Below are 263,983 nucleotides of genomic sequence, written 5' to 3' on the forward strand. Positions count from 1 at the left end.
TCCAAGACAGGCCTGAAAGGATGGCCAGGTACCAGAGACAGCCTAGGTGGCACGAGAAGCATGAATTCATGGGGAGCCAAATTCATCATCCTTTCACAGAATAAGAGCAATCATTCATCCTCATAAAGCCTCCATTCACAGTCTTTTAAAGGAACTTATCAGCTTCAGTGTAAACCCGTTAGTTAGCTTTGCATCTACTTTGATTCAATTTTTTTAAATGTTCCAGTCCTTAAATGGATCTTCTAACATTCTTAGTGCATTGCTTCATATCACTAAACAACAAAACACAAACAGTTTAGATTTTCTTATTGTTAACAGTACAATGGATCCTTCTTTCCTAATATACAGGTTCTCAAGCCAAATTATGGCTTGTTTGTTTTTTTCACTTTCAAAAACTGAATTCTGTCCGGAAGAGGGCAAGAGCACAATGTCTGGAAATAAAAGATAAAGAATAAAGTGCTGACATGGAAATAGAGTGGAAAGAAATCAGATGTTAGAGAAGAATGCTGAGTGCTCACAGCCTCACAGTTTGAGAAACAGTTGGCTAGATCTGAATGTCAAAGGAATGGAATTAAATTATTTGCAGGCTCAATGGCTCATCACTCAGTTGTAGCAAGAAATAAAATTGGTTGGGTATGAATCCTTCACAAAGTTATGCCAATTATTACAGAAGGACATGACCAGATGATCATTCCCTTTCCAGCAAATGGAATTGTGCCCAGCCAGTTTGGTCCACATGGAAATCAAGCCTTGTAATTTGATCTTATTATTTCAGTTAATCGATGACAAAATCTAGTGACTGCTATGTCACTAATGGGCTAATATTTATTAAAAACAAAATCAAATCAGACAGGAAAGTAGCTAACTCAGTCATGTTGAATGTTATATACATCCAACCTACATCTTAATTTCCTTGTCATTAAATAAGTGAAGTGACACTTTGTCAAAACACCAGTGAAGTCCTTTAAAATCTTTTTGTAAAAAGCCTGTGTAAAAGTACCAAAACTTTTTGTTAGGAGAAACTCACAATTTTGACTTTCTTTTAAAGTTCTCAATAACAACACTTTGTACTTAGGTCAAAGTTTTCTTCTAGGGAATTGAAGAACTAATGAATAACAATTTGCCTATTTGCAAAGAGGAATGTGCATTTGAAATTACTCCTAATTTCCTGTGTCAACCCAATTAACTAAATTTATTGTTTGAGAAATGACCCACGGGAATATTAAGAATAAAGATGAGTATTAAATTGAATGTAAGCTATCATTTTGTGGTAAATGTGAGGTATTCCCTTTTAAGGGATTTCAGCAGATAGATAATTGAAGCCAAAGTATGTCACCAGAGGCTTTTTTGTCCCACTCAATATGTGCTCTAAAAGTACATATTTCCCACATGACACGTTTTGGTGATTTATATGTTTATATTAAAAACAAGCTTTTTTAATTAAAAAAATGTTTTTTAATGTTTATGTTTGAGAGAGACAGAGTGCGAGCAGGAGAAAAGCAGAGAGAGAGAGGGAGATACAGAATCTGAAGCAGGCTCTAGGCTTTGAGCTGTCAGCACAGAGGCTTATGTGGAGCTCAAACTCGTTAACTGTGAGATCATGACCTGAGCTGAAGTTGGACGCTCAACTGACTGAGCCACCTAGGTGCCCCCAAAACAAGCCTGTTTTGATGTAGAAATGACACATACATCATAGAAAGCCTAAATATGTGAGTAGTAAACACTAACTGGAATGTAGTTCTCATAGTTTCAAATTGTTTTGGTATTGCTCTTATCTCTGGCTTCCCTGAAAGGTGGTTATATATTTTCACATGATGTGAAGATTCTGTTGTATTACTTAAACCCCTCCATGGTTTCCCCTTACATGTCAGACTAAGGCTAAAATATTTAAGTTCAGATTCTTCATGGTCTGTCCACAACCTACACATCTAACATGGACTCATGTTATTGCCCTCCACAGAGACTTAGTTGCTCCCAATAGCCATTCTCCCTCCTCCCTTAGTAATAGAACCTCGAGTTCTGGCTGGCACATGGTTCTAGCTGACATACCCAGCGGTCTTCCAATCATAGCACCTAACCTGTATTCTAACTAATACAGATGCTACATTTTTCAGACTGAGAAAAAAGTGAACTTAGAGCAAAAGTTGCTGGGCTTTTAACCCAAACTTACCTATAGCATCCTTACTATGTTATCCCGGGGTCAGATCATGGTTTTGTTTCTTTCATGTCAAAACTCATGAAGCCCTTAGATGTCTTCTCACTATAAAATACATGGAAAGTATTCAAATTAAGTGAACCATGGGTGCAAGGCAGCTGCAAATTAGTTCACTTCAAACACATGCACGATGTGTGAAGTAACACAAGGAACAGACTAGTTAGAGCTTTGGCCTCTAATCACTGGGGACTGAAATCAGACCCATTACAGACACAGAAAGACTGCAAGTCCTCAGAATAAGCTATCCACTAGTGTGGATCGGCATTATTAAAAAGGAGAATTAAGTAGGTGCTACAGCATCATCATGACAACGGCAGACTCTTCCAGCTTCTTGTGGGTAAGGATTAGCCACTACCACAGCACTGTGGGATTACTCTCTAGCTTTATCTGCACATTTTAAAAATTATTTGTACATATACCTATGTTTAAGCTAAACATTTAGAAAACTCTTTATAGTTCTTAATCAATCTTATATTTATCAAGTCCAGACTTGAAAGACCTCCTTTAGGTACCATTAAGGAAATGTACCTGAGCTTCTATTTTCAACATTAGGATGGACTAGAGGTCTTGAAAACCTGCCAAACACTAACATGCTGCATAAAATATTGTGTAAACATCCTTCACAAGTCTTAGATGAATTTGCAAGAAAGTAAGAACAATCCTCTGAGGCAGGAATGTGAAGAAAGACCGTAAGATGAGAGAGGTAATAAAACCTTGAGGCCATGCAGCCCCGAGGAGGAGCAGAGGACCGCTGGATCTTCAGATTAATGGTCACACAGGGAACCAGGGCAAGGCCTTATATGCATGCATGCTGGGGTCAAGTTGGAGGTCCACAGTACAGAGCAGAGACCCAGAAAGACTATGTCCTCCAGGAAAGAGTGAGGTAGGAAGGAAAAACCACAAATAAAACCCGCCCATAAGGACTTGTCAGTCTTGGCTCTGGAGAAAGGCACAACTATCTCCCCTGACAATCCATAGCCAAGGGCCAGCACTTGATGGAGATTGAGGCCTGATACCACACTTTTTGTCCTCTACAACCTGAATTTAATAATCATTACAAAGTGTACCAGTGTATGCAGTGTCTCTGTATGCCTAGTAGAAGCAGAAGTAAATCCTTTCTGGAAAAATGCCTCCTTGATCCAGACCTCAGAGTATTCCATATATAATATTCCAGTAACTATAACAATAGTGTAAAACAAAGTTCTAAAACATACCAGGTCGCAAAACAAGGGGCACCTGGGTGGCTCAGTCAGTTAAGCATCCGACTTCAGCTCAGGACATGATCTCACTCGAGCCCCGCATCGGGTTCTGTGCTGACAGCTCAGAGCCTGGAGTCTGCTTCAATTCTGTGTCTCGCTCCCTTTCTGCCCCTCCCCTACTGACTCTGTCTCTCAAAAATAAATGATAAACATTAAAAAATTAAAAAAAAAAAAAAGAATCACAAAACAAACAAAAGAACAACAAAACCCCATCAGTACTTGATATTTTTAAGGACTCCTGGATAAATTTCTGTTGTTAAAGCCACCCAGGGGGGTGCCTGGGTGGCTCAGTCAGTTATGTGCCTGACTTTGGCTCAGGTCATGATCTCACAGTTCAAGGGTTCAAGCACGGCGTGGGGCTCTGTGCTGACAGCCCAGACCCTGGAACCTGCTTTGGATTCTGTGTCTCCTTTCTCTCTGCCCCTCCCCCACTCACACTCTGTCTCTCTCTCTCTCAAAAATAAACATTAAAAAAATTAAAAAGAACTAGATATTCTTAGACTTCACATATTTAAATTATTGGGCAAAACACATAAAAGCAGCATATTTAATATGCGTAAGACATATACTAGAGAATTAAAACCATCAGGAGCAAGAGATTATTTTTAAAAATGTCATATTTAAGAAAATCAAATTAAACTTTTCAAGATGAAATATAAAATCATTGAAATTATAACACTTGATGGATGATTACAGTAAATCAGACTTAGCTGAAAAGAAAATCCACAGACTAGATGACAGAGCCTAAAAATATTCCCAAATACAGCACAGAGACAAAGAGAAAGTATGAAGAAATTGAAACATGGTGGATAAATGCCTAAAATATATCCTACTGGAACTCCAAAAGGAGAGAATAAAAAAGGAAGAAGAAGAGAAAGTATTTTAAAAGGTAAGTATTGGAGCATTTTCCAGAATTGAAAACACATCTATCTTCAGATTCAGCAAACCTAATGAATTCAAAATGGGACAAATAAAAAGAAATCCCATATCAAAACCTACCCAGGGAAATCCAAAGAGAAAATTAAAGATCGTAAAAGCAGCCAGCAAGAAAAGATAGGCTGGCTAAAAGGGAGAAATCATTAATCTAATGGCTTTTCTTCTCAAGAGCAAAAATGGAAGGTGGGAGACAGGGGAATTAGTAGCAAAACAAAACATTTAAAACAAACACTCAAAAAGGAGAGTGAAAGAAAGACATTTTTAGAAAAACAAAAACTGAGAGCTTACTACCAATAGATTCTCAGCCAAGAAAAATCTAAAGGATGGATTTTAAAAATCCAGTATTTCCCAGAAATAAGCTCAGATGCAAGGACTGGTGAATCAAGGAAATGCTAAAGATGAGAATATATCTAAGAAAACATTGAACAAAGCAAAAATAACTATGTTCAATTTGGAGAATAAAAATCATCGCAAGTGGCAAAGAACTATAAAGAACAAAATAGCATGAAACCTAAAAGGTAGTGTATGTGGTGGATGGAATTAAACATTTATGGGAGCTGGGGCTATTCAGGAGAAGAGTAAATATATGTTTAAGTTAAGTGTTGTTATGGAAGCATGGTAAAATTTCAAGGTTTTTATTAAGAATAAAAATAGAGTCAGGAACATCCAAACCAGTAGAGGGGAAAACACTCAAATGATAATAAAAGTCTTTTAACTTTAAAAGAAGACAAGAAAGGAGAAAAAGGAAAAAAGAAAAAGTAGGACAAAGAGAAAGCCCAAACTGTTGACAGAGATTAGCCAAGATATGTGTAAATAGACTGATTCCTCTCCTGTTAAAATACATACCTTTTCTAACTGGATTAAAAAAAAAAATCTAAGTAGATGCTGTGTATAAGAACCATACCTAAAAGTCACATAAAGGCACAGAAAAGTTGGAAAGGATAGAAAAAGATGTACCTTAAAAATGCTAATTGAAAGAAAGCTGATAAAGCTAATTTATAATACATAAATGTAACTTAAGACAAAAGGCATTAGTAGAAATAAAGAAGTTCACTACCTAATGATCAAACTTTCAGTTCACCAGAAAGATGTAAGAGTGCCCAGCTTATAGGCACTAATAATAACCGGAATTATAGTATGTGGTTAATAAAATAATTACATTATACCACTAAGAAAATAAAATGATAAAAAATAACTTGTTACTTGAAAAAAAATCAGTGGATCCATCTTCATAAGTAAGACTGGCATGTAAATGTCTTTTCTCAGATTATCCTTATCTTCTTTGGTCATCAATGTTAGTTAGCCTCATAAGATGAATTGTGGAATGTTCTCTCTGTTTCTGTGCCACAGTTGGAGTTATCTCCCTTGAATATTTGATAAAATTTGTCTCTAAAACCATCTTTTCCTGGCATCTTCCTTCTGGGAATTAAAAAATATATGTATTTGTTTCATGACTAATAGTTACAAAGCTACTCACATTTTCTATTTTGTCTTGGGTCAATTTTGATGAACTGTATTATTCTAGGAAAATTTCTGTTTCTTCAAAGTTTCCAACCTTTTGGCATCAGAGCCCCATTTTTTTAAATCTCTCTAGTATCTGTAATTTTTCATTTTGAAGTGTTTCTTTGAAACCCATGTCTTATTTTCTTGATGAAACTTTCAGAGAGTCGTCAATTTTTGGGTCTCTTCAAAACCAATTTTTAGCTCTGATGATCCTCTCATTTTTCTTTTCTAGTTCACTCTGCCTTTATTTCTTTCTTCTTTGACTCTCTTTGAGTTTATTCTACTGTTCTTTACCAGATTTTTAAGATTGATGCTTAGCTCATTAATTTTTAGATTCTCTTTTTCTTTTCTAAGACAGCCTTTCAACCTAAAAATTCCCCACTACATACCACTCACCAACATTTCCAAAATCTTGAGTTAGTGTTTTCTTTATTGTGCAGTTCTGAGTATTTTTGAATTTCCAATTTTTTCTTTTCTTTAAGCCATGAGTTATTAAAAACATATTTTTAAATTCAAAAATTACTTTTGTTTTGTTCCTCATGTGTATGCATAAATGTAACATTTAATTTTTATTTTTTATTTCATTTTTGTTTAATTGTGGTCAGAGATGGAATTCCATGTGAAATCCATTCTCTGGAATTTACTCTAACTTGCTATATGGCCAAAGCATTGTCATGGCAAATGTTTCATACTTTGATAAATATTCCTTGTAACTTGAAAATAACTGGGTTCGGGAGTTTCTATGTATTCATTAGATCAGTATTTATCAAACTTCCTGTAAGATAAGAACCATCTAAGGCAAGTTTTTTTTTTCATTTTATTTTTTTAGGTTTTAGAGAAAGCAGGGGAGAGAGGCAGAGGATGAGAGAGAGACAGAGAGAGAGAGAGAGAGAGAGAGAGAGAGAGAATCCTAGGCAGGCTCCATGTTCAGCTCAGAGCCTGATGTGGGGCTAAATCTCACAACCCTGGGATCAAGACCTAAGCCAAAAATCAAGACTCAGATGCTCAACGGACTGAGCCACCCAGGTGCCCCTGAGGCAATTTTTTAAAATACAGCTTTCTTAGTCTCTCTTCTGGAGATTTTCATTCACTAGGTCTGGTACTAAGCTATCAGGGAAATTTGAGAAATCCTGTGGCAAAACAAAACAGTGCTGTTGTTCCCTTCAAATCTTCCTTATTTGTACTGATTTATCTCCATTTGATCTATCACTTATTGAGAGAGTTGTGTTCAAATATTCCACTATACTGGTGGATTTTTATTTTTTCTTTTAATTTTGTCAATTTTAAATATATATGTTAGACACACATACACACACACACACACACACACACACACACACGTAGACACACACACATGCTCCTTTGGTAGGTATATTAAACTCTCTCCAGCTTCCATGTCTTCATTTTATAAAATACAGAAGTGGAAATGATAATTATTGTAAAGAATCTTAGGACAAATAAGTGAAAAATGCACATAAACAAAGCACCTGGTTTATAGTAACTGCTCAATAGGTCATAACTATTAGTTTCTATAGGGTCACTTTCAACACTAGAATTACCTACAGGTATGTTCATGTAGTCCATCTATTTAACTAGAGGCACAGTATGTTTTATCCTTGGACCAAACCACCTATTAAAACTCTGTGTATCGACTATATTACCTCCATATATAGTCCCTCCCCATGAACCTTCCCTCCCCATGAACATGTCAGGGAGAACTGTTTTCCCTAAATTGAAATGAGACATTATGCTGTTGTCTTTTCTCAGGACACACTACCATGCATGACTTTTCTGTTTGTTCTTGAGGGTATTGTTTATGACTTCCACAAGTGTACCCAAAGCAAAGACTCATGACAGAATGCCTTAGGAGTTAACTGTTAAGCAGAAGCTGTGATCCTCCTGAAAACCTTCTGTGCCTTGTTTTTGATCTTTATATATAATGAAAACAATTTAATTGTCTCTGTTTACATTATTATATTGTCATTCCTAAAGCTCAGAACTAAGGTCATAGCTCTGCTGTAGCAACTAAATAGAAATTTGTAGCATGTTTAAGCATAAAAGTTCTCCCTAACACTTTCCTCTAGCCAATTTACATCTCTTATGCTAATTTAGATTTTCCCTGTCTTATAGTCTTAATTTTTTATCTTGCAAACTTGTTGCATGTATTTACTGTTAGCACCTAAAGTTTTCATGGGATAAGCTGGGATATAAACACATATATAGATACATAAGTAATAAACATATACCGCATATAGATAGATGCATAACCATGAATATATGTGTGAATTTAATTTATAGACCAAATGGAGAAAATGGCTGAATCTGAGACCTTCATGCCAGTATCAAACTCTCTACTGGAAAAGACTAACCAAAGAGCTATTACATAAAACAATTGTATTATTCAAGGAAATAGTAAAAAAGTACTTTTCTTAATTCAGTGATATACTGACATAGTTTTTAGAGCAAGGTTAAAAATTTGCAGGATTTATGGATTTTCTGCCTCTACAGATATTGCATCCAGAGTCATAGAAGATTATGTCACCCTTTGTATTGAAGACTTACTTAGGGCTCTGTGTTTAGTTAAAAGGTCATTTTAAAAAGAAATGGCTTATTTTGAGAATGGTATCTTGTTTGCGTAAATTGACCTGCTGGGTAAAGAAAGGAAAGCTTGTGTGCTTTGCTAGAATCTGCATTATTCTGGTAACTTCTCTACATGCATTCTTGGAGGACCATGCAGCCTGCTGGCTTCTCTTAATCCAAGTCTCAGATACTCTTCTCTGAAACATCGTGGTGTGATTTTTGTAGGCCCAGCTGTTTAGAATGGTTTACTGGAAATGTTTGTAAAACAATTAAAAGTTTCTCCATGTCTCCTAACTTCCTATCTTCTTAACATTAAGCCACCCTTTGTAATTTCCTTGTTTTTCTCACATTGACTGGATCTGAAGGGAACATTTATTTATGCCATAGCAAACACAGCTTAACTGGTATTTTGGCTGACAGAACAGCTTTGTTTCTGTGCTTGTATAACCTCCTCTTCTGACAGCAGAACTTGGGGAGTTAGCCTCCTTAGCAAACTGCCTATGCAGTGCCAGTGGAAGACACAGAGATCCTGTTATTACAAGAACACAGAATTGGCTGAGGGTTACTTCATTTTTCATTTATTGACTTAAGGAAAAATAACCCAATGTTAAAACCCAAATATTACTTCAGAGATCAATAGAGATCATTCTGTAGTCAGCTTTCAAAATAAAGGGCAATTCTTTTATCTGGTGGTGGTAGCTGTAGGGCACTATAAATTTTCTTGCAGGATCTTCACTGGGTCCACAAAGACTAAGAAGGGTAATGATGCATTTCAGTCTTGAGGGAGGCTAGATAAACATGGCTTAAGATTAAATTGTTTCCTAGAAAAACAGGAATTATTAGATCACTGCTTCAACCATTTTTACAAATACATGTATGCAATAAATGAAAGCATCAGGCATTAGGCATTCTTCTCCAATTGGAAACAGTGTGGTTTCCAATTTCTGTTGAAAAGCATCTTGATTTTAAAACAAACAAAAAATGAGAACCATAACAACCAAATGAAAACTGTGAAGGCTCCTCTCCAATAACATAATGCTGTTTCAGATACGTTTGAAATTTTGTTTGTTTGTTTGTTTGTTTATTTATTTATTTATTTATTTTTACTTTGGGGATATTTATGGGAAACAGTATTCTGTTTTGAAAGTCCATTGTTCAGTTACTATTCATCTTGTGTATAACTCCCCTGTGGCACTGCTCAAACTCCTGTCCCAAGAACAAAAGAAAAGATACAATGTCCTTTTAAAAATGACAGTCTCCCTAATTGCCTATTATGCCCTTAACAAGACACATCATTCTGTCTATATTTTGAGCAGAAGGTTATTGAAACAGTCAGTGGTCTTTGTAGCTCCCAATGAGTTCCAGTCTTCCGTGGCATTTGAAGCCACTTAGAACAACTTGGTAACAGTCCCCTTTGTAAGTAGTACGTCCTGCTGAAATGTAAGGGAAAGAAGGAGAGGTAGCCTCTGGGTCCTTCTAGAGGGTGGAGGAGTCCACCTTACAGCCAGAGAGCAGAGCTGTGTGTTCATTTAGTCCCTCTGTTTTCCCATAACCTCACTGCAAGCTTGTTATCACATTTGTCATGTGATTGATGAGTGCCTGTCTTTATACCAGAGGCACTTAATAGGTTTCTATAGGAAGACAAATGGTCTGGGAGATGGATTATATTAATTTAGGAGTCTGAAATGGGCCTTGTCCAGACTATCCCTGTGCAGTCTTGAGCCTCACATTTTCCAAAGACAGGGAAACTAATCCTTACCAGATGCTTACAAGGAAGGGAATGTCAAATTTATAAAGTAATGTGAACTTCTCATTAATAAAAATCATCTATCAATGTATATTACTCATTATAAAAAGAATTACCCTGTCCACAATTTGCTTTCATTTTGCTTTTGATTAATTGTATTATGTATTGTCAACCAGGACTCCACAGGAAATACAATTAGCATTATCAATGTTAATGATGACTGAGCATTGACAGGAAGCCAAACATCTATGCAGAATTCAGGGGAAAAAAAAAAAAAACACCTCATCAACTCTAATAGTCTTGTGATTTAATTTAAAGAAAGTAACAATTGCTCGATTTCACTGAAATTTTTAACTTCATAGAGATAATTTATAAAGAAACAAAAATGAGAAGTAAATAATAGAGGAGTAAAAATTTTCTCATGTATACATGAGGAAAAGTCAAAGAAATAAAATTTTTGGCAGGTAAAGTGGAGAATTGAGACCGATCTGGTAACAATGTTTGCAGGCTTATAATGATTCCATGCTTGATGTAAAGTTAAATTCTAAGCTAGTTTTCTCTTGGTTACTCTCATTTCATGATTACTCCTTTGAATGGGCCCAAAGCACTCCTTCTACTTATCCATTTACATGCTCATTTCATATGTTTTTATTATCTTCTGTACATAAAGAACTCTGCTCAGTGTGTGGGTGATAGAAAAATACGTATGACATAGTTACCTGTTCTCAACGAATATATGTCTCAGTAGGAAAGATAAGACACAGACATAAATCACTTCTATTTGAGGAAGTATGATAAAAACTAATACAAGAGAGCAGGGAAAACAGAAAGATCCATTTCCAGCTAGTGTGATTAGGAAAGCCTTTTGAAGAGGGTTGTTTTCATTCATCTCATGCTATTTCCTATCGGTATGTAAAAACTCATTACTTCTTATACGGATAAATTGAGTAATGCCGAAATTAAGATAAATAGGTATAACAACACCAACTCTCAGATTATCTCTACTTTTTCCAAACAGCAAAAGCATTCTGTCCTCTTGGCTGGTCTCTATTTTGTGAAGTTACCCTTCAGATCCCCTAGATATAGCCTCGTAAACAAGTGTCACTTCTGGCACACTGGATTAAGTTTGCTAGCCATTGAGACCTGGTTGTTTTCATGACTTCTTGCTTCCTGCTGAATCTTGTTTGGGAATTAGTATAAAAGGTTAATGTTACTTAACATCTGCATTTATTAGTATTCAGAGTTGTGTTGCTAAATACCAAGTCAGATTTTGCCCTGAGACGGTGTGAGAGGCAAAGGAGATTATTTAGCCACTAAGCACCTGGGTGAGGGTAGGACTTGATAAAACCAAGACTCCCAAAGGATGGTGGCTCAGGTTACATAACATGTATCTAGTGATTATAATTTTTTTCTCTTAAAAAAAGTCTTTCTTACTCCTTTTTACAGGAAGAAATGGCAAGATAAATAATCCAGTACAGTAATCTTTCCAGAATAAGAATAACATGTTTTCTTTGGACCTTGTTCATGTCCTCACTGAACACTCATGCCAATAAACTGAGAAACAAAGACTCTTCTAATGTATATATACACATGCACACACACACACAATGTGCCCAGAAATAAGCCCACACATATATAGTCAAACCACACATATACTCATCTTTGACAAGGGTGCCAACAGGGAATGGAGAAAGGATAGTTTCTTCAATAAATGGTGCTGGAAAAACTGGGTATCCACATCCAAAAGAATGAAATTGAACCCTTATTTTGCACCATTCACAAAAGTTAGCTCAAAATGGATTAAACCTCATGTGTAAGATGTGAAACAATAAAACCCTTGTAAGAAACCATAAGGAAAAAGCTTCTTGACATTGGTCTTGGCAATGATATTTTGGATATAACACCAAAAGCACAGGCAGCAAAAGCAAAAAGTAAACAAGTAGGGCTACATCAAATGAAAAGGCATCTGTATAGCAACGGAAACAACCAACTAAATGAAAAGGCAACCTGTGGAATGGGAGAAAATATTTGCAAATTTGCATGTATCTGATAAGAGGCTAACATCTAAAACATATAAGGAGCTCAAACAGCTCAACAGCAAAAAAACAAAAACACAAAGAAAAAATGGGCTAAGTCCTGAAGAGATATTTTTCCAAAGAAGATAAACAAATGGCCAATAGATATACAAAAAGATACTCAACATCACTAGTCATCAAGGAAATGTAAATCTAAATCACAATGAGATATCACCTGAAATCTGTTAAGATGGCTATTAATAGAGGTAACAAATGTTGATGAGGATGTGGAGAAAATGGACACATTACATTCTGTTGGCAGGAATGTAAATTGGTGTAGCCACTGTGGAAAACAGTATGGAAATGCCTCAAAAAATTAAAAGTAGGGCTACCATATTATCCAGAAATCCCACTTCTGGTTGTATATCGGGAAGAAATGAAATCACTATCTTGTGGGGATATTTATGCTTCCATGTTCATTGTAGGGTTATTTACAATAGCCAAGACATGGATGTCTATCGGATGAATGGATAGAGAAAATGTAGTATGTGTATACAATGGAATATAATCCAGCCATAAGAAAGAAGGAAATCCTGCCGTTTGTGACAACATGGATGAATCTGGAGGGCATTATAATATGTGAAATAAGCCAGACAGAAAAAGATGATACTGCTTGATCTCACTTATATGTAGAATCTAAAAAAGTCGAAATCATAGAACCAGGATTAGGGGTCATAGAATTGGGGAGAAATGAGTCAAAGAGTTCAAACTTATAAACTTAGTTACAAGATAAATAATGAATGCTCTAATGTGCAACCTGATAACTGTAGTTAATAATACTATATTGTTAACTTGAAATTTGTTGAGAGTAGCTCTTAGGTGTTCCCCACCCCCCAACCACACACACACAGGGTAACCATGTGAGGTGATGAATATGTTAATTAACTTTATTGCGGTAATCGCTTCACAATGTATATGCCCATTAAGTCATCATATGGTACACTTTTTTAAAAAGCATTGTATAATGTAATACATACAATTCTTATTTTCCAATCATACCTCAATAATGCTGAAAAAAATGTTTACTATATGATCTGAAAAATGCTGTAAAAATGCCAGAAAGAGAAAATCATGAAACAAGACCAATTACTGTAACTATTCAAGCAAGATATTTTTCCCATGAAAGAGTTATTACTCTTCTTTCTAAAGTTGCTCTTCCTTCTCTTTGAAGAAAATGAGAAACTTCTGATATCTTGGAGATAAAGAGCCACTATGTATTGTGTGCCTACTTTAAACTAAACATTTTATATATTTCACTTGATCTTTACATCTACTATGCAATATTATCCTTGTTTTACTGGGAGGAAATAGAGGCTCAGGGAACGAGTTTCTTGATCCAGGGTATCTGACTAGTAAGTGCTAGAGTCAGGATTCACACCCAGGATGGTCTCATGTAACGTTTGTACATGTTCCTGTAGGCCATGTGCCACAGAAACCCTTCAGGGTAATGCCTGCCTGTAAATACTTGGGAGTAAGATGTGATCATAGAAGAGCACAAATTAAAGAATCAAAAAAAAAATCATCCAGTCTACAAAAAGTGGAAATAAAACCATGAGAATTGCTTGCTAGCATACAATTATATTTTGATGCTTATTAATATGTCATACAGCATTTTTCTAAATGCTGTTGGAAATGTTGAAGTTCAGCATTTAGGGTTATGCATGTATTCTGTGGCCTGATGCATGTATTCTGGAGCCCTTCCAGGACCAGCCAAAAAGCTCAGATGTTTATGAAGGCTCTGAGGAGTCTTGGGAAGCTAGAATTCATGATAAGTCTGCTTCAGCTGTCCTTGCCACGCTGACCTGTTCTCACTGGCTTTCCACTTTCCTTCCTGCTGTTCCATTTTCTCTGTGATACATGCTTGACTTTCAACAAATAACTTAACCTTTTCCATTTGTTTTTAAATTGTAAAAGAGAGTGAAACTCATTTTTAAAATTTCTGTTGACTCCAACATTGGGTAAACTATAACTTAAAGTCCTTTTTTATTTTTTGTGAGACAGACATGTATGTATTAATTTTGGTTGAATAACCAGTTACTTTGAAAATTATTAGTGAAGTTCCAGAGATCACAGAACAAATATGAGGATTCTCAAATTGGTTATTCATCTAATATAAAAAGGTGGTTATTCAAGAATTTAAACTGTTTAGGGGTGCCTGGGTGGCTCAGTCAGTTAAGCATCCAACTTCAGCTCAGATCATGATCTCAGGGCTCAATGGGTTGAAGCCCCATTTCCGGCTCTGTGCTGCCAGCTTAGAGCCTGGAGTCTGCTTCAGATTCTGGGTCTCCTCTCTCTGCACCCCACCCCCCCACCCGACACTCTGTCTTTCTCAAAAATAAACAAAAAAATAAAAATATAAATAAAAAAAGAATTTAAACTGTTTAAAAGCTAACTTGCAATAACTATTAAATATTGTGTTAAATTTAACTCACTTTTGGCAGCTCTTTATGCCCATGAGTCCTGTCCCCATTCTTTAATAAAATCACTATTTTGCACTAAAGACTTGTCAAGAATTTGTTCTTGGCCAGCTCCAGACCCCCACCACTCCAAAACCACATCATGGAGAGAGGGAGAGACAGTGTGAGCAGGCAAGAGGGACAGAGAGAGAGAATCCCAAGTAAGTTCCATACTCAGCGCAGAGCCTGACAAGGGCCTCTATCTCACAACCTTGGGATCATGACCAGAGCCAAAATCAAGAGTGAGATGTTCAACTGACTGAGCCACCCAGGTGCCCCAAGTGAGGACAAGTTTTTTGACCAGTCGGATCAAAGTTTGGAAACAGGAGTTTCAAACTCCCATATACCTTTTTATGATACAATTTTTGTTTGACACTGCAAAGCTATGCTGAATTAGTCTCTCTGTCCTCTGTTTGGGATTCTTTGTAATTATTTTTCTCATCTGTGAAAGCTGTAATGTTTTTATCTGCAATAAATTTATATTAAGATTAGTTGATGGATATAAAATTTTAAAAAATTTTAACTCAGTTTTGTTAAGTCCATAGATATTTAACTGAATACAAGTATACTTTTTCAGGATTAAAGACAGCATGTTCTAAATTGCAATATTATTTCATCTAGATATAAAACTGGGGCAGTTAAGAAAAATCCTATGAGAAAACTTTCATGTAAGGTGTGTGTTTTTCTTTTCTTTCTTTCTTTCTTTCTTTCTTTCTTTCTTTCTTTCTTTCTTTCTTTCATTGTTGCTGTTGTTGTTGTTGTTGTTGTGTTTGTGTTGTCCCCCTCGGTGGAAACAAAACATTAATAACATCTTATACCTGCATGGTCTTTATGGATTGCAAAACATTTCCATATGCAGTGGAATTACATCTTATGTGGGGGTTGTGTTCTGAAGTCATTTTTATGAGGTGAAAATCACATATGGATAAAATTACCCATGAGAGTCTCTCAGCCCATAAAGAATGGTATGCTTGGTTTTATATATTTAAAATATACATATGTAGGTAATTTTTAGTATAAAATATACAATACACAATAGTATACAAAATTCATTTCTCAAAGTATTCATTACATAAAAGAGGGCACATAGTAATATATTTTAATTTTGTGGGAGAATGCACATTATTTGCATAACAAACACAACCATGGTGCTGCTCTACTGTATGGATTTCACAACATCCTTTGTGAGCTACAGATTATTGTATCCCTTTAGAGAGGAAAGTGAGACTTGGACTAATTTTAAAACTTGTCTAGAGGTGCCTGGGTGGCTCATTCAGTTGAGCATCTGACTCTTGACTTAGGCCCTGGTTTGTGGGATCGAGCCCTGCATAAGGCTCGGCACTGACAGCAGAGAGCCTACTTGGGATTCTCTCTCTCCCTCTCTCTGTCTCTCTGTTTCTCCCCACTCACGTGCTCTCTCTCTCTCTCTCTCTCAAAATAAATGACTAAAAAATATATTTAAAAAAAAACTTGTCTAAAGCCTCAAAGCTAGTAAGTGACATAGCTACAATTGAAATCTTTAAAACTCAGAGTCCGGTTGTCTTTCTATTGCCTAATTGGCTCTGTGCTTATTTTACTTTCCTGTTGAAGTATATAAACTTTTTTCAACTTCACAGAATTTTGCAATTTTTTTTCACTACGTTTAATTTTCCCAGACAAAATTCTCTTCTTAAAATCAGCCATTTTGCTGATAATTCCAAATTACAAAAGGTCAGGGGTTGGGAGCAAAATGGTATTATGTTTGATATGAAAAATCAGTTCATTAGATTTAGTCGGACTCACTCACACATTAGTATTCCAAATTTGCTATTAGTCTACCTTAAATATGTTAGACTTTGTTATGAAGAAGTTTTATTAGTTCTGTCTCCACTTCTGAAGAGAGAGAAGGTAAATTAGATATTTACCTGCAAATAAGGAGGTCATTATTTCCCCTCATTGGCTCTGGCCCAAAATGAATTTTAAAATTTCCAAGAGAATCTGGATCAGTTTAATATTAGTAATAGTGATTAACATGTTTGCTTTTTTTTTTTTAATTTTTGAAAGAAAGAGAGAGCGAGTCAAAGTGGGGGAGGGAAGGGAGCAGAGAGAGAGAAAGAAAAAGAATCCTAAGCAGGCTCTACCCTCAGCATGGAGCCAATCCCATGACTCTGGGATCATGACCTGAGCTGAAATCAAGAACTGGACGCTCAACCAAGCCACTCAGGCACCCCAACATCTTGATTCCTGTCTGTTGATACATGAAGGCTCATTTCAAGGGAAATTTTGTGTTTAAGCTTTATACTGGATCTTATACAATGCTGTTTGTTTTTCTGGTCATTTGCTTGCTTCTATGGCTATTTCTTTTGGAAATAACAGCTGTTTGTATGCTTTGGGAATACACATTGTACTTAAAGAAGTGGTTCATGAGGACAACCAATTTTAGTCTGCCCAAAGACCAAGACACAGGGTTACAAACCTTGACTTTAATTCTTATCCAATTAATAGTCTGGATAAACAACTAGATATGGTTATTACACCCTAACCTCCTGAGCTATATCTTCTATGTAGGAAATAACATAATAGCAGATTTGAACATGTAGAATAAATAACTGATGCAGCTGTGAATGTATTAATGTGGAAATTATAAGTATATAAGTATATCCATTAATTAACTATATGTTGGAAATAGAGAAATTGTGTTTATGATTTTTCCTGTTCTAAAAGCTTGCATATTTTCCAAAGCAGATAGAACACCTGCTAGAAGTAAGCCTTACCATCCTCTCAGTTTCTCTTTTTAAATGTTCTATTTCTACACACTCAACCACCTATACAGTGTTAGACTTTATATTTGTCTCAAACTCATTATTTTTTAGAAGAGAAGCTGAGGCCTCTCAGTGGCTTCCTCGGTAACACTCAAAACTGGAACTAGAATGAAATATTTATGAATTCACTGATTCCTGAAGTGGTATTAACAACCTACTGCATGCAGGAATTTGTGCTCTTTACACCACACTCTTCCTACAACAATCAGGTAGGAAGATAGTTTTACTGAAGATATGAAATAATAAGAAAATGGCCTAATTGAGGGTAGCGTATGAGAGACTTCAGGTCTTGGTCAATGTGAGTGATTTGGGTGATTCCCAGGAAGAGAATTTACAGGACCTTCCAAGCTGCCACACTGAAATGAAGCAAAGATAGATGGCAAGCAAGGACATCTGGGCCTAGTAAACCTTTATTTTCTCACCATGTATTTTCTTTGGAAGGAAAGATACATTTTTCCTAAAAAGTGTGCAATTAAGGAAAAGAGAGAAAAGTATGCAATGAGGCACAACAATTATGGATTGTGTCCTCTTAGGGCTGGCGTCATAGACATGTGGCCTGTGCAGTTGCAGAGGACCAGCATATGGTGGGGTCCCTGCATGCAGTTTAATAGCTCTTCAGACACCATCTTGGAAATCTTCAAAATTTCTCATCAGGAGATCCCAGATTTTCACTTTTCACTGGGCCAGGTAAATGATGCAGTCTTCTGTGGTCCCACTTTCCTTTGCAGGGTCTGTTTTGCCTCCATCCTTTACAACTTTGGTTCTTCACCCTCTCCCCATCTCTTTCCACATAGACTCCACCTGTTAAGGATGCATCCTTAGGGGTGCCTGGGTGGCTCAGTTGGTTAAGCGTCTGGCTTTGGCTCAGGTCATGATTTTGCAGTTTGTGAGTTTGAGCCCCGTGTAGGGCTCTGTGCTGACAGCTCAGAGCCTGGAGCCTGCTTCGGATTCTGTGTCTCCCTCCCTCTCTGCCCCTCCCCTGCTCATGCTCTGTCTCTCTCTGTCTCAAAATAAATAAAACATTTAAAAATATTTTTTTAAAATGCATCCTTAATGTAGATCTGGTTTGCATAACAAATTTTCCCTCTGAAAATCATCTTCTGGTTGAATTTGGAGCAACAGAGCACAACTTGCTTTTATATAATTTGCTTTTTCTGTTTAATAATATTTTGAGGACCTTTTTTTTTTTAACATTTACTCATTTTTGAGAGACAGAGACACAGTGTGAGTGGGGGAGGGGCAGAGAGACAGAGAGAGACACATACAGAATCTGAAGCAGGCTCCAGGCTCTGAGCTGTCAGCACAGACCCCGATGCGGGGCTCAACCCCACGAACCATGAGACCATGAGCTGAGTCGAAGTCGGATGCTCAACCGACTGAGCCACCCAGGCTCCCTGAGGACATTTTTATATCGGTAAGTATGCATGCCCTGTTCTTTTTTATACCAGTAAAATCTGTATGTAGCCCAGATGATAGCCCCCTCATTGGGAGTTCCCTGACAACTAGAGATATGGTTCAACGTGGTCCAAATACCAATTCCACAGTCCTGTCAGAGAAATCCCATGTTTTTTGCTAGTTCCTGCACTTAACTCTTTAGGATTCTCATCTGCATATTATATCTTTGTGCTGTATTAGTCCAGGATGGAGGGGCTGGCTTCTTCATCAGTTCCACAAGATGACCAGCAATGTACATTTTATGATTTGTGTGTGCATTTTACTGAAGATTTGAGGAGACTGGGATTGAGGGCAGAAGTTCATGACAGGGTATGGCAGTTGTCTGCAACCCAGCTGATGCTGTTCTCTCTCTCATCTCTCTTTCTCCAAAGTAACAAGCAAAACTTTACTATTGTTTTACATAAAACTTTCATCAGTATCAAGACCCTGTTAAGGTCTTACATTTTACCTGAAGCACTTTCTCAGTTAAACATAGTTCCCATCCTGAGTGTTATGCTAAGTGAAATAAGCCATACAGAGAAAGACAGATACCATATGTGTTCACTCTTATGTGGATCCTGAGAAACTTAACAGAAGACCATGGGGGAGGGGAAGGAGGAAAAAAAAAGGTTAGAGAGGGAGGGAGCCAAAACATAAGAGACTCTTAAATACTGAGAACAAACTGAGGGTTGATGGGGGGGGTAGGAGGGGAGGGTGGGTGATGGGTATTGAGGAGGGCACCTTTTGGGATGAGCACTGGGTGTTGTATAGAAACCAATTTGACAATAAACTTCATATATTGAAAAATAAATAAATAAAATAAATAAATAAATAAAAATAAACATAGTTCCCATCCTAAAACAAACACTGGTTAAAAACTTCTTACAGTCGTTTAGCAGTGTTTTTCCCAGAAAGGTACAATTGCAGAGACTTTTTCCTGATGATTTACATTGTATGGTTTTTGGAATTTTTATACAAAAGATAAAGTGGCATCACAATGACCTATATTTTTCAAACTGGTCATGAATATGTATCCCAGATATTACTATCTTATTCTGAGGTCCTTTGCTTTCTTTTGATTTTTTTCTCTTCTAAAAATATTTGTTTATTATTGAAGAATCTCTTTTTTTTTTCTGGGTCACAGAGAAACATTAATATTTTTTAAATTTATTTTTGTTTTTATTGTTGAAGTGTAGTTGGCATACAATGTTATATTAATTTTAGGTATAAAACGTGATTTGACAATTTTATACATTATTTAATGCTCACCACAATAAGTATAGTTACCATCTGTTATCATACAACATTATTACAATATTATTGGCTATATTCCTTATGCTGTACTTTTCCTCTCTGTGACTTTTTTATTTTATAAACTTATTTATTTTCTCAAGAAAAGTGTGAATGAATTTCTGCATTTTTCCATATTAGAAACTTGGTGAGAAAATATATTAAAGTTCAAAACAATATTAGAAAAACCCTTAGCCCATCAGTTCCCATCATAACATGTATATTCATTAAATATATTTCATAAATACTATATTTTGAAGAGATGCTTTCATGAACTGACACTGTATTTTCTATTTACTAATCACCTTTGTGCTGATTTATTTACACCCCCTTGATATATACTACCTAATTAAAAATATGCATTTGATAATGTATGGGTTTGATCCCATTATGCAAATAACTTCCCTAGTGTAGTTGTTTAGGAAGTCTGACCGGCTGATGAGAGTCAGGAAAAATGATTTACATACTGTTCTACATTACCCAGTACTTCATGCATGGCCAGTCATTTCCTTATCTTAATTGGAAACTAGCCAATTAGCCTATGTATAATTAGTTTGCATATCAAGCAGATGAACTATTGAATGAAAAGAGTATATAATGTAGAACTAATTAAAGGTCAATCTGCTGGAGTAAACAAGTTCATAACCAGCCCCCCACAACTCCAAATTAAAAAGGAGAAATAAGGTATTTTTTTTAAATATAGTTTTAAAATGCAGTAACCTTATATCATATCTAAAAATTAAAATAGATCATTGGCCTAAAATTACAAAACTTAAAAAGAGAGAAAGAGAGAAAATCAAAGATTTCATAGATACAACACCAAAAGCACAATTCACAAAAGAAAAAGTTGAAAAATTGGACTTGGTCAAAATTTCAAATTCCAGTCTTTAAAAGACATTAAAGAGAATTAAAAGATAAGCCATCGAGTGGGAGAAAATATTTGCAAATTATGTAGTTGATAATGGACTATCATCTAGAATATATAAAGAACTCTAAAATCCCAAAATTAAGAAAACAACCTAATTTTTTTTTATTAAAAAAAATTTTTTTTTAACATTTATTTATTTTTGAGACAGAGAGAGACAGAGCATGAATGGGGGAGGGGCAGAGAGAGAGGGAGACACAGAACCGGAAGCAGGCTCCAGGCTCTGAGCCATCAGCCCAGAGCCTGAGGCAGGGCTCGAACTCACGGACCGGACCGCGAGATGGTGACCTGAGCGAATGAAGTCTGACGCTTAACCGACTGAGCCACCCAGGCGCCCCAAAGCAACCTAATTTTTAAATAATGGGCAAAAGATTCAAACCCTTTACCAAAACCCAAAAAGTATATAGAATGCAAGCAAGCATATGAAAAAATGCTCAATATCACTAGTAACAACAAATTACCTCTACACACCTATAATGATGCCTAAAATTAAAATGCATCACACATCTGTGGCCCAAGCAAACCCCTTCAAGATTATTATAAATAGTGTACTACAAGAAAGCTAAACATCTAGAATTTTTCTATTCATAGGAGACAAAAGAAAAATCTTGAACCCAGAGTCCTTCACCTGAGATCTAAATCCTCCTACAGGATAATTGACTGGTTTTTGAGGGACCTATAAACTTCTTAAAGTCATCAATAAAATGGTTACGTGAGTATCTGTATAAATATTTCTTGGGGAAAGGAAACAAGGATGTTGTTAAGTTTTCAATGAAGTCATTTAACAAAAACAGCACTAAGGACAAAAAAGATTAAGAACCTATCCTAACCAATAGCCTAATTAAGCCAACTATGAAACAAGTAGATCAGGAGAGATGTCAATAAAAATAAGGTCCTTTGCAATTGAGAAACTTTTGATAATTGAATTGATACGTGAACATTATAAACCACACAAGGAAATCTCTTCCATGTGAGATAATCAAAACATTCATACATAAGAAGAATTCACAAATCATAAAATAGAAATAAGACAGCATTCTGCATTTAAAATAAGTATGTTCATTGGGGTGCTGGGGTGGCTTAGTCAGTTAAGCATCCAACTTCAGCTCAGGTCATGATCTCACAGCTCATGAGTTTGAACCCTGCATTGGGTCTGTGCTGACAGCTCAGAGACTGGAGCCTGCTTTGGATTCTGTGTCTCCTTCTCTCTCTGCCTCTCCCCTGCTTGTGCTCTGTCTCTCTCACTCTCTCTCTCTCTCAAAAATAAATAAAACATTTTTAAAAAATTAAAATAAGTATTTTCAAATTTCTCAAAAATATAGAAGTGAAGAGCATCCTCAAAACAAGAACATAAAGTTATCAAACAAGAGTAGGAATATATGAAAACAGACCAACAGTAAATAATAGAAATGAAAACATGGTTACTGGAAGTAAAAAGGATCTTAATACATGAAACAAAGAGTAAACTAGATGTAGAAAAATAAAAGTGGTCAGTAAAAAGAGAACAGAAGGAAACACCTGGAATAGGAGGGGAAGGAGATGAAAAATGTGAAAAAGACGCCCCTACCCCCACATAAAGCAGTTTAACCACTTTGTAATTTATTACTGAAATTCCAAAGCTTACCTGCTATGTGTAGAGCATTGGACTAAATAATTGAGTAGGAGGAAGAAAGGAAAATAATAAAAAGAAATACAACTGTGGCCCTCTGCAGCATGACTTGATTATCACTAACTTTTAAGAAGGAGCAATCATTCTTTGTCTTGGATTTATTACCCATAAAAGAGAGCTATGACTGACAAGAGTCTAGAACTGTCTATCTTTGAGACCCTCCTAACTTTGATATTACATGCTCTATCCCTAGAATTGGTTGGTTGGAGTGAAAAATGCAAAATAAATACTTCATTGAATAGAAGGGGCACCATTCCAGGTATGAAAGAATATAATTTTTTTTTATAAACCCAGGGTGATTTTAGCAGTTAAAAAATGAAAACAAAAAACATTATGATAACTTCCTCTGGTTTATTTTGAAATCCACCAAGAAATTGAACATTTCTTCATGTGCAGGCAATAGGAGATAAAGCATTAAGCTGATTGTTGGTTGCCATTCAAAATGCATTTTAGACTCTGTGGGATGACAAAGGAGACTGGTATCCAGGAAGGATTGTTATGTATTTACAAGTACATGGTCAAATACCTGAAGCCTTTGAAACTAGAAGTGTTTTAGAATGCAGAGTTTGTCATTATTAAGAAGGTAAAATGGGCATATAGCAGACACCTTCTTCCAGACCTGGTGTAGCACCCTCAGATTAAACACATTCATTTTTCTGCTAAGAAATGTGTAAGTAATTCACACTGAGTGGGATAAATAAAGACTCTAAACAGCTTTGTGTCTATTCAGATCTGATTTTGCTGCCAAGAGTGCTCAGATTGGATACTGCCACCAAACGAGTTCAAAAAACTTTTGGTTTTCAAAATTGTTGATAAAGAATTGTGAACCTATATTACCTTTAGAGAACTGGAGTTGGGGGTGAAGAGAGTTCACACATTTTTCAGTTTGAGCAAAATTAGTCACTGACCTTCCTGACATAGAATATCAATTCCCTTCTTATCCTAAAATAGTCCCTCAGTGTATTCTAGGTAGGCTTTAGTGAAAGAAAGTCAACCAATAGTTTAATGATGCTATTTTTTGTCTACTTTATTATTATTATTATTGTTATTGTCTAGCCATGAATCATATTAGTTCTCTTCTTACTGTTTTCTAATGAATAAAATAAAACAAAATGTGTGCTGTTTTGTTTGTTTGTTCATGGCTCTTAGTTTGTAATGTAGTGCGAGTACCCCAGCCAGACTATCCCCAACCCAGTCCTACCTGCAGTGGGAGGATCTCCCATAGCCCAAGCTTTTCTCTCCAAGAAGAGCATAAAGTCAAGTGAGTCCTTCTCACTGGGTAAGTTTTGAGTAATCTTTGTGGCACTCTCTTAAGACCTAAATAAACTTTAACTACCTTGCATTGTGCAATCCTTAAATTCTAAAACCCTTGTAGCAGAGAATGTGCATCTCTTCCAGCCAGGCAGTGTGCTAAAAGGGAAAGACCACTAGGTACTTGACAGTTTGTGACAAATCACACTGAGTTACACATGATAACACAAGCTTATTTTTATTGTGAACTTTTTTCATTGTATTATCTTTATATATACTTTTGCCTTGCTGGTTGAAGGTCTTAGAGTAAGAGGATTATGAACTCAGCTTGGAACGACTCTTCCCTAAAATGAATTGTTAATGTTTTAAATACTAGATACATTTAAAAGGGTTTTCCTCACATTTAAATTTTTCTTGAGAAAACATGTATAAGTTTACTTAGTGTCTTTTTAGTATTAACTCTTATAGGAAATGACACATAGAAGAACAAAACATTGTTATGTCCCTCAGGGGAAGTTCAATCTAGAGGGCAAAGGACACATAATAATACATTATAATATTTCTACTTACAGGCTAGAATGGTATGCTAGGAGGATGGAATTTGTCCCTAAAGTATAGAAAGGAAGGAAGGGCATTATGGGAAGTAGGAAGAGCATAGGCAAAACACAGAGGCATGACAGTACAGTAGGACATCAGGTGTGGCTGCAACATGGAGGCTGGAAGTCTGCAGATAACACTTGAAGCTGAAGATGAAGAATAAATGAATCAACTAAACAGGTACACCGTGTAGCCCTAAGCAGTCCAGAGCAGTGCTGTTAGAAACTAGCAATTTCACTGTGTCTGCCTTTCATATTTGTAAATGAGCTAAAAACTGACTAAGATGCTTTGGATTGAGGGGTGCCTGGGTGGTTCAATCAGTTAAGCTTCTGACTCTTGATTTCAGCTCAGGTCATGATCTCACTGTTTGTGGGAGTTTGAGAGCCCCACATTGGGCTCTGTGTTGACAGCATGGAGCCTGCTTAGGATTCTCCTTCTCCCTCTCTCTCTCTGCCCCTCCCCTGCTAGTTCTCTCTCTCTCTCTCTCTCTCTCTCTCTCTCTGTCCTTCTCTCTCGCCAAATAAATAAATAAACATTAAAAAAATAAAAAGATGCTTTGGGTGGAGCCAAGCATCTCTAGTGATCTTCATAAACAAAGAAGCACATGGTTAATCACGTCTGGGAAGTAAGAAGCATGTGCAGCCTATGACTTCACTGATAACTGAATAGTACTGTGATTATGGGTTATAAACTCCTGAGCCAAGCTGCTTGGGTTCAAGCTCTGGCCCCCTACTGTGGGACCAAAGTTGTTTTCTTAACATTTTGTATATCAGTGGGTTCATCTGTAAAATGAGAATAGCAAACTTACCCTCCTCAGGGTTAAAACATGTACTGAGAACTGTGCCTGGTACATAGTAAGCATGAGAGAAGGAGAAAAGTGGGAGGAGGGAAAGGGGAAGGGGAAAAGGCAATGACTTAAGAAAAAAATTGGGGTGTGGGGGGCGCCTGGGTGGCTCAGTTGGTTAAGCTTCTGACTCTTGATCTCAGCTCAGGTCTTGATCTCAGGGTCGTGAGTTCAAGTGCTTGATTGCGCTTCACACTGGATATAAAGCCTACTTTAAAAATAAATAAAATTTTAAAATTTAAAAAGAAAAAAATTAATATTTCTGTGAGTGATCAGATAGATGGGTCTAAAGGGATCACTTATTCTTTTCCCAAGTAAAACCTAAGATATGACCATGCTATAGCAATAGCACCCAGGCTCCATGAACTGTGCAAGCAGCCAGCATAAGCCAGCTAATCTGAACCACCACAGGAAAAGCTCAGAGTGCTCAGGGTAACCCGCTCCAGTCTCCTGATGCACTGCACTTCCTGTGTTGGCACTGGGTCGGCATTTCAGTGAGTCTGCCCCTTCCCCATTGGTGTTCCTATTCTTGGAAGTTTTAAAGGTTTGCCTGAAAAAAATTAAAGAAAAAGAAAGAAAAGAACTATGCAGGTATTGGTTGTGCTTTGTTTTGTTCTGTTCTGTTCTGTTTTGTTTTAGAGCTAGAAAGCCCAGGAGTAGATTGCCCTCATTTTACACAGGGAGATACAGGGGTGGAAAGACTTTGGTGCTTCTGCCCCAGGTGGTGGTGTAGAGCTTTGGAAATGTGTCTTTCCTGAATGTTTTTGCTCATATTTATGTCAGTGTTTTATTGAGTCAAACGGAAAGTTAAGCTCTTATTAACTTGGGACAAGCCATTGTTCTATCATCTTTGATGTTTTTAGCTCCCATGGTGAAAAGGAAGTGGAAACAGCATATTAAAATGAAAATATGATTTCATTGTTTTTGGCTTCAATGATCTTTAACTGCTTCACTTCTGGAGTCACTACAGTGCTATTGTATGGATATAATATTCAGGGTCAGAAATCAGGGTTTGATTCCAGGAGCTACTAATTAATTATTAATCTGGCCTTGTACAGGCTACTAAACTTCTTAATTAATAGGTGTAATGATGTCTACCTCTTAGGATTTTGTGAAGATTAATCAGTTAATTAGAGGAAATAATGAATATGAAATCCATAGAACATAACAGAAATTCAGTAAATGCAAGTCTCCACCCATGCCTGTTCTTTCCTTAGACTGGAAGTTTTAATGAGGACACCATTTAATTTTAACAGGAATACAATCACTTCTTTCTTAATCATTTCCTCCTAAATCAAAAGCTGACATAGAGCTTATTTTTCCTCTCTAGATCTGTTTGCTAATTTGTATAGTGAGGTGGTTGGATTATATTTCACCTCCAGTGTCCTTCAATATCTGGGCTTCTATGGCTTCTTCCTCGCTTTCCTTTGCAGGGGAAAATCCGATTTAGCCCAGCCATCAAATTCTCTCCTTTGCTGAAAGAGAGAGGAAGTTGGAATGTTGTGGGAGAGTAGAGGAAAAATGTCTCACAATTTCTCCTCTACAAAAGCATATTTTTCCATTTTTGTTAGCTGTGAAGAACTATACAATCATAATTCTTCTTCTTTTTCTTCTTTTTCTTCTTCTTCTTCTTCTTCTTCTTCTTCTTCTTCTTCTTCTTCTTGCTATAGTTTTGCCACCCTTACTATTCTGCTTCCTCCCTTTCCCACAATCATATGAGAGAGTAGATACTTCATAGTAGGATAAACATATAGCTAGGTCCTTCAAAAATTAGACATCTGTATATACATCCCTACTAATTATACTGATCATAGTTTATTTTCCATCACACCTCTTCTCAGCCCTGTATCCTCAGTCACTTTCTCTCAATTCTGACCAGAGTGGCACTATTGATGGCTCATGCCAAGCCTGTGGGCAGAAATTCTGGCTGCTGTTGCTACCACCATCGTAGGTTCAGGAGCTCCTTGTGAACTTCTGACTGAGAAGGAGAACTTGTACTGAGACACTGGATGGATTGCACAAGAGAAGAATCTGGCTTCCCCAATGGTCACTCAGAGTGGCAGAAGGACCCAACATAGAAGTATGGAGGTATTGTCACTCAGTGGAGCAGACTTTGACCCATGGGAGAAAGGGAGGAGCCAGGAGATAAAGTGCTCTGTCGTCTTCCCCTCTCTCCATCCCCACAGTTCTGAGATGCAGTTCCTTCATACAGTCTCTCTATATGCCCTATAAAAATTGAGAAACCAGGGGAGCCTAGGTGGCCCAATTGGTAAAGCATCCAACTCTTGATTTTGGCTCAGGTCATGATCTTGCGGTTCATGTGTTTGAGCCCTGCGTTGGGCTTTGCACTGACAATGGTTGAGTTGTTTTGTCTACATGATTGTTTAGTGCTTCTTCTGTGATAGATGTGCTCTAGTGGATGTTGCATATATGTAATATGAAAATCTTCATATGTTGTGCCCACTCCTACGTGTTCATTCTTACAATCTTTCTCCTTCAGGACTCTTTATCAGCTGACCAAGATGTTTTCCATTGTGCATGTATTTGGATATATTATAGCCTTAGGCAGGTTCCCTTTGCTCATAAATTCAGTTAACCAGGTGCACCAAGCAAAGTGCTGCACACTGAATACACTCAAGTTAGGCTGTAAAACAGTCACCATTCACTTTTGAGTTATACCTACATACCAAGCTAAACCATCTATGAACCACACCTGAGGATTTTCCTCTATCAGCTGGACATGAGATTTCCCTCTGCAGTTATAAGAGTGAAATCAATGAGAGGCCCTGGAACAACAGTGACAGATGACACAAGGGATCTGGGCCACCTGTTATGCAGCTTACTTGTAGACTCTGGTCTTGCTTGGGCTCAGTTTGGGGAATACCTTTTCCATCTTGAGATGGACTACTGCTGGACCCTCCTGAACCTATGGCTTAGTATGTTTGACAAAGCCCCACTCATGATGGCAGTTCTGGCCACAAGGTCATTTAATGTCCCATTAATCAGGTATTCCATCCCTACCTAGTAGTATAATAGAAACTGCATGGCATTTTCTCTGCATGTGGCATGACCTTAGCCATCTGTATTATCATTCCCACTGGGGCTTACCATAAACTCCATATGGTGACTTTCCCACCATTGATGCTTTTAACATTATAGGGTCAGCTAATTTGGGTGGCCCAAATAGCAGGCCTGTTACCTGTACTAGCTGAAGAGCTCTTTCCTACTCTAGGCCCCACTTAGAGCTGGGAGCCTCTCATGTCACCTGGTATTCAGGTCAGAGAAGAATTCCCAACTATGGAATATGCTACCTCAGAATCTCAGAATCTGTCTATTAGCCATAATGATTCTTTTTTTGTAGTGGGAGGTAAAAGGTACAATAATTTCGTTTTTATTTGGAGATGTCTTAGATCACTGGACACCCAAAATGGCACTGATGTGATAGGCCCTTGAGTCTTTGTAAGGGTTATCTCCCACCTGCTAGGGCACTTGTGTCTTACCAAAGCCTCCAAAATATTTGCCACTTCTCACTCTTATGGTCCAATTGTCATGATGTCCTAATTATAATGAACAGTATAATATTCTTTAGGATGTTCAGATGATCCAGATCTCTTTGGACAGTCTTACGACAGAGGGCAAGAGAATTAACGTTGGCCTACTGCAAAATGTTAATGTGTAATTTTACAAGTTGGGCTCCTGAGGAAGCAGACTAAGGGATTAACATGCAAGAAGTTTACTAGAGAATGATCTTGGGAAGGGATGGAAACAGAAGGGAAAAGCTGGGCTGTGATGAGTCCCAACAAAGGCGTCATCTGATTCCATGGGAGAACTCTGGAACTGAGATGAGCCTTCAAAGTTGTCTCAGATTGAGACAAGAGGGCCAGACCTTTATGCTGCTGCATTGACCAGTCATTGGGAAGAGGGTGTTGCTAGGAAGAGACATCTCTCTTCAACTGAGGCAATTCCTGAAGAGGGCTGACAACTAAGGATTGTCCCCTAGCAGCAGTTCCAGCAGCCAGGGGAATAATCCTATCATGCCTGAAGTGAGATCTGGGTGCTGTATCCCAGCATCCACTGAACTTTTCTTCCTTCCCTCCCTCATTTCCTTCTTTCTGTTACTCTTAATTTCCTGGGATACACCCCTAATAAAGTATTAGCATGCAAGCCTTTGCCTCAGGCTCCGTTTAGAAAACAGAACTTGGACTAAAAGACCAAAAAGCTATATATATTTGTTTTGGCTTCTATTTCATAGCCCTACATGGACCTGCTCCAAAATGGAACTCTCTACTGTAAAAGGAGTGTGTAGAATTAATACCACACACACACACACACACACACACACACACACACGTGCGCACACACACACACACACACTTAGAATAAGATGGATTAAGAGGCAGGCCACTTGGGGCACCTGGGTGGCTCAGTTGGTTAAGCGTCCGACTTCAGCTCAGGTCATGATCTCACAATCCATGAGTTCGAGCCCCATGTCAGTCTCTGTGCTGACAGCTCAGAGCCTGGAGCCTGCTTCAGATTCTGTGTCTCCCTCTCTCTCTGCCCCTCCCCTGCTCATGCTCTGTCTCTCTCTGTCTCAAAAATAAATAAAAACATTAAAATTTTTTTCTTTAAAAAAAAAGAGGCAAGCCACTTGACTTCTAATGGAGCTCAACTGTTTACTTGTGAATATTAGGAATGTAGTTTGGTCTCTCAGATTTAGTTTCTAATTTTATATAGTGAACATAATAATGTCTGATATTCCTGGCCCCATAATGATGTCAAAAGTCTGAAAGAATATAATGTATGTTGGAGCACTGCAGATATCACAAGATCTCTAGTAACAAATTCTTATCCTTCTCTATCATATTCCCTAGAAAATGTACTGAACAATGCAACAGTGATGCTATCCTTCAAGAATCATTGCTAGAGCCATATGATGCACAGTTCCTTACAAATGTAGTGATACTAGAACACTAGGAAGCTATCAGTCCAACCGTCTCTCTTGTCCCTGCCAAATTTCCTGATGCTCCACTACTAGAGAGTGAGGTTCTTCTGCCTCAAAGACTTTTTAATCTTTCAGTGAAAGCAAAAGAGTCATAGTATTACCCAACACCAGGCACCATCTCTAAATGGTGCCTCCTGGGGTTAAGCTGTGTCATGGCCTTGTTGATAAGTACCTGAGGGCAAGAGAGGCACCTTCTCTGTGGGAAAAAGAGAAGAACGGAAGGGGAGACATTGAGAGTTAGGCTAATGAAAAGGGGAACTGAAATGTGAAGTGAGGGGGAAAAGACTTCTCATATTTCTTGATTCCAATAAGGGCTAGCCCTTGTTAAATCTATAGTTTACATCTCAAACAAGGATCACAAGAATAATACTACATATCATAGGATAGCTAATACCAGAGTTGTATCACTCTTGCCTCTGATCCCTTGCTATTCTACTTTGCCTCCCATCTCCTTCCCTCTGAAATCATCAATGGCTTTCCCAGTGGGATTTGTGCAAGTTTCTCTTTTGACCAGTGTATGAGAGTGTGATGTTCACAATTATTAAAATAAAATTTTTAGTCCCTTAACTTAAGCCTTACAATTAAAAAGGCTTTCATTCTGACTAAAAATGGGAAATTAGAACATGACCCACTCTTACTTAATTAGCCCCCTCTTTTTTTTGGCCAAGATTTAATTCTGCAAGTCTTTTGAAATGCAACATGTTAGAAATGAAATAACACAGAATTTTCAAGCACTCTCAGGGGAGGGATGGGTAAAAGTCTTTTCTAAAAAGCAGAAAAGAATGAGAAAATAATTAAAGGAAACATCTCTGACATACTAAAACTAAAACAAACCATATGCTGTAGCAGAATATTATTTCCTGTAGCCCTAGATGAAGACTGAGTGGGGAGGTTCGTTCTCCTCTCTCTTTTTGAAGACAATGCTTTGACTAGCCCTCTTGGAATCATGGGACCTTATTCCCTCTACCCCCAGGGCTTTGGGTGACTGTCCTGTCCCTCAATATCTGCCACTGAGCCTGCCCCAGAACTAGCAGCAATTACTGGAATCTTGGGCAATGACCTACTTTCCAGTTTTGTGAACCAGTAAAACTAATTTAGTGCTCTCTTTTCCAAAGCACAGACTTCATTGATTTTTCAACAGATCAATGCCAGCCACCCTAGACCAAGACAGCACTAAACATCCCTAAGCAATTCTGCTGTGGTGAACTGAATTGCATAGACAACTAAATATGTGCATCTACAGTGTATTCTTTATTGGATATATGCATTCACTCTGAAATAAAATATTTTAGGTAAATCAAAAAAAGTTACAATGGGCCATTTCTAATACATCAACTGAAAGGAAATGGCAAGACATCAAGAAGCCATACTGGGTCTTGTCAGTGCTAGCCTAAAGTTGTCTGCATATTTGAGGTACTTTGAAGAACACCCAAATATTAATTCTCTGAAAAATAGAGAATCATAAAGTGTCATAGATGGAAGCGTCCATAGAAATGATCTACTTTGGTGATCTTCAACTGGTGGGTAGGCTGCAGGGCTGCGGGTGGACAGAATTACAGGGGAGATTTTTCAAAATATGTACACAGATTGTATAGAACATCATGACTCAAGCTGGGAGTATATTAAAGACTGGGAGGATTGTGAGGTGTTTTCACATATATTTTAAAATTCTGATAAATGACTCCCCACTTCCATAGAGAACCCACTGTTTTCCAGAAAAAGAAATTGAGTCTTAGATAGGTATGCTTTAGCAAAAACCACATAGCTAATAAAATGTACATCTGGGACTACCTACCCAGATATTCTGATCCAAAGTCATAACACTATAAATTTACTTCATTCTTGTTAGAATATGATCAATCTGTTGTTAAATTTAGAAATGGCATGCTATAATCTTTTGTAATCTCTCCCCTCAGGGCCTAGCTGAACACCTTACACGTGGTATGTCTATTAATTTGAAAGCATAGATTATAAAGGTTCTTCATTTCTTAAGATTTTATATTATGCATAAATCACCAATGGCTTCCCTTAGTGAGATTGATACAACTATCTCTTTTGACCTGTTGTGAGAGGGTTATGTATGTGTGAGCGGGTTTCTTAAAAAGAACATACAGTTTGGCTTCTGTTTAGTGCAATCTGATAGTCTTGACCTTGTAATTGGAGTGGTTAGACTATTTAAATTACATGTAATAATCAGTATGGTTGGGCTTAGGCATTCTATTCGAACTATTTCTTTTTTTTTTTATCTCTTTTTGCCTTTTTTTGGTGGGAGGACAAGGAGATTAATGAAATAATTTATGTATAATTTTATTTTTCTCCATTGTTTCATTACTTGTGTCTCTTTGCTGTTGTTGTCATTGCTTTTTAGTAATTACACTAGGGTTTATTTTTACTTTAGGCAGTCAGTTATCTTTTAAAGCAAAACATTTAGAAAAAAGTATTTTATATTTAACCATATATTTTTAATTTCTAGTGTTTTTCATTTCCTTATGTAGAAACAAATTTCCATCTGGCATCATTTTCCTTCTACCTGAAGGACTTCCTTTAATATTTCTATAGTGCAGCCCGTGGTGTGCTGGAGCCAACTCACATAACACTTGCAAGAACAAATTATGTGTATCTCTTCCCTACTCTGTATTCAGAGATGACTGGTTGATAGCTTAAAATCGGCCATTATAGGATTATTTACAACATGGAAATCAGAATATGCAACAAACATAGGCTTGTTTTACTGGAAAGCTGTTTGTTAAACATATGCCATCACACAACTTAGAGCAGACCTGGTTGGCAGTAAACTCTGTTAGCTCTAATATTCCTGAAAATGTCTTTATTTCATCTTAATTGTCCAAAACTCATGAGCACCAAAAGGAAATAACATCACTCTGCATCATATTCAGGTTACTGAAAACTAATGATAAAAGAAAATCTTAAGAGTTCCCAAAGGGAAAAAAAGACTTCATGTAAAGAGGAGCAAATATGAGAACGACAGCAGACTTCTCATCAGAAGCATTGCAACTCAGAAGAAAATGAAGTGACATCTTTAAATTATTGAGAAAAGTACATTATCAATCCAGAATTCTATACTTAGCAAAAATTTCTTTCAAAAAGTGAAATAAAGACTTTTCAGATATATAAGAGCTGAGAAAGCATTCCTAGTGTCTAAGGAGAATTCATAAATATTCTGGTGAGTTTGGAAATTTTAGGGGCAAGTCATCCAGAAGTCTATTTGCATGAGGGACTGAGACATCTTTTGGTAGAAGAGGCATCTTAAGAAAAACAGGAAGCAGATTGACCCAGAAATAAGGTTCAGTGATAAGGGTGCAGGAACAGTACTATTGTACGTGCAGTGTACTGTCACAGATTTTGCACAGGGCCAAGTGCCCATGGAATTCATAATGAAGCTGGTGATGAAAACGCAACCCTGGCTGTAATTAAAAACTGAAAGATATGTTTTCTTCAAAGTTCTATGAGACTTTGAGGAGTAATCAAGACCATGTTGACACTCTAGTAGACTATAGCATCACAAATGTTGAGAGACATTATGTCCAGATTTACCTCCATGTGATAATGATCTAGATTTGTTTATGAGCATGGATGAGATTTATCTGGAAGTCCTACCATAATTTAAAGGCATCTCTGCTAGTGGCTGAAATCCCACATTAGCTAAAGGGGAAAGACAAGTGAAAACAATTGTTTAAATAAATGTTTATTCATTTTTGAGAAAGAGAGCATGAGCAGGGAAGGGGCAGAGAGAGAAGAGGACGGAAGATCTGAAGCGGGCTCTGCTCTGACAGCAGCAAGTCTGAGGCGGGGCTCAAACTCATAAACCGTGAGATCATGACTTGAGCTAAAGTCAGATGCTCAACCAACTGAGCCACCCAGGTGCCCGGCAAGTAAAACATTTTATTTGTTATGAACCTTTGTCGTGAATGTGACCAGTATCTTTTTAATTCTCTTTCTATTATTTGAAGTATTTCCCATATTGTGTCCCATATCCCTAGGATAGAGAACTCTTTCCCAGCCTTTGTTGAAGCTAGGGTAAAAATAGTCAGATGTATTACCTGAGATTTCTATATAGAAAGAAATCAACACGAGGAAGAAAATGCCAAAGGGACTCCAATAGAAAGGATAACTGACTTGCAGAGAAGCAGTGACAGAAGTCCTAGAATCAAGTACCAAGCAGCAGTGCGGCAAGTTGTGTGTCTGCACTAAGTAGCAATAGGATAGGGTCTCTGCTGGATTAACCTCAGTGTATGGTTCGGGCATTGTTCTTGGTTCCATTCTGGCCCATTCTCTGACCTCCCAGAGAGTTTAGGAGCTGCCTAATATCCCTGAATACATTCTTTTTCTGTGTAAACTAACATGATAGGGTTCTGTTGTTTTCACCTAAGAACTCCAGCTTATATGTTCTCTATTGTATCCTGATTTCATAGTCATAATCCCAAATGTACCTCCCCAAACACTCCAGTACTCTCTCATTCCTCTAAGTGCTGAATTTTCAGAATTCTGACTCTCCAGACTTACATATAGTCAAATGGTGGATAAAATGCTTTTTCCTAGTGTATTTCTGACAAAGCTTTAAAGAGCCTTGTAAATCCCACAAGACCTTATTTTAGCAAAGATTGAATATTTTTCAAGGAGCACCAGAGGAGTGTTGAGTAAAAGGCACAGTCTTAAAAATTAGATAGTACTGTTTCCTCTCCTTAACAGAAAGAACTCTGGTAGTAATTACATCATTCTGTGTACACTCAGGATGCATGGTCAAAACCACCATGCTCCGACATGAAGACTGCCAAAATCACCTGGAAGAACATTGAATGTTTTGGTCATCTCAACAGCCACTGTCACTTCTATAATGTACACAGAAAGAAGAGAATAATTTGTAAATAAATAAATTATTAATATAAATAATTTATAAATAAATAAAAACTTGGAGTTCTCACTGCCTGAAAAAGAAGTGTCTGATACCACTTAAATAACTCTTCTATTTTTAAAAATAAACAAAATGTCTTAAATGTACAGGTTTTCCCCAGAATGTTTAAACTAAGTTTGTAATTGATTATGAAATTAACATAATTTCAGCCTTTAACAGACTTTATCTCCTAGTGCCCCCATGATGGTCTTTCTGTATTCCTTCTCCTCTTCAGGGGCTCCCTTGCTCCACACACACCCCCTCCCTTTCTGACACTCTGTGCACTGTCTGTCCATTACTACCTTAGTCCCACATTAGGAGAGGAGCAAGTGTGATTGATAATGCCTAACAACTAACCACTCTGATGGGTGTTTGCATTTCAACTTTAGGCCTAAGAATGGATTGATAGGAGAGTCTGCTTCTGGCTTTGTTGTCACATCTAGATTTATATCCCTTGTGAAGCTGCCAACACCATTCATAGCCAGTATCTAAGGCAGTAATATAGATTGGCCCTGCCTGAATTTACCTCAGGGCTACATGTACATTTGGAGATATTCCTCAGTAGAGAAAGGCTGATAGCCAATCTCTGAGAACTTCTTGTTAAGCAATATATTCAAGAAGTAGCAAAGACTTAAAAAATAAAAATATAAAAGCAAGTCTGAGAAGTCATTAGAATGCCTATGCATTTTATTCACCATTTGACTACATGTAAGTCTGGAGAGTCAGAATTCTGAAAATTCAGCACTTTGAGGAATGAGAAAGTGCTGGAATGTTTGGGGAGGTACATTTGGGATTATGACTATGCCATTCTTACCTACAGCAGGGATGTACCATCACTGTGATGCTATCTGCCTCCTGTGGGAACTGAACATACTGCAAAGAGCATTTGCCCCCATGAGTGGTCTGAGAGCTATCATTGATGAGGTCAGAGGAACACTTAGTGGTCAAGAAGGCTCACCAAACAGCTTCAGGAGCACAGCCATGTTACCCATCCTGACTGTAAATGGGTCTAACAGCTATTTATATTTGTTATATTTCCTGATAATTTACAAACACTTTTATATACAGCAGCTTTGGGAAGACAGCAGGAGAGGAACTATTCCTACTGGCATTTGGGTCTCAGAGTTAAGGGACTTACTCAGGTGATACATCTAGAAATGCTAGAAAAGGGATTCAAAATAAATAAATCTAGCGCTCTTTCTACCACATACCACTCCTCGTCATGCAACTTCCCCGGAGGACACATGTATGTGCTATAAGAGGTTGATAAACACTGAATTAGCCCTTGTACAAAGAATATGCTCATAAGAGCTACAGAAGCATCATAATGGGCTGGTAACACAATAAAACTCTTCTACTAGATAGGAAAGGATTCAACCTTTATCCCACAAATATGTATTGAACACCTGCTGTGCTAGCACTGGATTAGGGACGGGGATGCAACAATACATAGGTTGATAGGCTCTCGGCCTAGGAAAATGAGAACATTGATCATTTTAACAGCTAAGGTTTAGGCCCATGATTGTTTACAGTTGGAGCTAAATGTTCCACCCATTACATTCTGCCTTATGCTGTAATTTTCTTATTAAAAGTCTCTTCTCTAACTGGTTATAAATCCTACAGGGAAAAGAACACACATTTTTATAACCACCATGTCACAATCCAAGGGAGGATAAGGGAGGTCAATGTGTGAAAAATTCCAGGGATAGCTCTCTGTAAAGGGAGTTGATGGCCATTGGCTGTACTGTTAGTTTTGACCTCCCTAAATCACTCTGCCTGGCCTCACTAGAGTCCTATGTTTTATTTGTGTAAAAAGGTTTGCTCACAAAAATGTAGGGGGTGAATAGAACATTCCAAATGTGTTTGGGTCTATTAAAATTGCCTGAACAAAATATTTGAATTAGTCATCCTATGTAGGCAAAGATAGAGATATCTGACAACTACTACCTAAAGATAGCTGTGTGCTGCACTGAAACTGTACATGGTATAAAACACCTGCGTGTTCTGTGCAGCTTTTATTTCTCTGTAAGCAGGTGAGAGCAAACAGCCTCCAGATGCATAATTGCGAGGGAGGGCTAGCTCGCCTTCTGCAACTTTTTTTCTACTCTATTTCCAGAATCTACTATACCCATATCCTATAATGAAATAGGAAATAACCTGATAGAAGTATCTTACACTTGGTATTTAAATTCAGCAAACATTTATACATATTGACTATATGCAGCCACCATAATACTTATCATGTTTCACAGAGACATACGTAGAAAAGTATAGCTTCTAAGTTACTAACAAAGTGGCAAGAGGCACAGAGGAAGTGGCTAAAAAAGCTATTAGAGGCAAGTACTTTGTGCAATTAATAGATAAATGGTTAAGTTGTTTATTCAACCAATATATATTTATCCCATGTTTCGAACACTTTGTAGTTGCTGGAGATACAGAAAACAAAACAAGCTAAGTCCTTGCCTTGATGAAATTTAAATTTTAGTGGGAGAGAGAGACAATAAATGCACAAATAATGGAGTAATGTCATACTATATACCTCATTTCTCAACCAACCCTCATATGTTCTCCATGTTGTATCCCTCTTGAACTCCCAGCTATTCTATAGACGAGTCGTTTTCATTCATATCCTTATATGTTGTTTCCTTACTTACAAAAATTTCCTCCATTTCTGGTCTGATTTAGAAAGTGCCCTCCCATCTTTCAAGGCTCAGGTCAAAAGTCAGCTCTCCCTCTAAGCCTCTCCTGCTAATTCCAGGACATGTTAACATTCTCTTCTCTGATTTACCATAATGCTTTATACAGTGGGCCTCAATTTCTGCAGGTGTAACAATGAAGTACAATTAAATGTTTATATGCCTTTTCTCCCTATAGACAAGGAGTTTCTCAAAAGAAGGGACTGTGGCTGATTTATTCCTTTCATGCCATATGCCTAGGAGATCATCTGTGCATGGTACTGAACTATAAATAATATTATCAACCACAGTGATATGGGCACCTAGGTGGCTCAGTCAGTTGAGTGTCTGACTCTTGATTTCGGCTCAGGTCATGATCTCACAGTTCATGAGATCAAGCCCCTTGTTGGGGTGTGTGCTGACAGCACAGAGCCTGTTTGGGATTCTCTCTCTCCCCCTCTCTCTGCCCCTGCCCTGCTCGTGTTCTTTCTCTGTCTCAAAATAAATAAATAAATAAATAAATATTTAAAAACATTATCATCCACAATGATAAAAATGATATAATAACGTGCCAACAATGCGCCAGGCACTCTGCTAAGTGAGTTATTTCCAAACAGCCCTTTGAGTTATGTATTTTATTATTATCTCTATTTTAGAAATGAGAAAACTGAAACCTCCAGAGTTTACATGATTTATCCAAAGTCAGAAAGCTAGTAAAGGATAAATATCTGATGAATGAATAAATAAATTGCTTTTTATTTTATTATATCAAAAACTTTGTGATATGGACTCATCCTTAAAATTAGATATTCATAAGGCATAAGCATCTGTTCATAACTTTTTTAAAAAATTGAGAGATAGTGATCATTATCATCATAGCCGCCAAATCCAGTTACATATCAAGTTTCATGGACTTGAATGATGTATATGGTTTCAAAACTAAAGAATAAATGATCTACATGAAGGAAATTTGATACATACAATCCCCAGAGGAACATTTGAAAGCCTTGGCCTTTATTTAATCTTGGACACATATTTTCTCCAATTTCAAAGACAGCTGTTAGAAGGAAATGAGGCAAGGGATTTAGGGGCAGTCATGAGACTTAAAAATAGAAAATTGCATTTTTTTTTTTTCATCATGCAGTGTCTCCTTTCCTTCCATAGCACTTTATACCATGTCTGTGACCACATAACTGACACTCATCGGATCTTGGAAAATCATCATGGACACAGTAGCTCATTTTCGCAGTTAACACAGAAAAATTGGATCAAAAACATTCACATGTTGATAACAGATTCAATTGTCTGTATTATAAAATCTCAGGATTCACCAGCTTCTTGTGCATTCTTCTGCTTGTCGAGCTTGAATGAGGAAAGACAAAATGTGAACATGTCATTCCTATTGGTCTGAAGTGCTATGATACTAAATTTGTCTATAAGTGCTTTGAGTCTCATATAGTGAAGATAACATGAAAAGGTAGAACACTGACACATTTATGTTTAGCAAAGTTTTCCTGGTATTCATTTCTTTGCAGTAAAATTATCTTTCTTGATATAGAGATAGGAACTAAAGAAAATTTTGACCATTCTCTCTAGGGTCATTTTAATCAGTCTACTGCCTTAGCATTCACAATACCAACAGGATTCATTTTGAAAAGTTCCTTTCAGTCATCCTAAATAAATGAACCATTAGAAATACAATCAGTGATGATGAGCTGGGGTATTATAAACAGTTATGCTTTGAGTCTTGATATTTAAAAAAAAATCACATTAGCTAGAAAAAAGTGTTACTTAATGGCAGTATTAAACAAGTTAGAATGTAAAACCCATACAATTTTGCAGGTCGGCTAAAGAATGAGAGATAATAGTCAGGGCCTCTGCCATCTCTCAGCAAGGAAGAGGACTGGCTGCCCAAGACAAAGAGGCAGCCATCACTCTACTTCTGGTCACCTCGATTCATACATAAGGCCCTAGCGAAAGGAAAGATTAATAGAAGGGGTGTTTAGTGAGCCCCTCCCTCAAATAAATAAAAGCTCTGGAGAATCCTATTTTTTAACATGGTTGTTAACATTTTGCAGTCCAGTGGGAATATTTGTAAAATCTCTGTGTTCGTGGGGTGCCTGAGTGACTAAGTCAGTTGAGCATCTGACTCTTGATTTCAGCCCAGGTCATGATTTCATGGTTGGTGAGTTCGAGCCCCACATTGGGCTTTGCGCTGACAATGGGAAGCCTGGTTGGGGTTCTCTCTGTCTCTCTCTGCCCCTCCCCTGCTCCTGTGTGCGTCTCTCTCAAAATAAATAAGTAAATTTTAATAAACAAATCTCTGTGTTGGTTACATTTGTTATCCCCTGTTTGTTTATTCTGAAACTGTTAAAACTAGGGAAGAGGCATAAGAAAAGATGGAGGGCTTTAAGAGAGAGCAAGTGGTGGCAGCTATGAGAGAGGGGAAGCAGCAGCAGCTACTATGATGGCAGGGAAGGAACATAAGCCAGAGTCCAAAAGGCAGGCAGATTGGAAAGACTTGAGCAGGGACTGCCGTGCTTCTACAGGCAGGATTTCAGTTCTGCTCTTAAGGCAACGGATTGAGTCAGGTTCAGTGAGAATTATTGAGGACAATCTCCTTTATTTAAAGTCAACTGATTATATATGTTAATCACACTGACAAAAACCCACAAAGTTTTTGAAGCCATTGTGTAAGCAGGACCACTGCCAACATGCACCGAAGCAGACAGAGATACAACAGAGTGAAAGAAGGCAGTTGGACTTCCAAAGTTCTACTTAGGGAATGAGCTGACAGAGCTACTCAGCTGCAAACATGTGCTACCCTTCAGGAAAATGGAAAAAATGACTCTAAGGACAGTAAGTGCAAGGGCCTGAAGCAGGAGCTGCAGGCACACAGGCTAAAGAGCTGTGGTGGCCCCAGAGGGCAGAACCTTGAGCCTTAGAAACAAAAGGAATTAGTTCTGCCCATTTGGAAGTTGCTTTGGGCTGGTTGCTCCTTTATTCCTCCACTTTGCTCCCTTTTGGAATGAAAATGTCTGTTCTATGCTCCTCCCACCCTTGTATTTTGGAAGCAGATGCCTTCCGTTCTAGTTTCATGGATCTTATAAATGGAGAGGAATTTTGCCTCAGGATCAATAATACCAAGAATCTGCCTGATTTGGTTGATGTAGATGATGAGATTTGGAACTTTTTGACCTGGTGATGATTAGGTGAGGTTTTGAACTTAGACTTGATGCCATGATTCATTGAGACATTTGGCAGCATTGGGATGGGGTGAATATATTTTGCACATGGGACAGATGTGAATTTTGGAGGACCAGAGAGTAGATTATAGTGGGTTGAATGGTGACTCCCCCACCCCCAAGAGATATGCTTACATACCTGGAAACTGAGCATGACATTATTTGGAAAAAGGGTCTTTGCAGACATAACTGAGGATTCTGAGATGAGATCATTCTGGATTATCCATATGGGTCCTAAATTCATTGACAAGCATCCTTATGCTTGACACACATCCTTGTGTGTCTTTTAGACACACAAATGAGGGACACAGAAAAGAGGAAAAGGGCGTGTGAAGATGGGGACAGAGTTGAATGACACAGTCACAACCCCAGAAATGCCAGCAGCCACCAGTACCATGAAGAGGCAAAGAATGGAATCTTCCCTAAAGCCTCTGGAGGGATCACAGCCTTGCTAACACTTTGGTTTTAAAATTCTCACCTCTACAACTATGAGAGAAGACATTTTTGTTGTCTTAAGCCACCAAGTCTGTGGTAATTTGCTACAGCCAGCCTCAGGAAATTCATATAGTCACCAAGCTATAGAAAATGTGTATGGGGTTCCCTGATGCAATTTTTCAAGAATGTGCGAAAGTATGCACAAAAGAATGATGTCCTCTTTTTAAAAGTCACCTCAGGTCTCAAAAACATTATGCTGAATAAAAGAAGCCAGACTCATCCATGATATATTATATAATTTCACTCATATAACATGCATTTACCCTGGAGAAAGCTGGCTAACTGTAATGCCAGAAAACAGATCAGTAGTTGTCAGGGGCTTGGGAGAAGGGGGTTGGAGAGAGTATTCTCCAGTGGGGCACAAGGGAACTATTGAGGATATAGTCAATGGACATAAGCCATGTCTTGATTACCGTGATAATTACACGATTGTATAAGTTGGTGAAAACCTAAACTATACATACACCTAAAAAAGCTAGTACTGAATATAAATTATACCTCAATAACACTTCTTTAAAAAAGTTCTATAGGTTTATGCACCTCTTAGTTTAAAATGTGTGAAGCAACATATGTGGAATCGAAGAAGGAAAACAGATGAACATAGGGGAAGGGAAGGAAAAATAAGATAAAAACACAGAGGGAGGCAAACCATAAGAGACTCTTAAATGCAGAGAACAAATGGAGGGTTTCTGGAGGGGTGTTGGGTGGGGGGGATGGGCTAAATGGGGGATGGGCATTAAGGAGGACACCTGTTGGGATGAGCACTCGGTGTTATATGTGAATAATGGATCACTAAATTCTACTCCTGAAAGCATTATTATACTATATATTAACTAACTTGTATTTAAATGTCAAAAAATGTGTAGAACAAATATTTTGGAACCATGTGAATATCAGTTTCACAGTGATATTTAGTGACAGCTGCAGCTGACTTGGTTTTACATAATTTTTTATTGTTTTCTGATATATATTCATTCCCAAAGGATGATGATTTTCCCACCATTGAAGATACACAAAAACAAAGACACTACAAATTCTGCCCTTAGTTCCTAAAGAAGAGTTGAAAAAGTGTTTTGCTTATTGAAATAAGTGTATAACATCACAAAGTGACTGCTTTGTTTAGCTAACTTGACAATTTTTTTTTTTTTTTTTTTTTTTTTTTTTTTTTTTTTTATGTGGAGGACCCTATGCTAAGTGCAGGGCTGGAACTAGGAGTGGTTACAGAGATGACTGAGAAACAATTCTCCTGTAGTTAGAAAAAAGCATAAGATAAGAAGCAAGGAACTCTAATACAAAACTGATCCAAACCAAATGCTTTGGGGTCTTAGAAGAGGAAGCAGTCATACCCAAGTGGGAGGATCTCTTTCAGATAGATGAGATGTGATTGAAAACAGAAATGGATGATTGTGGATTTCAACAAAAAGGAAATCCCATGTGAAACTGCCCGGACAAAGGTGTACACTCTAGACTAAATGTCTGTGTGCCTCCCCCCTCCTGTCCCCCATTCATATGTTGAAGCCTACCCCTCTTTTATGATGGCATTTGGAGATGGGGCCTTTGGAAGATAATTAGGTCATAAGGGTAGAACCCTCATGAATAGAATTATTGCCCTTATAAAAAGAGGAGGAGGACTTCCCAGCTCCAGACTGTGAAAAATAAATGTTTATTGTTTAGGCCACCCAGTCGATGGTAATTTGCTATAGCAGCCTGGACTGAGTAAGTGCAGAAATAGAAATAAACTCAGGGAACAATCAATAGTCTCTGAGTAAAATTAGGGCACATGCAGAGGAGTAAGAGAAAAACTAGAAAGGGAATTTAGGATAGTTCTCTGCGTGCCTTAAATGCCAAGTTGAGGGATTTGTATTTAATTCAGTGGTCAGTGGGGAGCCGGCCATTAATGCAATGCTTGAGAATTTTGAGAATCTGGTAAAAGTTATGGATGCCTTTCCCCAGAAAAGTGCACATGTGTACAAAATGCCACATACCATCTCAGGAGTTTCACAGACATGTAGAGCTCCTCCAGGGCCTTCCTTTCCTGGGAATCCCTGGATTAAAGAAGGTTTGAGGAGGAGTCTTACACGAGGGGGGTTATTTCATTTTATTTTAGTTCATTCCTCCATACATGATAAGAATGGAGAATTAGATTAATACGACTTATGAACTAAAGTAGGTTTTTCTTAAAGTGTGATCTGTATTAGAATTACCTGCAGGGCCTATAAAACATCCTTATTCCTAAGTCCCACCCAGATATACTCAGAGTGTCGTGGGGCCATGAGACACAGTTTTAACCAGCACCTAGCTAATTGCGATGTCCACTTAGGGAACTGCTAATTCTGTGATGAAGAGGGTATAGTGGTGGACATTCTTTGCTTTTGACTTCCCAGCAAAGGATAGAAGAGATAAAAAGAACATAAGAAAAACATAAAAGATACTTTTCTCAACTCTGCCAATTCTCAAGACGTTCTCTGCAATCAGGACCAATTTAAACTAAGCATAGGAACATCTTCGGTTACAGTGTGTTAGACAGGATGGCATTTACCCTGGAGAAAGCTGGCTCCTTTACACTAGCCAGAACATTTAAGAGTAATATTAGCATCATACACTCATAGTGTTGAAAGCTACTGATGGGTCCCAATGGATTAAGATAAACAGTCATCCTTAACCTTAACCTTAAAATGATCACCCGCCTCAGTAGCCAGAGTAGTTTCTGTTCTATGTCTTGATCTGAAAACATCCAAGATTTCAGTTATATATTCTAAGAAGGATTTTGCAAAATGACAGTAATCGGTAAGGTTCTGGAATCAGTAGGGTCTGTTGCTTATCAGAGTTTTATGGGATTCTGCTTTTTTTTTTCCTTTTTGTAAAACAATCACCATGACTGTGTTCTCAAAAATGCTATTGCCGCCTGAAATTTTGTTTTTTGATTCAGACATTCCACACATTCATTCTTAGTTAGGAACACAACATTGTATGGTTTAATATTAAACTATCAAATCAATGTACTATGCTTCCTGATTATTTTTTAACAAAGGAACAAAAATAAGTGTAATAGGTTGATTGAGAAGTTAGTTGTTAAATGAAGCTATCGTTTTCATTTTTCTGACATTCCAAACCTGTTCATGGGATATTTACATAGTAAGCACATATGCTACTATCTATACTCAAGTGTTCATTTCATCCAAGAATAAAAACTCTTAGTACTGTCATTAAGAGCCATTTTTATTCTTTCATAGGTATGGTAGTATCTATTTATTGTTTTTGCTTCCTAACAGCAGCCACTCTCCTATCTAAGACCCCTCCCTTACCTACTCTAGTCATAAAGTTTTATTGGGAGCTGTCAATCACAGAACTCCATTCCTATCCCAAGCAGACCACTCACATTACCTCACCTCATCAAGGGGCTATCTGATAGGCCTAGAAATAGGTGCAGTCAGAGTTCTTCCCAAAGATTTCTGGAACTGGAGCTGGAGTAGTTAGGAAAATAGTGATAAGAAGATGAAAAAGAGTTCTCTCCTCTCTGATAATGAAGCTATGGGTGTGTGAGTCCAGAGAGACTGGTAGTCATGTGGCTAGCCATACTAAGAAAGCAAATCAAAAGCAAACAAAAATGAAGCCATCATACAAAAGCAGACGTGGTGGGGCACCTGGCTGGCTCAGTTGGAATAGCATGTGACTCTTGATATTGGGGTCATGAGCTCAAGCCCCCATATTGGGTGTAGAGATTACTTTTAAAAAAATCAAATAATCTCAAAGGTAAAGGTGGTTTTAAGTGACTCCTTGATTCTAAGAGCCACACTAATGTGCTTCAATGCTATGTTATCTAATATGGTAGCCAATGGCCACTTGTGGCTAGTGAGCACTTGAAATATGGCCAGTCCAAACTGAATTGTTCTATATGGTTTAAAATAACATTGGATTTCTAAGACTTGGTGTTAAAATAAAGAATACAAAATACATCATTAATAATTTCTTATAATGAATAATTTGAAATTATAATATGTTGGATGTATTAGTGTAAATAAACTAGATTTTAAGATTAATTTCACCTATTTTTTCAATGTTGCTTCTAGAAATGTTTATATTACATAATGGGTCTCAAATTATATTTCTCTTGAAATAGCACTGCTTACTAATGAGTCTATGTTTTTGGTTTGTTTCTTGTTTAGCTACTTTGGGTGGAGTTTGTGCCATTGGCAACCAAGAGAGCCCTAATTAATGCCAAATTTTGTAACTGGAACAGAGGCATTGAGAGGAACAGATCCAAAATGTGGAAGTGGCTATGTTTAAGTGCAGAGGGGGCAAGGAGATTTTCTTCATCATGAATTAGGAAACTCAAGAGCAAAGCAGTTAATCATTACAGGTTATTTGTTGTTATTAGATCATGTGTCTATCCTTACTGAGCTTAGGGCTTTGCTGAACTTGGTAGAAAACAAAATGGGATTTTGGAGGTGTTGGCTATTTCTTGCAACCTTTGATCAGGTGCTGCAAGAAAAAAAAAATGGTCTAAGCAGAGCCATCTGAAAGTGGAGCAGGAGTAGTGGCCTGGCACAGGTGTATAGAGATGCCGTTCTGCCACAGGGCATGCTCTGGATTTCAAAAGACATCCCACTTCACCAAAATTCAGCCAATGCACAGGCAGAATAAAGAAACCTGTTCCCCTAAATGGTCACAAAACTCTGCTACCTGGCAAAGGTCATTCTCCTTTCCCTAGATTACAAAAGATATTGAAAGCACCTGGTGCAGAGAGACATTTGGCCATGCCCCAACACAGCAGCCCATCATACAGACACAGAGAACAAAGTGAGTTGTGCTAAAATGTGATCTAGAAGGGTGGGTGGTGCCCCCTGAGAAGTTAACCAAGAGACTGACTGTGGAGGGGAAGGGGATCCAGATTCAGATGCCTTGACATGGCAAGATTACTGGCCTTAGTTACTAGCCAACTGGAGTTCCTAAATAGGCAACCTCCTAGGGTTTCAAGATGGTTCTTTTGTCACCAACTCCCCAAAACAAAAAAAGAAAACACAAAAACAAGCCTGGCTTAAAGGAATCCTGGACTACCCAACTGCCTAAGGCAATTCTTCCTGCTCTATATCACCAAAAGCAGGAAATGCACAGCTAAAGAAACCCCAGAACAAAGATAATCTCACTGTCCACCAAGAATTGTTTTCCCTTCTTCAAGCACACATCCAGACTCCCTTCCAGTGCATTGTAGTCCTTTGACTAAGTATTCTCAATGACACACGAGAGGGCATGATATCTTCCTTTCTAGTCTTGGCTTGTGAAAACCTACTACACATGCATCTGCATGTTCTTTCCCCTTCTAGCTGATAGAGGTGGAGAAGACCACCAGAACAACTTTGGAAACTGCATATCGAAGATGGCAAAACTGGAGCTTTCCTGGACTATTATATAAGCAAGATATAAACTTCTACCTTGTTGAGCCTTTCCATGTTTCGTTCTATTTGTTATCACAGGTTAATCTATCTCCCAACGGAAAATTCCTCCCAAATGTCCCTGATGATCAAAACCATATAAAACACCAAGTACATTAAATCGTTCTGGTAGATAACAGACCAGCCCAACTGACTAATCCGGTAGATCATCCAATGTTGTAAAGAAGAGTGCCCCAGCAGAATTAACCTGCTGCCTTACCCAACAAGGCAAGGATAGTGCCATTCTGTGCTACTTCCCTGCCTACTCCTCACCCTTATGCAATAATCTTTTTTAAGTGGAAGTTTTTTGGTTTTTGGTTTTTTTAATCAACATTTCTTCTACTTGTATATTGGATGTGTTTCTCATTTGGAACATAGTAGCAGGGATCACAAGGAGCCATATCCAGACTTGATTGAGAAGAATAGACTGACATTATACAGACATTAGACTCAGAGTTGGGTGCAATAACTGGAAGAAACGTGGGTTGTGTCCCACTGTGGAGAAGGTGAATATATGTGGAATTGTTGATGAAATCATTGCAGTAGGTTAGAAGAGAAAATTTAGAAAATTATTTTTAACTGTAGAAGAGTGTATTTCTATTTTAGACACTAAACTATACAGAGTCCAAATAGTAGAGTTTGGGTCAAGATCTACATGAAAATTTTTAAGCATCATCAAGAAACTAGGTTTAGGGAAACCATGAAAATGGTAATTGACATTGAAGATGAATATTTTAACTAAATGTCCTTTTTTAATGACTGGAGTACAACGTACCAATGGCATTCATCCAGCCTTACCCCAAATGTCATAGCATTTGATAACTTATACCAAATAAAACAAAAGGTGGATCTACACTGTTCCTCTCAAGATAGTTTCTTCAAGGTATTAAGACGTATTTGATACATATAATGAGGAAAATCACACTATCATTAAACTGCCAAGGGATCATAGGAGGCATCAACCTTTGTTTGTTCAATAACACTGCCTTGTGCCTGGATATTACATTGATCTTTTTAAAAAGGAGAGATGTATATTGTTTCAATTTTAAAAGTTTATTGTAGTAGAAATGTCATCAGAGATATTAAAAGAAAACATCCATACTATGAAAAATTATTTGACCAAAGACTTACACTTCATATTTTTAATTTGAGTTTCAACAAAAGCGAGACTTTCCTGTGCTTGAAGTCAAGTCAGCACCATTCCTTGATTGGTATTTCAGGATCAAAGGCAGTCTCTACATAACTCATTCTACTTTTCTAAGGTTTTTAAAGTCTTGAATATAATTATTAGGACTGCTGAACCAAGAAACTTCCGTTTTTAAGAGTAACTAAATGAAAAGGATAGTACTTTTGTGATCAAGCATTTCCAAGACCCCTTACTAAATTAACATTCAATTTACAGTAGAACAAGGAAGCCAGTGCAGAACTGTAAAGTCCATGTCAGTGCAGTGCCAATTGTTGCCCCATTTTCCAGCCCCCTCAATTTGACTTCCCCAGATTCTGCTACAGGGTGCAGTTTCTTTTTGACTATCCTTGATGCAACATGGTAGAGAAGAAAAAGGACTGAACAATCATCCCGATTCTACATTTCAATAAATTAAGTAAATCTTTGTGAGCTCATTTATTCCTCTCTAATACAGAGACAATCATTTTAACCTGTATTCCTCATAGAGTTAGTAGGATGAACATGAAGTTTACTTATATAAACTGCAGGCTGCTATACAAATATAAAATCTTTTTATTATATAAAGAAACTTCTAGAGATATTTTACTAGTAGAAACAATAAACAGAAGGCACATAAAAATAAGAAGCAGTATAACATGAAATAAAAAACATGAGCTCTGTTTATAGCAGTTTGATAGACTAGATACCCTGCACAGCCATCCCAGTTGGAATCATAAAATTCTGGATAAAGTATAAAAAAGAAACAACACAGGGGCACTTGCTGGCACAGACCATAGAGCGTATGACTCTCAATCTTAGGGTTGTGAGTTCAAGCCCTATATTGAGCACAGAGATAACTTTAAAAATTAAATTTAAAAAGGAGAATTTTTAAAAATCACAAAAAGATACCTGGAAAATCCTAAAATATTCAGAAACTAAACTGTATACTTCTAAATAAGCCATAGGTCAAAAAGGAAGCCTCAGGGCAAGTTAAAAAATATTTTGAACAGAATGAAAATAAAAATACAACACATCAAACTCTGTGGGCTACAGACACTTAAAGGAAATTTTGTGGCAAATCATACATTTAAAAAAAAGGAAAGGCTCAAATCAATAATCTAAGTTTTCATCTTAAGAAACTAGTAACAGAAGAGCCAACTAAACACAAAGTAAACAAAAGGAAGAAAATAATAAAGCTAAAAGCAGAAATCAATGAAATGTAAAAAGGAGAAACAATAAGTATCACTTAAACCAAAAGCTGCTTCTTTGATGAGATAAATTTGGTAACTTTCTAGCCAAACTGACCAAGAAAAAAGAGAAACAAATTATGAATAACAGGAATAAATGAAAAAATCTCACTATAAACCCTGAAGCCATTATGAAAAACTAATAATGGAATACAAGAATAATTCTGTGCCTATAATTTGATGACTTACATAAAACATCATTTCCTTGAAAGACATAAATTACCAAAGCTTATTTAAGAAATAGATAGCTCAAATAACCCTATGTATATTAAATAAATTTAATTCACAGCTAATAACCTTCCAAGAAGGAAAAATCCAGACACAGATTATTTTCCTTACGAATTCCACTAAATTTAAAGAAGAAAAATCACTAACTCCATGTAATCTCTTCCAGAAAACAGAAAAGGAAGAAATAATTCCCAATTCATTTCCTTGAGTTCACTACAACCCAGCAATCCCATTCCTGGATATTTCATTTCAAGTGAAATGAAAACCAAGGTTCATTTAAAAGAGTGTACACGAATGTTTACAAATGTTACTGCATTTGTAATAATCAGAAACTGGAGACAACACAAATCTACCTCAACTAGGGAATGGATAAACAAACTGTTATATTCACACAGTGGAATTCTATTCAGCAATAAGAAGAAAAGAAGTATAGATACATGTAAGAATGTGGAGGAATCTCAAATGCATTCTACAAAGCAAAAAAAACAGCAGACTCAATGACTAGATACTGTGTGATTTCATTTATATAATATTTTGGCAAAGGTAAAACTATAGGGACATAGTACAGTCAGTGGTTTCCAGTGGATAAGGGTGAGATTGGATATAACCATACAGGGTCATCACAAAAGAAATGGGGAATGAGGGTTGGGTGAGATATATAATTGTTCTGTGTCTTGATCATGATGATGGTTACACAATTCTATGCATTTGTCAAAACTCATACAACTCTATGCTGAAAAAAATATGAATCTTACTATATGTAAGCTGGATAATTCACACTAAAAAGTGTGAAGTTTACTATGGTAAATTTAAAGTGCATGTAGGGGCACCTGGGTGGCTTAGTTGGTTGAGCGTCTGACTCTTGATTTTGCTCAGATCATGACCCCAGAATTAGGGGATTGAGCCCACATCAGGCTCTGCACTGAGCATGGAGCCTGCTTTGGATTCTCTCTTGCTCTCTCTCTGCTCCTCTCCCCGACTTGTGCTGTCTCGTTAAAATAGAAAGAAAAGAAAGAAAGAAAGAAAGAAAGAAAGAAAGAAAGAAAGAAAGAAGAGAGAGAGAAAGAAAGAAAGGGAAAGAGAAAGAAAAGAAAGTACATGTAAATGAAAAATTTTAAAACATCACTCACTGTATTTCACCATGTTTATAGTTACAGAAGACAAACCATAGGGTCATCTAAATGGATGCAGAAAAAAATTATTAAAATGCTGGAAACTTTGATAATTTTTCTGTTTTTGCAACTGAAAATAAAATAGGATCTCATTAATCTAAGAAAGGACATCTGCAAAAGTGTATCACAAGAATTATACTTAGTGATGAAGTCAAAATAGTTCCTTTTAAGATCAAGAAAAATACGAAGATGCTCACTAGCAACTCACTTGTCAAAATTGTAGTTGAGGCCATGGCCAGAATAGGCAAAGTAAAAAATAATTAAAATGTATAAGAGGGGCACCTGGGTCGCTCAGTCGGTTGGGTGTCCAACTCTGTTTTGGCTCAGGTCATGATCTCACGTTTCATGAGTTCAAGCTCCATGTTGGGTTCTGTGTTGATGGTGTGGAGCCTGCTTAGGATTCTCTCTCCTTCTTTCTGCCCTGTACCTGCTTGTGCGCGCGCTCTCTCTCTCTCTCTCTCTCTCTCAAAATAAATAAATAAATAAATAAATAAACTTTTTTTAAAAGTTTAAAAAAATAAAAATAAATGTATAGGAAATGAAAGGTGACAATAAAGAAAATCCGAAGGGAACCGTAGCTCTAGTATTAAAATTAATAAAGTTAAACAAGATTTGCTACAGAAATAAAAATGAATTATAGGGGCGCCTGGGTGGCGCAGTCGGTTAAGCGTCCGACTTCAGCCAGGTCACGATCTCGCGGTCCGTGAGTTCGAGCCCCGCGTCAGGCTCTGGGCTGATGGCTCGGAGCCTGGAGCCTGTTTCCGATTCTGTGTCTCCCTCTCTCTCTGCCCCTCCCCCGTTCATGCTCTGTCTCTCTCTGTCCCAAAAAAAATAAATTAAAAACATTAAAAAAAAAAAAAAAAATGAATTATAAAATTCAAATGCATTTCTTATACATTAGCAGCAATCGGTAAGAAAGTGCAATTTAAAAATGACATCCTGGGGCACCTGGACGGTTCAGTCAGTTAAGTGTCTGACTCTTAGTTTCACTTCAGGTCACAATCTCAGGGTTCTTGAGATGGAGCCCCATATTGGGCTCTGTGCTGACAGCAGGGAGCCTTCTTGGGATTCTCTGTCTTTCCCTCTCTCTCTCTGCCCCTCCCCTGCTTGTGTACTCACTTAGGTCTCTCTCTTAAAATAAATAAATAAACTTAAAAAAATAAAAATAAAAACCACATCTTTTACAAAAGGAACAAAACGTGAAGTACCTAGGAGAAAAGATGTAATAAGAATTGTAAGAGAAGGAGAACACTTATTTTGGGAAAAATGAGTCAAACTTTATTGAAAAATATAAAATATCTAAATAGATGGAGAAATAGATACTATTCATTTTAAAAGGAAAACTCAACATAATAAAGATGTCAATTGTTTCCAAATTTAGATTCAGTGCAGTTCCAATCCAAATCTCAATAGGATCAAGCTTTTTATGGAAATTGATAAACTTATTTTAACATGGAGTTGAAAGGCCAAAGAATGAATAGCCAAATACTTCTAAAGAAGAAAATTGGAACAAGGTAGAAGATTTACTCTATAAGATACAAAGACTTGGCATAAAGCTCTAGTATTTCTTAATGTAACATTGCAACATGGTTTGCAAAGAGTAGAGAGGCCAGAATCAGACCAGAAATACATAAACCCTTGATTTGTGAGAGATCAGGCTTTGCATATTGGTAGGAAGAATTGATTGTTTAATATGATAGTGCTAGAATAAGAGATTATCCAAATGGAAAGAATGAAATTGGATCCATATCTCATGCTATACCCCCAAATTATTTCGGGGCATATTAAAAACTTAAATACAAATAAAAATGGTAAGACTTTTAGAAGACTATTAAAAAAAAAAATTATGACCTTAAGGTAGAGAAAGATTTCTTACATAAGACCAAAAAAAGTGCAAATCAACAGGAAAAGAGTGAGAAATTAGACTGCCTCAAAATTAAGAACCCATGTCACCAAAGAACAGAAAAAAGAATAAATAAATCACAAACTATAAAAGATATTTGCAATACCTATAATCTGAGGATTGTGTTCTAGAATATGTTTTTTTTAAATCTTACAGAATAATAAGTAAAAGACAAGCAATCAACTGGAAAAAATGAGCAAAAGACTTCATCATACCTCAACAGAAGGAATAGAAACAGCTTACAATATCTAGAATCTTTATATTATGTAATACCTAAGACATTTTATTATATTTGTATATAATACACAAGACATACATACTTTGTTAGGAAATTTGGAAAATGTAAATTAAAATTTTAATGAGAACCCATTTCAAACCTACTAGATTGAAAAAATTGTTTAAAGTTTAACAATCTCAAATGTCAGTAAGGTTGTAGAGCCAAGAATATTCTCACTAACTGCTAATAGTAAAATGGTACAACTCATTAGTAAATTTGTGTTCCAGTCCTATATACCACAATTCTACTTCCAAGTATCTTTACTGTTATAAATGTGTACTTGAAATACATAAATACAACATTGTTCATATTAAAAGAAACAACACAGAGGTTTATCAGAATTAGGAAGAATACATAATCTGTGGTATATTCACCATGAAAATATTATACAACAGTGAAAATGGAAACAACTGCATGCATCAATACAGATGAATCTCAGAAACATAATAGTGAGCAAAAGTAGCAATTCCCTAATGACTGATATCATTTATATAAAGTTCAAACACCAGGAGAACTAAATAATATGTTGTTCTGAGTTGTGCTGCAACATGCTAGTAATCCTATGTACCTACTGAGAACTTGAAGTCTGCCTGGTCCAAATTGAGAGGTACTCTAAGTGTAAAATACACACCAGATTTTGAGATTTTGAAGTACAAGAAAAGCAAATATTTTGATAATGTTTATGTTGATTATATGTTGAAATAATATTTTGGGTATATTGGGTTACCCAAATATCCCAATTATATCTCTTTCTTTTTTTAATTTTTAAAATGTAGCTATTAGAAATTTTAAAATTACATATGTGGCTCTCATTATATTTCTAGTGGACCATATGGGTTTTAGAGATATCCACATAGATTTTTAAATTAAAAGCAGAACAAGAGGAAAGATTAAAACAGATTTCAGAATAGTGGTTCAATCTGCAGGGAAGGAGGGGAATGTAATCAGATAGGGACACATGGGGGCTTCTAAGTTCTGGTCATCTAGTTTCTGTGCAGAGTGGCAGCACTTGTTAATTATTAGTCATTACATTTTTTAGAAAGAATACGCTTTTATGAAGAATGTATTTTATAGTAAAAATTCAAATAATCAAATTTGAAAATTAAATTAACATGAGCTTTGGGGCCAGATCCACATGGGTTTAAATTCTTTCCCTGCTCTAGCTGTTGTTTGATCATAGACAATAAATGAACCCTCTTAGCCTCACTTCCTTGTGGGGTTAATAATAAACTCCTTTACGTACGGACTCACACACATACACACATACTCACAAACACAAACAGGATTGTTGGAAGATTGGTGAGCTAATACAAAATGCCTGGCACATAATAGATGCTCAATAAATACTAACATTACTAAATAGTTAATTTGTACATAGTTACTAGTATATAATATATTGACAATAGTTAATAATTCATAGAGAATTAAAATACTGTGGTGACTATACATTTTCCAAAATGTTTCTGAAATACTAAGAAAACAAAGAAACTGAGTGGATGTGGATGACTTATTATTCAATGACTAAGATATAAAAAAGATGGTGTAATGCAGTTCTATGAAAGCCCCAAAGTTAATGAGGCTAGTAACCTAGCATGAGCTTGGAATATTGCATAAAGAAAAATTATGTCTAGGTAGACTGATAGATTAACATTAAATGGTATGGATCTTTGTTTTATTTCTGTATTTATTTTAATTTAAACTGTTTCAAAGACTGAACTCTCAAAAACTTTCTTCTCATTTCCAACTTTAATAAAACACACTCTGCCTCAAACTTGTACTCAATTGATCAAGTACCAGAAAATTTAGGCTCTCCTATGCTATGCCTAAAATGCACTTTGAATTTTTACCAGTTTCCTTAAAAATCACTGATAGAAAGTACATATAAAATAAAATACTTCCTATAACATTACCCTACTTTTCATTACCTGTAATTGCTCTTTTAATCTAGTTGTCTATTTAGGTATTATTTGTGTCTCCCTCAATCACATGGAATTTAGAGTTGGGATATAAGGGTCTAGAAACTTCTGCCCCCAGTTGTGGGGTGGAGATGAAGTGAATGATACGTGCACTGGTTTCTGCTGTACATGGATATTTCCCTTTCCTGAAATATCAGTAAAGTAGGCAAATAGAAGGAAATTCAGCTTCATTCTCCTCTGTGCATCTGCATTGTGTATGTTACCCAGAGGAAACACATTAGCCCTCTCCCTCTTCCTCTGTCTCTGTCTCTGCCTCTCTGTCTCTCTGTCTCTCTGTTTCTCTCTCTCTCTCTCTTTCACAGAAACACACACACACACACACACACACACACACACACAAATACACTAAAGGGCAAAGTGTTTCCTTTTAAACAAAGTAGCAAATGCATACGATGGGTTTACATACAAATTTATTACTATTATTATTAATTATTATTATTTTAGAGAAAGTGTTAGCGAGGGAGAGGGGCAGAAGGAGAGAGATAATCTTAAGCAGGCTCCATGCTCAGTGTGGATCCCAATGTGGGGCTCAATCCAGCGACCCTGGGATCATGACCTGAACTAAAATCAAAAGTCAGATGCTCAACCAACTAAGCCATCCAGGCACCCTTACAAATTATTTTTTATTGGTACCAAAAAGCCATAAGAAGAGAATTTCATTTTCTTTTCTATCACTGAAAGGCTGGGGAAATGATTAACTGGTAATAATTATCCTAGAGGTGAGGAAGCTATTTGGAGACTATGGGATCAAGTACTTGGAATAGCTATAAGCCTTTCACCTTAGTATTTGAGTTATTGTTAGAATCCAACATTCAGATTTAGTTTGCCTTTTCATTTCCACTAAAACAGACCCATACCTTGAGACTGAAGAAATCAAGAAGAGGCACATCATCATTTTTGTGAATACTTGTTGAGAAGTCAGTGTGTGCCAGGCCTATGCTGTGTACTTTGTGTGCAGGCTTGAGAGGCTTGGGAACTTGTGCACACAGCTAGGAAGGGCCAGAGTAGAGCTCCCAGCTTAAATACCCTGTCTCCATAGACTTCTCTACCATTCTACATCCATCTGAAAATAACAATAACAATGACCTTAAATGAGGCCTGCCATTTTTTAAATAAAGCAGAACTTTAAAGAGAGCCATGGAATTGAAATTTGTGTGTAAGGCTCTGGTTTTCCTTCTTTGTAATGTTTTTGGAGGAAAAAAAAATTGCCATTTATCACTTTGCACGATAAATCTGCTGTGCCCAGCTTCGCTTGTTGGTTTCACTGCAAAGATTTATAGCACCCTTGTTTGCATTATCTGTATTTGAGTCTGAATCTAAATCCTCCCAGCTAAGATTGCAATTCTAAATTGTATGAACACAGTTCCATCACTGTCAAAGCTTTTCTAAGCCCTCACAGTTTGATGCCACAAATTGCCAGACAGCCTGCTTCTAGAGTTTAAATAGATTGCCTCCCTTTGAATTCTTATAACATCCAGTTAAACAGTGTTGCAATAGCTATGGAGCACAAGAACGATCTTGATAGGACTAAAATACTACCAGTCTCCTATTAGTCACCTACATTCTACTGATCATCTAGGTATTTCCAAACATCTGGGTTGCTGACATAGTGTAAGGAATATACCTGGACACTTTAAAGCAAGGGTCCACAAACTATGGCCCATGGGCTAAATCTGGCCCACTGCCTGTTTTTGCAAATAAAGTTTTATTTGAACACAGCCACACACATTAATTTATGTGTTACCTACGGTTGCTTTCACATTACCACAGCAGAGCTGAATGGTTTGCAAAAGAAAGAGCAACATCCGAAATATTTACCATCTCTTCCTTTAAAAATGAGTTTGGCAGTGCTGATTAGTCTGTAATATATTTGGGGGGGGGGTTGTTTTATTTTGTTATTTCTCAATAACATGATTAGGAAGTAGGAAACTTTCCCTCCCTACTCCCTTCTCTTGTTTTTGGAGCGCTTAGCCCACCTGAACAAGCTATTATAGCTCACAAGCTAGAATCAGCACCTCTAGCTGTAAACCTGCCTACTTTATAAAGTACCATGTAAAGAGTAACGTAATAATAATGGGCTCTGTGCAATTCTTGCTAAGGAGAGCATAAGGGGGTTCAAACAGACTGGAATAATTTTTAATCTCACAAATTTTAACATGCTTTGGATGAGATGGGCCACAAAGGGTTACAAGCAAGGTTTTGGAGTCAGACCTGGGCTCAAGCTCTGGATTTACCAATTAAGAGCTGTATGACTTGTCCTCTGCCCACATGCAAGCTCCTCCTCTTACGTGGAGGTGATAACACTAGTATCCACTTCATGGGGTTGTTAAACGAGGATTACATTTCATTAAAATGATGGCTTAATCCAGTGTTGGCACATACTAAGTCATCACATCCTGCCATCAGCAACCTAAGGGAACAGAAGAGATTTAAGAAGGGAATGAACAAAGAAGGGCAGAAAGACTGAATTAAAACCACCAAAAGAATAGGGACACTTACCTGCTTTATCGCCTTGCACTTCAATTTCTAGAGTTAAGAAATATTTTCCTATTTAGAGACAAGAGCAAATGCTTCAAATATGAGGTGCCTTCGTAACTCAAATTATTGCAAAACTTAAGGGTTTGCTTGTTAATTTGTGCAAATGAAATTTGTGGAACCTACAGATGTCTTACACTCAGGGCTCATTTCAAACCTCACAGATCTGAATGAGATGCGAATTCATCCTCAGTGCATGTGTACACATAAGCAATAGCTGATTTCAGGAGCTCAGGACGCATATTTACTTTCAGCAAGAAATGAGCTCTTGCTTGGAAAATTGGCCTGAAAACCCATTACTGCAGTGGATTCATTTTCATTTATTTCCCAACAGGTAATAGAGTTTATTTGGAGTATTGAGAGATAGTGCTTCTCTGAGGCTGAGTATTGTCTCATTTACATGCAAATATTTTTATCTTCATTTTAGATAGAAATATAATCATGCTCCATAAGGCTTGCCATGCACCCAGAATTTAATTAATGATGTGTCTGCACAGAATCAAGATAAAAAGATGAAATGGAAAAAATTTGGCATCACATAGTTTCAAACCCTTGATTGTTTTAGTAATTTCATTCATGTATTCATTCACTTATTCATTGCTTTAATGAATATTTATTCGGTTCCTACTATGTGTTAGACACCTGTATGTGATACAGATACATAGATGGAAAAACAAAACATTGCCTCCAAGAAGGTTACAATCTAAAAGACAGAGGCAAAGAGAAAGGAGTCTTCCAGCAATGATGAAATAAGGCCTACATACATTGGAAGCATGTGATTCCAGGCAGAAAAATTTTCTTCACATGACGGTAGTACCTAACTGAGTCTTTAAAAATGGGCAGACAAATGTGGAGGGTAAGCCATGCAAGAAACAGTATGCAAGTCAAGCAGTGTGCAGACCATGAGTGTTTGAGGAAACTAAAAATGGCTTAACCTTCCCAGTATGTCAAGTGTTCAGTTGGGAGAGGGGATGAAGGTGTAAGACAGGTGAGAGTGGAGGTGCGACAGGGTCCTGATCATAGAGGACTTTGTCAACCAAAACACTCCCAGTTTTATCTGGAGGCAATCAAGCCACTGCAGAATTTTAAGCTGTGGAGTAAGGGATCAGATTTTCACACTAGAAATGTCATGTTAGCAGCTTTGTGAGGGATAGTGAGATAAGCCTAAAAGTGACACAATCAGAAAGTGGCCTCTTATGACAAATGAGCAAGTGATGCCAAAGTCATGAACTACAAAGATGACCATGGGGGCCTAAAATGAGAATGATTTAGGAGACAGGATCAATGGAATATAGAGATTGACAAAATGTGAGCTTTGAAGGAGAAACAGTAATCTGGGGTGATACCCTCATCTCTGACTTGGGCAGCTGAGTTAGGAAAGTATCATTTATAAGATAAGAAATTCAGAAAAGGTGCATGAAGGCAGAGTGTAGGATCACTGTAGGAGATGATGAATTCTGTCTGGGAGACCATCACTATGAAATATCTAAACAGAGGTGCCTGGTAGGCAAATAGAAATGAAAATATGGAGCTCAGGAAAGAGGTGTGAACCAGAACTATTCATCTGGGACTCAGGGACTTCTAAGTGATATTTGAAGTTGTGATAATTAATCTTGTGTCACCCTGACTAGGCTAAGGGACATCAAGTAGCTGGCTAAACATTACTTCTGGGTGTGTCTGCAAGGGTGTCCCTGTAAGAGATTAGCATTTGAATTGGTAGACTGCATGAAGAAGAACATCTTCACCAACGTGGGTGGGTATCATCCAACTGGTTCAGGGCCTATAGAGAAGAAAGATGCAGAAGAGGGGTGAATTCACTCTCTATTATGCTGACACATCCTTCTTTTTCTCCCTTTGGACATCAGGCACTCCTGGTTCAGGCTGGGACTTACGCCATTGGGTCCCCTGTTCTCAGGCCTTCAGACGCAGACTGAATGACACTGCTGTCGTTCCTGGTTCTCTACCTTATACTTGATGTTAAGTGATCATACTGAGTACATTCTCACTTTTAACTGGAAGTTTTGCCTCTTCTAAGTGCCCTTTAAAAGTAAATTTTGGTGTGATGAAAATGAGAGAGTTGATTTGCCAAACACAAGGAACATTTGAAGGTAGAGTCTGAGCTAAGAAGGAAGCAGATGTGTTCTTTCTGGATCTCATAAACACTTTTTATGTAACACAAGGTTCATCATAACCTTGTCAGTGTATGAAGAACTTGCTTTTGAGTAATGGGTTGCTCTTTAATGAAATGTGTTGCTCTCTGTATGTGGGGTTGCTCAGCTGACGCTGGAGGCGAGGTCTTCGATGAGCAGCTCTACAGGCCACAGTACTTCTACAAGAAAAGACTCTGGGGAACCTGGTTTCTCAGGTATGCTGCTGCTGCTGCTCCTCTCACCAGCTCATTGCTTGACCTCACTGCCGATGCAGAGGTGCTGATGACTCAGAGCCAGACAGAGGACCATGGCTAGGGCCTCCCCAGTTTCACGTTCTTGAGGGAAGTTTGAGCCAGCCCTGAAGGAGTTGTGGTAGGTGCTAGAAGACCAGGAGGACAATACAGAGGAGTGAGTGTATGATTTCTAGAGATGAGGAAGAGGACAGAGCTGTTGCAAAAGATAAGGGAGGGTGAAAGATCAAGCAGAGCCCGTTTCTCCATTCAGCACTTACCAGAAACCAATTAAGCTAGCTATTTTGCCTCCTACCAAACAAATACAAACACCCAAGACACAGGTCCTAGCCTAGAGGACATAAACAATTTACATTAGGAAAGTGTATTTAAAATGTTAAGTATCAGGGGCATCTGGGTGGCTCAGTCAGTTGAGCATCCGACTCCAGCTCAGGTCATGATCTCACAGTTCGTGAGTTCTAGCCCTGCATCAGGCTCTGTGCTGACAGCTCTGAGCCTGGAGCCTGCTTTGGAATCTGTGTCTCCCTCTCTCTCTGCCCCTGCCTTGCTCATGCTCGCACTCTCTCTCTGTCAAAAATAAATAAACTTAAAAAAAAAAGTTAAGTATCATTCCATTTATTTGCTCAGTATATGATAAAATTCTATGACCAAGCTAACAAAAACAGATTTTCATATTAAATAAAGGACTATACGTATTTTTAAATATTCTTTATGAACTTAATGTTTCTATTAATTCTTGTCTACAGTATCTGATGACTTTTATTAGTCATTTCAAAAATAATTCATCATAAGTAATGGAATCTGCTTTTATTTTATTTTATTTTATTTTTTTTTTTTTCAACGTTTTTTATTTATTTTTGGGACAGAGAGAGACAGAGCATGAACGGGGGAGGGGCAGAGAGAGAGGGAGACACAGAATTGGAAACAGGCTCCAGGCTCCGAGCCATCAGCCCAGAGCCTGACGCGGGGCTCGAACTCACGGACCGCGAGATCGTGACCTGGCTGAAGTCGGACGCTTAACCGACTGCGCCACCCAGGCGCCCCAAGAATCTGCTTTTATTTTAAATCAGGGTGAATAAATAAATATTTTCTAGTAAAACCCCTTTTATTTGTATGTTATTTATGGGAAATTCAGTTAAGATTAAAAGGAGTCCTCAAGTTGCAACCTATTTGATATTATAATTCATGGCATATATATATATATATATATATATATATATATATATATATATACTGTAGGAACGAAAAAGGAAAATATCAACCCAAGTGAAGTTCTACTTTGTTTCTTTTTAAGGGTGATTAAATTCAATTTTTTTTTAATTGAATTCAAGGATATGAGGAGAATATGAAAAATCTTTAGATTTAAGACTGGGTTCCAAGTAATACAACAATCAAATTTATACTTTATTTCTGTATTTATGGAGGGCAGATGGCATATATTATTTCAGGGCTAGAAATGCAGAAACAAGGGCCCCTGGGTGGCTCAGTCGGTTAAGCGTCGGACTTCAGCTTAGGTCATGATCTCATGGTCCATGAGTTCGAGCTCCACATCAGGCTCTGTGCTGACAGCTCAGAGCCTGGAGCCTGCTTCGGATTCTGTGTCTCCCTCTCTCTCTCTACCCCTCCTCCACTTATGCTCTGTCTCTGTCTCAAAAATAAATAAACATTAAAAAAAATTTTTTTTAATCTTTAATAAAAAAAATAAAAAAAGGAAATGCAGAAACAACTAAAATGGCAACTGAGGTTTCCTACTCCTAGGAAAAATAATTTGGATTGTTCACATCTATTTTTTTGAAGCCTAGCCATGAAAACAGAAAAAATAAAATAAAATAAAAGGTCTTTGCTCTCTACTTTCTGAACATTCTGTGCTGCTGCAATAAATCATATCACTAAGACATTTCCTTTATTCATATTCTGACAATTTAAGCATGTGGAGAAAATCACTCTAATTAATGGGACAACTCAGAAAATCACAATAATATTAAGGGTAAAGATGTAGGTTACATATGCCTCTGTGTTCTCGCAGATTTATCAGACTCAGAAGACAAAATGAAAAATATTCAATTAGAGATATGTGTGGCATTTTCATTCTCATCAAAGGTCACTCAAGCAATTTACAATGCCAGCACGTCTTGTTTGCTAGATTACCTGGGCATGTTTCTAGTGTGTCAAATGCCCTTCCTGTCCTTTCTTCTTCGACTCCAAGTGTGTTGAGTGGATAACCGCACTTGCCTCACGTTTTCCTAATGTAGATATTTGCTCTTCTCCCAAACATGCTGGTATGTGCCTCTCCCTCTACAGCATGTGGCTAAATAGTATATTGCAGGTTCCTTGTCGATGGTCCTTAGTGGAGATCAAAGGTTTTCAACAGCAAGGGGTTCAACTGAAGTGTATTAGTTTTATCTGATGCACCAACCAAGACAGTCTCTCTGACCGAGTGTGACCAATGGCAAGTTTTTCTTGGTCTTATAGAGGCAAAGAGCCAAATAAAAATAAAGGGGGGGGGGGGAGAGGGAAGAATAGCAATCAGAAGAAAGAAAATAAAAGAATGAGAGAAAAAATGAATCAAGACAGAGGAAGACCATTTTCACAGAGCAGCAGTCTAAAACTATTGCAATGGAATAGGTATCATTACGCGGCATAAAACATTTTGAGTTACCATTTTACTTATGCCATGTGCCATATTTTGTGCCACATTTAAATTGTCACTTGTGGAGAATTAGGCAGTTGACTTGGTCTCAGAGAATTTAGCTTCTACATAAAGAAATCAGCCCTTTTACAGACAAAACTGCCTAATGCTGATTGCGATTGGAGCACCCCATCTCAACGTCAGCCAACCCTCTCCTTGGTCAGCTGTCAAAAATAGCCATGTAGTTTTGAAATCCTGCAACTACTTCACAAATAGTTTTTTTTTTTCATTATAACTAATGCAATTCTGCAGTATTACACTATTACTGGCCAGCTGAAAACAATATTAAGAATGAGTTGGTTTCTGATGATACCAATTACTGACAAGATATCAAAACCTCCTTTGAAAAGAGGTTATCACATTTAAACAGAACAAAATAATCAGCCGAGTATAAGGCCAATGTATTAATTGCGGTTTCTGATTGATAAATAACGTTTATTTGGTTATTGATTTGATAACATTTTTGAAGCATTTTATAACTTATCAAGGAATTCCCCATCTATGATCTCATTTGCATCTCACAGCAGCCCAGTAAGAGAAACATTATTAAGCCCATTTTCCTCATGTGGACATTGAGGTTCAGTAGGATAGGCAAGACATCCAAAGTTCAGACCTATGGCTTTCCAATTTTATTCCCAGTCCCCCCTCCCTCCCAGCAGAGCTAGCTGCACCAAATGCTGAAGCCAGATAACTAGATGAGGCTTGGACATGGGTCACATGAGTCCTTGAAGTCACAGGAGCATGTTCTGTTCATGTCACTTCAGGACCCTTACAGTCTAAAAATTGAGACATTAGGGCACCTGGGTGACTCAGTCGGTTGAGCGTCTGACTTCAGCCCAGGTCATGATCTTGCGGTTCGTGAGTTGGAGCCCCGCGTCACACTCTGTGCTGACAGCTCAGAGCCTGGAGCCTGCTTCGGATTCTGTGTCTCCCCCTCTCTCTCTGCCCTTTCCCCACTCGTGCACTCACTTTCTCTCTCGCCCCCTCCCTCTCAAAAATAAATAAACATTAAAAAAAATAAAAATTAAAAAAAAATAAAAATTGAGACATTGTACTTAAAATAACTGCGTCATTGAACATCTTTAAACGTGGAAAGTCTACACCGGGATATCGTTCCACTGTCACAAAAGGCCATTTGCTTCTGGGTCTCTCACTGTGGTGTTTTCCTACTCCGTTGTGCAAGTTTACCACGGAGGCAGCAAGGCACAGCTTCCCCTAGGGGACGCTTCTCAGACCTCACCTGGATTTGTTCTGCTTGTTCACGTCTATTGGTCTTTATTGGCAGCTCTGTGGTTCAGAAAACATTCACCCGGGACAGTGTGGGGTCCGGTTAGAGAGACACGAGAGGTTGAACATCACGACGTGGTGATGTGGGCCTCCTTCTACAGAGAGCTACACCTGTGTAAAGGAATCCGGGGAGGCAGGGGTGGCAGGAGTGTGTGGGAAGTGCTGCACGGCCAGGCAGGCGGCTGTGGGATGGATAGAGCTACGGGGGATGCTTTATGATTTCTAACCCTGTGTACCATGTATTGTTTCTGCAAGCTCAGGGCTACAGGAACAATGCAGGTCCCCTAGGACTCCTGACTCTGACATGATGACAAAAGCACAAACAGCCATGGGGGGCTTTCTCTCCGAATACATATTATTTAACTTTTGTAGTTTGACTAGTGTAAGTAGATGCCATAAAGCAATTTTAAAAGACATGAGTGGGAGCTGTGAATACTGGAGACTACAGAATCAACTCACATGCTTAACAATTCTATTCTAAACAACCAAGAAGGTGTTTGGAAAGGGACGCACAGCTCTGCTTTTAAATTGCCCAATTTTCTATAAACATATAATTGTATTAATAGTCCACATGGCTGGACTGTTCTAGCAACAATGCCAACCGCACGGGGCCCGATGCTTCCCTCTAAATGCACTGTACTCGCTGAGCAGGCGACTTAGGGAAGAAGGGAAAAAGACTTCTCTGCGACTAAGAAATCTCCAGAAATCTTTAATCCTTTCCAGGAGCCCCCTGGGGACACAACCTGCAAAATCATTCCAAGACACCTATCTTTTGCCAGGAAGTACGACAAGATCTCTGAGCTAGAGGGAAGAAACTAATGTGTGCTACAGAAAATAAACGCATTTCTGGTAATCAGTGCTTTTCTGAAAAAAGTTGTCAATTAAATATCAGAAATTGTGTGTGTACCAGAAGACTTGCTTTATGGAGAAAGCTCTGGATGATCTTTTGTTAGTACAGAGGGTCTTTTATGGCACAAAGCCCCATTTTTTGGGTTTGTTTTGAAAATTCACATTAGTCTGAATTTCTCTTTTGGTTTTCAGCAGCAAGATACATTCACAACTCCATATCCCCACTTACAGATGGTAAAGCTGAGGGACAACGAAGTTAACTGGCTTTATTTTAGTTACATACTTGCTGCCACAGTCCCTAATTGTGTCCTCACTTGGGGAATTTGTAGGAGGGCAGCCATTTGGGCCTTGCCCCTCCACATGGCTTCTGAGTTGTAATTGAAACAGTAAAGCCAAGGACAAGGTATTTTCTCCACATTGGTGGATCTTCTCACTCCCCTAACCAGCTCCAGTTCAACGCTGGCTCTGCTCTTCAGAGTGCAGAACGTTGATAGGGCACTGCAGTGGAGGGGTCACACATGAGAGCTCTGGAATCGGGTGGTCCAGCATGAAACTGTAGAACCTCCAGCTGGTTGTACTTAACTTTTCTAAGCTTTGGTTTCTTAACCTTGAAAATGAGGCAGATTTATGTGACTGTTATGAGGATTGAATGAGGTTGTTCATGTGGTCTTGATGTGGTCCACTAGGCTCTATTCACCTGATCTGAACTGCTGCTACCCCTCTGATCTTTTCTCCTACCATACTTTCCCTCTGTCACTCTGCTCCAGGCACTAGTACTAGGCTCCTTCCCATTCCTTAGGTAAGCTAAGTCCACTCCCTTCTCAGGGCATATGCATTTGCTGTTCCCAGTGCCAAGAAGCCTCATCCCCGATACCTGCATGGTTCTCCTGAACCTCCTTTGGGGTCTGTTCCTCAAATGCCATCTTACCAGAGAATCCTACTATGGTAGGTAGAATAACGCCCCTCAAGATGATGATGTCCCAATCCTTGGAACCTGCAAATGTGTTACCTTATGTGGCAAAATAGACTTTGCAGCTGTGATTAAGTTAAGAATGTTGGGATATGGCGATTATCCTGGACTGTCTAAATGGGCCCACTGTAATCACAGGGCCCTTATAAGAAGGAGGAGTGAGAGGGAGAGGAGGGGGATTTGAAGATGCTGTGTTGCTGCCTTTGAAGATGGAGGAAGGGACTAAGGGCCAAGGAATCATATAGCCTCTAGAAGCTGAAAACAGCAAGGAACTAGATTCTCACCTAAAGCATCTAGAAGGAATGCAGCACTGCCAATCTATTTTTGACTCTGACCTCCAGAACTGTAAGATAATAAATGTGTGTGTTGTATGGAGCGACAGACCCTAAAGGACGTTCAGACCCTAAAGGAGAACCACACAGGTATCAGGGATGAGGGTTCTTGGCATTGGGAACATGAAGTTTGTGGTAACCTGCTACAGCAGCAGTAGGAAACAGACATTCTCTCACTCTCTGCATTAAATTGCTCATGGCTCTGCTCCCACTCCCGTCCCTTGTTCTGCTTACCCTGCTGGATTTATTTTCACAACCTGTGCACCACCTGATATAGGTTTAGTTGTCTTCTTTCTATCTCACCTTACTAGAGTGGGACCTTCTTGAGAGAGGGGTCTGTGTTTTATTCACTTTTTCTCCCTAGATTTGAAAAGTGCCTGGCACATAGTGGGTGCTCAATAAATAGTTCTTGGATGAAAAAAAAAAAAAAACTAGCATGAAATAACGCCTCCACAACTTTTGGAAATTGATAACATCTGCCAGTTCAGAACTTCTAAACAGTGAGTTGCAGCCTCATTGCTACCTCTCAAAACAGTTCCAGTGTGTCTGACATACTGCTTTCCTGGGCCCTTGAGCTGGCAGTTGGAGTAGCCATGCCTACTTATTCAAGTATGCCATGCAAATATTACCATGTTCTTTGTGTGGCATTATGGAAAGGGATGTGGTAGGGCATATTTGAGGGCACTGACAATGACTACCCTGCAAAATTCAGGGCTCTTTTTCTGAGAGCCAAGAATTCCAGAACACAGTTGTATACTGAGCATGAAGCAGGTTTTAAAGTCAATGTCAACAGATAGCCCTCTTTTAATGTGAAATCCATTTTTAGGTTGGGAGTGACTTCTTAGAGTGAATGCCTACTGCTAACAGTAAATATGAACTCAAGGGATAAAACTTCAACTATGGCTTCCACCGGGGTTTTTGGGAATGCTATACCTTTAGACTAGGCTCTCCTACCTCTGATATTTCCTCATTGGAGATGCCCATATTTCTTGGCTTGCAAGGCTCTCTGTTTCATGTATATTGACCAGCTCTTTCAAACAGATTCCCTGTCACCAATGTGTGGATTTTTCCTCTTTGACTTTTTTCTTATTACCTCAAGTGTTGCAGGATTATTGCTCACTAGCCATTTCATTTGTTCCAGTCTTGCTACTGTCACAGGAAGAGCTGACTGCTCTAATAATCAGAGCTCTTCATTCCTGGAATTTGCTGAGCCAAATGTCTATGCTGAGGGTGAGTGTGCTATTGGAGAAATGGGGCTCATGGGATGAAAGCCATTTGGTGCCATTTAGTGCCTTCTATTTTGATTTGCTTATTCATTCATTGATCCATTCAATCAATAGTTATTGAGAATCTCCTACATGTTGGACCAGGAGATAAATAGAAAACAGAATAGACACTATCCCTGCCATAATTAATGTAATAGCCCAGAGAAAGTGTTAGACATTGACAAGGAATGACACACACGTTACGTCTACATAGGAGAAAACCAAGATTCCAGATGAACTTAGAACCTACTCAGCATTCCACAGTTGTTTAATGAGTGGCTACTATGTATGAAGAACGTTTTTTAGGTACTGAGGATTCAACAGTGAATAAGATTACCAGAGTGCCTGATCTGGTGGGATGTACAATCTCAGAGAAGAAAGAGAAACAACAAATAAAAAAATAATATAATGTCAGTGAATGATAAATACTATGGAATGATAAATACTATGGATAAATACTACGATGAAGGAAATGGTGAGTGGGTAGTACTTGAAAGCCAGTCTGAGATTACATTGAAGTTTGCTTCCTACTTATGTGATGAGCTAACCTTATCAGCCTTCCTGGAAAGTAGCCTTTGGAGCAGGAGGGACATTAAGAGATGTCCCCAGATCTTCAGGTAGGCTTGCAATGCCGGTTCAGGATAGGTCTTCTGTGCAACCTGGAAAGACTATTGTTTCCCGTAATACTTTCTAGGAGCTTGTTGAGTCCTGTTCTGCCCACACAGTAATATATAATAAACAGTAATTCATCTTCTACAAAGAGCTATAGGAGAAATTTTCAAAAATCAACAGTTACCATATCGCTGACAGGAAAGCTAATTCTGAGGGTAAAAAGAATTAAATCTGTATATATCACGGGCTTAAATGAAATGCAAAGTGTTGATTTATTGACAATCTTCTAGCCTAGGCAAATTTTTCTCATGCCCATTTGAGGATAAGACTCAGTGTGTGGAGTCATTGGCAAGAGAGCACTATGATGAATGAGCAGTGGGTTTAAGGTTGGCCAAAGAATATATATTTAGTGAGCATCTACTATGTGAATGGCTGTAGGTTATAAAACTAGAAACTGGAGCCAGGAGGCCTTTGTTCTTATTGCTCTTCTCCACCTGGAACGTACTTTTATGCCTAGTTCTATTTATGCTTCAAAATCCAAGACAGATATCATCTTACATATGCCCTTGTCAGAGCAATGCCTCCCCCACCAAAATAAGATTCATTACTCCCCCCTTGTTCCATTCTAGGCTTCTAAATACTGTATTTTTGCTCTTGTGATCATAATTATTTGATTTATATCTCCTTGAGAGGAAGACTGTGTCTTCTCTGTATCTACCATGCCCTACCCAGTTTTTCCCAAAGTTCTCTAATGATAAGAGGCACTTGGTAAATTATCTGGATCATCTGGTCTCTCTCTGGAAATTCTGATCCAGTAATTCTGGGTTAGGGCCTAGGAATCTGTTGTTCTAGCAAGCATTCCAGGTGATTCTTATCATCAGGCAAGATTGAGAAATACTGGCCTAGCATGTAGTTAACACTAGGAAAATATAATTGAGTGAATTAAATAACTACCAATGAACAGAACTTTCTCTCTCCTTTAGATCAGATAATCATTACATAAGTACAGTATTCCAAAATGATTTGTCATTTGGTTCTAATTTTGATGAAATTGGGAAAGGCAAATACCATGGATCGTTCCGACTCCTTAGACATGAGTGTAGTAAATGATGAACAAATAAATTGAAAGTTGCTGCTGGTAAGGAAGCTATTGATCAGTCATTTATTCACAACTTCATAATTAAGCAGTGCTTCTCAAATGATCTTGCCCCCCTGGGAATATTTGCCCATGCCTGGAGGTATTTGCTTGCCACAGCTGGATTGTTACTTCTAGCATCTAGAGGAGAGGACAGGGATGCTGCTAACCATCCGACAAAGCATGGCAAAACCCTGCTCAACAAATAATGATCTGTTCTCAAATATCAATTGTGTTGAGGTTGAGGAACCCGGCATTAAACTCACTTAAAAGCTTTGGGGAAAAAAAAAAAAATCCTGTTGCCCAGGCCACTCCCCTAGACCAGTTACTGAATGTCTCAGGGTGGGAGCCAAGCATTAGCAGTTTTTCAGCTCTCCATATGCAACCAAGGCTGAGAACCATTGAGAGCTTATAGGATGCCAGAAAGAGGAGTGGACTCAAAAACCTGGTTTTAAGCCCAAAGTTTATCACCCATTAGCTGGGAAATTAGGCATGGCACCTCCCAGTTTCTGTTTCTTCATCTGTAAAATAAGAATAACACCTACATCAGAGGGTTATTATAGGGATTAAAGAGATAATGCATGCGACAGTGCCCTGTAACTAAATCTACAAAAGTAAGGTATCATTATTGTTCCCTGTTTGGGCATCAGTCCAAGTGGCAGAATTGGGTAATTACTTGCTTAATGCCACAAACATTCTTGCATGCAAATCCATGCTTGCCTTTTTGCCTAAAATGTTCTACATATGCAAAGAGTTGGAAAACTCATATGCTTAGATGAATTTTTTTAATATAATAAAGTCTCCTTTATTCTTTACTTGTCATATTTGATATGTTTGAATTCATATAAGGTGTTAATAAAGCAATTCCTATGATGTTTGAAAATAATACAGAGACCCCACATGTTTAAGGGGAGAAGCTTACATTGCTTTGAAGTGTGGTTTAAGACTGATGAGTTAAGGCTAATGAGTTAAGGCTCTCTCGTATCATGTTACTTCCAAGTGCAGTGCATAGACCAGCAGCAGCCACATCAACTGGGTGATGGTTAGACATGCAGAATCTCAGGACCCATCTAGATGTCTTATATCAACATCAATATTTTAATAGCTCCTGGGTGATTTGTAGGCACATTAAGATTACAAAAGCATTACTCTAGAAAATCCTACGTGGGAAATTAGACAACTCAGTTCTCCCAAACATCAGGCATACAATAGTCCTCTGTGAACCCATGTCTATCTGGGTTTCTTGCATCTCATATGGATTCAGACTGCTGCCAACTGCATGCATAGGGACACTCTCCATCTGTCACTTCTCTTTTCCTTGCCACCTCTGGGTTTTTGGCAGCCATTCTATGTTAGTAGGTAGTGATCTTAGAGTTTTCAGCGTAAGCGTAGGCAGAAGATAGTCAGTGTTTATTTCTGCCAACCAATCATTTGAAACATGTTATTTCTTTGTTTTCATTATCCTGAAAAATAATTTACCTGGCAATAGAAGGGTTAATTCATGAGCTGCAAAACTGGTTTCTTTTGTGCTGAGAAAGCTAGCTGGTTCATCCTTCTTGCTGAGAGAGGCAGTTAATCAGTATATAAAGACCTGTGATTGATGTGGCATAACTTCAAAAGGTACTTGGTTTACTTCTCCATGCAAAAGCCTACTCCCTAAGAAGCAGGCCAAAGCTTCTCCTGCTTTAGATTCTCAGTATCTTCTCAAGAACTTGTTCATGTTGGCGGGACAGCGTGTTCTCAGCTGACATCGGTACCCAACACTTAAGACTCACTTCAAATCATCTAGGAATTTCTTTCAGTAATTCCTATCTCACCTTTCTTTCAAAAGTGTCCCTACATTTGCGATGCCATGAGTTATTATAAATTATATGCATTCAAATCTCCACCTAGGACATTAAAACAATTTTCATGTTATTTGGTAGCCTGTGTGGAGAAGAATTTATTCTGATGTGAGAGAAAGGCCTGTATTTCACCTGAGAAAGCATATCTGAAAGTATTTAGTTCAGAAAGGAAAATACAAAGCCCTATAGGAGAGTGGGGAGAAAAATAAGATTTACTTTGTGAAGAATTAAGGGCTAAAAATGCAGACTAGAGCTTTTTAAAGGTCGGTTAGGGGGCCTGGAGAAGAGTTAAAAAAAAAAAGTTCCAACCTCATGAGTTACTTAAGAACCCAAACCCCTGCTTAAATTCTTGGCTAATGCACATTTGTAGAAACAATCATAAGGTGACTACCTGTGCAATATACATGAATTAGAGTTCTTACAGTCCAGTAAGCAAAGTAATCAACCTCGAAATAGTAAAAAAAAAAATAATTTTTATGTTGTAAAAACACATTGCATTTAAAAGTCACTCTCTTTCATTTTATTAATAATGTGAAATGTACCAATATGTATAAGATATAAGCTTAAAGTTATACTTGTGTTTGATTGAAGGGCCCAGCTGCATTATTGTAAAGTCACAACTCATGTAATAGTATTTAAAAATAAGTATTAATAAATCCTATTAGGTCCTTTGATACATAAGGAGTTAAATAGAAAGTGTTATCTTTTGAAGACACTTTTACCTAAAAGAGACTGTCTTTTGGAGAAGATAATGAAGAGAAGATCCTGCAGACAGGCTTGCCATCAAGAACTAAGTGTTCCTTCGGGAGGACAACAATGAATGCATTTGACCTAAGTAGAACATAATTTGGTCTTTGAAAAACTGAGAGATTTTTATATATTTATGTGTGCAAAAAAATGTTTTCAGAGAAAGGAGGGATCATGGTGGCTGGAAGCTACCGGGTATGCTTAGTGAAAGAGATGGAATATAATGTTGGGCACTGGAAAAATAAGAAGTAGGGTTTGGCATAAGCAGAGATGGCGGGAGCATTTTACACAGGGGAAGAACATGTGTGAGAACACAGAGACAGGCAGGAGCTTAATGTGTATATGGTAGACCCCAACATGCTTTTCTTGGCACTTTTTCCCTGTCTGCCTCTACTTAGGTTTCAAAAAAACAAAATACTAGCCTCTTTTGTGGCTAAGGGAAGTCATGTGGCCATGAGACAGTTCTGGATAGTAAGTCACATGAATAGAACTCTGCTTGGGGTTCCAGGCAAAGTTTTTGTTTTCTTGATAAAAGGGACAACTATGGTTTACACTAACCTCTCCCCTTTCTGTTTTCTTTCTGCCTTGAATATTAAATATGATGGCTGGTGCTGCAGTAGCATCTTGTGACTATGAGGGAAAAGTCTAGAGAGTTCAAGAAATATAAGCCCCAAATTGTTGGATTGCTAAGTCTACACCAGTAGCCAATTTCTTATTGCTTGGGAGGAGAAAATTAATCTTTATTTGCTTAAGCCATTGTGGTCAAGTTTTCGGTCACTTATAGACAAAAGCAATTCTCTCTGATACCATATATGATGAAAAAGTGAAAATTTTTATGTGATTGACACAAAGAATGTTATGGAATGATAGAAAATATTTTCTTGGAGGGTCTGGTTAGATTATGGAGAGCAGAGAGACTGTTTGATACTGTGGGCATTGAGAAGCTATTAAATATTATCAAGGCAGAGAAAATGTAGAAGAGCTACTAATTGGAGATTTCACAAATATTGAAAGATTATTCTGATAATAATGTGCAAGATAATTTAAAAAGAAGCATTAGAAGCAACAGAGCCATGTGTTGAAGATGAATCCCAGATATGGTGAAAATTTAAAGTACTTTTCACTCCTCTCATTCAGAATTTGGGATAATTAGACAAGGTGTTGTGATTTCATAGGCTATGCATGTGTGTTAGTTCAGGTGCAAAGTACCATAGACTGGGTGACTTAGCAATAACAGAAGTTTATTTCTCACAGGTCAAGAGCCTGGAAATCTGAGCTCAGGGAGCCAGCATGATCAGGTTCTTGGTGAGTGGCCTTTTCCTCATTTACAGATGGCTGTCTTTGCTCTGTGTCTTCATGGGACAGAAAGAGAGGAAAGTGAGTTAGCTAACTCTTTGGTCTTTTCTTTTAAGAGCACTAATACCATTCGTGAGGGCTCCACCCTCATGACCTAGTTACTTCCCCAAGGCCTCACCTCCTCATAGCTTCACAGTGGGATAAGGGTTTTAGCACATGGATGGGAGTGGGGAAGGGCGAAGCAGAATATTCAGTCCATCACAGCATGGTGTAGGTGAAGTCAGTGCACTAAGGTAAAAGTTGCATATAATTAAAAACACCATGGAGAAACCTAGGATTCAAAGGATAAAACTTTTTGTGTTTATTTTTACATTTTTACTGTGGTCTTCCATTCCTTAGTGTAGTGCTCAGAAATCTTTTCCTATGAAGGGCCAGAGAGCAAAGGTTTTAACCTTTACAGACTGTACTGTCTCCACTGCAGCTACTCAATTCAGCTGTTGAGAGCAAAAGCAGCTGTAGACAGTACACAAATTAGAGATCATGACTATCTATGCTTCAGGAAAAGTCTATTTACAAAAACAGGTAGTAGGTTGGATTTAGGCTGCAACCTGGAGAAGGGCCAGAATGTAAATTAAGGGTGGAGTCCATATAGTTTAATTTGTATAACATAGATATACATGAAAATAAACTGTACTGTTTATAATGTAAATAGTTTTACGGATTTGCTATAATGGTTAGGGTCTTACTGATGAATAAAATAGTTCTATCTAGGATAAGTAACAAAAGGTCTTTCTTTTTTTTTTTTTATTGAGAGAGAGAGAGATAGTGCAAGTGAGCGAGGGTGGAGAGAGAGGGAGAATCCCATGAGGGGCAGAGAGAGAGAGAGAGAGAGAGAAAGAGAGAGGAGGAGGGCTCACCTGAAGTGGGGCTTGTGCTCACCTGATGGAACTCAGGAACCATGAGATCATGATCTGCACTGAAGTCAGATGCAGGCACCCAGTACCAAAAGGTCTTAAATCTTAAAGAATCACTGAATTCACCTTTCACTTCTCAAAATCACTGTGTAATTTTTTTATGCAATCCAAGATTGTGATTTTCCTCATTAACATAGTTCCTTACCCCCAGGTAATGAATATTACACAACGTCACAAAACTGCATTCCTTTTAAAATATTTTCTAATTCTGGGTGCCTGGGTGGCTCAGTTGGCTAAGCGTCCAACTCTTGATCTCGGCTCAGGTCATGATGTCAGGGTTTATGAGATCAAGCCTGGGGCGAAGGGCTCTGCACTGACAATGGGGAGCCTGCTTGGGATTCTCCCCCCCCCCCCCAATAAATAAATAAACTTTTAAAAAATAGCAAAAGATTATTTTCTAATTCAAATTTTTAATTGCATTTTGTTTTTGTGATTTTCCCGGGTAATTTAAATATCAAATTTGTTCTTTCTCTTTCTTTTCTTTCCCTCTTCATTTTTTTTTTTTTTTTTTTTTTTTTTTTTTGTCAGCATAGGTTAAGGGATGCTGTGGTGATAAATTACTGGCCACATTTCACTGCTCCCAGCAGCTCTCTGAGGCACCTCACTTTTAGATGGAGACTCAAGGATATACCTTGTGGCTATGCCATGTGGAGTTGTTGACTTCTAGATCCTTGGACAAGGGAAAAGAGATCACAGCTGTTCTCTGTACTATGGCCTGGATGTTGTGTGTGTCAATTCTATTTATAGCCAAGTTATCAGAACTAGTAGTCACTTGACCCCAAACTACCTGGCAGGTTGAAAAATACCATCTTTCTGTATGATCAAATGGGACTTAGCACATAGCATTGCCTCTGACACACATTTATTCTGTTGTATAAAAGGTCATAACAGAACCAGTTTGTAGTAACTTGGCTGAGGTTTAAAATTTATCTAGGCTAGGGGTGCCTGGGTGGCTCAGTCGGTTAAGCAGCTGACTTCGGCTCAGGTCATGATCTCGAGGTCCGTGAGTTCGAGCCCCGTGTCGGGCTCTGTGCTGACAGCTCAGAGCCTGGAGCCTGTTTCGGATTCTGTGTCTCCCTCTCTCTGACCCTCCCCCGTTCATGCTTTGTCTCTCTCTGTCTCAAAAATAAATAAACGTTAAAAAAAATTTTTTTTTAAATAAAAAAAAATAAAATTTATCTAGGCTAAATATCCAACATAACATATAGTGACACATAGAGACATAATATAAGCCCTATGAAAGGTCAAGGTTATTGCCCAGTTTTGTTCCTCAGTTTAGGTAGCTACTGTACAATATCTTGAAGAATCACCAAAAGGGTTGGTTGAGAATTAGAGAACCTGCAGTGTAGAATGAGAATTCTATTCAGATGTTATGTCACTGGACCACCACAAAATGATATATATTCTAGTTCATTCCCTATAAGGATTTAAATATTATCCTTAGCCAGGCATAGTTAAGAGAATACCCTTTGTTCTGGGTCATCTTTTGTTTTATCCCTCAATTTCATTAATCTGGTCGAGAGTCTCCCACCATTACTACACAGTTAGCATTGTGGTGCTTTTTCTTTAAATGAGAGGCTTTATATTGCTATTTGCTATTTACATATGAACTGTGTAAAGTTGGCTGCCTGCTTTGTATATGACTCCAGAAGTAACAGAATGTTACCATCATCTGTCTGGTCTCTAAAATCTGAGCTTTGGCACTCTGTAAATTTACCCTGGGTTTGCTCCCAAGGTTGAAGGTATATTTCGTTCCTTTAGGCACATGATTCTCACCAGGGAAGCCTGGATTTCTGGGTTTGTAGGTGGGAATTAGAATCTCTGAAGATATGGGCAGTGTGTGCAGTAAGAAAAAACATATTTAGCATAACAATGCAATTTTACATGTTGAAAAATAACTGTTTTAATGATTGAAGCTCCTACAAGTAAAATTCAACCACCTTCTTGGCTGCTGGGAATATGCAGGATTGGGAGGATACATTTCTGAATCAGCAGGGAATTGGATTTTTACAATTGGATTTTTATTAAAAAGCACATTGGGTTTAAATGTGGAGAATTTTTTTATGATGGGAAAAGCTAAAAATAGATCCTCCACTGTGCAGAAAAAAGAAACCAACAGCATGATTAGGAGATCTGAGGGCAAGCAGGTCAAAAGGTAAGAACTCAGAGCAGTGGGTAAAGGAATGACATTAGGAGACTGAAAATATCTCTAGGAAATCCTTAGGAATATAAAAAAGGGTCCTGGATACACCTGGTAGTATGGGATGAGAGCTCGCATTATTTAATTTGGATATTAAAGGAAGATGGATAAAGTTGTGATCACTAGATTTGTTTGAAGCATAACATGTGACCTTTGCATGGCTAAAATCACAAGCCCATATGGACTTTGGTTTCTTCTCTTCAAAAATTCTGTCATTTTCTGAGATTTTCCCCTGCAAACACTCACGCATAAAATCAGACAATTAGCCAACAGTCAATGACCAAATATTTATCAATCCCATATAACGATCAAAACATTACAAGCCAAAGTCCTATAGGTGTTGCAAAACAGGATATAAGTTTTCCTGTCTGCAAGGAACTTACAGTCTATTTGGGAAAACAAGATATAATTGTAAATAATGCAAAAAGTACATAATTTTCTATTAGAACAAGGATAAGCAAAATATTGGCTTCTTGTGGGACAAATCTGGCCCAACATCTATAGCAATTCTCACACTGCATAGGACAGAGTTGAGTGATTGCTACAATGCATGCCCACAAACCTAAAATATTAGCCACCCTGCACTTTATAGAAAAAGTTTGCCAACACTTGTATTAGAATAATAAAAAATGTCACGTTGCAAAATGGGATAGATTCCAAGCAGATAACAGAGAGGACAGAGCTACTGGACTTAAGAAGCCCAGTCTGGGACTTCAAGGGGTCCCAGCAGCCCAATTTATTGTGACAAAGAGGAGGGCAAGGAAACTCCAGTTTCCACAGAAAAAAGGTGAAGAATGAAGGATTCTTATGATTAGTAAGAAAATGCTAAATGTAACTGCATACTGTTTTTATTATATTTTTTCTTAACATTTCTTCTATGCTGACTCTCAAAATAATTAATTTGGGGAAAATCGAATCCTTTTAAATGTTCTTCAGTGTTATTATAAAATCAACACTGATTAAAAATTCACTACCCTCTCTTGAGAAGCAGGAAATATTGCTGCATAGATACATTTATTTATTTATTCATTTACTTACTTATTTATTTATTTATTTATTTATTTATATACCTTATTTATTTATTTTTAGAGTGGGAGAGAGAGAGAGAGCAGGGGATTGGGCAGAGAGAGAGAATCCCAAGCAGACTCTGCACTGACACGGTGGAGCCCAACGTGGGGATTGAATTGACAAATTAGGAGACCATGACCAGAACAGAAATTGAGTCCCACACTGACCGACTGAACCACCCAGATGCCCCACTGCATAGATGCTTTTAATAAATGAAAATTTGTGATTCACTCTAAAGATAGAGGAGTACATAAATGAATTTCAAGGGAAATTTCCACAAGAAAATGTCGAAATAAAACATCAATATTTATTGTATTTTGATTGAGAGATTTCTATTACCACCTGTCCTTAATTCATAGATGTATTTTATTAACCACTGCCATTTTGACAAATGAAAATACCTGAAGATAAATGGTAATTGATACATACTCAGGACCTAATTATTTTCCATTGTGTTGAATTATTTTGACCCCTTCACACCTTTCTCAGTGCCTCTGAGTCCTTTGGATGCTGTGGGGTCATACTCTCACTCAGATCTGCTTTTCCCAGAAAATGCCTCATGTTCCACATTCTTCCTTGCTCTTATCTTCTCCCCCAACTTGAAATTATCTTCTTAGTATCTTGTATCTTGGGGGGTCTTACTAGCTACTTAAAGACAATTAGATGAAAATGAGTTAATACGGCTTTTAGTAAACATCTGCTGGTGTTATGATACAGCACTAGGATAATGAAGAATTCATTCACTCCTAAAACTTCCTTGGTAATGTGCTAGGCTCACAGGACACAAAGATGGATATTTGCTTTTGAGTAGTTTGCTGTCTTCAGCAATGTGTGCCAAAAGGTGGTCCCTGAGTGATCTCCAGATGAATCTCCTGGGCTGCTGATTAAAATATGCAGCTGTTTAGCCTCAAAAAGGGCTTATTCAGTAGAGACACCTGTGGAGGCCACTCAGCATGCATATTTTTAGCTTGCTTCCATTTTTCTGTACTTTAAGGCCAGAAGGAGATGATTCTTGGATTCAGGGCATCAATCAACCAGAACCCTGCAGCCATAGCCAGTTTTGCCTTGCAGATAGGTTTTTAAAATTGGAAAATTTCACATAAACATTTGGTTTTTCCATCTCCTGAAAAATGAGAAGCTCTGACATTGCTGGGTTTGTGTTTCTTGACTCAGTTCAAGGAGAAATTCCCCTTTAGTTGGACAGAGCCTGTGCCTTCCTGTTGGCTCAAGTCCCCATCATTCTCCATTGTCTGAAACCCCATGTCCACCCTTATTCAGATATCCTTCATACCTGGCTCTTTGTAATCATTTGATTTAATGGCCTGTGATCTGGATTCCAATGGATAATTACATACTCAAAAAAAGTGTTTTTTTTGTTAATGTTAGCCCAGTATATATGTGTTCCAGGTAATGTTAGGCTAGAGCTTAATTCTATGCATACCTTCTGAAAGGCCTTAGGAAGCAGGAGTTTTAGGTTCTAGAGCAAGAGAGTGGGCAAGATATTTGGGACAGGTGTCCCCTTTGTCATCTGGCCAGCACAGGTTTAGTTTAGGCTGTTGAACATAGGTAGCAGGAAATAGAATTAAAGTCACCTTGTTTCTTTCTAAATCTAGCATTTCTATAGCAATTGTCACCATGGTATCTTGATGTATTCTGACAGGGGAAATTTCACTTATTAAAAAATGTGGTAATAAGGGAAAGAGAAACTCCTTCCATGCTTTAGCCCCAGAGACACTTCCTTAAAGAAGAGCTCAGAAATATGTATATACAGGCCAGGAGTTCCACCATGGTCTGACCCAGCCAAGGGTAGGTGGAATTTCTTAATGATAATGCAGCAGATGTCCAGCTGAAAGAGTCTTGAACCTGAAGGCTGGAAGATACCTCTAAGTCATAACACTCCTGGTGTAGCTCTTTTCAGCATCCTGGTACTTGTGCATGTTAATCTCATTCAGTCCTCACAACAATCCTGTGAAGTAACTATTGAAATGCTCATTCCCAGTTTATAGTGATGAGAAACAGTCACTGAAGATCCGTCACTTGCTTCAGCTCTCACAAGTCTTCTAGTACCAATGTCCTTCATTTTAAATTACAACCAGTGTTTTAATTTAATTCAGTGTTTTAATTTAATTCAGCCTTCACAGCTTTTGCCATTTACCTAGACCACTGGAGAAGTGGAGCCCCCTGGAGTTTTGTGGTATGGGCAGTTCTGAGCTCTGGCACATTGACAGAAAAGGTTTGCATACGGGGTACACTGCAGGCATAAATAAGACAAGCTTTGTGCAATTCCTGGTGGGCTGGCTATAAATCCTCTTTTTGTCAAACTCATTAAAGCACATTCAGAATCAAGTGAATGAGATGATATAATGACCTTGAATCTGATCTCATTCTCAGTATCCTGCCCCTTCCTTAAAAAAAAAAAAAAGAAAGAAAAAGAAAAAACTTTTTTTTTTTTTTTTTTTTTTTATTGGAACATTTGCACTGAAAAGCACCAAGGCACACTGCACTGGTTCAAGTCTGTCCATGACTTCTTACACTAGAGATGTGAGCTAACTCCAGAGATGACCTGGCTGAAATAAAGTCACTTGTGGGAGAGCACGGGAAGAATGAGTTCATTCAGAATAGATGCTATATTAGTTTTCTAGGGCTACCAGAACAAAGTACCATAGACTGGGTGGCTTTATTTATTTATTTAAAAAAAAAAATTTTTTTTTTAATTTTTTTTTCAACGTTTTTTAATTTATTTTTGGGACAGAGAGAGACAGAGCATGAACGGGGGAGGGGCAGAGAGAGAGGGAGACACAGAATCGGAAACAGGCTCCAGGCTCCGAGCCATCAGCCCAGAGCCTGACGCGGGGCTCGAACTCACGGACCGTGACATCGTGACCTGGCTGAAGTCGGACGCTTAACCGACTGCGCCACCCAGGCGCCCCTAAAAAAATTTTTAATGTTTATTTATTTTTGAGAGACAGAGAGACAGAGCATGAGCAGGGGAGGGGCAGAGAGAAAGGGAAACACAGAATCTGAAGCAGGCTCCAAGGCTCTGAGCTGGCAGCATAGAGCCCAACGCAGGGATCGAACTCATGAGCTGTGAGATCGTGACTTGAGCTGAAGTCCAATGCTGGATGCTTAACCGATTGAGCCACCCAGGTGCCCATATCTTCTTACTGTTTTGGAGGCTGGAAGTTCAAGACCAAGTTGGCAGCAGTGCTGGTTTCTCCTGAGGCCTCTCTCCTTGGTTTGCAGATGTCCATCTTCTCTTACAGATGGTTTTCCCCGTGTGTGTCTGTGTCCTAATCTCTTTTATAAGGAAACCAGGCACATTGGATTAGACACCCCCCCTTCCGCCCCAATAACCTCATTTTACCTTAATTACTTCTGTAAAGATTCTATCTCCAAATACAGTCACATTCTGAGGTACTAGGGGTTAGGACTTCAACATGTGAATTTTGAGGGGGATATAATTTAGCTCATAACAGATGCTTATGTCAACCTTTTTCAAAGGATTTATGAATTGTTAGTATGCATGTTGATGGTGGATGGCAAGATACTTGCACCACTAGGTCTTAGACATATTTTTAAGTCTAAGTTTCCTCCACTGTTTTGATTAAAATAAATAAATACATAAAATCTTACTGGAATCACATAAACTACATTGTTTTGCCTTAGGGATCATGAAGTTAAAACTCTATGGAAAACAAGAAAGTAATGTAATTATGGGAAACAAGGAAGTAAAGTAAAATAAAACAGGGCAGTGGAGATTTTAGACAGCTGGAGAGCACAAGCCCTAGTCTCAAAGGGACTCAGTGTGAGCACAAGTGGTTTCAGATACTCTGAATTTTTGAGAAGTTGAAAGGCTGAATTTTTATATGAAATTCCTCAATTTTAAAATGTGGGCAATTATTCCCTTAAAAAAAATAACATTGTATGAGTCAAACAAAATGTGTCTGCTCATTGGAATTAGCCCATTGGCTTGGATTAGGCTGAATTTAGATCTAATGGCCTGGACAAGTTCTACCTAATCCCTAGTGATAGTTTTGGACCAACACTATGTAGTATTTAATTAAAACATGGCCTTATTGAGTAAAAAGAGGTATGCTTCAAATGTAGCAATAATCAATTTGGCCAGAACCGTCTTGTAGGATCCATCCCACATTTTTCTCTTATGACTTTTGCAAGCACTTATGGAGAGTTTTTACTATTTAATCTAAAATCTTGGAATGCTTGGTTTAAAATTTTCAACATTATACAAAATAGCCTGGTTAGGACTGTTGCATAGCTGTAGGATCATTTTTTAAATTCATAAAATATTTCTGCAATGTCATGTATATATGGGTGACTGTTTATTCTTTAATAAGTGTATGCGGAGCATGAAAATAGTAATGAGTCAAAATTTGCTAGGAGTTTAGTGGGGGCCACTGTTCCAAGTGCTTTAAATGAATCAATCAATTTCATACTCCCAACAACCCTGTAGAGGCAGGAGTCATTATGATGGCTCTTAACTGATGAAGTCACCGAGAACAGCACTTGCCCAAGGTCACACAGCTAGAAAGAGGCTCTTAATTATGGAACCCTGCACTTAACAACTGCACTACAGTATGTGTTCTGAGTTGTTTTATTTTATTTGGCAGACAGGAGGGAGTACCATTTGAGATCTTTAACCTCGGTCCTCAGCATACCCTACTTAGCCTAATACATCTATATTTCCATCCTTCTCCACCTCCTATATATATATATATATATATATATATATATATGCACATTTATATATTTATGCACATATATATAAATATGTATAATATATATAATATATAATAATATATATAATATATATGCACATATATATTTTATATGCACATAAATATATATTTTTTATATGCACATTTTATATAAATATATCTTATATATTTATATATATATTACTTACTAAATGTCTCAACTGGGCAGAAATTTTTATTTTAACAAGTATGAACTCTCCTTAAAATCTATAGAGTGAACTTCTTAAATGATGGGGTTCACGAGTAGAATTCCATGGGAAGTACATGAAAAATTTTTTAAAAATTACGGGGCGCCTGGGTGGCGCAGTCGGTTAAGCGTCCGACTTCAGCCAGGTCACGATCTCACGGTCCATGAGTTCGAGCCCCGCGTCAGGCTCTGGGCTGATGGCTCAGAGCCTGGAGCCTGTTTCCGATTCTGTGTCTCCCTCTCTCTCTGTCCCTCCCCTGTTCATGCTCTGTCTCTCTCTGTCCCAAAAAAAATAAATAAAAACGTGGAAAAAAAAAATAAAAAAAATAAAAATTATATTTTCATGTTTGTTCACTTCTCACTGATAGTTAACATTTACTTCAATTATGAATCTAGGCAACGGACCATAGTAGATCTGGCAGTACCTATGACTTTGTCACAGTAGCCATTACAGATATTTTTAAGTCTCAATACAATTGTTACCGAGATCTCAAAATATCATTTACATTCATGGAAACTTCAAAATTACCTTAATTATGGGCCCACTACTATATCATCTTATTTCCTTATGGAAGAGAGAAGCATGTCTATTCCTCCGTTATAAATTTTTCTTTTTTTATATGCAGAATTTTGATCACTGGGTTTGAATATAACTCATTTTCTTTATGATGCCATGTTTTGTTTTATGCATTTACATTTTTTTCTGAGAAGAAATCTGTAAGTTTCACCATAATGCCAAAGGGGCCAATGTAGCTAATCAGTAGTATTTACTCTATCTGTCTATTCACCTATCTACCCACTCATCAGTTACACGGAATTAATTTGACTAAATATTTATTGACTGCTTGTCATGTACTGGGTTCAGTGTTAACACTGCAGCCTTGGAGTTAATGTTCTTCTATGCCCACCAATCTTCATTTGACCTTGAAGTCCAGAAAATCTGCCAAAGTTTCCCAGAATGTACCAGAATCACATTTGAGATGTGTTTGTTCTTTGAAAGACATCCATTTAACCACCAGTCCCTTAACTAAGGAAAACCTAGGGCCATCCTCACTCTATTCTTCCTCTTTTCCTCTTTTCAATCTCTCATTTTTCTTTTATTTTCTGAAAGCCATCAGGCACACTACTCCCTAGAATAGAAGGCACATTGCTACATTTTTAAGACTGATAATAGAATTTATACATCATGGTATTATATTCTACTGCTGCAATGTCATCCTTTATTGCCAACATGGTTTTTCATGTCTGTTTCTGGATGACTTAGCAGATCGGTGCCTGGATTCTGTTTGTCAATGGCAACTGGAGAGTCTCAGCTGGGTTCCCCCCAACCCCAGGATAAGAAAATAAATAACACAGTCCTGGATACAATCCAATTAGGCAAGGGAACATTAGGAAGTTTTGTTAGTTATAAACACTCCTTCTAAAAGTAAGTACATGTGGTTTTCAGTTCCAGTCATGACAGAGTGCTTAGTATTAGGTCAACCCTCCTATTAAAAACAACAAAAAGAAGTGAAACACCATATATATGAAATGACTGGTAGAAGGTGTTGGCAGGTCACACATGCAGGCAGGACTTGAGGGGCTATGACTTTTGAGAGGAGGGCTGGGATGGGGGTAGGGGCCAGTTGGGGAAAAATGAGTTTTACTGGGCTAAGGAGACAAAGGTCAGTATTTGAAGGTTGCCAAAGTATGTGGGACTTGAAGGAAAAAGTCCCAGAGAGGAAGAAACTTAAGAGAAAGAGTCCAAAAACTCTGTACATGATTTCCTCTCAAATTTTAGGCTAAATTCTAAGCTGAGCATGTACAGGATGAGGTTCCAAGAGAGCCAACACAAAACAGCATGTGGGAGGCCAAGGAGCTGAGCAAAGATTTCATAAACAGGACACAAAACAGTAACCACACTAGAAAAAGATCGATCAATTGGATTAAATAAAAAAGTCAGAACTTATGTGCTGATATACAAGCTCATGAAAATACTCTCCTGTTAGAGGTTTTATTGCTTTTGCCTTTCACATTTGAATCTGTGACTCCATTTTTGTGTGTTTCTCTAGCTCTCAAAATGATTTTTTATAGGAAATAGAGCTATATAATGTGGTATTTGTAAGCAGGGTGCCTTTATCCACTACTCAAGCTCAGAGGGTCAGGAGAAGCTTCTAGTCAAATTCTCCCTTGCTCCTTCCTCAAATCTTAAATTCTGGGAATGGGAGTTCACCACCACCATTCCAGTTGGTATCTGTGGCCACATAGGGTGGGGTTGAGGGCTGATCCAAGCAGAGTATGTCAAGCAAAGTTGTCTCATGACCAAATGGCATCATCCCTTTTGGATGGTCAATAGTCAGGAGGTGGAGACTGAAACTGACAAAGTAAGGTCCTTAGCAGATCTGAAGGAAGCAAAAAGTAGCAGTAAGACATTTTCCAACTGAATTTATTCTTAACAAAGATGTTAATGCTGAAAGGGCTAAATCATGAACATTAAAAGATGGTGTAATGATAAAGGGATGTTGATTCTGAGTAATGGTCAGTATGTGGTTATTTCTGTTTCTCCATAAGGAAAGAATACTATATTGCTAGTATAAAAGTACTTCAGTGGTTGAATATTTCTTTTACTGCCAGAATAAAACATTCTAGACTACTTAAATGTTGATATGTCAGAAGTATTTTTCTTTATTCTGTAAGTGACTTCACCTTCCCTATGATGAAAATAGTAACACTAATGCTTTTTTTCTTTCAGTTCTTGAATCATATATATAATTAAGCCTCCAAGTCTAGCCATGACATTGTTCTATAAATATTATGAATTAAATTTTATTTTATATTCATTGGTTAGTTGAAGAACTTCTGGTATTTATATTTATGTTATTATTATTATTTCTTTTCAAACAATGGCATCACATTTTCAGGCAATTTTAAATGAGCTAAATTGATTTTAATCAAAAAAATGTCTTGGTGGACAAACAAACTGTTGTCATCAAGTGAGATTTTGGGCAATGTAAGATGGAATTTATGTCTCAAAAATTCCAAAGATATTTGAAACTCCATTAACTTAGTGTACAGCTAATTAATTATGATTTCCTGGAAAATGTTGATGTATTTTGGGCTATTTCACATTTTTACATGGGAGAACTATATAACATATTCATGGCTTTTCTATATTTTTTATCATAAGTAAATATCACTGAATCAATCATAAATATCATCTACATATTTATTAAAATTTAAGGGCATTAATCTTTAGTTCTTAGTAATTCTTCAAACACTGCATTTCCTTTTGAATTGAACAATATATACCCCATGAAAAGAAAATGTCTAGCTCTATACTCCTAATCAGATGAGAAAAGGGTCTGATCTCACAACTTATTTATATAGTTTTTAAACTTTCTAAGAAAAATAAAGCTTGTTATAATTGATGCCTAATGGTATAAACACCCCATGCGTTATGGTTGCCTAGTAACTACATACTGCAGGCTTGTGGGGTTGCTAATGAGGCTGAATAAACGGAAATATTCAGATCCATTTCCAATTCAGGTGGATGAGGGGCAGCAGTGGTCCAGATTTCTTTGTTAAAATTGTTTTTCCATAATGGTTTTGCACTAAAACACCTTTTGCCCTAGAACTTACTCTAGTTAATGACTTCTGCAGATAAGAGATCAAACCAACAAGTAATGACTTAAGATTTTAAAAACATTCAATGGAACTGAATCAACATTGATTCATTGTTCTCCGGGAGCCCCAGTTTCTGTTCTGAGTGACAGGACGGGGGAATAATGTTCTTACTTTACCTTTAACTCTTTAATAAAATCTTTTTGGACATCACTTTAGCGCTGAATGACCGAATGCAATTTCCAGCTAGAGGTGGTGTTAAAAGGGGCTGGAAATGATTATAATGATATATTTAGGTTGGCTTTGGCTTGTATCCTACCTAGCAGATTTAATTTCCTAATTACGTTTCGCTTTAGCTTAGGTAAAATTAGCTTGCATTCCCTTGGCACACACCAACTGCAGTTGGTGAAGGAGGCCTTCCAAAACCATAGGTTGTTGACAAGAGTGGCTAACTAGATTAGGATTAAATTTACTGAGTAAAATCCACAAAGAGCCTAAGCACATGTAGATAATGACAAGTTGACTATGAGGGAATGTAGTCAGGTCATGTGAAAATGCATTTCTGGCAATGCCTTAGTTTCAAAACCATGTGATAGATACAGGACACTCAAGCTCATCTTGCCCTCTTTTGTTAGAGTTCAGAGTGTCAAGGCCTGGGGCTTTGTAGGTGGGTCACCAAGGTGTAGACAGGGATAAACATAAACATGGTCTAGAATATTTAAATTGTATAACGATAGCCTTGCGGATACAGTCAGCAATGGTTTGCTACTCAGTAATTTTGTCATTTGGCAATACTAAGACATGATAACATATGGTTTGCTCTTTGGAGTTCACATAAATGTTGTCATTTAGCTGAAATAAAGAATTCTCTTGCTCTATCAAGGCAACTGTTTTAGGATATGTGTATGTTCCTTTATCTTTTCACATGGAAGGAAGAATCCCTTTGCATCATTATATATAACTCTCTGAGTTTTTGGTTTAGTGGGTTGGAGGATGTGGTTGGTGAGGCCAAGGCCATGGTTTAATCAGAACACCACTTGGCTCCCCCGGCACCCCCCCAGTCTGCACTCCTAGCTGGAGGACCCATTTCATTGGTCTTAAAACAGAATCTCGGAGTATGGCTCAGCACAAGCACCTCCGTTCCAGGGTTCAGAAAATAATTTGTTTTAATTTGACAATAAATTCATTTGTCAGTGGGTCAAATTTTAAGTTCATAAAATTTTAAGTTCAGGCACATCATTATGTTCAAAGGAGAAGACAATGAAACTAATAGTGTTCTGTTTGCAGTGTATTCAGTGTATCTCCTTCCGTTTTAATGCTGAAAGAAATTTACCAATTAAAAAATCATGATTTGTTTTTGTTTAGGGATGTCTTTTCTTCCTGCTTATACTTCTGTATCTTTTCCTTTCCCTTGCCTTTCAGAAATTTTCACTCTAGCCCCGGGATGTCTTTTTTTTTTTTTTAAGCTATTTAATGAAGCTTGAAAAGATTTAATTTCTGGAGCCATCAGGTCACTACTCTTTCAGATCTATTCGATCTGACTCTAGTAGAGCCTGTCTTTGTGCAAAGAAAGTTTTTCAGAAAGAGTTAATTTGCAGTCTCAATAGAGGTTAATTCTCAGGAGAGAATTTAAACCAGCAAGTGTCTTCCTGGTAGAGAAGCAGCCCTGGGCCAGGCCACTGGTGAGGGAATTAACTCCTAATGTGCTAGTTACCTCTGTGCAGTAGGGTGGGATATTCTGTCAATCCTTGGCAGTAGGCAGTGGCAGCTTTAAGGTAGGGACAAAACACTGTTTATTTTTCTTCCTAGGTCTTGGATTTTGGCCCTTAGAAAATGTGCTGTTGTGTGATTTTTCTTTTCAACTGTTTATTTCTTATTTTACAAAAAAAAAAAAAAAAAAAAAAAAAAAAAAGAGGGGGTAGGTGAGAGGGAAGAAATTAGGGTTTGAATCTTTTGTGATGATTCTGCTTCAGTTGTATTTGGACTCATAGAAGCTATTTCTTCCCAATAATGATTTTTTTTTTTAATTGAGCTGCATGTATAAAATAAATGAGAGTTGCTTCTGAGAGATACTGTCATGTCACATTCCTAGTTCTTAACACCTAAGTGAAGTTTATTATTTTATTTTTTTCCCCCTATAAGGGAGCCAGTTAATTTCTCTGGTAGTAATTGAACATCAGTACCAAGTGTCAGTGTCAAGAAGATTCATTGTCTTTTGATGTGTGAAAATGCATTTTGAAAAGAAGGAATGTTTTCGGTTCAAACTTCAAGTTTCAACTATCAGTTCAGCATTGAAGTTTTACTGTCAAATGCTTTCCTTTCATCGTATAGGGAGTCTATTTATTCTAATATTGAACAATTTCAGAGAGAATATTTGATAAAAGATAGTGGTATAACAAACAGGGATGGAAATCAGGGGACTCAGAGAGGGAGTAGCTATCAGAGTAAAGTCAAAGACAATAAATAAATGATCACCTCTGCTTACAGGATAACCTTGAGGTGATTTCTAAGACTGTGACCCTTAACCCCAGGGTTCCAGGTGAAAGTTCTTTCTTGATGTAGACCCCTTCTGGGATGGAACTTTTTTTTTAAATGTTTATTTCTTTTTCAGAGAGAGATAGAGCATGAGTGAGTGGAGGAGGGGCAGTGAGAGAAGAGGACAGAGGATCTGAAGAGGGCTCTGTGCTGCCAGCAGTGAGCCCGATGTGGGGCTTGAACTCACGAACCATGAGATCATGACCTGAGCTGAAGTCAGATGCTTAGCTGAGCCACCCAGGAGCCCCTGGAACTTTTAACAATTATATTGATCCATCCTTTTCAGGTCCTTTGCATATGATATTCTCTACCCTGGTTTGGATCATATTTAGATCTAATGTGGAAAGTGAAGCAATTAAAGTGCCAAAACCTTTCATTAGGAGTCAGCCATTTTAAAAAACGGGCTTTTTGATCTGTTAACCCTTGGACTGAACATTCCAGTCATTCATCTTCCAAAATTTTAAGTCCAGGATTTGGTTGTGGTTTGAATTTACTTTTTTTTCAGACACAGCTTGAATGCCTCCATTTGATTTTGTGCTTTCAACACATTTTTTTGAGATCTGGTGATTTGGGAAGGCCTGTACCATATGGTCTTGATAAGGTGATAGATTTTCACATCCTGGGGATTGGCAGGAAAGGGTAGGAACTGAATCAGATGTGGGAAGAGAAAATTAAGAGTTTGGGCCTAACTCATCTCATGATATATCTTCTGAGATGTATAATTCCCATAAAAATCAACTTTTAGGAAAAAGTCATGTGTTGTGTGTCTCTGTGTGTGTTGTCCTATCTCATGGGGGTCTCTTAAATTCTCTTAAAAGTAGAGAGCTTCCTTTTACAAGAATGGCACTTCACATTTCTTGATTAGTCTTTCAGAAATACCTCAGAGTTGGGGACAAAAACAACAAAAACAGGCCCTGCTACACCTTTCTTGAAAAAGAGATTGTATTAGAAAGGAATAGGCCAAGGGGCTGGATGCAACCGAATAAAAGGTGGCAGGACGCATTTTGATCTGGGAATTGAGGTTTTTGGAGAACGACGAAAGGCAGTGATAGAATAAAACAAAGCCAGATATGTACACCAGGAGGGTAAAAACGCCCTGATGGCAGTCTTGCAAAAAAACCAAAATCAAAACAACAACAACAACAACAACAACAACAATAACAACAAAAAACATATAAATCCAAGAAAGAAGAAAAGGGTGCCTTCTGTGATTCCTAGCGGTGGCATAGAGGGGGTTGAGATGAAGGCTTTTCTTGACCGTATAGAGAATTCAAAATCGAGAGGCCTGACATTTATCCGGTCTGTTCACCGCCGGCTCAGTGGGGACCGTGCCGGGAGAATCACCTACCGGGCTTTTGATTTCACCTCGTCGGGGGCTTTGGTTGCCCCTTCTGCGCCTTGGGTCCCCTTTCTGCGCCTCGGGTCCTACCCCGGGCTGGGCGCGCGTGCCCATTTTCCGTACCTCCACGAGCTGATTGTGGGCAGCCGGGCGCGGGGCCGCGGGGCGGGGACCAGGCGGCGGCGGGCGGCGCTCCGGCGCGCAGCGGGTTAAGGCGGCGGGGGCGGTGGCGAGGGGAGGAGGGAGCGCGCCGGCGGCGGCGGCCCGGCTGCGAGCGCCCGCGTCCCCGGACCGCAGCGGGTTAAGCGCCGCCCGCGCGGAGAGGGCTGAACCCGCAGCCACCGCTCCGAGCTCGCATTCGGATCCGCTAGAGCAGGAAGATGGCGACGGACGGCGCGAGCTGCGAGCCCGATTTTTCCCGCGCCCCGGAGGACGCGGCGGGGGCCACGGCGGAGGCGGCGGTAACCGAGGTCCCCGGGTGGGCGCGGGGAGGGTGTAGACGCGGGCCAGGGCTCCGGCTGCACCGGGCTTGCCCCCCTGGGGCGCTCCGCAAGCCCCGGCTCCCCGGGGTGCCCCCTCCCCACGGTGCTTCACGGCCGGAGCCCGGGTCGAGGCGGGTGAGGCGGCTGCCTGGGCTCAGGATCCCTTCTTGTCCTTTTCCTGCCCTGCGGGAAGCAGTCCCAGTCCGCTCGGTTCTCGGGGCTCCCTGCGTGCGTCCTGAGCGACCCCTACGCCCACTCCCTCGGCTGCGGCGGGGTTTGGCCAGGGGCGGGGGCTGGGGTGTGTTGTAAGCGAACTTGACCCCCATTGTTCGCCTCCCGCTGTGCGCGTGATTGAGGGCTCGTGTCTCGGGGCTGCCTGGCATCTCTCAGCGGACCCCGGAAGGCGGCTAGGGGGAGACGGGTCATCGCCAGGCAGGTGTGGGGATGCCCATTGTGTGTGTGTGTGTTCCTGTGCCTGAGGCCCCTTGAGAGAGGTTCGGTGCCCGGCTGTGGGCGCTGCTGCCCCCCGCTGCGCGTCGGAGCTTTGGGTTCTAGCTGCCTCCTGCCCCGCCACTTGGTGAGGGGTGGGAAGGTGTCCTCGTTCTTCCCAAGAAGATGTGCAAGGTGGCGGGCAAGGTGGAGATTTAGCACCTAAGTGGCAACACATTGTTCTTCGCTGGGCTCTGGAAGCCGAATGAGCTTCCATCCATCGCCGGCCCCACTTTCGGCCCCGGAATATCCTCGTGCACAGACTGAATGGTGGTTTCCAGCCAGTACCTTGGGGGAGGGCTGGACCCACGTTTCCTGGGTGGAAACGTTTTGGGCGTTGAGAAGCAGCTGCAGGAGCTGCAGGGAGCTGCAAAGAAAGGCAGCCCTTGGGAGCGCCTCCCACCCTTGGCGCGATCCCGCTGCCCTAGCCGGAGATTTCGGGTAGGATAGAGCGAGAGGAGAGCATGGAGGCCCCTCAGTTCTTTCCTAAGCAGAGTCGGTGCACGAGCAGCAGAGGGCAGGGCCAGGTGTGAAAAATCTGGGTTGCTTTAACTTCTTCCCTGTTTGGACGTGGGGTTTTCTGGAGGGAGAGAGAGGTGGAAGAAGCTACTTGAGCTGAGACTGGGGAGGAAAAGAGAAACAGGGAGAGGAGGAAAAACGGAGGAGGAGGAGGAGGGCTCCTGATTTCCACTTGTGAAACTTGCAAGTTTTAATTTGAAACTTTTAGGAAAATTGGTTTTTCATTATTTGCTTGGAAAACGTGAATTTAAGATTTCAAACGAAACCTGCTCTCTTGTGATGCAGTGTATCAGTTACCCTTTGTGAAATACAATAAGGAAGCCAGCTCTTAAGACAACACCCGCCTCTTTGGGAAGTTGAAATGATTGGGTACCTTCTACCCCAGGAGATGCTATGCGGAGAGGAGTAGGAGGGAAAAGAAAGAGGTAGGGGTGTGTGTGTTTGTTTCCCAGGAAGGTTGAATTTGTTTAATCGACTTAGAACAGGCTTCTTTCTGTTACCCTCAGTATTTATTCACCTGACGATTAAACCAAACACAAACATCTGATTTATGGTCTGTAGCTGTTCTGTAGTTTTATTGGGTTAGATTGCAAACAGAATCTTGGACACCAGACAGATTTTTGTGTTAAGGTCAGTGTTCCCTTTCTGCTGTTTAAAATTTTCAGGAGTCTGATTTTTCATTGTGGATAGGTGGGGATTTTATAATTTCACCATGTTTAATGGTAATAGCCATGAAAAATCTGTGAAAGTAAAACTTGTTATTTTTATAGAATCCTTTAGAAATGCAATAAGGATGCTTAATCTAATAGTGGTTTGTTTTTTTTTTAATAACTTAAGACTTAGTAGTAAAATTCTGATGATGGCTTATTGTAAACTGGGCATTTTACTTTTAATTTAATGAGGTGTGGTCCTCCCAAAGCAGCCACTTGACTTAGACTGATTTTTAAATTAAAGCTAGGTTGAGGAATGATAGTTGTCATTTTAACTGCTTCTTATCTAATGGTTAAAAATCAAAGGCATATTTATGCATTTAGGGTTCATGGCAACTGAGAACTTAAATTTTCTTTTTTTCATTTTGGGGAACTTTTTTTTTCATTTTAGAGATTTATTTCATTTCAAATTAGTTTACATATTATGCATTTTTATATGTACATTTGGCAGTCATGAGCCAATGGAGACTCCAAAGCAGTAGGCTATTTTTGAAAGTGAGTGTTTTCACTAAGTTTTGACTATTTAGATTGTTGCTTAGAGACAAGTTTAATTTATAGTTTTCAGCTTAATGTGATTTTCAGTGGAGTGTTTTAAATTTAGTTTGTGATCCTTGTTCTTAGCTGTTTAAATCCTGAAAGCATCCCAAGTGTAAAGCTGGGTAACAGCTACATTATTCAATAGGATCATATTAATAGTCTTTGCTGTGAACCATGCGAGAGACCTGGGTTATTTTCAGTGCTTTAGCCAAATGTGATGACTTTTATAGGCTATATTGCTATTTCTACTCTGAAAATAACTCCTAATGGATAAGGCAGTATGGAAAACAGAAATCTTCCTGCTTTTTTATTGTCATCAAAGAATTTAAGAGTGAAAGGAAAATGGAGGTCTTTTTAATGCTATGTTTGGAAAACTGACCAACATTCTTGTCATTCTGGACTTTTCTGGAGCAGCTAATATGCAAAAAGTAGATATAAATTTTTGTTGTCATGGTGGTAGTAACAAGAAAAAAACTTGGACAGTGGTTTTATTAAATGCAAAATAGTAATGTTAAACATATTAACAGCTGGTACCATGGAAATTTTTGTTTTCCAGGTGACAGTATTGAATGTAAACGCAAAGAAAGCACTTTCTTAGCCAATTTTGCTAACCTTTCTTTTGAAAAAATCTATAGTTATATGGCAGCTATAGAAATTGAAAGTTTCATAGCATAATTTTTAAGTAGGGAATAATTCAGATTTAACACATTACCGACCACTCACCAAGATGGTGGCATCATGAGTAACATCTTTGCTGCCTTGAAGTAACACATTCCCATGGTGGAAACTGATAAATACCAAGGAATCAAATCAGACATGATGGTGTCATGAAAGGCACGAATAATTTATATTAGGAGTCTGGGGAAGAAGAGTCATGGAGATGATCCCTAGTGGAAGGACCTGGAAACATTCCACAGAAGGATGGCATTTGAGCTGGGTCTTGAGATGGAAGGAGGACTTGGAAGTGGAGACTGCAGGAAGCTGTATGCCATGTGGCTGGTTCTTAGGATTCTTTGAAAGGTGGCTTGGGGCACATGTGAGGGGCTTTCCAACGCGAGCCTACAGGGCTCAACTTAAGTCTCAACAGTGTGCTTTAGAAAGATAGGTTAGAAGTTGAGGAAATAGATTAAAATATTCCCCCATGATTAGAATATAACTGATGCTTTCAACATGCTGCTTTTCACTTTTTCACTTTTTTTCTTTGTAAATGTGTATTTCTGTTTGTGCCTGTTTTTTGACTTTATCGTTGTTGGTATTGTTGTTACATTTCTCGCAGGAGCAGTTTTGTTTAGAGCGAAGCATTTGTCTTCTCTGTGATTGAATCCATGCCTCAGCCTGATTGCCAGTTGGTTCTATTCTCTTGTGTTTCATGTAACTTTATGAGGTGAGAAAATGTTTCACAGACTGAGTACTTACTCAGCCATTTACAAATATCTGCTGTTGATCTTATGGACAGCAAGGCTGTGGCTAGGACAAGCAGCCTCCTTCAAGAAAAGCTGTATGGATTTTGTTTCTAAAAGAAAGCAAAGGTTAAGCACTGTGCCGGGCACATACTTGGTAGGTGTTCACTAATCTTTACTGAAGAAAGAAAATGAACACTCAACAGGAAGCTGTGTTATAATACTTAATTTTGATTGGCTAATTAGGAAATTTACTTTGTGTGTTACTGGATGTCATGAAACTATTGGTCTGAGATTTGTAGTAATTAACATTATAGATGTTACAGAGCTTTTCTTGTTTCTGAAAGATGACCCTGATTCTCTGAGTTTTTTTTGTTGTTCTTTCTGATTTTTATTTGTATATTGTCTCTTTCCAAACTGCTTTTCTCAGTGACATTTCAGATATTTCACAGGTATATATTTTTTTTAATTTAATATCCAACACTGTTAGTTTTCCCTTTAGATTCTGTCTTCAGAATAATGGTTGAGATGGTAACTGCATCCCTCCCATCCTGAATTCTTTCTATAATAGAGTCAAGGTCAAATCACCCACTGGGGTTTTGGAGGGAACTGATGATTGAGGGAGGTCAAGGCAGAAATGGAAGGAAGTTTGGAAACAGGAAAAGGGGAATAAAGGGAAGATTGGGCAGGAAGACAGGCAAGGCTTTGGAATAGTCTGCAAATGCCCAGAAATCTTGGACTAGAATTCAACTGTAAATGTGCCTGGGAAAAATGGAATAGTTTCTCTTCTTTCTGCCCCCATATACTTTGCCACCTAAGCACATCTGCATGTTGCTTTAGAAAAGACTTTATTTATTTTTTTAATGTTTATTTTTGAGAGGGGGGGGAAGAGAGAGAAAGGGAGACACAGAATCTGAGCTGTCAACACAGAGCCCGATGTGGGTCTCGAACTCATGCAAGATCATGACGTGATACAAAATAGGATGCTTAACTGACAGAGCCACCCAAACACCCCTATTTGTTTATTAAAAAAAATAATAATTTTTTTAATGTTTGTTTATTTTTGAGAGAGAGAGTGCGTGCATACAAGTGGGGGAGGAGCAGAGAGAGAGGGAGACACAAAATGTGAAGCAGGCTCCAGGCTCTGAGCTGTCAGCACAGAGCTTGACGTGGGCTGGGACCCACAGACTTCGAGATCATGATCTGAGCCGAAGTTGGATGCTTAATGGACTGAGCCACCCAAGTGCCCCTATTTATTTTTTAAATTTATTTTGAGAGAGAGAGAATGAGAGCGAGAGCAGGGGAGAGGGAGAGAGAGGGGGAGTGAGAGAATCCCAAGCAGTCTCCACATTGTCAGCACAGAGCCCAAGGCGAGGTTCAGTCTCATGAACTGAACCCTGAGATCATGATCTGAGCTGCAATCAAGAGTGGGATGCTAATTGACTAATAAACCACCCAGGTTCCCCTAGATAGGACTTTATTTGAATGTATTCAATTGTATTGTTCTCTATTGGCACTCCTTTGCCAGATTTGTTATAACATGAAAAAGGAAGCTTGTCTTTTTTCTTAGATGTCAGGTAAAGAAAAAAAAAAATGGAGAACAAGTACAAGAAAGGTGATAATGACATTAAAGTCAAAGAATTTTTTAAAAAAATTGTTAATCTTTTTTAAGTAACTTGTACAAAAATAAATCATATTAATGCTGTGTACAATATGATGCAATATGCAATGTAGAATATACATGATTTGGTTTTGACATTTTTGTATTTCATTGAAGAGGCAAAAAGATGATTCCAAAGGCCTGTGTTCTTCCACAGAAGGGCTCTGTAACTGTAAGAATGTCATTTAGCAGTCTGTGTCTCAGCCTCTTCATTTGAAAATCAGCATGCTGCCATTTGCCACCTACAGATAATCAAGATGATATTCTTCAATGCATTATCAGCTTCTTAAGGGACAGTTATTGGATCTGGATGCTAGTTCGCATGTGGAGAAGTGCTATGTAGGGCTGATGGAATATTGAAAAGCTGAGTTAGAATGGAAATAGACACTTGTTTTATCTGAGATGTGGTTGGTTCCTTCCTTCCTTCCTTCCTTCCTTCCCCCCAAAGAGGAAATGGAGACTGAGAGATCTGAAAGGAGGGAAAGGGAGATGGCTATGCTTAATTATTAGAGGTTGTCACCCCTGACCGAGCCACTTTTCTGCTTTTCATTCCAGTTTTCTTCTACTTAAAATTGGTTATATCCATTGCCAGGTTTCCTTCCTGTCATTCTATTTACTTGTCAGTTTTACCTCCTTCCAGTATACTCAGATGTTTGTCTTGCAGGAAAGACCTCAGGCAGTGTGGTTGATTTGAGGTGCAAGGCCATGGAGAGCTGGCCCCAAGTTGCTTTAAAGCCACATAGCCAAGTTGCCCTAGTTTAGATTATTCTAATTGATTTTTGAAACAATGAATGAAAACGATTGACCAGTTACTTAGTTGGCCTTAGAGTAGGCCATAACATTGTATCTTATTATTTACACGTGATTTACCTGCTTTGTGTTTGTATACTGAGTGAAATAGGCATTTTCTACCAAAAGTGGGTGGGCATACACGTTAGGTAACGTCATGTGAGGATGCAATATATTCTTGCTGTTTTGACATTTCTTTTTTTTTTTCTTTTTATTTATTTATTTATTTTTTTAAATGACAGAGAGAAGAGTCTCTGCAATTTAAATTTTTTTTTTCAACGTTTTTTATTTATTTTTGGGACAGAGAGAGACAGAGCATGAACGGGGGAGGGGCAGAGAGAGAGGGAGACACAGAATCGGAAACAGGCTCCAGGCTCCGAGCCGTCAGCCCAGAGCCTGACGCGGGACTCGAACTCACGGACCGCGAGATCGTGACCTGGCTGAAGTCGGACGCTTAACCGACTGCGCCACCCAGGCGCCCCTGTTTTGACATTTCTAGTAGGGGTGAGAAAATAGAGCATCAAGATAGATGAGTAAGTTTAATATGAGGAAATGCATGAGGCAGGATGCGATTACTTGACTGGTGAAGTTATAGTGCAGACTGTAAGACTGTAGGGAAGGAGAGATTTCTGGAGTCTGTAGAGTCTGTAAAGACCTATGGAAGTGGGATTTGAGCTAGGTCCTCAAGAAAGATAGGATTCCGATGAATTAGAAGACAAAGGATTGGGAAAAACAAAATTAAAGGTATGCAAACTTTATTAGTAACATTCTTTCCTCCCTATAGAGGGAAACCAGGAGAAATAATCTCAAAGCAAGATGTAATGTCAGAGACTTGAAATAATTTTAGAGCAGGAAAATGTACTTCTCATCATGAAGATCTATATAATTAGCTGAATTCACATTTAATATTGTAAATGTTCTGTGTACCTGGAAAAAGTTGGATTTTTTTCATGTAACTGATCTAGTCTTCAGATTTTTATTTTCTCCTTGAAATTTCAATATGAATTTCATTGTTTTCCCCTTATTTATGCCTCTTATTCATCCCCAACCCATAAATCTTGCTTACATAAAAAGTTCTAAATGCACCTTATTAATTAATTAGCATTCTGTATTAGACTGGGAAGGAAATTACAATTACATTGTAACTTCAGAGCAAAGTGGAAAAATCAGTTGACCTCAAATTTTTCTCAAAGTCTTCGTGGAATGACCTAAAAATTTCCTCAGTGTAGTAATCCAGTTACCCTGATGGTCTGTCAAATCAGGACATTTGGAACCTGGGGGAGACTCTAGAGATCACTTAGTACAACATTCTTATTTTACCACTGAGAAAACAGATCCAAACAGATGAAATTAAGTCCTTCTAACCCATTGGCTTTCTGAGATATCTCACCTCCTTCCCATGTGGTAAATTCATTGATCCACATGTAGGGTAGGTGGCCCACTAGATTTGAAACTGGAGAAGATGCTCTTGATGTTTGTGGGAAGTACCAGAGAACATGGCTTGTTTTGTGTTTGGTCACTAGATATTCACCATAACTGGTAAGTTTGGGCAAAGATCTGAAGGGCACATTAAGCCACTGTTGCCTAAAGTCTCTTTTAAATGCTTTTTGGCAACCACCAAATGTTCTGACTCCATTAATTCTGAAAGGATATGGGTAAGGATCTCCTGGCCCTAATTGGCTGTGACTGTTGAAATTCCCTACATAAACCCCAGTATTTTAGAGGTGAGGGTGTGGAGTGGTACTGAGGGAAACTGCTATTGGCCTATGTTCAGTTCTGGCAATTGAAGAAGACTTTACTCAGCCAGGTTCTATTTTGTCTACTCCCTCCCACTCTCTCTCAGCCTGTATAAGAAAATCTGGAAGAATGCCCTCCCCACGCCCACCCCAGACCTTGTTGAATACTGCTGTGTTGAACAGTAAGAGTTTGGGGTTTTGTCTTCTCTTTCAGCTTATGTATTTATGTCCCAAAGAAGGCCCTCTCTTTGTTCGATGACCAGACTTTGGATTAGTTGAAGCTGCCTATGCCAGATTTTTAAAACTAGGTGTTAAGAAGCACTTTTCCTGGAGTCCTTTTCCTGGCAAACATCAAACATGACAGACAGGGGTGGCCTGTAGAATTGAAATCTAGCTGGTTTTTTTTTTTTTTTTTTCTCCTTTCTTTCTTTTGAATGCCTTGCTATCACTTAAAAATGAGATCTGGATTTTTCTTTAATTAGGAAAGCAAGTACAGTAATAAAAAAAGCTTAGTGTGTGAACATGTCTGCTGTGATTTTTTTTTTTTTTTTTTTTTTTTTTTTTTTTTTTGGTGGGAGAGTGGGGCTGTCATGTTTTCATGGATTCCCTGATAGAGATTCTAATTTTTTTATGTAAGTGGTGGCATTTGTGTCTACTCTGTCTTCTATCTTTTTTTGGAAAATTAGGTTATCAAGTTAGTTTGTCTTTTAAAATATAAAATCTATCAAAAAAATGGGAAGCTTGGAGGTGTTCCTGTATCTCCAAACTTATCCAGTTGTACCTATATATGTACAGCATTTTGTATGTCAATCATGGCTCAAAGTGGTTTAAGAAATAAAAGATTCAGAATAATTATTTTGTTCTTAAGCCAAAAAACATTAACAATTTTTCTATATCTAATTACTATGGTACCACGCGTGCATCAAGTCCGGTAGATGCTACTTCATGTGTAACTTAACAGACTTCTTTCTTAGGATTTTTGCTTTGGGGCTTCTTAAATTTCTAATAGTACTAAGGTGCTTTGAATTTATTTGTAAAATAAAGGACTTCTAATATGATTTCATATACTTTTTTTTTATTATGCTGTTATACCAGAATAGTGGATGAAAATGTTAAGCCCTGGAGAATGACGATTTGAAAATATTATTAGAATATTCTTGAAGGCCAGGAAGTAATAGCATCTTTAGTGAGGACCCAAGGGTGAGAGGTATGGGGAGAGAGTAGCAGGCAGGCAGACAAACTATGTATTTAAAATAGTGCATCATTTAATACATTGTGATGGGAAACAGATTTTTTTTTTTTTTAACATTCGGTGTAACCTAATCAATGGTTTAGCAAGAACCCTCATAGCAGTGATTTTTTACCTTAACAAATTTCCCTTTTAATTGATGGTGACATATTAAAAAAACAGAAGTGTTGGTTGCGGGTCACATGTAATGTTGATGATGATGGAACCAGAGCAAGCTCTCCTGACTCTAATATGAATCAGAATCTTGGCAATGTCTTTCATAATTTATTAGTATTTAAAGTGGAGTGCTTTGCTTGTGAAGCTTCGGGGAAACAAGGACAATAAAATATACAATTAATTAAAACCTTTAGAACAACCAGCAGAAGCATTAATAAAACATTACCCTCTAAAGCACATAAGAATTGCAGCTCACCCTTCCATCTCAGTGGGAAAAGAGTCTTTCATCATAGTCAATAAACTGAGTTTATCGGACTTAGGCTGGTTGATTTTCAAAGCAATGGGGTTGTTGCCAACAGCCTACTCCTCTCTACATAAAATATCTGGGTGCTCTCAGCCTGGATAGTAACAATTACCACTTTTATTTAGCACTTACTCTGTTTATGTGTTCTTGTTTCATGCTCACAAGAACGTCATAGGGTAGATGTTAGGATTTCTATTCCATAGATGAGAAAAGAGATCAGGTAAGATACAGAAATGCCTCACCAAGTGTGGTCCATGGACCAGCAGCAATGGGAACTTGTTACAAAGGCACATTCAAGGCCCTACTGCAGACCTGTATCAATCTGTTAACAAGGTCTCCAGGTGATTCTTAGGCACGCTTGCCTTTGAGAACAACTGTGTTTTAAGACCTATGTGACACCACATGTAGTGGGAGCAGAAATTGAACCCTAGTATATTAGATTTTACCGTTGACAGGGAATGTCTCTTAAGCTAACTTTCTAAGCAAGGGCATCCTAGAAATAACACATCCTTTAGGCTTACTGTAGTTTTCTTTTCTCTTCTTCCATCCTGAGCCCCTGCCTTTCCAAATAACTGCTCTAATATATGTGCAAAAAGAAACCATTTTAAGAGAAAGGCCCTTTTAAAATCTTTCTTTGGACAACCAGCTAGCTCTGGTCTCTTTAACCTTTATACTATTATTATCTTCTTCTAGAAGGTTTCTTTGAAACTGAGAAGTAGCCAGTTCTGGTTATGCCTGTTCGAAAGCCCGTGGAATCATTTATGGGCTTGCCATGTTTACTTCTGTGTCATCACAAGGATAATGAGCGTGTTAAACTGGTTCCTATTAGTTGGTTGATAGAATGGCACTATTTTTCATCTTTAGAGTGTTGTCACTGTGCTGGTAAAGTGTGCAGACGGGCACTTAGTTGTAGTTTTGTCATTTCCTGATTGAATGATCTAACTTCTCTGACTTGTGGTTTTCTTAACTGAAAAATAGAGATGCTATCTTACAGATTAGATTTGGTTTTTTGAGAATACTTTGGAAACCTTTGGGTTCTGTGCAAATGTGAAATAATGTTCTGGAATGTTCTGAAGAATGGCTTCTGAGGTTGGGTATTCTGAGGCATTTGGGGATGAACATATGTTCCCCTCCCTCTGATGGTGAGTGGGTTTATCAAATGAGTCCCTGCACAGAAGGGCGCAGTGGACTGTGTGTAGAGGAGCTCAGGCTGTGGATTTGCTCAGGCTGGGCTGTGAGCACGCTAGTTGATCCTAAGGCGGCTGCCCTAAGACCTGCCCATGAAACTTGTTGTGAGGAAAGGGGGCAGAGTTGGAGACAAAAGCATTGGGCATCTGTGGTATAGTAATGGGATTTTAAGAGGTGAGATTGGATGCAGTTACCAGGGAAGGAATGGAGAAGAGACTGTGGAGCTGAAAGGGTGATGGGTGAGGATGTGTCCCCTGGGCCGTGGTGCTGTTACCTTGTGGTGTAGCTGAATCTGTGGAAGGTTCACGTACTCCAGCCCCAGCCTGCCTTTGGAATGGCAAAAAGCTACAAGGTATTGCTTAACAAAGTGTTTGGTATTCATACAGCAGGTTCCAGACTCATCTGACCACAGACCCAGTTGACTAAATGTGGGTGGTAGACCAGGCCTCTTCAAAGTACATATGCCTGCCCTGTGTGTGTCTGTAGGTGTTTGGTGGGGAGAGTGGGGTAGCAAAGCCAAGAGCATATTCCTTCTAAAGGGGCTGCTGCAGATTATTGCTCTGTGGGAATGTGGGTCCAGGGTTAACTGATCATCTGAATTTTGAAGAGAAGCCAGAGATCTGGATTTTTTGGTGACATCCTCAGGTTTTTGTTTGTTTGTTTGTTTGTTTGCTTTTTTAGTGCTGGCTGAGTTAAAAACAAAACCCTTTGTGGCCCAAGTCATACACATCTGTAGGCCAGATTTGGCTGTAGGCTGCCAGCTGGTTACCTCTGCTGCGGAGTGTTCTATAAACATGACCTGTTATTATTGGATGTCCCGGAATTTATAATAACCTCCCAGGAGCCTTTACATTGGGGCCCTTCTAGGGATACATTCTCGTGCTTTCTTTGCTACCCCTGCAACTTCTCCTGGACATATACCAGGCCCGTTTTAATAGAAACTCCAGAGACTTTCAGTTGGTGTTACAATTTGAAGAGATTTTGAATCCAGGTGTGCAGGCAGGCTGGGAAAATAGATTTCCTTCATGAAGAGATTTGGGCCAGTGGCCTTACAGTTTTTACCTTTCCTCCTAAAAGGCCCGAGCATAGATGATCTGCTACTGAACAGGGCCCCTTGTGCTTCTGGGATTTGCTGAGCCTCTGCGATAAAAACAGTCCATTGCAAACCTTTAAGATGTGTGTATTGTCCTACTAATAGTTTTTTCATTGCTTTTTAAATATTTGTGTTACAGAAAAAAGAGTTTGATGTGGACACCCTCAGTAAATCAGAGCTTCGGATGCTTCTCAGCGTGATGGAGGGGGAGCTGGAGGCCAGAGACCTGGTCATCGAGGCCCTGCGGGTAAGAAGCTCCTAGGGCCAAGTCCCGTTGTTCTATCCTTTTCTTTTTTCAAAGGGCCAGTGGCAAAGCTGCTTCTTCCAGGTTTTGAATCCTGTAGACTTAAAATGTTTCATCTGGTTAAATATGCCCCTCAACCTAAATGCCAACCCCATAATCTTTATAAATCCAAACAATGAAGTCGGATAGTCATTCTAAGGGTGGGGACTGAAACTATACTGTTTAGTATGGGGAAGTTGAGACCTAAGCTGTATTGTTTCCTGTGGTTATTTGGTGGTAAGTTTTCAGAAAATTGGAAATTTTGATATCTTACGTGTATGTGAGGTGAGGAGGAAAAATTGTGAGAGTCATTCACAAAAGATACTGCTGTTAATTGAGATTTTCCTTTCTTTGTAAATTATAAGTGATTTATTTTCAGAAACTCATGAGTTAAAACTAATATATGTCCCTTAAAAACTACATATACCTTCAAATAGTTTTATTACTTGTTCATCTGATCTAGTAATTTTGAAATTTTCAAAACTCATGAAGAGTTATCTTCTGATATGTTACTTAAATACCTCAATAACATTTTGTTGCTTTATAAATAATGTTAAACTTTCTTGATGGACAATTTTATAATTGGTTGTTCTTTATCTTATACTTGTTTTGGTATGTTAGTCAAACCTAATTTTTATTCTTTTTTTCTTTCATATTGAATACTAAGTATGTAATCAGGTATTTCCTGGCTCTTGGTCATTTGGCCAGGATGGCTATATTTATTATACATGAAGTATGGGTTGGTTTTTTTTTTCACCAAGGAGTATGTCCTCCAGCTTTGTCTTAGGGGTTATTTTAACATATGTAAGTCTATGGAAAGTTGAATTGTTGCCCCCCTATGGGCATTAATATAGTGGGGTAAAGAAGTAATAATGGTGGATGGTCAGATATAGTGAAGGTGGGAGTGTTAAGGATCCAGTTGTGTGGGGAAGGGGTGACTACAGTTTATTTTCACAAACTGGAAACCAGTACAGTAAGGATCATCATTATCCCTCAGTCTGATGACAGAGAATGATTGCCCCCGAAAAAATGGGAGTATACTTATATCATCTGCAAGCCAGTAATGAGTTGAAGGTGTTGCTTTTTGAATGACAAGCTTTGCTAAGTAGACTTGTGTGCAGCTTGGCTGTGAGAGGTATTCATCCTGTTCCACGTTGGAAACATTTGCATTGCTTGCCAATGTATATTTTCTTTATAAATGAACTTCGTGGGAGAAATGCTAAGGCAGCACATCGCTAACATGTATTACATTCAGCCCAAGGAGAGAACAAAGGTTACCTGTGAGGCCACTAGTGTAGTCTTTTGGACCAAATACATAGGAAGGCTCCAGTTCTACCTTAGGTATTTTTCTGTCACTCTCTATTAACCTGTGAAAGACATCAGCTACCGTGGTATTTCTCACTGCTCGCACAAATGTTGAGAGTTTAGCAGAGTCTGTGTTTTTATGTATCACCTTAGCAACCATATTTATTTCTCTTTTTAACTTAATTGCAATACTTTTAAACATAAGAGTAGAAGTAAAGGCTTGCTAATGATCAGGGCTTGCCAAACAAAGTTTCTCATAGTATCAAGGAATGTTGGAGTTGCAAGGAGCCTTTTATTACATATTCTAGGTTAGTGGTTTGCATCCCTCCAAACCTAGAGACGTTTTTTTGTTTTGTTTCGTTTTAATTTTTTTAAATGTTTATTTATTTTTGAGAGACAGAGTGTGAGCAGGGGAGGAGCAGAGAGAGAGGGAGACACAGAATAGAAGGAGACTCCAGGCTCCCAACTGTCAGCCCAGAGCCCAACATGGGGCTCAAACTTAGTGACCGAGAGATCATGACTTTAGCCAAGGTTGGACGCTTAACTGACTAAACCATCCAGGCACCACCCCCCCTTTTTTAAATAAAATGTTTTGTATTACTCTTTCACTATCCTGCAATGAAATACATGGATAAATGCATATGTAAGTAGGTTATGTTAAAAATAGCCAATACACTCCTCTAATTGTGATATAAAGTAACAGGGACGTAATTTATAACAAATTACAAATTTCAGTCTATAAATACTGAGGCACATGAGTGGCAGGTTTGTACCTACTCACAGCATTGCAATCACTGCAAAAGAATCCTGGCCCAGGTACGCTGCATTGGGATTGGATACAGTGAGTGGATGTGCCATGCATGAGGCGATGTTTTTCTGAAATGGTGAATGACTTGGTAAAGTTCCAAACAAAAGTGCACATTTAAATGGGAGTTGAGTCCCTGGAAAATTCAGTGTTTGTTAAAATGAAATTAAAACAACTTGTTTATACGTAAAAAGGAGTTACTGTTTAGCTCAGGTCGTCCTACTGAACTGAAGGTTCTAATGAAAGGAATGGTTAGAGCGACATGTGAAAGTTCAAGGGGACCCTGGAGACAGTTGTGGGATGTGTGGCGGACCCCTAGCCCTGCCCCCTAAGTGCCTGTCCCTGTGAAAACAAAATGTTCTGCCTATTTCCAAATCATCTCCTAGGGTGCTGCCCCCGTGGAGAAGCCCTAACTGACACAGGTCTCCTTTGTTCATAGATCAAACAAAAAGGAAGCGCAGAGAGATTGCGATTTACCTCGGGTAGAAAAGGTGGCATCCGTGAACTTGGTGTGTTTGGAGATTCTGAAAGCTTTTTGTCATTTTTTTAAATTTAAGAATTGTGATTGATTTTAAATAATTATGTTTTTAAGAGTAGATGATCCCGGGACACCTGGGTGGCTCAGTCGGTTAAGCGGCCAACTTCGGCTCAGGTCATGATCTCACAGCCCGTGAGTTTGAGCCCCGCGTCGTCGGGCTCTGTGCTGACAGCTCAGAGCCTGGAGCCTGCTTCGGATTCTGTGTCTCCCTCTCTCTGACCCTCCCCCGTTCATGCTCTGTCTCTCTCTGTCTCAAAAACAAATAAATGTTAAAAAAAAAAAAAAATTTAAGAGTAGATGATCCCATTTTCATATAACTGTCATAGCTGTCATAGACTCACTGTGGTCATATACTGATTGTTCCCTTGGGCACATTCACGGGCACTAGTGAAACTGGGGAAATATTTACTTGGGTCCAGATGTGTCATTTAGTTGTCTTTTGCTTTTAGTAGATTATAAATTAGCAACTCACTGAGAAATTGGGAAGGAGAGAGATTGTGAAACTTTTAAATTTCGTATTATGAGGTAAACTTATTCCTGAATTAAAATTCAAAAATCTACTCTATCAGTAATCAGTATGTGCCTGTTCAATTGGGAGAGAAGTAAACCTTCTTTTAAAAAATGTCAAAAGTAATAGGGGCACCTGGGTGGCTCAGTCAGTTAAACATCCAACTTCAGCTCAGGTCATGATCTCGCAGTTCGTGAGTTCAAACCCCGCGTCAGGCTCTGTGCTTACAGCTCAGAGCCTGGAGCCTGCCTCAGATTCTGTGTCTCCCTCTCTCTTTGCCCTTCCCCCATTCACACTCTGTCTGTCTGTCTCTCTCTCAAAGATTAAAAAAAATTTTTTAAATGTCAAAAGTAATAATTCTCTGAAAGTAGGAAATATTTTTAACTTAATATGTAAATTGTGATTTTTTTCAGATATAAAGATTCATACCATGAAATTTGTACCATGAAAAAATTTAGAAATGATTCTGTTTTGAGGCATTCAAATTCTTTAGAATTTTAGAATCTTTCAAAAGATATTTCAGACCCAGCTTTTTTACTTTTTTAATCATGTTCTCCTCATGTTTTTGATTTTCAAGTTATCATAAAAAATTGCATAGGTCATCGGATTAATGGCCATAGACTTCTCAGAACGATGCACAAATATGATTTTGGGGAGAAGTTGTTAAAAAATTACAATATATATCTTGATATTTTTACTGATTTCCTCTTTAAGGTAAAAATATTTCCCAGTAAAAGTCCATGGCTTTATAGCAGATGTGATATTCAAGACATTAATTTTTATTATGGGGGTTATATTTTAAAAAGTGAAATATTGATGGAAAATATGAACTGCTTAACATATATATATGTTGCAGTTGCATAAGAAATATTTTATCAATGATTCCCCCTCATCCACACAAAGTAGGAATAAATCGTTGACTAAATACATATGCCAAATGAAGTCTAGAGGAAAATACCGTGAGGTTTGAGAATGTACTCAAGGAGAAGCAGGTACATATTTTCTGAAACCACGATAGATACAGAGGCTTTTGAATTAAATTTAATTGAATATTAACAATTTGAATATATAACCTATTAAGAAATCATCTATTTGATGCTAATTGTTTAGTTTGTGGAATCTTCTGGCCTTCACTTATTTTCCCTCTCACTACTAGAATTTTTATCGGTACCTTAATCAAAGGGGAACAAAGGTGAGAAGATGAAAATGCTATAATTTTAATGTTTTTGGAGTCAAAATTGTCTTTTAACCTACATTTTACAGAGTCTAGCTTGCTGCCATTAGCATGAGTTTACATGAACAGCACCTCACTGAAACAATGATTTCCCTGGGCAATCAGATCTAGGTTTCTTGTGTGTCTTCTTTTTCCTTTTAGATTGGATAAATGAGAATTAACAGTATTATAGACATGGCATTTCTTCCTGGTAAGCTATAATCACTATAAAGTGACTATATAATACAGATTTTTGAGTATTATTTGCACTGAAACTTTAAAAAATTACCATCTTAACATTTCTTCAGATAAAATGTATTTATAGTGGTTGTATCATAGGGGATATCAAATTGTAGAATTGCCATGTATCAGTGGCTGTAACAAAGTATGGTAGATTAAATACTGTTTAATGCCATTCTGGAGGTGAGTAATCTGTGCAGGAGAGGTAGTTCTAAGTCAAGTGATTATTCAACAGCCTGGATCATATCTATCCTACTGCTCCCGTTAGAGAATTAGCCTCATTGGCATGGTTGAAACTGTCAGTGCCATGTGCACATCCCAAAGGGGCAGGAGAGGAAATTAAGGAAAAACAGCATCATGTGCATTGGTGAGAACTTTTGTGGACACAGCTGGCAGAGTGGGAGACTAGGGAATGGCTCTGGCTGGCTGGCTCCCTTCTAGTAATATGGAGGAAGGGAGAACTTTGGAAGACATATTAATAACCTAATGTAGTCCATTGTCTTGGCTTAATGTTATAAAATACCCTGAAGTGTGGTGCAAGAAGATAGATCCTTCCCTTCCTCCTCACTTCAAATATTTGTTGACTACCTGCTGTGTACCAGACAGAAAAATGAAAGTTTGAAGTGAATATAAGTGGAGATCTATTATTATGCCAAAGCTGTGTCCATTTAGAAAATTGTATACACATTTATATACTTAACATTAATTGTTCTGAGTAGTGTCATTTGGGGCCATGTTTTAGTTTCTCCAGACTATGACTACACATGTTCAGATTTTGTCTAGAATGATCCTCCTTTTAAAAACCTGACCTGTTCAGTGCATTCAAAGCTCAATGAAAAAAAAAAAAAAAGAAAAGAAAAGAAAACGTTTTGAATGGTTTTGCTTTCAAGCAGTTTATCTCACCTGAGCACTAATGACATTTGGAACTGGGTGTTTGTTGTGGTTGTTATAGAGAGAGACTATCTTGTACATTGTAGTGTGCTTTGCTTGCAGCAGCTCTGGTGTGTCTACTCACTAGATGCCAGTAGCACCTCCACAGGGTGACAGCCAAAAAGGTCTTCCCCTTGGGATACACAACCCACCCCCATTTGGGAAACACTGCTGTAAAATAATACTGGTCAAGGAAATGCTATTCAAATACATTTCATTGTAAGTACAACATCCGTTCATGATAAAAACTCTCAACAAAGTAGGCTTAGAAGGAACATACCTCAAAATACCTTCTATGAAAAACCCACAGCTAAAATCTTATTCAATTATGAAAAAATTGAGAACTTTCCCCCTAAGATTTGCAATAAGATGAGGATGACCACTCCCACCACTTTCATTCAATATAGTACTAGAAGTCCTGGCCACAGTAATCAGATAAGAAAAAGAAAATGTATCCAAATTGGTAAGGAAGAAGTAAAACTTTCACTATTTGCAGATGACATGTTACTACATACAGAAAACCCTAAGATTCCACCAAAAAACTACTAGAACTGATCAATGAATTCAGTAAGGTCACAGGATATAAAATCAGTGTACAGAAATCTGTTGGATTTCTATTCACTAATAATGAAATGGCAGAAAGAGAAATTAAGAAAATAATCCCATTTATAATTGCACTAAAAATAATAAAATGCCCAGGAATACACTTAACTAAGGAGATGAAATACCTGTGCTCTGAAAACTATAAAACATTGATGAAAAAAAATTGAAGACAACACAAAGAAAGGGCAAGATGTTTCATGCTCATAGGATGGAAGAACAAATATTGTTAAAATGTTCATACTACCCAAGCGATCTACAGATTTAATGCAATACCTATCAAAATACCAACAGCAGTTTTCACAGAACTAGAAAAAATAATCCTAAAATTTTTGTGGAACCTCAAAAGATCCTGAATAGCCACAGCAATCTTGAAAGGGAAGAACAAAACTGATGGTATCACAATCCCATATTTCAAGATAGCACAAAGCTGTAGTAATCAAAACAGTATGGTACTGGGGCACCTGGCTGGCTCAGTCAGAAGAGCATGTGACTTTTGATCTCCAGGTTGTGAGTTTGAGCCCCATGTTGACTGTAGAGATTGTTTAAAAAAAAAAAAAAAAAAAAAAAGGTACTGGCATAAAAATAGAAACATAGATCAATGGAACAGAATAGAAAACCCAGAAATAAACACAATTATATGGTCAATTAATCTTCAACAAAAGAGGCAAGAATATACAATGGTAAAAAAGTCTCTTCAAGAAGAGGTATTGGGAAAACTGGACCACTTCCTCACACCATACATAAAAATAAACTCAAAATGGATTAAAGACATGTGAGCCCTGAAACCAAAAATAAAAAAAAAAAAAACTCCGAGAAGAGAGTATAGGCAGTAATTCCTCTGACATAGGCCATAGCAGCATTTTTCTCTATAGGTCTCCTGAGGCAAGGGAAATAAAAACAAAAATAAACTATTAGGACTACATCAAAATAAAAAACTTCTGCACAGCAAATGAAACCATCCACAAAACTGAAAGACAACTGGGATGCCTGGGTGGTTCTGTCGGTTAAGTGTCCGACTTTGGCTCAGGTCATGATCTCATGGTTTGTGAGTTCAAGCCCTGTGTCAGGCTCAGAGCCTGGAGCCTGCTTTGGATTCTGTGTCTCTGTCTCTCTGTTCCTCCCCCACTTGCTGTCTGTCTGTCTGTCTCTTTCTCCCAAAAATAAACATTAAAAAAATTTTAAAAACCCTGAAAGACAACCTGTGGAAGATATTTGCAAATAACATATCCAAAAAGAGTATCCAAAATATAGAAAGAACTTATACAACACAACACCAAAAAAAAAAAAAAAAAAAAAAACTAATGAAAAATGGATAGAAGATGTGAACAGACATTTCTCCAATGAAGACACACAGATGGCTAACAGACTCATGAAAAGATGTTCAACATCACTCATCAGGGAAATGCAAATCAAAACCACAGTGAGGTATCACCTAATACCTGTGAGAATGACTAAAATCAAAGACACAGGTTTGGTGAGGATATGGAAAAAAAAAGCCCTTGTTCACTGTTGAGGGAATGCAGACTAGTGCACCCACTATGGAAAACAGTATATAGGTTCCTCGAAAAGTACAGAATAGAACTATGTTATCCATTAATTCTACTGGGTATTTACCCAAAGAATACAAAAACATTTATTTGAAAATATATATACATATATGTTTATTGCAGTATAATTTACAATAGGCAAATTATAGAAGCAGCCTAAGTGTCTATTGGTAGATGAATGGTGTGTGTGTGTGTGTATACATATATGTATACAATGGAATATTAGTCATAAAAAATGAAATCTTGCCATTTGCAACAACATGAATGAATCTAGAGGGTATAATGCTAAGTGAAACCACATGATTTCACTCAGATGTGGAATTAAAAAAAAAAAAAGAGACAAAAAACAAACTTTTAACTATAGGGACCAAACTGACGGTTACCAGAGGAGAGGTGGGTGGGAGGGATGAGTGAAATAGGTTATGGGGATTAAGGAGTGCACGTGTCCTGATGAGGACTGGGCGATGTATGGAAGTATTGAATCACTATATTGTACATCTGCAACTAATGTAACACTATATGTTAGCTATACTGGAATTAAAAAAACATACAAATACATGTCATTATGATACAATGATTTTTCTCTGAACTATTCTTCAAAACTAAAAATTTGAAATGCCCATTTAAAAAATTTCATGAGTCTGAAAACACATCACATTTTATTTAAAATTCCATTATTAGTTTTATATGCAGAAATTAACTGCTTTACTTCTTAAACGAAAAAACCTAAGTAGTTGTATGGCTCAGTGATGGAATCTTCACATAGAACAAAGGCAATCGCTTTAAATAAAATAAAATCATTAGAATAATGCTACCTGTCTAGTTTTGAAAGCAGCTGCTGGTGTGCTACAGAGTACTGTGAGGCTTTTCCTCATATGACATGTCTGCTAAATTGTGATAAAAGAGTAACATTCTGGTTTCAGCTAAGTAAAACATGCGGCCTTTTGTATTTCAAAATTCTCCTATGATTGCAGGCAATTGATTGACCAAAACATACCCTTTTTGTGCTGTTCATTTTAATTAATGAATGAATTAATTTGCTGAGCAGAGCTGAATTCATGAAAAATAAATTGTTTCCCTTTCTGTCTGCTGAGATGAGGCCTTTGTTCCATATCTAGAGTAAAGGAAGAGGAGTTGACCAGATGTTGTGTTGTTTCTGCATGCAAATCGGTTTTTGTAAAATACAAATAGCTGATGATTGTTGAACAGCATTGTATTTTGTCCAGTAGGACAGACATAGGAGGCATCAATTTTGATTCTTTCAAGAAATGTTATTTTCCCTGATGAATTTACTATTAGTGAAGGAAAAAAAAAAGAATGCTAGGCAAAATAGTGCTTTTTTACATATTAAGAAATGAAGGTTGATGGTGCCATGAAAGCAAAGTGTTTATCACTGTCGTTTAATAAGTTACTGAAATCACTCAAGCAACATTTTCTTGCTGTTGCTATTAATAAATCATGAGGACATCTATGAGAACAAACTAAAGATAAAGCTTGTCCAGCTCAGCGATGTACCATTTGTTTTATGCTGGGTTTGGGATAGATTCAGAGTTATAAATGGGATGAAAACAGGAATATATATTTATACACTTCAAAGATCATAATTTGGGGGACTGTTCAATTAACAATTCCTCTTAAGAATTACTTCCTTGTTATCTGAGAATACAGGGTGTTCCTTTGAGGCATTCTGATAATATTTTAACCCCCTCCTCTTAATACTCAGTGGCGAAGGTACAGGTCATGTGTTCTTATAATTTCATTTGCTGTGTTTGATTAACTCCACGTCTTGATTAGAAGAGGGAGCAAGGATGTAAAGCAGGACTCAAAATTCTACCTTCTCTATGGTTGTGATTTTTTGGGGGAAGAAAGATAAGAAGTTTCAGCTTTCATCTTTCAGTTTTTGGAGTCAAAATGTAAATAGGTATTTAACAAATGGAATAAGAAAGGAAAATCTGTATTGTATAATTGAAATGATAATTTGAGCAGGGTGGGGATCTTTGAGAAGAAGGCAAAGGGGATCCCTGAATCCATTCATTCAAAAGATGTTTATGTCTTTAGACATGTCCTGGGTTTCAAGTGTGGTGAACAAGGGGCACGAATTCTTTCTCTTAGAGTCCAGTGGCAGAGAGTGACATTAAAACAATAAACCAAAACATCTAAGTACAAATTGTGATTACTGAAGAAAAGAATGCCATGAGAAGAGAGATTGCACTAGATTGAGTCAGGAAAGTTCTCTCTGAGGAAGTGACACCTCCCTGAGTCTTGGAGGGGTATTACAAATCTAGCTGGAAGAAGACTCTTCTTACAAAGGGAGCAGCACAAAGACCCCAAGAGAGGAAGGAGCTTGGCAATTCATAGGAGCTGCGAAGTCAGAGAGCAAGAGAGAGAATTGCACAAGATCAGATATAGAGCTAGGCTGGGGCCAGACCATGCTGAAGGGTGAAGGCCATGATAAGGCCATTGAATCTTAACATCAGGGTAGCCACTGAAATGTTTAAGCTTGAGAATGCCAGTGATTTGATAGGATTTTCTAAAAGATCATTCTAATAGCACAATTATATTGCATTTTATTTTTTGTATTAAAAATTTTAATTTATTAAATGTAAGTATTTACTGTAAGTATTTAAAATTTATCACCATTGTCAAGGGAAAGAATTTCAAAGGTCACCCGAGCTGCTAGGCAGGTGAATGTTTGCAGGAGAGCCAGAGTCAAGGCAGACTATCATAGTGGTTGTCTAAGAAATGTATTTCAGATGCTTATAATTATTGCCCTTTAAGAAGGCATGGAAAATGTGCTTGCTCATCACTTTTGTCACTTAGCAGTGAACAGTGTTTTTTTTTTTTTTTTTTCAAACTGTTAAGATAAGCTGATTATGGTTTTTAATTAAGGTGTTGGGCACCTCAATTGATAAGGTAAGTTTTGCATGTGAAACTTTTTGTTTTGTTTTTTTTTTTTTTAATTTACTTTTGGGACAGAGACAGACAGAGCATGAATGGGGGAAGGGCAGAGAGAGAGGGAGACACAGAATCGGAAACAGGCTCCAGGCTCCGAGCCATCAGCCCAGAGCCTGACGCGGGGCTCGAACTCAGGGACCGCGAGATCGTGACCTGGCTGAAGTCGGACGCTTAACCGACTGCGCCACCCAGGCGCCCCTGCATGTGAAACTTTTTGAAAGGCAAAGTTCTACCTTCAGTTTTACTTTTTCCAATCCAGTTCATCCAAGTTCAGTTTAGATTTGCACATAAAACGAATTTTATAGTTAAAAGCCCTCTTCTGGGAGACCTTAAGATTTCTATATATTTCTAAAAACATTCTGTTATAAAATCAAATTCCTTTTTAACTTTTTCAAATAGGATTGGGTGGAGAAGCAGAAGATTGCTTCACATAGTGCTAAAAGTGACCTAGCAACAATAGAAAATGTTTCAACAGTGTCTGAATTTGTTCTCGAATGCGTCCATTTTGACTTGTCTTTAATTTTTTTTTTTTTTAAACGTTTATTTTTGAGACAGAGACAGAGTGCAAGCTGGGGAGGGACAGAGAGAGAGAGAGACACTGAATCCAAAGCAGGCTTCAGGCTCTAAGCTGTCGGCACAGGGCTTGATGTGGAACTTGAACTCACTAACTGCGAGATCATGACCTGAGCAGAAGTTGGCCACTTAACCAACTGAGCCAGCCAAGTGCCCCCATTTTGGCCTGTCTTAAGTGGACCATTGCCGGGCCTATGTTCACATGATTGCCTCCTACAAAAATAAAATACTAGATATGACAAGCTCTTCAACAGCCCCTAATACTTCTCGTGAAACTCTTCTAAGGAAAGCAAACCATGGATCCAGTTCTCTCTTAGTATCAAACACTGTACTGTGCACCTCACTCTTAGCAAAGTGGAGTTGCAGCTCCTACGGTCATTTGGTTTTAACGGGTTAAAATATTGCAGAGAGTAAACCCTGGGGAAGCTCTGAACTTATTCATAAAGGTCACAAAACATGATTGTGTATATTGAAGCCTGAGCAGTAATTTTTATGTACAGTAGAGAAGTTCAGATTCCAGGAGTTAGGTGGAAAGGACCATGCATGTGCTGACGTCTGGGCATTACAGCCATTCTTCCTGTAAGTTGGTTTTTAAATTCCTAGGTAAATGGGTCTGGGTGGATGCTTTAATACCACATCTCTCTGGCCTCAATGCACAGTCATGGATTTGTTTAAATTGTAAGAATTAAATAAGATAGTAGGCTGCAGCACCTAGCCCAGGTCTGGCACAGAGAGTCTTGAAAAACTATTTCTAGTTGAATCTCCATCTTAGTGGAAAGACTTGTCCTTAAACTTTCTCCATCTCTTCACACTTTGAAAGTTATAGGACAGATCTTGGTCACCTGCTTTGTGTCTCATAAAATGGGCGGTGCCTCTTATTTCCCAGGATGGAGCTCTCCTCAAGCGGGAGGGTACCTGATGGAAACTAAGGCAGATCTCTCTGTTACTTTCTCTGGAGAGCAAGCCTAAAGCAGGTAAGAAAGTAAGTGGGTGCTGTGAGTCCTGAGTGCTTGTGAGAGCAACTTGGAGACAGAGAAGTGATTTGTCAGGTTTGGCAAGAGAATGTTTTCTAAAGCAGAACTACTCCCACCCCCCAGGAGGGCTTAGGAGTTTGGAAAGCTTCTAAAATGTATTGGGAATTGGATAATAAGTATTATTTTTTAAAGTGACTTTTTAAGTGTGTAGGAATGGCATGATAAACTTATTAGACCTATGAATTATAAATCCTTACTCTTTGGCTTGCTGGTCTATTCCCCCATCTTCTTATTTAGGCGTCATATTCTTGATTATGTTAAATCTTTGATTTTTAGTGGCGTTATTAATTTTGCAGGAATAATTCTGTTTGCAACCACCTCTGTTCACAGCCACATAAAAGTGAAAAGAGGGAGGTGGTTCCATCTTCATAAACTAAAACAGTTTCTTTTCTACGACCGTCTTCCTCCACCTGGTAGAGGGTTAGGCAGTAGACAAACTGAAATCACGAAAAGGGACAGTTTCATTGGGTGTATGTTGCTCAGGACTGGTGAGGTTTGCTGCTGTTTCCAGTAGGCTGAAGTTGGAGTGGGACACATGGAGATGAAATGAGGCGTAACATTGTGAGGTTTTTATTATGTGCCACTTCACATGTTCTGTCTCCTCTCATCTCCGTGAAATCCCGAGATCCGTGATGGTACCCCACTTTACGAATGGACAGACTCAGAATAAGCCATTTTCTGTCTGACTCCTAACCTTGACTCACCATTCCTCTGCTTCAAAGGCAACATTAATGTAACTAGAGCTGGTCGACATTCATGGATTCTTTACTTTAAATGCTGTGAATTCCCAGAACATTCCCCACACACCTGTAATCAATTGCAAATATTAAAAGCTGCACAGAAATTGAAGCTGCAGAGAAATTGTTAGACAGTCTTCAATGTTTAATCATTCATTTGCTGTTCCCTCCCTATTGACTGAAGGTAATTACAAACAGAAGGAAATCCTGCAAGACTTCTCAGATCATATTGAATGGCAATTACGATAATGCAGAAGAGCATCATTGATTTTTTAATGTTTTCCTCTTGCTAGTTGTCATACCAAGTACAGAAAAATTTGTACTTCTCTGTAATTAGGATATTCTTACCTTCTGGAAGAGGACACACTGGGACATTTGAATGCTGAATGCCCCAAATTTAAGGAAATGAAGATTTTGGGGTGTCTGGGTGGCTCAGTCTGTTGAGTGTCCAACTCTTGATTTCAGCTCAGGTCATCATCCCAGGGTTGTGGGATCGATCCCCATGTTGGGCTCCGTGCTGAGAGTGGAGCCTGCTTGGGATTCTCTCTCCCTCCCCCCCCCACTTGCTTTCTCTTTCTCTCTCTGTTCCTCTACCCCTCTCCCCTGCTTTCTCTCTCTCTCTCAAAAAAAAAAAAAGAAAAAAAAAAGGTGAAGATTTATACAATGGACAAAGATGCAATAGTCAAGGACCTGCACTTTCTGTCTTTATTTTCCCACATTTTATTCATTATTAAATCTGTCTCGTTAAATTTTTTTGACTTTTTTTGATATTTGATCTTTTTTTGTTTTGTTTTCATTTGCATCTGAATATGGCAAGTGGTAAAATGAGTCAGAGAAATTTAGTTTGGTTTTCATGAAAGACTGTTGTACTGATTTCCTTGAGTTATTTTATTTATTTTATTTTATTTTATTTTCAGCAAGAGTTGCATGCTCTACGCACTGAGCCAGCAAGGCACCCCTAAAAAGATTATTTTAAAAATTAAAAAAAAATTTTTTTAAGCGTTTATTTATTTTTGAGAGAGAGAGAGGGACAGGGTGTGAGTGGAGGAGGGGCAGAGAGAGATGGACACAGAATCTGAAGCAGGCTTCAAGCTCTGAGCTGTCAGCACAGAGCCCAACACAGGGCTCAAACTCACAGACTGTGAGACCATGACCTGAACTAAAGTCAGATGCTTAACCAACTGAGCCATTCACGCTGCCCTTTAAAAAGATTATTTTAAGTAGACCTCTAAATAATCCCTAAAAATTAATTTGGAGTTGACAATGATTTTCTATGGATGAGACTCTTTCCATGAGTGACTGGAGATAAATCTTTCAAAGACCCTCTGGAAGGTGCATTAGACTTCCTCCTGTAGTGTCTTGACAGAATAAGAAGACCACACTGGTGTATTCAGAAGAAACTTTCCATCATCTCTGATTGGCTGTATCAGAGGTTGCACGCATTTTTGTGCCTGTTTGGGGGATGGTAATAAGATGTGTTTGGTGTGGAGAGCTGATAGGTAGCACAGTTAACCAAAGAACTTTAGAAACCCTTAATGGGAATTGTTAATAGGTTAAATTCTTAATGAGTTTAAATTTCAAACAGTTGAGGATTGAAATTCACCGTAGGCTCTGAGGTAGGAAAGGATGTGACAAAAACAGTGTTTAAGGGAGATTATGTTAACCACTTTTGAAAGTAGATTGACAGGAAAAGGGAGAGAAGGGATCTGAGGAGGCAATTATAGATGACATTTATTAAAGTACAGGTTCTGTAAAAGTCTGAATTCTGGGTGATGGCTCTGAATGGAGGTGATCTGCTATTGGGGAGTATTATAAGGACTTGAATAGATGGAGAGGAGATTGTGAACAAAAATAACTCCTCCAGGGTAAGAGCACATTATTTTCTAACTCGTGACAGCAACCGGTAATTTCTAAAGCAATTTCAGTGTCAGCGTATAAACTCTTTTTATTTTGAAAGGATATTGTGTTTAGGTCCCATGTGAATTCATAGTTAAATAATTCAGCATCAGCTGCAGTTCTCCCAATAGCTTTTTAGTGCTAGTCCTTCAACATTCACCCAACAGATATTTATTGAGTACATTCTATCATGCCGGGTGCTGGTCACCGGGAAGAGACTGTAAGCTAGACAGTCCCTGCACTCATGGGACTTATTCTGTAGGAAAGGGGCTAGCCATGACTAGTAAGTCCCATTCGTGATAAGTGTAGCAAAGGACACTAAGAATATGTACCATAACCAATATTTTTCTAAGACCCACCAGGGAGGGCCATGTAAAAATAGGACCAAAGTAGGAATACTAATAAGTTAGCAAATATTAACATTTTTAATGTGTTTAATAAAAGGACAATAACTGTGTTTCTCTGGTTTACTCCTTACCTACGGTGTGTCCCTAGATTTTGTGCAGCTACCCCTCCAAAAGTTGTTTCTTTTTGTGTATCTGCTGCTATGCTTTGTCTCCTGCTCTTTCCTTCCATACAGAAGGTGGCCTCATGCATTTCTTGCTTTTCAGATTGTTAGTCTCCACTATTTACCATTATTGGTTTATTCAAGATTACAAAGCAGTGCTATGTGTACAACTGACTTTATAGAGTTTTTTAAAGCCCCGTTTATTACTTATATATATATTCTATTTATTAATTACCAACTCTGTAATGTTCTGCCACAACCTTGATGGGGGTTAGGCAAGTTGAAAACAAAGGTTGTGTTTTTCTTTAAAATGAATTCTTTCCCAGGGAGTTCTGTGTTTACTCACAAAAAGAGAGCCCCTGGGAGTATTTTCCCTCTAGGAATATTTGAGTCTTGTGATGAATACTCTAAGGTTCTAACCTGTGGTCCTCTCTTCTAGAGAGGAGAAAAAGGATGCAAAGGTAATGGCATGCTCCTGCTTTGTCATCTGTTGCTCTGCTACTAACCCAGTCCAAGGCTTAATGACTTTAAACAACATCATTCATTTATTTTGCTCACAGATCTGCGATTTAGGCTGGGCTTGGTGGGGATAGCTCACTGTGTGCACTTCATGTGGCAGTGGGGGTTCTACCTCCAAGATGGCTGTCTCATGCTGGCTGTCTGCAAGGAGGTCTGTGGGGACTGTGGCCTGGGGCCTTGAGTTCCTCTCCACTTCTTCCACTCGGGCTTCCTTGTCACAAAGTGGCTGGGATCCAGCAGTGAGCATCCTCAGAGACAGGAAATAGAATCTGCCCGTTCCTTAAATCTGGATCACAAAGTTACTTGGCATTGTATTCAATCCATCAAGCAGTCACAGGGCGAAGATTCAAGGGGAAGAGATAGAGACTTGACCACGTGGAAGGAGTGTCAGAGAATGTGGTGATAATGTTTTTACAACTCCAGAAAACTGCTACTTGTCATTTACGGAGGCTTATCTGCCAGGAGTGCTATTTAGCACTGGACATGATCTCATTTAATCCCCACCAGCCTCCCTTGAAGGAGATAGTATTGTTCTCTCACTTTCAGACTCATGGCTAAGTAACGTGTTCTGTGTCACCCAGCTGATAAGTGAGGAGCCAGAACTTGGACCCAGGCCTTGCTGACTCCAAATGCATCTTCTTAACTACTCTGCTATATAATCTCGTGGAAGAGAGCTATGTAATTGCTACCAAGTCTAATGCAAGACAGGTTTGTGTGTAAGGGTAAATCACAGATGAAAGGGTTGTAGTGAAGATGAATTATGGATGCCTTCTGGGAAGAGGTGGCATTCCAGGAGTCTTTTAAAGAATGAGTGCATTAATAACCAGACGGTGAGAAGTGGATATGTGTCCGAAGGGCAGCATGAGCACAGGATCCGTGTGTGCTCTGGGCACAGTGAGAAAGTAAGAGGGCCTGGAGCACAGGGTGATGGAGCAGGAGATAGGCCAGGCTTCGTCAGGGGGTTTTTGAACGCCAGGCTGAAACATCTGTGTACCTAGTATGATGGGGCAGAGTCCTTCAAGATTTTTAAACAGGAGAATGGACTAACCTGAGGCATTGGTTCTTAAAGTGTTTTCCAGACAAGGTGTATCAGCATCACCTAGGAACTTGCTAGAAATGTAAATTCTTAGGACCCCCCCCCCCCCCCCCCGGACAAACTGACTCAGAAACTCCGAGGGTAGGGCAGAGTAGTCTGTGGTTTCACACACCCTCCAGGTGATTCTGATACGTGCCTCAGTTTAAGAACCACTGATCTGAGGGATGGTCACTTGTAAAAAAGCAGGTGTGTTTATGTAACAGCATCAGGTTACCCTTAAAATCCCTATTGCTGATGAAAATCCCTGAAAGCTGGAAAGGCTTTCTGCTCAGTAAGCAGAATGGCCAGCAAATGGGTGGCTGATGGTGGTTCTAGTTGTAAAGAGATTTTGATGAGGAAAAGGCAGCCAATGGCTGATCTCAGAACAGCTTCTCCAGAAGCCATCATTAAGTGCCTCAAAGTGACTCAGTCCAGACATGCTTCCAAAAAGCCTATGGAAATAGTGCCATAAAGGAGCTTGCTTGAATTTTTGGATTAAAATAAAATGTCAATTATTAAGACATTTAAAACCGTGTGCAATATTCTGTTACAGTTGATGTAATTTTTATTTACTTCTTACACCCCTAATTGTTCCACAGAGGATTTGAGGTGGCTTACAAGGATAAAAACAGCAAAATGGAAAAATAGGAGTGTGTGAAAATCAAGATTTAGGAACGAGAACAGTGGTTTACAAACCTTGTAGTCATAAGATCCTTTCTTCTAATGAAATCTTGAGGCCCAGTACATAAAACTGAGACTGACCCACTGAGTTGAAGCAAAATTTGGGGCTGTAGGCTTCCTGATAGGGAAAATAAAACAAGACCAGATGCGAGATACCGGATTTGTGTTGTTAAGGGAAACAGCATGGCAGTTACTTCCTCAGGGAAGGCAAACTCCTGGTACCGAGGTCTAAAATTTTTGTTGTGCTCCTTCAAATTGGAGGTGTTGCAGAATGTGTTGGGTTTTTTTTTTTTTTTTTTAAACAATATCCACACACAGTGTGATAGCTGGGTGTGTATTATCCAAGGACATAAGTGGGAGGCAGAACAGAGTAGCTGGGGTGAAGGCGAAATGTGTAGGGTGGGCAGGACAGCGTGGTTTTAAATGCACAGCTTTCTGATGCTCTGCTGTGAACTAGGCAATCATCAGGTCCTCTAAATAAACAGATGGGCTGTGTGACCTTCAAACCATTTGCCAGTGTGATCTCCTATCATTTCCTGTGTTCCTTGTTTAATTAGTTTATGTGCTCGTTTTTTTAGACTGAACAAGTATATCACTTATATCCAGATATGGTTAGGCCAAGCAGTAGCTATAAAAACTTGAACATGGGACCAAAACACACTTGTGTACAAAATGAGAGTTGGCGTTAAATAATTTTGGCTTTTAACACTTTTTCTAAGAATGTACAATGGCTGCCTGTGACAAACATTTTTTATGAATTTGTGAATATACTCTGCAGTTTAAGTACTGTTAGTTGACATTAAACATTTTCCTATAGCCCTGTAATAGTTCTGCGAAACATCTTGTCCAATCAAGATGCTTCAGTTTGGAAGTTCATCAGTTTGAAAGCTTAACAGTTTTCCACATGCTTGACTTGGTACTTTCCAGCTCCTTTTATTGTCCTACTCCTCGTGCTTTGCAAACCAGTTTATGCCACATTTTTTCTGGTGCACCTCTAATGGTTTAAAATGTTACAAGCGTTTTGATAGCCCTGTAACACAAAATGTTGTTATTCGTTTGTTTCTTCCTGCCAGTGAATTGTATGTTGATTTTTTATATGGCCTTGTTGCTACTTTCTGTGGTGTCTCTAAGTGGATAGTGTGTTTTTAAAATGTATCTAACCAAGTATAACTTATGATAAACACTCACTGCCATTTTTACTTCATTGCAAGTTATGCTACCCTTTTACAATGAGAGTATTCTTAATCCTGAGACAATATTAAATTATATAGGTATCTGTTCAAGAAAAAAAATGTCACTCTACAAGAAGCTAGCTTTTATATCTTGATACATTTAACCAAGGAGTGAACATTATCAGATAGCAATAATAATGGAGAAGCTTTTTAAGTTTTATTAGTAAAAAAATTGTTTATGACAATTGAAAATTTAAACTTTGTAAAATGTAACTATTTTCCTCTATGGGCTATTCAAATGTCTCATTAGTCTTTGCCTTAACTTTGCAGATAGCATTGTGTGATGCTTTAAAGTCACAGCTTTTTAGAAATTTTTTACATGATTTATAAGACCCATGGGGATTACTATTTCTCTGTGGCTGTTTTCCTTACTAATAACTGAGTTCTAATCCTTCCTGTACCAGAAAATTATACTACTTTTTCCTAATGGATACATGTATTACTGTATTGTAAAATTTTGACTTAAAAGTTGACCCATAATATTACCACCATAACAGAGTTGTAACTAGGTTATTTCAATACCATTTTCTATTCTCCATTTTTTAATCAAGTATTTTAAGTATTTTTAGTGTTTTGAGTGTTCATAAATTGTAGCCTTGTTGACTGGCTGTATTTCATATGGTTGAAGAACTATAACCTAATTACTTTTCTATATTCTCTCATCTGCTGTTTTTCTGTTAGCTATGTAAAGGGACGGTTTTCAAAATACTTAACAGCAGAAATCACAGAGGTACCAGTGAATCAAAAAGGATGCCTAACCGGGATAGATGACATCCGTTACACCACCTTGATGCATACTGTCTGACCAAGAGTTTTTCCTGTGGGTATCTTTTAGAAATGTTTTAGCTTAGAAAGCCTTCTAAGGAGATGCACAGCACATTCAAATGCATTTGCTTGTAAAAATCTATGTCACGTTAATGCATATTGATAACACCTGCTAATGATTTTAGGCTGACCTATTCATATAGCATGAAACCTGTAATTTAAGTGGGAATGGTTTTAAACGACATAATTTACGAAGAATTTTAATAGTTATGTTATTTAACATGTATAATTTCCCCTAATTATTAAAGCAATAAATGTTCTTTGTAGAGTATCTTAAAAAGGCACAAAAAGATATTCCCATCATTCAGAAGTCACCCTTTTTCTCTGCATAAAAGGGAATCTCTCAAAAGAGGTTCATGCTCTACATAGTAATTTGGGCAACCTGTTTTCATAATACATTGTAAACATATTGCCAGATGCTCTTAAACATTGTGGTTTTTAATCACTGCACATTATGGATTTAACATGAAATGTCAATGGTTGGAAATGCCACCATCTTAGACCTCATGAGGTACTGTTGCAGTTCCTTCTTTGAAGATTCCCCCCCCCCCCCGCCCCCAATTCCCTGGGTCTCTCAGTTTGCCCAGTTCACTTGGCAAAAACCGGATACATGTTAAATTCAACTCTCTGCCTATTTCATGCCCACACAAGTAGGGCTCTACAGGCTGGAGAGGCTCAACCTGGCTGGCTGGGTCTCACTTTAAATTCACAGGTGTATCCTCTTATGGGCCCTTTGTGCTGGGTGGCAGTTATATCACATTTCTTAACACTTGACTCACCTGTTCCCCTAGATTGTTTCACATTTCTTCTGTTTTTTTTTTTTTAATTTTTTTTTTTTAACGTTTATGTATTTTTGAGACAGAGCATAAACGGGGGAGGGTCAGAGAGAGGGAGACACAGAATCTGAAACAGGCTCCAGGCTCTGAGCTGTCAGCACAGAGCCCGATGCAGGGCTCGAACTCACAGACCGCGAGATCATGACCTGAGCCGAAGTCGGCCACTTAACCGACTGAGCCACCCAGGCGCCCCACGTTTCTTCTGTTTTATGAGACCTTCCTTCACCTCCTCCCTTTGCTTCATTCTCAGCTGCTTTCAATTTCACTGAGAGCCAGAAGCAATCCAAACTTCCATGTTCTGTCACGGTCATCTCCGTTCACTGGTATCTGTACCACATACTCATATCTCCTCTCACTGAGGGCAGACTTCTGGGCTCAGGCTCCCCTGGCCACTGTACACCTGATTCTGTACCTTCTCGAATATTCAGGGACCTCTTCAGCAATTATCCCCCTTCTGTGTCACCTCCCTCCGCCCCCCCCCCCCCATTACAGCAAACCTCCTTGAAATAGTTGTCTACTAGCTGATGCCATCCCTTGTTCTTCCATTCTCCCTTGGTATTAATCTCATCAGCTTTTTTTCCTAACACTATCCCAACTAAAAGTCAATCCATTCTTGTAGTTGCCAGGAGAAGAAAACAAAACAACTTTGAGTAAGACTTAATTCCTCTTTTTTTCCTATACCTACATCCAACCTCTCTGCAAATCTGGTTGGCTCTGTAAGATGGAGTCTGACTGCTTCTGTCCATCTCCACTGACAGTACTCTGTTTTGGTTCCTGTTGTTTGTCTAGGTCCGTTTGGGCAGCTATCACAAAAATGCCATAGGTTGGGGGACTTGAACAACAAACATTTCTCACGTTTGTGAAGGCTGGGAAGTCGAAGATCAAGATGTTGGGTGAGAGCCCACTTCTTGGTTTATGACCCTACATGGTAGAAAGGGGCTAGGGAGCCCTCCCATTCATGACGATTCCACTGTCTTCACCCAGTCACCTCCCAAAGGCTCTGCCTCCAGATGTCATCACCTTGGGGATTAGGTTTCAACATATGAATTTTAGGGGGACACAGTTAATAGCACTACTCTAACAAAATTATCACAAACTTAGTGGCTTAAAAGCAACACAAATTTATTAGCTTACACTTCTGGAGGTCGGAGTGTTAAACGGGTCGTCAGGGCTCAGTTCCTTCTAGAGGGTTTGTTGGAGAGAATGTTCCTTGTCCTCTCTAGCTTCCAAAGGCTGCCTGTGTTCCTTGGCTTGTGGTCCCTTCCTCTGTCTTCAAAGCCAACTGCATAGTAAGTAGTTTCTCCTCCCTCCTCTCCTTCCTTAATCACATCTGCTTCTGACACTTGTGCTTCTCTCTTTCAAGGACCCACATGACTATATTCAGCTCACCCACATGATCTTGGATAAGCTTCCTATCTCAATATCCTTAACTTAACCCTATCTCCAAAGTCCCTTTTGCCAGGTAGGGTAATCACAGTTTCCAGAGATTAGGACCTCCTTGGGCATAATTCTATCGGCTGAAACCCTCTTGCCTGGGTTGTTTCAGCAGCTTCCTAACTGGTCCCTCACTTCTGCAGTGGCCACACCATAGTCTGTATTCTCCAGAGCAGAGAGTGCTCCTGTTACAACAGGGTATGTCATCTCTGAGGCAGTGGCCTTTCAGTGACCTGAGGGCTACATGGTACCCCTGACTCCTATCTCTACTGTTCTCTCCTAGTCCCCCTCTGCTTGTTACTCTGTAGCCCTGCTGGCCCCCTTGCCTGTTCCAGTTTTGGGGCTCTTGCATTTGTTTTCCCTGCCTGGAAAGCTCTTCTGAATGGACCTGTGGCTCTCTCCCTCCCCTTTGTAGGTCTTTGCTGCAATGCCATCCATCTTCATGAGGCTTTCCCTGACTGTCCTATTTTAAATTCTCACCACTGTCCATATCACATGCAGCCCTGTCCTCCTTTCTTGCTTTCTTTAGTTCCATTGCATTTATTACCATTTCATATGCTATGTATTTTTCTATGCTTAACATATTTTCATGTTTGTTTTTGTTTTCCCACGAGGATATAAACTCGGAGGGCAGGGATTTTGTTTTGTTCACTGTTATTGAATGAATGGATTTAGATTGACTCCAAATTGTCCCCTGTGAAATACAGATGCATTTTTTTAAGTGCTTAATTCTTTTTGAGAGAGAGAGTGAGAGAGACAGACAGAGGATCCGAAGTGGGCTCTGCGCTGATAGAGAGCCCATTGAGGGGTGAATCCATGAACCATGAGATGATGACCTGAGCCCAAGTCAGATGCATGTGATTTCTGGTGGGGAAGAAGTTCTACCAAAATGCCTTAGCTTTGTATTTGAGATTTACTTTATCCTTGGAGACATGTCGATCCTTTTAGGGTCCTGAGGCTACCACTACTGTGACATTTGATATTTGAGGGTTGCTATTCTCTCATTAACTTTCTGGCACAAGTGGGTGTAGAGGGCTCTTCATTCTCTGTAGCAAAACTGGTACAAGGCAGAAATGTTCCGGAAGACTTAAGGAAAGAGTGAAGGTGAAAGGAAACTGAAGACCTTCTAAGTCCAAGAGATCAAAACAATTTTTGTAATAATAGTAGACATTATTATCTTTTTCCACTCTCATCCTGTCCTGAGTATAGATGGGAGTATTCCAGAGCTGATGTGACATATGATATTGCAATAGATGAAATGAAGAAGCAGATAGGATAATCTGGCTATTTTCTATTAAGAAGGATATTAGAGCAATTTGCAGAAATATAAAATAATGCCATTTTCTCACTTTGGTTTGGAAACTGTAGTGATATTTTCCATAAGACATGTTTATGGTAACATGCAGTGGATTTACTGTTTTGAAATAAGTTAGTAGATTTAAATTTTCTCAGTTTTAATTTAAAAAAATTTTTTAGTCTTTATTTTTGAGAGAGAGAGAAAGAAAGACAGGAGAACAGAGAGAGAGAGAGAGAGAGAGAGAGAGAGAGACAATCCGAAGCAGGCTCCAAGCTCCACGCTGTCAGCATAGAACCTGATGCAAGGCTCAAACTCATGAACTGCAAGATCATGACCTGAGCCGAAGTCGGATGCTTAACTGACTGAGCCACCCAGGCACCCCTCTCGGTTTTAATTTCTAATAAGATAAATGGCAACAGCTATAATCCACATAAACAAGTTATTTGGCTCTTTAATAATTTTTAAGAGTAATCCTGAGACCAAAAAGTTGGAGAACTGCTGGTTAGATAATTGGCTTTTGAAAAATAGCTTGCTCATGTTCAGCTGTGTCCTGCCTACACCCATTGTTCCTCTGGACCCCACACTGAGCAGTCTCAATTACTTAGCATTCATCCTCATAATTCACATTTCCTGCTGGAAAACACAGCTTTCCCCAGTGGCAATGGAAATAATTGCCCACAGGAGAATTCCAGACTGCTTTCCAAAGAGCTAGAACCATACTCTGCCACTGAAGCAAGCGATAACCATGTAAGATGACCCTGCACCGTCCCAGGGATGTGCTTGTAGATTATGCACCTGTGTGATAATAGTTTACATGTGTGAGGAGGTCATTGTTGGGGGGGTGGAAAGGACTTATTTATTCATTTTTGATCTTGTGGTGTGCCTGACCCCACTGTGATGCTGGGGGATCCTGATGGGAATCAGGAATAGCCCTTCTCCCTTGATTCGTTGACACAGGAGTTGGTTGTGACCCAGGGTTCTACTCTTCACAAAAGATAGTTTTTTCCATCTAGGCTATTTCTGGAACTAGAAATGTTTCAAAAGCCTATGGGTTCAATAAACTTGTGTTGCTTAGTTATAGTATTGTGCTTTTCAGTCTTCAAAACCTTTAACATATGCCCTGTTTATGAAATGTATGAACAGGTGTTCCTGTATGTATGTGTATATATTTGTGTGTACATATATACACATACACATGTATAACGTGTGTGTTAATTTTTATACTCTACATAACTTAGAGTGAAACTTTCAGAATCAGAAGAATAGGTTGAGTTGTAACTTTAGAAGTTGAGATTAATTAGATTTGATGATTTGGTCAATGTAATTTGTTATTGGAGTTAATTATCATAAAAATATTTGATGGGTAAAGGCTGTTTTTAAAACCATCTTCGGGTGATTTCGTAGAAGTAAAGATGTGTTACTCGGTGGGACCTGAGGTATTGTGCTGTGGATGACCAACTGAGGTATGGTAGGGTGGGCTGTGTGGCTGGGGTCCAGTCACTAACAGGACTGGAGTGGAAGGTAGAACCAGGACCAGGCTCCGCTCTGCCATGTGACTCCTGAAGTCGGAGGTTTGACCTTATTTCTTCTCGAGATAGAAGTAGCATTTTTATTACACTAACTGTGTGGCTAGAATGCTCATAAGAGCACTTTAGTAAGAGTAAAGCAGGGGGACCTACGTAGCTCAGTTGGTTAAGCATCTTAGTTCAGCTCAGGTCATGATCTCGTGGTTTGTGGGTTCAAGCCCCACGTCAGTCTCAGAGCCTGGAGCCTACTTCAGATTCTGTGTCTCCCTCTCTCTGTCTGCTCCTCCCCTGCTTATGCTCTCTCTCTTTCCTCCTCCCTTCCTCTCCCTCCCCTTCTCTTTCTCTCCCTCCCTCTCCCTCCCTCTCCCTCCCTCTCCCTCCCTCTCCCTCTCCCTCTCTTTCCCTCTCTTTCTCACCCTCTCAAAAGTGAATAAACATTAAAAAAAATAAAAACAAGACTAAAGTGTTTGGATCCCCTTAAAACGAATAACCTACTAGCACATTAAACATAGTGATTTGTCACGTTATAAGTGTGTTGAAGTATTTCATTTATTGTGATCCCTTTAGCTGTTATTAGAGGATTTTACTAACCTACAAGATGCTCTATTAAGGCAGTTCTGTGATAGTAATACAGAGCTTTGGAACTAAGTCCAGACTTTGCCTTTATTAGCTGTGAGACTTTAGGAAATGTCTTCCTATTCCTTAAATCTCATTTACCACTTTGACAAATGGGGTATAAATAACCATCTAAATATGGTTGCCAGGATTTAATGAGGTTACATATGTAAATTCTAATAGTAATAGCTAATGGTTACCTGGCTCTCATGATGTAGACAGGGTGAGGGGTTGGGGGAACATATTGTGGGAAAAAATTACTAATCGTGATGAGATTTTGTACCAAGAGAATAATAGGTAGGTTCTTAGTTTAGGTAGGTGTTTAGAGAAGGCCTTAAAATGAATTTTAATGTTTCTCTGGGAAATGACCATGAACCTGTGGAAATTGCATTTTGGAGGATTTTTTTTAAAGCTCCCATTTGGAATGTTCACATACATTATTAAGCAAAAATGTAGAAAACTCTTTAAAGAAGTGAAGAAATTCTGAATAATAAAATGATACAGTGCTTCCCAGCTGCTACATAAATGCGTATTATTAAAAAGACTTGGGGCGCCTGGGTGGCGCAGTCGGTTAAGCGTCCGACTTCAGCCAGGTCACGATCTCGCGGTCCGTGAGTTCGAGCCCCGCGTCAGGCTCTGGGCTGATGGCTCAGAGCCTGGAGCCTGTTTCCGATTCTGTGTCTCCCTCTCTCTCTGCCCCTCCCCCGTTCATGCTCTGTCTCTCTCTGTCCCAAAAATAAATAAAAAAACATTAAAAAAAAAAAAAATTAAAAAAAAAAAAAAAAGACTTATAAGAACAAGTCTAGAGAAGTAAGTCCTGAAATCTTTATCCTAATTCAGGTTTCTCTCAGTATCTTATATGCCACTGTTTTCATTAATATTTTTGTAAGGGCAAAATCAAAGGCGATATATAATAGTTGAACCCCTGAAATGAATGAAATAGTACATTTTTCAAGCTAGATCACATGTTAAATAGCTGATCATTTTTTGAGGGGGAAAAAAAAAGATTGAATTCAGATCTATAAATCCTTTTAATAAGTAGGACAGTTTTCAAAGATTGGGCCTGTGATTAATGCAGAATTAACATATGTTAATGAATTTTTAAAATTCTTCCTGTTCCTTCGGTAATGATTGAATAGTGTATAAGGAAAAGGAGTGCCTGTGGTCCAAGGTATGCCCTCAAACAAGACATCAGATATCACATACAGCTATTTTAATAATAATGTTAACATTACACACCATACTCATGTTTTGTGCTATGTATTCTTCATAACATGCTCCGTTTTACTAAATGGGAAACTGGAGCCACTGTTAACTCTCCAGTTGTCTTAGTGGCTGAACTCTGGTCTTTAGGCTCAGAGTCTAGTCTTTTCCCATTTCACCATGATTGTTGCCAACACCAAGAATGGACTGTGATGCTTGGAGGATTTGTAGAAAGCATTACACTTTGCTACTGAGCAACTTGTTAATGTGGTACTTACCTCTAGGTTGAATCTGTGTATCTCCCCTCAGGAAATTGTATCTCTTAGGCCAATATTCCAGTTATCTATTGCCACATCACAAACTACACCCACATTTCCTGATTTTAAATAATGATTTGTTCCTGTCATCGTCTTCACAGGTTGGCTGGCCTCAACTAGGGTATAAAGTGGTAGGGTGGGGCTGAGAAGGCAAAGGTCAGATGAAAGGGGACCTTGTTGGCCACAGCCTTAGGTGGATGGCCACCTTTCTGGTGCCTCTAGACCATCCTTTGTATAGAGGTAGTTGGTAGAGAGATTGGTCAGGGAAAATGACAGGAAGACTATAAGAGCAAAGAAGGTAGCCAGGGTGTACCACGAGAGGAGAAGCAGAAATCAGAAAGAATCTGGAAAGATCTGTCAGTGAGGGTTAGTGGTTGTGACATTAAAGTTTATTAGGCTCACAGATGTTAAAAAGTGACCATTTTGTTGTAATTGGTGGTTTTGTCATTACAAAAGTGTGGAGTTTAGTGCTTTGTTACTGACTAATTTGGGGGTTGCAAGGAACAGAAACCAAATAGCTCCCAAGAATATATTGGCTCGTATAACTGAAAAGTTACAGGAGTAAGTCTAGCTTTTAGGAACGGCTAGCTAGACTCAAGGACTCAAATGATGTCAGTCAGCACTTAGTCTCACTCTCTCCATTTCTCAACTCTGATTTCTTCAGGTTAACTCTTCTCAGGCAAAAGACTGGCCCTGGTTTCTCTGAAAAGTACAGCGCTGGTAGAACTGGAGGATTAAGGTACCTTCTACAAGAATTACATCTATTAACCCTCTCAGTATTCTTAAAGATCACTCAGTTTTATAAAGAGAAATATGTGAAGGAAAAAAACCCCATGAAATGATAAAAATTTCAGCTCTACATAGCGGTCGGAATGACCAAAGTCCAAACAACGAGAACACTAAATGCTGGTGAAGATGTGAAGCAACAGCGGGAGCTGTCTTTCCCTGCTGGTGAGAATGCAAAATGGTGCAGCCAATTGGGAAGACAGTTTGGAGGTTTCTTATAAAACTAAACATACTCTTACCATACAATCCAGCAATCCATTTCTTGGTAGTTAGCCAAAAGGGTTGAAAACTTATGTCCACGCAAAAACATGCACAGGGATTTATAGGAGCTTTATTCATAACTGCCAAAACATGGACACAACCAAGACGTCCTTCAGTAGTGAATGGATAGGCTGTGGTGCATGCAGACAATGGCATATTATTTAGTGCTAAAAAGAAATCAGCTACCAAGCTATGAGAAGATGTGGAGAAACCTTAAATGCATCTTACTAAGTGAACAGAGCTAATGTGAAAAGGCTACATGCTGCACAATTCGAAGTATATGACGTTATGGAAAAGGCAACAGAGTCAAAAGACCAGTGATGTGGCAGGAGTGAGGAGGGGAAGAGGGATGATTAGGTGGAGCCCAGAGGACTTTTGGAGCAACAAAACTGCTCTGTATGACCCTATAATGATGGATGTATGTTATACAATTGTCCAAACCCATAGAATGTATAAGACCAAGAGAACTCTGAGGTAAACTATGGACTTTGGGTGATGATGTGTCGGTGTAGGTTCATCAGTTGTAACAGATGTACCACTCTGGTGGGGGGGAGGTGTTGGTAATGGGAGAGGCTATGCATGTGTAGGGGCAGAGGTGGGTGGGAAATCTCTGTACCATCCTCTCAGTTTTGCTGCGAATCTTTAAAGAGTGCTTTAAAAAATAGTCTTTAAAAAGTTTTTAGCAGTAGTTCTTAGCTTGCTAATTCAAGGATGTGACCTGAGCTTAAAACTTGAAGTAACAGGAAGAAGTAGGAACATCAGTCTTAGTAATGAAGCCTCCTTTAACCAATGCTGCAGCCTAGACTTAGCCTGGGTGATTTATAAGTGGTATATAATTTATCCTCTCTTACTGAGTGTGTAGGAACTGAACACTGGTCATTGTGTCAGTCAACATGCTATGCACTGTACATTAAGTATCTCCTTAAGCTTTTCAACAAGGCTATGACCTAGGTATTATCATCTCTGTTTTACACATGAGAGACTGAGGCTTAGGGTGTTTAGCAACTTTGCAGAGGCCATCGAGCTAGGAAATTCTACCACCAAAATTCAAATCCAGGCAGTTGGAAACCAGAGTGTCCATTCGGGACTGAATTAGGTGGCTTTGCATCTCTAGAATCTCCAATTTCTTTCCAGAAGCAAGACCAGACCCTTTAGCCTTAAGCAAGGTGAGCCTTGTGAGTTGGTGTACCTGTGTTTCATGTGGACAAGACACACTGATAACTTACTGTGCTGACCTTGGGGCTGAGAGGGAAGGTGGCTCTTGCAGCTACTTTTTGACGCCACTTTAGCTGCCCCTCTGTGGGGAGGCTTGTTGGTTAGAGCGTCCATCCACGCATGACAGCTGGCCTGCTTAGGTTCGCAGTTCCACCTAAAGAAGTAAGGACGGTAAGCCGTTTTTCCTTTTATTGATGGTGGCAATTATCTGAGGAGAGTAGGAAAATTGGAACGCTGTTACATAACTTGAGGCATTTCCAAGAGGCACCTCTAAATAAACAAAGCCTCAACCTTTTTTGCTTGTGTAGCTTTTGAAGGGCCAGAATTATTTTATTTTGAGGACATAAGTAAACCCAACCTAGCACCTTCCCTGTGGACCAAGGAATTCGTCTGTGTATTTGTGCTCAAAATAAAATAGAACAAGTTATGGCAACTCATCACTTGCTGAAAGCAGTAGAGTCGAACGGTCTGAGTGAGATTTCTCCAGATGTCAAGATATTTATGATCAACACCTGAAAAAGTAATGTTTGTTCATTTTTAAATGTTAATTTTACTATAGTTCTTTTATAAATTGACATAAATACTCTGCCTCAGACTAGGTACTTACCTTGAATTCTAAGCAACCAATTCAACCAATTTTAAATTGTCTTTCATAAGGAAGAGAAGAGAAATCAGTTTGTTTAGATCTGTGCTTTGTATCATTTCCTAACTGGAGTGAATTATAAAAGAATCTTAAGGAGGAAGATAAAAAGGAAATTAGCATAATTTCCTGGTTCAGAATCAGACTGTCTTCTCATTTTTTTTTTTTAAAGGTACCGTATTGTTTATTCTAAGCTTATATCACACACCCCTAGCCAAATATATTTAGGAAAATAAATTCCAAAGTCATTTCGTTTGGTTGGGCCATGATTAAGATGTTATTTGTATTTTTTTTTTTTTTTTTTGGACAGGGTACAGTTTAAATGAGAATAAATTGTGTCTAAAGATATTACTGATTAACTTTTTTCCTTCTAGCTGGAAATTCTTAATTGGAGTGCTCGATTTCAAAGCAGCAAAGCTGGTCTATTCAGTACTGACACTACTGATGTACATTTAAATTCATAAAGAATTGATTGTTTATTGTATGCAAGGTCAGTGCTCATGATAAGCATAAGTATGGCCCAGTCTCCGTGTAGTTGACTTCCTGGCTTTGGAGGGGAGAGGGAAGGAGGAGAGTTTGAAGCAAATAACTCAGTTGTGGTGATGCAGAAATGTTTGGGTAGGAGCCACACACATTGTACAGTGGGGGCACAAAGAGGGGGGTTCGGCACTGGGGGGCGGGGTCAGAAAAGGCTTCACGTAGAAAGACACACTAGAAACTGGCTCTCATAGGAAGAATACAACTTACCAGCTATATGCACAGAGACCTGCAACAGCACAGCGAAGTCAGGGCCTTGTAAATAGTTTTGTAGTTGAAACTTGTTTTAAAAATTAACTCAGGATTTGTTTTAATCGCATATGGTAAGACACAAACATGGAAATGACTGTCATAGGGGGAGAAATTTTTATACTCTGGTCCCTAGAAGTAGGCCCAGCATTGCCAGACAGGGCCACATGGGGAAGCACCGGGATCAGTCTGGAGGCAGAAGGAGTGAGGGAAAGCATGGACAAGAAGTCTTCATTGTGGTTTCCATGGGAAGGAATGGGTAAGGCAAGGTAAGCAGACTTATGAATACTTTCAGGAGGCTCCAGGGTGGAGAGACTGCCCCTCTTTGTTGAGTACCTGGCTGTACCTGGCCGGGGGGGTGATGGTTAGGGCAAGGGAGAGTGGCTGCATGTGTGAGAGTCTGCTAAAGGAGGCAGACAGAGGGGCCATGGGCCCTGCATTGGTTGGTTTGCATCTAGAGGTCACAGTCACAAGAGAGTCATGGGCTGTCTTTAACAACTGGCTAACTCTGGGAGGAATCTCTCTCCCTAGATGCCAGAATATGAAGAATACAGAAAATAAGAAAATGCAGTTATTAGAAATCTTAGGAGGTAAAGAGGAGGAGGGTGGGTGCTGGTATGTAAAAAAAGGAGAGTAGAGGGTTGCCTGGTTGGCTTAGTCAGTTAAGCATCTGACTCTTGGTTTTGGATCAGGTCCTGAACTCGCAATTCGTGGGACTGAGTCCTGCATTGGGCTCTGCACTGGTGGTGCGGAGCCTGTTTGGGAGTCTCTCCCTCTCTCTCTGTCCCTCCCCTGCTTGCTTTCTCTCTCTCTCTCTCTCTTTCCTTCTCAAAATAAATAAACATTGAAAAAATAAGAGTAGAGATAGAATAAGAGGTCAGATCATGGAGGACCTTCATGAAAGTTTGGGCCTTATTGTTAAGTAATAAGAACTCTGGACAGATTTTGATCAGTTCCTACACCTGCATTTTGGAGTAATCCTTCTTAGGAGCAAAGAGTAAGATTGATTGGAGAGACAGAGGTGTGGAGACCAAGCAGGAGATTGTTGCAAGTGTTAGTATGAAGGTGACAAGGGGCCAGAGGAAGGCAGTGATGGCTGGGATAGTTGGGAGGGGACACACATGAGGAATTCTTGCAAGGCAGCAATGATGAGCCTGGACTGATTGGCTGTGGGTACGAGAGGAGTGAAAGTGGTTTCTCTGTTGACACTCAGGTGAGTTTGTAGTGTGGTGGTACCACAGCCCAGACAGGGAATATGTAAGGTAAAGGTGTCCAGGGGAGAAGATGAAGAGTTCAGTTTGGTACTTGATGAATTTTCTGGCCTTACTGGAACACCCAGGGTAACCTATTTGGCAGGCAGTTGGATGTAAGGTTCTGGAAGAGGTAGTTTTGGTCAGGGAGGATCATTTGTAGTGCTTGGAGATAAAAGGAAGTAGTAAGGGAAGGTGAGGCATAGATGGAATTAACAACCTTAGAGGGGCAAAGAAACAGTTTCCTTTGAGAAAGGTAAAAATGGAGAACTTTGAGATTACTGGGAAGAGATCACAATACGAAGAGGAAAGCAAAGGTGAATGTCACAAGGCGGAGAACGGTGAGTTAGGATCCTAGAGAAGGTTTGGCATGTCCACCATGAAACCAGGGCCTCCTTCTTACCACTGTGATTCACTGAACCCATAGTGATCTTGGCTCCTTGGACCCAGGTGAGCTTGGAGGCTTGAAATGTGTACTGGCTTCAGAGTGAGCTATTAATGTGCTTTAGCATTGCTCAGCATTCCGAGAGAGCACAGATGGCAGATGCTGAATGGACCCAAGCTTACTGTGTAGAGAAGTAACTGAAGAAGCATCTGAAGAAACATGAGCTTTCCACTGGATTGAGAGAAACAGTGCTTGGGGAGTGGAAGATGAACTAGGGGAGAATGCGGTCTCTTTGGAGTCGTGATAAAGTCCGAGGACATGAGCATGTTGAGGGAGCGTTCTGGTAATGGCTGTTCGAGCCAAGGATATTAAGAAATTGTGAGCTCTTTTCTTTCTTTCTTTCTTGCTTTTTTTTTTTTTTTAAAGCTTATTTATTTTTGTAGAGAGAGAGACAGGGGGAGGGGCAGAGAGAGAGGGAAAGAGACAATCCCAAACAGGCTCCTTACTGTCAGTGGAGACCCTGATGTGGGGCTCAGACTCACGAACTGTGAGATCATGACCTGAGCTGAAGTTGGATGCTTAACTGACTGAGCCACCCAGAGCCCCAAGAAATGGTGAGTTCTGATCCCATTGCTTATCCACATGATTCAGGTGCTCTGGGATACTGGCAATGTTCTGATTGAATACAGGGGACTAAAGTCTTAAATAAGCCACTTTTATGTTTTCTCTTTTTCTAAGTGTTTGAATTAAAAGTGAAAGTGTAATAACCAATAAATATTTCATCCATGGCTAGAATTATATCTTACCAAAAAACCCAAAAAACTTACATGTGGAAACATCATTAGCCTTTTTCTAACCAGTAGGATTCTTTGACCATTTAGTAATCCAGACTCTTTATCCCCAAAGAGTAGTTCAAATGTAAGTTCTTATTACTACTTTGTGAAACAAAAACATTTTTCAATTAATTCAGACTGAGAAGTGTTTATTTCTTGTGAGGAACAGGCAGCCTTCTAGGCCATAAAGCCAAACAAGAGTGGTGTTTGTTCTATGACAAGCTTTTGTGATGAAGGAAGAACAGTCCAATGCTTTGCAAAACTCTTAGCTGTTTAGTGGCTCTAATGCCTTCCTGGGTCTCTTCTCCCTCCAAATAATGTATCAGCTCTGAGGACAGTATTTCTTCCAGTAGCTGTATGTTTGATTTCTAATTCTTTGCTCTTATTTCCAAATCTAGTTCTTGACAAAGAGAGGAAAGGAATAGGAATACTTTATGCATAGTGTGTTCCAGTATGTTTTGGGGCCTTCCACTCAGATAGGGGCTGATGGGCTTATGAATCCTAGGGTAGATTGTTAGTCTGTCATGGTGCTGATGAATTTCCTGACCTTAGAAGATACCCATGGAGCACTTGCTCTTGGCCTCCTAGCATGATTTTGTGACTCAACATAAGCATGGTTGCATGTTGTGTACATCATATGTGTTGTGTGTGAAATCTTTTAAAGTCATTTTAACATAGGGAAATAATAAAATTAGGACTGTTCATACTAAATCAGCTTCAAAAAGTATTATTTTGGAAATGGGCTATTAAGATTTTTTCTTACAAAGGTTGATTTTGCTTTTGTCATTTTGGTGGACTCTTTGTTGCTACTGTTATTTATATGTGATAGAGTAGAAATTGTTTCTGTGGATGACAGGCTTAATCTCAAGTACATGTTATCCTTTACTTTTCAAACACAGCTGCAAGTGCCTTGTACCAATATTTAAAAATAGACTTCGCAGGCAAAACAGTCTGTACATTCACAGGCAAGTACAATATGATTTTAGAGTGATCTGCTAAATGCATGGCTATACTAAATCCACTCAGACATTATCATGATGCCTCATATGTATCTGACAGCTTCTCTTTTATGAATATTGGTGTGTAGTAAGGTCACTTGGTTTGAGCATGAAGCTCTTGTAACCAGGTCTGTGGTTGTGATTCCTATTTGGAACATTTGTCGTAGCATAGAGGAAGTTAAATTATACCCGAGGCCTTTCCTTCTGGCCAGCCAGATGGGGGGAGACAGGCACTCCCAGGAATGGGTAAAAGAGTGTGTGTGGATGCCCCATTCCTAGTCCAGTTGCTTGTAGGGATGTATGTCTTCTGGGAAGTTTAATGGCATCGTCATCTTGTATATAAAGCACAGACATTCGGATGAAAGGTCATGATTGCCTTTAGTGTGAATGGTAATGTTGTCTACTCTGGCTGAGGGACTGTGACCACAGGCTTTAGTTCTGTCTGATCAACGTTTCTGTGTAACTGATCAGTGTTTTAAGAACTGACATGTTTTGGCAGAGAGTGATGACCTCAGTCCCATCCTAACTGTTATTTTTACTATCCTTGTGTTCTCCATGAATATTAATGGGAGACTGAAGATATTAAAGGACAGAAACAGATGCCTTCAGTAGCTGTTCCAGGATAGAGGGGGTGGGAATGGCAGGGTCCCAATCTCCTTCCTGCAGCAAGTTCCAGTGAGCCCTGTAATGTGCCACCTACACAGATGAGTGGTGTCATCTGCTCTGAGGCCACAGAGGCTTTCAGACTCATGCTCCACTTTCAGTGAGAAAGTGGGTGGCATAGCTTAGAGAAGAGAAAATGGATTCTTACAAGAATAGACTTTAAACATATAGTTCATATCTACTCTTTCCAGAAATTGATCATAGCCAGTCATAAATTGTGTTGGAGACTCAGGAAATGATTGCCATTCATCTTGGTCTAAACTCCTTTGGAAGAGATGCCACAGTTCACTGTTTCATAATGTGTCACATATATTTACACTATTCTATAATTTATTCTCTATTAGAGACTATTTAAGGTATACTACCCCTTCCCTTTCGGCTCACAAATGCCCTGTGGAATAGGACCAGGGAAGCTGGTTGCTGGAGAAAAATGGCTCTTGCATAGACATAACTTGAGCTCTCATTGAATAAATGGTGTAATGTAAACAGAAAAGGTCTAGCAGAAACGTAAATAGTTGAGCATTTTCACCAATGTGATTTGAGATGGTTAGGCCTGTGATGGATGATTGCATGTTAATACCAACCAACCTATGCATTACAGTTGATGGTTTATAAAGCATTTCACAGCCGTTTTTGTGTGCAATGAAGACAACGTTGCGTGATCTAAAATGGATTCTCACCCCATTCCTGCAAATGACACTTGTCCTGCTGAGATCTGTTCCTTGAACAAGATCATGTCTTCCCCTCACCTTTGCATAGGTCCCTGGTCCTCTGACTTAAGAGTAGCTAGAGGCGTCTGACCTACAGTTTGTACATCTGCCACCTGTCCGATGGGCTCACGTTTATTGCAGGCGTATGAGGAAGTCTGCCTCCTGGGACTCTGCTTCCTCCCAGGGCTGCCCCAAGATCTATGTGGTGGTCCTTTTCTGGCAACTGCAGTGGATTTCTGGTTTGCTGTGGGAAGTAGCAGTAGGTATACATTCTTGCAAGGACTGGGGAACGTTTAATGGTGGTAAAATTACTGGCAGGGTTTGAATAGACTGCTTTCAAACCCTTGACATTCCTTTTCCCGTGATTGTTGTTGATATGGAATGAGTCATCTTCAGCTGGTAGATGGTGAGAATATTAAGAGCTTTCTGTTTAAGTTTTCCAGATGCTTAGCAGTTCTTGCGTTTGGTGAGTTACTCCACGGTGACCAAGGCTGGTCCCGTTGGGAGTTGGGGAGGTGGCTCAGCACTAAGAGCTCTCTCTCCCATATTCTCTCCCTATGTCCTGGGGAATTGTATTTATAACCAAGCCAACTAATGTTTCTTAGGTTATGAAAAGGACTGTGCTTAAAATTTTTAATCACAACCTCTGCCACAGACATTATGTGTTATATTCTCCCCAGCAGATAAGACACTGCCTTTATTTCGTTGTTTTTCACTTTAAAAATTTTTGGATGGGGTTGGTTATGTTAACAGTGTTCCCACACCCACCCACTGCTGTTTCCACATTTCATTTCTCTAGGCACAAAAAAAATAGGCCTTTCCGGAATTATCATATTGGCAAACTACATTATTCCCGAAATAATTGAAACATTTCAAGGAAGTTACCTTGCATCCCCCTGAGGTTGGCTGGTTTGTTTGGATAATTCTTTATGGGTTCATTTTAGGCAAGATGTTTCATGCTGGTTTTTTTTTTTTTCCCCCTTGTTATGAATCAAAAGTCCTAGATGATTAAAGCCTAATAAGAAAATGCTTCTGTGCAGTCATGATGATGTGAATAATACAAACGTGGGGGGAATACCTGTTTGGGAATTCTCAGAAACAGGAATGTGATCCAGTATACATGAAGTTGGGGGGGGGGGGTGGCGGGTAACTGCAGAATTCCTGCTGGTGTCCTTGGTACAGCAATATTCAGTCCCCATGAGTGGTTAGTTGCTTCTCTTGACAATATCAGACTATAGAAGCCTTATTTTTTCAAACACTTATTTTCAATGGTCAAATAAAATTATACTCTTTTTAACCATTGGGAGCATATTTTCTTACGGGTGTTCTAAGTCATCTCTTTACCAGATGACTATTTTGCTAGTTCCCCAGAATATCACAAACTTTGATACGTTTTCTGGTGGGATTACTTACTTTGTTGGAAAATTTTGCCAATTTATTCATTATCTAGAAGCTTTAGAAAACGTAAAGAATATGAGTTGGAACTTCACCAAATGAATGGCTTGTGCAGATTTGTTTATTTTAAGGCTGCATGGTGATATCTAAATTTACCCCAAAAGTTGAAAAACACATCCATTAATAAGGGCAGAGCTTATAAAGTTAATGGCATAACAGTATCTCCATTCTCTAAATGTGGTGCTTCAGAACACATCATTTGACTTACATTAGAACTGATTTTTTTATGTTAAAGGGTGATGCTGAAATAGGATTCCATGTATTTTGTTCTGTCTTTGCTTTCTGCTCTGTAATCCTTTAAAACACATCTCTTAAAAGAATTCATTATTATTTTCTCTGCCAGCAGAGTGTTGTATTTATGTGTGTTTCTGTACATGTTGGATGATGATTTCATTTCCATCCATAGCATGTTGATTCTGTTTTACTTCATATACTGTATTTCATGAGTGCACCCTCAGTGCTTGACCTTCCACATCCACGAAGGGGGCTCTAGCATAATGCACAATTAGGGGCACAGGGCTTTTTCCTTAAGGGGTGTGATGCAGTAGAAGAGACAGAAGAGTTGTAAATGCGTGCCTGCATGCCTGAAGACAATCCCCCAGCTCTAAAATGGAAACTTCAGCACTTGACATCTGACTCACAACTTCCCATTTCTCCAGTGAGATAGCCTAAATGATGTAAAAACAGACAAAAACAAGAGAGAACTAGTGGTCATCATTAAAATGATAGCTATTAATTATTATATGTTTACTCTTGTTCGGGTACCCAGCTAAGTGCCTTACGTGCATTATTTCATTAATCCTTCAAAATAACAAAACCAGAACCCCGGATTGGGTCCTCTGTTATCCTCTCGTTACTGGTAAAGACCGAGGGGAGTAAAATAAACAGCCCAAGGTTACATAGAAGAAGCAAAGTCTATCAAACCCATTTTGTGTGATCTCTGAGCCCACTGTCTCCACTGCTGCACTACCCATGTCCTAAAGGAATACCTGCTATATGCAATGATCATATGACCAGACTGAGCCATAAATGAGCGTTGACTCACTACCTGGACCCTGTGATGCTCTTCGGGAGGCGGACCTGTAACTTGGTAAGAGCCGGCCAGCTGGTACCTACCTGGATCTGGAGAGGCGAGGGCAGACTATGCGATAGGTTAGGGAGTTGCCACCAGAAATCTCTTCCACAAGTGTGAAGGAGAAGCACTAGAAAGTGGCATTGCCAGGAAAGCTGTCTTGGACATCAGTGCCACCCCCCAATACTCTGCCAGCACAGACGTTGGCACAGACATGCTCTCGTCCCTCCTGGGCAGGTGCAGCCAGAGAGACTCCTTGTCCTTGACACACAAGGCCTCCGGGAGGAGCCCAACAGAGGAACCTGTTTCACGGGGCTGTGGCTCTGACTTCTCCTCTCCCCTCTGAGCTGAGAGGAGCACTACCATGTAAGTTAGCACTAGTCTGCCCACTGCCCTCTATTAGAGGAGCATTTTAATGGCAACCAGCTGGAGACTAAAGGTGCTCAGAGATTCTACCTGCCCTGCTTACAGAGAAACACCAGATCTGGGTTAACTCCTATTGGTCCAAAGATGGAGTAAAAAGAAAAAACCTAAGGCTTATGAAAGATTTTGTGGCAAAGAAGAGGGAAGATAACCTAACATTTAAAATGCAAAGAAACGACCTACATTTGACAAAATTATTATGAGAAGCAAGTAAATTTTAGAAAGTAATTTTTAGACACCATCTGCTTTGCGTCTTAAAACTCAAGGAAACATAGACTTTGGAGTGAGACTGAATGGTGGATGAGCCAGACTGTGATGGAGAGTGAACTGGCTGCAGAGTTGGGGAACAGAGAGCGTAGCCGTCGGAGGCAGATCGCTGGAGTGGGTACTGCCTCCACAGCTCCTGGCTCTACAACCTGTCTCAGGCCCTTTCAGGTTTCTCCTCTGTAAGGTGAGGATGACAGTACTGACAGTGGTTAGAATCTAAAATGCACTAGGAGAATTGAAGCGTGTTTTAGCACTAATAGTGAAAAATCAACATTATAAAAAATGAAATCCATAACAAATTTAAGAAGTTCTCCCAGAACCCAGAGGAAAGCATTAAAGTGATAAAGTAGAAACAAAGATACGTATGTTTAGAAGGTGGCGAATGGAGATCCACCAGGAGAAAAATGGATGTTCCTGAAAAACACCAGAACAAATCGATTGGTTGCTGCGAGTGAGATGTAGCAGAATCTTTATGTTAAAAAATCTGTAGGGCAGGAAAATACCAGCCAACACTGGGAATAATCTTAAATGTTACTTACTAATTTTAAAGTTTGAAAAGGAATTAATTGGGCAGAAAAGCGGAAGGTTTACCTAAAAAGGGAGAAAAATCTATCTGGCCTTGGACTTGCTCCTGTGCACTATTGAATGCAGGAGGCAAAGAAACAATATCTAGTGTTGAGAGTTATCACCTAAGAATGTTTTCACCCAGACCAGGTGGTGGTCACGGAAGAAGGAAATAGAAATCATACTCAGATTGACAGAGAAACAGAACATTCTCATCCAAAAGCTGCTTTGAAAAATAAATACCCTAAAGATTTACCTAGTTTGAAATAAGCATTAAGATATTAAGCATGGAAATAATGGCACAACAGTGTAAAGAGAAGCAAGAAGTTGGTTCTTCTTCTCCTTGGTGGGGGCATTGAAGTACTTAGGGGAATCTTCATAGAGTCTTCATTGAATGTTGGGCGAAAACTGCAGAGTTACTCGTGGTTCTGATGAGCAGCCTTGATTGAGAACTGCTTTAACGTTTTAATCAAGATAAAATATGTACAGAGCTAATTAGGAAAGTGGGGATATTGCCAAAATTTTCTTGTTCTCAGATTTATGCTAATTGATTTTAAAATAGAAAACTTTTGGAAGATACAACAGCAAGATTATTTTCCAGTGGTAAGTCTTAGTTTTATGAAAAAGGCCTCTTTCTTCAAATGTTTGTCTAATTTGTACATGATACCAATCAAAATTATAATTGCTTTTTTTGAGACTTATTTTATCAACTTCTAAATTTCATCTAGAAGAATAAGCTGGTAGTATAACAAAGGAATTTTTAGAAACTGATATTGTGAAAGAGGCTTGTCCTACTGGTTGGTAGGATTTAATAGTACAAATTAAACATTTATACTGGCAAATTCTGAATAGGAAGATAAAGGAAACAGTGGAAGGTTCAAAAACAGAGCCAGTATTGTAGAGATAATACAGTTCATAATGATAAAAGGGACAGTTTATCACAAAGACATAAATGTTTAGGTGACGAGTAATAGAGCCTCAAAATACATGAAGCAAAAATTGGTAAATTTAAAGGGAAAAATAGACAATTTCATAATTACAGATGATTTATAATTTATTACAGATAATTTATAATTAATTACAGATAATTTGTAATTTATAATTACAGATAATAGATAATTTCATAATTACAGATTTCAATACCTATTTTGGTAGTTGATAGAACAACAAGTAGTTATTAGGGGAAAAACAGTAAAAACATAGAAAATATGAATAACACACTCTATCAACCATCTTGATTGACATTTGTAGAATGTATTCAGTAACCTCAACAGAGTTAAATGAGAAACCAGTAAGGATAAGGCATTAAAAAAAGACATCCAAATATCTGGAAACTTCTGAGAAAAACATCTCTATAATTCATGTGTCAAAGACAAAATCACAGTAAAATTAGAAAATAATTTGAACGGAATGACAGCAAAAATGCATCAAAATATTTGAGATACATCTCAAACAGTACTTTGGGAAAAACTTATTGCTTTAAATGCTTACATTTATTTTTATTATTTTTTTTGAAAGTTCATTTATTTATTTCAAGAGAGATTGCAAGCAGGGGTGGGGCAGAGAGAGAGGGAGAGAGAATCCTAAGCAGACTCCGCGCTGTCAGCATGGAGCCAGATGTGGGGTTTGAACTCACGAACCAAGGTCATTACCTGAGCCGAAACCAAGAGTCAATGCTTAACTGACTGAGCCACCCCGGTGCCCCTAAATGCTTGCATTTAAAAGGAGAAAGATCTGGGGCGCCTGGGTGGCTCAGTTGGTTGAGTGTCCGACTTCAGCTCAGGTCATGATCACACTGCTCATGGGTTCGAGCCCCACATTGGCCTCTATGCTGACAGCTTGGAGTCTGGAGCCTGCTTCGGTTTCTGTCTCCCTGTCTTTCTGCCCCTCGCCCACTCATGCTCTGTCTGTCTGTCTCTCTCTCAAAAATAAATAAACATTAAAAAATTAAAATAAAAATAAAAGGAGGAAGATCTAAAAATGACCTAAGGTTCTGTTTTAAGAAACTATAAAGAGGGGGGAATAAAGTAAACCCAAAGTAAGTAGAAGGAAAAAAAATTGTTAAAGAGCAGCAATCAGTGAAATACAAAATAGATAGTAGAGAATATTAATGAAGCCCAAATCTGGATAATTAAATAAATCATCAAAATTGACATATTCCTGGGGCGCCTGGCTGGCTCAGTTGGTAGAGCATGGTCTTGATCTCAAGATTGTCAGTACAGGACCCACACTGGGCATAGAACTTACTTAAAAGGAAGGAAGGAAGGAAGGAAGGAAAGAAGGAAGGAAAAGAGAGAGAGAAAGAAAGAAAGAAAAGAAAAAAAGAAAGAAAGAAAAAGAAAATTGAGATTTTCCTAACATGAGCAAGAACACAAAAGAACCCAAATCACCGATACTGGGCATGAAAACAAGGGATTATCACTACAGAGCCTATAGATTTCACAGAGATAATAAGTGAATACTATAAACAACTTGAACATCCTAGATGAAATGGGCAAATATCTTGAAAACTATGACTTACAAAATTGCTAAAAGAAATAAAAAAATCTAAATAGTATCATATCTATTTTAAAAATTCATTAGGAAAAACCTTTTTCAAAGGAAGACTCCAGGCCTGGATGACTTCACTGGTAAAAGCTATCAAACGTTCAAAAAATAAATATTGTTAATATGCACAAACCTTTTCAGAAAATACAAGCAGGGCCATCATGGCCCATTTCATTTTATGGGGTTAGCAGTCCTCTACTCCCCAAACTGGCAAAGATAGATAAAAAATAAAGAAGAAAATATAGACCATTATCTCTCATAACTACAGATGCAAAAAAAAAAAAAAAAACACTGCTGGTGGTGAGAATATAAATTGGCAAACTCTCTGAAGAGGAATTTGGTAATTTCAGAAATCATCAAAATATTTTTATTCTTTAATTCAGTAAAGAATAATGGATATAATACCACAATGGATTTCTCTAATAAGTGTTACCAGGGGGTTACCTCCACATATGTTAGAACAATCAAAAACTAAGTGATAAACAGTGAGATTTTCTTAAATATGTTAGATTTATGCAATACTATTAAAAATATTGATATAAATTATTGAAATGGGAAATAGCAAATTAAATGGGAAAGGCTACTTAAACATATTTGCTTAGGTCCTTGATAACTATTTTTAATACATGCTTAAAATAATTTGTAGAATGTAAGGCAAACTTAATAGTGGCTGTCTTCTGACAATTGAATTATGGGTGGTAGTTTCCCCCCCTTAATAGTATTTTCCCACATTGCATAGTGAACATGTATTATTTTATATAAAAATATAAAATAGTTCAAATATTAATAAATTTTTGGATAGTTTTTATTGTTGAATAATGCGTCTTTCATGAAATTTAATAGTGCCTCTTTCATGAAGGCTTTAAAATTATTTTGTTTTGCGGTGCTGGGGTGGCTTAGTTGATTAAGCATCCAGCTTCAGCTCAGCTCATGATCTCACAGTCCGTGAGTTTGAGCACCACATCAGATTCTGGAGCCTGCTTCGGATTCTGTGTCTACCTCTGTGTCTCTGCTCTGCCCCCACTCACATTCTCTCTCTCTCTCTCTCTCTCTCTCTCTCTCTCTCTCTCTCTCTCTCTCTCAAAAATAAACAAACATTAAAAAAATTTTAAATTAAAACATAAAATGATTCTGGTTTCTTATATGAAAAACTCATTTATAATTAACAGTCCCCAGTTACAGAAATGATTACTTCTTTTAACCTTAAGTAACTAACTGGTATGTGTGGAGTATTCTACTCGTGGTTAAGTTACAGAGGCATAAAAGGCGTGGTTTTAACTGTCTAGTATAGTTAAAGATACAGCTAACTGTAGCAATTAAATGCCTATGGCAGGGGCGCCTGGGTGGCGCAGTCGGTTAAGCGTCCGACTTCAGCCAGGTCACGATCTCGCGGTCCGTGAGTTCGAGCCCCGCGTCAGGCTCTGGGCTGATGGCTCGGAGCCTGGAGCCTGTTTCCGATTCTGTGTCTCCCTCTCTCTCTGACCCTCCCCCGTTCATGCTCTGTCTCTCTCTGTCCCAAAAATAAAAATAAAAAACGTTGAAAAAAAAAATTAAAAAAAAAAAAAAAAAAGAATAAATGCCTATGGCAGAGTTGGCAGGTAGGTTCATCTGTGTCCCACTTCTGATTGATGGGTGGTGGCTGCCTGGAGGTATGAATTAGGACAAATTGTGAGTCTTTCCCTGGATTCAGCTTCCAGTGTATTGGTAACTTAATAATGTCTACTCTGAGCAGGAGAACAGGACAGTGTGGCACTGTGTGCCTTTCTTGAGCCAGTTAGGGAATAAAGGTAATCTTATTTTTACGGGTGTGCATGGGTCACGTTATCTGGCCGAGATGAGCACTGATGGATGTGTGCTAGATGGAAAGTGACATATGTGGTCAAAGTAAAGAGTTGGAAGGTTACTTCTGAGAGATTTGTGTGAAACCAAGCCATTTCATGGATTCTGTTAGACTGGTCTACGTTTCTGAGAGAAAACTGGTGGTTTATTGAAGTATCACTTGTAAATTTTAGCCTTAGGAATCAAATCTAAGTCTGTCTTGATATATGATTCATAATACACATTATGTATATTCCGGGCATGACAGTTTCCACACATTCAGGTTATTATGTTTATGAGCAGGTACAACACTAGTTGGCAGAAAGGTTGAGGAAAGAGGGCCGGAAGAGAAAGAGCAGGAAAAAAATAGGCCTCTTTGACTTGCTACTCCGGTGTGGTGTGGCAGATCATGTGACACCCTGGCACGCCTTCATTTCTGTGCGCTGTGTGTGTCTTGCCACATATAGTGAAATGAACTTTTCAGACTTTTTGGCATTTAATAAATAATCCATGGGGTTATATTTTGTTCCTGGCTGGTGAATTTCTAAGACTTTGCAATCAGTGAAGGGCAGTGACTGGGTTGCAAAACATTGCTGGTTTACCCTCTGCCATCCATCTACCTGCTCTGTGTGTGTGCGTGTGCATTGTATATGAAGGCATAAACAAACTCCTACATTTTCTGCCCCTCTTAGAGTGAGAGTGAGCTCTGAGGACATGGCTTATCTCTGGCTTCCCATTCCCTTTTAGTTACAAGTGGGATTTTTTTTTTTTTCCCCTTTCTTAGAAGAGTGCTTCATTTTTTTTTTTTTTTTTTTTTTTTTTGGTCTAGGTGTACTTGAAATCTTTTCCAATAAGATAAATTTAGCGTAAGATAGGTAAATTTTTATGTTGGCTGTTTGGAAGAATCTCAATGTATTTTCCATCCCTCTTGAATTGGAATAATAGTATTTCGGGGTTTGAGAGGAGTGTGACAGTGTGGAAGTCAGTGATCTTCCTGATCTTTGAGACCCCTGGACCCCATTTCTACCACATGTTTTTTCAGCCTACATTTGAAACACAGCCAGAGACACAGATTTCACTCCAGTCCAATGCAGCTTATTGTATCTCTAGAACAGCTTTGGCCCTTGAAAATTTTTTTTATTATCGTGGCTATCATTGTATTGTTTGGGAATAAATACCTCTTTAAACCGAGATGCCTTCAGATACTGAAAGAATGCAGTCATGCCTCTGTAAATCCTTTTAAGCATTCCTGTTTTCCTTCTACTCTTACAATTCAGTTCTGTTCTCAGGTCCTTTTTGTATTGATCATTATTTAAATATTTCACCCAGAAGTGAGCCCAGTAGTCCAGGGCTAGTCAGTCTAGTTCTGATCTCTTTTTTCTATTAATTAACGAAGCTTGGAAATGAGTTGCTGGCTTGACATGTGGGGGAGGAACAGTTTCCATTTTATTGTTCACTCCTTGAGATAGTGTTGGTCGCAACCCCTGAGGTTTTCATACTTCTGTGTTTGACCTCAAGAACTGACTCCTATTTATTCCTGAGAAAATCCATCTTGTCAGATTGGGCTCATCATTTCAACCATCCTTTGTGGTTTTATGCGATTGGCACCCAAGATAGTGGCAGCTGTGTTGAGTAGGCTCAAGCTGAGGACAGAATTTCTTAGTCTTACAGTTAGATCTGTATTAATGCTTTAAAACATTTTTAAAAATGTGAATTAAAATAGTGGCTGTCTGTTGGACTTAATTTTAAGAGAAAATGAATATAAAACACATAGCAATAAATAATGTCTCAATAAAAGTTATCTTTTATTAGTATTTTTTAAATGTTACAGAATCATTTTGACTTTTCATAAGATAAAATAATTTTAGCTATATATTTTTTTAGTGTTTATTTATTTTGAGAGAGGGTGGCAGAGTGCAAGCAGGGGAGGGGCAGAGAGAACAGGAGACACAGAATCTGCAGCAGGCTCCAGGCCCTGAGCTATCAGCACAGAGCCTGCCTGATGTGGGGCTCAAACTCACGGACCATGAGATCATGACCTGAGCTGAAGTTGGACACTCAGCCAACTAAGCCACCCAGGTGCCTCCCCAGCCATATGTTTTTAAATGTTTTTTTAAATTAATTGGTGGTATGTTTTAATTGTGCCCCACAATGCATGTTTTAGATTTTTTTCCTAAGGAAGTTACATGCTCTGGGATAAGTTGAATATTTAAGTTTTTTTCCTTGTATTATTACTAATCAGGTGTAATTTAGTTCATTTGGTCTCGTCGAACAATGAAAGCCAAAAGTAAGAACACTTTGTCAAATCTTCTTCTAATAATGGCCATGTTTTTCTTTATTTCTTGACAAGATCTTATAAAACCTCAGATTATGATTGAAATTATATTTTTATCAAGGTAGCTAGGTTTAAGGGTTCCTTTAAAAACCTGTTTTCATAATTATAGTCTGTGTCTTTATAATGACTCATTTTCCTGAAATGCATTTCATTCTCAAGTAATTCTGATGCATAAACCAAGAAGTTATCTGCACATTCAGCTTTTCCTTTTTTTAGGGAAAGGCCTCTTCATACCCAGTATTAGAAACATCAAGCCATTTTTTGTTACATGATCTCCTTAAATATTAAAACTTGTATGTATTGTTGACCTGCCCTTACCAAAAGTAACTTAGTACATTAAGAATTAAATAGTGTGTTATAAACTAACATGTCCTGAAAAAGGTAAGCATTTTTTCAAGAATGTTAAAGGAATAAGCATTTAATAGTTGAAAAAATGGGTAAAATTAGGCAATTTCAATTGGCTTGGGCATGTGTTCAGTTATAGATGCCTGCCTAAATCCAAATTAAGCTAAACTCTAAAACTTGAGATGGGCAAAAGAGGAGGAGGTAGCAGGGAGGGTTAGTGGTTAGTGGGAAGTTGCCTGGGCTAAGGAGGGGAAGGTGTCCCAACCTGCCAGCATCACATGGACAAAGGCATAGGTGTGTGTGTGTGTGTGTGTGTGTGTGTGTGTGTGTGTGTGTGTGTGGCGGGGGGGGGGGATGTTGCTTAACAGTGGATATGGAAGCACTGAGGGCTATAAGCAGAAAAGTGACTGAGGTTTCCTTAGAAAGGTATTCTGACAGTTCTGTGGTAAGCAGAATGCCTCTATTAGATACAATCCAGATTTGGGGTGTAGTTAGTACAAAGAATCATGAACCATAGAAAACCAGCTGCTACCCGCTGTGGTTTTCCTGAAACTGCTCTTGCCTTGTTTTAGATTAGAGAGTTAATTGAGTCCTTCCTGGGATCCCCTAATTCTGCCTGAGGCATTAGGTAAACTACTACTTGGTCATCATTTTCTTAGGAATTAGTTCTGCATAGAGGAGTCTGACATTGGCCTGACTTACTCCCCAGGTTCCTGATAAGATTATCCCTTTGGGAAGAAACTTGACTCCCTCGAACAGGGAAAATGGCATGAGCTCTTTCCTTAGAGGGCTCTGGGTTGCAAATTATATTTTCCTAAGTCTGTTGGATGCTACATTTATCTGCGCAGCAAGAATACATTACATACCCACTGTCTGTTCTATGGTGGGTTGAAAGCATGTCAGCTGAATAAAAATGCCCCTACTTGAAAGGAGCTCAAAGCAAGAGGTTTAAGAGAAGACAGCCCTACTAGGCTCAGAGTGACTAGACTCTTCCCATAACAGAGATTACCAACTGGGTGTCCTGTCATCTTGTACTCCCACATTTTGTTTAGATGAAAATGTATGAGTGTTTCCTATAGACTGGGTTGGGCCATGAGCACCAAAGAGTGGGAATGAGATTGATTCAGGTCCTGTTCAGTAGACAAGTCTGGAGAACATGGCACCTCAGTTGGCAAAAACTAGATTCTAGATGCTACATACGGAGTGTATGCAAGGCTGGCTTCCTCAGTGTACGACTCGTGCAGTTGCAGAGGGCCATGCACTTAGGAAGGCCTCCTGCTTGCTTAAATGGTATGCTGTTACCATCTTGAAATTTGTAATTTTTGAACAAAGAGCTCTATGTTTCATTGTATAGTGGGCCTTGCAGATTATGTAGTCAGTCCTAAATTTATGACCTGCATTGAGGGAAACTATGACTGAAGAGACCCAGCAGTGGGAGAGGAGACGGTGGCCTCTAAAGTCACCGAGTATTTGATAGGGAAAAGCAGGCTTTAACTATTCACCATACTCGGTAAGGCTAGTCTTCCAACTGAACCAATCACATAGAATGTTCCTGCTCCCTTCACCTCCATCTTTATCATCTACCTCCTGTCCCTTCCAACACAGAGAGAACTACTTATTGGAGAACCACTTATTAGAAAGAGGGGGAGCAGATGTGTGTAAAGGGAGAGAGGTTTTCATAAGCCCTCCTTTCCCACGTGGTACATGTTAACTTGTAGCAGATCCTAGCTGGGGAAGGGAAGAGGTCATACCACTCAGGTTGGATATTCTAATCAAATTGAGACTGGTTTATGTCTTAAAATGACAATAGGACTTGTATTAGAGAAAAGTAAAAGGAAAAAAAAGTAAGAGAAAAACCATAGGGGCATCTCAAGTTTTCATCCAGGGGTGGGGGTGAATTACTATGTTGAATGAAAATTAAGAGAAAAGTGAAGGCAGAATGAAATCGCTTTGGAAATTACATCTTGGAAGTGATACTCAGTGTATTGATCACATAATTGAATTTGAAGAATCTAGAAATATCAAATGCTTTTGGACTCCTAAATCGTGTTGACTTTTAAGTTTAAAATGATCCTCTGAAGGTAGCTTAATTTTAACCATGAAATTGGGCTTTTTGTAAACTGTATTTCTTAATCTAATTTGGTAATAGGGAAAGAAACGTTAGATTTTCCCATTTGTCATTTGCACTGGTGTTTATCTAGTTGTTGGCTTGCTGACAGTGGTCTAAAAATGGAAAAGTCTAGTTGTTGAATGCAGCTACTTTTAAAGTGAGGAAATTTATGTAATATTTCTTTAGAAAACACATTTAACATTTTGGATAATTAGCTTGATTTATTGGAAAGTAATTTAGTTTTCTCACTGACCGTGACATAGAATAATTGTTTTCTAGTGGCTATTCCCCATGACCCGAGTTAGGAAAATGTTGCTAGTTTTAATATATTTCCGCTGCTATTTTCCATTTTATGCAAAGACTGTTGTAGGCTAATTATAGAAAATTGCATTTAGTGCCATGTGGATGCGAAATTAACTTTGACACTGATGGACTAACATTGAGAGTAAAATGAGGTTGTGTTCTTTTCTGGGACTCTGTGAACTATATTTTAATGCCTTTCAACAATGAGAGATATTTGCATTTTCTTGAATCTTCTGGAGGTTTGTGGTAATTTAGTCAAACTTCACGAAATATGAATGTTGTGACTTTTTGACATAAAGATTTCATGAAGTATTTTCTTCTCTAGCAAATATCCTTATAAATTCTTTCTGGCTATACAAAACTTGGAGGAGATTTATATTTTGTGAGTTAACTTGATGAGTATCATGTGAAACAAGTTCTATCAGGATAGAGATGATTTTATTTTTGAACTTCTGCTAAAAGTTATTTTAATTGTTGGTATTTCTCATTTTACTTTAAATTAGGAAAGACTGCACCTAAAATACAGATCCCTGAAGGAGTGAGCATCATGGGAAAAAGCTGTATTTGCATCATTTGTAATTTAAAAGACATTCTTAAAGGAAGAAAGCTTGAAAGTAGGCTGAATGGCATGCCAAGCTAGTCAGGGATTGGGGTCACATTCTCCTCACTTGTCTCTCACTGCCTGACATCTTACATAAGCTATTACTCAAAAACAGCTCTATTGAATACCATTTGGAAAAGTAATCACAAAACCTTCTTATAAATATCTTTCTGTATATTTTTATTTCTTTCTTCAATATGTCCCTCTGATTTTGTTCTAGGCTCGCAGGAAAGAAGTATTTATCCAGGAACGGTATGGGAGATTTAATTTAAATGACCCATTCTTGGCACTACAGAGAGACTATGAAGCAGGTGCTGGCGATAAAGAGAAGAAGCCAGTTTGCACCAACCCCCTCTCCATCCTTGAAGCAGTCATGGCCCACTGCAGAAAGATGCAAGAAAGGATGTCCACACAGCTGGCTGCTGCTGAGAGCAGACAAAAGAAGGTATTGAGACTTTCAAACAGTCATGTTTCTTACAATACAGTGCAGAATAAAGAAACCATCTCCAAAGTTGTTGTTTGCTCTTAAATGTTATTTTCAAGAAGGGTTGGGATAAATGCTTAGAAATACAAAATGCCGACAGATTCTGGTGGCCCTTTTCAAATATAACTCAAAAATAACACTAAGCTATAAAATAAGTATAACAAAGAACGTATGTTTCCCATAATGGTTACTTTGATCCTTTCTTTAAAATATGCTTTTTTTTTTTTCCTGGACTTTTCTAGTGCCATTAGATACGTTTAACTGCTAGGTGGGATATCCAGGATTGCAACCAGAACTCTGATCAAATGGCAGTGTCCCCAACTTATTCATCCAGCTTCTGTCTCAAATATTCTTTGCAACTAGAAATTACTTTTTTAAATGATGATTTTGGAAAATGAAATTAGCATGAGGAGAATAGAATGAAATTTGTGTGGTGTATGCAATCTCACAACATACCATCTTGAAGTCCTGGTTAGTCTCAAACTTGCCCCTGGGGTCTGATGGCTGTGTCCGCTGCAGACCTCCAGGCTCCTGCTCACATGTGTTTCATTTAAACCAACCTCCTCCTCCCTTCTCACCTCCCCCACCAACATACACATGTATTTATTGTACTTGAGTGCATGCTTCAAAGAGTTCTAAGTGATAAAAACTTACTGCAATCAGCCATAAGGAAATAGAGGTTGAAATTTTGCCCTTCTAATAGGCTGCCAAGACTACTGATACCATTTATTAGGAGAGAGTAAGGAAGTCAGAGAAGCTAACGAAGTCTAGTATGATTAGAATTTAAAGTAATCTGTTCTTCCAGCCATTATTAAAGCATGCATTTAAGTGTTTCTTCTATTTGTCCTTTTCGGAGAACCTGGTGTAGTTCACATGTAACACCTGGTTGGTGATTAAACTGAATGTGGCATACTGTAAATATTTATGATATACTGTAATTTAATGTGTGTGGTTTTTTCCAGGTAATTATATATTTGCATTGACATATGTGTGCTAATGTTCACACATTAGAACAGAAGTGTTGAATGAAAGCAAACCTCTTCCTCAGGATGTCACATAGTAGAAAACTAAAGTACTGAGTAAAATAGTATGGAAGAATAAGAAGGCTTTCCATGGATGTGAGGCAAAATCAGTTTTACTCTGGACTTTGCAAACCCTCTACAAAGCCCTGCAGACAACCACTGAGGTCTCTGGAGATTTTCAGAAATCCCTAGGAACCGCATAAGCAGGAGCCAGTATATTTCAGCTGACGTCACTGAAGCTCATTTGTATTTCTTGGATGAGACACATTTCAATTATGTTCTTAACGTGTCAAATGAACTATTTCATAATAAAGTATTTCTGCTGGGTTTTATGCTGCGTTATCAAAAATCAAGAAAATATTTTGTTTTGCCTATAATTTGCATTTAATGTATAAAAATGGGTGCTCTCCTAAATTTTACTTCAGTTTTGCATTTTATCTATCATTTCTCTTATAAGAGAAAAAGGAAGAAACTCATTTTGAGTTGAATCAAAGATTTTATTATCTAGCTGATTTTTTTTTTTTTAATCAACTTACATCCTGTTTGTTTCTGAATGACTGGGTCATTTCCAACCTGGCTGGGAGTGAAAGGAAATTGTTTCTGTCCTATGGGTCCTACGAGGCTAATACGAAATGAGCCAGTGATCTGTCTCCCACGTATAACGGGGATACAGGCGTCCTTTATGGCCGAATTCATTGGCCTGTGTAGGCTCAGTGAAGGGTTGCTCTGATAGGCAGTGCTACTCTTTATCCATAAAGGATATTCTATTCTGGTAGACTGTAGCATGTGAGAAGAGTTATATTTTGTACTCTTATCCTGAATCTTTACTTAGAAAGAAAATACCACATGAACTGATAAGAGCAGAAACACCAAAGTCATCTTTTTAACAACAAAATTACCTGTCACCTTTACCCCTGGAAGTAAATATTTTAACAAAACATCTTCACTGCTCTTGCAGATAGAATAAATTGCAGCTTTAGAAATCTAAAAGCAGTAAGACAAAAAATCCATTATTTTAAATGAAGCCAGTTCTTTAAACTACTGCCAGAGCAGAGGTTGGGGAAAGCAAAGGTCCCATTATCTACAATTCAAGTATTTATTATCGGACACTGGACATAGCTCTTTGGTAATTCGAAGACATTTGGCCTGAACACTGCTCTGGTTGGCCTTTCGAGGCGGGAGAAGAGGCTCCGTGCTCATTCATGCATTGATTCCTGCTGAGACTACTAATAGGAGGGTTAACTGTTTGGCAATTTGTGTGCCAGGAAAATTTGGGCAAGAGTCAATTTGGCAAATGGACTGAGCCCGTAAAGCCACTTTGAATAAGCTAATGAGTGATCATCGTGGGGAACTTTGCCTCCAGTAATCTACTTTCTGTTTAGAGCCAGTAACCTAGGGTGCAATGATATTTTGGTTTTTATTACTTATCATGTGCATCACCTGTTAATGGAATTTCTATCCTAATTTATTTTCAGTCATTTGTTCATACTTAAATATTTCTAGGCCTGAAATAGGAAAGACTTTTTAATTTGAGCAGAGCCTTTAAAAGTCAGAAGCCTGGGAATATTCAGAAGGGAGTAATTTTTGTTTTTAATGAGTGCAAAAACTAATAGTAGCTCTGTGTATCAGCTATAGATTGTTTTGGTCGCAGCTCAGTATGATGAGGTAGGTTGCAAGGCACTAAGTGTTCCAGGCAGGATTCTTAGTTGTGAGCAAGTGAAGCCAGCATTCACAGAGTTAAGCACGTGTTTAGGTTGGCTTAAGCATGGTAGAGTGCAGCTGGGAAAGCTAGGGGACCAGGTCTTAATCACCTAGCATCACTGACAACTGCTCACTGTCAGTCACGTCCGCAGTGGGTGAGGCTTCTGCTGGTGAGAGGTGAATACTGTAGCCTGCTGATGCCAGCATGACTGCCATCATGCTCTAGGTCTTGAGTGTTGCCTCCCCTGGCCCTGCTTCTTCACATCACTCACCTCCAAGTTAGAGCCTAAGAGCAGATGCATCTGATTGGCCAAGCTTAGGCCCCACGCCCTCTCCCTGGTGATGAGGAAGACTGGGAAGGCAGCTATGGGGCATATTTAGCTTCTACAGAGAACCATAAGGTGGAGAATTCTCCTGACATACGAAGGAGTTGCAGGTGCTAGACGACCAAGGAAATGACAAACGAGCCAGAAAAGAACAATCAATTTATTTGTTTTAATTTATTTCATATGCCTTTTTCTTCCTCTGAATGATAATTGTACTTGGTTCTATCACTTGTATTCAGTACTCTCTACTTCATTATAAAATGGTCACTTTTTTTTTCAATATATGAAATTTATTGTCAAATTGGTTTCCATACAACACGCAGTGCTCATCCCAAAAGGTGCCCTCCTCGATACCCATCACCCATCCTCCCCTCCCTCCCACCCCCCATCAACCCTCAGTTCTCAGTTTTTAAGAGTCTCTTATGCCTTGGCTCTCTCCCACTCTAACCTCTTTTTTTTTTCCTTCCCCCCCCCCCCCCCCCATGGGTTTCTGTTAAGTTTCTCAGGATCCACATAAGAGTGAAAACATATGGTATCTGTCTTTCTCTGTATGGCTTATTTCACTTAGCATCACACTCTCCAGTTCCATCCACGTTGCTACAAAGGGCCATATTTCGTTCTTTCTCATTGCCCTGTAGTACTCCATTGTGTATATAAACCACAATTTCTTTATCCATTCATCAGTTGATGGACATTTAGGCTCTTTCCATAATTTGGCTATTGTTGAGAGTGCTGCTATAAACATTGGGGTACAAGTGCCCCTATGCCTCAGCACTCCTGTATCCCTTGGGTAAATTCCTAGCAGTGCTATTGCTGGGTCATAGGGTAGATCTATTTTTAATTTTTTGAGGAACCTTCACACTGTTTTCCAGAGCGGCTGCACCAGTTTGCATTCCCACCAACAGTGCAAGAGGGTTCCCGTTTCTCCACATCCTCACCAGCATCTATAGTCTCCTGATTTGTTCATTTTGGCCACTCTGACTGGCGTGAGGTGATATCTGAGTGTGGTTTTGATTTGTATTTCCCTGATGAGGAGCGACGTTGAACATCTTTTCATGTGCCTGTTGGCCATCGGGATGTCTTCTTTAGAGAAGTGTCTATTCATGTCTTCTGCCCATTTCTTCACTGGGTTATTTGTTTTTCGGGTGTGGAGTTTGGTGAGCTCTTTATAGATTTTGGATACTAGCCCTTTGTCTGATATGTCATTTGCAAATATCTTTTCCCTAAAATCGTCACTTTTTACAATGGAAATACAATTTAATTTCAAGGTGCTTTCTAGACTTTCAAGAATAACATAATCATCTAAATAATATTTTTTAGGAAGAATATTTAGCATGTTTTGTACATGAATTTTTAGTTCATTCATGAGTTTTTTTTATTTTAAAGAAAAATTTTTTTTAATATTTATTTATTTTTGAGAGTGAGAGACAGAGTTCGAGCATGGGAGGGGCCGAAAGAGGGAGACACAGAATCTGAAGCAGGCTCCTGGTTCTGTGCTGTCAGCACAGAGCCTGACATGGAGCTTGAACTCGTGAACCATGAGGTCATGACTTGAGCCAAAGTTGGACACTTAATCAATTGAGTCACCCAGGCGCCTCATGAATCTTTTTCTGTATAATTGATTTTGACTCCCCAGGAGCATTGCAGAGTGAGTATTAAGCAGGGGTGGGGGCAGTGGGGGAAACTGGAGACTGAGGCCTGTGGTTCTGAGCAGAGATTTAGAAGAGAAGGTAATTAACTTGATCCATGTCTTACCCTCCCTCTCTTGAGACTCTAGATCAAAAGGAATGGGCAGATGAGAACTGCAGAGCCCAAACTGCTGACTGGTAACTACAGCTCCTATGAAGAAAAACAATCTTGTAATGTATCTTATTGTTACGTATTTGTTGACCAGGATTGGGCAGATGGGTGGAGGTGACCAGGTGGAGAAGGGGACAAGGATGCAGTGAACATTGAATGATTTGGGGGCCCAATGAGGAATATAGTTAAATGTCATAAGAGTATTTTGTGGTTGTAACAAACATGCACTCTACTTTCTTATTTTACAAATGACCATAATTGCTTTCCTCTCTGTTTTCTACTTGGAATTAGAACAAATTGACTTTACATTACTGCTCTGCTCCCACCTACATAGTTTTCCCTTTCATTCTGTAAAAACAGTTGTTTGGTCCTTCTTCATTCATGGCTTCCAGTCTGGGTGCTATTCCTGGAGCAACCACCCACTTCCTCACTACCAGTGAAGCTGTCTTAGCTCTTCTAAGCTCTTCCACACAATCCAGTGCGTTTTGCAAAAGGGGTTGGTGTGCTCATGCAGAAGTTGGCCACTACTTGAAAGTGGTTGTGAGTAGATTCAACTCAGACAATAATATGACAAAATCAGCTAGAACTCTATAACATGTGTATATAGGAGGCTCTGGTTCCTTTACAATTATAGTAGTATATGGTTGAGTTGGGTAGAGACCGCTACCCAACTCATTAAGTCCACAGCCCCTCAATCACTGCTCAGAACTGTCCCAGATTGAGCCAGTGAGAGCCCTTTTAAGCTGGCTTCTTTTGATATGTTTCCCTCATTCTTTGAGTACTTCCTTACTTTCTTGCAGCAAGATATTCCAGGCTCATATTTTTCCTCTCCCAACCCCTGGAATCAGCTCTTAGCCCCAGGAGCGCTAGTTTCCTTGGTGTTTACAAAACAAATCTAGAGCTAGGAAATTATATATATTTATCATAATCATATATGTTTTTATAAACATATTTATATTTTATTTATATGTCTATTATTATCAAACCATGAATTCACAATGATATTGACACCTCTGGTTCTAATCCAAAACCATAAAGATGTTCTTTTCCTTTCTCTATTTAAAATTAACTCTCTTGGGATGCCTAGGGGGCTCAGTCGATTGAGCATCAGACTCTTGATTTCAGCTCAGGTCATGATCCTCAGGGTCATGGGATCAAGCCCCGTGTCAGGCTCCATGCTGAGTGTGGAGTCTTCTTGGGATTCTCTCTCTCTCCCTCTGCGCCTCTCCCCTGCTCACATGCCCTCTCTTTCTCTCTCTTAAAAGAACTAAAACTAACTTCTCTTCAGTGGGAAACCTGGCTCCCATTATGCTTCAATTTATTTACTTGTTTACTTGAACCTAGAACACACAGAGTAGTATCAGAATTGCTAAACCATAATACAATAAAAAGCAAACATACAAACCTGGAATTCACTATTGTTTACAGTTCTTTAAGGAAACATTTACATGAAGTAAAACACTTACATGAACATCGTAAGTGTACAAATTAATGAGTTTTAAAAATGCATACACTTGTGGAATCTGACCCCTTATAGGATAGAAAATATTTCCATCACCAGAGAAAGTTTCCTGGAGTACCTTCCCCTAAGTTCCTTCCCCAATTCAAGCATCCACTGAATATTCTTCTGATCTTTTTCATCATCAACTTATCTGTTTACTAGACCTTCAGGTAAATGATGACTGTAGTTAAATATTAAGCCTTAAATGCAAGAACTCAAAGCATCTCAATTTTTTTTTTTTAATTTTTAAAAAAATGTTTTATTTTTGAGAGTGAGTACACAAGTGTGGGAGGGACAGAGAGGGTGGGACAGAGGATCCAAAGCGTGCTCCACGCTGACAGCAGTGAGCCCAACGTGGGGCTTGAACTCACAAACCATGAGATCATGACTTGAGCTGAAGTTGGACACTCAACCAAATGAGCCACCCAGGTGCTTCTTTAATTTTTAATATTAAAGTATAGTTGACGTACAATGTCATATTAATTTCAGGCATACAACATAGTGATTGGGCAATTCTATACACCATGCAGTGCTTACCATGAGAAATGTAGCTACCATCTGTCACCATACAATATTATTACAGTCTTATTGACTGTGTTCCCTGTGCTGTACTTTCATTCCTGTGACTTATTTAACTGGAAGTTTGTACTTCTTAATCCTCTTCACCTCATCCCTTTACCACCCTTCTCTTCCCCTCCCAGGCGATCATAGTTTGTTCTTTGTATTTATGTATTTGTTTCTGTTTTTTGTTTGTTCACTTGTTTTTTTTAGATGCTACATGTAAGCGAAACCATATGGCATACATGGAAGGATCTAGAAGGTATTCTGCTAAGTGAAATAAGTCAGGCAAAGAAATATCAACTTTGTTTTTCTTTATCAAAATTGTTTTGGTTATTTTCATAAAAACTTAAAATCAGTTTGTTGGTTTTTCCAAAAGTTTGCAGGAATTGAATTTTTTTTTAATTTTTTAAATTTATATTTATTTTTTGAGAGAGAGAGAGAGAGCACGCAAGCAAGGGAGGGAGAGAATCTTAAGCAGGCTCCACGCACAGTGCAGAGCCCGACATGGGGCTTGATCTCATAACCGTGATACCATGACCTGAACTGAAATCAAGAATTGGATGCTTAACTGACTGAACCCCCCAGGCACCCCATAATTTTATTGAATCCGCAGACTAATTTATTGAGAGTGGACATGAAGAAGATTGAGTGTTCCAACCCATTATCATAGCATATTTCTCCATTTTTAAAGTTTTTTTATAATTTCTTTAAGCAACGTTTAGCTTTCAGTGTAGTGGTCTTAAATGTCTTTTGCTGAGATTATTCCTAAGTATTTTATGTTTTTGATGCCATTGTAAATCACCCTTTTTAAAACATTTTTTTTCCAAATATTTATCACTAGGATACAGGTATTGACTGATTTTTGTATGTTGACAGTATATCCTGTCATCTTATTAAACTTGCTTATTAGTTTTCACAGTTGCTATGTATATTGTATCTGATTTTATAGGTAAACAACCGCATCATCTGTGAATAGAGCCCATTTTACTACTTCCTTTCTAAGTTGCCTATCTTCCGGCCTGCCTTCCTTGTTCTTCCCGCACCCCCATCACTGCACTGACTAGAACCCCCCATGGTACAGTGTTGAATAGAAGTAGTGAGAAGAGACTTCAGTGCTTTCTCTGTTTCTCAGGGAGGATACAGTCTGTGTTTCACCATTAAGTATGATGTTAGATGTGCTTCTTTACAGATGCCCTTTATGTCATTGAGGTTTTATTCTATGTAGAGAGGTTTTTATCATGAATAGGTTTTGCATTTTGTAGAATGGTTTATCTGCACCTGTTGGTGTGGTCATGGTTTTTCTCTTTATCTTTTTAAGGTGATGAATTACACTAATTTTCAAATACTGGAACAACTTGCATTCCTGAGGTAAACTTCAGAGAGTCACCTCTTACTAATCTTATTTATATATTGCTAGATTCAATTTGCCTGTATTTTGCTAGGGAGTTTTGCATCTGTATTCATGAATGATCATTTTTCTATAAATTGGGAAAAAAAATGCTTGACTGGTTTTGATTTTAAGGTAATTCTGGAATCAATATGAATTAGAATATTTTCCTTTCTCTAAAGGATATGTATAAGTTTGACACTATTTCTGTCTTTAATATTTAGTAGACATCACTAGTAAAGCCGTATGAGCTAGGACTTTTCTTTAGGGGAAACTTTTATTTGTGGATTAATTTTCTTTTCTTCATTTTTTAATTTTATTATTGTTTTTATTTTTTTGAGTGTGAATACATATATATGTGCATGCCAGTGGAGGAGGGGCAAAGGGAGAGGGGGGAAGCCAATCTTAAGCAGGCTCCATGCTCAGTGCTGAGCCTGACTTGGGGCTCGATCTCACCACCGTGAGATCATGACCTGAACTGAAATCTAGAATCAGACATTTAACTGACAGAGCACCCAGGCACCCCAATTTGTGGATTCAATTTCTTTAAAAGATAAAAAGCCATTACAATTTTCTATGCCATTTTATGTCCTGAAAGTTGTGTGTTTCAGAGGAATTTGATTTGTTGAATTTATTGACACATAGTTATTCATTATTTTTAATATTCTTTCTGTAGTGATATTTCTTCTTTTATTCCTGTTGTTTATAATTTGTGTTTTCTGTGTAGCCCAATCTGTTTTTTTTGTTTCACAATATTATTGATCTTTTAGATAAAAAATGTTTGGCTTTGTTAATTTCTCCATCATTTGTGTCCTGTTTAATTGATTTATTACCTTAGTCATTCCTTTCCTTTTACTTTATATTGGCTTAGCTTCTTTGAGTTTCTTAAGGTGAAACGTAGGTGAATTATTTGAGATGACCCTTCTAATATGTGCAGTTAAAGATAAAATTTCGATATCCTCTGCTTTAAATGTTTTAAATTCTCTCCTTTCACTGCATTCCATAGATTTTGATATGTTGTGTTTTTATTTTCATTCAGCCCAAAGTCTGATCTGACTTCCTTTGTGTTTTCTTCTTAAAGCTTTATACTGCTTAGAAGTATGTTTTGTTTTTGAGTTTTGGGGTGTTCTTAATCTTATTGTGATTTATATACAGTTCTGTTGTCAGAGGACATATTCTATAAGATTTTAGCCTTTTGTAAATTGTTGGTGGTTTTTAATAGCTCAGCAAGTGAATCTGAAAAGACTGTATCTTCTATAGTATTGGGGTATTGTGTTCCAAATGCAAGTCAGCGAAGGGTGTGTTTGTGGTGTTACTCAGATCTGTAGTGTTGCAGATTTTTCTTAATCTAGATTTTTTTTATGAGAGAAGATTGTCATTATTATAGATTTATCTATTTTTCCTTTTATTTCTGTCAGGTTTTGCCTCATATATTTTAGAGATAATTTAGCCATCATTTGTATTATAGTTTCTGTGTTTGTAATGTGTCTTTTTTTTCTTTGGCTGCTTTCAAGATTATTTCTTATCCTTGTTTTCAGCAATTTTACTATGATGTGCCTAGGTATGATTGCTGAGCTTCCTAGATACTTGCCCTCCACCCGAAACTTGTGAATTTTTTTGTCCATTATTTCTTTTACTATAGTTTTCCTCATTCTCTCTCTCCATTTTCGATTCCAGTTATGTAGAATTTAGACCACATTATATTGTCCTACAGGTCCCTGAGGTGCTGTTCATTTAACGAATTTTTTTCTGTATTTCTTAAATTGGATACTTCCTTTTGTTCTGTTTTCAAATTCACTGTCCTTTTTATTCTACTCAAGTCTGCTATTAAGCCTATTCAGTGAACATTTTTCATTTTCGATTAATACCTTTTCTAGGGTTTCCATTTGGTTCTTTCTTTTCTTTTCTTTTCTTTTCTTTTTTTTTTTTTCCCCTAGTTTCCATTTCTATGCCAGGATCCTCCTTTGTTCAATCATTGTGATGATATTTTCTTTGAAAATGGCTCCTTTAAGTTCCCAGTCTGCTAATTCCAATATGGATCATCTTTGGCCCAGTTTTTCGAATATGTTTCTCTTGACAGTGGATCACTTAAAAAAAATTACTTTGCATGTCTAGTAATTTTTTTATATATTAGACATCCTGATTAACATGATGCAGACGTTCAGGATTCTGTTATCTTCTGAAGAGTGTATTTTGTTCTAGTAAGCACTTAACCTGGTTATATTCAGACTCCAAACTGTTCCCTTACAGCTGGCAATAGCTGAAATATTTGTTCAGTTCTCTCAGCCATTAAGCAGCCACCTCTGTCGTTCAGTGTGGAGTCTCCCCCATGAATGTATAAATCAAGAGTCAACCTAGGATTCGGCTGGGGCTAATTGTGGCAGCCCTAGTTCCAATTTTGACTCCTTGAGCCACTATAGGGAGTACTTGTGCTTGAGCTCCTGCTGCCAGTGCTGTCAGGACAGGGAACTGCCCTCACTTGCAAAGCTATGCAAGGGCAAACCTCATCCAGTTCTGTTGGCTCCTTTCAAATGGGAGAATGTACTCCTCTTCTGTTTTTACCACTTACTACGCTCCAAAGCTTTCAAATAGTTACTTTTTTAAAATATTTTTTCCAAATATTTTAATTGTTATCTGCCAAAGAGATAGTCTAATAAAAGCTATTTCACCATTATTGGTAGTGAAACTTTCTCTGATGTACTTTGTAATTGTTGAATTGTAACTGCTATCTAACTTACTAAAAAATCCATCCATATGCTGAATATGGTCTATTCTCTAGATCATTGTTTGCCTGGAAATGTGTTTTCAGAGGAAAACACTGCAAAAATGGCATACTTTTAAATAGCTCAAATAATTATTATATTATTAATTGAAAACATAACATTTTTTAATGCCAGGCACAATGGCATATGCTTTATATGCATTGCCTCATTTAATCCAATAAAAAGTAACTCGTATTATTGCTCTGTTGTGCAGATAAAGGAACCAAATAGAAATGATCTGGTGAGAGAATTTACCAAAGTGACACAGCTAAGGTGTTTGGGATCAGACCTTAGTACATCATCACTTACTCTTGCAAGCACAAAGACTTTGTCTCTGGGCCAAAATGACCAAGGAACTTTTTTTGTAATATAAAAAATTTTTTTTTATATATGGAATATACATACATTTTATGTATGGTTTATAAACCAATTGGAGCCAGTAGAGAGGAAGATGTTTAATATTTATAGAGTGTGATAACTGATAGAGCAAGGCTCAGATGACAGGAGAGAATGAAGTTAATTGTTGAAGAAAGTCTGTCCTTGAACAGATGGAAATCATCCCTTAGAGTGAAGGGAAGGAAATATATTGGTGTGGTTTTAAAAAACAAACAAAAACATGCTTAAGAGAGGAGACAGAATGTAAAGTGAGTGATTTTTTTTGATAAGAGAGTCTGTTAGGGTAGACTGAGAGTTTGTTGAGTGGCTGTTGGGTGAAGTTTTAGGGAGAGTGGCACAAGTTTAAATAATTCCCTGAAGTAAATGGTAGAGGAGGCTAAACAGTTAGGAAGAGTGATTGACTGGAGCTCAGAACTCGTCTGGAGCCCTATGTTTGCAGGTGCATTGATTATGTGGCTTCCTCTGCTGTCTATGGTGACATTAAAAAAGACTTGTGTTCATCTGAGGTAGGATTTACAAGGTCTGAGTGGTGGAAGGACAAAGATACAAAAAATTATGGGTGCTTTTTTTTTTTAAGATTTTATTTTTAAGTAATCTCTACACCCAATGTGGGGATTGAGCTCATGACCCCAAGATCAAGAGTTGCACACTCCACTGACTAAGCCAGCCAAGCACCCCATGGGCGCTTTTGTAGTAGTATAGTTTTCTGTATAAATATGTGAGATTTGCTGAGTTGATCTGTTAGAAGTCTTCCTTGAATTTGATTCCCAAGTGTGAGATGTAAGTTATTTCAAAAATAAAATGTGATGATCCCTAGTGAAGAAATGGTGTGGGCAAGATGTATGATGTGGTGAGAAAAGCTTGGAACAGTGGCTCTGAGTGCCATGATCCTGACACTGATTGATTAGATGACATCAGAGAAATCACTAACTTAGCCTCCACTTAGTTGTTGTGCAAAATGAAGGTACCTCTTAAAGTTCTACATCTTTTTTTTTTCCAGCTTCCAAGATAAATGATGGAACTTATTTTTAAAATAAGCTGAAAATTGACCGCTAGGTTTTGCTTTTTCAACATTGCCATAAGAATTTAGGGCAGTGGTTAATATAAAATTTAAAACCTTCTTAATAGTTCTAACTTTGTGTATGCCTTCCACAGAAACTTACTATTTGATGTATTCAGAAGGATTAAATATGCTTTGACTATAAGTCACATTTTCTGTGAGGCACCTAGATGAATAAAACTATGTATATAAATATGGTAAATGACAGCATTATTTTCCCCACGTCTTACCTATTTAGGAAATCACCCCTTAAATTTCATGTAGTAGAATAGAGTGTATGCATGTAAACAATTGTCATTTATTATTCTGGGGGAATTATCTGTATTCCTGATCACCTACTTATAGGACCCATGCAATGCTATTCAATTTCTTCAAGGCAGGAATCATCCTAAAGTAAATGAATAATCTTTGACTCTAATGAGCCATTCTGTCCTTTTGGTTCCCTGACTGACTGTGAAAGTAATGGATTTATTTTCTCAGCAGGGTGAGAAACAGGAGCACATTCTCACAACTGCTGGATCATGTGAGCATCTCCTTCTGTTACTGATGACTAAAAACTGACTTAAACAATTACTGGATCTCATGAAAGTATATTTATATTTAACATCTGGGGTTGGTAGTCAGTGGGGGGAGTCCTTTCTGTGTCTTTATCAGTTAGATCTGTAACTTTTATGAATCTGAGGGCCCTTTAATGGACTACCAATGGAATGCTTCTCTAGCTGGGAAGGTGAGGCATGTGGACCTGCCTGACTGCTGCAATCCAGCTTGGGGATTTGTCCTTCATGAGCACCTCATGGCAGATGCTATTCTGGAAAGAAGTGAGAAACCTGTGCAGACATGTTACAGTAGTGCTTCTCTGAGGTTGTAAGGCCTGTGTACCCAGAAAGGCCATCAGGGTGCAGAACTTTTCTTGTTTCTGTGAACTACGTTAATTTCATGCATCCAATCAACAATTTATTAAGCACCACTGTGTGCCAGGTCTTGGGAACACAGCAGCAAAGAAGACATAGTCCCGCCCTCATGGATTCACATTCTAGTGGGGGCAGGTAGGTGCTAAACAAAGAATGATGAGCACAAGGGTGGAAGAGACCATTGTTTTCTGTGGGGCATTGAGAAGGAGGCCTCACTGTAAAGGTGATAGTTGAGCAGAGGCCTGGAGGAAATAAAGAAGTCAGACTTCTGTGCTCTTGCATGCTTTTGTGCATATTAAAAAAACCACACCTGGAGATACAAAAGTATTTTAAAAGCTCCTTCTCTACATTGAAACTAGAAGAATGTTTTTTTGGGGGGGAAAGCATGAATCCTAGGGGCCTGTGGCTTGGTGGGCAGACAGGGTCTTTTTGTGAAGGAAAAGATGCCCCTTCTTTCCAGGCAGATGCCTGGGCAGATATTGGGTGAGTAGACAGGGGCTGGTTTTTGGCTCTGGCTCACCTCTCCAGCTGGTCATCGTGTGGTGCACAAACTCCTTAGCCCAGGAGCCCTGCATGAAGGTGTGTGGTGGCATTCTGGGTAGGAGAACCACAAGGTCAAAGATCCTGAGGCAGGATGGTGTTTAAGAACCAGGGAGGCCAATGTAGTGGAAGCTAAGGGAGCAAGAGGGATTGGAGGAGACCCAGACTTTGGGTTTGTTGATAGTGATTATAATTTTAGTAAGATATTTCTTTAGTTCTTGCAGGTTTTCAAAGAACTTTCATATATGGTTTTGTATGATTTCTAGAGCAGCCCATCATAAGCTTGCAGTTAAAAAAAGTAATACACTTAGCAAATACAGAAGCATAGAATTTAACTACAGTTCTGTTTTCAGCACTTTTCTTTATACTGCACCTTAAAGGTTCATTAGTAATCTTAAGGCATTTAAACTTTAAAAAAAAAAGCAACACCAGTTTCCTTACAGAGTTCTATTTTTACAAAAACAACTTTCTGAGCTCTGTTGTGATTTGCAGTATCAGATTACTGTTCTTTTTCTGTAGTTCAATAGATTTTTAAAACTTCTCTATTGCTGTGACTTAGATGTATTCATTAAGTCATTTGCATCTATTTTCTCATTTAATGAGTATCTAAAATATTATCTTTCATATCACAACACATCTTAGAACTGTGGCATTTTAGCTAACCCAAACCACACGGTTGTTACACAATTAATAAAACTCTCACACGAAGCACTTCTTTGGCTGAAAGAATTCTCTGCATATTAATCAGGCCTGTCCTATGAATGTCTTTCAGCTGGAGATGGAAAAGCTTCAGCTACAAGCCGTTGAGCAAGAGCACCAGAAGCTGGCGGCCCGCCTGGAGGAGGAACGGGGCAAGAACAAGCACGTGGTCCTGATGCTGGTCAAGGAGTGCAAACAGCTCTCAGGCAAAGTAATAGAGGAGGCCCAGAAGTTAGAAGAGGTGATGGTCAAACTGGAAGAGGAAAAGACAAAGACAAGTGCTTTAGAAGAGGAACTGTCTGCTGAGAAACGAAGAAGCACAGAGATGGAAGCTCAGATGGAAAAACAGCTCTCCGAGTTTGACACGGAACGGGAACAGCTTCGTGCTAAGCTGCACCGAGAAGAAGCACACACCACTGACCTCAAAGAGGAGATAGACAAGATGAAAAAAATGATTGAGCAACTGAAAAGGGGAAATGACAGCAAGCCAAGCCTCTCTCTGCCCCGTAAGACAAAAGATAGGCGCATGGTCTCCATATCTGTGGGAACAGAAGGACCTGTGACAAGGTCTGTTGCTTGCCAGACAGACCTGGTGATAGAAAGCACTGACCATGTGAAGAAGTTGCCTTTGACTGTGCCCGTAAAGCCTTCTGCAGGTAGCCCCCTAGTTCCTGCCAACACGAAAGGAAATGTGTGCACCGGTGCCGCTCTGGGCAGACCAGGTATTGACAGGCAGGCTTCCCATGGTGACTTGATTGGCTCCTCTCCGCCTACTGTCCCACCTCCAAGTGCAAACAGAATTGAGGAAAACGGACCCAGCGCTGGCTCAGCCAGTAGCACACCCCCACTTCCCAATAGCACTGCCCCTCCCACCGTGCAAACGCCAGGCATAGCTCCCCAGAGCTACTCACAAGCACCGCCTGTGCACAGTTTACATTCACCGTGTGCCAATGCGTCTTTGCATCCAGGTCTCAATCCACGAATCCAAGCAGCTAGATTTCGATTTCAGGGCAATGCTAATGACCCAGACCAAAATGGAAACACTACCCAAAGTCCTCCATCAAGAGATGTCTCTCCTACAAGTCGTGACAACCTAGTGGCCAAACAGCTAGCTCGGAATACTGTGACCCAAGCACTGTCGAGATTTACAAGCCCTCAAGCAGGAGCACCCCCAAGGCCTGGAGCAGCCCCCACAGGGGACGGTGGCACCTGTCCTCCGGTCGGTCGGACCAGTTTAAAGACTCCTGGTGTAGCACGAGTTGACAGAGGAAACCCTCCTCCTATCCCTCCAAAAAAGCCAGGGCTCTCCCAAACTCCTTCTCCACCACACCCCCAACTCAAGGTTATTATGGATAGCAGCAGGGCCTCCAATGCAGGGGCCAAAGTTGATAACAAAACTATGGCTTCGCCTCCTTCCAGTTTGCCACAAGGGAACAGGGTAATAAATGAGGAGAATCTCCCTAAATCATCTTCCCCTCAGCTGCCACCAAAACCATCCATAGATTTAACTGTGGCACCGGCAGGCTGTGCCGTTTCAGCCCTGGCCACGTCTCAGGTGGGTGCCTGGCCTGCTGAAACCCCTGGACTGAACCAACCTGCATGTTCAGAAAGTTCCCTTGTCATTCCCACCACCATTGCCTTTTGCTCTTCCATAAACACTGTTAGTGCCTCATCCTGTAGAACAGGTGCCTCAGACAGCCTCCTGGTAACAGCATCAGGTAAAGGGATTGCAATATTATACCCTTTTTTAAGAATGTGGCCTGTCTTCTCACTTGCTTTAATTTCTTTCACATTGCCTTGAAACTTTTTTTTTTTGATAGTTTTTTCTATTGCTTTCTATTCTCTTTTCTTTTCTTTTCTTTTTCTTTTTTCTTTTTTGTTGTTGTTGTTGTTGTTGTATTTTTCTTTAAAGGCTCCAGGGTATGGTGATTCATCTTGCTATATGAATTACAGTTCCTTTATGCTAAGTGCTTTCTTTTTTTAAAATAATCTGAAAGTAAGGGTTTGGAGCACATGGAGACCATTAATTTAGAGATACTAAAGCATTTTCCATGGGAAGAAAGACACGCTGTTGCTTCTTTTCAAATATTTATCTCACAAGACTTTAATATTAGAGGGTCATCACTAGACAATCTGTGTTCCATTCTATCCCTTGTGAGATAACGTTAAAAATCCTTTCAAGTGGTTATTAACACTACAGTCTATCTTGGGGATTATCCAATTGATTAGATTCACTCTGTAACTGGTGTGTTCTAAGTTTTAATATCGGTTTGATACTCTTTTTAACATCAAAAATAGAATATATATGTTTTAAGTCTCTGTTCTAAGTTTAGTTTATTTCAAAGCTGTTTACTCTGTTCCAAGCTGTTGTCTTCCAATCCTTGAACACAGATGGATAACTTAGCATGTGGGCTATATTAGAAAAGGTTTTCATTTCATTGCAGATGTGGTTTATGAAGTCACTAAATCAGGGACTCCTACACAAAGAAGCTGATAAAAAACTGGATTTTCCCCTTTTGTTATATGGTGCTAGAGGAAGCATTGCTTTTTATTGACGTGACTGGATTAGTTCTTCACTGAGTAAATTCGGCTCTAAAATAACGTTGTAGTGTCAAAGTTCTGTTGAAACTTGAGAGAAGTCTCTCAAGTGGGATCTTAGTGGCTACCAGAGACCACTGGTTCTAATGAGTGGGAACTTTAAGCATTGAAGGAAGGTTTGGGTAGTGTTGCATTTAAAACTCAGGGTAGGAGGAGTGGGAATGAGAAAAATAGGTACCACTGTTCTTGCTAATTGTTAGGTAATGAGAGCAATATACCAGGACTCACTTATCCAATTATAAGCTGTCTCCTTGAAAGTATGCTGCTTGAGAGGCTGTTTGTATTTTGGTACATAATTGGGAATTGGAAACAGCATGGCCTTTGATGTCAGTCAGATCTGCATTAGAATCTAGACTCTGCAATTTATGGCTGTGTGTTTAGGTGATTTTCTTGGACTGAGCAAGTTTTCTCATTCTTAATATGGAGCTTATGCTACTCATATGGGGTAGGGTGGCTATTAGGATTAACTATCATAACGTGCAAAGAGCTTGGTATTTTAGCAGCATGAGTCATGAATAAATAGAAGTGATATTGCTTCATTGATACTGTTGCTTAAAATATTTTTGAAAATTTGCTTTAGAATTGATGTCACTATTATTGCTTTGTGATATCTTTATAGATGTTCAACATTCCATACTTTTTATTCAAAATGGTATACCCGAGCTGGACAGCCCTTCTCATGGCCTAAAATGATGTTAGCTTCTTCCATAGCTAAATCCATGCTCAAAGGAAGAATTTTTGCTACCATTCAGGAGAATCAGGTCTTAAGGTTCTTAAGGTCTGTAAGGTCTTAAGGCAGTGACAAAGCACAGGTTCCAAAAATGTTTGCAGCAGTGGTGGTGCTGTTGACATAAACTCACAAACTGTAAAACAGAAAATACTTCCTGGGATACAGATAAATTTTGTCAGTTTTTAAGAACTACAAACCCATCTTCGCTTTGTACCTTGATGCTTTGCCATTTATTGCCTCAGTGGTTACTGTGTTCCAAGGTTCAGCTTCAGTGTCTTTTGGTTTCAGTAGAAAAGCTTTAAAATCGGGATCCATAACCAAGGAACATTTTGTCAGCAGGATCTTAAGTTAAACTTTAAAGACCCAAGAATTCCAAGTTTATTATACATTGGCCAGAATGACCTAACTAGGACAGAGTGGAATTGTGGATAAAAGAGCTATAATCCCTCTGAAGAATGCCCTTTGCTTATATCTAGAGAGCAAAAGAGAAGAAACAGTGGCAGCAAAAGAAGTAGCTGCCACTGAAGATACGTGAAACCGATTCCTCATTTTCTATTCCCTGATTTTGCAATTTGGCCAAAATCTCAGAATTTCAGGATTATGCTTGGTGGGATAAGTTTCTGTGTTATTTGATTATAAGGAGTTTTGTAGTCATTCGGCAAGCTTTTGGGAGCATGTAGTCTGGGGAATAGAAAAGTTATTACAGTTACATAAGAAGGGTGATTAAATCAGCCATGGGTGTAGGTCAGCCTAAATTTTCCAAATGAGATCTAGGATTTCAGCTGCTTTCCCTTTGGATTGCCCCTATTTTTGCTGCCATGCCATTGCAACTAGGAAGCACCAGAGCTCCCTCCATCCTGCTTCTTAACCTATCTGTGCCTGGGTGAGCTTGTGCCTCTCCAGATCATAAGCTCATTGAAGGTGATTAATCTTCTTAACAGCCACTAATGCCATTGTGGTTGGTAAGAGAAGGGCATGAGGACAGAGCTCCTCTGCCAAATCCTTGGGAGATAGATCTCTGTTCCAAATTCAGTGAGAAAAAGGGCTCTGGGCTGAGTCTAAGAAGGAGGATTAGTCCATTTTTGCCTCTCTCTAGTATCACCCTAAGAGCACATTCGCTCTGAGTCATTAGCTTTCTCCTTTAAAAATGAAAACATTGACCCAAAAGAAGAATAATAGTTCTAGACCAGAAAGACTTACTAAACTTGCCTGTTGAATTTTTCAAACAGCAGTACACTATCTCTCCTTTCTTGGAGAACTACTAGATCCCACAATCTTTAAAACTGTAAAGTTCTGAGTTTCTGTATCAGCTTACATCTGTGACAGACAAACAGTTAGGATTAAGCTAAAGTACTGGGGAGAATTGCAATGACAGAAAGATACCATTTTAATTACTCTGTTAGCAATTTTTATGGCCAAATGTTAAACTTTTAAATGGCATTTTGAATTCTGTAAGTGAATTAAAATGTCTTGTTTCTCCTGAACTTGTCCAATGAACATGTTTTAACTGTTAGATGAGCAGAGGCCTAAAACCAGAAATCATCCCAGGCAACTGAGTTTTCATACCCTTGGAAATTTGTTTTTGTTTTTGTTTGGTACATTTTGTTTAATTTGGTTCAGACAGTTTTTCTTAGTTAAACATACACTTAAAAAATTATCACCCATGTATGATTGGCTTAAAGTCTAAATCCAAAAATGAGATTGATCTGAGCCATGACATTAACCTTCTCTACACTCTGAAGCTGATGCCAGAAGCTGTTCTCAATTCCTCTTCCCTCTTGCATTGCATGGTCTCTGTTCCCTTCGTCCACCGCATGTTACTAATGTTTGCAGACTGCAAAGCTGAATGACCTTTTTCTAACATCATTAAAGTAGCCGTATGACGCAGGTCTGTTCTCCCATTACTTAACCAGTTAATGAATATTACCGTTTCTTATCTTTGTTGGGAGTTTCAAATGAACAATAAAGTCTCATGGTGAAGGTTTTTTTTTCCAGTATATATAGCAGGATTCATTAAAACAAGCAATTGGAAATGACAGTGGGGATAAAAAAAAATTATTTAAACTTTAAGAATACTTGGTATTTATAGAGCATTTTTATTTTGTAGAATATTTTTAAAATATATTGCACACCTCTAAGCTAAGGAAATAAAAATTCATATATATTCCTCTGTTGCTTTGTCTGACAGAAAACTATGATTCTTGGGTGGTCTAAAGATTGAGAAAATTTTTAAATAAGATATTTTCTCTTTCAGATAGCCTGGCATTAAAAATAGGGCTTTCCAGGGTACTGTATCCCAAGTTTCCACATAAGGCAGTTAAAAATATATCTATATTTAAATTATTCCTCTAGAGCATAGAATTGCATTGGAAAGAAAGAAAGAAAGAAAAAGAAAGAAAGAAAGAAAGAAAGAAAGAAAGAAAGAAAGAAAGAAAGAAAGAAAGAAAGAGAAAGAAAGAAAGAAAGAAAGAAAGAAAGAAAGAAAGAAAGAAAGAAAGAAAGAAAGAACCCAAAAGAATAACAAACCACTAGATATATACCTGTTGATATTCTTTACAGGGTATCAATAACCCAGACGGTTTGAATGAGATAGAGGAGGTGGGGGTAGAGGGACTCAGAGGGAGAGAGGGAAGGAGAGGGGTGGGGAGAGAGGGCCACACAAGCTCCAGGAAACTCACTGTGTGTGAGCCACATTCCCTCCTGTTCCACCGAGGACCTCCGTGCAATGCCTTCATGTTACCTTTGTGTTTGCTATGCAGTCAAGGCATCATACCTTGGTGTTTATAATTTCTCTGTTTATCATCCATTTCTAATAAGTACTGATTTAATTTTTGTGGGCTTGTTTTTTTGTTTGTTTTTAAGAAAATACAAAAGGTAAAATGTACCAGAGAGGAGCCTTCTTGTAAGTATGAAGTAAAAATACTACTTTTGTAAGAAGAGCTAATGAATATCAATGGGAAAATATCATAAAGTTTAGATAAATATTTAATTTTATGAGCATTTGAATTTTGTATGTCATTGCAGCCTAATAGGGTAAAACAATAAATTATTCATGGACCCAAAGAATTAATTATGAAGATGTAATATCCAGCTTTTAATAAGCTGTCTAGTTTTATTTTTATAACTTGCTTTTTTCACAAAGAATTTTTAAAATACTAAGGAATCCTTTGATTTTAATATTTATTACTTTAATGTTAATTAAGTCTCAATTATCTGAGCCTATTGCTTACTAATGTAACACCCATATACTTAGAATATTATCCTGATAACCAAGGTGGACGGGACATAAAACATCCATCTATTGTGTCCTAATACAGAGAATGTTACTGGATTTATGTAGAAAATGTACCCTGAGGAGTGAATATGTGCCCATAGGCCCCTGCATCTACACTGACGTTACTCTGAGGTATTTGGGGCTTCATAAGGAAGAAAGTAAATAACTTATTTTGAAAGTTAATTGTATCTAAAACACACAAAATACCTATATATCACATTGAATAAACATTTTTACTTTACTGTTTTTACAGCCTTTTGACCAAGGAAGAATTCAGAAAATTTTCCATGCTATATGCAGCCGACTTCACACACTTAACAGATTCTCTTCTAAAGCTGCTAAATACTGATGAGAAATATCTAACTATGATAACTCTTATGATTCTTGTTAAAACTATATGGTAGACTGTCCTGTTTTGTTGGCTGGCTAAAAGTTTCTGGTACACAATTTGTAAAGATGGCCACAATTTGTAAAGATAAAGTCTTCAGAATTGTGTATTGAATATTTGTGCCTGGATACAGTATTCTAGATATAATTATATGTGTTGTGCTTCTATAGCTCTGGATACTAAATAGCACTTGGCCCCCTCCATTATTTTTATTCCCAAATAAGGGAATTCAAGGAACATAGATTTCCTGGCAGTATTTGGTCCATCTTAATGGTCTGTATATGATTTTTAGTTACGTACCTTGCAAACATTGCAAAAGGAAAATCTGTATTTCTTACAGTTATTTCTATCCTATACCTAAAGATATCCATTCAGTTTTTCAGACTGATATTGAAATTGAGGAAATCCATACATGATTTCAAAATTCAAATCGTTTTGAAACCCTGAAGAGGAATTTGAACTTTCAAATGAGACAGCCATCTAAGTTTCCTAAAACCAATCACCACTTTAACATTTATCTGTGTAAGACTGACAACTAAAAGTAATTTGTCACCATGGATGTTAATTTAATTAGCAGATGCAAGATTGAAATAACAGTACAGATTTGTGCTAAGTAAATATTAACAGATTGATAATGTTAGAAACCACATAATCCTCTAAGGGTACGTGTTCGTGTCTCTGTGTGTGTGTGTGTGTGTGTGTGTGTGTGTGTGTGTGTGTAATTCAGAAACAAGTGGGTAATACCTGTCTCTTGTCCTTGCTCCTACTCTCTAACTAGGGTCACTTTAACCCACAGGCTGGTCACCCTCCCTAACCCCTTTGCTAATGAGTGGTGGTCCTGCCCCCCTGGCTGGCAGGCCCACCCTTCTTCAGCAAGCTGCTACCCAGGGAAATGTCACTTTATTATCAATGCTGCTTAATGAAGAAGGACTGGACATTAATTACTCCTGTGAAGATGGCCATTCTGCCTTGTATTCTGCTGCTAAGAATGGACATACAGGTAAAGATGGAGAGACCTTACTTCATTGTACCACCCTCTTGCAAAAGGATGGAGAGCCAGAAGCACTGGTAACCATTGTTAGGAGCAAAATGTTCTTTTGGTTTTGATTTTTTTCTTACAGGTAGTAGTGGGTAATTTTTTTTTTTTAACATGATTCAAAGACGTTGTAAATATTGAAAAAAAAAATCCCAATTGTAGTTCTGTAAAAACGTAAGATTTTATTGCAGCTAGCAAAAAGTAATCTTTGATATTATGCACAATGAAATGTATTGTGTATGTGGAAATTTTGGGTCTACTATGATAAAGCACATTTTAGAATAAAGCCTTCCATCTGTGATCACTTTAGTCAGCACAAAATAGCTCCAATTTGTCTGTTAGAAATACTTGTGTGTGAACGTCAAAGTGACAGGGCTTTCGCACATACTATAGTGAGGGCAAATTTTAGTAGTTAGGGAAGGTCATGGGTCTGAAACTGTTCTGTAGTGGGAACAATTTATAGTTATTTGGATTTTTTAAGAGAACTGAGAAGTTCCACAGCTACAAATGACATATTGACGAAGTCTGGGAATTATTCTTGTTTCTTGTGGTCTAATTTACTAAAACATATGGTAGTGCAGAAAAAGATGATTTGACTGCAAATCCAAAATCAAATAAGCTGCATGATTGTCGAGTAATTCATAGAAGTTTTCAGAGCTTCGCTGTGTTCAAGTGCACTAAATGGAAGAATCTAAAAGTTTTAGAAGTACTTTGAAGTTCTTCTTTACTTCAGAAGCATTGTGGGAATTTTCCTTAATGTAGAGAAATGAAGTCTAGTAAATGCCATGAGGAAAATGAGGCCTAGATGATATTATGCCAGAGTCAGGTAACTTTGTGTGGGATCTCCTCACCCATGAAATTAAGTGTAGGATGACCACCACACAGAAGCGTTTTAAAGGTTAAATATCACAAAGTGAGAATTTAACTATTTAAATACAAAGAATGGTATTAGTTTGGTAAGTAGATTTAATTCTATCCAATAACATTCTTTCCTGGGATAGGCTGGTAGAAAAACATGGTAAAACATTTTCTGACACATAACAGTCCTTTAACTCATCAGCAACTCCTCCCAAAGCAACACACATACACACACGAATATCATGTCTTAGTTGGTGAGTCTGGGCATTAAAATCCTCAGGAAAAGAGTCTACTTTCTCTGTAAAATAGTCTGTGGAGTCTCATACCCACCACGATGGAGCTGTCAGATGGACTGTGCATGGGAGAGGTCCTTTGAGTTTAGCATCTATATAGAGCTCGTTTAGAATTTGGCTCACCATAACTCTAAATGGGGAATGTAAATGGCTTTCTATTAAAATCCATAGACTGTGTGAGATTGCTGCTGAATGCAGGAGCCCAAGTCAATGCTGCTGATACAAATGGCTTCACACCCTTGTGTGCCGCAGCTGCTCAGGGACATTTCAAGTAAGTGATGCTCTTAATTCTTCCCCCCCCCCCCCCCCATGAAAAGAGTCTTTTTATAGTTTGCACACATATTTTATTTCTGGCTGCATGTGTAAACTAGTGCTTCAAATCCATTGGCAAATAAATTCACTAAGTATATTTGAGGATTTAAATGCAATGTAGGATCCTAAATTTGCTCTTTTTCTTAAAAGGTAAATAGCTGTATATGAGGGCAGTAAAGAAGAGAAGTAAGTTACGTTTCAACCTCACATGAATGAACTTGCTTCTAAAGAAGATAATCTATAGTCTATCAACATATATGTGGTGATAAAATACACTGTTTTAAAGACTGTTATTCACTGTTTTCCATTACCCCAACATAAAAAAAAACTTTTTTTTTTTTTTTTTTTTTTTTTTTTTTTTTTTTTTTTTTTTTACTTATGATGGCATTAAAAACAAATCCTAGGGGCGCCTGAGTGGCTCAGTTGGTGAAGCAACCGACTTTGGCTCAGGTCATGATCTCAAGGTTCCTGGGTTCAAGCCCTGCTTTGGGCTCTGTGCTGACAGCTCAGAGCCTGGAGCCTGCCTTGGATCCTGTGTCTCCCTCTCTCTGCTCCTCCCCCACTCATGCTCTGTCTCTCTGTCTCTGAAAAGTAAATGAACATTTAAAAAAAATCCTAGAATTATATTAATTAAAATAACCTTAACTTCCTATTGGCAGTTGATTCAGTGTTAAATCTCAATATATTCACCTTGTCTAATCGTTTAAAAAAAATTGAAGCAGTAACTTTTCATACTAAAAGTAATTAGAGCAGAAGCCTAAAAGAACCTATCACTGGAAATACATTTAAGTTTAGCAGGTTTCTTCAGTAGCTTACCAAGTCAGTTGAATATAGACATGCCTTTTTAAAATTAAGAGTCATAGTTTAATCAAATAGAATGTCACTAAGTTGCTTTCTCTTCCTGTGCTGAACTGTTGTGTAGGGAATGTAAAGCTGTTTTCAACTTTTTATCTAACCATCCTGATAGAAATGTTCTTTAACCTATTTCTTGATTCCTATAATGTGGGTTGTAAGGTTCACACTGTTATTATAAATGTAATTCTTAAATATTCAAAATGCATCCTTAAATTATAACATTTTTTCTGTATATCTAATGCATACCTCATGAGTTTATTGTTGAGGACCATAGATACCGGTTTTGCCATTACATTTTGCATGTATCCTGAGTCCTCCGGAAGGGATTTTTTCTTCAGGGCTACGCTTTTACGTTTACTGTCACTGGGCAATATGTAGTGCAGCTTACTTGGAAATTATAGAGTCATGGGAAGGCAGGCATGGTTGGCTTTGCAAAAAGGAAGACCCCTAGGGGTTGATTAGTTTAAATGTGTATGAGATACAAACAAACGTCAATATGTAACTTAAGTTTTAAATATATATGAATAAACCAAATATTTTCAAGAAAAGCCCAGGGAGAAAAGCATGTATCTGAAGTAAATAAATGAATATGGTGTAAATTGCCTTTTTTTTTTTTTTTTGTAAATTACTTCTTAATTTGATTATGATTTAGCCCTCTTTACTCCGTTTATTCTCATCTGATTTTACAAACACAAGCTCTGGGTGTTTAGCCAGTTACTAAGTGCTACGAAGTCTTGAATTTACCTCATTTCATTCCTCCTTGATTCTCAAGAGCAGTGAGTTTCTGCTTAGATGTCTTTTTCCTTGTAAACTAGTCCCCTTTCAGGAGACAGGATAGCCTCTGCTGTCTCTTCTCCCCAAGGCAGCCCTTTTCTCTGCCTCCCTGCTGCCTTTTATAGTGGAGGCACATGGTGCCCTGCTGTCTGAGCTATTTATAATTATTTTCTCAAGTGAAAATCTCAGAATGACTCAGCAGTCTTTTTTCAAGGTTTAAGTGATTTTGAACCACAAATAATATATATGTCAACCACAGTTCCACCATTCATCCAAATTAGTTAAACATACTGCAAGCACTTTTTTTTTTTTTTACAAGTTGTTTACAGAGAAGTGTCAAAACCAAGTTTTAGCACTTGACCAATGCTGCTATTTAAAATTTTCATGGGGGTAAATTTGTGGCTAAAATATAGCTTCTAGCCTTGCTATAAAACAGTATCCATCAAATAAGACCCACAGTAATTGATACACATCTATCTATCTATAATATATTATATATATATATATACCAGTTTTAGTGTAATTAATCATGATCTTGTGTTTAGGTGTGTAGAATTATTAATTTCATATGATGCTAACATTAATCATGCTGCTGATGAAGGACAGACACCTCTATATTTGGCCTGTAAAAATGGAAATAAGGAGTGTATTCAACTCTTATTGGAAGCTGGAACTGATCGGAGTGTAAAAACCAGAGTGAGTACCAGTTCTTTGGGATTTGTACTATAATTTACCCTGTCGGCCAACTCTATAGCTAGAAAAACAAAATACAACAAAACCTTGGATTGCGAGTAACTTGTTCTGTAAGTGTTCTGCAAGATGAGCAAACATTTCTGATAAATTTTAACTTGACAAACGAGCGGTGTCTTGCAATAAGAGTACTACACGATACCAAACATCACATGATCACAACTGAGCCAATGGTTCTTGAAATTTGCTTTGATATAAGAGTGCTTTGGATAACAAGCATGTTTCCGGAATGAATTATGCTCGCAAACCAAAGTTTTACTAAAATAGAGGCTGCTTGGTGTTGCTTTTAGGATATCAGATATGGACAGTGTCTGACCTCTGACTTCTGTTTGAGCATCTGCTAATGAAAAGCCTTGTCTGTTAGCTTAACTGGTCCTTTATCCTCTGAACCTCAGATTATTCACTGTAAAATAGGAAACTGAATACCTGCATCCTGGCTGTTTTCAGAATCAGGGGATATAATGGAGGTGTACTTTTTGCTCACTCAACAAATACTTCCTGAGCACTAGCTATGCTAGGGACAGAAGAGACAGCAGGAAGTGAAACAGTCCTGCCCTCATGGATCTTATATCCTCATGGGGCAGGAGGGGTGACAGTAAACAAGTAAGTAAATAGTTAGTAGCTGGATGTTTAGAAGATGGAAATGCCTGGGGTCGGGACTACTTCAGAGGAGTTGGTGGGAAAAGTCTTTGTTGAATATGTGACAGTTGAGCCAAGACCTGAAGGAAGCAAGGGTGTGCACCATGAAGAGATGGGAGCAGGGTACCAGGACTGAGGCAGGAGAGCAGTGCAGGCAGATCTTTGTGGCCAGAGGCCCACCACAAAGGGCCTTGTGGGCCATTGGCAAGGACTTGGAATAAGGGCGTCGGATGGATGGTTTTGAAGAGAGCAAGGACGTGAACTGACTCATTTTTATGAGTCACTCTGGCTGCAGGTTTGAGAATAAACTGTAGGAGTGGCAGAGCAGCTGCCAAGAGAGAGCCGTAGGAATCTTGTTTTACTCCAGAGAAAAAGTAATGGTGGTTTGGGTCAAGGTTGAGGGGTAGAAACAGTGGGGATTGGTCCAATTCTGGATATATTTTCAGGATGCATCGTATAAAGAGCCACAGAAGTATCAACTGTTGCATTAGTGACAATGGTGGTGATATAAAACTACTGCCTATTGCCTGAGAGATCAGGCTGTGAAATCAAACCTTTTTGGGCTTGGACCATGCCTACACACAGCTGTGTGAGCTTAGGCAAGGTATGTTACTTCTCTGTGCCTTGGGTGACCCCTCTACAAAATGAGTCTAAGCGTATTAAAGTGAAATTAGCTTATCTACATAAGGTAGTTGGTATAAGTGCCCTGGGAATTGTGAGCAGTAAACAAATGTCAGCTGTCCCCATGGTCACCACCACCATCAATTACAATGTAGGAGTCAGTTGTAACATGTATAAACAAAAGGGAGTTTTGTCACAAGACAGTGCCCATTGTCAGTACTTAGAGGAGGGTTATTTGTGCTCACTGTTCTTCCTCTGACTGTTTATTATTGCTAAGATCATGCAGCACCTCACAGAGTTCAGGGTCATTGTCTAATTTGCCTCAGAACTAGAAGCACTGTGTGTAGAAATCCACTAGACCCCAGTCGCTCTTGACTCCATCCCACACAGTTCTGTTATCTCCTATACAAGGTGCACAGATAAAGTCCAAGAGATTTAGAAACTGCAGACTTTTGGAGTCTGATGCATGGAAGAGTCCTTGGATGATACTTTTGGCTCAGCCACATAGAAATGCATTTGAAACAAACTTTTCAGTCAGCCCTCCCAAATTTGTCTTCATCAACTCATTGTGAACCACTTGAAGACCAAGGAATCTGCCCTGTGCACACTGACATCCATTTCTCTGATGGGACCCTCTGTGAGCTTTAGGAGTTATGGAACTTCCATCATGATCCATTCTTCATTGGGCTCAGGAATTACTTTAGTTTTGTTTTTGCAGCTTCCTAGAATATTTAAGGTATAATAATCACCATCCTACCATATGTTCCTAATGAAAGACAAGTGTAGACATTCAATTTCCAAAGGTTATCTGAACCTTGGATTTCTTCTGTTAATAGAGAATTGGTTGTGTTGTGTATTCCTCTCATAGGAAACATCCTTAAGATTTCCTAGAATAAAAAGCTGCATTATCTAATTTATAGATCACCCTTAAATCCTGTGGGTTTTGTTTGTTTTTGTTTTAATGGCAAGTGCACTCCTTACTTAGTCTCCATCATCTATTTAACCCACCCCCCACCCACCTCCCTCTGGTTTGCTCTCTGTAGTTAAGACTGTTTCTTGATTTGTCTCTGTCTTCTATTTTTCCCTTTGCTTATTTGTTTTGTTTCTTAAATTCCACATTTGAGTGAAATCATATGATATTTGTCTTTCTCTGACTTACTTGACTTAGCATTATACTCAAGCTCCATCCATGTCATTGCAAATGGCAATATTTCGTTTTTTTATGGCTAACTAATATTCCATATATATATCTCACTTCTTTATCCATTCATCAGTCAATGGACACTTGGGCTGCTTCCATATCTTGGCTATTGTAAATAATGCTGCTATAAACATAGAGGTGCATGTATCCCTTTGAATTAACGATTATTAGAAGTATAGAGGCTCCAAAATACAGAGATAAACAGTAATGATAGAGGATCTTAAGGGAATAATTATTTCTTATGACTTTTAATAAGAAGTCAAAGGAGAGAATGGTAAATTGAAAGTTTTTCAGAAATGATTACATAGCCTTTGTAATGTAAAAATTAGGAAAAAGTCAAGAGATTTGACTAGGGAAGGTCAAGAGCGCTTACACTCTGGTGCCTAATTAAGGCTGAAAACCAAATAAAGGTGTCTGTAGCCCAACAAAGAACAAGCCATGAAATGCTTTACCTAGCTCTGGTGTATGCTTAAGGACTATAAGGTGTTCCATTTACTGCACAGCCGTGATCTTGTCTTAGCCAAGTCAACTTCATGGGTATGAAGTACAGAACCAGAGGAAAATCTATTTTATCAAGGGAAGCTTTAGCAAATGATCAGATGACTCACTATAAACATACCTTGTTACTGCTTACTGTTTTTCTCCTGCCTTCTACCCCATTATTTTAAAAAAGTGTGCTTTAGCTCACTGAAAGATTTTTAACATAGCAATATGAAATACCACATGAAAAAAAATAAAAAAGGCCAAAAGGAAAATAAAGCCCAAACAACAAATCACCAAAATAATTATCTTCTTTTATGAAAGTCTTAAAAATGTAATGAAGACAGGTACTTGAGTGAAAGGAAGACCCTATATAAAAATGAGAGACTGAAAGAGGACCAAGATTTTCACTTGAAAAGTGCTTGTCAAGCTTCAGGGAGTCTGAATCACCCAGGGGGCTGGTTAAAGCACAAATTGCTGGGCCTTACCTCCAGAGTTTCTCATTCATTAGGTCTGGGTTGAGGCTTAACAACTTTCATTTCCAACAAATTCCCAGATGATGCTGATGCTGGCTGGCCTGGTGACTACACTTGAGAACCACTGCCTTAGGAAAGAGCTCTGAGTTAACAACTCTAGCAACCTGCTAAGTCAATGCTAAAGGCTTCACAGTAATGTATTCTAGACAATGGGCCTAATAATTTTACTTGGAACATTTCCTAAGCTTGCATTTATCAGTTTCTAGCTGCAATCCCAGAGCTCTCATTAGGGGCACATAGACACCTCATGAAGTTATTTGCCTTTGTTTTTCCTATATGTCTACCTTTTCCTTATTATCTAGAATTTTTCCTTCAGGAATCATTGACATAAAACTTTAAGATCACCAGTTAGGACTCTGCCCTATAAGTAAAACTGGATTATGGCAGCATTCATTTAGTACATTACTAATAATACCCTACTTGGATATAAATGTTTAAAAATTTTTATGCTAAAGTTCATTCTCTTTTGTATTCTATGTAGAGATTTTGTTTTGCCATATGTAGTCCATAGTTACCAGCCTGGACAGTACCTGTTCACTCCAAATAGTTAACTGCTAAGTGGAAAGTCTTACAAAACAGCAAACATGAGTCATAGCATTGAGAAATATGGTAATTGACAGAGGTCAGTGAACTTGACTCAGCTCATCAATGATACTCAGGATTGGAATGCCTGCTTTTCCCAGCTCAGTGGTTCATGCCCAAGAACATTTAGAGGTGAACTTTAAATAACACTGTTCTCAACATTAACGTTGTAATCAATCCTTTCCTCCTGGTCATTTTATCTTCAGGATGGCTGGACACCAGTTCACGCAGCTGTAGACACTGGTAATGTGGACAGCCTCAAGCTTCTTATGTACCATAGAGCACCAGCTTGCAGAAACTCTTTGCATGAGGAAGAGTCTGAGTCAGTTGTCTTTGACTTGGATCAAGGAGAAGAGAGTCCTGAAGGCACATCCAAGCCTGTTGTTCCTGCAGAACTTATTAACCACGCTGACAGAGAAGGCTGGACCGCTGCCCATATTGCTGCTTCAAAAGGTTTTAAGGTGTGTCTCATGGCTGCTGGCCTCATTGCATAGTTGTAACTTGATAAGTGACAACATTGTCTGCTATCGACTGAATGCATTTCAATGGAATGATTGGAAATTGAGTGAAAACCATTGCAAGAGATGATCAGCTACCAATATGAACTGAATTTTTTTCTGTCCAGTAGTATTTACAGTCAACCATATATGAGACTTTTTCTAAAAATCGTACTTGGAGTTTTTTAACAAATGTGGGAGTAATTTCAGACATTTATTTAATTTTTTTTTATGTCTTGTAAAATTAGGAGAAAGAATTTGGTGTTGATTTAGTGTACTGGATTGTTTGATTCAAAGGCCAAGGCCTTGGTACTAGTTAGAGTGAGGGCCAAGATTGAAATGCATGCCCTTGACTCTGAACGGCCTCATTTACATCCTTCCAGTGCTGTTTTACTGGTAGGTAAGAGGGAGCTCGAGATTTCACTCATCAGAGTAGAAAGTGATACTGATCATTAAGAAAACAATATAGTATGCCATTCACTCATGTTTCTTTTTTTTCAGTTTTGATCAGTTTAGCGATAATATAGTTTAGCAATAGAAAGCTATTAGGAAACTCCTGAGTGCAAGGCACTGTGTAAGCTAATATTTGCAGGGATATTTATACCATTAGCTAACTGCTAGTTCAGTGGCAAGAGTATAGGATACAAGACAAGTGTAGGATAAGAGAACACAAAAAATTAAAACAAGGGTAATGGACATGTGGTTGGAACACTATAAAAATGCAAATTTTATTTTATTTTTTGAAAAAAGACAATGCACGTATTTCAAGAAGCAGAGTTTCAGGGATGTTAGGCTCAGAAATGGCTGTTTCTGGAGGCAATGGAAGTGATTTGGGCCTTGCAAGGGGGGGTTAACTTTGCCACTCATCACTGAGATTGGAGAGTAGTTGAGATCAGGGAGCAGCGGGAACAGAGACAGGGAGCAGGGAAGTGGGCTGAACACTGGCTGAGCTGATGAGGGGTAGTGAGAAGTAAGATGGGACTGGGAGCTTCCTGGGATGGCATGGGCTTCAGTGACATTTTAAGGAGTTGGGGCTTTATCGAAAGGTCTTGTACGAAGGAGGAAAACAATCAGCTCTATAGTTTGAATGATTACTTTAGCAACAACTTAAAGAAGATTATGTTATGAAACAATTGGTGGCAGGGAGAGAGACTAGGTGAAAGATGAAGAGAGTGGTAGAAATAATGAAACACATTACAGACCAGAAATGTCCATGGATTGAAGACAGATGAGATGCAGGAAAAGAGGGAGCTGACACAAAGGGGAACAATGACATTCCTGGAAAGAGAAGAGGCGTCATTATGATTAACAAGATAGAACGTGGGTTTAGACATGCTGGATTTAAGTGCTGTGAGAGGTTCATCCAGATGGAGATCTCTGGGAATAGCTAGAAATTGCATTTGGAGCTCCTGGTTGGGCAACTTCCTGTTATTAAGATCTAGAACAGAAGCTGTTCACTTTGGGCCTCTTTTTTTTTTTTTTTTTTTTTTTTAAGTGAGAAAAAGGCATGATTTAGTTCATTGTGGAGGTATTGCCTGTTAGTAGTTTTGTTCCATTTTACACTTTAACAAAAAGTACAAAAATTTTGCGAACTTGATAGACGTGTCTTGATTTGAATGGGATGCAGTACATATGACATCAAAGTTTTTAAGAGACAAAGATGTGAAATGTGAAAAGTTTACATTTGAAAATGCACCGTTAATTTAAGACCGTGAATCTCATTTGATGGTGGAAGGGTGCATTGAAGGAGTTGTTTTCAACCTCTTTCCACCCCCTCAAGGAAATCTGAAGATAATGCAAGGTGCTACTGATAGTGGGGTTGTGCACACACACAACCTGGAGGCAAAAAAAAAAACAAAGCCAACAAAAGAAAACCTGAACATCACTGATCCAGAATGTTCAGCTGCTGAACCTCTCAAGCTAGGCAGAGAGAGAAAAACCACTCCCTAGGGTGAGTTACCCTGCAGGGTAGGGCACTTGTGTTGCTGCTCAACTCCTTTATTATGAACTCCTTATTAGTCCTGCTGCTTTTTGTGATCCAGGATGGTATCTTCATGGATCCCCAGGCCCCTGGTGCATGTAGATACTTGGTCATTGTTGAGCAAAGGGGAAGAGGACACTTTCTCTCATAGACTCCTCCTGTATTCTCTTTAAGAGGCATAAGATAAATTTTTAAAGAGAGGTTTTTAAAAGTGATCATGACTGACAACATTCACACACTGCTGAGTAAAATCATAGATTAAAATGATTTTTTTTTTTTTTTTAGCCCTGGAATGGATATTTCATCTTCCAGTCTAGCCTCTTCATTTTATGATTAGGACATTTAAACCCTGGAGGGAGTAGTAGAGAGAAGTTGGGAATGAAGCCCAGATTGCCTGATTTCATTATCTTCACACTGTACCATGCTGCCTTCCTTCCTAGTCAAAGGTATTAGAAAGTACTTTTGCATCGTTGGCCTGATACAGTGTTCATATCCTGACTGAGATAGTTCACCAGAGAGGTAATTCATTTACAACTAGTTGCTAAAACTAAATTTCTGAAAAAATTAATTACAATTCTGAGTTAATCATCATGTAGGTGAAAGATTCTATCATGACCACAGTAGATTAAAAAACGAATATTTTTCCTCTGTAGAGCAGCATATATGGGTCCGAGCTATGTAAGGTAATAGTATGTCATTACCCAAGAAGATGACTTCAGTTTTCTTGTGCCATTCAGTAAAGAACTGTGGGATTTCACAGCTCCAAGGGACATACCTCACCCAGGCCAACCCCTTCATTTTGCAGATGAAAAAATCAAGTCTCGAGGAAGATAGTATACCTAATTTCCTAAGATCAGTTCACGGAAGATCAGATTCCCGAATCAGTGCTTCTCCCACTTTAGTCCTTGGTCTTTCTCCCAGTGGTTAAGCAATTTACGCAAATCACTATCTAGTGTTTGGTAATAGGTGTACCTCTCTCTAAAGCTGGCCTGTGACTAATCACTGAGCACAAACCTTTGTTTTCATCTCAGGGCAAATAGAAAGAAGAGTTCTTAGTGAAACTGTCTGGTGTCATGAGCCCTTTACATGTCAAGTAAAATCTATTAGGAACATTTTATGAATTTGGTATCTCTGTTGTTGAGGTTCCCATACAATGAGATTATTTGGGAGGACTGTATGTGTCCTCCCAATTATAATTCTAGTTTATGTGTATTACCAAAGCTGGTGGCTTCCTGTCACTCAGGCTCTTAGTCTCTCTGGGTTAACACGTTTACTATTAATGCAGACTCGTTCCTCTGCTTCCAGAACACTGCCCCTTCCTCACTTCCCCTCCAACTTGATGACCAGGTTTTCTCTTTTGTTTAACCATAAGCAATTCCCACACTCCATTTACAATTGGCTGGTCCTATATATTTTTTTTAATTTTTTAAATAATTATTTTTGAGAGAGAGAGAGACAGAGACAGAGCCTGAGTGGGGGAGGGGCAGAGAGAGAGGGAGACACAGAATCTGAAACAGGCTCCAGGCTCCGAGCTGTCAGCAAAGAGCCCATTGCACGGCTTGAACTCATGAATCTCCACACCTGTTTTTTTTTTTTTGCCTGTCTTCCAGACATTTATTTCCGGCATCTTGTAGGATGAACAAGCCTGCTGTCCTCTGGTCAGGCAGTGGACCTTGTGTTACCATCTTTAGGCAATTCTTATATTGTATTAGGATTCTGTTGTGCCTGATACATTTAGCCAGAGAGCATCAGGCATTTCCTCTCACACAGTAATATCCATCCCATCTGGGTGGTCTGGATGAGGTGTGTGTCTCAAGTATAGAGGCCCACATGGGGCCCCAAGATTTAGATTCCCTCTCCTTGGGTCATGGCTGCAGAGAAAAAGATGATAGGAGTCACTAATTTCTTCTTTGTCACATGTGGTTGAGTAGCTGGCTAGGAAAGGAGAAAGATAAGATATCTATGAAGTTGAACCAACTCTTTGGAACTAGATGTTGTTCATGATAAGTAGAAATCTGTTCTTTGGAATCTGTTTTTGTGTTTTTAATTCTCCATGATTATTTCCTCTTTTCCCCTTAACTTTTATAAAAACATTTTTGGAAAAGCCAGACTGACTCAGCTGTTGGTAAACAAAGGGAACGCTGTTATTTTTTGACATTTATTCCAGAATGTTCAGTGCAGAGTATTGCGTCCTTGCTTAATTTGAGCAGGACGGATTAACTGATAGGATCCTAAAGAATTATTTTATTTTTATTTTTTTAAGTTTGTTTATTTTTAGAGAGAGATAGGGGGAGCACGAGTGAAGGAGGAGCAGAGAGAGAATCCTAAGCAGGCTCTGCCCTATCAGCACAGAGCCTAATGTGGAGCTGGATCTGATGAACCGAGAGATCGTTACCTGAGCCGAGATCAAGAGTTGGACCTTAACCGACTGAGCCACCCAGGCGCCCCGAAAGGATTCTAATCTAAATTAGCCAGCCAGAGTCCTGCTCCACCCCTCACCTGAGACATGGACTCTTCTGTGTTTTCCACTAACATCTTTCATGGATCTGGGTTTTGACCCTTTTGTTCCTCGCACTTTGTACCTTTTTCCTTGAATGATCCCAGTTATAATCTATAGAGATTCCAAAATGTTATCTTTAGCCCTGCCTACTCATTTTCTGATTTTATCCAATAAGGTCTTATTCAGGAGGGACACAGTTTACAGGGCTGATAAGTAGAGCAGCAAAGTTCCTTTGCCCAGTACAGTCTCCATTTATGCCTGTCGTCCTAGTGTAATTATTAACAGTGCCCCCTTTTTACTCTTGCAGGTGCACCAGTTTGGGCAGTTGTATGGTAACCCTGCTGACCATCATATTCATGTTTGCTTCCATCACACAGCTCCACGTGGCTGCGTCACTGGGTTCCCATGTTTGTCCTCCTCCAGTCTGCTACATCCCTTCTTTCTTAATGCAGCACCATCACCTGGCATTTGTGTTTACCTGCTCCGTCTTACTAACTTAATGAACTGAGATGATTGGTACAACTCCAGATTTTTTTCCTTCACAAGTGAATTTTGAATATGTCGCCTCCTCCATATCTTGTGGGCACTACCCTGGGGGAGCCCTCCTCGTCCACTGTCCGAGGTTTCAGACTCCGCCAGTCTCCTCATCTGCCGCCTCTCTACTCCGTCAGCCTGCCATGAGAGGGGCCTTTCAGACAGGGGAACTTGCTCATGTAATTTCCCTGCTCAGCATCTTTCCAAGGCTCTGTCACTTCCAGGATAAGTGCTAGGTTTTTATGATGACAGACAAGTCCCTTCCTGATCTGGACTCCGTTCACTCCACAGGGACACTTCCTGTCTCCTCCTCCCCTAATGTGTTCTGTGCTCTAAGCAGGCACTGCTGGGCTGCTGTGCAAACATCGTGTGCTCTTTCTTCTCTCCCTGTCTTTGTGTCTGCTGTTCCCTTTACCTCAAATGGCCTCTTCTCCTGTCCTGACCCTTCCCTGCCTGGAAAACCTCTCAGCTTAAATCCAGGCTTCCAGAAGCTAGGTGTTCCCAGGGCACCTTTCCACACTTCACTTAGAGTGCTTGTACTTTAATTATTTGCATGCCTGTCTCTCTTTCCACCTCCTCCCAAAAAAATCACTTTTCCATCTTTGTATGCACTGTGTCCAGCAGAGTCTCTGGCCTGCAAGTACTGAGTATTTGCTGAATTGATGAGTGAATGGACTGTTATTACAGTTCTTTCTTACCGATCTTGCTATCACCCTCCTTTCCAGTATATCTTCCAAATGCACCAATTGCTTTTCAGAATCAAGCTTGTCATGGCACTTTGCTACCTGAGCATATCCTTATGCCTACAGAAAACATATCTTCATGCCAACTCAGCCCTTCACAGCTAACTCTGATTGTCTTCATCTTTGGGCACTCTCCCCTAAATTTACCTTCTTGCTTATTTCCCATTTTAACAGCCTCCCACTCCCCTGCCTGGTAAGGCAGTGGGCACACCCACAGCCCAAGGGTGTTCCCAGCACCCACACTGGCCCACCTGGGCATTTGCAGATTGCTTGTGCTCTCCCTCCCTCTGCCCAATGTCAGATTCCCAGCTGCCTTCCTTGACTTTGGTAGTATATCAAGCTCTTTGGACTTGGGGTTTCTACTTAGTCTCCCTGGCACTTCTACCTCGCTTCTCCACTCTCCTTCAAGGATCATGACAGAGATGGGTCATTGACCCTCAACATCACCTTTCCCCTTCCCCTATGATGATCCTGCAGAGTTCTGGACCCATGACCACCCAAAATAAAGACCACATTCTCCAGCCTCCATTGCAGGTAATGAGTCCACCTACCTATGTTCTGGCAAGTGGGATGTGAGTGGAAAGATTAAGCTTAAACCACTGCTTTTTAAAGTCTCTTTTGTAACAGATGTATCTCTATCATAATGAGTAGAACTTTAGCTTAAATCCATTCATCCAGATCTCTTGCTCAGCATCATTTGGGTAGAACCTCTTGCCTGGTTTAGGCCCCTGGGACTCCCTCTGCTACTTTCCAGTAGCAGTGACTGGCATCATAGCATTTATCCTCTTCACAAATGGTGTCCATCACGGAGAGAGCTTAGATTCCTTTCTCCACTTTTCCCTCCTTTTCCACATAGTACAACTTGGGACATCACTTCAGTGCCATTCTCCCCATGACTGTATTACACTCTGTGGTCCTCCATGAGAAGCAGAACTGTTACCTTACTCATAGTTCCCACCCTCAATTCTAACAGAGCACCTGGTAGAGTGCTTAGTTCCTCTTCCTTAAAGTTGTGGGGATTAGTGAGCACTAGATACTTGCAAAGTGTTGGAACTGTGCCTGGAACTTAATATGCACTCAAGTAATTGCTGTGGTGGTGCTTGTAAAGTGTCATTTGGGTGGAGGCTTTCAACCTCTTCGTGTTCCCCATGGAGCCAGCATGGCATAGGATTCACACTTGTAATGGGTTTGGATATGCATCTCCTGCTATCCTCATGGGGACCGACATCTTCCTCATAGGGAAAGTCACTGCTTATATTCTTGCCCACCGACCTACCTGAGTAGAATAAAAACTATATACAACCCACTTTGAAGGTCTGAGGTAAAAGAATCTTCAAGAGTTTGGTTGAGGAGAGCCTGGGTGGCTCAGCTGGTTAACATCTGACTCTTGATTTAGGCTCAGGTCATGATCTCATAGTTCGTGAGTTTGAGCCCCACATCAGGTTCTGTGCTGACAGTGTGGAGCCTGATTGAGATTCTCTCTCCCTCTCTCTCTGCCCCTCCCCTGCTCCCTCTCTCTCTCAAAAAATAAATTAACTAACAAAAAAAGGAATTTTGGTTGAATCCTTTATTATTTCCCTTTATAATTTGAAGTAGCATCACCTAGAATTATATTGATATCAGTGACATTTGTTGATGTGCTGTAATTCCTCACATTTAATTGAATATTTCTAACTGGTGATTATTACATTGATTATAATAATAACAGCAGCTAATAAATATTGAGAGCTTAGTGCATGCCAAGAATGTGAGCTTTTTATGCATCTTTTCCATTAAGTCACATAACAGCTATATGAAATCTAGACATTTAAATAAAGATAAGGAAACTGAAACAGAAAAATGTTAAATGATTTAGCAAAAGCATAGATAAAATCATTTATATTGGCAGAATTAGGATCCAGGTCTGTTTTGACTCTTACCTGCTTTTGTTGCAAGTACTAACTTGCATAATAAATGTATCATTTTTATCTCTTATCTGGGAATTCACAAAGATTAGTGCTCAGATTGCATCCTACTTAATTTCTCATTAAAATTAATTTCTAAATCAACATTTCTGAATTTCTCATTTACTATCAGATGCATTGCTGGTATTATACAAATTAGTCATAACAGTTTGATAAGAACTGTTGTTTATATATTTGACTTTGTTTTGAGCTCATTTCTTGTCTTAGGGAGTTTTTGAACTTGAACCCCACACCCACCTATGAAAAACAGACTTCAATTACAATTTTTAGACAAGATCCCTCCAACCTAAGCAGGGGCAATGAGAAACCAATGTTCTTGTCCGCTCCCTTTGCAGGCATACCTCTGATTCAACTCCTCCATTTTAGAGGTCCAAAGACCTACTCTCCCATCTCCCCAGCATCTGAAAAGATTGCCCACATTAGCTTTGCCCTCAGACCAGCACTGGCTTCCTATTCAAATTTCACTTAATTTGTGGTTTAGTTTTCTCTCTCTCTCTCTCTCTCTCTCTCTCTCTCTCTCTCTCTGTCTCTCTCTCTGTCTCTCTCTCTTTTTGACCTTTAGGGGATTTTCTGTACTTCTTTATGAATTCATATATAAAGTGTGTTTGGGGGGCAATATGAAGCACCGGGAACTCACACATACACACACATTGGTGGGAGTGGAGTTTAGTATAGCCACTTATTAAAAGCTCTTTGCAGTATATACTGACCTAGAGCAACATATGCATATCCTGTGCCCCAACAGTCTGACTATGTACATAGATCCAACAGAAATGTGTACATATGTCTATCAAAGGATGTGTACTAGAATGTCCATAGTGGAGCCCAGATGTCCATTAACAAGTAAATTGTGGTACGTTCATATATCCCACAGTAATTTTTTAAAAGAAGGATAAACTATGGTTAGTCCCAACATATGGATGAATTTTATAGACATTATGTTGAATGAAAAGCCAAATATAAAAGTGAAACTGCAGTATGATTCCAATTATATTAAGTTTATAAACTGGATAAACCAGTCTCTGATATTAGAAATCATCCTAGGACTTACCGGAGGGGGAGAAGGGTGGGGCTAATGATTTAGATGAAACATACAGAAGGCTTCCAGAGTGCTCCTTACATAGTTATGTTCATTTTGTGATACTTCTTCAAGCTTGTGTACTTTTCTATGAGGATAGTGTATGCCAATAAAAATATTTACATAAAGGAAGGGAAAAGTGTGTTTTGTGTTTTATAAAATAGAAAAGTGATGTTTTACAGCAAAATCAGTAGACTTTCAGACTACCTGGTTTACTGTTGTCAGAAGTGAAATCAGCCCAAAGCGTGTGTGTGTGTGTGTGTGTGTGTGTGTGTGCGCGCGCGCGTGCGCGCGAACGCGTGTTTGCAGGGGAGAGATGAGAAGGATATTGCTTATTTGGTTGTTTGTTTCCTTTTATGGTTTCTGTTCTATTCAGTTCTGTGCTTATTCTGGTGGGAAATAAGTAAACAAATCATCAAGTAGTAAAAGTTGATATAGCAGAGGTCCTTAATAAATATCCTGATGTTATTTCTTGCCGTGCAGTTACTTACTTGAAAATGTTTGTACATATATTGTCTTTACTTTGTTTTGAAAAATTCTGGAGAACTAAGAGTTTTCAGTTCATAGGTTACTGATACTTTTTGATGGGGATTTCCTGAAGCAACATAGAAGAAAGAGCTGAAAAAGAGAGCACATAACTTCAATATATTGGGAATGTTTTTCTAAAAACTCAATCAACATGGTGTTCATATTTTTCATATAAAAAAAATAAGAGCGTAAGATCTCAGTTATAAATGTGCTTGTGAGGACCGTGAGACAAGAGTTGTTACAATGGGAACCCTGCACTTACATAACTAGGGAAACAGTTCATTGTCTAGAATACAGCATGGAGCACCCACCTATAGCAAAGTCTTGGCTTTATATTGCCAAATTACCATAAAAGGATACTGTCTGCTGAAGCCAATTTCTTTCTTAATTTCATTCTGCAGCATGAATGATTAGTAATCTGTTCTTTTTCTCTTGAAACCTAAGAGGCTGTTCTGTGGAGCAGTGTTTTGGTCCTGTGATTCACATTTGAATGAAGCACACTCTTTGCTTTCCATTTTGAGCCAGTGTGTAGATTAATGTGTGTATTTGGATTGCTGGAATTGAAATACGATGTCTGGCAGAGAATTTCTGATTTGCTCGTTACAGGCAAATGACTTTTCCCTTGGATTTTTCGTTTGAGTTTATTCATTTGGACATGATGTAATAGAGCTCTTGCCTTTCTAGAACTGCCTGGAAATCTTGTGTATGCATGGAGGGCTTGAGCCAGAAAGAAAAGATAAGTGCCATCGGACCGCGCACGATGTCGCCACTGATGACTGCAAGCATCTGCTGGAGAATCTGAGTGAGTGCCATTTGCAGCTTGGTGCCTTCTTCACCCACACTGCTGGCACCTCTGGCATGATGGGAAAAGATTAATCCAGCTACAGTTTTCTTACTCTCTGCTCAGCCTTCTTTGAACCCTAGTAACTACAAAAACGTTTTATTGGTTATAAATGTGGTAATTATTTTTTTCCATGTAGAATGGCTTTTTACAGAATTAGTTGCTATTAAAATAATGCTAGATCTTTGGGGCACCTGTGTGGTTCAGTCAGTTAAGCCTCCAGCTCTTGGTTTCAGCTCAGGTCATGATCTCATGGTTTGTGAGTTTGAGCCCCACATTGGGCTCTGCTCTAACAGTGTGAACCTGCTTGGAATTCATTCTCTCTCTCTCCCTCCCACCCTCCCTCTCTCCCCCTCTCTCTCCCTCCCTCTCTTTCTCCCCCTCTCTCCCTTCCCCACTCTCTCCACCCTCCCGTCCCTCCCCTGCTCCTGCTCGCTCACTCTCTCTGTCTCTCAAAGTAAATAAAAAACATTTTAAAAAATCTTAAATTGAATAATGCTAGATCCTCATTGTATTTTAATGACCTTGGACAGTATTTAAATAATTATTGCTCTTCTGACTTAGATTGTGTCTCTGAGACATGAGACTAATAGGGTATGAAGAGTCATGGCTGGGTACTTTGCAATCAGCTGATCAGATGAATGTAGGCAAGTTGGTTATCTCTCAACCCCTGGTTGCCTACCTGTCTGTGAAGGTAATGGATGATCTTTTGGGTCTCTTCCAGCTCTAAGAATGTATACTCCTCAGGACATGTTCTGAAAGGTTCACATGTGGGTTTATGGAATATGGAGTTTCAGACTGTACAAAATATTATGACTTCTTATATCGAGATTATCACTCAATCCATCCAATCAGCTAACTGTATCAATAATTTGTTTTTACCTTACATTCTGACATTGAGACAGAAAATGAACAATAAACATAAGTAGTAATTCATCGTATGGTATGTGAGACAGGGATATGTGCTACGGAAAAGACTAAGGGAGGATTGGGCATATGAGGATAGGTTTCAGCTTGGGTTTTGTGTGTGTGTGTTTTTTTTTTAAGTTTATTTATTTATTTTGAGAGAGTGTGTGAGTTGGGGAGGGGCAGGGAGAGAGAAAATCCGAAGCAGGCTCCACACTACCAGCACAGAGCCTGATGTGGGGCTTGAACCCATGAAACCATGAGATTATGACCTGAGCTGAAACTAAGTGTCAGCCACTCAGGAGCCCCTGGGTTTCAGTTTTTAAAATAATGGTCAGAAGAGCCCCCTTGAGAGACATTGAAGCAAACACCTGAAGGGGGTGAGCAGAGCAACGATGTCGATACCTCAGGTAAGAGATTTCCAGGGAGAACATCATCACGTGGACAGAGGTCCTCAAGCAGGAGCATACCTGCTATGTCTGAGGAACTGTGAGGAGGGCAGAGTGCTGGTTTTGAATGAGCGAGGAGAGAGAAGTTACAAGAAGGGATGGGGGTGGAGGTCTGATCTGGCTGAAATCTGTAGGTCATTGTAAGGTAACCATCTCAGTGCTCGAGCTTCGGAGTGATGGGATCTGATGTACATTTCCATAGTATCTGTGGCTGCTTTGTTGAGAGTAGACGTAGGAAGTCACAGGCGGAAGCAGGGAGACGTGGTAGGCCCTTGGCGTCGTCTTCCAGTGAGAGAGGACAGTGACGGCTCAATCCAGGATTGTTGCAGATGAGGTGGTGGAAAGTGGTTGGGTTCTGGATACAGCTGAAGGCGGAGCCAGTGGAACTTGCTGATGGATTGAGCATGCAGTATGAGAGAGAGAGAAGGGATTTGTGGATAACCCCAAGGTATGCAGCCTGAATAGTTGGCAGGATGGAGTGGCCATCACCTGTCAAAGTTGGGGGGGGGGGCGGTGGGAAAGCTGTGGGTGAAGCAGATTTTGCTACTGAAGATCAGGAGTTCCGTTTTGGAATTATGAATTGGAGATGTCTGTTAGGATATCTGTGTCGAGATGCCAAGTCAGCAGGAATTCCAGAGATGAGTATGAGCTGGATACATAAATCTGAGAGTCAGCAGTTCATAGATGATATTTAAAGTCATGGGACTGGATGAGATCACTAAGGAAGTGAACACAGAAAAAGTAAGAGAAAGGAGCCTTGCAACACTCTATCATTAAGAAAATGGAAAATGTGAAGGGACCAGCAAAGGAACAACAAAAAAGAGTGACCAGGGAGGCATGAGGGAATCTTGCAGGAGCATATCAGAGAACAGGGAGAGATCAGTTGTGTCATATGCTATTGATGAGAACTGATAATTAAATTTTTTAACATTTATTTTAACGTATTAAATTTATTAACATTATTTTGGGAGAGAGGTAGAGAGCAAATGGAGGAGGGGCAGAGAGAGGGAGACAGAATCCCAAGCAGGCTCCATACATACAGTCAGCACAGAACCCAGTGCAGGGCTCAAACTCTCAAACTGTGACCTGAGCCGAAACCAAGAACTGGACGCTCAATCAACTGATAGGTGCCCCGAGAATTATTGATAATTGGAAAATAAACTAATCTAGTAGTTGGTTAATAGAAAAAGCCAGTTGAAGAAGGGAATCCTAAAAATATACATTTTAAACATTTTGTGTTAACATACAGGGATTTCTTCCATCAATTTTTAGGTAAAGGTTTTTACTTTACTATGGTTTTGCTAATAGAAATTGCACATATTCTTATTTGAACAAACCACCATTTATGCTTCATCTGTGATTTCTAGTGTTTGAGGACTTAAGATCTTTTTTTTCAGGGCATCTGGGTGGTCAGTTGGTTAAGTGTCCAACTCTTCCTTCCTGCTCAGGTTATGATCTTGCGTGCGATTCATGAGTTTGAGCCCTTCATGGGACTCTGCACTGACAGTGCAGAGCCTGCTTGGGATTCTCTCTCTCTTCCTCTCTCTTTCTGCTCCTCCCCTGCTCATTCTCTACCCAAAATAAATAAACTTTTAAAAAAAATTAAGTAAGATAATTTTTTTCTTTCTTTTTTTTTTAGTTTATTTATTTAGTTTGAGAGAGCAAAAGTGAGTAAGAGGGGCAGAGAGCGAGGGAGAGAGAGAGAATCCCAGGCAGGCTCTGCACTGTTCAGAGCCCGATGGGGGCTCAAACTCATGAACTGTGAGATCATGACCTGACGTGAAACCAAGAGCCACCCAGGCACCCCAAAGATAATCTTTTCTAGCTTTATGTAGTTGTCTAATCCATACCTCCTTAGGTGACTTTTTTTTTTTTTTTTTAAATGTTTGCTTATTTTTGAGACAGAGGGAGACAGAGCAGGAATGGGGGAGGAGCAGAGAGAGAGGGAGACACAGAATCTGAAACAGGCTCCAGGCTCTGAGCTGTCAGCACAGAGCCCGATGCAGGGCTCGAACCCACAAACCTTGAGATCATGACCTGAGCCGAAGTCAGACACTTAACCGACTGAGCCACCCAGGTGCCCCAACTTTTTTTTAGCACCTCGTTTGTTCAGTGTCTCTAAAGTGTTCAACTTCAATTTTATAGGAAGAGTAAGTCATTTCATCAGTTTATGGAATATTTAATTTAGTAATTACAGTAATGAGTTCGACACTTTATAAAAGACTAGGGAATAAACACAAGTGACTCTTGGTGAGCGCGTAATTCAGTTCGTGAGAACTGGAGTGCATGGGGTGCTGCATAGCTCGGTGGGGCCTCAGTCAGTTGGTGTCACAGAGATTGGAAAGATCACTTAAAAAGCTTCGACTGCACTGTTTACTATTTACTAAATACTCACCAGTATTTACCACATAACCGTTAGTGTGTTAAATTCATTTCAAACATGTGTTCACTGAGTCTTCATAATAATTTAATAGCACATTCCTAACATTTTGTAGAAGGAATTGGGGTATAGAGAGATCAGTTTACCAAGTACACAGGGCTAGTAGGAGGCTGACCCTGAGGCTTAGACCAAGGTCTGTAGGAGTCCAAAGCCACTATCCTAAGCACAGTGACTTCTACAACTGGAACCTGCCTTATTTATGATGTTATCAATGTAGGTGAGGAGAAAGGGCAATATAGAGAATTTAGGGTCAAGAGAGGGCTCTCATTTTCTCAGATTTTTTTTTAAGAACTTGAGAGTCTTGCTGAAGGGAAGAGTCAATGAAGTACAAAAGGCCAAAGATACAAGGAAAGACAAATATTTCAAGCAACATGGTTCCAAAGAAGCTGTGAAGAGTTTGGGAGACCAGTTTACTCCAGTAGGAGAACATTCGGTTGATAGTATCTAAAGAAACATGAGAGCTGCCCTTTGCTTTGTTTTTAAAATGTTCATACCTGCTTGTTTTATATACGTTTTGCTGCTTTTTCCTATCAAGATTTTTCCCCTTAATTCTTTTATTCTTCCAACAGATGCTCTTAAAATACCCTTAAGGATTTCAGTGGGTGAGACTGAACCAGGCAGCTATGGTTCCGATGACTTTGAATGCGAAAACACAATATGTGCTTTAAATATCCGCAAACAGACATCATGGGATGATTTTTCAAAAGCAGTGAGTCAAGCTCTGACAAATCATTTCCAAGCAATCTCATCTGATGGATGGTGGAGTCTGGAAGATGTGACACTTAATAACACCACTGACTCCAGCATTGGCCTCGGGACAAGCAGTGTACGATCCATCATGCTAGGTATCAGCAATCCTGTGATGGAGAGAAAGTTAAATTTCTGGGTTTATTTATGTTTATGAGCTCCATAACCTGATACTTGGTTCACTGATTAAATACAATGAGAGCTCACTTGTGGCAGCTGCTGGTGCTAAAAAACTTGATTATTCACAATGCGGCCATTACATAATGTTGCCTGTTAGTATAAAAAATGCTTTCATACCTCAGATAATACTCAGAGAGTAAAGAACAAGAAAGCCCTTGATGAGGTTTGTGATTCCACTTGCTGTTTTGATAAATGCAAGAAACAAACCACTCTGTAGCTGCTTGCTGGTGCACAGGTTCTGAACACAGCTCCAGATTTGTACCTGGGCTGGGCCAGGGCTCGTACTACATGAACACCTTACTTCCAGGACAGGAGTCCTAGTGAAGTCTAGAGTTGGAAGAAGCCCTATTCATTGAAGATCTGATCAGAGCTCCCACATGGGATGAGTGAGGGTGATAACTGCCTGTTTCTGTTTGATAGGCACTATGAAACAGACTCCGAAGAACTTGTAAGATTTACTTTCTGGTGAGCATAGTAAGTGCTCTATAAATGTCTCTGGTTAGTTTGTTTCCTCTTGAACCAGGAGAACTAACATCTTTGGGGAACCTGCCGTTATTTCAGAACTGTGCTGGACCCTTTATACACAGCACCTCAACAAGTCCTTACAACAGACTCATTCTACAAATAACTAGTTACAAGGTGAGGTCACCTTGTAGGCCTGAGGTCACACAGCAAAGGAGCAAAGCAGATAAGATTCAAATCCCAGTCTGTGTGATAGGAAAGCCTGCATATTTTCAACAGCACTTGTTGCATAAGAATAATCAGGGTTGAGGAAACGGTGAGTTTCACCATGCTTTTAATATATCAGCTTATTATAGCAGAAAGGGTTTTATTCTGTTAATTTATAGATGCTAAATCACTTCCCAAAAATGTATTTTACTAGTTTTTAAGGCTGATAATTCATGACAATTTAATTTTATTGATCTTTGACAAGATCATTAATATAATTACAATTCTTACAGAAGAATTATTGTATAGTTAAATAATTACATTAAGATAATATGTCATAAATGATTCTCAGGAACACATTTTGCCCACACAACAAACTGTTATTCAAGGTGTGGTTGTGCCCAAGAGTCTGATAAATGAAATCAGCACAGACTTTTTCAGAAGAAAATGACACTGCATCATCAGCCTTCATCCAGCTGATCTGGAAACAAGCATATGCAAATGGATATTTACCACCATCAGAGAGATTTACCTCTGTGAGCAGTGGATGCTAAGGCCTGATGGTGCCAGTGTTCATATTTGTGTGGGGCACCTAGTAGCATTTCAGATGTAAAGATCATTGGCTTCTGTGGGTAAAGGGCTTAGTTTAGTGCCTAATTGTATCCACTTGATAACGGGCAACCATGACATTATTTATTTATGTATATAAGTGACTTTACTATATCACCTAACTAGATTAAAGGGACCCAGGCCAACAGATCAGCAGTGAGTTACAGGTGGGGAGTGTGTGTGTGGTGGGAATATTTAAGAATTTAAGATCTGTGGATGGGAAGGGACGGAACAAGTACTTCCTACTAATCCGTCCCTAGAGTAGACACCAAGGAAGTGACACCCTTTCTGAGCAGGCATGAGCAGAGGGCCCAGACTGTGAGAAGGCTTCCTTTATACTGAGCCCCTGAAGTAACCTGTGTTTTCTGGAATCTAAAAATTTGTTGGAAAGGGAGCAGATCATAAAGGACCTGTTACTTCACCTCATTCAAAGTGCTTAGACTTTGTGAAGCAGGCACTGGAAGAACCATGGAAAGTTATCATCAGCTTTGTTCCTAAAAACTTAACCTTAGAAATATTTAGTATATTTTTGCTCTCCAGATTTCTCTCTTACTCCTAAAAACAGCTTTGGAGAAGCCTCTTCTTTGAAGGCTTGCCTTTTGACCTTTAACAGACATTGTATTAGGGAGTTAACCCCTATGTGATGCTTTACATGTTCTGTGTGTGCTTTTGACAGTCTAAACCCTGGATTCCACAGGAGATTTTATATTGTCCCTTAGAAGAAAAATTACTTTGAAGCTTCTTTGACATTTTATTTTGTTTTCTTGAACTTAGGAAATGCGCCATGGTCAGCAGGTCAGAGCTTCACCCAGTCCCCGTGGGACTTTATGAAGAAGAATAAAGCAGAGCGAGTCACTGTGCTTTTATCAGGTAAGAGTAGTCCACACTGAGGTGCTGTTGACAGAGTGTTGGCTTCATGATGTGTCGTGGTGCTGGGTCTTAAATCTGCATGTTTCTGTCCTGTGTTCTCCAGCAATGCATGTGTGACCCCCTCTATTAAGTAATTAGATGTTTTTTGAAAAGTCTCACTAAGAAGAGGAAAAATCAAAAGCCATGTTTCTGACACCTGTGGAGATATCCGTCCTGACCATTGATTGCTGCGATTCTGATCACCTCTCTCATTAGGAACAAACCAGAAGCTAAACTTAATGTACTGAGAGAGTGACAAGAGACCATGTTAAAAGAAATGCCTTCTGTTACTGTCAAGTCCAGTGTATGATGAATAAGATTATTATAATGGTACGGGTAATGTTTAGTGAACACCTACTATGTGGAAGGCCCTATCATTTGTAGCACATTACAAGTATAAATTCACTTAATCCATATAACAACCCATTGAGGTAAGTATTTCTGTTTACCCTCATTTTATGTACAAGGAAATTAAGGCTTAGAAAGATTGATTTTCTTGTCTAGGGTTACATAGCTAGTAAGTGTTACAGGAATACTCCATTTCTCAGCCCTTAACTCTAAAAGGGATTTTATCATGTATTTCCCATATTTGGGAGTGGATTCTTTAAAAGTTCAACTAATAAAAGTTGTATTCTATTGTTTGAACTACTTACTGAAGTTAGGAAAAAAAAAAAAAAAGTATGAGGTTATCCCAGAAAATTCCTTCAGGCTCAAGCAGTGTATTGAGAGAGTAGCAGAACTTGGGAGGCAAGTGAGGGAGATAGAGTTTGGGAAAGAACATAAAGGGTAACCCCCAGAACTGTGCACGAATGCTGTCCCAGGCTAGAACTTTCAGAGGGTTGGGATTATCTCTGATAACACTTGTTTATAAATAATAAAATTGAATCCAGGGATCGGAGCAGATACTAGCGGTAGTATTCCAGCTGGAATCTGAAGGCCCTGGCTGTGAGGGACAGGAGAGATGGGTGGGCTTCCCAGGGGAAGGAAGGGCAGCTGGAGACGTCTGGGGAGCAGCGGTGGTTTACCAGCCAGTTTAGGGTGTTGAAATATTTTCACGGTGGTGAGACAAAAGGTACCTCTTGGTCAAATGTTAGCTCTGGCTACGTAAGTCAACAAACATTACTGTATCTTTTATGAGAAGTTTTGTTGTGTCTTGATCATTTACGTTTAATAAGGAAGAACCAATTTTGCTTCTGTGTGTCGCTTTCTTACAGGTCCCCAAGAAGGCTGCCTCAGTAGTGTGACTTATGCGTCAATGATCCCTCTTCAGATGCTACAGAACTACCTCAGGCTGGTAGGTGGATGCTGCTAAGGGGAGTCTTAGGCTCCCATCCCTGACCCTGGAGTATTGGGTGGCCCATTTCCATGTCTGTAGGAGCGGGAGCCCCACTCACCCTGCGCCCCAACCCCATGATCTTCCCCAACAGCCCCTTCCCTAGAAGGCTGCTGGTCACTTAGTTCTGGATTTCTATCACAGTCATCCAGCTGTTCCCACCTGTCACCTGTGAAGTGTTGTGACTGGAGCAGGAGAGGGTTGTCTTTCCCCAACTTGGACTTGACATCAAGTAACTGATCATCAATATGAAAGAGAATGGCTATAAATATCAAGATTCTTTGATGTAAACTTTATAATTTAGAACCAAGTTAAATATGCTAGAATCAGTTAAAAGTATTGATTTGGCCATTTTAACAGAAACCAAACAACTGTAGCTTGAACAGCATAGAAGTTTATTTTTCTCAAACGTAGAAATCCCAGCAGATGAGAGAGCCAGTAGGGGGAAATGGGGCGGGGTGACCCCGACCCCTGCAGATGTGTCAGCAGCTTGGCTCTCTCTCAGTGGGCCACTGTGACCTGGGGTATTGTTGATGTGGGTTTGGTCAAAGAGGGTCACCACTCCCACCCTCAGGTTCTAGCCTGAGGGAGGAGAGCCTGGAGGGCAAGCCCCTTCCTTTCTGGGGCCTTGCACACATTGTTTCCACCCACAACCACTGACCAGCATGTGGACACACGTTCACCTAGCTGGGATATGTGGTCGCTTTCCGGGCAACCATGCACCCAGGGAAAACTAATTCTGTTATTAAAGGGAACAAGAATATGATTATCAAGAGAAAGTAGCAAATTCTAGACAAATGGTGAACAAATGTAATGTTTTACCTTTGTCCAGTACTTATTACATGCCAGGCAATATGCCAAAGGCACATACATGTCTTATTTATTCCTCAGAGCATCCCTGTGAGGTAGATAGCGTCATCCACTTTATAGATAAGGAAACTGAAGCAGAGAAGGGAAATAATGTGCTCAAGGCCACGTGGCTAGTGAGTGATTAAGCTAAGTTTGTGCACTCTTGGGTCTCTGTGAGATCCATCTAAAACTAATATTGAAGGTGTAAAACTTTAAACAAACGTTCATTTTGCCTGCTGCCTTAATTTGGAAAACCTTTTTTAAAAAATGAATGAGTTTGCCAGGGGCCCTTTACAAAAATTGTTTCCATTAACTATGAATTGATGTCTTTGTTCCCCCTGAAGAGAAGTGCAAATTCCAAACCATTCTGTTGATCTGGCTAAACCCAAAGTTGGGAATGACCTTTGTAAAATAGCCACAGTAGCACCAAAACATTAAAAAGCTTTCTAGTTTAGAAGAGATGGTGTCCTGTAACGTTGAGACTGTAACTTGTTTTCTTTGTTATGTGTTCCTCCCTGCCGCTTTAGAGTAAGCCTGGGGGCGACACACAAGTGGGAGGGGGCGGGCTGCCTTCCTCCTTTGTGTGAGTTAAAGCTGTTGTTGAGTGACCAGTTGGTTTTCAGGAATGTGAGCCTGGGCGCCCAGTAAAATGAGCGTGTAGAACCGCTTCTCTCCCTTCTGCCTCCTCAGCTTCTCTGCACCAGGCAACTTTCTGCTCAGGGCTTTTCATTCACCCAGATGACAAAATGAACAGAAGGGTGATAACAGCAGATTACAGCTGCACAGGAGCCTTGGCTGAGCAGGTCTGTCAAGTGAAATGCCGGCTAGCACATCATATACAGAACATCCCAAGTACATTTGTATGTTTGCCTCCGAACGCCTAAGCCATGGTTTAGCTACCAATGCCCAACAAACCAGAGACTAACTAGTTGTTAGTTCTATTCTCAATTCATGAGTGTTTCTTTTTTTTTAGTTTGGGGTTTTTTTTCTTGAGAGAGTGTCAGAGCATGTGCACTCAGGGTGGAGGACAGGGATTCTCGGGCAGGCTCCTTGCCCAGTGTGGAGCCCAGTCTCACAACCATGATATCTGAGTGGAAATCAACAAGTGTCAGACATTCAACCGACTGAGCTACCCAGGTGCCCCGTTTCTTTTTGTTTTTTAAATGGTGTTATTTGGGGGGCACCTGGGTGGCTCAGTCGGTTAGGCGTCCGACTTTGGCTCAGGTCATGATCTCATGGCTTGTGAGTTCGACCCCTGCATCAGGCTCTGGGCTGATAGCTCAGAGCCTGGAGCCTGTTTTGCATTCTGTGTCTCCCTCTCTCTGCCCCTCCCCTGTTCACACTCTGTCTCTGTCTCTCTCAAAAATAAATAAACATTAAAAAAATAATAATAAAAATTAAAAAATAAATGGTGTTATTTTTAAATACTTTCATTGAATATTTTAAATAATACAGATCTTAAATCTCCATTCTAAGAGTTAATAAGGAAACATTTGACTTGATTGAGTTTTGAATCACTAATAATTTATTATAATAGTTGAACTTGGTATATTAACAGACTTTACTTAGCCCGTTGCAATTTTTATTAACTTACTTGCAATCTTGTATTATAATACTTCAGTGATTATAAATAATTATTATATTAGAAAAATACTTAAATAGATCATCTTAATCTGAGCATGACTTTAAAATATAGGATTCTGGGGGTGCCTGGGTAGCTCAGTCAGTTAAGTGTCCGGCTCTTGATTTAGGCTCAGGTCCTGGGATCAAACCCCACATAGGGCTCCGTTGCCAAGTGTGGAGCCTACTTGCGTTTCTCTTTCTCCTTCTCTCTCTCTCTTTCCCTCTGCCCCTCCCCTGCTCGCACTCTTTCTGTTTCTCAAAACAAATAAATAAACATTAAGAAAAGGCAGGACTCTGAATCCCCTAGGACATAATTCTTGAGATTCCACTGCCTGTTAGCCATCTACTCCAATATGTGCCGTGCTAACCATCAAGAATCACAACTAGGAAATTCTACCTTCTCTTCCTGTGTTCCCAGAATAAATTTGCTCTGTTCTCATAAAAATAATGTTGTGAACAATGGCAGTTATGTATCTGAGGCCACAAATCTTGATTAACGCTGTTAGCAGGTGGCCACTTCTAGCCTGATCTCTTTCAGGGCATGGAGGAGTAAATGTGGGTAAGGGCCTAGCAGAAGGAGGAAGGCAGTTCCCCTGTATGAGGAAGAGGGGCTCCAACACCCGCGAATCCTTTGGCCATCACGGCAAAAGTGGAAGAAGATCCTGGGCAGCAGGGCAAGTGTTGACCCAGAGGAGGTCTGGAGCAGGAAGAGTTTATAAGTGCTAGAGGCTGGGTGACAAGGGAGCAGTTAGGTCCAAAGTTATAGCTTATGGGTGTTTTTTTTTTTTTTTTTTTTTTTTTTTTAATAGCTACAATTCCCAAAGTATTATGTTTGTGTTCCTATATGGGGGCCTAGCTTTATTTGAATTTAATAACCAAGTCTGATCTTGGCTTTTAAAGTTTCAGTAAGCTAATTTTTGAAAACCTATGGTGTATTTCTCTCTGTGAGCTGTAATTTCTCTTGAATTCTCATTATATCTATTCTATAAAGAGGGACCTCAGCATATGGCTAAAAACCCTTTTGCTCTATCATGGGCTCCAGCTTTTTTGTAGCCCGGATGGATGCTGGATGCACCAGTACTGTTTGGGGGGGATTTTATATGAATAGGTTGACAGTAGTTGTGTTGTTTGTGGCTTTAAAGTCCTACATAAATTCTTTAAAATCAGTGTCAGAAGAGGTCAGAATGAAACGCCTAGCTACAAAGCCATGACATGGCTAGAGCCATCTCAGCTTTATTGGCTCAGTAAAAACCTTTTTTATTCTTTTTTGAGTTCAGCATCTCAGCCCAACCTGGCCTAAAACCATCTCTAGATGGTAGAAACTTTCCCTTAGACTCTGACAAGTGAAACTCCAAATGGAGGCTGAGTTTATTGCTTTAAAATAATGCCACAAGTTGGAAAACATCACAGGCGCCACATAGACCCCGTTCCTCTGGACAGCAGCTCCTCTGGTGAACTCCATTCCGCAGAAAAACAGCCTGGAGGGCAGGGGAAAACAATCAATGGATGGATGGGCCTTTGTTGAGGTCATTGTTGCCATTTAATCCAGAATTCATTTGCGTCACAAAGCACTAATTGACATGTGATAAGAGCTTCCTGAATAAGCTGTGAAGACACAAGAATAAAGGGGATTGGTACCAATTGTGATAAAGGCCAGTGTCCCTTTACTAATAAGCAAAAATATTCCACTGTCAACACACACTTAGGGGTAATTCTGGGGACTCTAATTCACCTTTAAGAAGTTTGATTTTTCTCAAAGAGGATAGAGATATCCTATCGAAACAATTAAAATGTTTACCTTCCTCCCCCCACTGTCTGGTCTGCCTGCCTGTCTACTTATCTATCTGTAGAGCCCTCTGCTGGAGGCATGAAGCATGTGTATTGATAACACCTCAGATCCTGCTGTTGGGAGAAATGTCATTTTTAGCTAGAGCAGATAAATGTGTTTTCTTGGCATAGCTTCACATGTTTGCAGTACAGCAACAGGCTCCTGGTAATTTTTTGTTGTTCAGATCTGAAATGGTAACCAGCACATCCTTTAATGAGATAGAACAAATACCATTAACAAAAAAAATTGGTAATATCTGAAATGAGGAAAAACCTATGGAATGCATGCACAGAACGTATGAATGAGGGGGCGCCTGGATGGCTCAGTTGGGTAAGTGGCTGACTTCAGCTCAGGTCATGATGTCAGAGTTCATAATTCCAAGCCCCCAAGTCAGGCTTTGCACTGACACTGCAGAGCCTGCCTGGAATTCTCTCTCCCCCCGTCTCTCTGCTCCTCCCCTACTTGTGCTCTGTCTCTCAAAATAAAATCTAATAAAGTTTAAACAAACAAAAGAATGTATGAATGATCTGGAAGTCTGTACACTTGTTTTTGCATTTATTTATTTCTATTTTACCTTATTCCAGAAAGCATATTAGACTATGTGAAGACAGAATGCTTGCTGCTAGTGAATGGCCTTTTCAATGAAAATTTTAAATAGAATATTTCCTGTCTGTATTTTATAAGAACCTACAATCCGAGAACAAATGAGTTGTTGAAATTGAAGACAGCGTATCTATGAAATCGGGTTTCTTGCTGTTAGGTGATTTCGAAATCAATCTTAAGACAGTGTAGGCAGTTTGACAGATGGCTGTAATGAACAGAGCGCTCTTGTTTTCAGAAGTGAGACAAGATTAAATAGCAATCCTTGTTGAAAATCTCAGGGGTAGAATACTCAGTAAATCTTGAAAATCTGTATCCTGTTTCACTGGTATGAAACAATCCATTCCTTGTGAAAGAAGTTCTACCCGACAAGTAGCATGGCAGTTTGGGATTAATTTGGAGAGTGCAAGACTTCGGGTTTAAAATTGGACCTGTCTTGTGGTACCCAACACAATTTCCCACTAAAGTGCTTATGAAAAGTGATAAAACTTCACAAAAACAGAGGAAAATAGAACTGAGGTCTCCCTTGGGCAAGAATCTGGAAGAATTTTCCCGTACCTTTAGGGATAAGAGGGTGTTAAACCCACTGATTTGAGGCCTACCTGAAATGAGGTAGGAAAACACTTCATTATTTCCTATGACCATCTTACTAATGATTCAAAACAGCAAACTTGATACCAGTTAGGAAATTGGGTGTATGTCCTTACCGCAGTCTCTGCTTTTGGTGGTGCCATCCTCCTCCACCTCCTATCAAGATGCATCCTGCCACATCCATTCAGAGATTAAAGCTAGAAATACCTGAGCAGGAAGTTGGTGGGCGGGCGTTGGTGAGGCTGCTTTATCTGGGGAGCATATTATATAAGCACCCTCAGCAGGATGGGTGTTGGAGCGTCCTGCTTCCTTTAGTTCACACATTTGTCTGCCCTGGTGGACAGCCCAGGTCCAGCCCTCTGCAGCTACTGCCGGACCCCAAGGCCACAAGCGGAGGCAGCAGCCCACCGTCCAGCGGATGACCTAAGATGGGAGTCAGCTGAACAATTAAGTCGAAAGCAAGTGAAGCCAGTGATGGTCCACACATCCTGCTTTACTGCAGATTCTTCCTGTGGTTTCACAGAACGAAAAAAAGTACTAAGAACAAGCTAACATTTTACCTGGGGAAGAACCCTGCAGAACAGAACAGAGTTATTGTGAGAACTCAAAATGACACACCTTAGAAATTATGAGAAAAAATGAAAAATTGAGAAGATTATCATTCTCTGGAGAGTAAAAGATCGACTGAAAGCAGGGCAAGAAAGCCAGGGTGGAGAGAAGGCTAAGATTAAAAGCAAAAGCGTTGGCAAGGACCTGGGTGAGGTAAGGAACTCTGAGAGCAACTAAAAGTGCAGTAGCATCATTAAACTTGTACCTGAGACGGTTCGGAGCGGGAGGGAGACGGTGAACATTCTTTTCAGTGTCGTGAAGACTAACTTGAGGAGCTCTCCCCAAAGTAGAAGCAAAAGACAAGAGTTAGGATAATGATGAGCTAGGGGGACAGATGCACTTGCAGAGGACAGAGAGGGAACTTAAGCATTATTAGTTTTCCTTCCAAATAAAAGAGAATTAGAAGAGGAGAAATTACCAGAAACATAATGGAAGAAAAATCTTCTAAGCCAAAAATAGGTCTGACTATGTATATTGGAAGAACTTACCATGTTCCATTTAAGATGGATGGAAAAGAGGTCACAACCAGACAAATCTGGGTAACTTTTTGAAATTTTAAGTCCATCCCACTTCCCCATCTCTTAGGTACAAATGAGAACAGATTATTCTTTAACAATAATTCCTTAATGAGTATCCATACCCTCACTGCCTAGAAGCAGAATCTTATTTGAATTTTCTAGGATATTCTCTTATGTCTCTGGGGGAGTCCCTGTCCCGGTCTTGGTCCTTGCTGGCCCTTCTACTATTGTTCGTGTCACAGACCCCCAGCACCATAGAGAACAGCCCTGGCCAGCTACGGCTGTGTTCATGCTGTGGCTTCCGGATGCTGGTGTTCCTTGGGCAACTGTAGCCATTGTCCTGTTTCTCTCAAGTATATCATTCTCCCTGATGCTGCCCTAGCCCCAGTGTGCATCCAGCTGCTTCCTTTTTTATTGAAGGCTTAACAATAGAGGAATAATATCTGGATTCAGAGAAAATCACTGGTGGCTACCAAACATGTTGTCTTTCAGAGCCTAAAACCCAGTCCCTAGTCCCTCATTAGTGGTCCCCTTAAAGGACCACATTCCTTTCTAAGCTCATGGTCTGACACCCAGTGGTCAAGCCCTGTTTTCCTCCACTTTCCAAGAGTTAGTCCAAACATGGTTTGGTCTCTTTGGAGGCCAAAAGCGCAAATCCTAAAGGCCCCAGGCAAGGAAGGAGTCCTTCTTCCTTCCATGCTAACAGCTTTCCCTCAAGCCTTCCTTTCATATCCCCAAGTCTGCCTCTTTCTTGTAGTGATGGACCAGTGGCATATTTTGTTTTGCCAGGCCTACCCTAGCCACCCTCAAAGATATGGCCTTCCCCTGTGTCTTTAAAAGGACAAACTTATCAGAGCACAATAAGGCAACCGTGACCAGACCGTTTCAGGTTTAACATTTCTCCAAGTCTGGGTGACTCAGTCTTGACACATGAGCTACATCAACCATATTCATTAGGTTTGCCACTTCACCTATACGGATCCTTTTCTGTGAGATCTTTCCAGGAAGAAAGCTGCTCCCAAATGGAGACTAGGGGAGTGAGAGCTCAGTCCTAGGGGTGACCGAGGTGGAAGGGATGACTCCTCTCCACATCTCACTCCAGACGTCACTGCCCTTGTCCCGTGTAAATGGCCACTGGCTTTCCATCCTAGTGTGTGCTACATCCCCGCGTGTTCTCAGGCGAGGTATCCTCACATGTGAGGAAAAAGGTTTTAAAAAATCCTGTAGGCATCCAGGCAGGAGATTTTCTCTTTTACAGAGTAAAAGTGGTCAATCTCTACTCAGGTTTCTTTGAAACACCCGAGTTCCAGAATGGAAAAATCTAGATCAGGAGTTGATCTAATAATCTTAGAGTCATGAAGATGTCTTTTATGTAAGATGCCAGCACAAAGAGAGTCTCCTAAGTATGACAGCCATAAAAAGATTACACTTCTACGTTCCTCTTACAAAATACACAAATATGCATACACATATCAACTATGCAAAGAAACATAACTTAGAGTGGTTGCTTTTCAGTGCTCACACTATCAGTGGTTTGTAGTCTGCTGCTTTATGTTTCTTTGTATTTTCCAGAATTTCTTTAGTGGAATTCATTGCTGTTTTACATACCCCTAAAAAGTAAAATAAGCACTGGGAAAATTCAAACTAAGGAGCATGTGTAAGAGATAATAATGAAACATTACAAAACATTTGCAAGGGACAAAATACACTAGGCACTGTGTTCCTAGCTTACCTACTGAACCTCATTGTAGAAATTACAGGGAAGAGGGGAGCCTGGGTGGCTCAGCCCGTTAAGCTTCCGGCTTCGGCTCAGGTTATGATCTCGCGGTTCGTGAGTTTGAGCCCCACGTCAGGCTCTTTGATGACAGCTCAGAGCCTGGAGCCTGCTTCAGATTCTGTGTCTCCCTCTTTCTGTGCCCTTTCTCTGCTCACACTCTGTCTCTCTGTCAAAAATACATAAACATTAAACAATAAAAACTATAGGGAAGAAAGAGTATGCTTTTTAATAAAGTGTCAGCTCTTTTACTCAGTGTAGTAAATAGATACTAAATTTGCCAGTATTTCACATTAAAGTGAAAGACTTCAAGTGCCCAGTGCATACAGTTAATCCTGAAAATATTTTTAATATTTTCAAAAGCTGAGGACAATCAGAAAATTTCCTGCTTGGGTACCACTTTTTTTTTTTTCTCTTCTTAGCATTTTCACTGAAGATTTCTTCTTGGTTTGTTAATAGGTCGAGCAGTACCATAATGTCATCTTCCACGGCCCTGAAGGAAGTTTGCAAGACTACATAGCACATCAGCTTGCACTCTGCATGAAGGTAAGTACCCACTACACCTATCCCCGCCCTTTTCCTTGGAAGCAGGAACTAATTGCTCGTTTCTTCTCACAGCACAGACAAATGGCTGCAGGATTCACCTGTGAAATAGTGAGAGCCGAAGTGGATGCTGGTTTCTCCAAGGAACAGCTAATAGACCTGTTCATCAATAGTGGTAAGACCCTTCCAGCAGACTGAGTTGTGGTAACCGAAGGGCATGATCTTCAGTGATGCTGTTAAAAGGAAATAAGCTTTCTTTCTTGGGGGTAAATTTAAGTTGACTTCTCGATTATCCAACAGCTATGGGATGAAAAGGAACACTTGCAAAAGAATTTATTTTTGTGCATCTGGCATTGCATTGATTACTTATCTCACATTTTCTTCTCCGCCCCCCCCCCATCTTTTGTTTGTAAATCATTATCCGTTGTGAGCATTCTATGTAACTGGCACCAGAGGTATACTAAGGGAGGAGGTGTTGGGAGCCGTCCATCCTAGCAGGACTAAGTATTGTGCCACTGATGCTGTTTAGAATTGTATGGTGATGATAAAAAGTAGATAGATTTTTAGTATTATTCATAAGTTCTCTAGAACCAAAGCACCCGTATTGAAGCACCTGAGGTAAACTGCTTTCTCCACCTAACCCTCGGCATGTCATTGACTGGCATTTTGCCAAACATATTACACACGGTAATTAATTCATTTAGTCTCTACAACAGCCCTGTGCCAGTAAGTAACTTAATCTGTTTCAAACATGAAGAAACTGGCACAGAAGAGGTTTGGTATCTTGCCACAAGTACAGAGTGGCAGAACCAGGATTAAACATGTTTATTAATATAACTTTTTCATGAACTTTCTGTCTCAGGCTCCAGAGTGTAACACACAAAGCTTGATCACAGGTGGCGTTAGCATACCCTGCAGGGCACAGCATGGCTAGCAACTCTGACATGAAACCGAAATGGACCAGACTCCAGTCTTCAAAGGCTCAAAACCACAGAGACCCCTGGGGAGAGGGTGCAGGGACTTGGTGGGGGTGGGGTGGGGGGGAGGGGAGACAGTTGCAAGATCAGTGGTGGATGAGTTGAAATGCAAATTCAAATCTTTTAAGTGTGTCTGTCTCACCTTTGGAGCCGTGATCAAGGACTAGGTCAACCTTAGGAAGAAGGAAGTAACAGCAGCTTTTAAGTCAAGAAATAAAGTTAAGAGGCAGGTTTGGGGAAGAACTGAGATCCCACAGACCTAGAAGCGCATTTTAAGGATAGGAAAATCCCACTAGAATCTGAATGTTACTATAGCGCATGAGGTCAGTCTTTGATCAGAAACTAGTGAAAATTGGCTGCAGAAAGCTGTTTTCTCTGCTGCTGTTACTAATAATCAGTAGCTTTTATTAAGCTCTGACTCTGGTCGGCCCTATTCTAAATACCCTGACTTAAAAACATGAAAACATTTGAAACAGGAGGTTTGAGTACCTTGCCCAAACAAGCCACAGCTAGGACACAGGCAAGCAGGACTGAAACCGTTACTGAGCCTGCCCTTAATCACTGCCAGCCACTGCTCCTTACAAACTCTCCTGTGCCAAAATTTCTATTTCCCCCACTTAGTCCTATAACAAAAGCCCACTACATTTTTTCCAATTTTCAGTCTTGTTTCATCTCAAAGTAAGAAGCTAAAATATTTTGTTCTCACTCTGTCAGGGCAGATAGCAAGTACAGACTGAATTCTCTCTGCTCTAAGCTTAGAGAGCTAAAAAAAAAAAAAAAAAGTGGAGAGCAGTGAATCGGGTCATAAAGGATGGCAGAGGTGATGAGCACACCATTTCTAAACCTATGTGCGTCGGGCAGCATCGCAGGACCTCCTCTTCCTAATTCCCGGTCTCTCGGCTCCTCCCACTTGAAATCCGGTCTTGGCTTGACAACCTGAATGTCCACAGGTGCCAAGAGGCCACATTCAAGGGTGAAGCACGCTGGCTGGGGCTGCGGGGGGCGGGGCGGGGGGGTGGCGGGGAGGCATGTCTCCATCTACAGGAAGGCAGCGGCTCTCAGCTGCAGCAGCTGGTTGCTTTCTGCAGTGCAGATCCAGTGTCATGTGGTCTTGTGACTCTTAAGAGATCCATTTTTAGTGAAAATGTAGGATTTTCTTCTTTTAATGTTGTCGATTATTTCAATTTTCAAAGCAACGTGAGGACCATGTGGAACTCCCAGGTCCTCTCATTCATAGACTCCTCATCCTTGTCCCAGGTCATGTCCTGCCAGGGGGGTCCTGGCATAACTTTTCACCAATCCCTTTGGCACCATCCTACCATTTGCCCCCTTTTCCTGTATTTCCTCTACTTTCCTGTAAGTGGCTGCTCTGTCTACAGCTTCTCCTCCTCGAACTTCCTTCACAGGCAGTCATACCTTTGGTTAAGCTGTCTTTGATCCCTGCCCCGCACATCCCTCCAGCGCCCACTGAACGAAGGTAATGGCATTCAAGGCCTTCCATTCATAGACATTGATTCACCTGACTGGCTTATCTGACCCTTCTTTTTTGTTTCATAAATTGAGATATAATCGAGATATATAGCATTGTGTAAGTTTAAGGTGTTGACTTGATACACTTAGATATTGGGAAATAATTACTGTAACGTTAGCTATACCTCTGTTACCTCACATAATTACAATTTTTTTGTGTGTGGTAAGAGGACTTTCTTAATAACTTTCAAGTATGTGATACAATATTGTTAATTTTAGTCACCATGCAGTACATTAGATCTCCAGAAGTACTCATTTTCTAACTGAAATTTTATATCCTTTGCTCTCTCTCTAGTTCCCTCACCCTCACCCCAGGCCCTTGCCAACCACCATTTTACTCTGCATAAGTTTGGCTTTTTTAGATTCCCCACGTAAGTGATATCATACAGTACTTGTCTTTCTCTAACTCTGTTAGCATAATACCCTCAAGGTCACCATGTTGTTCAAAACGGCAAGATTTTCTTTCTCATTGAGTAATATTCCACCGTATGGATATACCACATTTTCTTTATCTGTTCATCTGTTGGCACTTAGGTTCTTTTCATATCTTGGCTATTGTGAATAATGATGCAATGAACATGGGGGTGCAGATAACTCTCCGAGATCCTGATTTCATTTCTTCTGGGTATATATGCCCAGAGGTGGGATTGCTGGACAGTGTGGTATTTTGCATTTTTTGAGGCACCTCCATGGTGTTTAACATAATGGCTGCACCAGTGCTCCACCAGTGCTCCACTACCAGTGCTCCAGAGGTTCCCTTTCCTCCACATTCTTGCCAAAACTTGTTATCTACTGTCTTTCTGATGACATCCATTTTGACTGGTGTGAGGTGATGTCTCATCGTGGTTTGGTTTTGCATTTCCCTGATCATTAGTGATATAATACATCTTTTCATGGACTTGTGGGCCATTTGTATGTCTCTTTTAGGATATCTGACCCTTTTAAAATAGCGTCAGTGCTCCAATAGAATATGCTGTTTCTTTTTTTACAAAGTGTCCTTTGGTTTTCTACTCTCCGTGTCTTAGTTCATGCTGTAGCTTTCATCTGAATGATAAACACACAACCCCCCGCCTCCGCCCAAAACGCACACTGTGACTACCACATTGCAGGTGCTATGCACAGTGTTATTGTGCAGTACTGATTAAAACAGACATGGCTTTTGCCCTTCCAGAAACCGTAGAAAAAGCCCCTATTAAAATGCTCTAAGGACACTTCAAATGAAAGCTTCTCTGATCCCTCCAGATACTTCTCCCTCTAATTAACATCATTAGATTTGGTTTATTCCTGTGTCCCACCTAACTACAGGTCAAAGCATTGGGGGGTATTATTTGAACTCTTGCCGTGGTCCATTCACGCATATTGTGAAGGCTAGTACTATACCCAGTTCTTCTATTCCACCTTGTACACTGATGGCTAACGAATACTTGCTGATGAGTGAGTGAATCTGATAGAGGAAATAGCATGGGCAAAGACCAAGGGAATTCTAGTCATATGTCATCTTCAGGTACCAGCAAGTGCAAGCTGCTTACAGTAGATTTAGAAAGAGTTAGGTGAAAGAGTGCAGAAGTTGATAACGGAGCAGGTGATGATAGGGCATAAAGATAGAGTGAACTGGAGTTTCAAAATGAAGTTTTTGGACAGCTGACTGAGGCAAAAAAAATCCCCATTTTAGCTATCCGTTTGTGTAGGAAATGGTGTATCATCTTTAAATAGGACAGGAGTTTATTCTTTATGTGGCTTAGCAATTTGTAATTATCAACTATCTTTTTTTTCTCTTTTTAATAACAAAGACACAAATACAGGTTCATCTGCTAAGACCTTGAATGCAGTTGTCCAGGTTAAGCACCGGAGCATTATCACACATGCCTCCGTGCCCAGTCAGCTGAATCTGGTTCTGTGTCTCATCTCCACCTCCCGCTCTCTTCCCTCCACCTGTCATTTCTTGCTCAAGGGACTGTGGAGGCCCATCACTAACCCTTCTTATTTCTGCTGGTCACTCCCTCACAAGCCTCTGCAGCTCCCAGAGGGTTCACTCCACAGGCCAAGCTACTCTTGTCATCGCCCTGCTGTTAGACCCCATCGACTGCAGGGTAAACACTGCCCTTCTCTGAATGTGTGTCAAAAACATTGGGGTGTGGCCTCTGATCTTCCTTGCTGCTGTCCACCTTTATCTCCTAAGAACTCAGTCCACTGTGCCCATCGTTTTCTCCCCAGGAACCACTGCTGTTGACTGGTGACCAATGGAGAGGTCACAGAGAAAGTGCACTTTAAGTAGAGTGGATGGGGAAACGTTCGTGGCTTTTGAGCGGGGCAAGGGAGTCTAACAGGAGCCCAAGGGAAGGAGCCGTCGGCTGGGTGTGGTGTCACCTCTTTTGTAGTGCAGAAAGCACATAACAGGGAATGTCCTTTTGGTCAAGAGGTGATGGGAAAAGGCAGAGAGTAGAGAAGGCAGAGGTCTGGATGAGGGAAGAAGGGGTTCCTAGGCTGTTCAGCTGCAGCTTTTAGAATAATGAGGGGATAGGAATTACCTGTCAGTTATTCTTTCTTTTTCACCAAGAAATTAAACTGATCAAATTATATGACTGCAAGTAAGGGCTATACTGATTTGCAAAGAATATGTTTATTCCTGTCGTTTAACCTTATCTTCTCTACAGGAAGAGATTTAAACTACTTGGATGAGGCTGGGCCAGCACGTTGAACTTTAATCTTCCATTATACACAGCACATATATTACCTCATTTGCTCCTCTACAACTGCAGGAGCAAGCCAGCAAAGAGAGTCACAGAGAATGAGTAAAAGAAATGTATGAGCAAAAGATACAAGAAGGAAGAGTAGCAAACGTATGTTAAATAATTAGCTTTAAGAAGCTAAAACTTATATGGAGATTAAAATGGTTCCCATGAAAAGAAGAAGGTAGAACAGAAGAACACATTTTAAAAAAAGACCTCACACAGTTGCCACCAATGGTTATATTGTGTTTATTTTAAAATAACCTCTTCCTTTTCATATTGCCTTTCATGGGAGACAGTCGTGGCACATAGCTCTGTTATTTGGTAAAAAGGGTGTGAATGTGTATTAGAATTGGGTCATTTTGCCACAGTGTAAGGTATGTAGTTAGATCAGTAAGACAGATACAACTTCCTGTCACATAAGATTTTAAAAAGTAAGAAAAAAAATGTTTTGAACACTAGACTAGTGTTTTAAAGTGACACTTAGAATTCTTGAGAGAACTTTCCTTTTCAGAAGTAATGAAGATAGAATTACCGTAGTCCTAGTGGGAGAATATGGTCATTGGAGTCCACATAACTGAGTTTACGTCCTTGGACGCTGTGTTACTTGAGGCTCTTTGAAGGTTTGCCCCTTGACTCAGAGCATCACTCCTGCAGAGCCTTCTCTTAAGTGGACTGTGAAAGATGGGCTGTTCTCCATCCCGAGGGGGAGATTATGGACTTGTGGTCACTTGAGATGCACTTTAGAGCTTGGATTTAACTATAAATGTGATAGGTTAATTGTTTTTAAGCCAACAAGTATTGCTCTAGAACTAACTCTCCAGAACTTTTAATGCAAGGGCATACAAACCTGGACTTAGCCCTGAGCCCTGTGGCTATGGGGGGTGTCTGATTGAGATGCCAACCTGCAGGAGAGGATTAGGGCTGACACAGCCTGTAAAGTTGGAAGGAAAAAAGGACAAAAGGAATAGATTCATTTCAGAAATAGAACTTTGAAGTAGCATAAGGCAAGGGAATCTGAATGGCTGGCTTTCCGGCAACAGGTTAAAAGAAATCTCCAGCTATAATATGGGGTGGGTGGCTTCCTTTCATCTCTGTAGACCCTGATCAGAGGCTGGTTAATCCTTCAAACTGGAAACTTCCTGCCCCTGGGGTTGGTTAATACATTAGGCCCGAAACTCTGTCAAATGACCTGAAATAGACACGTACTATTTCGCAAATAAAATTTACCTTTGGACCAACTTATTTAAGGATGTTGAACTTAAGTAGTTAGAGAAGTAGGTGTTACTGAAAAAATGAGGTAATGAGACTGGCAGTGTTGAAGACAGAGCTTTCCACCAAAGAAACCCAGTCTATTTGACCCTTGGTCAGTACCTCACGGGACACCAGGATAAACAAAGATGAGGTGCATCCCAGCTGAACTGCTGTGAACAGCAGCCTACCCTCTTTTTGTCTAGGGCACAAGCTGTCCATTTAATGTGCGATTAATTGACGAGCAATACAGCCCTCACTTAGAATGTTAACCCTCTCTCCAAAGACCTCCAGCACTCCTGTAAACTCATTTGCTTTTTTCTCCACCCTGAATTCTCCCTGGTTGCTCTCATGCTCGTGTCCCACCACCTGCTAGACATCTCTGAAAGGATGCCTAACTCATCAGATACGTCAGGCCTGAAACATCACCCCCACCCACACCCCAAGTATGCTCTTGACTCATGTGCTCTCTGCCTCCGTGATCTGTACAACCTCTTCTCTGCTGGGACTTCAGCGGGGTCCTGCCCTTCTCTCAAGACAGTCAGCCCCTGGGTCTTACTGACTCCATCTCAAACACCGTTTTGTTCAGTGCCTCGGCCCTGAACAAATGCTCAGTCCAATGCCCTGGTTGAGGCTCCCATTACTTCATCAATCAGAGCCTGTGTGTTTTTCTGTTTCTTTCCTCTCCAGGTGTTCTTTGCACCGGAGTGAGATTTCAAAGCACAAATCAAGTCCTGTTTATCCCCCTCCTTAGACACTTCCATGGCTTCCCAGAGCTGGTGGCTTCTCCCTCCCAACACGACATTCTAGGTCTTCCACTTGTCATTTGTGGCCGGGTTCTGAGGCTTCATATCATCAAGTCTCACCCCAGGCCGCACACAAAATACTGATGGCCCAGCCCAGACCATATAAGTCAGAACATCTGGGGATGGGTCCCAGGGGATGTTTCCCGGCAGCCCAGTCTGCCACACTGCTGCTGTCCACAGCTGCGGCTACCTGATCCCATTCCATAGATGTGACTCCACCCCCCAGTCCCAGCCCATCATGGTAGGAGGTACGTATCAGCCTCGAGTTCACCATGATGCTCTCTTGCAGCTGTTCTCACCTTGACTTGATGCCTTAGTCCCTTCTAGGACTGAGCCCTGCCCTGCCTCCTCCTGTGCCAGTGTCATTTCTTACAACTAGTAAGCTTACCCGTCTCCTAAGCTATTAAGATGCTATTCCTTGTAATGGTTGCATTTTAAAGTGCCACATCCCCCGGTTAGAATCAGTCACCTCTGGTATGCCATAGCACTTAGCAAGAGAGATACAGCAGTGGGGGCAGTGGGGGCAGTGGATGAGCATCTGTTAAAATGCAGGTACATGTTGCTACAGATAGATTTTGACTGGATGCCAGCTTCAGAGCCACTGGAGGTAGCTGTACATTCAGTATAGATCAAGGAAAAGCTGGAGGTCTTCAGTCCTTGGTGGAAAGGAGGTAAACCTACCATTCAACTTTGTTCTTTATCACTAGGTAGAAGAGGTTTATTTATCACTGTTGTTTTAATGAACTATAGATAGATCACACTTGCACAGTGAATATATTTCTAAAGGACATTTGAATGCTGGGAAGCACAGATTTTTAGCACTTTTTTACTAAATAGCTGTGTTGAAGGGGATCAGACACACACACACACACATCAGACACTGGTGTTAACAGCCCCCACAAAGCAACTAAATTGAGAGGTGGCTGTTACTGTTTCTAGTTTTCTAGTTTTAAAGCTTCATAGCATGCAGAAGAGCTATTTCAGTCTCAGAAGAGATTCATTTACAATGTTCTAGGAGTTCTCTTGAAAGTGAAAATGCATTGTGTCTGTAGTAACAAGGGGGAATCGAGTATAACCCATTATGAGTATTTGTGAAAAGTGGGATACTTGGTAAAATTACTGTCAAGTATTTTAAAGTGATCTCTTTTTCTCAAGGTTAATTTGGCTAAGACTGAGGCATCTTAGAATCTTAAAAATTAAAAAGTGATCTTAATTTCAGTTAATTCACTGGTGTATCAGAAGTAGTATATACATTGTAAATACAGTATTAACATTTGAGTGCTTAGGTTCTAGGCATATGTCAAGTACATTCTGTCTACAGACATACTCGTTTCCTACATATAATTGTAATCTTCCATTTACTTTCCAGCTTTCATTTTGGGTCAGTATACAGTTTAGTCCCCCCATCTTAGTAGGAGGTCCACTGAGATTAGATTCAGGAGCCCTAGTCCTTCTTTACAACTGTTGGCTGAAACCCCAGTCAAACCACTTGAACCTCTCTGAGGTCTGTAAAATGAGAGAGAATTCATCTGCTTACCTTTGAGGTCCTGTCTCCATAATTTGATGAATATTCCTCATATGTGTAATTTAAAAGGTCATTTAAGGGCTTCTGACTTTCTGTATTATGAAATATACATCCATAAAATACATACTTATGTATTTATATTTATAGATAAGTGAATATTTTTTAAAGTTTATTTATTTTGAGAGAGACAGAGACAGCACAAGTAGGGAAGGGGCAGAGAGAGAGAAGGAGAGAGAGAATCCCAAGCAGGATCCGTGTCGTCAGTGCAAAGCCTGATGCAGGGCTTGAACCCACGAGCCGTGAGATCATGACCTGCGCTGAAACCAAGAGTCAGAAACTTAACTGACTGAGCCACCCCAGCACCCCTAATGAATAATTTTAAATAAAATAACCGTTTAGCCACTGACCAGGCCAAGAAATAGATTATTCCCAGCTTCCAGAAAGTGACTGTGTGCCCCATTCCTGTTCACAAGTTTTTCCTTCTATAGGTAACCACTAGTCCATCTTTTCAGACTTTGTTTTTTTAAGTTTATTTATTTTGAGAGAGAGAGAGAAAGTGAGCATGAACAGGGGAGGGACAGAGAGAGAGAGAGGGAGACAGAGGGAATCACAAGTAGGCTTCATGCTCAGTGCTGAGCCTAATGTGGGGCTTAGTCTCAGGGCAGTGAGATCATGACCTGAGCCGAAACCAAGAGTTGTATGTTTAACACACTGAGCTCCCCAGGCGCCCCCCAGACTTTCATTTTTAAAAATTTTTTCTTAAAATTTATTTTTGAGTGAGTGAGTGAGAGAGGCAGAGCCCGAGTGGGGGAGGGGCAGAGAGAGAGAGAGGGAGACACAGAATCCCAAGCAGGATCGAGTCTCTGAGTGTCAGCCCAGAGCCCGATGCAGGGCTCGAACTCAAGAACTGTGAGATGATGATCTGAGTTGAAGCCAGATGGTTAACCTACTGAGCCACCCAGACACCCCAGACTTTCATTTTTAACACAGTTCATACAGGCTTTTGTAAAAACTTTAATCACTAAATTTTGTTTCTGACCACAGCTTGTCTGATCCCAGTGAAACAGTCTCCTGTTAACAAGAAAATCATCATCATCTTAGAGAATTTGGAAAAATCTTCATTGTCTGAGTTACTAGGGGACTTTCTGGCACCTCTGGAAAATCGCAGCACTGAAAGCCCCTGGACTTTTCAAAAAGGTAATAAATGGCAAGACCATGCCCAGAAAGAAGCAAGCTTCTGTGAGATTATTCTAATCATTCTCTTGCTCAGAGTTTGAGTTACACCTGTTGTTCTTTCTTAGACTTACTTTACTCTGCATGGTCCCATCGTATGGCTTACCGAGGTTGGGCCATTGCTTTTGGTTTGTTTTAGGAAACGGAACGTCTGAATGTTACTACTTTCATGAGAACTGCTTTCTGATGGGAACCATTGCCAAGGCCTGTCTGCAGGGCTCCGACTTACTGGTACAGCAGCATTTCCGCTGGGTTCAGCTGCGGTGGGACGGTGAGCCCATGCAGGGGCTGCTGCAGAGGTTCCTACGGAGGAAAGTAGTGAATAAGGTAACAACCTGAGCTGCAGCATGCCTCCTGGAGAAGGGGTGTTAGCGTCTGGGGGCCTGGGCGGGAGTTCTACCGCTAAGTGACTGTGCAGCCTTGGTCAAGGAAAAGTTTCGGATATTCAAGGATTAAATAAGATAACACATAAAACAGAACAGTTTCTGGACTGTGTTAAGTAAAAAAAAAAAAAAAGAAGAAGGAAAGAAAACAAAAAGCAAATAGGTTTTACTGTTGTTATTAACTGTTCTCAAGGAGTCTCTCCACGTTCTAAATGCTGTAGATGGCTAGATTAGAAAATTGACCACTGGTTTTAAGAATAGCTGCCACTTCCTTGGAGTCTTCAACATTATCCATCCACTCAAGCCAGTTTCAATATGTTACTGCTATACCGTGCTATAAGAAATATAAAAAAAGTCACATGAAAAATTAAAATTCTCTAGCTTTAGACACATTTTCAAGAGTGAGTAGAACTAGTTCAGTGATTGTTTTGGAATAAAATATTCTGTAGCCCCCAAATAACAAAATCAACTTAGTGCCGACCAAATTTAGGACATTACTATTTAATTACTATACTTAAATCGAGCCAGTATGAGTGTCAGCTTTGATTTGATGGTGGAGCTTGATTACTAAGACTTTATCCCTTAATCTAGCCCAACAGGCCACATTTGGAAGACGTATCTTCTATCACAGTATTTTAAGCTGCAGATAACACAATACCGGCCGCTATCTACTTCACAAAAAGAGGCTTTTTTCCCCTCATATAACCAGGTATCTTGTGGCAGGTATCGGCGACTTCTGTTCACCTCTGTGATGTCAGGTCCTGGGTCTGGGGGAGTCTCTTGACCTCCCTTCAAGATGGCAGGATGTCAGCCAGGCTTAGGCACCACACAAAATCAGAGGCAGGAATCTGGATGCTACTTCAGATAAGAGAGCTTTGGCCTTCTCAGTTTCTTTCTCACGGAGCAAAGGATCTTTTTATGAAACCCCCAGAAACAGAAGGCTTTCCCTACATGTGTCATTAATCAGAACTGGTTTTTTGCCCACCCCCTTACCCCAGACCATGGCGAGACTTCTACCTTCTCCACCAAGTACCTGAACAAAATTCTGTGTCTGTTGTGTTAGAGTGTGTGAATGTGCACACATTTGTGGGTGCAGGATTGGGAGGAGAGTGAGGAGAAATACAGAGTGGGAGCGGTTCTGGTAATTCAGTGAGCTGTGCTTGCTTGCCAGTAGTGATTTGAGTTAGTATTTGAAATTTCTAATTTAATCAGAGAAATTTTCTACCCCAACTATGTTGAAGACTGTTGGCTGGTAATAAATACATGCTTTTGACCAAAGCCAGGCCATCGTATGATGACCACCAGTAGGAAGAAAGATGAGGTAACAGCCATCATAGTTGTGTAGCTTTTCATATTATTGATGCTTCCATTAATTTTATCATTAATATTTAAATCTCTTTGCCAAAAAATTCACATAATCACAAAAGATATTCTTTTTAAAGACTTTATTTTTTTATAAGAGCAGTTTTAGATTACAATAAAATTGAGAGGAAGATACCCAGATTTGCCAATACTCCCCGCTCCCATACATGTATCGTCTCCCCTCGTCATCAACATCACTCACCAGAATGGTACATTTCTACCAAGAACGAACCTATATTGAATCCTGATCACCCAAAGTCAATAGATTACCTCACGGAAAAACATGCAAGCTTCACGAATTTGCACGTCATCCTTGCCCAGGGGTCACGCTGGTCTCTGAAAAGTACCAGTTTTATTCTGTAGATGTGGAACTATTTCAGGTAAAATATACCCCCCCCACACACACACACCCAGTTCTCTGATACACGTAGTTTGTGAAGGATTTATTTTAGTTATTTTGAAAAGTAAGTTCCAAGCTTTAAGCTGTGCTTTTTTCTCCACTGTGTTTGAGAATGGAAACAAGGGGTGTGCCGTGAAGAACAGGAAGGCAGAAGGGTAATGCCTTTCACTTACCAAGAATCACTACAAGCAGGTTAATAAAACAGATTCCTTGGGTACATGTATGATGGGCATGAGAGGCTCCTGCCAACATCAGAAATCTCCTAACCACAGAACAGGACCCAAGCTTTGGGGGCACTTACACATCTGCTGGCACTTGATCACAGTTTCTTCGTACAATTCCTTCGAGGAATAGAAGTCAAGAGGCCTTTCAGGACAATACCAGGCATCCTACTAGCATTTAATAAACAATAATTATACCTTTATTAATAAGTAAATATTCAATTGTCATTAATTGTAGTACATGATCTCATTCTTGCTGGAAGAATATCAGAAAAAGAGAAATATGATTGTTCTTCTTTTGAACAGAAGGGAGATTATGAGATCCCAAAGCCTCATGTAACATACTAATATCATTTTAACAGAGCTGTGGGGATCACTGAAACACTCTTTCATTTTGGCCAAATTATATCCCTTCAAGTAGGACCTACCCATATTCATAGACTGTCCCCTGTCTTAATATAATTACTTGATAAAACAGATTTATATGAATCTTATAAAATACTGAGTTAACAGCCATATCTGACTTTTTAAATAATTGAAGAATATTTCGCCTACTACTAAGAAATCTTTGTCCTTTTGTGAACCCTCTGTACTACAAAAAAAGGGATTTGATTCTGTAAAATATAAATCTAAAAAGAATCTCTACCATCAAACCTGTATGTTCTATACTAGTGTTTAAAATCTGCATGTTTAAAAAATTTGAAAACAAATTTCTTTATGCCAGCAGAGCTGTGTACATTTTGATGAAGTTTGCATTTTATCTGAGACCTTTTTTCTAGGGAAATTAAAATTAATACGAGGCGAACGTGCCACAGATCCAGATGTACCGTCTTGTCACTTACCCAAATATTGCAATAGCTAATGTCATTTTTTGCTTTATGAAATCAAAATCCTTTTGAACACTATGTGCAAGTCCCTGTGAGGTACTTTGTATGCATATGAATAATAATTTCTTCCAAAATTGATATTTAAGAATTTGTGTAAGGTTTCTTGGTCGTCTTACTGCTCTTTTGTGTCTGAACCCTTTCATTTTGCGTCATCAGCTGCAGGTCTGAACCTCGTGCTAACACACTTGACATTGTGGATTAGCTGCCCCTCCCCCAGCCCCTCAGGCAGATCAGATCCAGCTTCATTTTTGTTTTATGGTTTTAAGTGTTTGTATTTTTAATTTGTGAACTGTTAAAAACAGAAGGAAAGGAATCACTGTTCTAAGCCAAGCCCCATGTTCGGCCTCTCTGTCTCCGTAGTTCAGAGGTCAGGTGCCCTCTCCCTGTGATCCTGTGTGCAAGACTGTCGACTGGGCCCTGGCTGTCTGGCGCCAGCTCAACTCCTGCCTGGCCCGCTTGGGCACACCTGAAGCACTTCTGGGGCCAAAGTATTTCCTGTCTTGTCCTGTAGTCCCAGGACATGCCCAAGCGACAGTGAAGTAAGTGTCATTTCTCCTTGTTTACCTATTTATTTATTTACTTACTTACTTACTTACTTACTTATTTATTTATTTATTTATTTATTTATTTATTTATTTTTGAGACAGAGAGACAGAGCATGAACGGGGGAGGATCAGAAAGAGAGGGAGACACAGAATCTGAAACAGGCTCCAGGCTCTTAGCTGTCAGCACAGAGCCCAACGCGGGGCTCCAACTCACGGACCGTGTGATCATGACCTGAGCTGAAGTCGGGCGCTTAACCGACTGAGCCACCCAGGCGCCCCCTTATTTACCTATTTAAAATAGAGCCTTAGCGGGGCACCTAGGTGGTTCAGTCCATTAAGCATCCGACTCTTGGTTTCGGCTCAGGTCACGATCTTACAGTTTGTGGGTTCGAGCCCTGCAGCGGGCTCTATGCTGTCAGCACATATCCTTTCTTTCCCTTTCTCTCTGTCCCTCCCTTGCTCGCTCGTGTGCGCTCTTGCACCCTTGTCTCTCAGATAAATAAACTATATTAAATTAAAATTAAAATAAAGCCATGGTCATGTTTGGGACCTGTGAGAGCCAGCATGCTGAAGGGCCACCTTGTATCACCTCCCGTCATCAACATGGAGTGGCAGAGCTCTGTGCTTCATATCAGAGGATAACCAAGACTTACCTGTTGGGTAGTTCCTAAGGAAACTGTTTTTCCTAAGACCTAGTAACTAGCAGTTTCCATCTGTCAGAGAAGGCTCCTTGGAATCCTGTTCAACATGTAGTGCTGTGTCTCCTGGTAAAGTCCTACCTGAGATATTCATCAAGGATCCTGTAACCAAGAACAAAAGCGTGCATTCTATTGATGAATTAAAAAGCTTCCTCCTCTATTAAGGAGACTTAAATACTCACCATGTTTTCCTTTGTAACAGCTCACGAGAATAGACATATTAATAATAAGGTTAATGAAATAGAAAATCAGGAGGAAAAAATTAATCACAGTCCAGCTTAGTAAGGTTCTGTGATTGGCTGTTAGCATCGAGTCTGTCTTTCTGGCATCCCGGGCAGCAATCCATTTCGGAAAGCAAAGGATACAGACAATCTATCTTTTCTATTGTAACAAATTGTCAATTTCAAAACAGCTAATTGGGGGAAAGGAAGAATTACAATATTAAAATATATACAGCATTTTCTTGCTAAAGAACAGATAATTTATTCATATAATCGCCTCTTTTGTCATCAGTGTTAAATTTAAGCATTTTTCACATCCAGAGTCTCAGGATTCTTAGGAGCTAATTTTGGCCTTTCCTATCTGAAGCACAGTCTTCGCCGGCAACTGTAGAGGTTCTGAGATGTTCACCCTACTTGCAGGCCAACGGGTCAGGCTGCCGCAAGTGCACAATGCTGGATCAGGGGCCAAGGACTTCATTACTCACAGTGTGGCCCCAGCCAGCACTCCATATTTGCATTGGTTTTCCTAGGTCCAGAGGTCCCAGGGGATGATGCATGGTGGCCCATGAATGCTGGCTTTGCCTCACCACTGCCCAACAATGGGCTTAGGAATGCCCCCATCCCCTGAGGTGGGGGGGTGGGGTGCTAGCAAATCCACCCACCCTTTGCCCTGGAAGGAAACATCACTTTTCTTATCCTAGTAAGGAAATAAATCTGCCTCCTGCTCCAGATGGAGACACCATCTCTATCTTCCAAGGCTGTTTGCCATACTAACGTCCTTGAAAAGATAGTCCAGAACTAAGGTGGACACTAAATGTGCAAAAATGCCATGGAGGATTATCTCCCAACAACCCTCTTAAGGAAGTGTGTCTTGTTTTGTTTTTTTAAATCAAAGCCTGCCATCTTTACCCCGTTAGCACCTGTAGGAGTACCTGTGCAAGTTTGACTCATGCTACAGAACACCAGACTTTTGTCTGTATTCCCTTATTACAGTTTTTTTTCCTCTTGAATTACATATCATTAGACATTAACAGAGAGCTTAAAATAGAGAGATGCTTGATACCTGGGTAAAAGTTTTAACAGTCTTGAAAGGCGTGTGCTGATACCTAATGGTTTTGAAAACTTTGCTGTACGAGGAGATGTAGTTTAGTTTCTACAGCCTTTAATCAACTGTCTTTTATTTCTAATGTTGCAACAAAGTGTAATCTTTTTTGAAGGAATTTTAATTGCTATTGGATGCCCGAAACTTGGGTAAAGTCCTGCTACTACAGCTGTTACTGCGAAGAGTCCATCTTAGGAGACAGCTGGTTGACCCCATCCCTGCTGTGCAGGGCTAAGCCCACCTACATGCAGACACTGAGACTTTGCCTTGGGGTAGACAGATTTAATTTGCCACTGATGATAAGATATACCCCAGTTTCAGAAATATTAGAACATATGTGTCTTATTAAGAAAATATGGCAAGTAAGCTTAAGCTATTTAGACATACACTTCCAGGAAATATTTTTTGTAAGCTTCTGCCTATAAATTTACTTTCCTTTCCATGTATCTTATTCATGCATTCATTCAACCCACACTTAAGCACTGATAACTGCTCTCAGTGATTTTATAAAACAGTTTTTTTCAATACACATTGTATTTCTGAGGTAAAATGTCACTTATTCAAATGTCACTTATTTCAAAACTACCTATGAAAGGTAGCATATCTGTAGAAACACTTAGTGTTTTCTCCATGCTCTTCAAACTTGTCCTTTGTAGTATGGTGTGTGATTTGAGAGAGGTCGGGTCCTAACTGTGAACCGCCCTTCTCTTGCAAGATGGATGGCTAAGCTGTGGAATGCTATCATTGCACCCAGAGTTCAAGAAGCAATATTGTCAAGAGCCTCTGTGAAAAGACAACCTGGCTTGGGGCTGGCAACTGCTAAAAAACACCCCAGCCAAGGACAGCAGGCTGTGGTTAAAGCTGCTCTCAGCATCTTGCTCAATAAAGCCGTGCTGCATGGCTGTCCCCTCCCGAGAGCAGGTACAGGGTTGGTGCTGGGAGGGGAGGGAAGGGGAGGAAACTGACTCTTATATAATACTGGTTTGCATTTGTTATTAGGGAGCGATTTTTTCCTTCTTTGTAAGTAAAGAAATTATGTCGACTCAATGTATATTTCATACCATTGTTTCAGAACTCTCTCTAAATTACTGGCTCATGTTTAAATTCCAGATCTCCAAGTGAATTTTGTTGGTTCACAGCATCCCTGCTTGGGTATTAAGCACAGCCATGATTCTGAAGAGTAATTTCTTGGAGAATTGCAGTTGTTCTGTTTTGCTTGACTGAAACTGCATTATCACTGCCTTCCTTTTGGCAAAACGTGATTTGTGTTGTTTCAGAGCTGGACCAGCATGCGGCTGATTTCAGAGGAGGAAGTTTCCCTCTCTCTATAGTTTCAAGTTACCACAGTTACAGCAAGAAGAAAGGAGAGAGCGGTGCCTGGAGAAAAGTGAGCACCAGTCCTCGCAAGAAGTCTGGCCGCTTCTCTCCACCCTCCTGGAATAAGCCAGGCCTGAGTGAGGAAGGTGAGGGAGGCATCTGTGCTGCCTGGAGGAGCGTGGGCACTAGTGATCGGGTTTCTGATTGCAAATGTGCTTTTGAGTTTTTCAATGCATATTTTCATAGAACGAACAGGGAGTAGTAGGTACATTTCCAAAACTATTTGGGAGAAATACTCGTTTGTTTTTTGTGGCATCCACAACTAAATCTATATAGTTTTCTCCTTTTATGTGTCTAAAAGCCACATATATTTCTTGAAGTATGTGAATAGACATATTTGATACCAGTTTAAGGCCTTTGTGAGTGAATCAGTTTTAACTATTTCTTTTTCATATATTGTACCATGTGCCAGGTTCTATTCTATACACTGGAAATAGAGCAGAGAAAACACAAAAATCCCTACCCTCTTAGAGTTTACATTCTAATAAATCATCAAAGAGATTCAGTATAATGGAAGATCATCTATAAAAAAAGATATCAGTTCTCATTCTGACCAGATATAACACATTTACTTCTGGTGTTAGACCTATTCATTTTGGCTTTGATAATAGGGTAGTCAACAATTATACAAATTATAAATGTCTTCTCTAAAGGAAATCCTTACTTGAGTAAGATAGAAAAGATGTTCCAACCTCTATGCACTGTGGATTTCTGATATATGTAATTAACTGTAGGTCTTCAGGAGCCCCACCCCTACCCCCAACACATCCTGTTGTGTATAATTTAATGGCAATGTTATAGCAGTAGAGTTGCTACAAAAGAGAATATTATGCCTAACATCTTGAAACAAGAAAAATTGCTTTTGTTCATTAATGTATTTTCATACTTAAGCTCGTATTTTGTTGATTTTTAATATTAATACATGAGGTAATTATAAACAAGTTGTGTGTCCGTAAACATGAGGAATTTTTTTTTTTAATGATTGAATAGAAACTCACTGAATAAATTGAGAGTCTACTTACACTTTTTTAAGGTAAATGTTGCCATTATTTCCCAAAGTTACAGTGTTTAATTCAGGGAGTAAAGTCATTAGACTCCAGCCCCTAATATGGCCTGGAGACTCCCAAGGCGACCTTCTGCAGTAAGGACTATACCTCCCTCTTGTTTATCCCTATGTATATTGCAAAAGAGCTCTAAAATGAGTATTATCCTCTCCATTTCCAGGTAACAAAACTGAGGTTCAGAAACCCTTGGCTGTGTGTCCAGATCACCTCTTCTGGAAACATGGGGATCTGCAGTCCATGTTTTTGTTTCTTGCAAGTCCAGTGCTGTTTTCCTCCATCCATGTCACTTTAATCCCATGGTACATGGAATAATTCATAAACACTCTAGATAGGAGTCATCCAGTCTCTTCACTATTATTTCCAAGTTTGTTACAGTTTCTATAGGGTTTAAAACCAGCTTGTTGCTTGAGCCAAATTATTATCTAAATAATAAGCATTGTCAATATATACTTTATAGAGCTGACAAAATCAATAAAATGAATATGAACATAGAGCAACATTATGGAAATAAACTCAGAAAACTGTTACATAAAATATTTAAAAGTTAAAAAAATTATAAATGATTTGATGTTTATATTCAATAATTATACTCTTTGGAACATGAAACCTTATTTGAAAGATTAATAAAATTGTGTGCAACCACAGCATACACGGACATCAACAGAGATTTATAGAATCCAAGAACTAATTCTACAAAGTAAAATTCATGGGTCAGTGGTTAGGAGAATAAACCACTAACTGGTTAAGTACCAAACATACCTCTCTGGTTATTTCATTTTTTATAATGGTAAAGTTTTTTCCCAGTAACTCCATTTGATAAAGGATTATTGCAGTCTTTGGGTTGATAGTTTTTTTGATGCCGTTGTTTATCAAAATAAAAACCCTTTTGCATTCTGTACAGATAAGTAGGGATGATCATAACGTTTGATAAAGACACAACCTTTTTTCCTCCAGACCTATAATAGGTCACCAGCTTCTGGAGGCAGGAGCCAAGCCCAGGTGCCTATATGGTAATGAGGGAAAGCCGCTAGTCCACCTCTCTGACAATGACAACAAAAGTATGGGGAAAAAACTAGTATGGAGATTATCTCTGATGATCTGCTCTTCATGAGGATATATTCAATTCAACTTCTCAAATCATTCTTTAAAGATCATTTGTGCTGGCAGCATTCGTACAATGTTGGAAGAGGGACCATTCATTTGTAACAGCAGTGCCTGGGCAGGAAGCTACATCCAGAGCTACTGCCCTGAGGAAAAATGCCTCAAGAGATGGATTCAATCCAAAAACCATACCAAAGTGCAGAATCCATAGTCTGTTTCTTTTTAATACAGATTCAAGATGCACAGGGACAATGGTTCATTCTATTGGTAATTTTACTGTATTTTTCTTTGAACAGGTATCAGAATTAAAGCTGTGTCTCAGCAGAATTGTAACAGGAATGCTTCCCTGTCAAAACAAAAGTAAGTTTCCCTTTAACTTGGAGCAAATGATACGTGTTCCCATTATTTGTGCAGCTATAATAGCGTTAAAATAATTTTTTTAAAAAATGGAGGTCATTCATTAAACTGAAATCTAAATGAATGTGTAATGGTGGGACATTTTTCCCTTGTAAGTTCTTTGGCCTAATAATCAAATTGACATAAAACAGATTACCAGAAGAAAAATTAATTTCCTATGTAGGGGAGCCCCAAAGATAGGAGACTCAGCAAGTCGGGCTGTTGAGGCTTATATGCTATCCTGAGCTAAGGAATGGGATAGGGGCCTGGGGTGCTTCACAGGACGCCAAGAGCAGATGCTTGCCTGCCAGACAGATAGGTATTTCAGATAAAAGTTATCTCTAGTAATAGCTTTCTGGACCAGCCCCCGATCTAAATTCTTTTAGGTACTTAAGGGAGAGGTAAAAGTTTTTCTTGAGTCAGCTGGGTCTTGATTGACTTCACATCAAAATAACCCACATGCCACAGTGACACATTTTGGGATGGCGTATTCTCCCCTTCAGATGAAATTTAAAAAAACATGTTCTTTAAGCTCAACATAAACCCTTTTTTGCTTTTAGTTTGTTGAAAAGGTCAGAATCATTATTGGCTTCATTTTTCATCTAATTTGATCATCATTAATGCATTTGACATAAAGATCTGATAAAACCCTACATTTGTGAACTTTTAAACAGGCTTTAGAGGAGTGATTTTTTTTAAATACTAGATTTATAGAAACTTGCTTTTAGGTGCTAAATGTTTAAAGTGATCATTTTATTTTCTTAGGTTGCTTGTACGGAATTGATTGGTTCAGCTTACAGATTTTGAGGTACAAACGCTTGGTTAATCATAGAATAGAAATGTTAGGGCAGTCTGTAAATAGCTCTCCGTTGTAACCCAATAAATTGTGTGCCCTGTCACTTGACAGGTAACATTTAGAACACTGGTTCACAGAATTACAGAAATGGGGTGTAAAGAGAGAGAAGATTGATAAGGGAAACCATACCAGATGCTTCTTTCTGCCAGACACACTGCTAACTCCATTATATATAGCAGCCCATGTGAGTTCCCCAGTAACTCTATAATACAGATACAAGGAATCCATTACAGCAAAGGGAACCCAGAAACTAAACTGTTCAGGAGGCAGAAAAAAAATGTGACCCATGGCCATGCTGCTAGTAAGCGGTAGAGCCAAGTTTGAAATTCAGATTTGTTTGAGTGTACCACACTGCCCCCTTCTTCCACAGTATTTAGTGTCTCAGTTTCATTTAGGCTTGGAGAAAGGGAAGAAAAGGGAACAGTAAGGAGACCGGAATGTTGTAAACCAAGTGGATTTCTCAGTGAATAAAATTTTATCTTAGAAGTATTTTGAGTGGGAGTTACCAAAATTGTAGGAGAGTGAGTTGTGCCATCAAATGACATTTTAAAATCCTTTTAAAAGGATATTTAAAAACTCTTTTCTTACCCCACACCAAACCCCCAAAACTGGATTGTGGTTCCCACTTTGAAAAACTCTTTTCTGAACTTTGTATTAGGTCTTTAGAGAATGATCTATCATTGACATTGAATTTGGATCAGAGACTCTCTCTGGGTTCAGATGATGAAGCAGACCTTGTCAAGGAACTTCAGAGTATGTGCTCCAGCAGATCTGAATCTGATATAAGCAAGGTAAGCAGTACAAATGGGGGAGGACATTGAATGGCTTGCCCAACAGAAGAGAGATTGCGTTTTTTTTTTTTTTTTTTTTTAGTGTTTATTATTGAGAGAAAGAGAGAAAGAATGCTAGCGGGGGAGGGGCAGAGAAGCGAGACAGAATGCGAAGCAGGCTCCAGGCTCTGAGCACACAACCTGACGCAGGGCTTGAACTCACAAGCAGTGAGATCATGACCTGAACCAAAGTTGGACGCTTAAGCGACTGAGCCACCCAGGCCACCCCAGAAGAGAGAATTCTTAGAACCAACACTCATTCTCTGAAAGAAATTCCTTATTGAATAGTATGGTTAATGCTTCAAATCAAACCATCCTTACCTGGCTTCAAAAAAGCTTTTTCTTCCAAAATATCTTTTCTAAAATAATGGAGTTCTCTTTAGTACAGCCTGTTTTCCAAACTCTTCTGAAATACCTGAGGTTAAAATTGCAGCGCATTCAGGCAGCATTAGGTTACCCAGGCTTTTTTTTTCCCTTTTTCCTAAGGTTGGCATATAAGTCATCTGTCCGTAAGAGAGCATCACAGCAGACTCATGTTATAGACACAGGAACAGCCACAACTTTCCTTACAAATAAGAAAATTGGGCCTGTATAATCCATGTAGTCATAGTCTTTAAGCTGTGAAAATTGAGATCCAAATGTAGAAATCAGTGACCCAGATTCACAAAGGTGATTTCACCAGCATCAAGCTCAACCTGTTTTGGGACTCTTCGAGCTGCAGCAAATCTAACCAGACTTCCATTATGAATGCCCTTTACGAGAAAGGGAGGATAAGCAGGTGGTTATAATGTGCAGGTTCCACTGAAAGACTCAGCTCTTACATCTGCACAGTCCTAGTCTCTAGGACAGAGTAGAATTGGCTGTCTTATTTAACCTCGCTGGAAAGGAGATGAAATACTTACCTACTGGAAAATTAAGGTAATGACTGAAATCTTACAATTTTAGCCTTTCTTGCCAAGAAAGATTTTTTTTTTCTATAGGGCTCATCTGGCCATCTTCTTTTGATTATTAAAAACAAAAACAGACTCTCTTCCCAAAGAGATTATTTCTTATGCATTTTCTGGTAGTTTCACTTAAAGACTTCAAGTCTTTGTTGTAAACAGTACAGTCCTTGAGTGCGTGTTCATAGAGCTCCTAAGGGTCAGAGAAGAATGGTAACACTTCTGTGGGTTTCCTGTAGTGACTTTAAGTTGTGCTTTGATAACTTGTGCATTTTCCAGATTGCTGATTCCAGGGATGATTTAAGGAGGTTTGATGGTTCAAGAAACAACCCTGCATTTTCAACTGTTAATCCAAGAATGCCAGTGTCACCAAAGGTAAGAACAAGCAATGTTCTAACAAAATGTTAGAAAGAAATGCTGTGGAAGACTCCAAAATTTTGAAGGTCTTTTGAGAAGGTCTCCATTTGTTTTCATTCACGTATGCTAAAATTAAATATACTGTAACTTCTGTCTTGGTGGTTCCATTTTAAAATATATTCGAGAACCTTTAAGATTTCCTGCATTTTGGAGTTCCAAAGGGCTAAATAATGTAAATATCTATTACATGTGGGAAAAAAATCTCCTTTTTAGTTTTGCCATGACACACAGTGGTTTCCGTGAGATACTTTCCTTTAAAAAACACGTCAGAATGGTAAATAGAAGAGCCAGGATTCCAATAGATTTCATTAACCTCTCAAAATAACTTCTGTGGTTGGTTAATAAATGCCAGATGGCCCAGCATGGTACTCGTGGGTGAACAGAAACAATAAAACTACTTCTTACCCAGTAGTTACTCTGTGAGGATGTAGGTTTCACAGAGGCATTGAGTAATAGTTGGTTTGTTCACCAAGCCATGTCGAGTGTGGTTCACATCCTGTTCCCATCCGTTCCCAGGGTGGCTTACCAAGACCTGTGGGGGTTTGCACAGTGCAGGATTATAAAGTAAGCATGCTGAGAGTATTGAATTATTAATCCTTATCTGCTCACCACAGCCCCTGCTCTCCCACTGTTCTATTAGGTCTCAGTCCCAATTAATTATATGGGAGCTGTATGTTTTGGGGGAAGAAGGTGGGAGATATTGGCAAGGCTGAGGTCCTAAGTAAAAAATATATAACATGATGATCTATAAAGGAAAAGCATGACCTTCTGTCTCACTCCTATCATAATGTCTGCCTCTCCTCCCCAATAGGGAACAGTTTCGAAAGCCCAGCAAAAGCATAATTTGGAGAGCATGTAAGGGACATTGCCCTAAGGAAGTGACTTGGAGTCTCTGTTGCGAATTTAGGCTGGAAGATATTTTGTTCAGGAGCTGTCCTTCAGCTTTTGGTTCAAAGCACATTTCTTGGATCTCTTGGGACCACTCTTTATAAGGTTCCTTGTGGAACAGTCCATGGAAAGGCCATGAAGTCTGTGAGGAAGAACAGTGAACCATTATTTCTCCACAGGGTGAAGTCACTTTCCTCTGTAAAAATATTGGCTGGTAGTAACCAGCTGCCACGGTTTAATGATTGGAGACCAGGTTTTGTACCCCTATTTCTCTGTCACAGGACTGACTGGTTGCTACAGTAAGGTACTGTCCACAAAAACTGGTACTGAAAGAAAGATATGCTGAGGGCAGATTTTTTTTAAAAGAATAAGTTTCCTTTTATACCTTCTGGGCTGTTATAAAAGAACCATAGGGTGGTTTGAATCTGTGATTTGAGATGGGTATTAGGACAACTGCCTAATGAACAGATGGGAAGGGCCTGGTCTGCCATGGCTAGGAGGTGTTTTTCTCAGAACCTGCCAGCAGAGGGCAAAGTAACACATTTGACAGCTTTCTGAAAGCTTGGCAGGCTCATTGCTTTTCTGGATTTCTGATGAACTCAGCTAGCATTTCTTGGCTAGATGCCCAGTTTCTTCTGTTATCAGGAAGTAATTCTTAAAGGAAGAGCTCTCTGGGTTAGTTGAAATCACTTTCAACAATCATCATTTGCCATAACAGAACTCCTTACAGCTCCAACAGTAAGGGAATGTAGTGGGATTAATAAAAACAAATACATATATTTAAATCACTGATAGAACAGACACTAATATATTGTCTTCTCCTGAAAATCAAATTAATCTCCCACAAACAAAAGTTCTCATCTTTGCAGAGTGAAATCCACTTGATGATTTCTTTTTAAACCCCCCAGCGCCCAGATCACATTCCCCAGAGGTCCTGATGTAATCGGTCTGAGGTGCAACCTGGACTTTGGGGTTTTTGAATTGCAGCCAGTGCTTAGACCCACTGGTCTAAGACAGCTTTGGTCTGTGGTCCTCTTTCTTGTCCACCCCACTTCTTGTTTCTAAATGTATCTTTATGTAACTTACTTTTACATGTAATCCACCGTTTCTGTACCACACTCTACACCTTCCTGTCTTCACCGTATGTCTCCTCTTCACCTTTCACAGCCCTATACATCCTTAAAGATCCATCTCCAATAGGGGTGCCTGGGTGGCTCAGTCAGTTAAGTGTCTGACTTCAGCTCAGGTCATGATCTCATGGTTTGTGAATTCAAGCCCCACATCGCTCTCTGTGGTGACAGCTCAGAGCCTGCTTCGGATCTGTGTCTCCCTCTCTCTCAAAAATACACCAAATATTAAAAAAAAAAAAAGATGGCTCTCTAGTGGAAAACACTGTTTTCCTTTACTTTCTCCTCCCCAGCTTCCCCAGCTAGGGAACAGGGATTACTAGTACTCTCCTAGCTGGCAGCAGCTAGTCAATATGAATTGCTCTGATTTAATAATATTTTTTTTTTAAAAATTGAAACTTTATATGCAATACCTTTCTGTACAAACTCACAGGGTCTTTTTTTGAGCCTAATATCAATGTTGAGCATCAGTAAACTTAATATGGTTAACAGAACTTTGGAGTTTTAGCCCAGAAAACACTAAACACCCTGAACTCTCCCAGTCCCAGGCTCTTGTACCTCTTAGCTTTAGGGAAAACACCTCAAAACCTGTGTTTAGTGGCCAGGGTGCCAGGAACATCACAGTGTATATCAGTCACTTGCCCTGTTCTCACACTCCCAGCCTTGAAGGTCTGTGGTCCTCACTAACACACCTCCTGTTCCATCCTCACACCTTAACACTCCAAGCACATGGTTAGCTGTGGTGGAGGCTTCCTGTTACTTCATTTCACATTAGCATTTCCCATCTCAGACCACAAAGACGCACACACACCATTCCCCCTGCCCCCCAGCCTCCTTGCCATCATGATGTAGATGACTGCACAGAGGAGCAAAGAACACCACATATCACCTTCCCTCTCTCTGGGACCTGGCACTAATCAAGGCAAAATTATTTACAGGTTTCCTTCCCCTCACTCAGAGACTCTATCTGCCAACCGGCCGTTACCTTTATTACAACATGCCATTTCTTCAGATCAAATCACAAATTGGGATTGGTCTTTACTAGGCCCATGGCTAAGTCCCATTTTACAGATTTATAAAGATTCCCAAGAGAATTCAACTGCCAGCTAAGGCCACACAGTTTTTACATTTTAAATCTTTTAATGGCTACATTATTATTTGGCTGCATTAAAAGAGAGAAAGTAATCAATGTCAACTGCTTGAGAGGCATTTGGAAATGCCTTAGGAACTCCCTTAGGAGGCTCCATGTTCATTGGTTGTGGAATTTTAGACGCTCTAGGGGAAAACACCTTGAGTGAGAGTTGGGAGCCTGACATCTTGTTCTTAATCACTGAGACTGGGGGCAAATCATTTTACCTGTCCCGTTCTTCCACTAGGCTTAAACCACTATGCTCTCTGCTTTAGGACAAGCACCTAGAATAGTGCCTATGCTTTGTAGTTAAACTGTTAATCAATGCAGTTTTTTGAGCATTTACTTTTTAGTTTACAGGAAAGCAGAAAAGTTAGGGGACTTACCCAAGGTTGATATAGTTGATTTTTGTAGAGCTGCCTACAAATAGTTGCTTTGACCACTCCAATTTGATGATTCCTTTGGGGCCAGGCCTTCAAGAAGCTCCCATCGGTGAGGAGGTCCCAGACTCGTGATTCACAGAGTCTTGTGACACACGAAGGGCCTGAAGGAAAATCAGGCGGTGGGTCTTTAGGAAGTTAGTCACTCAGTGTGCTATTTGGTTTTTCAAGAGAACCATATTTAGGGGGAAACTCCTACATACTTGCACAGACACACGGAGGAGGAAGAGTGAGGACCACTGTTAGCAGTTGGTAACCATGTCAGAAATGTGACAAACTTGTTCTGTTTCTCTTGTCTTACAGGAGGTCAGTCCTCTCAGCAGCCATGAAACTACGGAATGCAGCAACAGTCAATCAAAGATTGAGTTGGGTGTTTCAAGAGTTAAATCTTTCCTTCCTGTTCCTCGAAGTAAAGTCACCCAGTGTTCCCAGAACACCAAAAGAAGCAGCAGCAGCAGTAATACAAGGCAAATAGAAATAAACAACAACACAAAAGAAGACATTTGGAACTTCCACCAAAATGAACAAGTAGAAAAACCTAACCAATAGGCCTGCCTACAATTGTCTCATTCTTAACTTCTGTATATTTCACACAGAAACCAAGGACAACAAGATGTAAATACCTTTAAACGGAGGAAATGTTTTCACTGTAATATAAAGTATGAGTGCGGGACCACTATTCAATTCTTTTGTAAAGAATGTATTTATAACCAACATTTTGTCACTTTTTTTTTTTTCCAATTCTGTAGGATTGAACTTCAATACCAGGAAGTGATGCCAACTTTTCAAGTAGTTTTATAATAGAAATATTGTAATAGTTTTAATCAACATGTTCAGGGGTATTAGAACTGTCAGTGTACTGTATATCTATATATATGTATATATGTATATTTTAAAAAGTCCATGAACCATATTGCATACACGTTACAAAATGTACAACATTGGCTTTTAAATAGCGATCATAATTTTATGTTGACTAGAAAGGGGCAATAACCATTTCTAAACAGTTAATTTCCATTAAAAGCCATATTAAGTATTTTGCCTGTTAAATTCTAGTTTTACATTTTAAATCTTTTCATGGTAAATTGCTGATTGGTTGCATTATGTATATTTATGCATATAAGTTTGCATTATGACTCCTGCAAAATATGAAATTATATAATGCAATAAAAGTGTTATCTTTCTTACAAAAGTTTTGTACCTAAGTGGATATAACTGCAAATGCTTCAATAAATTAATTTAGAGTTAACTCCCTCTTCTATTTAATTCTAGTAGCACAACTGATAAAGTTGACAATATTTTCTGGAAGTGTTTCTTTGAAAATTACTAATGAAATTACATATACAATTCAGAGTTAAAATGCTTTGACACCAATAAAATACTGAATTGGTGAAATGCTTTTGCAGTAGAGTTTCTATCTATATAGCTCTTTGTGTTCATTTACCGAATGTGTTCTCCACATTGGCTTTTCAGTAGCTGTTCACAGAAAGGCCCACTCTTGTCAGAAAGTGTTAAATAAAAATAAAACATTTAAGTGGAGCTCTAAGAATAAGGTGTTCACTGAACATCTTTTTCTCTCATAAATACCCCCCAAAAGGTATGATTTTATACCAAAAATTAATAGTTGTCTAAGAGTATTATAAGCCCTCTCTTGGCCAGAATGGTTATTTACATTTAAGTATACACATGTACACTGATACTATATTAAACTCTACAAAAATGTCTGCAAGGAACTTAAAGTGTGATTAAGATTACTCCACAAGTGATGAATTAGAGATCTTTCTAGCAGGGAAGAACTCGATTCCAACATGTGTCAGCCTTCTACCTGAGCTTCATCTTTGCAAGGCGAATCCCAGGGGTAGAGAGATGGGCCCTTATGCACAGCAAAGTGTGCAGTGAGGTTGGGATGGGGGGACCGGGGAGGACAAGGGACAGAGTGTGGGTGGAAGAAAGAGGCCAGGGGAAAGGCTTAGTCTTCACAATAAGTCCTTTGAGTTGGACTCAAATTCTTGGTGCCCTGGTGGCATTTGCTGCTTCTCTCAAGTGTTTTCACAAAGCCACTAAATAATCTCAAATCAGAAACCAGATTTAGGTGGTGCTGATGTGTTTCCTCCTGCTTAAACCTGCTTAGATTATATCCATTTGGAATTCTTAGGCATTTTGATTAGGCACCATGTTTTAGCTGCTTTTCTGAAGATAAAGATCCCATTATAGTCAAGCACCAGAGAAAACAAAAGCAAATTTGAAATACATTATTGAGATGACTTATAGTACCTGATCTTGCAGCTTTGTCAGTAAAAACATGTACACTTTTTATAATTGGATGGCAGACTGCAAGATGTCTAAAGAGGGCATTTAGATCAGAGGCTCAAAATACAGATCGAGATCCACTAATGGATCTTTATCTCAATTTAGTGAGTCACAACTAGCCATTTAAAAAAAAATTTTTTTAATGTTTGAGAGACATGGCACGAGTCAGAAAGGGGCAGAGAGAGGGAGACACAGAATCGGAAGCAGGCTCCAGGCTCTGAGCTGTCAGGACAGAGCCCAACACGGGGCTCGAACTCATGAGTTACGAGATCATGACCTGAACCAAAGTCGTCGGATGCTCAGCCGACTGAGCCACCCAGGCGCCCCACAACTAGCCATTTTTAAAAGTAGAATAGAAAGTATCACAGTACATCATATTGTCAAGGTAAAAATGGTTTGTTTCTGTTATATAGATGTATGCATGTATGTACTGGGCTGTGATGTGAAGCATAGCTTTCTATGGACATGACCAAAAATCTTTCAGAGTCGATACGGTGTAAGGGAGCCTAGTGGTGGGGATGGCATGGAGTGAAAAGATCTTTGATAAACTGCCTTAGGGCTGAATGAAGCACTGTCATTTGCTGTAAGGTCTAAGACAAGTTTATTTCTTTAATGCAGTTTTCTCAGCAGTAAAGTAGGGTCCTTACAACCCATGAGTTGTCTGTGAGCATTAAATGAGGTTATACAATAAAGTGTTCCTAGCTAATAACTCCCTCATTCCTAATAAATCTTACAACTCTTTGAGGCATTCCAACATATTTTCAACGTATAATCAATTCACAAATGCACCTATATTATAAGCATCAGATTTTAAATAAGAACATGAAACAAGTGATAGAAATATAATTGAAAATAAACTATAAAATACATGAGCAATTTCCATTTTCAGGTTGAGTTTCTCAAAAAAAAAAAAAAAACTAATATATCTCACATTTGCTTATATAAAAGAGAAAACAAGTATAGACTTCATAAAATCTGATTATTGAGGAAAAGTAGCCAATTTTGATCAATAAGGTTGAATTTTAAAAAACGCAGTATTTTTTTTCTGTGCAGTTAATAAATTGTAATTGAAAATTAAGTTTAATTGGCTAGCCGTAGCCATCACCTGATTGAAATGCCTATTAGGAACAATTATGACCCATTAAAGAAAAGTCAATCTCTGAAGTTATTTGACATTTTCTGAATTCTATGCCACCTCTTTGCAAGATCATCCTTCTCAGAGAACTTCCCACCAATATTAAAGGAGTAAATTAGTGAATAGATATCCTTTGTTTAGTTTTTACTATAAATAAATGTTTAGTTGTGGACAAAGATGTCTGTTGAGTATTAATTAGAGGGGACTATAGAAATAGAGAAGAGAGGGGCGCCTGGGTGGCGCAGTCGGTTAAGCGTCCGACTTCAGCCAGGTCACGATCTCGCGGTCCGTGAGTTCGAGCCCCGCGTCAGGCTCTGGGCTGATGGCTCGGAGCCTGGAGCCTGTTTCCGATTCTGTGTCTCCCTCTCTCTCTCCCCCTCCCCCGTTCATGCTCTGTCTCTCTCTGTCCCAAAAATAAATAAAAAACGTTGAAAAAAAAATTAAAAAAAAAAAAAAAAGAAATAGAGAAGAGATATGCAGTTACACGGTATGTCTATTCTGTCTTTAATGGTGATGATAACAATATCAGGAGTCATGACCTCACATTCTGGCCACAAAGCTGACACTTTCTATCTCTAGGCTTCAGTATCCTCAGTTAAAAAAAAAAAAAGAGAGAGAGAGAGAGAGAGAGAGAGAATTAGAGCTTCTTCTTATTCCCATAAAGAAAAGCACAACAGAAAATCAGAAATCCTGTTAGTTCTTATATATTCTGATATGAGGGAGTCAGCTAACCATACCATAAAAGTTATTTGGCTTATATTTTAAGAAAATCAAGAATATACTTTTCCTTAGCTAATTCAGAAGTTTACATTTGTTCAGACATTTGTTTCATTTGTCTTCAGCCATTCATTATTCATTAAAGTAATGTGTACTAGGGATAGGGTGTTAGGAGGTTCCAGGTGCCTCTCAACTTGGAGCTTACGGTTTATTGGGGTGAGACAGTGAGTAAATAAAGAAACAAAACAAAGTAACTTTATATCCTGTATGTTCTGTAAAAGAAATCAGTAGACCGATGTGATAGAGCACGCTTGGAAAAGGTCATGGATGAAGGGTTACTTTAGGGCAGACTAGTTCAAGGAAAGGTCTCCAAGGACCTAACATTTACTCTGGTATGTGAGGATGAAAGGGATGAAGGGATGCAGGAGCCAGAAGTTACAGAACTGGTAACTGCCCTAAAGAAGTACCAGGAAGGAGCCTGGAGCTTGAAGCACATTTAGCCAGGAGAAGAATTAACAGAGATGAAGGTGGGTGGTGTGGCAAAGGTTGGATTCTGATGTAGGCTCTGGTAAGAATCTGTAGCACAATGAGAAGTCACTGGAGAGTTTTAAGCAACTATCAGGCATTCATTTATATTTTTAAAAGCCTGTTTAGAGAGATCAGTGCTGTCCAAAAGGAATGTAATATTAGCCAAAAATGTGAGCCACATACATACTTTTGAGCTTTCTAGTAGCCACACCTTTTAAGGGGGCTTAAAATAATATATGGGGAGCCTGGGTGGCTCAGTTGGTTAAGTGTCCAACTTTGGCTCAGGTTATGATCTCACAGCTTGTGGGTTCGAGCCCCACATCAGGCTCTGGGCTGACAGCTCAGAGCCTGGAGCCTGCTTTGGATTCCGTGTCTCCCTCTCTCTCTCTGCCCCTCTCTCTCTCTCTCTCTCTCTCTCTCTCTCTCTCTCAAAAAGAAACATTAAAAAACATTTTTTTAAATAAAAAGTAAAATTATTGCAAAGTTTATTTAATTCACTATATCCAAACATTATTTCAAAAATGATTTTTATAATCAATATAAAAAAGCATTGAGATATCTTACATTATTATTTCATACTCTAAGTTCTTGACATACACTAAATTTTATAGTAAAAATGAAGATAAAATATTTTTAGATAGAAAAAAAGCTTGCTGTCATCAGATCTCTATTCCAAGAAATACCAAAGGAAGTTCTTCAAATGAATGATTGATTCCTGATCAAACCATGTATCTTACCCCCCAAAATGAGCAATGCCAGAAATAATACGTATGTGGGAAATAAACTTTGTATTTTTAAATTATCTAAGAGATAATTGCTTAAAGAGAAAAAATTAACAATGAATGGATGTAGTTTATGACATAAATAGAAGTAAATGTATGACAGAAGCACAAGAGATGGGACAGGATGAGAGAAATGGAAGAAACAATGGTAAGTTCTTACATTTTACCTGAAGTATTACAGTATTATTTGAACGTACAAGGTCATAAGTTAAATATGCACCTTCCAACTAGAAAAACTAAAATTAAAACAAAATGTGTAACTAGCAAGTCAAAAGTGGAGATGAAATTGGAATAAAAAACAACAAATTAATCAAAAACAGGAAGCAAACACATTACAACAAAACAAAACCCTATAGACCAATAATCCTTGTGCACAGAGAAGCAAAAATCATTAATAATATTAGAAAATAGAATCCAGCAACATATGAAAAAGATACATTACATCCAAGTGACATTTGTACCAGGAACATGAGGTTTGATAAACTTTCAAATATCAATCAGCACATTAAAAGGATCATATACCATGATTAAGTGGAATTCATTTCTGGAATGCAAGGATGGTTCAACATATGCAAATTGATAAAGTTATACATCACATCAATACAATAAAAGACAAAAATTATATGATCGTTTCAATAGATGCAGAAAAAGCATCTGACAAAAATTCAACATCCATTCATGATACAAAAAAACCTCTCAACAAATTGAATCTAGAAGGAACGTATCTCAACATAAAGGACAAGCCTGGAGCTAACATCATGCTCAATGGTGAGAAGTTGAAAGCTTTTCCTCTAAGATCATGAATAAGACATGGGTGCCAACTCTCACCACTACTATTCAACATAGTATTAGAAGTCCTAGCCAGAGTAATCAGGCAATAAAAAAAGGTATAAAAAGGCATCAAATATCAAAAATGAAGACGTAAAATTGTCTCTGTTTGCAGATGACATAATATAATATATAGAAAATCCTAATGACTCCACAAAAATAATTGATCAATGAATTCAGTAAAGTTATAGAATAAAAAATCAACACGTGAAAATCAACACCATTTCTATACACTACCAACAAATTATGTGAAAAATAAATGAAATAATCCTATTAACAATAGCATCAAAAACAATAATATACTTAGGAATAAATTTAGCCAAAAAGGTAAAAGGTCTGTACACTTAAAACTATCAGACATTGATGAAAGAAATTGAAGAAGACATAAATGGAAAGATAATCGGTGGTTTATGGACTGGAAGAATTAATGTTGCAATGTCTATATTATCCAAAGTCATCTACAGATTTAGTTACAATCCCTAATAAGACTCTAACGGCATGTTTTACAGAAATATAAAAAAACAAGCCTAAAATTTGCATGGTGCTACAAAAGACCATAGCCAAAGAACAGCCAAAGAAATCCTGAGAGAAAAAAAAAAGCTGAGGCATCATACTAATTTCAAATTATATTACAAAGTTATAATAATCAAAATAGTATGGGAGTCTGGTTCAAGATGTCAATAGGAAGATCCTGCACTCACATCCTTACATGGACATACTGCATCTATAACTTTATATGGAACAATTTCCTCTTATTAAAATAAAACAAACAAATGGGGGCGCCTGGGTGGCTCAGTCTGTTAAGTGTCTGACCCTTGATTTCGGCTCAGGTCATGATCTTACAATTTATGACAATGAGCCCCACGTTGGGCTGTGCTGCCAGTGTGATTCTTGCTTGGAATTCTCTCTCCCCCTCTCTCTTCCCCTCCCTTGCTCGCATACGATCTCCCTCTCTCACTCTCTCAAAAATAAATAAACTTAAAAAGAATAAGAAAAAAGACCCAGAAACTGGTGGTGCAACCCATTCACACTGAGCAAACAAGGGAGAAACCACATCAGAGAAGGCAGGAAAGTCTGAGACACAATCTCATCATAAACTCCACCCCTGGTATAGTGAACAAAAGTTGAAAGGGAACTCAAAACCCAGAGCTTCTCCCAGCAGAGTGAAGGGAACAGAGGAGGCTGGTGGATGCACTCTCTGTGGTCTCTGCCTGGCTCTAGCTTGCCAGCACCTTACAGAAAGGAGCTTATACCATTCTCTGGTGCCTTGATTTTTATAGCTATTGCCAAGGAACACTTTTATATTGCCTGGCCCTTGGTGGCCCCGGGAGGTTTATGCTTGTGGGTCCAGCAGGACTGCAGCTACCACCCCAGGGCACAACAAGAAGAAGCAGACCCAGGAGCTCAATATTTCTGGGAAGAGGCCAATTAGTTTATCATCACAGCTACAGTTTTATGGGCAAGCTTCTAACTGAAAACACATCCAATGGCTAACTGTAAACCTTTCTTAAGACCTTGGAGGGTGCGTGCTATCTTCACACTCTCCCTCTGCCACACTCCAGAACACCAGCATCACACATTTTGCATTTGGTGCACTGCTGTCAGTGGCTGCGGCCCAGGAGATACACCTTGATCACCAGACTCTGGTGGCCAGGGGTCTGGTATTCCTGGGTTCTCCAGGACTGTAACAATTGGAGACACAGTTCTTGGCAGGCTACTATTCCCAAGGCACTGCATGGAGAGCAGAGTGAAACGCATCCCCAGTTTTTCTGAGAAAAAGTCTACTTGCTAGTCCTAGAACCTTGGCCTTAGGGGAAGGTTTCAAAATTGGCACACACCTGGAGACTACATAGGCACTCTCAGGGAATGCAGATCAGGGCACACCATCTCTGCATTCTTCCTCTGCTTCTCTACAGCTCATCAGTCCCTCCCAGAAAGAAGCTTGACACTTACCTGAAGCCCAGCTTTTTTGCAACTGCTTCCCAGAGGCTCCTCCTGATCACCTGGCTCTGGGAACCTGCAGGGCTCCATTGTGGTCCCAAGGGACTGTATATATATATGTATATATATACAGAGAAGGCAGGCTCAGGTCATGATCTTACAATTTAGTTTATATATATATAAAGTATATATATATATATATATATATATATATATATATATATATATATACTTTAACAGCTGTTGCCTGAGGGTCTGGCTTCCAGTCAGCCTGCTTCCAGTCAGCCTAAATCTAGGTGCTGACTGAAATACTACCCCCCACTTTGGAACATTGACTGGTCTTAGTACATTTTCAACTACTGGGAGCTATTAATAATTAAATAGGCTGTTTGTACACTCAGAAAGTTTTAAGAGTCAACCAAGAGCTAGGGCAGAGTTGAACAATATGGTTTATCTTCTACATAAGGACAACCCTCTAAGACTGGGAGATGTGGATATTTCATCTAATACACAGAAACCAATACAGATAGCCAAGAAAAATAAAGAAACAGAGGGATATTTTCCAAACAAAAGAATAAGACAACACCTCAGTAAGCTTAAGGAGCCTAGCACCGTTAGACCAGCCTTACAAGAAATGTGAAAGTGTTCTTTAAGCTGAAACAAAATGATGCTAATTAATAATAGGAAAACACATGAAAGAATAATTCTCACTGGTAAAGGAAAATATATAGTAAAAACAGTATATTAATCATTTATAAAGCTGAAGTTAAAAGGTAAAAGTAATAGGGGCACCTGGGTGGTTTAGCCGGTAAGCATCTGACTTCGGCCTAGGTCATGGTCTCACGATTCGTGAGTTCGAGCCCCATGTCAGGCTCTGTGCTTGCAGCTGAGAGCCTGGAGCCTGCTTCAGATTCTGTGTCTCCCTCTCTCTCTGCCCCTCCCCTGCTCATGCTCTCTCTCTGTCTCTCAAAAATAAATAAATGTTAAACAAAAAAAAAGGTAAAAGTAATAAGAATAACTTGTAACTAAAATAAATTAGTTAAGAGAGGGGCACCTGGGTGTCTCAGTTGGTTAAGTGGCTGACTTCAGCTCAGGTCATGATCTCACATTTCGTGAGTTCAGGCCCCACATTGAGCTCTGTGACGACAGCTTCAGATTCTGTTTCTTCCTCTCTCTCTCTCTCTCTGCCCTTCCCTCGCTTGTGCTCTCTCTCTCAAAAATAAACATAATTTTTTAAAAATAATTAGTGAAGGGCTACACAAGATTAAAAGATGTAAAATGTGACATCAGAAATAAAATGTGGGTGAAAGAGTAAAAATACAGAGCATTAGAATATGTTCAAACTTCAGTTTTTATCAACTTAAATTAATTATAAAAAGAAGTTATATAAGTTTCATGGTAGTCACCAAGCAAAAGCCCATAGTAGATATGCAAAAGATAATAAGAAATGAATCTAAGCATACCACTGAAGAAAGTCATTAAATAACAGAGGAGAAGAACAGGAGAAGAAAAAAGAAACAAGGGAACTACAAAACAGCTGGAAAATGATTAACAAAATGGCAATAGGTATATACCTATCAATAATTACTTAAAATATAAGTACACTAAATTCTCCACTCAAAAGACAAAGAACGAATTGATTAAAAAAAGAACCCATCTATATGCTGCCCACAAGAAACCCAATTTAGAAATCAGGCCACACACAGACTGAAAGTAAAGGAATGGAAAAAGATATTCCGTGAAAATGGGAGCCAAAAGAAAGCTGATGGTAGCTATATTTATATCAGGCAAAACACTTTGAAACAAAAACTAATAATAAAGAAGGGCATTACATATTGATAAAGGGGTCAATCCAACAAGAGGATACAACATTTATAAATAATTATGCATCCAACATAGAAGCACCTAAATATATAAAGCAATTATTAACAGACCTAGAGGGAGAAATAGACAGCAATACAATAATAGTAGGGGACTTTAATGTACTACTTACATTCCCTGGGTAGATCATCCAGACAGAAAATCAATAAGGAAACATTGGCCTTAAGCAACACTTTAAACCAAATGAACTTAACAGATATATAAATAATATTCTATCCAAAAGCACTATAATACATATTCTTCTAAAGTGCACATGGAACAGTCTCCAAGGTAGATCATATATCGGGCCACAAAACAAGTCTTAACAAATTTAAGAAGACTGAAGTCACATTAAGCACTTTTTCTGACCACAATGATATGAAACTAGAAGTCAATTACTAGGAGAAAACTGGAAAAGTTCACAAATATCTGGAGACTAAGCATGCTACTGAACAACCAGTGGGTCAATAAAGAAATCAAAAGCAAAATCAAAAAATACCTTGAGGCAAAAGAAAAGAGAAATGCAGCACACATCAAATGGGATTCAGCAAAAGCAGTTCTAAGAGGGAAGTTCATAGCAATAAATGCCTAAGTCAAGAAACTAGAAAAAGAAGATCAAAGCCCAAAGTTAGTAGGAGGAAGGAAATAACAAAGATAAAAGCAGAAATTAATGTAAGAGAGACTAAAAAGACATTCTGTGCTCATGGATGGAAGAACTGATAATGTTAACATGTCCATACTACCCAAAGCAATTCAGATTCAATGTAATTCCACTAAAAATTCCTATGGCATTTTTTACAACCCAAAGTTTGTATGGAACCACAAAAGATAGTGAATAGCCAAAGCAATTTTGAGGAGGAAAAAAAAAGATGGAGGCATCATGTTCCCTGATTTCAAACTATGTTATAAAGCTATAGTAATCAAAACAGTATGGTCCTGGCATAGAAACACACACAGAGATTGATGGAACAGAGAGACCAGAAGTAAATCCATACATTTATGGTCAATTAATTGATGACAAAGGAGCCAAGAACATACAATTAGGAAAGGATAGACTTAAATAAATGGTGTTAGGAACACTGGACAGTCACATGCAAAAGAATGAAAACTGGACCATATCTTAAACCATTTACAAAAAGTAACTCAAATGGATTAAACACTTCAATGTAAGACATGAAACCATAAAACAGGTGGAAAGTCCCCTGGCACTGGTGTTGACGATTTTTTGGATTTGACACCAAAAGCGAGAAAAGCAAAAATAAGCAGGTGGGACTGCATCAAACTAAAAAGCTTCTGCACAGCAAAGGTAACCATCAACAAAATGAAAAGGCAGCCTGTTGAATGGGAAAAAATATTTACAAAGTATATATCTGATAAGGGGATTAATATCCAAAATATATAAAGAATTCATGTGACTGATTAAAACAATCTGATTAAAAGATAGGCAGAAAATCTGAATAGATATTTTTCTAAAGAAGACACACAGATGTCCAACAAATACATGAAAAGGTACTCGACATCACTAATCATCAAGGAAATGCAAATCAAAACCACAGTGAGGTATCATCTCACACCAGTTATAAGGGCTATTAGCAAAAGGAAATAATAAGCATTGGCAAGGATGTAGAGAAAAGGGAACTCTTGTGTACTATTGGTGGAAGTGTGAACTAGTAGAACCACTATGTACCAGTTTGGTACAATATGGAGGTTCTTTTTTAAAAAATTCAAAATAGAACAATCATACAACCCAGCAATCCCACTTCTGATGATTTAGCCAAAGAAAATAAAAACATTAACTCAAAAAGATATCTGTACCTCCATGTTAATTGCAGCATTATTTACGTTAACTAAGATATGGATCTGTCAGCTCCACCTTCTGCCCCACACCAGCTGTGGGCACCAGGGTCCCGCATTTCATTGTTAGGAGGCACTGGCCCTGTGAGCCCACAATGTCAGGCCCCAGTGGGGACTTGGGCATGCCAGTGGAGGCAGGTGAGGATGTCAGCTTTGGTGCTGCCATCAACTCCATGTTGGACCAGATCAACTCCTGTCTGGACCACCTGGAGGAGAAGAATGACCACCTCCAAGCCTGCCTCCAGAAGCTGCTTGAGTCCAACTGGTAGAGACACCTTGAGTTCCAGCAGAAGCCTGGGGAGGCCCCTAGTGATGCCAGTCCTTAGGCTCTTAGAGCCCCCAACCAGCCCCAACCCTGCCTCCCTGGATTAGGCTCTGACCTGGGCACTCACCAGCTGGCTTAGATACCTTCTCAAGGTCTGGCTGACAGGTCCCCTGGTGGACCTGCCCACCTGGGTCCTCCCCTTGACATGCCTAGGCCAGCCCCAAACACCTGGGGCTGCCTGCCTGGCCTGCCTGCCCAATTGCAGGGCACCCCCCACACTGCCCAGGCCTGGAGTGCCCACATTAAATGGTTCTCACAACAACAACAACAAACCAACAAAAAACAATAGCTATGACATGGAAACAGCTTAAGCATTCATCGACGGATGAATGGATAGAGAAAATATAGTAAATGTGTACAAAAGGAATTATTAAGTTATAAAAAAAAAGAAGGAAATACTGCTATCTGTGACAAGATGGATAAAACTTGAGGGCACTATGCTAAGTGAAATAAGTCAGGGAAAGACAAATACTGTGTGATCTCATGTATATGTGGAATGTAAAAAAACCAAACTCATATAAACAAATTTTTGGTTGATAGAGGCAAGATTTAGGGGCTGGTGGAAAAGGGTGAAAGTGGTTAAAAGGTACAAATTTCCAGTAAGATAAAAAAGTTCTTGGGATGTAACACATAATAGCATGGTGACTATACTTTTTTTTTTTTTTTTAATGTTTATTTATTTTTGAGACAGAGAGAGACAGAGCATGAACGGGGGAAGGGCAGAGAGAGAGGGAGACACAGAATCGGAAGCAGGCTCCAGGCTCTGAGCCATCAGCCCAGAGCCCGACGCGGGGCTCGAACTCACGGACCATGAGATCGTGACCTGAGCTGAAGTCGGACGCTTAACCGACTGAGCCACCCAGGCGCCCCATGGTGACTATACTTAATAATACTATATTGTATACTTCAAAGTTACTGACAGTGGATAATAAAAGTTCTTATCACACACACAAAAATTGTAATAATATGAGGTGATGGATGTGCTAATTAAACTTATTGTGGTAATCATTGTGTGATATATGTATACTAAATTATGCTATATACTTTAAATTTACACAATGTTGTAGGTCAATTATATCTCAATAAAACTGGGGGAAAATTAATCAGTACAATTCAACATATTTACCACATAAAGAAGAAAATCACAGGATCATCTCAATAGAGGCAGAAAAGGTATTGATAAAATTGAATTCTCATTCATGACAAATACTCTCAGCAAACTAGGAATAGAAGGGTACTACCTGAACCTGATGAAGGACATTTAGGAAAAACCTATACACAGCATCATATTTAGTGGTGAAAGACTTAATGTATTCTCCTAAAATCAGAAGGCAAAGATGTATACTCTCACCATTTTTACCTTAAAAAGCCCCACATACATAAAATAAAGGTCTACATATTGGGATGGAAAAAGTTAAACTGTCATTATTTGCATATGACAGATCATATACACAGAAAATCCTAAGGAATCTACAAAAGAGTTACTAGAACTAATAAGTGAATTTAGTAGGTTCCAGCATATAAGATCAGTATATAAAAATCAATCGTATTTTTATATTCTGCCAATAAACAATTGGAAAACAATGGCATTTGTGATAGCATCAAATATAAGAAATATTTAGGAATATATATAACCAGCATAATACCTATACAGTGAATAATACAAAATATTGCTGACAAATTAAATAAGACCTAAATAAACACAGAGATACAGCATGATCGTGGCAGGAAGATTTAATATCTCAATGGATGATATATCCAATGGATGATATATCTCAATAGATGGCCCATCTATTGAGTCAATTTTTGCTAAATTTGCAGATTTAAAGCAACCCTAACAAAAATCCCAGCAGGATTTTTTTTGTTTTGTTTTTAAAGAGATCAATATACTCTTTTAAACACATGACTTCATTTTTAATCCAGAAAATTCTGGTGTATCTCCTTGGCTCTGAACTGGAAACAGCCCACAGATATTCAAGTAAGGCTGGTTTACAACTGAATTCTTTCCGTGATGACCACACATCGATTTGGGGCATTTTTTTTCTCTTTGGAAGGAGAAAACAAACTGATCAATTTCATTTGGTTTCTGGACCTCTGTGTCTTCAAGGGGCCTAAACAATCAATGTTCTATTTCCTTCTTGACAAATCCTCCAAGGGGTATTTAAGTCCAAATATAATAATATTTTCACTAAAATATTTTTTTTAAAGCAAACTCAGCATGAGTTGGTTTTGTCAAACCAGTTTATTGTTCAGACATTTCCGACAATTTACCCTGGAATTTTCAAAACTGTCCTTGTTAGTAATGAAATAGGAACGAGTGAAATATGTAGCACCTGTGTGGTGTAATTTGAGAAGTGAGGCAGGATGTTCCTGCCCCTGTCTTCCTTGTTTCTCAACAGTCTTATTAAAACATGATATATTGTGGTATTTTGTGCTATGGTAAATAGAGCACAGAAACTGAAATAAAACTCCCTGTTCTGCCCTTGAGTGACCCGTGTCACTGGCCTCATGACACTTAACTTTTCTGGGCCTAGGTTTTTTATTTGAAACAAAAGTACCTTCCTTTTTTTTTTTTTTTTTTTTTAAAGTTTATTTATTTATTTTAAGAGAGAGAGTGTGTGTATGCAAGTGAGGCAGGGGCAGGGGTCGGGGGAGAGAATCTGAAGCAGGATCTGTGCTGAAAGCATAGAGTCAGATGTGGGGCTTGAACTCGTGAACCGGGAGCTCATGACCTGAGCCAAAGGCAGACGCTTAACCAACTGAGCCACCCAGGTGCCCCCAAAACAAAAGTACCATCTAATTTCTGAAATCTTTTCCTTCTATAATCATCAAGTACCTCAAATAATCTCGGAATAGCTCCCACCCCCCACCCCCCGCTGCCTTTCAGCTGAACACTGAGGGCTGGAATCAGAATCCCTACGTTTAGTCAGAAGGAAATCATCAGATACTGTAAAGGAAATGGGGTCCTTAACATCGAGTGACACCCCCGGTGCATGGAGCGAGGATGGGAGCAGTGAAAAACATGCTGGAACAGAAAGTGAATAAGGAGTGACAAAGCCAAAGACAATGGACCCAAAGTTAGAAAACTGCATAAAACAACTAGGAAACACAGGCTGAAAAGACATTTCATCCAGCTAATCCTAGCGGAGACCATACCTGTAAGGGGTAGGGGGCAACTATGTTGTTCCAAATATTTAACACCAAACAGACAGAAAGTACTCTGTTACTTGAAGGCAAAGGCAATTCATACCTTATTAACTTATTTTTACCTCCAATATCTAATAATACTATATAGTAGTATTATTCTAAATCAAGTTCTTAAAATCAAGGACAGACAGAGACCAGTCTTGAAGGTTCCTTCAGTAGACAAACCAGTTTAGTCAGGTAGGCAAAGCTTAATTTAGCTTATTTTGCAAGGCTAACTTAACCTGGATCATTCCTTGCTGGTGCTTCTGGAAATGCTAAGCAAAACTTGAACTGTTTCCCATGGTTGATGTGAGGTAACCACTGAAAATTTTAATATTGTAACCAATCACTATGAAGAATAAACAGTCACTGCTTTCTCCCTATGTAAGCTGTTTTATAACAATATACCACTCAGCTTCATTCCATGTTCTGGTCCAAATGCTCCTGGTTTGCAAATTGTCCTGTTTGGTGTGTGCATAATAAATTTGTGCTAATTATTACTACAGTGATTCTTTGGTTCTACTTTGACTATTTTGAACCTTTGACACAGTACTATAATAGATATGTAGATTTTGGCAAGAATTGGTAAAATATGATGATGATGATGATGATGATGATGATGATGATGCGATGGTGGTGTCCTTGCCTAACCAGAAACCCCAGTTCAGTTCAAGTTCCTCTCAAGAACTGTAAGAGGTTCGCATGCTCACCACCACCACCGCCACTGCCACCACTGTGACTGCCACCCTCATCACCACCAAAATACGTATCTACATTTCTTTCATTTAAGATTTTCGAACTCCTAGAGTCACTGAATGGAATACATTGATAATATCAGGACAAAAAACAAAGAAAAGGAACTGGTACTGTGGAAAATATATGTAATCAGCTTGCAAACACTGTCCATCCAGGTTCCTGATCATCCAAATAAGGCCCCTTTCAATGGCCTTTCTCTCTGACCACGGGCCAGTACCCACATAATAGTTTCTCTCTTGAACCATGCTTCCTAATGATCCGCTAGTTTTTTGGACTTTGGAGTTCCTCAAGACCTTTTTTGGTCTTTATTTCCTTCTTCCATCATTTTCTGCCCACCAAAGTCCTTTTTCCTTGCAGAAGAGTTTTTAGCTTATTTCACAGAAACTTTTTGGCCAATTAGCCAAAATTTCAAAAGCTTAAAGTTCCCATCAAACCAGAGGGGGGGGGGGGTGAAGAAAAAAAGATTAGTTATCTATTAAATTAATGTTTACCAATACAAATATTTTTATGCTAGGTCCTGTGTTAAGTGTTATCTCATAAATGATCACACTTAATATATTGAGAAATAGTATCATATATTGTTGAGTTTGGGCTCTGTACATGGACTTGGGTTTGAGTAATGGTTACTCCATTTACTAGTTGAGAATGACCTTTGGGAAACTACTGAAGTCTCTGATTCCAAGTTCTTTATCTGAATAATGGAGATAATATTAGTACCTACTTCAGAGGGTTTTTACAAAGATTAAATAAATCGATAAAAAATAAGTACTACTGAGAACCTATTATATGGCCAACACAGAGAAAGTGTAATCTTTAAAATCTAGACAAATGCAGATGAGCAAACAAAAGCCTGTGGTCAAACAGATAAGATTTTCATTAAATAAATAAAATATTAAATTATTAAACTTTAAAGTTCATTAGGTAGAACAAGGGATTCATGAGGACCTGAGAGAGTTTTCATGAAGGACCTCGATTAATCCTTTGAACAATTAATCAAATCTCTACAGAAGGTACTGAAAAATTAAAGGGCCATACTAGATGATTTTGAAGGTTTCTTCCAATTTGGATCTACCTGACTCTGACTCAAGGTTGTGATTTAAGTTTTTTTGGTGTCCTTGAGGATGGATGTGGAGAACAGAAAAAAAAGCTCTTGTTGTAACTTTATATTTTTTAATTTTATTTTTCTATTTACAAACCTAGTACATTTTAATAATCATTTTTATAAGGACCTTTAAAAAATTTAGCCTGTTATAAATTGGCCATGCACAACTCTTAGGTTCCTTTTGGTAAATAATGATAGCCATCAATGATTAGAGGTAGGTGAGGGATAACTACTTTCCCTCAACCTCAATAATGGGTTATTATAAAAGCAAGAATCTTAGATGAAATTTTTACATTCAAATATTTTTATTTTTAATTAAAAATTTTTATTTATTTATTTTATTTTTTAATATGAAAATTATTGTCCAATTGGTTTCCATACAACACCCAGTGCTCCTCCCAACAGGTGCCCTCCTGATTGCCCATCACCCACACTCCCCTCCCTCCCACTTGCCATCAACCCTCAGTTTATTCTCAGTTTTTAAGAGTCTCTTATGGTTTGGCTCTCTCCCTAACTTTTTTTTTCTTCCCCTCCCCCATGGAGAGTGTTATGCTAAGTGAAATAAGTCATACAGAGAAAGACAGATACCACATGTTTTCACTCTTATGTGGATCCTGAGAAACTTATCAAATATTTGTTTTAAAAAACATTCATTAGAAAGCAGATACTGGGGCACCTGGGTGGCTCAGTCAGTTGAGCTTACAACTTGGGCTCAGCTCATGATTTCACAGTTAGTTTGAGCCCCACTTCAAGCTCTGTGCTGACAGCTCAGAGCAGGGAGCGTGCTTTGGATTCTGTGTCTCCCTCTCTCTCTGCCCCTCCCCTGCTCGCACTGTGTCTCACTCTCTCAAAAATAAATAAAAACATTAAAAAGTTTAAAAAAGGGGCACCTGGGTGGCTCAGTCAGTTGAGCATCCGACTTTGGCTCAGGTCATGATCTCATGGTTTGGGGGTTCGAGCCCCGCATTGGGCTCTGTGCTGACAGCTCAGAGCCTGGAGCCTGCTTGGATTATGTGTGTGTGTCTGTCTCTCTACTCCTCCCCCGCTCATGCTCTGTCTCTCTCTGTCAAAAATAAATAAACATTAAAATTTTTTTTCTTAAATATTAAAAATAAAGAGAAAGCAGATACCAAGTAGTTCATATAACTTTGTTTTATAAATTTGACGAAGTCTCAGTTTTCTATCCTATTAGATGATATAACAACATCCTTCATGAAAAGTTCACTTGAGGCAGACATAACAGTATTCTAAAAGTAGATCATTTAATTTATCATCAGAATTAGTCAACCAGAAATCTTTCTTACCAAGGCTGGATTAGAAGACACTTAAGAGATCAAGCACCATCCTTGAGGTGCTTGGGTTCTCAAAGATGCTTATACTTTATTCTGTCAAAATCATTTCCAAAATATTTCAACCAGATCATATAATTTGAATATTTATTTAACCAAAAAGATATTTCTAATATTCATTTAGCTAATTAACAAGTCACTAATTTCACCCACTAAAACTCACTTCTGGCATTTATTACACTAATTAACCAAGGCAAGGCTCTAATGATGATCAATGATAAAATTAGAAAAGTGCTGGTAGCAGCTGCCTCTATTGTCTGAACTTCCTCTTTAGAATTCAAGCTGACCACCGTTAGGGCATGGATTTCAGATTAGGATAACTGCCTAACTAGGGAGTAATAAGTGATAAAGAGAAAATCTTAAAAGCAGCCAGAGAAAAAGACACATTGCAAAGATAATGACTATACATATTTATCAGAAAGGATATATGCCAGAAAAAAAAAATGAGATTTCTAAAGTGCTAAAAGAAGAACAATGTCAACCTAAGGTTTCTATATTTGGTGAAAAATATTTTCTAAAAATAGTAAAAAAAAATAATAAAACAGGAGAAAAAAAACACATCATCATTCAATACAGGCAGAAAAATATTAGGCAAAACTCAATACCTATTCATGATAAAAACTTTGAGTTGATCAGGACAAGAGGAGACATCTTGTCTCCTGTTATAGACATCTATAAAATGTCCTATTATAGGACATCCAGATGTCCTGTTATAGACATCTATAAAAACAAAACAAAAAACCTCAAAAACACAGGGGAGGTCTTTAAAGATAGTGACACAAGAGACTCCTGAACTTCCCTCCTCCCATGACACATGGAATGAACAGCTACACAGGAGCATCACACATCCCCACCCCAGCTATACATCTGGGACCCATACAGAGAAAAGAACCAAAAACACTTAACTCCCAGTTTCTCCCTGGAAAGGGCCTAATCCTATACTTTCCAAAACACTGCCTGGAGTTCTGGCTTCCAACTAGCCTAATTACAATTTTTCTCTTTGGGACACTGATGGATCTTGGCTCACCCTCAACTACTAGGAGCCACTAAGAACTAAGAAGTCAACTTGAACAATCACAAAAGTTTGAGAAACAACCAGGAACCCAGGCCAGGATGGTTGACAAGGCTTATCTCCTATAAGACCACTCTCTCAAGACTAAAGAGAAAGGACTCTAAGAATACCACTACAGAAAATCACCAAATCACAAAGGAAGGGAACAAAAGAAGAAAGTAACAAAGGATTTACAGAAAACAAATGGCAATAAGTCCAAACCTATAAATAATTACTTTAAACATAAATGGACTAAATTCTCCAATCAAAAGACACAGGGTGCCTGCATGTATAAGAAAAACAAGACCCAACTATATGCTGCATATATACTCATAAAAGGGCCAATACAACAAGAGAATATAATATTTGTAAATAATTATGAATCCAACATAAGAGCATCTAAATATACTAAGCAAATACTAACAGACCTAGAGGGAGAAACAGCAAAACAAAAAGAGTAGGAAACTTTAATACTCCACTTACATCAATGGATAGATCATCCAGACAAGAAATCAATAAGAAAACATTGGACTTAAGTGACATGTTAGACCAGATGAACTAATAGACATTTATAGAACATTTCAACCAAAAGCAGAATTCCATCTTCTCAAGTACACAAGGGACATTCTCCAGAATAGATCATATGTTTATGATCTACAACATCTTAATAAATTTAAGTAGTCAATAAATTTAAGATTTAACAAAAAACAAGTCTTAGTAAATTTGAAAAGATGAAAATCATATCAAGCATCTTTTCTGACCTCTGACCACATGTTATAAAACTAGAGATCAAATACAAGAAAACTGGAAAATCCACGAATACATTTAGATTAAACAATATAGTATTGAAAAACAATGGGTTAAAGAAAATAGCAAAAGAAAAGCTAGTAAAATCTTGAGACAAATGAAAATGGAAATAAAACATACCAGAATTTATGGGATGCAGCAAAAGCAATTCTAAAAGGGGAGTTCATAGCAATAAAAGCCTGCTTTGAGAAATAAGAAAGATCACAAATGAAGTCTCTCCCTGTATACCTCAAAGAACTAGAAAAATAATAATAATAAAAGCTCAAAGATAGAAGGAAGGAAAATAGCAAAGATCAGAGAGTAAATTAATGAAATAGAGACTAAAAAGACAATAAGAAAGATCACTAAAACTAAGAGCTGGTTTTTTGAAAAGATAAAACAGACAAACTTTTAGCTAGACTCAACAAAAAGAGAGGAGGATGCAAATAAATAGATTCAGAAATGAAAAAGGAGACATTACAACTGATGTCACAAAAATACAAAGGATCATAAGACTACTATGAACAGTTATATGTCAGTGAACAAGAAAATCTAGAAGGAATGGATACATTTTTAGAAGCATAAACCTGCCAAGATTGAATCATGCAGGAAAATAAAATCTAAACAGATTGATTACCGGTAAGGAGATTGAATCAGTAATTAGAAACCTGTCAACACACAAAAGTCCATGACCAGTTTCACTGGTGAATTCTACCACACATTTAAAGAATTAATACCAATCCTTCTTAAACTTTTCCAAAAAATAGAAGAGGAAAGAAAACTTCCAAACTCATTTTACAAGGCCATCATTACTCTGATATCAAAATCATACAAGGACACTACAAGAAAAGAAAAATAAAGGCCAATATCCCTCATAAACACAGATGCAAAGTCCTCAACAAAATATTAGCAAGTCAAATTCAATAATACATTAAAAGGATCACATACCGTGACCAAGTGGATTTTTACTCTAGAGATTCCAGGATGGCTCAACACGTGCAAAATCAATGTAATATATCAAATTAACAAAATAAAGGGGAAAGGTACAATCTTCCAATTAGAAGATAAATAAGTAGTAGGGATGTAATGTAGAACATGAGGAGTATGGCTAACCTTGCTGTATGATATATAAGAACGTTTCAAGAGAGTAAGTCTGGAGAGTTCTCATCACAAAAAAGAAAAATTTTTCCCTTTTTTCTTTCTTTTCTATTTATTGTGTCTATATAAGAAAATAGATGTTAGCTGAACCTACTATGGGAAACATTTCACAATACATGTAACTCAAACTATCACACTATGCCTTAAACTTGTACAGTGATGTGTATCAATTATTTCTGAATAAAACTTGAAAAATCATATGATAATCTCAGTAGATGCAGAAAAAGTATTTGATAAAATTTAACATTGACTCATGAAAAAACCTCACAACAATCTGGGTATAGAGGAAACATACCCCAACATTAATAAAAGACATAAATGACAAGTCCACAGCCAACATCATCTCAAGGTGAAAAGCTGAAAGCTTTTCCTCTAAGATCAGAAACAAGGCAAGGATGTCCATTATCTCCACTTTTATTGAACATCAGAAGTCCTAGCCAGAACAATTAGTCAAGAAAAAGAAATAAAAAGCATCCAAACTGTAAATGAAAAAGTAAAACTGTCACTATTCAGATAATATGATATTATATAAAACACTCTAAGGACACCACCAAAAAATTGATAGAACTAAACAACGCATTCAGTAAAGTTGAAGGATACGAAATGAATATACAAATTTCAGTTGTGTTCCTATACATGAATAACAAACTATCAGAAAGAGCAACTAAGAAATCAATCTCATTTATAACTGCATCAAAGGTATAAAATACCTAGGAATAGGGGTGCCTGGGTGACTCACTCAGTTAAGTGTCCAACTTCGGCTCAGGTCATGATCTCACTGCTTGTGAGTTCGAGCCCCACGTCGGGCTCTATGCTGACAGCTCAGAGCCTGGAGCCTGCTTCAGATTCTGTCTCCCTCACTCTCTGCCCTCCCCCGCCCCAAAAAAATAAATATTAAAAAATTTTTTTAAAGAAATAAAATCATAAAAATAAATTCTTAAAAAAAATACCTGGGAAAAAATTTAACCAAGGAGGTGAAAGACCTTGGTAAACTTGGTACACTGAAAACTGTAAGACATTGATGAAAGAAATTAAAGATGATAAAAATAAATGGAAAAATATTCTGTGCTCCAAGGATCAGAAAAACTTACATTGTTAAAATGGCCATAGTATCCAAAGCAATCTGCATTCAATGCAATTCCTATGAAAATTCTAATGGCATTTTTTTTACAGTAATAGAACAATCTAAAATCTGTCTGAAGCCACAAAAGACTACCAATAGCACAATCTTGAGGAATAATAAAATAAAAACAACAAAAACAAAGCTGGAGGCAGCATGTTCCCAGATTTCAAACTATATTACAAAGCCATAGTAATCAAAATAATTTGGTATTGGCATAGAAACAGACCCATAGATCAATGGAACAGAACAGAGCCCAGAAATAAACCCATACATACATGGTCAATTAATTTATGACAAAGGAACCAATGGAGACCAATGGAGAAACAATAGTCTTTTCAATAGATGGTTCTGGGAAAACTGAACGGCCACATGCAAAAGAATGAAATTGGACCACTGTCTTATACCACTCACAAAAATTAACTTAAATGGATTAAAGAATTAAAAATAAGGACTGAAATCACAAAACATCTAGACAAAACATAGGAGGTAAGCTCCTTGACATAGGTCTTGGGAGTGCGTTTTTGGATTTGACCCCAAAAGCAACAAAAGCAAAAAAAAAAAACAAGTGGGACTACATCAAATCAAAAACCTTCTGTACAGCAAAGGTTAACTATGAAAAAAAGGAAAATACAATCTATGGAATGGGAGAAAATATTTGCAAATCATATATATAATAATGGGTTAATATTTAAACTACATGAAGAACTCACGCAACTCGATTGCAAAAAAAAAACCATCTTTTTTTTTTTAAGTTTATTTATTTATTTTGAGGGAAAGAGACAGACAGACAGACAGTATGAGTGGGAAAGGGGCAGAGAGAGAGGGAGGCAGAAAATCCCAAGTAGGATCTGCACGTCAGCCCTGAGCCTGATGAGGGGTTCAAACCCACAAAACCGTGAGATCATGACCTGAGCCAAAATCAAGAGTCAGATGCTTAACCGACTAAACCACCCAGGCATCCCAAAACAATCTGATTTTAAAAATGGGCAGAGGATGTGAATAGACATTTTCTTAAAGAAGACATACAGATGTCCAACAGGTATATGAAAAGGATGCTCAACATCACTAATTCTCAGGGAAAGGCAAATCAAAACCATAATGACAGGGACGCCAATAGAATGGCTATTATCAAAAAGACAAAAAATAACAAGTATTCTCAAAGATGTGGAAGAAGGGAACCCTTGTGTACTGCTGGTGGGAATATAAATTGGTACAGACACTGAAAAAAACATCTGGAGTTTCCTCAAAAAATTCAAAATAGAATTATATTATCTACCAATCCCACCTGTGGGTATTTATTCAAAGGAAAATCAATCACCATCTCAGAAAGATATCTGCACCTCTATGTTCATTGTAGCATTATTTCCAATATCCAAGACACTGAAACAATCTAAGAGTTCATTAATGGATGAATTAATGAAGAAAATCTGTATATACATACAATAGAATATTATGAGAATATTAGTTTTTCAGATATCCATTCTCCTAAAAAGGATCCATAGATTCAGAGCAATACGTATCAAAATATCTGTAGTTTTCTGTACAAGTTGACAAACTGAATCTAAAATTTATATGAAAATAGAAAGGACATGAAATAGCAAAAATCACTCTGGAAAGAATAATAAATAGGATTTTCACTAACAGAATTTAAGACTTACTAAAAAGCTATAGTAATTGAGGTAAGTAGTTCTGGTATAAGGTTAGATACACAGATCCTGGGAACAGCAAGTCCGGAACAGACCTACCCATAATGGGGAAATGAGGAAAGGTTAATCTTTACAACAAATGGTGTGGAAACAATTACCTATCCATATGTAAAAGAACAAACAAACAGACAAACAACAACAAACTTCAACTCTAACATTATATATAAACATCAAGTCAAATGAATTACAGGCCTAAATGTAAGAGCTGAAAGTATACAACTTCTAAAAGAAATCATAGTGGGGGGTGGGAATTTACCTTAGATTAGCCACAAGTTTCTTAGGACACAAAAAGCACTAACCACTGAATTTGATGACTGGCAGCTTTCAAACTCCATAACTTTCCTTCCCTCTTACTCACTTCTAAGCAAGCTACTAAAAAAGTATGAATACTCTTTTTTCACTGGTTAGATGTTCCAATCACGCAAGCCCCCACTCACACGAAGGAATCCTCACCCCAATTCTACCACCTAATAACTGTGAAATCCCAAATCCTCCCTGCCTCCAGTCTACTTTTGGACTTGCTCTTGTGCCTGGCTTTCTTTCCCCAGAATACACGTAAGTAATAAATTTTTTCACACTGTCTTGGCGTGTGTGTGGGGAGGGGGTGTGGGTGTGTATATGTATACCTATGCAAGATCTTCAGTTTTGATATCTGAACCAAATTTTGGGTGAAGGGTTACAATTTTTTCTATGGAATAATGACAACACCATCTTCTTTCTCTTCTCTTGAGGTGCTAAATATTAACTTACAACTTACTTAATTCTGTAAATACTTATACATTAAATACCTTTACCTTTAAACCTAATATTTACCCCAAGGTACTTAAAGACTACCACTGTGACTACCACTGTACCAACTAATCTTTTATACAGTGTCCACAACTGGGCAGTCATGTCAGTCATGGAAATCTTGCACTATATATGTGTGTATTATGTGTGCGTGTGTGTGTGTGTGTATTTCAGTTTAAGCTTATATCCTGTTAAGCAAACATCCTCCTTATTCATTGCAGCATTTGCGTTGCCAAGATGGATTCTAATTTTGTTCTTTCTCATGCCTTCCTTGACAGATCTACTTCATAACCACTTTAAACTTTTAAAAAATGAGGTCCAGATTCATGGAGAAATATAGTACTCTAGGATAGAGCTGAGACCAAGTGCCTGCTTTTTTATTTCAAATCAAACCACGTTCCCTCTTGCAAATAGGTAACCTGTATATTATAGTGTCTAACCAGTGTAGGGTCTTTAAGAACCCATCAATAGACTTGTGCTTCAGAGGACACTGTTCCTCTTGAATTTCATGTGAATGGTACCTCCTTTGGATCCTAAAAGATGTCCACTTGCCACAGTAACTACCATTCATGTCCACGCTGATAAAGAGCCTACTATAAATTAAAGAGGTATTGCTTTTTTAAAAAATGTTTGTTTATTTATTTATTTATTTATTTATTTATTTATTCAATATGAAATTTATTGTCAAATTGGTTTCCATACAACACCCAGTGCTCATCCCAACAGGTGCCCTCCTCAATGCCCATCACCCATTTTCCCCTCCCTCCTACCCCCCATCAACACTCAGTTTATTCTCAGTTTTTAAGAATCTCTTATGATTTGTCTGCCTCCCTCTCTAACTTTTTTATTCCTTCCCCTCTCCCATGGTCTTCTGTGAAGTTTCTCAGGATCCACATAAGAGTGAAAACATATGGTATCTGTCTTTCTCTGTATGACTTATTTCACTTAGCATAACACTCTCCAGTTCCATCCACATTGCTACAAAAGGCCAGATTTCATTCTTTCTCATTGCCAAGTAGTATTCCATTGTGTATAGAAACCACAATTTCTTTATCCATTCATAAGTTGATGGACATTTAGGCAAAAAAACAGACACATAGACCAATGGAAGAGAATAGAGACTCCAGAATTCGACCCACAAAAGTACGGCCAACTAATCTTTGAAAAAGCAGGAAAGAATATCCAATGGAAAAAAGACAGTCTCTTTAACAAATGGCGCTGGGAGAACTGGACAGCAACATGCAGAAGAATGTAACTAGACCACTTTTTTACACCATTCACAAAAATAAACTCAAAATGGATAAAGGCCCTGAATGTGAGACAGGAAACCATCAAAACCCTAGAGGAGAAAGCAGGAAAACACCTCTCTGACCTCAGCTGCAGCAAGTTCTTACTTGACACATCTCCAAAGGCAAGGGAATCAAAAGCAAAAATAAACTACTGGGACCTTATGAAGATAAAAAGCTTCTGCACAGC

The 263,983-nt window shown here is 39.0% G+C and overlaps 1 protein-coding gene and 1 pseudogene across 8 annotated transcripts; both read left to right on the forward strand.

The window, feature by feature from the left end:
• The first annotated feature begins 73,228 nt into the window (after positions 1–73,228).
• CTTNBP2 (cortactin binding protein 2) lies at positions 73,229–238,616 on the forward strand. Of its 8 annotated transcripts, XM_058724493.1 has the most exons (24): positions 90,210–90,412; positions 102,403–102,510; positions 152,086–152,310; positions 167,089–168,570; positions 173,206–173,245; positions 174,802–175,005; positions 176,364–176,463; positions 178,679–178,829; positions 183,149–183,403; positions 193,452–193,569; positions 197,973–198,248; positions 200,383–200,478; positions 201,732–201,811; positions 210,702–210,788; positions 210,861–210,960; positions 220,648–220,800; positions 220,976–221,163; positions 224,450–224,628; positions 227,371–227,576; positions 227,933–228,118; positions 230,494–230,557; positions 232,108–232,240; positions 233,500–233,595; positions 237,525–238,616. In XM_058724493.1, exons 1-24 carry the CDS (start codon positions 90,332–90,334, stop codon positions 237,768–237,770), a joined length of 4,854 nt encoding a protein of 1,617 aa, XP_058580476.1. In that variant the 5' UTR covers positions 90,210–90,331; the 3' UTR covers positions 237,771–238,616. The 8 variants fall into 8 exon arrangements, with proteins under 8 accessions (XP_058580475.1, XP_058580479.1, XP_058580476.1 ...); XM_058724492.1 differs by lacking the exons at positions 90,210–90,412; positions 173,206–173,245 and adding an exon at positions 73,229–73,282 and having other exon boundaries at positions 167,089–168,733; XM_058724490.1 differs by lacking the exon at positions 173,206–173,245 and having other exon boundaries at positions 167,089–168,733.
• Positions 238,617–249,271: 10,655 nt separating this feature from the next.
• On the forward strand, positions 249,272–249,502 carry LOC131508390 (bublin coiled-coil protein-like; annotated as a pseudogene).
• Positions 249,503–263,983: the final 14,481 nt, after the last annotated feature.

Source organism: Neofelis nebulosa, chromosome 4 (assembly GCF_028018385.1).
Source record: "Neofelis nebulosa isolate mNeoNeb1 chromosome 4, mNeoNeb1.pri, whole genome shotgun sequence".
Classification (NCBI taxonomy): Eukaryota; Metazoa; Chordata; class Mammalia; order Carnivora; family Felidae; genus Neofelis; species Neofelis nebulosa.

Coding starts and splice junctions, on each gene's coding strand:
- CTTNBP2 (XM_058724490.1), top strand. CDS start 90,332: ATGGCGACGGACGGCGCGAGCTGCGAGCCCGATTTTTCCCGCGCCCCG. Junction 178,830..183,148: donor ATCGGAGTGTAAAAACCAGA/GTGAGTACCAGT, acceptor TTTTATCTTCAG/GATGGCTGGACACCAGTTCA. Junction 193,570..197,972: donor GCATCTGCTGGAGAATCTGA/GTGAGTGCCATT, acceptor TTCTTCCAACAG/ATGCTCTTAAAATACCCTTA.